This window comes from Acomys minous (genome assembly GCF_964271855.1).
Source record: "Acomys minous genome assembly, chromosome: 11".
Taxonomy (NCBI): domain Eukaryota; kingdom Metazoa; phylum Chordata; class Mammalia; order Rodentia; family Muridae; genus Acomys; species Acomys minous.
Genome location: NC_140492.1, coordinates 61,856,018 through 62,144,375, shown reverse-complemented (window position 1 = coordinate 62,144,375; position 288,358 = coordinate 61,856,018). Strand labels below are relative to the sequence as shown.

The following is a 288,358-nucleotide window of genomic DNA, read 5'->3' as shown; positions in this document are numbered from 1 at the left end:
AGTCGGAGTGGATCTCCCTTAGCTGCGTCCTATCCTAGTGAAGGGCTTGACCCCTGCCCGATGGGGATGGCGATCAGATTTCCTTGGCATGTCGGGTAAGGAAGAGGATGCTGGATGACAGCAGCCTACCTGTGAGCATCCCTTCATTCACCACACAGCTCCCATCGACCAGGACAGCGTCACAGGGCAAGGAAACTTTCCCTGGAAGAATGAGAATATCTCCTGGAACCAGGAGACGGGACTCCAGCTCCTGCAGACCTAAGTGACAGCAAAAAGTCCCATGATTGTCTTGGCCTTTTCCTGTTCTCCCTTAAGAGTTAAAATAACTAAGAGCTCTTATGTTTGTTTTCCAGTTGGGTAACATCAACCTGCTCACCTGCCCAGGGGCCCCTTTCCATTCAACTGAATATCACAAGGGAATTAAAATTAGGGATTTTTATTCCCCTGGGGCCTAGCAAAGGATCAGGAGCAGTGAGTTTCTGTTTGGAACCCGATACTCAGTCTTTGTGCAGAGTAAAAATTCTTAGAGCCTCAGTCAAGAGGGAGGCACCCTCTGGCTGCTACTTGCTCTGTGCAGGCACTGGAGCCCTGCAACTGCTTTGAGGATGCATGTGAATTATCTGGAAAACCTTCTGTGGCTATCTCTACAGTTCTTTATTCCTTACATGGGATGGTGACTACTCCACCCTGAGCTAACTCAGAGCAAATGGCAAGAGTCCAGCCAGCATCGAAAAAGTTCCATTCGAGCCTAAGTTCCAGATGACAGCTTGGAATGTATGATGCTGGGTTTTGGAGGATGTAGGCAGTTGAAAAAAAGATAAAGGAGTCTTTATTTTGCGGCACTAATGTCCACTTGTATTAAATATGGAGGGCAGAGAGAATTTGAAGCTGAAATCAAATCTAAGAAGATGATGACATGACCTAAGTTTGGAAGAGGGTGAGGCAAGCCAGGCCCAGGGCTCAAAGCTGAACAGGGCAGTCACTCTCAGGGCTCTGCAGCTGTGGAGAAAGCATTTGTAGTCTCAGCCTCCTTTCCCATTTTATGATAGATGCTTCATTCGTCTCATCAGACTTCCCAGTCCTGGGCTCAGTGGAAAAGCAGTTTTGTCTTTGATAATAACGAGGACAAAGGCTAGAAAGAGTCCGCTGCGAAACAGTAGGTGTGGAGACCACACGGCGAGCCACTTACCTTTGCCTTTTATGCTGATTGTGACCTGGACTTTGTTGTGATCCTCCACAAGCTTGTGCAACTTCACTGATTGCTGCCAACAGAAAGGCAAGTCTTGAGGGCTGGAGAGATGGCTCAGAGGTTAAGAGCACTGACTGCTCTTCTACAGGTCTTGAGTTCAATTCCCAACAACCACATGGTGGCTCATAACCATCTATGATGAGATCTAGTGCCCTCTTCTGGCCTGCGGGTGTAAGGCAAGTCTTTACCAACAGATAGCCCACACCCTGCGAGCGCCTGACCTCAATACAGGAAATGACAAGCTTGCTGCCACAGCCAGAGGACCTGGGCAAAGGGCTCACCTTCCACTCCATCAGCTCTTCCATGGTCATTGAGACAGGGTCATGCTATGTAGCCCAGGATGGCATGGTGCTCACCATGTAGCCCAGGCTGGCTTCAAGTTCATAACAATCTCTCTGCCTCCCTCAGCCTCGAACTGCTGTGGTTACAGATCTGTTCCCCTACACTCAACTTCCACTTTGGCTTCTGACACTCCAGCGCCCCTGCCTTCACCCCCTGCACTCCTGACATGACTTTAGGGGCAATTCTCAGTGTTCATTTGATACAACTTTACTCAACGGAAGTAGAAAAAAAAAAGATATGCAACTACCGAGTCCAGGACACAGGCAGAGGAACCAAGGTAGTAAAACAAACCTGAGCAGGTGGTGAGCCTGTCTGGGCTTGCTCTGTAAATGACTGTCCACTGGGGTGAGCATCTCCTGTAAACCATTTGCTCACAACGAGTGACTTGTCAGGCTAGAGTCATGCTCCTAAATTTGGCATCCTGATGCCAGCATAAATGAGACCGTCAGTCTGTCTAACTGCCTTTCGCTCATCCAAATGGGGAGATGGCAGCATATGCCTTTGGGAGAAGCATCTTAAGTTTTCAGTGACTTGATTCTTACAAAGCCTTTTGTGCAATCGCACTGGGCTGAGAGTTCATGAGTGTTAGCGATTGCCAAGGGAGAAGCTGCTGCAGAAACTACAATGAGACAGCAACCAGAAAGCCTTGCTGAAGTAAAATTTGCTGAGATACTTCTGTAAAAGGTGGCAGAAATAACACTGGGAATTGGTGGCACACACCTTTAATCCCAGCACTTGGGAGGCAGAGGCAGGCTTATCTCTGTGAGTTTGAGGCCAGCCTGGTCTACAGAGCGAGTTCCAGTACAGCCAAGGGTACATAGAGAAAATCTGTTTGAAACAACCAAAAAAAAAAAAAAAAAAAAAAAAAAAAAAAAAGAGCAAATGAAAGGGGCTGTGGAGAGGAGGCAGCAACTCCTAGGGCAACAGGGGGTTAGGAAGACAAAGTCAAGGGGAGATTCAGCCCACATATTCCCATACTGACATGGTGCTTGGAGGGGGACACCAGCTCCCAGGGTATGGGTGGGCACAAAGGGAGACACTGTCGCTTTCCAGTGGGTATCAAAGAATTGGATGTCTCTAGTAGAAGCAAGTCTGATTCCTATTGTTACTACTCAAATTCATCTTAAACTAAGCCAAATAGGACATGGTTTTTCTTTTACAGGATACATTACACTGATCTGTTCCGTTAGTGGTACAAGTTTTGTCAGACTGATAAGCATTATGCATAACTGTGTGACTTTAGCTAAGAGAGAACATGATGAATTTAATATTAATATTTGCACAGGGGAAAAAAGATAATATTTACTTCAGTTCCACGTGAAAAAAAACTAAATTTCCCTAATCTGAGTCAATTGAACTGATACTACTACTGGGTACTTAGTCCTTGCTGTACGGTGACTTCCTGAGTCCTGACTGTTAGAGCGTGCGTTTACACCACAGAGATTCAGCCAGCCAAGGTTCTGTGTTAAGGACCCTGGATTCAGTCAGCAGTCTGGAGTTGGAGGTCTGGCTTACCCCAGTAGCTAGCCATGTTCAGTGTGTGGGAAATACCAGCAGAGAAGCTCTCTGGTAAACAGTTGAAGTTACCTTCATGCTTTACAGTAGCATAGGACTGACTTGTTTCATATGCCAGGGTCTTACCCCAAGCCTGCAAGGTTTTATTGAGGAAATTCATAAGACATTATAAAAGACTCAAATGATTATGTTTACAGCCCCTCCTAATATCAGGTGACTACTGAATATTAACCACTGTTGTAGAAAATTTGAAAAAGCTATATATACAGAAAAATAAGCAAAAATTCTATATCTAGTGTACATATAAGCACAGAAGCAGAAGGTTCTAGTGGTAAAAAGCTGAAGTATTGAGAGCAAACTGTTATCTGTCTGACTCAGAGCATTTTTTTTTTTCTTTTTTGGAGACAAGGTTGCTCTGCGTAGTAGATGTCCTGGACACACTTTGTAGACCAGGCTGGCCTCGAACTCACAGAGATCCACCTGTTTCTGTCTTCTAGCGTGCCAGGATTACAGGCATGTGCCGCCGCATATTCTTAAGCGTGTTCCCTTCATGTTTAAAATAGCTTCGTTTTCCTTTCAGAGCTGTTTTTCCTCCAACGCTTCTTTCACTTATTTTCTGTTCAGTAAACTCATTGAGCCCACCAGCAGGATAACTTCAGCTGAAGAGGGTGCTCATCAACACATTTGGAAGTGGGGAAGCAGGAGTTAATAGCGCTTGACTGTAATTCTCAGACCTCATTATGCTGGGAAGCCAAATTTATTTATCAGACTTAGTGTTTTGGCGGGGGGGTGGAGGGAGCTGCCATGCTTCCGTGCTTTTGCTGGGGCTATTCCCTAGAATGTTGGGCCCAGCTGGCTACTAGAAAGCTCTTCTAATCTTTCACATGAAGCTCTGTGTAATATGAAAACACACACACACACACACACACACACACACACACACACACACACAAAAAAAGCGCGCGCGCGCGCACACACACATACACACACAGACCAGATCCTGGAAGAATGGGATGCTGTGCTCGGCTTCACACCTGTGCTGGAGCACTGATAACTTCCATTACAGCCACCTGTTGGTCTTTCTCCCCTGTGATACAGGCAATGCCCAAGATAGAAAAGGGGCCATGCATTTTTTTTTTGGCCCCAGACTCTGTTCACACAGTAGGCTCTCTGTAAAAGTGTGTATTTCTCAGAGCTGGAGCATTCTACGTCTCCCGATAACACAGGGGAAGGCTAATGTAAGCATTCTCTTTCGTACTCAGACACGAGAAGCGTGGGTTGCTATGACAACCAGCCAGCCAGGAGAAGGCAAATGCTGCAGTGCTTGCCATGGCTGCAAAGCTCATTGCCCGGATTCCATCAGGCCCCCTCTGGTTTCTACCGTCCCTCGACAGTTGGACCAGGACCCCGTTTCCAGAGCTCATTTGCATGGTCCTATTATTCCACCGCTGCTACTGGATATCTTTGTGCTTGTTGTGGCTGGATTTTCTCTAGAGAAGGTGGAAGCAGGAAACTAATTCACCTGCCCTAAGGCTCTGCTAGGCCAAGTCTGGAGGCAGAGCCAGAGGAGGGGGCGGGGCTAAGGGTACTCTCCGTACTGTGCTAAGGGATGCCTCAGTAGAACCCAGCTGTACTGTCTGCGAATACACTTACTTTAAGGTAAACCCAGTCTGGGTTTGCCCTCAGACTCGTTTGGCACTCTCCTAGCTTCTTTGCAAGGGACCGTAGCTCAAGTGTTTCTTAGCCTCAGTAAGGTAAGCTTTCGCCAATAGGATGGTTTGGGGTAGGGCAAAATACTAACGTTTCTCACTGTATAAATTCAGCACCCGGCACACGCATACTATGGATATACAAACTGACTGTGAACTATGAAATCCTAAACAGTGTTAATGATTGAGATCTCGCGGCACAAGCAGTGGAGGAAATAGGCTCAGTTGGTGTGGTTTTACAAACCACTTAAGGTCAGTGAAGTTTGTAAACAAATACTAGCTGCTAACGAGGTTAGAGTTTGTCTTCTGATTCCTCTTCTTAAATCCTTTGTAGTGATGCTATTTAAGGTCAGGCTCCCATGTTACCCGCTATTTTGAGCAAAGTAATTTAGGGACTCGGTGAAGAAGACAAATTTTAACTATAAATTTTTTTTTTTTTTTAGATTTAGTTCTATGTGTACAGCTTCTTTGCCCACATGTATGTACGTGCACTGCTTGTGTGTCTACTGGTCCTGGAGGCCAGAAGGGGGCACCAGAGTCCCCAAACTGGAGTCACCATGTGGGTACTGGAAACTGAACCTGAGTCCTCAGCAAGATTAGCCAGCACTGTGAGCCACTAAGCCATCCGTCCAGTCCCAAATGTATAATTTCGATAAGGGGTTTAATATACAGGAAAAAAATGTTTTAATTCCCTAACTTTGCAAATTGTTATGTAACAGGGTTAAAACACTCCATTTCACAGGGATGTTCCTTAAACAGGAAGGTAAACAACTTAAAATAGCTTCGGGAAGTCCCTGAAACCAAGCAGATTCAGTAGGCCTCTCCCTATTAGAATAAGCAACAAAATCTAAGAGTTTCCCCCCTCAGACAGAGAGAAGCTGAGCTGTAAAGTAGACTCTGAGACCAGCAGAGCTGCCTGGAAGGGTTTTAAACCAATGCCACTTGAAAGGACACTCTCCAACCTGTTGAACTCTTTGTACGCTGTGCTGTGTGCTCCAGGCCCCCAGCTTTGTGAGCTGTCACTCATGCTGGTTGGGGCCTTGGGGATGCAACCATTTTTGAGTCATTCCTGTACCTGTAAGGAACCCCTCATCTGTAGTCCTTTAAGTAGCCCCAGTAAAACCCATTGGTTGATCAAGTTGGACTTTGGTGGTATCCATACTTGGGACAGTCACAGGGTCCCTATCGGGGATGAGAAGTAATAGGCTTTTTCTCTCTCCTGGTGATGTAGATATAGTCCAGATTAGACCGGATTAAAAGCAAATAAAGGTGAGTTTATTAGGTGGTGCTTTGAGTCCTGGACTAGGGCGGGGATGTCTTACAGACTGTGGGCGAAGGGTGATGACATGTCAGCCATAAGCTGAGTTTGTGCCCAAGTATAGTGAAGAGCTGAGCACTTAAGTGGGGATTTGGCTGACTGGCAGCAGGGAGGGAGGTTTCCACAGCTGCCAAGAATATGCAACTGGACTCTGAGTGCCTTCTCTGTGTTCAGAGACTTCCCAGTGCCAGGGGAGACAGGGAGACAGGGTTTCCCAGCTTGTGCAGGGGCAAGCAACAGTCACAGCCAAACAATAGGTGTACGTATTGTGTCTCCACAGAAGAATTTTTGTAACACAACAGAGATGCCAGAACCAGAAACTAAAAACCACAAAGGAAAAGAGAAATACATTGGCCTCCATATAATCTTTAGGGTATGAAAAGGCCAAACTCAAGGGGGAAAGATAGACTAAAACTGAAAGTTCTCCACATCAGTGGTAGGTATGAAAAGCCCGTGAAGGTTAAAAAAAAAAAAAAAGGTATGCTTAGGTAAGTAAAATGGGTCTCCTTTCCCTAGAAACCAGTGGCTATAGTTCAAAACATCAATTTAAAACACCAAAGCCTTACCAGATGGAAACTTCTACACATCAGGATCTACCACACAGTGCTGATGAGAAGAAGCTGGAGAAATCAATAACCTTGTGTGTTTCTGATATGAAGAATTATTTTGTTTGGAGAAAATTGCACAACAACCTCTACCAAAACTCAGATTATACCTCTCCTTGGATCTAGCAGCCTGGCTTTTGGTTATCATGCTAAAACATGAGACAAAGTAGTGTCTCGTGTCTCGGCTAATATGTGACTTGGGCCACTTCCCCTGTGGCATTCCTCGCACCTTACTCACATATAACCTCAAGAGTCCTAAGCAACGTTCGCTTAAACCTCCAGCTGATGAGCAAACTTTACAAAGGCACTTAAATTGGCTTGGTACTCCAGGTGCCCTGCCCCCCAAGTCTCTATCCCCATAGTAAGAGTCACCTATTGCTGCCTGACGTCTTGTGTTTGACAGAGCTACTCCACACTCCACACGGAAATTCTGTTGGCTTTGCTCAGCCAGAGCTAAGGATCAGCGGAATCTAGCCGCGATTTCAATTCTTACCTGTCTCAGGTCATACACACTTAAGACAATGGAGATGACAGTCAAAATGATGATGGCCACAGAGTACTCTATGTAGCCCTGAGATAGCCACAGAGTGAGGGTGAAGGCTTGGAACACATAGAATGGATTTAAGACCTGCAGGAATAAAAATAACACAAGAGTCATTGATGTAGTAGCGAGCAGAATTATACCTCATAGGCTGTCTTTCCATTTTAACAACATATGATGATCTCTGCTATTTTTAAAAAATCACTTAGAATTCAATTAACTCAGACAAAGACAATGCCAAGCACATAGAATGTGATATGTTAGAAGTAAAGTTACTCTACGTGCTCGGAACCATGCTCAAAAAAAAAAAAACCCTATTCTTATCTCCCCACAAAATACTTCACCAGGAACAAAATTTAGCAATTTTTCATTTACTCATAAGCTGTGCAGCAGTTTCCAGGTTAAACCCTCCATCTTGGAGGGAAACTTCTTGAGACATAAGATATAAAGGGAAAGTGGAACAACAGGGTGTTGGAGGACAGGATGTTTAACAAGGAAGTGAAGCAACAGGATGTTGTAGGGGGGATGGAACACTCTATCTGGCAGGGAGGTGTCATTAAGACCAGAAGTCAACAGCCAGGACAGCATCAGGAAGTTCCCAAAACTGACTGGATTCACCACACTTCTCCCTCCTCAGGAATTTAGAGGCAGTGAAGACTGCTAAGTAAGGAAGCTGAGCTGCTTAGAAGATGCTCTGATGAGCTGGGCGTGATGAGCACTCAGGAGGCAGAGGCAGGTGGATTGATGTGTGTTCAAGGCCAGCCTGGTCTACAAAGTGAGTCCAGGACAGCAAAGGCTACACAGAGAAACCCAGTCTCAAAGAAAAAGAAGAAGAAGGAGGAGGAGGAGGAGGAGGAGAAGGAGAAGAAGAAGAAGGAGGAGGAGGAGGAGGAGGAGGAGAAGAAGAAGAAAAAGAAGAAGAAGAAGAAGAAGAAGAAGAAGAAGAAGAAGAAGAAGAAGAAGAAGAAGAAGAAGAAGAGAAGCAGCAGCTCTAAGCAGCCTGGAAGAAACAAAGATCTGCAGGTACCAACAGTACCTGGAAAAGGCTCAGACCCCCTGAGCCACTAGGAAAAGGCAATTCTAACCCATTGAGTTGCCTGGAAGTTTTGCAGTGAACTCCAGGTTTCTGGATTTTGTGAGCTGTCTACAATGTTGGAGTGATACAGCTCCCTTTGAACCATTTATGCTCTTAGAAGTAACCCCTTACAGATATTCCTGTAAGTAACCCTAACGAAGCTCATTGGTTCACCAAGTTAGACTTCGGTGATGTGAGTAATTTTGTGTGTTGTCAGTTCCCTGTCTTAGGTGAATAGATGTTCTCTCACTTCTGCCCAGGAATAGTGGCACACAACACATTAATGGAGGAAAAACACAATTCAGTCTCATTTTTAAATCATGGGTTTATCTTTCATATTCTCACATGCTGGAGACTTAGACTAATCATGCTGTGAAAATGGAAGGCTGTTCATTTATGCAGAATATTTCAAAATAATACAGTCTTTCTGTCAGAGGCCATAGTAAGATCCTTTCAGAGGCAGTAGAATCCACATGTTCCTTCCTTTGAGCTCAGAAGTACCCTGGGCAGCAGTCTCTCAAAAATTTATCAAACATCGCTGGGGGATGGCATCACCGACTGGAAAGCTGATCAACCACACAGCATGTTCAAGTGTCTCCATAACAGCTATAGCTTATTTATTCCGCATCTTTTCCACTTTGGTCTTGGTGGTTCATGTGAATGTCTGCAGCAGAGGACTGGAAGGAAGCTCAGATGTAGAGCATATTCAGCATACGCAAGGCCCTGCCTGGTTCGATCTCAGAACCGCTAAATAAATGGATATAACAGCCACAACAGAATCCCAGGAACTGATGGGAGATTCCATAACATAGAGAGACAGGAAAAGAAAGAAAGAAAGAAAGAAAGAAAGAAAGAAAGAAAGAAAGAAAGAAAGAAAAAGAAAGATAGAAAGAAAGAGTGCACTAGCATGAAGCACAGATCCCCTTTTTGAGGAAGCACCTTTATTATGTTAATAAATTAAATGAAATACCGGCTAAAACCATGAGTGCCCTTTCCAAATGCAACTTTCTGCAATTCTCTCACACACTGAATAAAATCCCACTTTGCTCCTAACAGCGGACTGACAGATACTTAATAAATTAATATAGCTACTCGTTAAGGGTGTCTCAACACTTTGGGTGTTATTTATAAATTTAAAAGGGCTTATTTTTTTGTGGTGTTTCTTATTCTCAACTGCTTTCCTTACAAATTATAGCTTTTGGGTTCACTTGGCATAAAATGCTTTAATTATAGATTATGTACTAATGATAACATGATTCTGAGTTTATAGAAATAAAGTAGAAGTTGCTTAAATATTTCTTCAGAAGAAACAGCAGCAATATAATTAATTTAACCTCCCTATTCAGTATCCTTTCAAACTAAATGTGAAGTAATTTACTCTTCCCCATCCCCTTTTAATTTTACTGAGGTTCTTGTTGATGTGTGCTAAAAAACAAAACAAACAAAAAAAAAAACCAAACAAACAAACAAGCAAAAATACCAGACTCCTTTTGGAAAGGATCAAATTGATATTTTGGAAAATATTCCGTCGTTTTAAAATGCATTTTGGTGAGCGGTCTATAAAGCAGCCTGCCCTTCCAAAGCTGGGGGAGGCTGTGCACATGTGCAGTAGAGATAAGCATATTGGAAAGCCGAAGCCCGCTCCTTTTTGCTGAGACTATAACACCGCCCTAAAAACTAATGCTGAAATAGTAATAGCCTGGCGTTTGCTGCAGAAATAAGACAGTGGTGGATAGTATTTCATGTTAGACAGATGCGGCTGTTCTCAAAAAAAAAAAAAAAAAGACCATTTTCATGAGTTAGAACAAGACTCACTGGCATGATTCCGTGGGTAAAGACACTTGCCAGGGCAATCCTGGGGAACCTGAGTCCAACCCTTGTAGTTCACATAGAGGTGGGAGGAAAGAACAGAGTAGAAGCTGTCCTCCGACCTCCACACACACAAGTCTTGCTACACAGATCCATGCATTCCACGTGCCCATTTCACCCCTCATATCATGCATAAACACAGACGCATAGAATAATATCTTTTTAAAATAGATTAAAATTGTGGAGCATTGTGTGGAGCCCAAGACCAGCAGCCTGGAGCAGAGATAGATAGCACCAGGGAGAAGCTCAATGCTAGGGGAAGTAGGAACAGAAAATCTCAGGCAGGAGACTGAAACTAGGGCCACGGGGAGAAGCAGAGGTGACATTATGTCTCTGGGTCCCTTACAAAGGCTGAAAACACAGCCAGCTGAGGAGAAAGTGGGACAGATTAGAGTCCACAGCACAGCCATGACCTGCACCAAGCACCACACAGACAAGAGAATCTGGTGACAAGTCACTACAGGGAAAACATTGTTGCCTCCAATATGGGCTTGGCTCTGACCCAATAAAATACACTGGGGACCAGACTGAGCCAGGTACGAAGCCATTAAAAGGAGATGGCAAACTCAAAGATGGAAATTTTCTCGCTTAAAGTTGGTTAACACAAAAGTACTAAAAAAAAAAAAAGTCAAAGCACACAACAGTATTAAAAAAAAAACCAATTCTTGAAGTGACACTCAAGAAGATATAAATAGTAAAAATAAATGGTAAAGGACCAAAAGGATACATTTCAAAAATTTAGGGACCATAGATGTAATAATGGGGGCTCTGAGACTAGACTGAATACTTACAGCCTCTCCAAAAGAATTCCCTTGTTGGAGCTCTGCCCCCTGTGTGGTGGTATTTATAAGTGGGGCTTTGAGAGAGAACTAGGGTTGCATAGGTCCTGATACACAGAGGTCACACCTCCTTCATGACAAGGTACACAGAGAAGTTGGGGCCTCACAGGCCAGCAAGACCCCCTCCCCCATCAGGGTCTGAGTATACACGACCTTGACTCTGGATGTCTACACAGTGGGATTGTGTTGTAGAGTCCTGAGCAGATTTAGAGACCACAATACCTTCACAATCAAAAACTTAAGACAGTAGAAACAGGATATTACAAGACAGGAGTCTGACCCTCACTGGGAAGTGTACTGAGACATAACATAAGTTGTGGGTGGGTGAAATCGTTATGCAGGTGAAGGCACTCGGTGCCAACACTGAGGACCTGGGCTTAATCTCTGAGACCAACTTGCTGGAAAGGGAGAACTGACCCACATATGCATACACAGGCGTTCTCTCTCTCTCTCTCTCTCTCTCTCTCTCTCTCTCTCTCTCTCTCTCTCTCTTTCACACACACACACACACACACACACACACACACACACACACACAAAACTTTGCCTCCAAATACCTAAATAAAGAAGTCAATTAATTAATTATGTGACAAACAATTGAAAAAATAGGTCAGAAATCCTTATATAGCGTGTGCATATGTGTGTGTGTGTGTGTGTGTGTGTGTGTGTATGCTAGTATTAAATAAAACTGAAAGGTAACATTAATAAACAGAAAAATTATAGGCTAGTATCAAGAAACAGTCAGGTGAAACAAAGATAACATCCCCACTGAGAGATGCAAATTTTATTCCCAACCCCTCTGAGGCCAAGAAATTTAAAAAAATAGATTCTCTTCTCCAAAAGGAAAAAAATTATTTAGTTACCTGTTTAACAAGCAGCTTCCATATGGGCTGGATCTCCACCTCAATAGCGTTGGGCCCACACACTAACCTTCTGTGGGAGAGTGACCATCTGTTAGTGTCAGCCTACAAGCCCAATGACAAGTGAGCACAAGCAAGTTGACCACAAGCCACCCACCTCTCTGTCCTCTAGGCATCTTGTGCCTTGGTAACAAAGAACATATTTTAAAGATGAAAGTTGATGTATGGTGAGGAAAGTTGGGTTTTCTTCCTGCTTTAAACTGTCTCTAATATAACTCAGTAAAAATGAAATTATAAAGGGATTTTAAAAAATAATTAGATTACATCCTAAAAACAGTTAAAAAAAGACACAAGTCTGAAGATACTCCTAAACTTATCAGGAATTCAATGTATCCCAGACATCAATGATGGTGCCTGTCTTACTCAGGAATCTCCCACAACAGATCCTTCATATGTGAACCCATTCAATGCTCCAGAGAAAGAACAAATTCCCAGGAAGATGCTCTACATCTGTCACTTGTGTCTGCTACAAAGAGGAGCCCTCATGTTGGGGTCGTGTCTTAGAATGTTTAAAGTTCTTACAAAAGATTCACTGGATCCTGACAATATTCTACAGATTTCCAAAGAGTTAATCTTGCCCACAGGAAAAATTGTTCACAGTGGGTTTTTAGTCTAAGGTTGTAATATTAATTACAACTACAGGGCTTTTGAACATCATGTTAACAAACATTTCATATTATCGCTATTTATAAAGAAAACTGAAGTTTGAGCAAAGGAAGAAGCTGCCCCGAGTTCTTAGAGCCATACTCCCAACCATGGCCTCTGTGACATCACTCTCCCAGATGGGAGAGCCTACACCAGGGGCCTTTGGTCTTGCTTGCTAACATATAGCACAGAACTGGCCTCAAATTCATCTGACTTTTAAATATGTTATACCAACCTTAACTATTGCTTGCCAGCGCCAGAGATGACTCACACCAACATCTTCTAACTCCACAATGTGGGGAAACACTGAGGTTCCGGGGGTGAAGAGGCAGAGAGAAAGAGCTGTGTGCAGTCATGAAGCCTAAATTTCATTGCGGAACCTCCAAAGACTTTGTCAAGTCTGTGACCGTGATCAGTCATTGGCCAATTGTCAGGCCCTTTTGGGATCTAGAGCTCTGTCCTCCTCCCCTCTGCATGCTGTGCTCTCCCCAAAGCCTTCCTCTTGTAAATGCTACTCAGCCCTTAAAAGCCAAGCCTGAGGACTAGGCTGAGCATCTCAGAGCTGTGAGGGTAAATAGACCTAGCTCCACCCACAGCTAAGCCTCCCTCCTCCTTCTACCTAGAGAAGCTTCTTTGCATCTTTGCATGACTTCGCATGCCTTGCTCCATTCAGGTCTATAAAAAAAATGCTTTCTTCTTGAGGCCATCCTGAACAGTCCTATTTAAGATAGCCCCTCCTCTGGGCCTGGGGGTATGGCTCCATGGTAGAGCATTTGTGTAGGACGTGGTAGAACATTTACCTAATATGCACAACACCTTGGATTTCTTCCCTAGCACTGAGAGGGCAGGGGATCCTATCCTAGCTCTCCTTAATTTCTTTAACCTACCTACCTTATTTCTCTTTAGAGCACATACAATTACCTGAACATATGCCTTCTTTGTATGTATGTGTGTACATGTGTGGGCAGGTGCATATGCACATTCACATGTATATGTGGAAGCTTTAATGTCCTTCCTCAGAGGCTGCCATTTTTTTTTTTTTTTTTGTGACAAGCCTCTCATGGAGCATGCCATATAGGCTAAACTGACTGCCTAGTAAACCGCAGTTAGTGCCTCTAGCGCCCCCTAGCACAGGGATTACAAATAAACACCACTGTGTTTAGGCGTGTTTACAAGGGTTCTAGAGATAACACCCAAGTCTTCCTGTCGACAAGGCAAGCACCTTACCAACTAAGCCCATACCTTATTTTTTCCAATCTGTTAATTGACTGTTTCTGCCATTATAATAGCATAACCTTTTAAAGGACACTAATAATCCTGGAGAGCTAAATTAGAGCCTAACTAATACATGCAACACAGTCAGGAATTATTTGTTTAAATTAATGGATACCCAAATTGGAGGTGGGGACAAACCTTGCTTCCCTCATCTGAAAAATGAGTTTGATAAAAATATGCCTACTAAAATTGCAATCAATGTCTTAGTGAGATAAATATACAAAACAGCTGTCAAGAAAAAAAAATGTGTGCCTAGGACATGACAAATCCCAGGTAAATGGCAGCTGTCTTTGAAGTATGACTCTGTCTGACACAATTAAATATCGTTTCTCTCCCTCAGCAACACTCTCTTTTTTAGTAACATCACTTACCTCATGGAATTAGAACATATATTTACATGTTTTTCTCCTCAAATCCCATCAACTATTTTTGAAAGCAGAAGGAGAGCTTTTTCAGATCTGCTTTTCTGGGGGGCTAGACATAGAGAATGTTCCCCAAAATGTTGGAGTTAATGAACATCACGGGGCCCATGCCTAGAGAGCTTTCTCCTCTGACAAGGCTCAAACCCCTGACGCACAGAAATCCAAGTGAGAATGCAAACTGGGGGCCTGCCACTCTTTGTCTCTCCTTGTCTGATGAGATAGATGGTCCCTGAAATGGCCATTGAGGGAAGAGCTCAGGTCCAGGAGATGTGAAGGATGGGATGATGTGGACTGACCACTGGTGGTGAATGGTGCTTTGTGCTCCTCTGGGCCGTGATGAAAGCACAGCCAGCCTGTTCTTTGATGTTTTTTCATGTCTGTTGTTCTTTTGCCAAGAGAAATTCTAGTTTGTTCAGAGATTGTGTACCCATCTCAATCTCAAAGCCAGCCCCAGAGAATCCTCAAGGATGTTGACAGTAGCGGAGCAACCAGAAGAAATATTAGCCTTGAAGCCAAGGCACACAGGGAAAGGGCAAAGATTATATTCCACCGCTAAAGATCTGAAGAGATGGCAGGGAAATGTGGTTGAGATCATTCTGTGTGGCCTCACCAAACAGTGGAGACCAAACACAGTTAAGTAGGTTTGCCTAACGTCTGTCACTATCTATTAGGGGAGAGACAGCTGAGATCGCAGACAGCCCCTTCTCAGAAGATGGATTTTGCCTAACTCTACAACTGAGAACTCAGGGAGGGAATTTCACTCTGGCTGTGGTCTGAGCTTCTGAGTTCACACGGGATCTCCCTCCAGTTCTGAGACATTCAGATCTCGTGGAATGTATGAATTCTGAAATACCAAACGTATTTCTCTTTGAGGAATAATTCATTCCCCTTTTCAGTTTGTTTGGTTTTTCCTCTACTGACTCAAATGAAAACATCAGTACATTCCTCAAAGAATTGCTAGAGAGCTTTGTGTGGGGCCCCATGGCTCTGTAGACTGAAGTCAGGATCCTTAACGAGGAAGCAGGCACGTACTACGGCCACTAGCACATCTCTCAAACATTACCCCAGCACTCTGCTTTTGCTCACTCTTTCCATTCTGATAGCCCATGAGAGCATCTCTGGCAAGAGAGTCCTACAGTTTCCTGGGTAAACAAGGCCAAGCAGAAGATCCCAACATGGCTCATGTCTATAGGAAAGCAAATTGAGAAGTCTCCCAGGTGATACTGCTGGCCAGTCACTCACTCCCTTGAAATTGCTGCTTTATGCAGGGAGGCAGGTCTAAGATGCCCAGGCTATGACATCCAGCACCTGGGATTTGGACATAATTACTCAGAACAATAAACGGCTGGTTTTAGAAATCCCCCGTTGCTAAACACTTTGGTTGTGCATTGAGAGATTGTTTCCTAGGAGAGATCTGCATGTGTGTTAAGGAAGCAGTGATATAAAGAATCTATATGTCTTCTAAATGACATTCAATAACCATCATTCCCCTTTCCATCCTGGCCCTCATCTGTGGTCTGTCCACTCCGTTCATTTTCTAGTGAAATGCACTTCCGTTCCTAAGTCACAGGCTTCCAGATAGTTGCGGGAAAGCCACCTCTTACAGGCTTTCAGATTGCAGTATGAGCTAGTGGGGTGCTTCCAGGTGTCTCTGATGATGGAGAATGCCTGAGCATTCCATAGATGAAGGAGACCAGAAGCAACAGGACCAGAGCAGGCGTGAGGGGTTGTGGTGGGGGCACAGACAGATGTAGTCATCATCTCCATCATTTTACCTGCATAGCTCGGGACCTAGACTCACTGCTGCCTCCACAGGACTTTGCTTAGAGACAAGCATTGGAATTAGATGGTTTTGCATGTCCAATAGACCCAGCCACTCAAAGCTGTGGGCCTGAGCAATCCACCTTATTAAAAGGAGAATGTTGAGCTCAACTTATTTGATTTTATTAAATTGTATTTTAAATGAGGTGTAGGTAGGATTTTAAGATGACTTACTAACTCGTAGTTCAGTGTTAGAAGTTGAGAGCATGTGTTTAGCTTCTAGAGGAGGGGTTAGGCTTCTCTCGCATTCTATGACCAGCCATCACCTGCTCCTTCTAGGAAGATAGCCTGGGAGGCTGAGTGTGTGTTTGTGATTGGACCATTTTCTCAGATTGCAACTTTCCAAAGGCTTAAGAGTAATCACTATTTCTCTTTCAAGCTTTGCTCCCATCAAGACCTGAGGAGAACCACAGCAAAGTCCCAGGGTACTTCCGACTTCCCTTTTTCCCCTCCTCCATCTGCCACCATCTTTTTCATAAAATACCTTCTCCTAGGTGGAGCCTCCATTGGTGTCATATGTACCTTTTTGGCGGCCTATCTCCCATACTTCCTAACAAGCACACCTACTTTTCCTCAGAAGGGTGGGACAAGTTGAGAATTGAGTTTGGCCCCGAAGAGAACCAATAGTAAGAGGCTCTCCCCAACTTCTCCTTTGGTGATGCCACATTGATGACAGGAACTGGCTGTGGGATGACTGTTCCCACCATAGAGATGGGCAAACACTGGCTGCCAAAGCTTTGCTCTCTTCCCAAGTGAGGTGATTGTCTCGAGTCTACCCCAAGTGTGCTGCCAAACAGTTATTTTTCTGTTTTCAGAAGCCTAAACAAAAGGTGGGGAGCAGAAAAGGCTGTGTGAGAAAGGGGAAGGGGTGCCCTAACCCTGTCCTATAAGAAAGGGTAGTGAGGATCAGGTAAGTGCTCTGGTTTCTTTTTTAATTCTTTATTTATTTGTTTTTTTCAAAACATGGTTTCTCTGTGTGGCCTTAGCTGTCTTGGACTCGCTTTGTAGACCAGACTGGCCTGGAACTCACAGCAATGCACCTGCCTCTGCCTCCTTGAGTGTTGGGATTACAGACGTGCACCAACATGGCCGACTATGGTGTGCTGGCTTCATAGGACCCCATTCCTGTGACACGAAGGAATCTCTGAGCTGTAGATGAATCTGTCCGTAATGGCTATGATGAGGCAAAGCTGAGATTAGCCCGTGAGAGGTAAGACTCGGAGCGAGCCAGTGCCTGAGATAATTTGGCTTATTCATCTTACTATGCCTTCTGGAGATTTCTCTCCTGGCTAAAATCTACTCTCCTGGTGGCCTGGTAAGCCTGTGAACACCCTACATCCTCTCTCTTTCTCTGTGCCAGACTGCTAGGAACCCCACAGAGAAGTGCACTTTTAGATGCTGTAGCGTGTCTTCTTGTCAGATGTCTGCATGTCCTCTTTCCTTCTGTTCTTGTAGTGAGATCTTGTTTTGTAATGAAGGCAAGCTCAGAGCCAGTTATTGAATTCGCATGCCATCCAATAAATCAGTCACTTTTAATTTCTCTGGAAAGCGTGCCCCTCCCCGCCCCCACAGCTTACTCTACGAAATGAAAAGGAAACGCACCACATGCATGGAGTCTTTTTGTCCTTCACTCTGCCATGTCTATAACATAAAATATGCCTCTGCTTATGAGATTATTTCTCTATTCTTCATATTTGAGATAGTGCACTCTGTCTTGCTTATTAGATTGTCAAGTTCTTTATTGTGTGGGCCATATTTAAATTTAATTATGTATGATGTTTATTAAAGCTTGGCACTTGATAAATAAGGACAAATGTGAGCTGGCTACACTGATGGGGGATCTTTCCTGTGGAAATGGTGTTTTGTGGAGAATATCTCTCCATCCATCCATCACTGAGATCTCTTGAATATTCTAGATCAATCCTCTAAATGTCTTGAGCTACGTATTATGAAACAAGTCTCCTTTTAATGACTTTGAAAACTTTCTGTATCCCAGTGTATCACGCATGCAACTGAAATCTTATGTAATGATATTTCTAAGACATTTTGAGATATTGTTCTGGTATAGATGCCTGCCTCATTTCCACAGAGGAAAAACTGAAACCAAAACTTCAAGCTTCTTAGACTCCGTATAAGGATGATGGTGGTAGGCAAACCAGCAAGACCATTCATCAGGAAAAGGCACCTGATGCCAAGCCTGCTAGCCTGAGCTTGGTTCCTGGGGCCCACATGGTAGAAGGACAGAAGGACAGAAGGACAGAACCGCAGCCTGCAAGCTGTCTTCTGACCTCTGCACACTCTTTGCAGCCCTTGTACTACAACATCTAAGCACATAACATAAGTGAACTTTCAAAATGCAGTGAAGAAAATGGTGTGAGGAACTGGCTAGCACTGCAGAGTCCTTTGCCTCGTATGCACTGCCTTACTCCTATGGAACTCTCAGCTCTGTGGGAGGAGAAGTGTAATTCAACACGCTTCTTCTTAGCTTGACAATTGATGTTTCTGGTTGATTACAATGATGTCAGGTAAGTAATGTCCCTAAAAGTGACTGAAAACTAAAGGGATTTGTAAGATTATCAGAAGAATTTAGCTGTTTCCTTTGGGACTCAGCAGGATGGACCATTTCAAACAAGAGCTGAGGGAAGCAGGGACTTTCCCCCTCTGGTTAGTAAATTAAATGAGCATTTCCTATTCTCTCTCTCTCTCTCTCTCTCTCTCTCTCTCTCTCTCTCTCTCTCTGTCTCTCTCTGTCTCTCTCTCTCTCTCTCTCTCTCTCACACACACACACACACACAGACACACACCCCAATGATTATGTCTTTCTCTTTAGATCACCAGTCCCTTGAAAAAGTACCTAGCAGATCAGAGACACACAGATAATAAATCAACAAATACCATCATTTATTTGTGTCTTCTGCAAATACCTGTTGAACTCCTGTCACGAGTCTGGGTCTATTCTAGGTACTGCATGTACAACCTCAAATAACACAAGCAACTAAGCGGTAAAACGTTCACCTCCACATCTGTTTGCTCACAGTAAAGCTCGGTCTGAATATTGTCTCAGTCAATTTGGGGGGATTAAGAAGCTGATGTTTAGGAACTAGCTCGTGATTATTATAATGCCTAGACTACAAGCCTAGAGAAAAGGTCACATTGTACTTGGTTGGTTTGCTCCTTTGCTGTCCTTTTAATAGGTTTGCCTAAGAAGAAGAGAGTTAAAAACGTCTTTCTGATGGCAGCAAATGGGAGCAAGCTGACAAAGCATCATGCCAGCAGCATGTCAGTGTGGGTCCACTTATGTCAGCAGGCTTCGTCTCAGTAAGCATCATTAATCCTACCTGACCTCTTGTTCTTCACTAGTCAGGCCCGATCCAAAGGTATGGTGAATATCAAAGCAGGAGTTAGCGTCTTCCAGCAACCTAGGATGTAATTGGGATAGACCCAAATTTCAGTATAGAACATCCACTGAGCCCATGTTCTTTGGATGTGTCCTGAGATAGTGATGAAGAAAAGCAATACTTACCCAACTTTCCGAAACCGCTTCTCCAAGAAATCCCACACGTACCTGATTTTCTGCACTTGGATGCATAGGAGCTGCAAGCGCAAATGTGAAGGAGGAAAGCTCATCAAAGGGGGAATTGTTCAATGCAGGTTCCCCTGTGGGTCTCGCACCTCACTATCATCCCAGTTCAAGAACGATCTACTCAGAGCTTTAACCAACCGACGCACGCACACTCTGCTTTGTCTCCACAGATGCACCATCACAACCGCCCGTAAGACCTCTTACTTTTAATTCTGGCTTCGTAACAGCTTGGTTGATGACGGAGTGGCGGTCAGCCACCAGAGGGTCCCCTGGGTCCTTGCTTACAGGGAACTTCAGTGTGGATAAGTGGAGGCAGAAGACCTTTTTCCTCATGTATCTTCGGAATTCATCCTTGAAAAGTCAGCAAACGAGGGCACAATCTCAGACCTTGCTCAGAGTACAAATTCTTAGCCCCACTCTAGACTCAACGTGGTCAGAAACTGAAGTAGTGGAGCCAGCAGTCTGGGTTTCAGTGAGCCTGGCAGAGGCTTCTGAGAAGCACAAAATTTTGGGAAATACTAGACATGGGGAAAAACTTTCTAGAAAAACATTATTTCTAGAAAATTTCCCAGATAATTCTATTTCTTTTTATTATTATTATTATTATTATTATTATTATTATTATTATTATTATTATCAATATTATTATTTGAGAGAGAGGAATTCATTGTGAACTGGCCTAGGTTTTTTTTTTTTTTTGGTTAGCCTGCCTCAGCTTCCCGAGGGCTGGGATCATAGGTGTGTACCACTGCACCAAGCTCTAGCTACTTTTAAATAACATCTACAAGCTTACATTGTCTAGTATACTCCAAAGCATGTATTTTGGAAAATCGAATGTTTCCCTGTTGTGGGATCTCTGAGAGCTGTAGCAATGACAGCCACTGCTATGTAATGACAAAGAGCAATATCTATCAGTCTGAAATACAGAGACTCCCCCTGGCTGAAGTGAAAGAAGCCACAGCATTACTGGGCTAGGCAAGAGATAACACGCAGCTTGCAGAGACAGTTTTTCCTCCTCTTGTTCTGATCTATGTTCAAAGAGTTGAGCTCCTCCCTCTGGAACATTGACTGGTCACTGCTAGCCCACAGATGCAGTGCAGATGACATGACCATAGTGCTTTTCTTTAAAAGTCATATTTGAATTTTTAGTTGACATATAGAACTTGCATGTATTTATTTATGTGTCCTATAAGGCAATTTCCTTGGAGCTGAAACATTCCCTCTTTGAAAACTTAGGAAAGAAACAAAACTGACAAGTCTGAGGACATTCCTGAAACTTACGAGATTCCAGCGGCCCCTCCCACTGGCTATAGAAGCAGGGACAACTTTCTGAAAGAGAAGACTCTCCAACCTGCCTACTTGCTTGCAGATGAAGCAAAGAGCTCTAGGAATGGGGTAGGATTTTCAGTGTTCAGGCTTTTCAGCTTTCTCTAAGTCACACACATGTATTACTTACATATATATACTTATATATTACTTATATATACATACATTACACAAATAAGTAATATACATACACACAAAACTGTATGTTCATATATGTATATCATTATTCCATATGTAAATAGCATATAATACAATTTGAATAAAAGGACTGATTCAGTCAGCTAGACTTGGGTGAAATCATTTCTGTGGCCTGTTGTGAATGACTAGACAATCATTCATGTGTCCCCAGGAGCAATCCCACCACAACAGAGTGTGTTCTGATTGTACGCACACATGTACTATGTATAATGATCAGACTGGGGCAATTGGCCTCTCAACCACTTCAGAAATTGATCATTTATTTGTGTTAGGAACATTGAAAACCTTCTCCACTGCTTATTTTTAAATTTTTCTGTCTGTCCTGTTATCGTAGCATGTCATAGGATATAAGCAGGTATCCCTGATTCAACTGTAGCCTCGTACCTACTAACCATTTCTCTCTCTCTCTCTCTCTCTCTCTCTCTCTCTCTCTCTCTCTCTCTCTCTCTCTCTCTCTCCTTCCCACTCTCAGACCCTGGTAACCACCATTCTATAGGGTCAGCTTCACAGCTTCCACATGTGAGTGAGAACTTGCCGTCTCTGTCTCTCTGTGATGATCACGGAATTTGAAATGGATAACAAAGAGATACGCACTGTTGTCCTCAGCAAAACTGTGTCTGCCTCTTGCAAGGGGCAGGGGATGCAGGTGGTCCACACCCACCACTCAGGTCTCCAGTAGAACATCAGCTGAAGGGCCCCAAGAGTCAGGATGACGATGACAAGGCACAGGGCTCTCCGCAGATTCTGGGTATGGTAGCCAAACACCTCCTGCATGATAAATAGAGCATCCCGTGTTCCAGTATTCACATGAACATCATCTTCCTTTGAAGAACACATGCATTAGATGCAGGGCTATTAGATGACAAAAGGAAAGAGAAGCGCAACACGTCCTGCTTCCCTGTCACGTCAAATGAAACATTACACAGGAAGGAAAAGGAAGACCTACCCAGTTCTAGGCATCCGTAAGAGGCATCTCAAGTGTTTGCAACATGCCCCATGCTTTGAAGCAGATGTATTTTCTCTAGGTATTTAAAAAGTGGTTAATAAAAATCAATCCAAGAAAATGATAGGATTGTAGCAGACACGATCCACACTTTGCTAGCTTTATCTGTATTCACATTTGGTTATAATAATAACTGAATATGATTGAAAGTATGAATACATGTATTGTTTTCTAAATCAAAACAATGTCAATTAATGGAATATGTGCAGATATTAAGGGCTCTCAAATGATCAATTGCTCTTACTTTATTATTTAAAAAATAAATATATATATATATATTGATTGTATTCTTCCCTTCCCCCAGTCCTTCCAGATCCTCTGCCACTCCTGACCCAGCCAACTTTAAGTTCTTTCCAAAAAAACAAAAACCCAATACAACAACAAATCCAAGAAAAGAAAATAAAACCATCCCCTCTACAAAACAAACAAACAAACAAAAAACCACCAAACTGTAACCAAATAAAAGCATACAAAAAATCTGTGGATTCCATTATACATTGGCCAACTCCTCCTGAACACAAGCACTGGCCCTGCAGTGACTGATATGCCTATTGTCATTCTACTGGAGAAATCTGAATTTTCACTTCCCAGTGACAATTGAGTTGTTAACCTTTACCCTAGTGGCTAGTTTTTTTATTCATTCACTCATTCAGTCATTCATTTTTTTTTAACTACAGCAAAATAAAATCTAATAAGATGAAACAAAAGCTGTCATGCCAAGTTGGAAAAGACAAGCCAACAGAAGGAAAAGAACCCAAGAGAAAACACAAGAATCAGAGACCACTCACTCATTTGCACACTCAGGAACCCCATAAGAACACTCAACTGGAAGCCATACTATATATCCAGAAAACCTGATGCAGACCCGTGCAGGCCCAGTGCTTCAGTCTCTGTAAGTTCATATAAACTTTATTCATGTTGATTTAACACTGTGGTTCTCAACCTGTGGGTCATGATCCCTTTGGCGGTCAAATGACCCTTACACGGGAGTGGCCTACAACCATCGAAAAACAGATATTGGGGGGGGGTTGTTGTTGTTGTTGTTTTGGTTTTGAAGGGCGGGGGTTTCAAGACAGGGTTTCTCTGTGTATGTAGCATTGGCTATTCTGGACTTGCTCTGTAGACCAGGCTGGCCTTGAACTCACAGTGATCTGCCTGCCTCTGCCTCCCAAGTGCTGGAATCAAAGGCATGAGCCGTGACGCACGGGGAAAAACAGATATTTACATTACAATTCATAACAGCAGTAAAATTACAGTTATGAAGTAGCAACAAAAACATTGTATAGTTGGAGGTCACCACAACATGAGAAACTGTATTAAGTGACCGCATCATTAGGAGAGGTGAGAACCACTGATTTACAGGGTCTTGTTACCTGGTGACCTCTGTCCACTCTGGCTCCTACACTCTTCCGCCTCCTCTTCCATAGGGTTCCCTGAACTCTAAGGGAAAAGATTTGGTGGAGACATGCTACTTAGGGCTGAGTGCTCCAAGATCTCTCACTCTTTGCAAAATGTCCAGCTTTGCGTCTCTATATTTGTTCACCTCTGTGGCAGGAGGAAGCTTCTCTGATGATGGGTGAGTAAGGCACTGAGCTATAACAGAATACCATTTGGGAGTAATTTTATTGCTACATTTTCCTCCCTTTTTAAAAAAAACAAGTATTATTTGGTTTTACCGTAGATCCTGGACTATCTGGTCTCAGGTTCTTTGTTGCTCAAGCAATTAGGGTGGTGTGGGTTCCAGCTTGTGGAGTGGGTCTTGAGGCAAATCAGTTATTTGTTGGTTACTCATGAAACTGAAAAGCTTCCAAACGACAAAGGACACTGTCATTCAGGCAACGCAGCAGCCAAAGGAACAGGAAGAGATTTTCACCAACTACACATCCACTACAGGTCTAATGTCCAAAATATATAGAGAACTCAAGAAACTAGATACTAAGGAAACAAACATCCCAACTACAAATGGGGTACAGATTTAAACGGAGAATTCTCAGAAGAGGAAACTGCAAAGGCTGAGTAACTCATACAGAAATGTTCAACATCTTTAGCCATAAGGGAAATGCAAATCGGAACTACTTTGAGATTTTTATCTTATACCTATCAGATCAACTGACAACTCTTCCTGGCAAGGATGTGGAGTAAGAGGAACAGTCATCTACAGCTGGTGGGGGTGCAAACGTGTACAACTACGGAAATCAGTGTGGTGTGTCCTAAGGAAGATGGTAAAAATCAAACTCTGTTGGGCATTTACCTGAAGGATGCACCATCCTATCACAGAGACACTTGTTCAATCATGGTCCTTACTGCTCTATTCATAGCATCCAGAAATTAGGAAAAAAACTGTCTCTCAGCAGAAGAATGGATGAATAAAATGTGCTACATTTGCACAATGGAATACCATTCATCCATTAAGGAAAATGACATGATGAAATTTGCAAGCAAATGTATGAATCTAGAAAAAAGAGCATCCTGAGCAAGGCAGCCCAGACTCAGAAACACAAATGTGGTACATATTTGCTTATATGTGGATATTAGCTCTGAAGTCAATGATAACCAAGCTACAGCCTGTAGAAGCACAGAGAATAAATATAGAGTAAGAGACTGAGGCAGTAGTTCTCAACTTGTGGGCTGCAACCCCTTTCAAGTGGGTTGCATATCAGATTCCTGCACATCAGATATTTACATTAGGATCCATAACAGTAGCAAAATTACAGTTATGAAGTAGCAATGAAATACTTTTATGATTGTGGATCACCCCAACATAAGAAACTGTAATAAAGGGGTCTCAGCATTAGGAAGGTTGAGGACCTCTGGACTAGTGAAAGAACAGATAGATCTCACTAGGAAAGGGAAAGAGAATAGATACTTAGGGATGGAGAGGGGGGTATAATGGAAAGATAGAGTCAGGAGAGGGGGAGGAGAGGGGTTTGTGGGAAGAACAACAGGGGGAAGCAGCTAAAATGAAGGGTCATTTGAGGGGTAGTATAGAAACCTAATATAGTATAAACTTCTTAAAAATACACTTATGTGAAGGTAATCTAAATGAGACAGCCAAATAATGGGGAAGACAGAGTCCCAACTGGCCGTCCCCTGTCACCAAATAAAGCTTTCAGTACTGGGACTGTTCCATCTAATCGAATTGCTGGCCAAAGGGGCCTCACATGAATCCTTAAACAACTCAGGCATTGCCAAGGCTATAGGTTGCTCTCCTCAAAGTGACAGCAAGACCCCAGTGCTGAAGACAACACCTACATAACACAGTGAATATGGAGCTGTCGACGTGGTGCCTACATAGAGCCTTTACCTTTATGTTCCAGTGTTCTCGGTACAGGAAGGTATACATCTTCCTCTCAAAGGAGAAACATAAACACCAAACCAGCCACAAATCCTTTATCCTTGGTGTACTGGCTGCATGCCAGAATAGATACTTGAGGTGTAGTGGGGGCAGGCGGGGACAGGAACAAATGGAATCAAGTTGGCAAAGGAGAGAGGTAGAGAGTACTGGGAGAAATCTCTGGAACCAGGGGACATTTTGGGTGTGAGGTAGAAACCTAGTGCAATGAAAACTCCCAGGAGGGTGACCCTAGCTAAAACTTCTAATAATGGAGGATGGCTTGAACTGGCCATCTTCTGTAACCAGGCAAGGCTTCCGGTAGAGGGACTGGGGCACTAACCCAGCCACAAAACCTTTTACCTATGATTTGTCCTGCTTGAAAGATATGCTGGGATAACTGTGGAGCAGAAGTGGTGGGAGTGGCCAAGCCTTGACTGTTTCAACTTGAGATCTACACCGTGAGAGGGAGCCCTCCCCTGACACTGCCTGGAGGACCAGGAACTAGAGTCTGGATAGCACAGAGACCTAGGATAGAACCAAACACAACCAGTAAGAAAAAAAAAGCCAATGAAATGACTCCTAACGATACTCTACTAAACTTGTAGACCATAGCCTAGCATAATTGTCACCACAGAGGCTTCATCCAATAACTAACGCAGAGAGCCACAGCCACACATCAGATAGAGCTCAAAGAATTCCTCAGAAGGGGGGTATAGTAGGAGACAGAGGAGTGGGGGGATGAAAATAGGAGGAAGAGGAATCAAGAACATCACAAGAAAACCCACAGAGTCAACTAGCCTGAGCTCAGAAGGCCTCACAGAGATGGAACAGACAATGAGGGGGCCCTCATGAGTCAGGCCTGGGCCCTCTGCAGATGTGTTGTGATTGTGTAACTTAAGCTTGGTCTTCTGTGGGACTCCTGACAGTTGTGGGGGGCTGTCTCTGACTCTTTTGCCTTTCCTCCTACCTGTTGCCTGTCCAGACTTAATAATGAGGGAGTTGATATGCTATGTTTGACTGATGTCTCCGAGCAGGCTGCTCTTTTCTGAAGGGAAACGGAGGAGGAGGAGATCTGGAAGAGAGGGAAGGTGGGAGGAGGCACTGCAGGGAGGGGAAACTGTGGTAAGGATGTAATATATGAGAGAAGGATTTTTAAAAAAAGAATAGCATACTGAGATATCTGTATTTCTAATAATAGGTTAGCTAATACTTGTCATAAATTAAATGGATTTGAGGCTTCTTTTAAAGGAAATAACTTCGGTGATTTAAAAGCAAACTTTAGTCTCTATCCTCTTCAGTGAGAATTCACAATATTGTTTTATACATTTCCCCAAAACAAACTTTTCGAGTAATTTGAACTGCATGGTGGATACCAATTATTATGGTTGCGATGTGAAGTGTCCCCCTTTAGGGAATGGTCATGTGTTGATGACTTTACTCTCTGTAGCACTATTGACAGGTGATTGGGTCATGGATGTCTAACTTCATCAATTGATTGATCTATTGGTGAGTTCTTAGCTGAACGGGATGTTGGAAAGTAGGGCCCAGTTAGAGGAGGTGGGTCAGTAGAGGTTAGGCCATTGAATGGTGTATTTTGTAGAAGAGCGTCTTAGGATTTTATTGCTATGAAAAAAAAACCCACTACCATAGCAACTCTTATAAAGAAAAACATTTAACTGGGGCTGGCTTACAGTTTCTGACCTTTAATCCATTAGTGTCATGGCGGGAAACATGGAGGTATGCAGGAAGGCATAGCACTGGAGAAGTAGCTGAAAGTTCTACATCTTGCTCCACAGGCAGCAGGATACATTGGGCACACCTTGAGTATAGGAGACCACAAAGCCCGCCTCCACAGTGATACACTTCCTCCAACAAGACCACACCTACATCAACAAGGCCACACCTCCTAATAGTGCCACTCCACATGGGCCAAGCACTCAAACATGTGAGTCTATAGGGGCCATGCTATTCAAACCGAGAGAGAGAGAGAGAGAGAGAGAGAGAGAGAGAGAGAGAGAGAGAGAGAGAGAGAGAGAGAGAGAGAGACTTTTTGGATGCCATGAGATAGGCAGTCTCATGTTGACCTTCCACCATGTTCCCTCCTTGGCACAGGCTTAAAAGCAAGGTGACCAGGCAACTATGAGCAAAAACTCTGAAACCATGAGGTAAAATCAGTCTTTCTTGGTGCAGCTTGTTTACTTCAGATATTTTGTCACAGAAATGGGAACTCACTAACATACCAACAAATGTGTGGCGTATGAGCTAAACAGTGGCTTCATTGTCGACCTGGAAATTTTTGTTTGTTTTTATTTTCCAGTTACTCTAAATGTGCACATCCAGATCACAGAGCTGTAATATCCAGACAAAAATATAAATCTATAGATACAGATACAGATACGAACACATATACATGCATGCACACATAAACACATTTATTTTGATTTTTCAAGACAAGGTTTCTTTCTCTGTGTATTCCTGGCTGTCCTTGACGTGCTTTGTAGACCAGGCTGGCCTGGAACTCACAGAACTTCACCTGCCTCTGCCTCTGCCCCGCCCCCACCCCACCCCTAACCCCCAAATGCTGGGACTAAAGGCATGTGTGACCACACCCAGCTACAAATTTTATTTTACTGTATTTCTGTACTGTTTTTACTGCTAGAACCTCTTGAATTTTATGCCGGTTTAGATCTTGCACCCTGGGACAAATCTCTTGGTTGAATTCTTTGGAAAGTCTTCATCTTCAATATGACCTTTTTTAAAATTAGTTTTTTCCCTAATATGCCAGTAGTGGATAAAGAGTATAGTAAGAGTTGTTGAAAGCAATCCTTATTCGGAGTAGAAAGGGCACCAGTTCATGAAACAAGATGTATGTTGTCACTGCTGAGTCACTGCTCTGCTTATTATGGGCTGAGTGACCTCAGGTAAATCATTCACCTGGGGAAATCCTAGCACGGATTCCTATAGAAGAAGGAAAACTTGTTGCTCAGGGCTGCTGTGCTCAGCCAAAGCAGCGCCTGCTTGCGCGCTCTGCCCAGTGAGTGCCAGTTGCAGAGTTCCCTTACCTGTGCTACACAGCTCATCAGAGAAAGATGCACATCGCCGAGTGACACCATCCTAGTTTGATATTATTAGTGAAGAGGCTCTCAGTTAATTTAGAAATGTGCAATTTCCATAATTTTATCAACATTTCCAAGATCTCTTCCTCTCCTTGCGCTCCCTCTGTTTCTTTAATTCCTGGTCTTATCCATGTGTTATACCTTTATTAGAACCAAATGACATAAATATGCCTGTCCCCATATTATGCGATGAATATGCAGTCGGCGGTTTACTCACAAGCACTCAGCAGCAAGACACAAGTGTGTGAAGAGCAGAGGGGAGCATGTTGGAGATTTAGTTCGGCTCATAGCTGCAAAGAGCTCACTCACAAGCACATTTTTATCTGTTTGTTCTCTCACAGCAATGACACTGATAATCACAATTCTGTTGCCTACTTGATGTTTTTTTTTTTCTGTGAAACTTCCTTTTATTAAACAGGGAGAATACAAGCCTAGCAAGGCTGCAATGAACACCATCGGAGGAGCCACAGACTGCTGATAACCTCTTGAATTGGAACAGCTCTTCGGGAGGAAGACAAAGTTACAAATTCTATCAAGAATTATAAAGACGTTTCTACCTTTAATCAATGATTCTTCCATTGGAGGGTTTCCCTAATGAAATAACACATAAAAGGAAAAGTAATGGATGCAAGATGCCCGGTGCAGCGTTGTCCGTAATAGCCAAACAACTGGGGGAATGAAATGTTGATCAGTGGTTCAGTGAGTTTTGAAATGTCAGAACGACGGTCTATAATGAAGCCATTAAAAGCCGCGTGTGTGATATCAATGTAGAAACCTGGGGCCATCGATAATCCAGTGTTAAATGAAGAGAAGACGCGCAGAATGAATAGAATCAGAGAGCAGCAGCATAACAGTTAACCCAGCTGCATCAGAAATTACACTAAATATAAATGGTCTTCATGCCACGAACACAAGCAAATTCCCAAGCTAGATAATAAAAGGCACACTATGTTCTGTTTACAAGAGACACGCAGTAAACATAAATAAGCCAGAAAGTTAAAAGAGGGCACAGGGAAAAAACCCACATATCATGCCAATGTTAATGAAGAAAAGCTGAATGACTATATTAATGTCAAACAAAATATATTTCCTCACAGATACTTAAGGAAGAAAATATCATAAGAAAAAGAGAGGGCATTTCTTGAGAAATTTGACAGGAATACAACAATTATAAACGAAGAAAAGAAAAAGTGCAGTTAAGAGAATTCTTTAGGCCCTAATGACTTAGGCGTCCTTGCAAGTATTTAAGGTTGAAGTGAAACTATTCTTGCATAAACTTCACAAGTGGAAGACATAAGAGTGTTCCTGACTTGTCCTAACAAGGCCAGAGTTACCAGACACTTGGCTAAGCATGTTGAAGGTTATAGGGTATGATTTATGTCACTGTATACGAAAGAATTGTAAAATATATTATGTAACCAATACAGCGGCATAATGAAAAGCTACTATATTATTACATATTATTAAGAATATTGTTAGGCATACAATGATTTTAGAGCCAATGTGTTTTTCACTGTTAACATTCAGGAGAAAAGAATAAAAAGGTCCATACAATAGACAGAGAAAGAGACGGATGTATATGGCTACAAACAAGTAACTTGTTTAAGTACAGACAGACTGTACCTATTACTAAATGAATCTACTAAAGTTGTAGGATGGTAGGTTAACATAGAAAACCCAACTGTGTTTGTATGTATTTGTAGAAAGTTGAAAGTAGTTAAGTACAAATAATATCAAGAAAAAATTCAATTGTCTCATACTAGATCTAAGATGTGCAAAACCTTGAAACCAAGAAATCCATGCCACTGCAGAGAGAGTGGGAGCTAAATAAACGGGAAGACACCAAAAAGTGGGAAGCAACACTCCACTCCCGTTTACAGGCTCACTAAGTGCATTTGCGATCACTGATTAAATAACTCTAAAATTGCTTTGGACGTATCAGGAAGCTAGGTTAGTCAAGAAAATAATTCAGAACCAAGCAGAAGCACGGAGGCCTTGCACAGCAGAATTGGAAGCTTCCTACAAAGCCACAGTAAATTAGGAAGACTCCGTATGCATGACACAGGAAAAAGGATGACAAAAGACAGAACAGAGTGCTGAAAGGGCCTGAAACCCCATCACTGTCCTCCTGGAGAGGAACCACTGCAGTAAGAAGCCTAAGGTACCTAAGCAAGGATGGAGCTAAGGGAAGGATGCTGAAGGAATGGGATTCCCTCTTGTCTATGTGCCATACAAAAAAAAATCCACTTGTACTTAAATGTGAAAAAAAAAACCAATACCTTGAAAGAAGAAATAAGAGAACTCTGGGCGGGGCTGTGTTGGCTCTGTTTCTTAACAATTAGACTTTATTATACAATCTAACTATTCTATACAAGAGGGAAAAAGAATTAAAGGAAAACAAGAATAAACCTTCCAGTATCTGTTCCATGGGATGGATCCCCGGGGGTCTCTGGCCTGCACGCTGGTCTGGCCTGTAAGCTGGTCGTCTCCTCAATCCACTTGCGATGGATGGATCGTACTCCAAAACCTGCAGCCTCTCTGGCTCCCTCCTCCCATGGACAGACATTCGATGAGAAACACAATAGCCCGCTCCTTTTTCTGAATTCCAGAGCCAGGATGGCTCCATTCAAGTCTCTCACAATGTCAATCTCACTGGGGGGTATCCGTGGTGTTTCCAAGCGCTTTCACCTGGATAAAGCTTACAATCCTTCCCACAGGCTGAGGCAGGAGGATTTCTAGCTCAAGGCCTGCCCGGGGTACAAAAATGAAATCAAGGCTAACCTGGGGCACTCAAGGAGACTTTGTCTCAAAAAAATCGCAAGAGGGCTGGAGAGATAGCGCAGTGGCAGAAAGCTTGGCCGGCCTGAGTAAAGCTCTGAGCTCAACCACTAGTATAGGGACGAGAGGGAGAGAAAAAAAAACAGTGCTGGAGAGAGGGAGAGGGGGGGTGCAAGGAGAAAGAAAAGGAAGGAAGGGGTTTATAGACATCAAAGGAATGTTCTGCATTACGCGTTTTCCTGAGCAAAAGGGAAGAGAAGCAATGTGTTTGCTTCCTTGACAGATCACATCTTAGACCTTGGTGAGACTCCTTTGTAAGTCACTTCTCGGCTTTCCCAAGGACACCAGGTGTGTGGGGGATCTGAGGTCTTACTACAAGCATCACTGCTTTATCTGATAATCTTCATCCAATGCTCTCACTTGGCTTCCCGGCTGCTCTGATTACGGCTTGTCACAATGTGCTCATTTCTTTGTGCTAATTAATCTTCAGTATAATCTAGTTTTAATGAGTATTCCTCCAGCCAGAGTCACTCGATTGCTTTCCCTAAATATTTCTCTCATACAACGCTGGTAAAGTCCGCTAAAAGAGGAGGTTTAGAAAAGGAAGGGAGAAAAACAGGCCGAGGTGACAAACCTGAAATGATACAGGAAGGGAGTGAGAAGATGAGAGTATCCAACCCATTATACATGGTTCCTTGACGAAACTGAGTTTTGCCACCTGTTCACCCATGGGACCTCAGGATTTGGTTTCCTCAAGTCTGTTTCCCTCTCTCTACTCTGGGTAATACCAGTAGCACAGACCTGGAGGAGCGTTTGGGATGATGGTAGGGGTAAGGATACTTATTATCAACAGGCGCTTCGGTAAGAGTTTCAGGCAGAAGAAAGGTGACTCAGTTCCTCGTTGTTGCACCCTGAGTCAGGGCTGGCAGGAGGCCAGAAAGCCGACCAGCCCCCTGGGTAGCGGCAGGATGTCCTATGCCACGGTTTGTTTTCTCTCTGTTCCTTCACTTCTTGGGTTCTGACCAGAGACCTGAATTGCAAGTGCCAGGAGACGGACCTCAGCTCTTCCTGTAGTCTCTGAGTCCAGGACACAGACTCCTGTCTGAGAAGAAGAAAGACCGCCACGAGAAGAAGGAGAGAGACCTGAAGTGAAGAGAGGAAGGCCGCCATGGGTTAGCTGGAGGAGAAGCGCATGGCCAGCGGCATGGATGGAGAATCTGGCCCAGATAAAGAACATGAGCACGTGTATGGGACTACGGATGGGAGGGAGCTTGATAGAAGTTATTGGAAGCAGTTGGCATGGGACTGAGTCAGGGATCCCATGCCTGCCCCACTATGGGAGGTAGTTTAAAAGATTAACATCTGCCCTGCCCAGGTTAACTAAGGCTTATTAAAATATAACAAGTGTCTGTGTTTTAACTGATTACTAGCCGGGCCTACAGATAATACGTATAATACAGATAATACATGTCATTTAAAAACAATACTCCTGGATTAGGAGCAGCCATGAAATACACACTCGCTGCTTCTACAGAAGCCATGGCATAATGCCACAGTTCAGAGCCAAGGCCCTGTGCAGGTCTGACATGACAGCTCCTGCGCTTTACCCCATATCCCAGTGCCTTCTAGAAGCCCTTAATCCTGCTCATTTCTCCATGAGTTACCAACCATGACTTAAATTTGCTGAAACTTGTGTTTTTCACATGAAAAGTGTAGCTGGTTATAAAACGCAGCAGAAACAATTTGATTTCAGTTAAAGGCTGATGACATGTCACGAGACAATCAAATTCAGATCAATTCCAGATGGACAGCATGCTCTGATGTCTCCCTTTCCCCCTGTATTAATGGGAACAATCAATAGTTATCTTCTACTGTGAGATAGTAATAAGACAACCCAGAAAGCACGCACCGTGCTCCCTGTAGTGCTCTCTGAAGTGCTCTGAGCACGCAGGATGTGTTGAGTTAATATTATCATGGGTGTCATTTCAACAATTCGACAAAATTTCAGCAGATTAGTGGCTCATTCTTTTGAACCCACTGTTGGATAATTTGGCCACGGGCAACAGGCAGAACAAAATGTTGTTTCTAAAGGCAATTGATCTACTGGCTTAAGCAGATCTTTTACTTTTCCCAAAGAGAACGAGTTGTCAAAGTTAAAGTCAAATAGAGGCCCCCCAAAAATAACACCACTTGCCTTTATAGTCTATGAACTGGAGAAAAGGGCTTGGGGAAAGACCAGATTAATTCAAAGACAAGCTGAATGTAGTCACTAATATGAAATCATGAACACACACACACACACACACACACACACACACACACACACACAGAGAGAGAGAGAGAGAGAGAGAGAGAGAGAGAGAGAGAGAGAGAGAGAGAGAGAGCTTGCACAAAGAAGGCAATGTGTGTAGTGTATGTATGTGATGCGATGTAATATAGTGGTAAAACAGCCGCCTCTGTTGCTTCTGCAGCATGATCTTGTATAACTTGTGTCCCTTAACTGAGCCGCACTTCCCACAGTTATAAAATGTGTGTCCAATGAGGTACTAGCTCACAGAAAGCGCTGCTTAAGTACTGCTCTGTTCCGCGACCCCCCCCCACACACACACATACACAGGTAGCTCCTACACTTGCCAACAAAGGCAAGTTGATGCCAGATGAGATTCCTGAGGAAAGGAATATTGGGAGTGTCACCTCTTGGAAGTCTTCCACTCCTGTGGCTCCAAGCCTTGGGACATTCCTGCTGCTGAAGGTTTATTGTGTCTAGGATACTAACTGGCTAGTTTTCACAGGCCCTTTCATTCTTGCTTCCTGTTCACGGGTAGGGTCATCTGAAACATGTCGTGGAGTATCCGCAGCTGTGGGCCCAGCGGTGTATGAACGGAGGGCCGTGGAATGAACGTTTTATTTTTACAGTTTACAGCACATTCACTCTGTCCTACATCATGGTGACACAAAGTCACAAACCCACCCAAGACAGCAAAAACACTCTCCCGACTACAGTTGCCTTCTGGGAAGAGCAGTGGCAGTGGCGTCTGCGTTCACTGCTGTTTGTGGTTTTCTTTACGGCGCTGTGTCTAGCTATTTCATGGGCCAGAATGTTCTAATCTCCTCGGAGCAAGTTAGCGTTTTCTGTGCAGACATCAAACTTTAGTCACTTGAAGCAAAGCCAAGAAGATCAGATATCTGTTTTCTTCTGTGAGGACAGAACTCATTACATTTTACCTTTTATTTTCAAGCAGCCACCTTTCTGTTTATTGACAGTTCCCCCATTTGTTTCACCTGTCTGGGCATGCCGCGTCATATTCCGTCATACGTCCAAGGGGAGCCATTCCTGAAACTCTGCTCTTTTTTTCTACCTCCGCCAGAACATCAGAGTTTTCTTAAATGTTAAGATAATAGTATGCACGCTTAATGGATCTCATTGGCAGGCTCTCTATTGACAAACCCTCTCTCCCAGTTTGGCTACCTGTAGTAAATTTATACCACTGAATATCAGCCTAGTCAAACCTTCACATGTCATTTCTTGTATCCATTTAGTGAGCAGCCCTTTGCGGAGGAAGAGAATGTCTTTGTTTTATTTAGGCATGCGCCAGCATACCTAGAAGAGGAGGCCTTGGATCACCTTTGCTTATGTAAAATGGTTCATGATTATTTACTTGGTTATCATTTAGTTTTCATAACAATCTGTAAAACTGGCTTTTCTGGTTATACCCTTCTGTCACAGGCCTAGGGGAGGGGAATAGGATAAAAGAAGGCGAGAGGGAGGAACAGGAAGATACAAGTGAGGGGATAACAATCAGAATGCGATCTGAATAAATTATTTACATAACGAATAAAATAAAATTGAAAGAAAAATATTATTTCTATGTATAAATTATCCTATGTGTAGATCAAACCAACTGAATAGTGGTGATGTTGAATAGTTGTTAAGTTGCTCAACTTACTATACTCAGTCCTGTGTTTTGTTTCTAGAGTAAGAGAGACCTTTTGTTTAATAGCAACACCAGTCAAGCAAACAAAAAAAGCATCCTGTTATTCTATCATGGGCATCAGTTGTACAGTGTATCCGAGTGCTTTTTGCACAAATGAGGGCACAACCAGGGGACCCTTGGTTGGTGAAGCAAATGGGAGAGAGCGGCAAGTGTGGGCCATAAGCTAATTAAGATGCTAGCCTGACTACCAGGGACCAGCCTGACTACCAGGGGCCAGCCTGACTACCAGGGACCAGCCTGACTACCAGGGGCCAGCCTGACTACCAGGGGCCAGCCTGACTACCAGGGACCAGCCTGACTACCAGGGACCAGCCTGCCTACCAGGGACCAGCCTGACTGCCAGGGACCAGCCTGACTGCCAGGGGCCAGCCTGCCTACCAGGGACCAGCCTGCCTACCAGGGGCCAGCCTGCCTACCAGGGACCAGCCTGCCTACCAGGGGCCAGCCTGACTACCAGGGACAGCCTGACTGCCAGGGACAGCTTTGAGAAATGGTGTTTGTCCTACATTAAGGCCAGGGCACAACACGAGATGCTCCCTGACTGGCCATTTGGGAAATAAGAGTGTCACTGACCAGGAGAGAAGCCTTGGGAATTCTTTGACTCCAATTCCTCGCTAAGACATAAGCAATGATTCTACACACTTGGCAAGTGGAAGTCCACTGTTGCTTTACAGGCTTTCAGTCCAAGTCCCCAGTAGGTTGCCCATGCCCTTAGAGGTCAACCATGAGAGCATCTTAGCTTGCTAGTGCCGCTTACCAAACTTAGCTACTTGCAACAAGACAAAGTATAGAATTACAAGTTCTTATTTTTTTTTCCTGGAAGTGTAAATTTTACCACTAAGAATAACTTCCTGGAATTTTTCTTTAAAAGCACAAGTTAAGCAGAACCATTTTTATCTTTTTCTATTATGTCAAATAAACTACTATTAAGACCTCCCAGGATTAATTTTTTATGGCCTAGATACACTAGTAACTAAAACTCACTCATGAGAAAGCCAAACACTTCTATTTCATACAGAGCTACAGAGCCCACACCTCTGCCATGCCTCGAGGCCTGATGTAGTCTATCTACAGTAGCCCCCCCATAACCCACCCTAAAGAAAAATTTAAATCTTGATTCTATCGCTGATATTGTCTTTCCCTCACAGCCAAGTGGCACTTGAAGGTTGATAAGCGTCTTTTCATCCAAGTTGTTAAAGATGTTGGCAGAGACCAGTAGAAAGCAGTAGGACTGCCTTTTATATCTGAGCATATGATTTTCAATATTAGCCCTTTAAGGGTCTTTTGAGAGAATGGGGGAAATGTCCTTTAATAGGGTGTAGGACATGCGCGATGCTGTGCTCAATGACTTGTATACTCGCGTCTGAGTTTTCATAGCAACTCTTCACGTGGTATTTGTTTTTATGATGGTGACACTGGAACACTTACTCTTTCTCAATTTTTCACCAGAGGAAGGGGAAACACACTTAACACAACCCCACCTATCTGCCCGCACTTGCCATTTGCATATCCTAAACACAGTGTAAATGAACCCCTTTCTTGTCCTAGCATTTTCCAATCTTTAGACATGACCCTCACAAAACTTATGAGTTGGAAGGGTAAGTGGTTCTGGCTTCAGACAGCCAGCAAAGTCTAGAGAGATTTCCACACCACTTGATTAACTAGAGCCCCTTGATTGCAACCAGGATCCCCTACCCTAGAGAAGCTTCTGTTTAAGGGACAATCAATGCCACTATGTGAAATACTGTCCTTGCCATATTCTATGTCTTCCACACCAAACAGCCATTTTCCTTCTGAGTTGGACCCATTTGGGATCTTGACACTCAAGCAGTCAGTACCAGCATGGAAGGAGAGCAGAGCGAACCCGTCTGACTCACGTGAGTAAATTCTGGTGACCCTAGTGAGGTCTAAGTGAAGACTATGCTCAGGAAATATGGGAGTGGAGGGTTCGTGTAAGCCTAGGACCCTGAAACAGAGCCTAATGTGCACACAGTGGGCCTCCAGACCTGCCTGGATCACAAGAGATGAGGTGATTATCTTCTCAGAAGGGTAACAATGATGAAACAGTATCTACAAATCTTTTCATTTCAACTACAATTGCCTCCTGGCACAGGGAACACCTCCAGCCCTACTCACGCCATTCCTTAATGACACCCAACACTGACTCCCAATGACTCACCCCCCGGACTTGATCCATGGCCACAACCTTGCACAAGGATGCATTGTCACGGTGGGATTACAAGAGCAGTGACAAAGCTTCCCCTCCCTGCCCTCCCCCCGACCCCCAGGGCTTTGATGTTGCTGCAAATACTCCTTTCACTAGAAATTCTATTGCCACCTCCTCACAGCCAAACAAGCCTGACCTTCCTGTCCCAGGGGGAAAGGCACCCAAAAAGCCAGAGCTGCCTGAGCCTGAAGTGCTTGACACTTCTGCAAGGAGAACCAAGACATATAGCGCCCCGGCCCAGTCATGGGCATCGCATCACTTTGGAGGGAGACTAAGGAAGAGCCTCGGAGATGGAGCTGAGGTCCAACTCTGAGGTGAGGAGTGAAGGGGGGCAGCTGACATCTCCTGCATCCCAACACTCAATGCTCAAAAGCTTCTGAAATCCGCAGTCTGATGGTACCTGACATGAGGGGGGCCTGAGACTCGAAAAACACACTACAGGTTTCAGAACATGACAGAATCGATTAGAAACTTGTTAAAGAGCTCACTTTGAAATCAACAGAAAAACAGAAAAGCTTCTGAGTGCCGCGTGCCTTGGCACTCAGCCTTTTCTGTTAATCGCTCAAAAACAGTAGGTGACACCACTCTCCTATCCATCTTGTCTGCAACGCCATTTACCCAAGACCAACTGTGGTCTCAACTCAGGCCTTTTTTTTAAATTGAGAAGACTGGGCCTGCTAGTTTGCTGTATTTTACTCTCATGGGCAACAACCCGATGATGTAAGTGGTGGTGAGGAATATGTAAGAGTTGGTTTAGCAAAAAAAAAAAAAAAAGAAAAGAAAGAAAAGAAAAGAAAAGTGTTGGTTTAGCAATGGTTTGTGAAGGCTTATACTATTTTTGGATCATTGATGTTTTTATGTCTTTTGTACATTGTTTCTCCTTCCTCTATCCTTTTAAATTCGTAGTTCAGTGATCAAGTGAAAAAAAAATCAGAGATGAACAACTTTATCCTATTTGGGGTATTTTTTGTAAGATTTATAGGCATGGATTTTAATAACATTTAGTTCTTCAGGTACACTTGTAAGTATGTCCACCTTTGTGTACAGAGATTTAATAAATTTCTTATACATAAAAGTAAAACAATATGCCATTCATTGAATGCCTCACTTTTCTTATTGTGGTTCGATAAAAGAAAACTCAGGAGAGAGATCTGTGCATAGTCACACACATACACAAACACATGTATACACACACACACACACACACACACACACACACACACAAAGGATTCCCTGGATCCATCTGTGTGGGAATAGAAACACAGTGATGCCTTCACAGATGCCCAGACAGAACTGTACCGCATTCCAGACTCTGGGGCCCGCTATGGCCTGCCAGCCTGCCCGCGTGCCTGCCTGCCTGTATCACTTAATATCTCTCAAACCAAAGTGGCAGCATCAAGTGACTTGGGTTACAGAACCGATATAATAACCAGAATTTAAACTCAAGTCAGCCTGTGGTCACACTCATCTCCGCTGGCATTATGACACACGGTCTGAGGGTCTGTGTTGTGGAGCATCTTTAGGACTATCAACGAAGCTGTGGGTCCTTCGAGAAAGCTGACAAGAGAGAAGAAAAAAAGCCCTCCTGTGAATGCTGAACTAGGAGAAGCACTCTGGACAAGGCACACGTTTAAGGAAGAAGAAAATGAAGGGGAAAGACCCAATAGAGCTGGCGGTATAAGTGAGGAAGGTGGGAAGCAGAGAGAATCCATTGGGGAGGTCGGCGACAGCCTGTAAAGTTAGGGTTTCTATGCTCCCAGGCACTGTGCAGGTAAAAGGAGCATCCAGCCCACCCGGATTGGGTAGTGAGTGTTCAGTTGCTCAGCCTTGGTGGACTCAGACCCACGGACTGGGAGTCAAGAGTGAGAATGGAGCCGAGCTCACCAAGCTAAACGCAAAGCTTTCTACCTATGCTGAGCTCAGCAGAACAGGCCCAGACTGCCCTTGAATAATTCCCGTGCCTTCTCCATCTTCTTCCAATTCTTCCTGGGCACCTGATGGAAAGAATTTACTATCTGACCTAACAGTCTTACTCTTCACCTCAAATTCCCTCACACCATTGCCACAGACTGTTTACTTACAGTGGTGAGTGTAAGCAGAAGTCACACTAGGCCCTGCAGAACCTTCGGGAAGGGAGAGTGAGGAGACACTTTAAGTGCCGCTGTTTCGCAGCCCCAATGTGGACAACCAAGCCAGACCCAGGTTTATTTTGATTTAGTAGTTGTTTTTTAGAAAATTATCTCCACGGGGTATAAGCAGGCTATTTGTCTAAAAGTGCTGACTTTTTTTTTCCCCCTCTTCCCTTTGAACTCTGCGGGTCTAACAACACTGAGAAGTTGACTGCAGGACCAGCAATTGTCTGGAGCTGAGTCACAGATTCCTGGTCCCCTCACCCAGTTAGCCGATAGGGCTGGAGTAAGGTTTGCCTCTGTGCTGTCCGGCCCAGAATCAGATGTGGGGAGGAAAGTCCATTGTCAACCTCCCTCCCAGAATGCCCTGACAGGACAAGGTTATCAGAACACTATTATTCTCCAATAATACTCCCAACAGAGGGTTCCAGTGACAGCTCAACTAATCATTGTTCCACCAGAAGAACAAAGGAAACCCTAGCACTTGGCCCGTTCCTCAGCCCTTTGACTGCCTGTGTAAACGGGAAAACTAAAATACCAAACGCAACGCATGGTTAACAAACAGTAAGAGCAACATGAAGCTTTCAGGACTGCTCATCTGCATGCAAGAAAACAAAACAACAAAACAAAACCATGCTGTGGGGAACAGGGATAAACGCAGTCTAAAGCACTACGCCATCACTAAGCCAGTGAGATACAATGATGCAGACCAGTGGGCCACATTTGTAGATTTTAATTTCCCAGAAGCCACAATAAGAAGTAGAAGGCAGGAAGCCCAGAGAATCGATCTGTAGAATAGAGTCTACGCAACTCATTCTACCATAGAATTAATTTGGGTAATAGAAGGCATGTGCATACCCAACTCAATATACCTAAACTATCAATTCAATCAGTAACCAAATCAGAAATTATTAACAGGGGATTTTTAACTAAATTCTAACATGCATTTTTTTTTTCACGTAGAGGGCCTTTCGGTTTGGACCAGCTATTGTCTCCAGCATTCAAAAATACACAAAGTCGCCGTCGTATTGCACAATGTAGCTGTAGATGTGATCACTTGTTGACATAAAATTAATAGGAATAGTGGGCCAACAGATGAAGATTTCTTTAGGACGGACGAGACCAGATGCTAAACAGACATCTTCTGATAAATGAACCAAGATCCTGGGTTCACTTCAGCCTCCCTGTACTCTGCTGCCCCTTTCCCAGCTGTCTTACCTTTTCTCCTTTCATAATTGTCATTGTCCCTATCAGAGACACCGCTGGAATGTGGACAGGCCAGAGTATAAAGAGTCAAGGAATGGGCTGGACTTGCAGCCTGTATAATGACCTTGGATGAGTTACCTAACTTCCTTAGTCTCAGATTTCTTTTCTATGAAATAGGATTAGTTCCATCAGTATGGGGTTGTAAGGATTAAGCAAAATCATAAAATATAAACTGCCCAGCATCAAACGGACACTACAGAGCTTTCAAATTCTTAGTGGCTATTTAAAAAAAAAAAGATTTATATACGTTTAGAAGAAGGGGAAACAAGAAAAAAAGGAAGCAGACAAGAAAGAGACAAATGTGATGTGCTAAAGTGTGAGGCTAAGTGTCACTTCTTTAGCACTTGCTGCCTCGAGCCCTCCCTTGATCTCAGTAAATCAGGGACCCCAGCCCAGAGCACCCTAACTGGGGCTTTGCAGATAATCAGCAGGAGGAGGAGAAGAAAAGAAGGTTTCTATTTTCACCAGCTTGTCAAATCCATGGTGACCCAGGTGGTCAGGGGGAGAAACCTCGGAGAGGAGCGTGGGGAAATGTACCCCCGTGACTCTGCAAAGTGTCTAGGAAACTTCCCACGGCCCAGGGCTCACGGGCCCTGCATCCAGAGGACCAACCTGTCCAGTCTCTGCAGCAACACCTCCTCACTGGCGCGTGCACGTGCACAGTGCTGCCAGGCACCAAGCGACCCGGGCCCTAGAGCCAGCACTATGGCTTTTCTGTACCCGCAAACAACCCTCACCTACTCTGAGGAAACATGAGAAGAGGGGAGACTCACCAGCTCGTTCTCCTCTCCTTCATTGAGCAAAGCCTGATGGTCATCCCTCTTCGTCTTCTCCATGGAGAGCTGAGCGTGTGGCCTCTTACTGACCACTGTGTGGGGGAATGCCAAAGCCACCTGTGCCTCTGTGACTCAGGCTCGACTTGTCACTGCTGTTCTCAGGTGCTTACAAAACCCACTGGCACCTTGCCTGTCAGAACAACAAAGGAGAGAGAGGAGAGCCTCGCTTTGGCCAGGGGATTGGTCTGTTCATTTATCTTCTTGGTGTGTGTGTGTGTGTGTGTGTGTGTGTGTGTGTGTGTGTGTTTTCTTCCTAATGTTTATTTACTGAGCTACTTGTGAAGTGCTTCCAGACCAAAGGAATGATGGGGGGGTGGGGGGAAGCTGTTGTGCTAAAAAAGTTAATTTTACATTCAGTCCATGAAAGTCCCCACCAAAGAACCGGGAGTGGCCACTGTGCTCAAAACACAAGGTGATAGAGTCCTATTTGTCTCACGAGAGCCGAGGAAGCCTGCGTGAAGTTAGAGACTCTGTGAGCACTGTGAGAGTAGCAATGGAAACTAGAGGAAAGGATTGCAAGACTCGCACTGGAGTCGGGGGGTGGGGGTGGGAGAGGGGGGAGCGGGAGCTCTAATCCCTGCTCTACTGATGACCCTGGATAAATCACTTATAATCTGAATTTCTGGTTTCTGATACGTAAAATGTCAATGCTGATTATAGGGTTGATATGAGGGCTCGTGATGATGTTTGCAGAAGGCCAAGTGTAACTCCTGCCACGGCCAGTGAGAGACAGGTAATCATCTTCACCGCAATCATACTGCTAATCAGGGAGAGAAGCTTTAGGAAAATGAACCACGGAAAAGCTTGATTCTACAGTTTACAGAACTGCAGGAGAGGGTACGCGAGGAAGATGAGTGTGAAGGCTATAACCTGATCTTCCCACCCCTGAGTAATCACCCTTGAATCTGATGTTCTTCTCAGAAGGGTAGGAAAATGGATCCATTCTTGGGCTAAAAAACACACACATACACAAACACACACACACACATACACAAACATACACACACACACACATACACAAAACACACACATACACAAACACACACACACATACACAAACATACACACATACACAAACACACACACACACACACACACACACACACAAACCAACATTTTGTCATTTTCCTTCTGGTTTCTTGCATCTAGTCCACCGAAGGCAATCCTTTGTCTGTGGGAGGAAATTGACTAAGGTGAAAAGCATTAGAAGGCACTCTTCTTCCCATTCATTAAAATCATCACCTGTTTCTTGAATTGGCTCATGCATCCTCCGTGACATTCAGGACAGATCAACGTAATCCCCAGCCCTGGAAGACATCACTGAAGAGGACACACACAGGTTACAGCTTTTCTTGCCAGCAAAGCAGCCAAGGTGCCCCTTGTCCAGAAAGCTGATGGTGTCCCGGATGATGCAGCCCGACGTCATCTGGCTAATATTTGAGGACAGCATTCTGGTAAGCCCTGGTGAGAGGTGTGCATGGCCCCTCTTTACCTTTTATCTCTATTCCCACTCATGTTTCCTGCTAAGGTAAGATCAACTCTGTGTCTGGGTGATATGGCTAAAGATAAATGCCCCCATGAGTCATGGACTCCCCTAAAATGGGCTCAAGCCCCCATTCTAAACGATGACAGTCAACAAGGGCAGCTGGGTGGGGGGGGGTTATCTGGTATTGAAAGAGAAGGTTGTTTGTCTTCATTTCTTTTTTTTTCCCCTCCTTTGAACATGCAGGTGAGGATGCTGTGCTCCCAGCACAGGGATTTTATGACCAGGAGGAAAGAGTATCACATCTCCATCTCTGGCACATGAATCTTACTCAATGAAGAGGGTGGAGAAGGCAAAGCAGGTTAGGACCACACCTTATGCTCTCCTTGCCAGAGATGTTTCCCAACGCCCACTTCTCAGTCTAAAGGGAAACCAGATTTGAACGCCTGATCTAGAGCTCAAAAAAAGCACAACTATGGCTGCTCCCATTGAAAACGTGATTGTGACCTTTCCCGTTCTATACCCTAAATTTTAAATTAGGAAATCAATACGCTGATAATCTTGTGTCAAAACCAGAGACAAGCAGAAACAAAGTCACATTTTCCATGGACATAATGAAGAAAGAGACTCCTAACTGCTAAAAAAAAAAAAAAAAGGTCTTTAAGTGGCTTGGGAGATGGCTCGGCAATTGAGGGCACTGGCTGCACTTCTAGAGGATTCTGGCCTAATTCCCAATACCCATGAGGCAGCTCACAATGGTCTGTAACTGCAATTTCATGTGGTCCAACACTCTTTTATGGGCTCCCCTGGTATAAGGCACAAAGGTGGAATACAGATGTACATGCAGCCAAAATAACCATACACATTTACAAAATTAATAGACTTAAAGTGTGTGTATTTGTGTGTGCACGCATGTATCTACATGTGCACAGATGCCTATGAATAGCAGAGATTTTTTTTCTCTACAGCATAGTTCTGCATAAATTTGTTGGAAAAATATGTACTAGATATGTACTAAGCTTTCTATCTCTCATTGTTCAAAGTGTTGAAAGGAGAGCTATGGAAAGGGAAGATGAAAAGCCAGCAAGGTGGCTCAGTGGGCTGAGGCACTTACTGCAAAGCCTCACTACCTGTATCGGATCCTCAGGCCCCACAGGGTTGAGAGAGAACGGTTTCCCACACATTGTTCTCTGGCCTCCATGCCATGTGTGTAGCCCACACACTCATATATGTGCAGGTTTATTTATTGTCATTATATGTATGTGTATATATTTGTCTTTGTTATATATATAAATATATCAAAGATAAAAAATCAATGTCTCTGTGAAGCTGGCATTTCAGTGGCAAAGGATCAACAGATAGAACAAACAGGCAAGTTGGGTCCGGAGTTTGGTAGACAATCATATGTCCATAAAAGGAATAAAGCTGGGTTGTGAACGCAGCATGCTGGTGAGGGTAGAGATGGAGGAAGATGTCAGCAGACGGGGAAACAAGTGGCCAATGGAACAGCTTCTGAAAAATAAGATGGTCAGGAATGGACTTGCGGGGATGTAGGGCATGTTTAAAAAATCTGAAGTGAGGAAGAGGGTACCAGGAGGAGAAGAAAAGGGGGCTACACTCGGGATGTAAAGTGAATAAATATTTTTTTTAAAGAATCTTAAGTGGTCACTGTCCACTCGGCTTCCCGTGCACAGAGGGTTGTATGACTGTCAAGCGCCAACATGTGGAAGCAGGGCCCTGAGGAAGAAGGCAGTGTGCTGGGGGCTGTGCTCACAGGCCACATCCTGCACTCCCAGAAAGCCAGGTAGCAGTGTGGGGACAGCTCATCTGATGCTGAAAGGAGATAATTCTTTCCGTTGTCCTCCTGTATATAACCAATATTTCAACTGAGTACCAAAATGACTAACAGCAATGACTAGACAAGAAATAGACTTAGTAAACACAATCTTTTATTGGATTTTGTATTTATGATTATGACAGTGGATAGAAATTCTTAAATAAACATCTTTTTGACTATGCTAAAGGTGTTTTTACAAAAGAAGAAAAAAGTCTATTGTAATCAATGGTAATCCTGCAGCAACCGATAACTACATTGGAATAAAAGTATAATTCCTACCAAAGGTAAAATCTGGGCAGTTAGTAAATCATCACATTGATGGAACATTTTCTTTTGATAACCTGTTGTCTAGTTTTACAAAAATAAAAATGGGCAATGAGATTCTCAGCTTGTAAAGGCACTTGCTACCAAACCTGACACCCTGAGTTTGTCTCCTGGATTCCACATGGCAGAAGCAAATTCCCAACTCACACAGACTCTACATGCACCGCACACACACATGCACACACACACACACACACACACACAAGACAGACAGAGAGAGACAGAGACAGAGAATATTTTAAAAAAAACAAATAACAAATAATTGGAAATTTTATTTCAAGATAACATTTAAGTTTAGTAATATATTTCAAATATGAACTGAAATTTGCACTAATCATAGAAATATTACAACTCATGAATGGTTTCTCTTCTATTCTTTTATTATTTTTAAAGAAGAGCTTTGAGGGGGAAAAATCTAGACAAACTAAATTAGAGCCGGACATGGACATCTAAATTGTCTTATTAAGGAATTCAACCTTGTATGGTCACCAAGAACATCCATTGGCAAAACCTTGGCAGCTGTGGTGGTGTGGATAGGCATGGCCCCTGTAGACTCATGTGTTTGAATGCCTGGCCCATAGGGAGCGGCACTATTAGGAGGTGTGGCCTTGTTGGAGGAAGTGGGTTACTGAGAGGCTGGACTACGAGGTCTCAGAAGCTCAAGCCAGGCCTAGTGGCTCTGTCTTTTCCCGCTGCCTATGGACCCCGATGTAGAACTCTCAGCTCCTTCTCCAGCACCAAGTCTGCCTGCACGCTGCCATGCCCTACCATGGTGATAATGGACTAAACCTCTCACCTGTAAGCCATCCCCAGTGAAGTCTTTTTCTTTATAAGAGTTGCTATGGTCATAGTGTCCCTTCACAGCAATAAAACTAACCAAGACAGCAGGTCACAACCTTTTCTGCTGCCCTTGGTTCCACCTACATGGGAAAGATTGTCACATGTGAGGTTCTGTCCTTGTCTCAAAATGAAGTCTAGAGACGAATGAGGCACAGCTGTGCCCTTGAGCTCAGTCTTCTGGAGATGCATTCCTGAACCGAAACCGTGTTCATTCATAGCGCATCACCATACATATTTATGAGCAGAGGGAGGCATTTCAATACAGGTGTGAAAATCAGACAGGGTAATTGGCGTTGTCGTTTGCTTCGGGCATCTATCCATCACTTATATCTGCTAAGGACATGATCTTCTCCAGAAGATATTTTGAAATATGCAATTAACTTTGGTCGACTCTCGTTGTCCTGTTGTGTTAGGGAACAACAGAAGTTACTCCTCTATCCAGCTGCACATCACACACACACACACACACACACACACACACACACACACACACACACACACACACGGCCTTTTCATGCTCTAATGATTTTCTATGCTAGTTCTCTGAGATCAGCTTTCATATGTGACAGGCTGTTTGCCTCTCTACGCTTGCCTCAATTTGCTTTGTCTAACAACCTCCCACCTACCCATGTCACAGCCAATGATAGAATCCCATCCTTTATGTGGCTGAATAATATTCTGTTGAGCACGGAGGTTGATTCCCTGTCTTGGCTGCTGTGAATAGAGCTCCAATAGAAATCTGAGTTCAGTGCCTCTTCCACAATCTGACTTCAGTTGCTTTGGGTTGCTATACCATAAACTAGTGCTACACAAGCCCAAATCTTATGCGTTCTTCATGTGCCACTGATCCCACCTTGTGACCTCTTTTGCAGAGGCGTTTTGACAAGGCCATCTCTTATTGCCGGATCCAGACTTGAATTCCCACTATTATATGTCCTTAACACTGGTGTGTGCATCATGCATTGCTTGGATGTCTTCTTTGAGTTACTTTCCTTATGCAAAATCTGGTTTGGAATTTCTGTCCAAAGTTTTTGTGTTTGGAAGTGGTTGATCATAGAAATATCTGTGGCTTCTAATAGAACAGAACAGGAAGTGGAAGGAGCCGGGGGGTAGGGGGGAAGGGTACTCCTTACTCAATCCTTGCAGACTCCTGATCCAGGAGGGCAAGGCTTCCTCCCTCTTACACCAGTGTTATCTCTGGGGCTCTCATTTCTGTACCTATTCTGGGCATGGATGCTCCTCCTGCTTCCTCCACAGGGGCAAGCACATGGCTTGGGGAGCTGACTTATCTCTTTATGGCTCTCCAGAGAGTCAAGCCCAAGAACTTGGATTAAACCCTATGGTATGCTTGCTTTTCATTATTAAATGAGGCTCTGTGCTCTGCAGATACTGTTAATCTGCTGTGCATCATTGAAGTGGCTCTTCTCGTCTTATTACTTCTGTTTAGAATTTTAAAAATCCCTGACTCTTTAGTCACCAAATAAGTATTAGTTGATTTGTCCTCTTCTGTTTTCCAAGTTCTTTATATAGCCAGAGTGAGGCCTCCCCCAATGCCCGGCAGGCGGCCAGCTTTGCTTTGGGATTTATCCTAATGGCACCTGACACAAGTTAATAACAAGCCATCACATTCAATAAGAAATCCATCCATCTTCAAACCTAAGGACATCACAAGGGAAAGGCAGGAGTGAGGGGTGGGCACTCAGTTCGTACCATATGAACGGATGATCTCATTTTTCACCCACAATCTGCTTGTCCTTGGGTTGGTCAGGGGCAAAATGAGAACTGGCTGGTCCGTGCTGTCTGTGGTCCACTCCGGTCCTCTTAGAAGCCTTGGAGGCCTAACGCTAGTGTGTAGTCAACACATGGCCTTCCTCTAGAATACTCGTTTGATAATTGCCTTGGAGCCCTTTTTCTGTGCCAATGAGTATCAGGAATTTGTTTTTCTTCTGCCCTAGCAGCCCAATGCCAATGACTGATAATGGGAGGCCTGCTCCTCCACTAAGAACTAGGATGGAGTAAGACGGAACCTGTAAACCTCCCTGACAGTATCACATAGGGTCAAAACTTCCAATCACTTTCTTGTTTGGATTAGCTTCCACTCTCTCACCAGGTCTTCCAAGGGACACTTCCTTCTTGGGACTCCAACTTCAGAAAAGAATGGAATGTGTCTAATCTGCTCTGTCTTTGGGGAAGAACGCTACCTATCAGTTTCCATCTTTCTACTCTTTCTTGACTCTTAGTCTCCCACTCTAAAGTCTCCAGCTTCTTTTCTCCCTAGTTTAATCATTGCCATGCACCCCTTGATGGATATAACCTGACCATGCCCTTTGGTGAAGTGGTTAGAATAGTCACATGGGAATTCAGTATCTCTTTATGATGCTAGAATTTTATTATATGAGTGCTATCAATCCTCCTGTAAGCATGTGCCACATTCTCTCCTGCTCTGTGTATTCAACTGCACGAGAACAGAATGTCTGTTTTATTTGCTCATTCTGAAGGGCTTTCCGTATGACTAGCCACAAGAATAAATCTACCCCAACTGCCAATTGTGTGGCTGTGGCTAGTCTACTGAGAACAGTAAGTGCCGATAAGAGTGCCTGACAAGTGTTAACTGTACTAGTCACCTAAGTCACCAACCTGAGTCTGATGTGGCCCAAAGGATGCCTGGTTGCTGTCAGCCCTTTACCTGGGTAAGCGCTAAACTCATCTGTCCACTCGTGCTGCTGCTGCTACCCTAAGCACCAGCAGCCAGAGATGAGTGGAGGTTGCAGAACAGAAGGGTGAAATTGATGTTGCCCTGACAGAAAGAACAAGGCTTCAGATGTGCTTTCCAATGCCAAAACCCCCAGACAGAAAAGAGCTGGATGATGAGTGTGGTCGCAAAGGCTGAATAGCCATACCTGAGACTCAGCCTCTGTCCTGAAAAGATGGACCTCAGTGTGGCTGTCCCAACACAAACTGCTTTCTTACTAAGCAGTTGTGACGACTATTTCCTTGAGGACGGTCTGGGAAGAAACATTCTTTCTCTCCCTTCTCTGAAGGGTGGCCTAGTCTGAATACCTTCAGTAACAGAGCTTTTGCATTATTTCTCAACTATCCTGAAGAACGAATGCCAACTATTGGACCCCTCCGTGTTTGTGCTATTGACATGTGGCAATGCTTTCCCGCAGAAATCACTAGGAGATGCTCTGGTCAAGAACACCTACTCTGGGCTGTAGCCAAGCGTGGAAACATACAGACTTAGCCTACGGGAGAGAAACTTGTCACTAGGATTCCTCACCTGGGGTTGCCTTAAAATATAGAGAGTGCACGGTGACAAATAGCATTTCCTAAGGAAATACAGCCCTAATGTCCTCTCAAAGAAAGTTAAATTGGCAGGGGAAATTGTAAATGAGTCTCTATGGGGACTAATGCACATTTAATGAAAACCGTTTAGTTATTCTTTTAGCTTCAAGTCCCTGAATTTGATTCACCTGGCGATCCCGATGAAGAGCCAGCTCCGCAGGGTCCAGTGCAGAGACTCCAATTGTGTTTGGGGCTGGGCCAGGAAGTTATTTCTAACAAGCTCCTTGGGGATTTTCATGTTTGAGAACCATGTTCCAAAAAGAAGCTTGTGAGTCACTGTAAATTCCTCCCTGGAACGAAGGAGGCTGGCCCATGGTGTGGGAGCAAAGAGGCCATGTTTGCATGGCCTAAAAATATGTCGAGCAAGACTGGGTGCTTTGCCTTCATCTCTGCACCTCACAGGACATCTGTTCACTTGGAACTATTCAGAAAGGGCCAGTTCAGGTGATGGGAGGACAGGAGCTGAAAATGAAGTCTAGAAAAGAGTAACTCTTTTGAAGTGCCAAGTAGTTGATTCTGGAAATAAGAGTGACCAGACTAAGTTTTTAAAAATAGTGACTTCAAACAGCTAGAAAAACTTGGAAGCTTCCATTTTCAAGGATGGAGAATTGCGAGCACTCAACTAATATAGGATTGTGATGTGCTAGTCGGTCTGTTCATTCTTCACTTATGCAGTCTTTTATTTACCCTTTTATTGATTAATGCAGCAGATTAAATGGCTACTTGATGGAGCAGAGCAAGACTTGAGAAATCTCCTTATAGCCCGAGAGATAAAAAGAAAGAAAAGAAACTGTGATGAATTTGCTCTTCTTTGATTTTTTTTTAATTTTGTAATTATAAATGAAGTGACACTGACTGTCCCAGTGCCAATAGCCAAGAAAACTACAACAGAGTTAGTGACCAATTTGATCAAAATTACAAATCGGAAAAAAAAAAACCTCAATAAACTTAAAGTCAGACCCGTCTGATATTTTTTAATATTTTGAAGACCCATGTCATTGCTCAAAAGGGATAATTTTGAGATGATGTCCAATGATCTATCAGGGGCCAGTGGCCCTCAGAATCCTGCTGCCCTGATCCATTCGCTGTAACCCAATCCCTCATGAATTTCCGTGTTCACAGTGAGAAGATGAGGTTGCTGGGGACAATATAAAGATCTGATGTTCCCAAGAAGTCTTCTTGGAATATAGCCCTGGTCGGGTTCCAGGATCCACCAAGGGTAACCTCAAGCCTGCACAACTGTCCTCAGATCGAACTAGTTTCCAATTCGTCATGCCATGTGCCTGGATTCTTTGTGTTATTTACTTTGATGCAACTCTCCAGGCTAGGCTTTGGCTAGACTAAGAGGAAGCTGTCTCAGTTTTAAGTTTCAACCAGCTTCACAACCACCTCCTCTTCTGTTGTCAGCCTCTGGGAATCCCAGGCCCAGTGTGGCTTTGCTGCTCAGTGCCACTTCCTCAGAGAATCCACTCCCTGGGTACGCTTCTGTGGACTGTCGGTTAATTGGCACTCATTTTTTTATGGATTTTTCTTCTTAGCATTATAGTTCACAATCCTGTGGCCCTACAAACCTGGAATGATGATCCAAAACAAGACCACAGAATTCTCTGCTTGATAGCCCATTCTGAGTCATTGCCAAGGTCACAGAAGCCCCCTATGTGCGATGTAGGGTGCAGTGCTCCGGAGAGTACAGCCTGCTTTCCCTCCCCCAGCCTCTGCAGAAGGTATTAGGTCATTGTCATCACTTGGAGGTGATCAACTTCCACAGTCAGGTATTTGTGAGTTTTTGCCTGACCCTGAGATTGGTTGACAAGGATCCTAGAACACTGTGACATGTGTGTTTATGTTGTCCTCTTTCACCTTTCTGCACCAGGTGACATAGGACAATAGATTCCCTCCACCCTGCTTTTATTGCATTCTGATATGCAGACCGCAGACCATAGAAAAAAAATCTTACAGTCATCCTTTCTCTCTACTTCTTTGTCTCTGTATGTCTTCTACCTTAACAGAATGAAAATGCCTGCCCCTCTGCCCTTGAACTTTGCCCCCGTTCCTTTACAGGCAATGTGTGACTTTTAAAATAAGCTGGTTTGTTTCAGCTATTTCTTTGGGTTGAGTATTTTCCTATAAGAGGCCTTGCATCTTTACAAAAAACCCCATATGTCTTATACATATTGAAATAGTCTCTGTAATAGTCACTTCTATACCACCTTTTCACACCGTCAGTACATAAATGGGAAGCCAAGTGTATTAGGTACAGCATTATAATCGTCATACTTGGCCTTTAGGGTTGATCTTATTCGTAGTGCCTTCTTTTGAGCTAAGCTTCTTTGTACTGGATGGAAAGCAGATGTTCATAGACAGTGGAGCAGAACATCCCAGATGATACTTTTCACTCAGTCATGCCATGGCCACCTGTTGAGCATAACCCCATGCTAAGGGCTGAGAAGGAAGAAGACGTCATGCAGGCTTGGTCCCTATCCTCAAAAAACTCCCTCTCTAGTCATAGTTGGGGCTGGGAGGGGGGAGCAGAAGTTGAGACACCATCAGGCTTGAGACACCATTCAAGGTTGAAATGTAAAGCTATATAAGATGGAAAGGCTGTGTGTTGAATGGGATGGGTGTGCGGACATAAGGGCATCAGCTGCAAGGTTGGCAGATCAGGCCCCATCCTAATCAGATATGAAGAAATAGGTGGCATTTGGATGTGTGGAAATGAAGTAAGAATTGTTGGTGCCCTGAATAGAGGACGAGCCAGAGTGCTGAGGTGGGAAAGAAGAGCATGCTGATTCTGGAAAGAAAACATTGAATTTACCTCAACAGAAAGTTCAAGAAGGGGGGAATCTGAAATGAGGCCATAGCTGGGCAGGGCGAAGGACCTTGAATTCCGTAGTTAGCAATGTGCACAATGTGCACTTTATATGGTAGATAATGTAGGCCACTAAGTATTTCTTACCACGGACACAACATTATCAGACTTAGAATTTGCACAAATGCTCTCGGTCAGGAAATCAGTCAAACAGTTCTTGTAGTCAGGAAGTGACTAAGAGCCTGGTGGAGAGAAGAAGTTCTGCACACAGGACACTGCCAAGAGAGGGCCCAGGATGAAGGGCCTCAGTGAGGAAGGCATGGGCCACACTCTTCATAGCTCACTTGTTTCCGTGTGCACCCACTCAGGTTTGTAGTACAGTAGGAATGGTGTTGCCACAGTGGCTCAGTGTATACCACACACCGCAGGGGTAAGGCTATCTGCCATACGGCCATCCTTAACCACAACTTCAAGCCCAACACTGTCCCCAATGAGTTTTTGTGTGGCCTTTGTCACAGCACAGCCATCAGCCATCCTATGAAGCCAGCGCCACAGGAGAGGGAGGGAGGGAGGGAGGGAGGGAGGGAGGGAGGGAGAACTAGCACAGAAACAGGGCTGTTAGTCTAGATGGCTTCTGGAGAGCTTTGTATTTAAGTGTAGACAAAGCCCAGCAGTGATTTACATTCTCTCTGCCAGTGGATCAGCTACTTTGATCAGCAGAATTAGGCTAGTGATCAACACTGTAAAGAATCTCAATTTAGAAGCCAGAAGCCCTGGATTTTAGACCCAACTCATTGATTTCCTAATGACGGGCTCCTGAAACAGAGGCTCTCTCTTTCGATCTCAGTCACCTGACGGCTGTACATGGACTGTACAGGAAACAGACCAAGTTTGTGTGGCAAGATAAAATAGTCAAGAAAGGCTTCTTGGAGGATATGGTATGTGGCTGAAATGTGCAGTGGGAACAGCTCTAGGCCCAGGGGTGTTGGACAAGAACACGGGAGACAGAGAGGAGAGCAAACACATCCTTCCTGGGGCAATGTATTTGTTACTGTTGCGTTGCTGTGGTTAAAGCACCATGGCTGAGGCAGCATATAGAAGGAAGGGTTTATTCGGCCTTAAGGCTCCATAGGAGCGGGCCTATCATGGCAGGGGAGTGTAGCAGCATCGAGCAATAGACATGGAGGCTGGAATTGGATGCTGAGAGCTCACAGCTTGAACCCCAAGCAGGAAGCAAAGGGAACAAACTACAAATGGCACAAGCCTTTAAATTCTCTAAGCCCAGCAAGGCCACACATTATAAACCTACCCAAAAAGCACCACCGACTGGGGAGCATGTATTTAAACTCCTGATACTATGAGAGACACTAGTCTTTTTAGACCACCCCCAGGAGTACCAGGCTGGGTGAATTGGAGGAGGCCAGGAGGCTCACTCCAAAGGCTCTGAGTGCAACTCTGCCAAAGCTGTGCTCTCTTCTTATTTGCACGTTTGTTTAATTTTAAAGGAAATCTTTCTATTGATCACATTTAGAAGGTCATTTGGACAGTGGAATGGAAACCAAGGGGCACACAGAATGTTGTATGGCAGCAACTTTGAGGCATTTTTTATGCACACAGAGGGAGAGTAGTTCAAAGCCAGAGGAGAATCTACATGACCCTGAAACGCTCTGCAAAGGAGAGGTTGAACAAACTCTAGCAGGTTCTGCTGCTGGAGGGTAAAGTCAGAAACCATAGCTTCATCTGACTGTGGAAAACGTGCTCATGGGGCAGCGGTGATGACTTTACTCTCAGCTGTGGGAGTTGACCTTTTCTGTGATTGATGGTGAAGTTCGGGAGAACTTCTGTGAGAAACTAAAAACTCTTCCTGGAGGAAATTATACTCACGGCAGCAACTACATTGGACAGTTGCCACGGCGCTTTGCTTTTCAGTGCTGTGGGACTCTTTATCCAGAGGAAAACAACATTAAAGAAGCACACAGCAGGAGGAACCCACTGACTGAGGAGCTGTGTCTGAATCTTGCCCTCTACCCCTGGCTGTGTGTCCTTGGCTATAGTCTTGAAACTCTGAGAGTGTCTGACACCTCCCTGAAAGGAGGAAGATAGTAAACTTTACCCTGCTTTCCCCCCAAAGATAGTTATCAGGGTTAAACAAGAGAATAAATACTGTGGACCACACATCATCTGTATAAAGCAGGAAGCAATCACCTCTGTGGCTTTAGAACCACCTGGGGGTTTGTGGTAGATGTTATGTTGATTTGACACTATTGGAATGGACCATATCTATGTATTTGTTAGGAAGAGTGAAAGATGAGTTGGAGAGGGCAGCGGTCATTATTAGCCTGACGTCGGCCCTATTGTATTCTTCACCCCCTCCTCTTCATCTGCCTGCTCAGCACTGCCACATCTTCCCCTTGGGCAATAACTCTTCAGGCACTTGAGTGAAGCACTCCACTCCACTCTACCCTCCCCAGGCTGACTTTATCTTCCTCTTTTATTCAGGGCTTCCAAGATACTCCAAATATAGACTTCGAATTGACTGCCTTTGGCAATGGCTTTTAATGGCTGATAGCTAGCAGAGAACTGGCCTCATACCCAGCTGGGCATTTGTAAATTGCTTTCAATAGGACCTCTGGGGACCTAGGCAAGAGCAACTTAAAGTGGTGTGTGTGTGTGTGTGTGTGTGTGTGTGTGTGTGTGTGTATATATATATATATATATGGGTGTGTGTGTGTATGTGTATGTATGTGTATATATATATGTCTATACATATGTATATATATATAGACATATATATAGTCTGGGCCTGGCATTTATCTGAACAGAGTGTGTTATTGCCAGAGGCTTGCTTCAACCTGCAAATACGAAACCCATTTTCCATCCACCAGTGAGGTCATACCAAACACCCTGCTCAATGGGGACCTTGCAATTGGGAGATGCTTACCAGCATTATGCGGCTTATTTAGGAGACCTGTCCGAGGCTCAGGTCTTCTCTCATCACTTGTCTGGTGGGGATGCTAAGCTCTTCCTGTGAAATCTCAGACCAGTTAGTGGGAGGGAAAGCCCTTGGCACTGGAATCATCTAAGCATGAACTGTCTGTGCTGTTCTTCTTGATTGCACTGTGGAGGTGCTCGCTTGCCAAAAGCCCAAAGGGTCTTTGTGGAGCATGAGAAAAACTGTCAATATTAGAGATACTGTCGGGGCTGCCATATCCGTGGAGAAGATGGCCAGCGAATAAAGATTTTCCATTGCCTTAAACTCATGTCCGAGCAGTCTTCTCTGCTGGATATTCCATAGCATTTATGGTAGATGTTTGGTTTTACTTTAAAATTCTATGTGTGCTGCACTGGGATGACCTTGAACTCACAAAAACCTGTCTGCCTCTGTCTCCCTAATGCTGAAACTACAGGTGCGTGCCTGTAGGGCACCATGGTTTTGCTTTTGTTTGTAAGCTTTTGATTTGCTTGAGCTTTTTCATTTGTTTGCCTTGATTTCCTTTTCTTGCTTTTTTTGAGAGAGAGAAAGAACAAAAGTTGGATGGGTTCAGAGGTAGGGACAGTCTGAGAGGAGACGGGGAAGGAGAAAAAAAAAACAGAATACATTTGTATGAAAATAATTTTCAACTTAAAAAATGATCTATGTGTAGACGTTGTCCTGAGGCTCAGTGTTGCCCTCAGACCTCAGAGAAAACTGGGTGTTTCCTATGCAGAGACAGTCCAATATGATCAGTTGTCCAAGGTGGTAAAATAAGATAAACATTCGGGGTTTCCTGGAAGCAGGCCAATCGTATGCAAGGAATACACAGGTTGGATAAGGACTTTGCTGAAAGATGACAGACATATAATGCAGAGCACACAACGGGCATCCCTAAAACAGCAGAGCAGGGTATAAGTAACATGGGGGACTCTTTAAACATGACTGCATTCATATAGTCAGGAGCAATCAATACGCATGCTCTTTGATAGCCTTTCACCTTGCCCCTAGAATAAAAGCGAGACACGTGTGTATCATTGTGGGGCCTGAAAGTAGGGGAACTATATAGCCCAAGTTTTTACAAACTAGAAACAACACAACATTAAGCAAGTGTGAGACCCTTCTAAGCAGGGGACCTACTTAGCCACTGGTCTTGTTTCACTTTAGATACAAGAGACAACCCTCCTCAGCTCCTGGGCCAAATCCCTGGCAACGGGATGAAACTAGGAGTGGCCAGAGGTGCTGCTTTGATGGTGAAACAGGACACATGTCCCCATGTTGTCTCCAGGGTTTTCCCTGCCCTGCTCTGGTGAACACAGAGTCCTTGAGTTTCCATGGTCGAGTCGTCACTGTGAAGTGATCACGACCCCAGGGCCAGCTGTGTTAAGGCCCGGGGATGAAGGGGTGTGGGTCACTGTAGCAAGTCTGCAGAGGAAGACCAAGAGAAGGAAAGCTGTGAACCCGAAACCCAGTAGAGGAGATGAGGGGACACTTCTGTGTTAGCTCTCCATCAAGTGACAATTAAAAACTGATCCTTAATTAATATGTTACAACTCATGAATACACACTGTATCACCTTCCCTTGATTCATTTTTATTTTTAAGATATATTTTCCTTCTGATAACTGCCAGTCTTTCGGCCCATTGCAACCCTTGCTCCATTCTTGGTTTGATAGTTGTCACCCATGTGTCAGAAGCCAGGAAGAAAGCTGACTTCTGGGGACACTGTTCTCCATAAGCTCCATCTGAGCAAGTCAACTTTAACTTGCCACCATGAGTTGGTGGTTTATAGTGTTAAGAGTCACCTTGCTTCGACACCTCTGCAACAGCTCCTTTTTACCTTCATTTTGATAACTGTTTAGACATCTCTTTCCCTCAAAGTTGCTCCTCGTTGCTCTCAAACACAGGGTTGCTGTAGGACACCCCCTGCACGTCAGAGTAGGAGGTGAGGTTTAGTGGGGGCCAGGTCGAATCGTTTGCCAAGTTCCTCTGCCACATCCGATACTGGCTTTTTGATTGATAGCCAAAACATCTCTTGACTCCTCTCCACAAAGCTCGGTTTTCAATAATGGCCTCCTGTCAGATAAAAGACACACAATTTTGGGATTTGCATTGCCTAAATCCACAGATCATAATCAGACATTGCTTCTTCGGTGCTTGCTTAGATTCCACTTAACAAAATTCTGGGACCTAAAAGAATAGTAAGTAGTTTTGTAGCTGGATAGCTGGATTCTCAAACTTTCCTACTTAAGGAATTCAGCTGGGGAAGGTTTGTTTGTTTGTTTGTTTTTTAACCTGGGAGTTAAGCTGGAAGCAGCCTACCTCAGAGATAGTCCTTGGGAATCTCACATCTAAATTAAATTTAAAATTTTTCAAAGTCTATATTTCACACCATACCGCATCCAACATCATGCCTTATAAAACGATATTTCACAAAACTCTTAGTGTCTCATAGAAGTGAACGTGTTAAAAGATGTATAACGTGTCTTTGATACACTTCAGCAAGACCTTGCTAGCCATGAACGCAGGCCACTGAAATTTAGATAGAGGCCTCAGTCTTGGGGTTGGAAAGTCCTGGATTCATTTCATAACTATAAGACTATGGCTAGGTCATAGTCCGAGACCTGAGTCTAATTCTCACCACTGAAGAAAAAAAAAGTTTATTAGTCCAAGCCTGTTTGGTTAGAAAGAATAATCCCTTCCTTGTATACACTGTAAGGATTATACAACTGCCCTTACAATGCAGGGCAGGGCAGGGGAGGGCAGGGGAGGGCAAGGGAGGGCAGGGCAGGGCAGGGCAGGGCTGCCACCCTTTACACGCCCTTCTGAACTACTTTTTAAACTAATGGCTGTATGCTGAGGCCCTGCTTACACATGCTCACCTTCATCAAAATACCTTTCCAATAGTATAAAAGTGATGCTTCTTGCAAAGCATTTGGGGCTGGAGAGCCAGATTAGCCATTAAGAGCAGTGGCTGCTGGCTGCTCTTGGTGAGGACCAGAGTTCAAGTCCCAGCACCACATGGCAGATGAGAGTCATCTGTAGCTCCAGTTCCAGAGGATCTGAAATCCTTTTCTGTCCTCTCCGGGTACCACATGCACATGGTAGATAGATACACATTCAGGCAAAGCACTCATACGCATACAAAGAAGATAAATACAAATATTTTGGACTGCCATTTCATTCCACGAGTTAGTCTAAAGCTGAAGTGAAATGAGTCATTAAACAAATCACAGAAAGGGTTAACTTGGGTGTGTGGTGCGTTCCATTAGGTACTTTCATGAGGGAAAAATAAGGAGAACAAACTGACAAGAAGAATAACTGATTTCGATGTCCACCCGGGGGGATCTTTTGTAAACTGAGTTAATAAGGAGTGATGACGGAAGATGCGGTTTCCCTAAAGCCTGCCCATATTTGTTACCCGAGTCCCGGTGCCCATAGGAAAGACAAGAAGCACACCTCGCCAAAGCCTTTCCCTCTGAACGCTGGTAGGCTTCTTGGCAGAAATGAAGACCCAGAGAGCCAACTTCAGCTTCTGGCCAGCCTCAGTGCTTACCTGCCAGACCTAGTCTGCCTTCCTGGAACAGGAAAACTGTAGCTCGTCTTTCAGAGCTGAGAGAAAGCAGGGGCCCTGGGACCAGCCCCGAGGTTTTAAATGTAACACTTGTAGGAAACCTCGGCATTTCCTCCAACAAGTTAAATGACGGATGAGACATGGCTCTACGAGTTGTGTGGAATTTTCATCCTTCTGGTATGACCTCCTGGCTTGTCATTCAACAAAGGACAACTGAGGCATTGCTAGGTGGTCTACCTTGCGACTCTGCCTTTTAAATTAAACTCACAGCTAGAGCTCAAAGCAAAGCTTTGATGAGAATCTATTTCTTTAAGAGAATTTTATGTAAGCATTTCCAGCTGCCTTCCTGGTTCTTAAGTCCCTATGCACATGCGCGCACGCGCGCACACACACACACACACACACACACACACACACACACACACGTGCACAGCAATAAGAAGATGGGCATCAGCAAAGACATTCATATCAACTCCCATGCTTCCGAGCAGGCAGGGAATGTGACTCACATGGTAAGGGCTCACTCAAATGTGTTTGGTTCCTGGGATACACCAGGATTAGATTAGAGGCAGGATTAGAGCCAGGGCGCAGCAAACCAGACAACACTTAAAACTCTGCAACGGGAGACAGCCATCCTGAGAAAATGGTTTGGGCCATGTATAGCACAGGTTGGCCAGCAGGAGGGGTTTAGCTTAGTTCGTCCAGTACCCCGTCCCATTCAGAGCCATCTAAGGAGTGCATGACAGTCTGTACCGACTCTTGGATTCAGTCACCACATGAGGCAGGAAAACAGCATCCATCATTCTCAATTTTAATAGCCCTCTACCAAAGACTCACAACAGTAGCCCCAGCACTTGCTGAGCACAGAGAAAGGGGTTGCTAAACAACTGGATGCCACAGGGAATGCATCTATGGTGGATGCTCCCACTCGCCGATGCTGCTTTTCAATTTAGAAGTTCCTGGCAACCCACAATAAACATGCGTGTGTTTATCTTTATTTCTTACTCAATGCCTAGCTTTTATGACTATCAGTTACGCACCCCTGCAGCTGGCCATGAACAAGGTTGTCGCTAACACTGAGTTTAAATGGCTCCTTCTCAGCCCCTACTAGGATTAAGCAGGATTTTAAATGCAATAGCTACTAACACGAGTTCTTGCCAGCAGAGCTTAATGGCAAGCAAGCGATTGGTATTAGCACACAAATAACCATAGCATGTGTCTGCTTACTCCCCGTAGATTGTGAGTCCCACCCCTCCGTTATCTTTTGCCTGGCAAAGCACTCCAGGATATGCCACAGGCTCAAGTGAGAGATGGTAAGTGCCACAGGAGATGATGATGGCTCAGGCCTTACACATTTTCTGTTGTGTTTGTTTCTCTGTGTGTTTGAGGGGCCTCATTTATTTTTGTTTGGGTTTTGACTCTTGAGATTGAATCTCCCCATATAGCCCAGGCTAGCCTCAAACTCTCGATCTTCCTACCTCAGCCTCGCAAGTTCTAGGATTACAGACAGGCAGTACCGCCATGACTAGATAGGTTTATGCTTACTAAACACCTACTATGTGCATCTCGCTTCTCAGTCTCTCTCTCTCTCTCTCTCTCTCTCTCTCTCTCTCTCTCTCTCTCTCTCTCATGTATGCATTTGTATATATAATGATTACTATATATGATTTATATATATAAATATGTAGTAAGCTCTGATTGCTAGTAACATTTTATAGCAAACTCAACAAAAAGGAATAATTTGCCCAAAGTCAGGCCATAAGGAAGAGCTGATGCCAGGATTCACACCAGAAGGACTGTCTGAGCCTCTCTCTGCCTTTTGCTGCAAATATACCAACCAGGGAAGGTCTTCCTGATACAGCATTATGACAGGCACTGACACTTGAAAACCATTGCTCTTCCTTGTCCACTCACCCAAAAAACAAAAACAAAAACAAAAATGGACAAGCAAACAGTCTAAGCTAACCTGTCTTGAGCATGGATTCCCTTACCCAGAATGCCTTTCTACTCAGAATAACAATGACACAGTCCTAACTAATAAGACATATGAAGAAGTCTCCTGACTGGCCATAGGAACCTTTGTGTTTTCCGGTAAATTTTGAGAAAATAAAAGTGTGGGAGTGCCACCCCTGTTTTCTTTCTGCCCATTAATGGATGCACCTCACACACAGCTGAGCTGGAGACCTGAGAAGAAAGCAGGAAAGAACACAGCTAAGGCTGACGGCACCAAAAGGTGCAGGGCTCTGACTGAAAGGTGGCAAGACTCTGACATGGGAGAGCCCTGAAGTGTCCACCTCGAGTCTGGTTCACAAGGTAGTATATATCTTTGCTGTTCAAACTGCACTTAGTGAGTCTTCTTTTTTTTTTAATTTTTAAATCAGTTTTAATAAGGAATGGGTCAGGCTAACATAGATGTACTGTGATATCATAATAAACAATGCTCAGAGAAACTGGTGTTTTATTTATTTAGATGCTCAATTGTTCTTTGAGACATAGCTTATCTTCAAATATGTTTTAAGACCAATCACCTTGTTGTTAATGTGGTCCATCTTAAGGAAGCTGTCTTGTCTCTTTAAAACAATTGCACAGCAGACCCAGGGTCAGGAAAGATTCATAAGGAAGTCAGTCCTACAACGGTGCCAGAAAGAATGGAACGGGATGTCAATGAGCAGATATGGAGAAGTATGTTCCAAGTGGAAGATGCCTTCAGCAAGACAAGCATGTGAGATTATCCTTTAAATCAGGGTTTCTCAATCTCTGGGTCATGACCCCAGGACCATGCATCAGATACTTACACTTCGATTCATAACAGTAGCAAAATTATAGTAATGAGGTAGCAACGAAATAATTGTATGGTTGGGGGGCACCACAACGTGAGGAACTGGATTGTAGCATTAGGAAAGTTGAGAAGCTTTCCATGCTTTAAATGGCGGGAACCAGCCTCCTGCAACTCAGGCTTAGGACCCTCATGTCAATCTGGCTGCCTTGGAGGATGTATGGCTTAGCATATGATTTCAGAGTTTGTTACCGGAATCTGGTAACAGGAGGATTTGCCTGGCCCTCACACGTGCTCTACACCTACTGAGTCAGACACAGGGTGGTGGAGGGCTTGGTAATCTGTGCTCCCCGTTTTACCAAGCATGCCTGGTGAGTGTGTTGCCCACTCTGCTTTGGCATAAGCCCGGTTTCACCTCCAGAGAGAGGCTCTGGTGCCCTGACATGTGCTCCGTTCTTCCACCGACCACCAAGGCAGTCTTTGCTCTACACAGGATGGATTGTTCTCATGGATTCTGCCCTCTTGGTACTAGCTGAGAGACAGTAAGGAAGCCACAACCCACTGTGGATACCCCAGTTGCTGGAACCCAATAGTTCTACAGGTCTGAGCATGCATGTGAACAGAAAGAAGCCTACATTTCTCCTCTCCTTGATGGATGCCCTTCATTGTGGTCCGTCCTCCAATGCCAGGCTTTGAAGAAGAGAGATTATGTCTAATATCACTGAAAGAGGAGAGGGTGAAACAGAGATAAAGATGAGTACATCTCATTTCACTTAGAAAAGGGGGAAATGGGAGCTGTGAGACCCTGCTGTGAGGTTCATTTCCCATCACCCATCAGGTGAAAAAAAATACAAGCTGTTAAGTGAAAGAAGCCACCAATACCTCTGAAGAAAAATAGTGCGTACCTACAGTTCCAACACTCAGTAGGCAAAGGCAGGATGACAGAGAGTTCAAAGCCAGCCTGGGTTACACAGTAAGACCTGGTCTTTAAAAGCAAAAGTGGTGGAGTAGTTCTAAAGTGCTTACCCAACATACACAAGACCCTGAGTTCAATCTTCAACACTGAAGACAAAACAAAAACCAAAGCCACGCACAGAATCATTTTACTGATATGAAGTATCCCAGATAGGAAAATCCGTAGAGACAGAAAGTGTGTTTGTGATTGTCAAGGAGGAGGGGAAGGGAATGGAGAGCAATTGCTGCTGGGTAGTGTTGAGTGCTGCACACTCAGTGAGCATACTCTAAAAACCATTGAACTGTTTAGTTTTAAATGGTGAGTTTTATAGTGCACAAATTATACCTCAGTTTGAAAGTGTGAATTCTATTGGGGGAGTCTTCAGAATGAGTCCAGCCTTGAAGTACTTGAGTGCATCCTCCCTACCATGCTTTACAGATGAGAAAAGCAACTGTTTTTTTTTTTCCCATCAGAGAAAAGCACACTGCACACTGTGTGGAGCCTTTGCACGTTCAAGTTGCTCCATTCTCAGATTCATGAAGACCCGGGCCCCACTCACACACACAGCAGGCAGCCTGAGGGCGCTTACCTCCACAGCAAAGGACACGACAAAGTTGGAGCTGATCATGAAGAGAATGTAGGCTCTCCACAGGACAGGGGTGCAGAGCAGCTGGCGGGAGACGGCAGAGACAGTTAGCCTCAGAACAAATATGCTGGAATAATCTCTATGCTCACACTAGACATTTGTATAGGCAGCTATAAATCATGATGGGCGCGCGCACACACACACACACACACACACACAGGAGTGATAGGTCAGGGGTTAAGAGTGCTTGTGTTCTTTCAAAGGCTCAACAGTTCCGTTCCCAGCACCCACACCGACTTGTAACCCAAGGTCCAGATCATCTGATGCCTGCATCTGGCCTCCATGGCACTCACATATATGTGTATAAACATCCACACATCCACACACAAGTGAAATGAACCTAGAATATGAATGGCATGTGTGTATAGTACATATTCCATACATACGATTTTACATACACATATACAGAAAGAACGTCTAAGCACGGAAAATTGATGTGCAATTGTTTGAGGATTGTGACTTTTCCCCTCTTTTGGTCTCTTTATTTTATCTAAAACTTCTACATTTCCTAATTTTGGTAATTTTCAATGAAAATAAAGAATAGTAAACCCCCTTTTATCCATTTGTTTTTTGGTTTCTTGAAGAGGGGATGCAGGGATGTGACTTTGATGCCAGGCATGTCTGAGAGCACATGTGTGAAACTTCCACCATGGAGAGTGCGGCCCTCTGTCCTCTAGTGCATGTTTCTCATCATGCAAGTCCTGCCTTGGAATCCTGGGTCAGGGATGCTCTCTGCAGGGGGTGGGGGGTGCCTATAGCTGCACACCCTGTGCCCTCACAAATGTATTTGCCAAAGAAGCACATAGAGCTGAAATCAAGCTATTTTCACACTTTCTCTGCCTTCCTCCAACCCCTCCTCAGGTACAGTGCCTGATAAATAAGCATGCAGGTGAATGGATGGATGGATGGATGGATGGATGGATGGATGGATGGATGAACGGATGGATAATTTATATACACTCTGCTGTGTACATGGCCTATACAATGCCTCATCTGCTGATGGGAGTAAAAGCTGATGCAGTCCTATGAAGAACAATGTGCTCAAAAGTATTTTTAAATCCATTTTAATAATTTACTACTGACATATAACTCATGCATGACTAAAGTATATGTACTTTTTTTTACTGAGTCTTTGTAAGGGTAACAAATAAGAAACAGCTATGTGTTAATTAATATAGGATTGCATATACATTATGATACATACATAACCTATACCATGAAATATAATGCGTATGTATATGCAGTAAAGTATTATGTTATCATTAAAAATAATGGGAAAACTTTATGTGCTAGTGTGGCACAATTACCAAAACACACAGCTACATGAAAGACATGAGCTACAGGCCTGTGTATGTGGTTATAGCAGCCATGAAAATGTTCCCCTCAGCTCTCCTGCTGCTGGGAAGATAAACACCCACTGCTATGAAAATGTTCCACTCCTGTCTCCTGCTGCTGGGAAGATAAACATTGGCTACCCCGGACAGTATACTCAAAATCCACCACAACGTCCAACAATAAAAGACAGCACGGATTCTCGTGAGACCCACTCCTGTAGGATGCCGGACCCTCCTGACGGACAGTTTCGGCTTAATCCTGGAGTCGCTGTAGACCGAGACTCCTCTACTGGAGCACAGCTTCCTTCCCTCAGCTGCCCCACCGGGCGAGGGCTTTGTGGTGGCACAATGGCTCTCATGACCTTCCCTGGCATCTTCCCCTTTTCTCCCACAAATACCTCCTACAATACATTTCTTACATAACACACCCCATGCTGATATCGACATCTCCAAATATGGACAAATGGGATCGTTTGTTACTGATGTGTAGAAATGTGAGAGAAGATTAATACACATAAGAATGCCATGTACTCCTCTGCACATGTGTAGATACCACACATTGTCCCAGAGGGAGGCAAGGATAGAAAGGATAGCTTACCGTGCTTACATTTCTTTTAAAAATTTGAAACCACGTGAACGCGTTTCTTATTTAAAAATCATCTGGGTTGTAAAACAACACGATTCAATTCATAATAAACTTCATAGATCTGAGGCAAAGCCCATTTACAGTGCATGAATTTTAAATGGTGGACAGTAATAAATAATGTTCTAATTTTCCTTGCCTGAATATCCTATATTTTTAAAAATAGACTCATATTTACATAATAGGAAGGATTGGTTGGAAACTGAAAACAATGCCTCTTTGCAGCTTTCTTTGTAGTCCCACCATCACAGGCTCCACACAAGTTCTCAGTGAACAAGAACATCCCTGCTTTATTATGCCACAGTGCCAGCCTGACTGTTAGAGCCATATGTGTGTGTATATACATATATATATACATATACACACACATATACATAAATATACATACACATGTATGTATATTGCATATATGCACTGTCCCTCACTTGAATAGGTAAAATTATGATATCTTGTAGGATTTTGAAATTGTCTCAGTTACCTTATTTTAAATGTAAGAGAGAGAGATTAGATAGAGGAGCAGGGCTCTTTGAAAGCGCCTTTTCAGATATACCAAGAAAGTACAGAAAAGCGTGGTTTTTAGAAGTAAGTAAGGACTTGAGAATTAAACTAAAGATTGTTGCAGGCACAAATTTTAAAATGGCATTTGGAAGCAAAAAAAAAATATATCAGTTGACTTTTTACCAATCTGACAAGGGATTTTGTTTTCAACAAGAACTGGTTCAATCCTTGTACAAGGACTATCTTTAGTCTCAGAACAACACTTGATAGGATCTTATTTCCTGATTAGCATGAGTAAAAAATAGATATAGTTCAGCATTCCTTCAAACTTTACCATTTCCAAAGTACATAAGCGGGTGTCGAGTGTCCCTGTCAGTTACAACAGTGACCCGCTATCAGACGCTGCTGACAAAAATACCTAACACCGTCATCTCCCAGAGAGGATACTTACGTCCAAACGCCTATGCAACTCTGGGATATCCGCAAATAGAATGAAAAGACATACGCCCATCTGTAAAATCAGCACAAGGACAAATATATCTGAGGAAACAAGAACACAGGCTATCATTTTGAGAAGTGATCATGTGAGGCCTCCTCGCGTCTACTGACTGATATATTCTAGATTAATGCTGATTGCATTCACTTGACTTCTGCATCCAAATACAGCATAATGGAGCACTCACGTCTATGCGATGGGTCTTACCTCTACAATATCCATGCACATCCCTGAAGGGGTGGGATCTTTTTCACATCTATGTTATGTTTTAATCAGTACAGGTGGTAAGTAAATATAGAGAAAGAATAAAAATGGCAAAATGCCCTCTTGATACGTGCTTTAAAGACATTCTAGTACCTGGCTTCAATTCAAGTCATCTGCCTCAAATCCATTTCTGGAAAACCAGGAATGCCATGAAGACTTAAAATTTAAATTGTGGTTACATAAAGATGAGCGGTCAACTGCTTCCTCATGCCAATGAGGAAAAGACAAAATTAATCTTCCTGAAACTATGTTGTATGAGGATATCGATCCTACGGCGTGTGCTTCTGGATTTGTACAATTAGAATGTTAGGATCAATATACAAATACGTGTCTCAGAGACTAAGTAGGGCACACACTTGCCCTAAAGGACCTCTCTGGCCAAATGAGACCAGCCAAGATTGCCCACAGTGCGATATGGTGAGGTTCCTTGTGGCAGGACCTACTCCCAGGCTGCCACCGCACAATGCCATCCTAACCAGCCTTCACGACCACAAGTCCCAGTGAGGACTGTGGTCCTTTTTGTGTCCCCAGCATGAATCCTGACAGATGCTGACAGGTAAAGATTGCTCCTTACACTGAACTTCCGGACTTAGCCTGGTCCCAAGAGATCAGCTAAAGACAACTCCAGGTGGCGCCATGGGATGAAAAATAAAGTTCTTTGATAGAAAGAGGGGGAGGGGAATGAGACTGGTGTGGTTTTCAGAGCTCTGGAGCAGAGGGGAGGGGTCCCCAGTTGAGACTCCACTGTGTGTATTTAGTTCCTGAGTGACCTGCGCATGCTTGTTCTACTGATCATCAATGGTGGATTATTGTCCCTCTGCCTCCCGTGCAGCGTTACTCACAGTTTGTATAGGTGGGCTGTCGAAAGGGTTTTCCTTTAGAGAAGACCAGAGCCACAATGATACAGTTGATTGTTCCCAAAAACCATATAGTAGTATTCTCAAAACTGGCAAAGGTGCTGTTACTTCTGGTTTTCTCAGGAACACTGGGAGACACGGTTAAGGTTGCAGCACTCTCATTCCTCATTGGGCAGACACTGCAAAGGAAACAAACAAAAATAACCAATGGAGTCCTCAGAACACACTTACATCTACAGGTCACCATGGCAAACACTGTCTGGGGCAGACATCCACCATTTCATAATTGCCCATTGGTAAAGAAGACACAAAATAAAGAAAAATGAGCACAGGACAGATCTATAATTTTATATTTATGAACAGGTGAATAGATACACAGACAGACTCAACTGGCTACTTGTTCGTTAAGCTGTGCATCCATCATGTATATTAAAGATACAGGGGGAGAGATGAGTTCATGTGATTCTTCCCTTGGGAGTCTTAAGAACTCTGTCAATTAATACACAGGGTGACACGTACTTTATCATTGAACAGGGCCAGTTTTGAATGGAAAAGATTTTGATGATGTCACTGGACATTGCTTAAACCAGGCTCCTGAAACGGGGACAAACCAGGAAAGTTATAGCCCCAAGTCACTCTCGTTATTAAACGGCACAGGCAAAGGTGTGTAATAAAAGAGACAAATGATTGTTGGAAATCTTCTCAAAGGATTTAAGGAACTTAAAGCCTTCGGTATGTGGAGACCCATCATGTAGACCAAATGATGGACAGATGGACAGAAATCAGACTGCAAGGAGCTGGGTTTGAAGGCAGAAGTCAGACTTCAAGAAGCTGGGTTTGAAGCCACCCTGATACCTGTGCAAGTCCATGAGGTACCACGGCTGCTTCTGCACCAGGACAAAGCCCACGATGTGCATGGCCAAACTGAGGAGAATGTTGAAGATAACGGAGAGCATCAGAGGCGGCGAGATCAGCCTCCCCACAGGTCTGAAGGGCACTAGCTTGGGGTTGGCACCGTTCAGATTCACTACAAAATAAAGGCAAGGTTTACTTGTGTGAGAGCAGGCAAATGCTGGGTTCTCAGCCATAAGAGTGGAATGATGAACGCAACCTGTCAGGCCCCAATCTGAGAAGCTTCTTTTTGCAGTGGATGGTAATTAACACAGATATCTACAGCGGATCGAGGCAGAGACTAAGAGACTGGAGCGCTCAGCCTCCACATGGTTGCAACAGCGAAGCCCAGAAAGAGTGGACAAGCAACAGGCAGTACAGGACAACAGTGAAACGTTGTCTGTTGTGACAGCGTGTGCAAGATCTGGGCAAGCATAAGCCAACCCAAATCCCAGCATAAGGGAAGTTGGGCATAAAGTCCCGCCCCTGGCTGAGGGGCTATTAACAATTGAGATCTGCTGAGAGACGGGGAGTGAGTTTCCTCTAAGAATGTATCTTTCCCACACATACAAGAATATCTGTGCAGCACAAATCAGTTTATGATGGGTTTATTCTTTTAAAGGACACAAAGTTGGGTGGGGGAAAAAAAGGATAATGAGTCAGAGAGAAGCTGAGAGATGGCCCAGTGGTTACAAGCACTGGATGCTCTTCCAGAGGACCTGGGTTTGATTCTCAACACTCACATGGTGCCTCATAACCACATGGAACTCCCAGTCCCAGGGGCCCAGATGCCCTCTTCTGGCATCTGAAGGCATGGTACACACATAATACACAGGCACTTATGCAGGCAAAATCCATACACATAAGATAAAAACTCAGGAAAATATTGTTATTTTTTAAAAACTAAATTAAACCATGAACAAAAAAAATTAAAGGAAACAGTAGTTAAGCAAAAGGAGACTGCCAAAAAAAAAAAAAAAAAACTATAGACATTATTAAAAGTAGCCAAAAGAAGTGCCACAGGAAATATAATAAATGACGTTAAGAGAATCATTGAGGGAGTTAAATGTGTAGAAACACTTGCTGTAAAGTAAGAGGATGTGCGTTCAAGTCCTTAGCACGCATATAAATAGCTGATCATGGCTATGTATGCCTGTAACTCTAGCCCTGGAAGGCAAAGACAAGTAGACCACAGGGCCAATCTAGTCAAAACGGTAAGTTTCAGGCTCAGTGGCAGACTCTTCTCAAGAGAGTAAGAAAGACGGTAACAGGAAAAGACTCTTGATTCTCTCAAGTTGAGACCATTTTGGGTTGCATATCAAAACCTTATCTCATGAAAAGTAGTATAAAAATGGTGAGGACTGAAAAAAAAATGGCCCAGCAGGTAAAGAACTTGTTATCAAGGATGAAAACCTGAGTTCAATTACTGGGATCCGCATGATAAAAGAGAAATATTGACTCCCACAAGCTGTCTTTTGACTTCTGCGTGTTGTACCGTGGTAAACACATGTGTATACACATGCTTTAATTAAATAAATAATAATTAATAAAGAAATCTAATTAAAAATTTTAAGTTCAAAAGACAGTATGCATAATGGGAGAAATAGTTTTATCATTTTGTTGTCTACTTGAGAAGTGCAAATTAAAGTCATAGTTAAGACAGGCTGAATTTATATGTGTGTATGTCACAATAATAATTAAAGAAGAGGCCATGGGTTTGAGAAGGAGTGGAGGTGACATAGGAGAGTTGGGAGGAGGTAAAGAGGGATAGAGCTGATGTGAACGCAGTACTAATGTATAAAGTTCTCAAAAAGACCGGAAAAGCATGACCAAACTATGGTGAATTTTACTTTTTCAAAATCAAATATCAGGGTTTTTTTTTGAGGCTGCTAAGAAATTAGAACTCTGATCCATTGCTAGTGAAATTTAAAATTATTCAGTCTCTAGGAAAATAGTTTGGTGTTTCTTTGAAAAGTTAAATATTTGGTAGTCACATGATGCAGAAATTCCGATTTATTATTTGTAGAACTGGGGGGGGGGGGAGACTTAACAGGTTCTTTATGCAAATGCTCATTGTCCACAGTAGGCAAGAGGAGGAAGCAACTTCTAACTCCATCAACAGAGCAACAGAAAAACTGGGGAAAATACATTTTCAGGGGATTATATATTATATATGTATATGTATTTTAGGGGACATATTAATTACACATGTTTTATATATGTATATACAGGGAATGCATATATATATATATATATTAAATTCCAAAAAAATTAGGGAAAACAGCAGTTATACAAAATGAGACTGTTTTACAAAACTATAAAAAAAATTTAAAGGCTCCAAAAGAAATGATGTCACAAGAAATGCAATCAATGATGTTAAAAGAATCATTACGGGAATGATATGCATGTATATGAACATATAGTGGGTACATATATTTAGTATCCACTAAATAATATTTGTCTACAATACGGACTGCATGCTGCAAGGAACCTTGAAAACATTCAGTAAGTGAAAGAAACAGACACTAAGGAACAAACTATATGAGATCATGCATATAAAATAGGAGGCAACTTAACACAAATAAAAAGTAGAGGAACAGTCTCCACAGATTAGAAGAGAGAGCTGGGCATGCTCCCTGAATGGGTAAGGTATCTGCTTGGGAACAGATGGTACTAATGGTTGCACAAAAATTTTAATGGCGTTAGTATTTCATAATAATATGCTTAAAACAAACATATTGTGTTACATGTATATTTTACAAAAAATAACGTAATGAGATTTAAAAACAGTTATCAGATTAAATGAAAACAATTTTTAGGAGAGGATTAAGCCAGCCATGGGGGTGAGCTCTTACCATTCCCACACTTGGGTGTAGGACACAGAAGAATTACAAATTTGAAGGCAGCTTGGTTCATACAGCACTAACCAGTCTCGAAACAACAAATTCTGATGTACAACCATTGAGAAGCATAATTCAAATGCTTGGTTTATATAAAAGACTGGAAGAAATGCATCAGAGCACCTAAAATGCTGAATGCAAGGATGAGCTTGCCTAGCTCCTTTTATAAGGAACAGATTTTAGATTATGTTCAATCCTATTTAATTAGAAAACGAGGGGCTGGAGAGATGGCTCAGTGGTTAAGAGCGCTGCCTGCTCTTCCAAAGGTCCTGAGTTCAGTTCCCAGCAACCACATGGTGGCTCATAATCATCTGTAATGTGATATGGCACCCTCTTCTGGCTTGCAGGAGTACATGCAAGCAGAGTGCTGTATACATAATAATAAATAAATAAATCTTTTTTAAAAAGAAAGAAAGGAAGGAAGGAAGGAAGGAAGAAAACGATAGAGTTATTTAGTAGAAGATAGAGAAAAGCTCATGTATTTAGCCCAGTAAACATTACCTCTGATGAAAAAGATAAGGAAAAAGATAGGAGTGGTTTCTCTGAATTCTTCATGTTGTGGTGACTCCAAACCATAAATTACTCCATTGCCACATCATAACTGTAATTATGTTATTGTGAAGAATCACAATATAAATATCCATGTTTTCTGATGGTCTCAGGTGACCCCGGTAAAAGGACCCTTGGACACCCAAAGGGGTCGTGACTCACAGGTTGAGAACCATCACTCTAGTTGTTTACTAAATAATGTCAAACAATCACAATATAGATGAAAAAAATTTCCAAGGGACCATGAATAGGTTTGGGGAAAGAGAGGTCAGGCTGTTTGATGTCATTCTGAACGTCACACCCAGGGATGAGTGAAAGCACCGAGACAGCATTGGTTCCACGTGAAGTAAAGGTCCAATAGCTGTAGAGACTGCCCAAAAGTATTCTTCCATGTCACCCAGAAGATGCCAATCAGCTGCTGACCTGTGCCAGCCATTGTTAAAGGTAACACAGCAGTGACCAAAACAAACATTGTCTTTTTTCTCAAACAACACACAGAGGAGGGAAGCAGGTAAAAAAAAATTAATCAAAATAAAGACAGAATCATAATGTCCAATTATGGAAAAGTAATGTGAAAAATAAAGCAGGGCTACATGGCAGAGACTGATTGTCTTAGTCACTACTTAAAGGGAGTGATATTTTAGCTGAGACTTGAGTGATGAGGAAAAGCTGAAGTCATGTGAAGTGCTGTGGTGACCATTTGACCATGCCCAAAAAGTGGAACCACCAGCCTGAAAGATGCACGGAGCCAGTCATATGATCAGAGGCAGCGTTGATGCAGGCAGGACTCCAGGCATGGGCAATTGGGATTTCATGGGATAGGAAGTTACTAACGGTTTTGGTTTGCATTTTGTTTACTAGTATTATCGTAGTAGGAGAGCAGGTGTCACTGCATGTGTGATGAGAAGGCAAATATGGAGTAGTTTCTTTCATATGGGTGTCAGGAACTGAACACAAGTCTTCAGGCTTGCAAGGCAAATATCTTTCTACCTGCTGACCCATCTTGCCAGACCCCACTGGAGTATGTTAAGCAAGAGAGTGACGCCATAACGTCTACATTTTTAACAAAAACTATATTGTGGGAAAGGTAAATGGAACTATCAGAGACAGTTTGTACAGAAATATTTTAGAGCAATCTGGAACTTCCTGTGTAACCTTTTTAAAGGATAAGTGGGGTTGGCAGCAAGAATAAAAGCCGGATCAATTATGAAGGCCATGGTGGCCTGGCCCACGCAACCAGAGGTGACAGTGGTTATCTGGCAATGGCAGGAAAGGAATTGGGATGTGATTGGAGACAGAGCCAATAGGGAACGTCCTAGTCAGTGATCTATTGCTATGAAGAAATACCCTGACCCCAGCAACTCTTATAAAGGGAAGCATTTCTTTGGGGCTGCCTTACAGTTTCAGAGGTTTAGTCCATTAGCATCGTGGTGGGGACAGCAGCACACAGGTAGACACGGTGCTAGAGAGAGTTCTACATCCGGATCCACAGGCAGCAAAAGGAAAGTGACATTGGGCCTGGGTTGGGCTTTTGAAATCTCAAAGCCATCTGAGTGACCACTTCCTCCAACAAGGCCACACCTACCTCAACAAAGCCACACCTACTCCAACAAGGCCACACCTACCTCAACAAAGCCACATCTACTCCAACAAAGCCACACCTACTCCAACGAGGCCACACCTACTCCAACAAGGCCACACCTACCTCAACAAAGCCACACCTACTCCAACAAGGCCACACCTCCTAATCTCTCGCAAGTAACGCGGTTCCAGGATGACCAAGCATTCAAATATATAAGGCTAAGGGGGCCATTCCTATCCGAACCATTACGAGGACGTCATATGCATTAGACATTAAGATTGAAGAATAGAGAAAAATCCCAGGACTACAGGTCGTTTATTTGAACAATTGGGGGAGGGAGGTTAGTACCGCTGTCTCATAGACTGCAAGATGTGTAAGGAAAAGGATAGGTTTGCTTCCCTTCACTTTGTTTCACTGACTTAACCTAAAGGCTAAGTAGCACAAACAAGCCACTCAGTAAGTTCACATAACTCTGTCTGGCAGAATTAAGACTTTGGCCCAGCCACGTCACGTGTGGGCCCTGTTAAATAGGCAGAGCTGTTCCAGCGCTCCAAATAATCATCTCATCGGCAGATGTAACCAGAGATTCATCACACAGGGATGATTTTTTTAAAAGTCATGTGACTAGGTGACTTCCCTTAGAGAGAGGGTGCACACTGATGTCGAGATGCTCCGAGAACGGGCTTTAAGGAGATAAGAAAAGAAAGAGCTAGGTGCTGCATCACTTAAGTGGTAGATGAATTCACAAGAGTGTGGTATCATTCAAGCGAAAAGAAAGAACTCTTTTGAGGAAAGAAGGCGGTGTTGAGAGTCCCGCAGCTTCGGAAGAAGTGGCCGTTGCTATTGATGGCAAGAGAGGCATGGAGGACTTCCCCAGCGGCAGGCAGGGGACGTGGCGACACCTGAGCGTGGTCTTCTGCATTTCTGAACATGATTTTAGACTGAATTGTCATGAGAGCTGTTAAAACTATGGGAGAAAGGGCATAAAAGCAGGACCACAGCACATGTGAAAGAGACAATGAAGGATCCATATCGTTGTACTGAGTTAGTTATGTGCACAGTGGCTCATACGGGGTATCGCTGCTGAACTTGCAGAGTGGGCCCTGGAATTGAAAACCTGTGTTCACGCAAAACCCTGAACACAGATGTTCAAAGCAATTTTATCCTTACGCTTTTAAAACTTGAAAGCAGCCAGGATACCCTTCAGTAGGTGGATAGAGAAATACGTTCAGTATGCTAAAGAGGGCAACACCAAAGTAAGGTGCGTAGAAACCGCGAGTGTATAACATTACGGTATGAAAGAGGCTGATCTGAAAAGGCCTGCTGACTACATAATTCCAACTGCAGAAGTTTTCAGAAAGGTGCAGAGACAGTTAAAAGACCACAGTGGTTGTCAGAAGTTTGGGGGAGGGGAGAACAAACAGAGTACAAAACACCTAGGGGTAAACATTCTGTAGGGTAGCGTACTGATACCTGTCACCTGACACGTGTGCAAACCCAGGGAGTTTGAGAGGAGGAGTAGAGCCCAGCTATGATCTTTGTAGCAGGGCTGGGACTGCTGATAGGGGCAGCTGTGTGCACTCAGCCGAGGAAAGGTACAAAGGAAATCTCTGTACCTTTGTCTCAGCTTTGCCGCAAGCCTAAAATAGCTAGAAAATACATTCATATGTTGACAATTTCCCCCATGTGGGAGATAATCAGCAGACTCATTAGAAAGGTGGGATGCAGGAGTCCTAATGGCAGGATCGCCCGTACGTGCCACTTTCCATGCCGAGAGGCTGCAATTTGGGGGTCAGAAAGATGACCTCCATTGCTCTACAAGTGGAGCTCATTTCAACCACACCTACACTGGAAAGCAAACTAAAGCCACTTCCAATTTCCCAGGGGCTTTTTCACTCTTGTTGATTAGTGCCCATTTATGGAAGCTGCATCTTTTGTGGAAGAGGCAAAAAGCTCATTTCCCCCCCACCCCCTTTGTGAACGTTTTTTCCTTCAACGGAATTGAGTATTCTGTGGCCCTGCCCTCTGTCTGTGGGACTAAGGCAGGGGACATGCCTGCTGCCCACAAACAAACCTTCCTGGGGTGGAGGGAAGGCAGCAGGAGAAACACCTCCCAGAAGGGAGGTTTAAAGTTCTTACTTGTTACACCAATAAGAGTCGTGATGGCCAGATCCTGGAATAGAAACTGGTAATTTGAAAGGCTGTTTGTCTCCTGGAAACAAAAAGGAAAGCAGATTTAAAAAAAAAAAAAAAAACGACAAGCTTATGGATGGAGTTTAACAAGATTTGCATTATGTGTCTCTTTACAATTTTAATTTCTCAAGCAGCTTACTGAGGACATGGCATGGTTTCAGGCCCTGTTTGGGGTTGGTGAGTGGGGGGGTGATTGTTGCGGGGTGGAGGTGGGGGAGCAAGACCCACGTCTGTGAAACCTTCTAGCTCCAAAACAGCTTCCTATGTGTGCTCCCCCGGCAGGGTCCCCTTCATCAGAGATACCCAGTGCTGAAGGGAACGCCTGCTGGATCTGACTCGTCCCTTTTCTGATGACTAACAGAAAATGTGGGCTTGGTCTGGCCCAATAAACCACGCATCCCTAGTCGTCACACGTGACAGCTGTTTGGTAGTCTTCCACAGTCTTCACTGATGGAAAGTCGGAGCCCCTGAGTTCATAACGTCTATCTTGGGAGTTGTTAGGTGAGCTGTGATATGTTTTTAATAAATTGCCTTGCTGTTCTTGCAAAAGAGTGTTCAAGCCTCTGACTTTAGGAATGTTGCTTCCTTGCTCTCGCACATGAGTGGAAAGGAGATCATGGTATGCCATATTGAGGTACACTTCTGAGGGTAATAAGCTATTGGGATTCCAAAAAAGAAATAGGATCAAATTCCCACATAAAACTTAACCTCTAGCGCCCGCCCATATCAGAGAGTCTGAAAAGCTGCCTGAAGGCAGTGAGACTAAGAACTTGAACCCAGGAGAGAGCAGACAAGAGGAGCCAAGGTAAGACATCAGCAGGGACGACCCCCGTCCTTGGTGTTGGAGAATGAGCTCACACACCAAATTCACACACACACACATACACACACACACACACACACACACACACACACACACATACACACACACACGTGACGCCTGTTCTCATTTTATATCCTGTTAAATCATAAGAGCCACCACACCATGCATGTATTTTTATATCCTAATTCACCAGTTTTCAGATCTGCATATTCAGAGAATGAGAGCTATGCCAGCTTATCTACACTTGGAAGCCAACTGCTAAGTTCTCGTGACTGTTAATATCTACATGTGAAACACAACTGATAAAACACTTAAATCGGGCAAACGTACCACTAAATTAATTTTACTAAATTGAATTTGGGGGTATATGCAAACCTTGGTACCGCCTATTTCTTTTTCCCCATTTCTTAAAATTATCTATGTTCTTGGGTATTTGCAGCTCCTGTGTGTGTGTGTATGTATGTATGTATGTATGTATGTATGTATGTATGTATGTTTGCTACAGTACATTTCTTCCCTGCCAGGTGGGTAGCTCCATGTTTACACGCCTGAAGTACCAATGGGAAGTTTTCTATGATGGCCACTGTTGGTTGTCAACTTGACGTACCTGGGAAAGGGAACCTCAGCTGAAGAATTACCTCCATCAGACCAGCCCGTGGACACGTCAATGGGACGTTTTCTTGATCGTTAACTGATAGAGGAAGGCCCAGGCTACGGTGGGCTGTGCCATCCCTGGACAGGCAGGACTAGGCTATGTAAGTAACGTAGCTGAGCAAGCCAGGGGAAGCAGGCCAGTCATCAGTGTTCCCCCACTGGTTTCTGCTTCACACTTCTGCCTAGAGTTACTGTATTTTCTCCCTTCAGTGATGGACAGCAACCTATAATCCAAAGAAACCCCGTCCTCCCCTAAGTTGCTTTCGGTCCCCTCCTTTATCACAGTAAAAGAGAATCAAGCTAGAACACCAGTTATCAAGCACAGCGCCAGTACTAGACTCCACTCTTTAACGAACAGGATTGGGAAGCAGATACCAGGGTGAAAGCGACCGTGAGAACGAAAATAAAAATTAAATTCTGTTCCTCAGTTATCACTTGATGATGTGTTTCTATAGGAGAGAGCCACAGCTTGTCCTGCAGGTCTGTCTAGTCCTGACTTATTTTTGCGAACCCCTGGGGACACTTTTTAGAAGGGTCCTTGGTGCACAAACATCCTGTTTTCATCGAGTGAACAACCACCGGCTTTAGTTCTCACTAAAGGAGGCTTGGTCCCAGGTCATACCCAGTAGAGCAGGAGAACACCCACGTACTGAATCATGCTGTACAGGGCCATGTACTTAAACATGCAGAAGGATGTAACCAGAGCCGCACGGCCTTCCCTGTGTGAGAAAAGGAATAAAGAGGGAGTAAGGAAAACGAGGAGGGCCGCCTGCTATTCTGCGCTTTTTAAACCTGAACTTAGGACAATGACAACCACAAAAAAAATAAAATAATTAAAATAAAAAGCCAGATTTCGGGTTATATATGACAGCTTGACTCAAACTGTGGGCAGCTTTGAGCCAGTGGGAGCTATTACACGGCTGGTTGTTCAGGAAAGAGCAGTTCCGGGCCAGTGTCCACAGCCTTGACCCGGCAATGGACTCCGATTCACAGTTATTTCATCCATTACGCACGGGATTGTTTCAGCTCTTGAACTCAGAGCCAGGGGACCTTGGAGCCGGTCTCAGACCCCATGCGCATGCGTTAATGTGATTTGGAAGGTCACTCCCACCCCCCACCCCCCTCCCCCACCCTCCCCTCCGCCTACCTTGGTCTCAGTCCCTGCATCTGTGAGCTAGGGGCAATAAATAAGGTCTGGGAACATTTTCAAGCAGGCGCTTCCGGAACTTGGCAAACGTTTGAGCCAAATCCCACCTCCGTAATTCTAACTTTTCCTAAAACTGGACTAAAAATAATGTGTACACTCAAATATCACCTGTGCTTCAGATTTAAACAGACTGGACGCAGTGAGCATGCTCCTCTGTGCTGTTCTTGGCCGGTGTTGAACAAATAACACATTCAAGCACAAAACAGATGCCGTGTAGATTACCACGTCTTCCCATTTCATTTGGGGGTGGAGCCAGGCCTTTAGTTTACTCATGACTGACGTAATAACTTCCTATGAGTTCAAGACAGGATCCTCAAGAACAGCTCTTGCTGCTGTCACTGGCGCTGCTCAGGAGGTAATTGTTTCCCATTTCTCACCCCCTCAAGCGAGGGTTGCCCAAGACACTGTCTGAAGCAGCCAACACCTCTTTGCACTAGCCATTTAATTTTTGCTATAGCGCATAGGGAATCTCCGTGAGAGTTGTCTTTACTGATCTCTCTTAGATTCTGGCACTAAGTTCCCACCCAACCAACCCTTACTCAAGTGCTTGGATAAATAAGAGAAGCTAGCCAAGCCATTACATTAGTGTGGCAGAAAAAGTATAATGCTGTATAAGGCACATGATCGCCAGCCCTCTGTGGTCTCTGAGCATAGGCATATCACTTATGCTCTCTAATCTTGATTGATTGATTGATTGATTGATTGATTGATTTTAGAAAAAAATACTAGCCATGCCTCCATCTGTACCCTATTTTTTATGTATAATCAGCTATCAAATACACTTTAAATTATAAACACATGCTATCTGTGATGACCAAGGTTGGCTTGATGCTGTTTTCATATTCAAGCTAAATGTACCAGCGGTACAAACAGAGAGTGAAGGTGAATTCAGTGGGGGCACCAAGGCATCAGAAGGATTTTTAAGACTGGGTCTGAGAAAGGGACCCTAAGGAAACACAAAGAGCCAAGAGCAAAGGAAGGCAAAGTGGGTTTTCTCAATCTCCCAGGAAGATGTGTCAAAACTAACGATAACTGGGAAAGCAACTCAAAGCACTGACAACTCCTTGAAAATGATCCAACCTGGCCGGGCAGTGGTGATGCACACTTTAATCCCAGCACTTGGGAAGCAGAGACAGGCAGATCTCTGTGAGTTCAATGCCAGCCTGGTCTACAGAGTGAGTGGCTTATACTGGAAATGGTACTCTTCTCCCAGTGTGATTTATAACATTTTACACTTATATTTATATTTACTTATGCCACTTACATTTATAACAGTAATTTATAACTCCGTTAGGGAGGAGAATGTTTATGCCTTTATAGAAAGGACCCGTTCTACATGCAGTTCTTCTGTTTTCTCCCCCTAGGAGAATAGTATTATCTGCACCCAAAAGTCAAAAGAGAACGCAACGCTGGGCTAATTGACTACTTACTTGATGAGATGAGGCACACATTCAATGTTTGGAGTTTTGGAAGTGAAAGGTGAGGCCACTGATGCCTCCTGCTCTGATAAAGAGATGCCCACGTGAGCCATTTTCAAAGCCTGGAAGCAAAGAGTCCGTCTATTACCTATGTGCACACATATCTACAGAAGCTAGTCCCAAGGCAACCTGTGATTCCCCACGCCGACTTTACTTTGGCTGCCGTTTAAGGAGGTGGCACTAGGACACCTATCAAGAAGGTGGGACCTCCAGAACCAAGCTGTACCTTACTTAACATACAGTAGCCTTTAAATCATTTTGTGCCTTTGATCAAAGCCTTCCCAAGTCCTTAGGGTTAGTTTATCCATCCATGAATGTGGTATCCATGCCAGGTACTGTTGAGAAATTATGACCCCACACTGACAGCTACTTACCCCGCAGTCATTGGCTCCGTCACCACACATACCTACAAAGTAGCTAAAAGAGAAACATGAATTGTAGCAATCAAAGCTAGTTTAGTCATAAAGCAACTTTCTCTAGTTAAAAAGAAATAGTAGCCGTCCTTACTTAAGGATTTCAGCATTTTATTGTAAGGACCTTCCCCTTAAGAGACTGGTCAATGCAGTGTGTGACTGTACAGTTCACACACTGGACCAAGAGACCCAGCACACCAGTGCGCTCCCCACCACACAGGCATTTCACTAATTAAGATCAGTTTTCCTCTCCACAAAAACAGTAGTGCTCTTGACTATGTGCATAGTTGAGAGGTTACAGGATTTTATCAAGGAATCAGATTTGAGGTTTTGCCTCCTCGATTTGGCACTTTTAATTCCAAATGTTAGAGTGGAAAGTGACCAGTAACATCAGAATCATAAGCACCAGCTGTTGCAAGAAGTGCACCGTGTCCAGGTGGCCGCTCAGCTAAAACAATGAATGACAGGCCCAGGAGCTGAAGAAAGAAAGCAGAGATCAGCCAGGCTTGGTGGCACATGCCTGTAACCCCAGCACTTGGGAGGCAGAGGCAGGTGGATCGCTGTGAGTTCGAGGCCAGCCTGGTCTACAAAGCAATTCCAGGCAAGTCCAGGACAGCCAAGGCTACACAGAGAAACCCTGTCTTGAAAAAGTCCAAAAAAAAAAAAAAAAAAAAAAAAAAGGAAGAAAGAAAGAAAAGAAAAAAAGGAAGGAAGAAAGCAGAGATCTGCCTCAGCATGGCATTTTGAGATCGGATGAACACTTCTGTCTGGAACTGTTGACTAAGGTTATGAACAGTTGGTTTCTTAGTTCAAGTACTCATGGTTCATGTTGTACTGTGCTTTTGCACTACTTTAAGATAACTAGTTTACTCTGAAACCATTCGAGGTTTCCAACTCAGGGCTCACTGTGTAGAGAGGCTTCTTTAATGACTAAATCTGGTAATTAAGAAGACGGAGTTAAGAGTAGGAGTCACACTGATTTGGTCCAGCGTGAGGTTTCCTTAGCAGGAAATGGGTGGTCAGAAGGGTGACCCCGGACATCTGTAAATGGAGACTCTTGGTGTTGGAGTGCCCTAGTGACCATAGAAAAGATGCATTAGCATAAAAATATTATATTGAGGGATTTGATGAACCTCTCTGTATTAAAATTGTGATGAGAGCTTATGAGGCCTGAGGTCTTGTTCCCTCAGTGGCTGGGCTCAGCTTACCCTTCCTGTCTCATTTCACACCATACCATTTTGTGACCCTGTGTTCTCATACAAGAGTTCTTACCTTTGCATCCAAAAACGACTTGTGTGAGGAGCTTTGCAAAAATGCTGTGTTCTGAACCCACTGAGAATCAACTAAGTGACTCTGAATTAACTGCGTTGGGCTCATAGGGGCTCCCAGAAACCAAAGCGACAATCATGGACCCTATATGGGCCTGAGCTAAGTCCTCTGCATATATGCTATGGTTGCATGGTGTGGTATTCTTGAGGGACTAACAACAGTGGGAGTGGAGGGTATCTCTGACATCTTTGCCTATGCTTGGGATCCCTTTCCTCCTGCTGAGTCACTTCGTCCAGGCTTGATATGAGGGTTTGTGCCTAGTGTTATTGTAGTTTGTTATACCATGTTTGGTTGACATCCCTGGGAGGCCTGCTCTTTTTTTTTTTTTTTTAAGGGAAAGAGAAGAGGGAGGATCTCAGGAAGAGGAAAGGTAGAGGGGCTGGTAGGGGTGGAGGCAGGGAAAACTGATCAGGATGTAACATATGTAAAAAATTAAAAGAAAACAATTATTGTGTCCCAGCCCCATGTGAGCAAATTAAGTCAGTACAGCTGGAAAGTGTGGGACCGTATTGCTACTTTTTCTAAGTTTCCCAACAACGGTCATCTGCCCAGGTAAGAGCTACTGACCTAACCCAACTACACAGTTGTTGTGCCTCTTCCATTCCCGTTACTGCAGCCTCCGTCACTTCAAACCCCTCCCACCCCAACTGGACTGCCATGCCTCCATCATGCCAGCATCGGCCAAAATACCTACTCCAGTTTCTGGAATTCTTCCACTAGACTTGACTTTTGCCCGGGAGACATTCTTGCAAAGATGGTCCCGTTGATCAGGATCTGCAACAAACAAAGTCTTATTATGGCAGGTAGTCACACACGAAGCATAGAACACTGGCTGGCTATGTTCACGAGTGACAAAAACGTGTTCCCATGAGAAACCTTTTTGGTATTTGAAGATGGACATTGAGGCTTTTGTTACCAAGTAAGCCCAGTGAAAACAAGATGTAAGTATTTACAAAAATAGTTTATAAAAAAACAGTGAGTTATGCAATTTAACCCAGATGCCATAGGGAATAAAATCCTAAAAAAATCTTGAGCTTCTTGGAAAACTGAATGAATGGAACCTGAGCAATCACTACAAAGAAACAGAGCAGGTCTCAGGAGAAGGCAGGGACACACTGCTTCCCAGGAAACCATCCACGCCTTGCATAAAATCACCAGGCAATGAGATATAGATGATTTGTGCCCTGATCTTACTACCTGGACTTGACCCATTATGAAACTCAGCTTCTAAACTTAAGGAGCCTTGGAGCATGGATGGTTTGAGGGTGTGACATCCTGCATTGGTTCCCTTCTCCACACTCCCAATTCTTGCCTATGACAGCAATGTGGTCCTTGCTCTCGGTGGCTGTAAACTTGGTTCAGTGTTTAGTCAAAGTCCATTTGTTTACAAATGAGTTACTTGTGCCTATTGTGAATGCACTTTTTGTAAAAAGCAGCCTTAAGTTTAGTCCTTCGGAAAAAGGGGTCTTCTACCACAAACATGAGGGTACTCTCCTCTCCCAGCTTGACTTTCTGTCCCACTGTCTGTCGGGTTCCTGCTAAACTGTGAAATGCCCTCAGGGTGGCAGCATGGTCAGAGCTGCCCAAAGCCAACCCTCCATGCTTCCCCTCTTCCTAGGGCTGGTACAAAGTTGACTCCTCCTGCTTATTATTTTCAAATCCAATAGGAAATAACAATAACTTTGCAAAAAACATTCCCCTCTCTGGTGATGTGCAGAACTAGCTCGTTGCATTTTATCTATTTCAAACACTCAAACTATTTGGGGTCATGCTATGTAAGTGACACTTCCACCATCCTCACAGAAATGCCATTTTGTTCTTAGAACTCACCTTTGGCAGTAAGCTGCTGAAATGTTGACTTATAACATGGAAGGATTTTCCACTTAGGGCAAAATGGTAACTTCCTTCTCTGCCATTATCTGGGACTTCCCCGATATTGATGTAGTTGTCCTGCAAAGCAAGGTGCAACTGTTCTATGCTCTTCTGATTGACAGAGTGGTTAAGACCCCAAGAATATCTGACAGAAAGGACTGAGGTTAGACCAGGGTCTTTCTTAGTACATCTCACTCCAGCCCTGGTCCCTCAGAGAACGACTGCTTCTGCACTGGACTGATGTTTATGCACCGTAGCCACCAGGGGAGAAGAGATGAGCACTTTACTCATGTCCCACTCCCATCTTGATGTGATCTCTGTGGGTCCCAGAGAGGAGTGTGCATCACTCATTTCAAGTGCCAAATACAGAAGCATTGCAACTTAACAACTCTCTCCCGGAAATGAGAACTTGTTGGGGCTTCATTTCCTAACAGAAGTAATACTGTCTCATAAGGACACAATGGAAATAGAATACTAACAAGACTGGAGGTAAAAAAAAAAAAATGAACATTTTTTTCCTACCCTAAAGAGATAGTCTGATTATCCAATGCACACAGCAGGTTCTGCAACAGACTAAGTCCCCTTTGAACACAATGGGGTGGCTGACAGGTAAGGGGAAATGTAGGAAGTTAAATTCACCTGTCTGCTTACTGTGTTTCTTCTGGTAAAAAAAAAATGAAGGTTTTTTTTTTAAGGCAAAAGAATGATTACTGTCAGAAGTCAAGAAACCCTGAAGCTTAAAACACAGTAGGAAGAGCATGGGAAAATGGCAGAATTGAGTCCATATTTGTTAAACACCTGGAGAAGTTTGTTGGCTTGGAGTTGCCTCAAAACTTGAGATAGTCACAACCCTCACCACCAGATAAATGCAGCAGAGTGTTGTGCCCTGTGTACCTGATTCTGAAACGGAAGATGTTTCTTCTCTTCTGCTAACTGCCATGAGATAGATGCTGCTGAAGAACCGGTGGCTTCATTTGCTTCAACAAGAATGACTTTCTGGCCTTCAGAAACCATCCCAGACTTCCTGGCCACTGTTATTGCAGTCTGGAGATTGTCACCTAGAATAAAGGAAGAGCATCGTGTGACAGTGCTGAAGAGAATGCACCAAGGCACACCGGATTTGGAAAGCTTGCTGAGGGTTTGGGTCTTATATTAGGTATGAAGATAATTACTAAGGTCTTTTTCAGCCTAACTGTGGATTCCGCCATCCTTTTTTTGGTTCTGACTCTTCTTCATCATGTTACTTCATACCTTACCGGCATATTTTTGTCAGCAAGTAGGAAGGAAATTTTTAAGTATATTTCTGTCATTTGTTATAGTCTTTATAAAAGCGTAGGAAGCCTTTTGGTTTAATATCATGTGTGGTGGCTCCTCTTCTGGTTGAAGTAGAGTAAGTCCAATACCATCTATCTCCCCCAGTGAGTACAACTGAAAACTAAACAAAAAGCACTAAAGCAATCACCAGTGTAGCTTGGGAAGTAAACAAGAGCAGGCAAACTCTGGAAGGGCGTCAGAATTGGAGAAGCAAGCTAACAAGGGGCAGGCTTCTCAGTGTTTTCCTCTTCCCTCTGAAATGTGTGGCTTGAGTATGGACCCTAGTATGTACTCTCGACTGTTTTGGCAGCTACAACCAAGAGAAGCACGGTCTTTCTGGCTAGAGCAGCCATAAAAGGGAGCGGGTGGGTCTCAGAGTGTGCAGACTATCAGGAAAACCATGGGGGACAAAAGCTGCAGAAGGGAACAATTCAGTGTTTGAACTGTGCAAGTCCCAGGCTCTACACAGAATGGGACACATGGGGAGCAGACCAATAAAAACACATGAGTTTTAAGAACTGAACTGTGAGATGTCACACCCTCCCCATTTGCCAGAGTCACGTCTGACCACTTGAGAGAGGCGGTCAAAAATAACAGAACACTTAAAATTTAAGCTGACACTGAAACTACTACTCACAATAGACAAGACAGAACGTATGGCTAATTATTGACTAAAACAAAAAAGGGCTGAATCTGGGTGGTGGTGTCCCACACCTTTAGTCACACTCTCAAGGCAGAGGCAGGTGGATGTCTGCCAGTTTGAGGCCAGCCTGGTCTACAGAGCAAGTCCTAGATACATGGGAGCCAGGGGGATGTTGCACATCCCACACAAAGTATTGGCAGGATTGACACTGGGTATGCTCAGTTACAGCAAACCTGACCAATTGTTAATGTTTCTTTAAAAAAAAAATCAACAGCAGCACTGCCAGTCCTCGGCTGACCCATGCTGAGATGATCAGATAATGCTCCTAAGAAGCTATTATGACTTGAGTCCCAGGCATGGAGCGAACCCTCATGAATGTGGGAAAAAGGAATGGACTGTACAAACTTGTCCTCTAATCTCCACACACGCACCATAGCACACGCATAATGCACACAGAAAATGACAATAAGACCATAAATAAAAGAAGTTATAATAAGCCTCCTTTCTATGGATGGAGGGTAACATTTATAAAACAAATGGAGAGAATCAACCCATTAATATGTATGGTAAAAAAAATGGATAACTTCGAAATGAAAAATATACCACCTGAATGTTTTATTCACTAGATTTTCAAAAATACACTAGATGAACTCGATAGAGCAAGAGTCATTACACACGTTGGAGAACAAAGAGCATTTTGTTAAATGAACAGAGGCCTGGGTTATTTAAAAGACTTCCATTCTTGTCAATAGAGACTAAGGAGAGGATAAAAGGTTGAAATATATATATATATATATACACACACACATATATGTATATGTGTGTATACATGTATACATGTATGTGTATATACATATATGTGTTTTATATGTGTGTGTATATACATATATATGTATACTGATGAAGAAAACACCACAAAGATAGTAAGAGATTTAAGTTTATAAGTTCAAGAATCTCAGAGAACTCCAAATAGGTTAAACTCCGTGAGAACTACACACAGACATATGATCACCACACAGCTGGAACTCACAGATAAAATGAAAAGCAGTTAGGGAAAGCTAGCACATGGCACATAACAGAATAAAGCTTTAGATGACCACAGACTTGTCATAAAAATCAGGAAGACAAAAGAAGACCTACTGAGCTGGATCAACAGCCCAGGCACGGCAGGAAAACTGCACAACCTATAGCACCATAGAGGTCCCATCAGCTGGATAGGAAAAGATACAACAGGGCCTGTGACTGACGAGCTGCAGCAGCTGCTGTCGACAGGTGAAGCTGGGGCTGCCAAAACTGAAAGCACGAAGGAAAGTCAAATGCTGCACCAGGGCAAGGCCTGGACTGGGGTGCCTCTAATGCTACACCCACATGAAGACACAGTCGAAGCTCTTCCCAACTCAACTATCTCTTTAGGAGATAATGATTATTGCTCATTATTGAGGATTATACCATGATTTGGAGAAATAAAGTGACCCCCTCCTCGAACCTTAAAGAAGAGAGCAAAATTATAAAATTACCGCAATTGTAAAAATATAAAATAAAAAAATAGTTAAGAGAGTGATGGAATGAATCCAGGAGACTACCACAGACCTGCAGTAACGTGTCATGGAAAAAACAGAAATCCCAGAGTCAGAACATAATGAAGACAGAACAAAGGCGACAATTAAATGAACAATAGAGAATATTTTCTTCAGAGGAAGAAGAGCATATTAAAAAGTGCTATGTTCCAGACTGAATTAGAAAAAAAACAGGAAAAGAAAAGTATAGGAGCTTAATATTTCTGAGCTCTGGAGTTAAAGTAGAAATACCATGTGGGGGTGAAGAGTGTGTTTCCTATAATGGGCTGGCATTGTGTTTTACAATACCAAACTCAGAAGACAAAAACAGCATTCACCTACAGGCCACTGGAAAAAGAAGAAGAAGAAGAAGAACTATCTGCTTCAGTGAGTACAAAGAAAGTTGTTGTGAGGATTTGTGAGAAGTCAGAAAGCGCTGTGCCCTCCATCCATCCAAGGACAATAAATAAGAAATGAAAAATAAGCAAAGAGGGAGCGGAACAGAATTTTCAGCACGCAGGAAAAGGATTAAAGACTCAGCTGGAGAGTAAACAGCTTGTGTCCATACAACCCCAAAATGGCTGAAGGTAGACCGTGAGCACGTGTGGACTATGCAGCCTTGTGTCAACTTGGTGCAAGCTAATGTCATCTGAGACCATTAAGAAAAATGCCTCCATAAGATCAGTCATGCTGTAGGCAAGCCTATATGGCATTTTCTTAATTAGTGATAGATGGGAAAGGACTCAGCCTGGTATGGGTAATGCCATAGTGGTCCTGTGTTCTGTAATAAAGCAAGCTGACTTGAAAAGACCATCCTGAGTGAGGTAAGACAGACCCAGAAAGACACACATGGTATGTATTTTCTTATAAGCAGATTTTAGCCATATAGCACAGGATAACCATAGTACAATGCACAGACCCCAAGAAGCTAAATAACAAGGAGGACCCAAGAGAGGATGCTTAAGCCTCACTCAGAAGGGGAAATAGAATAGACAGAGGTAAGTTATTGAAGAGAGGGAACAAAGTATGAGAAGGAGTGCAGCGAGATATAAAGGTGGGGACCAGACCCCGGGAGAGCAAGGGTTAGAGGACAGAAGGCATGCAGAGAAAAGAGAAACTGTGGGTGGGGACATCTCTGTGACAAGCTAGAAAACTAAGTCAGGATAGGCCTCTGGGAGGATATGAGGGGTACCCTAGCTGAGACTCCTCGTAGCAAGGGCCATGGAGACTGGTGAGGACACCCTCTAACTAGACAACACTAACCCACCTACAAAAACTTTGATCCCAAACTTCCCCTGCCAACAAGTCATGCAGGGACAAAGATAGAGCAGACAGAGCAAAGATTGAAGGAATGTCCAACCCCATGCCTGGCCCAACCCAAAACCCACGCCATGGGAGAGAGCCAATCCCTGTGACACTATTAGCGATACTCCGCTGTGCTTGCCGAAAAGGAGGCTAGCAGAGCTGTCCTCTGAGAGGCTCCACCCAGCGGCACTTTGAAACAGATGCTGAGACTCACAGCCAAACATTGGGCGAAGCATAGGGAGTCTGGTGGAAAAGTGGGGGAGGAATAAAAGGACCTAGAGGGGACAGGAGCTCCACAAGGAGACCAACAGAGCTAACTAAACAGGGCCCAGAGGGGCCTGTGGAGTCTGAAGGACCATGTATGGACTGGACCTAGGTCCCCCATACAGATGTAGCCAATAGGCAGCTCAGGTTTCATGTGGGTCCACTAGTAAGGGGAGCGGGAACTGTCTCTGACATGGACTCTGTTGCCTGTTTTTTGATCACTGCTCCCTGACAGGACTGCCTTGCCAGGCTACAGGGGAAGAGAAGGAACTCAGTCCTGAGGCAACTTGATGAGCTGGGGTGGGTGAGTAGGGTGTCTCCCCTTTTCTGAGGAATAAGGGAAGGCAGAGAAGGCAGGGAGGAGAGGGGGAGAGGGCTACAACAGGGTCATAAAGTGAATCAATAAATAAATTTTTAAAAAGATCTCCTCACTGGGAAAGGAAGGGGGCTGAGAAAGCCACTGGGAGCAAGCCAGTAAGCACCACTTTTTCGTGGCCCCTGCCTCAGCTCCTGCCTCCAGGTTCCTGTCCTGTGTGCGTTCCTGTCCTGACTTCCTCCAGTGATGAACCACGGTATGGAGGTATAAGCCAAATGAACAGTCTGCTCCCGGATTAACACAGCAGCAATAAGACAATGTGTAGTGTACATGCAAACGATGTTCGAAATAGCAAAGGTTGCTGGATAAAGGAACGTTTTGTGTGTGCCAAACTATCCCCAGGAAGGCCTAGAAGCAGGCTGGAGGGTAGAAACGAAGAAAGCAAAGTATTCACGGTGCCATGGATTGTGGGGTTGAGAATCATGGAGTGGATAAAGCATGGAGGAAAACAAAGGGGTTTCAGCATCCCCAGCTTTAGCCTGGGGCCCAGAAGGTGTGCAAGGGGGTGAGAGCATTGGAAAGGATGTGTGTCGATGACACGAGCAATGGAGTGTGAAGCTCTGTGACAGCAGAGCAGTGACAAGACACTGGAACTATAGGAAATCAGTTATTCACCTGTAATATCTTTCTTGTTGAAAAAGCTCAAGCATGTTCATGAAGTAATGTCATCGATTCTCCTTGAGGGAGCCTTGTCCCCATCACCCCCTTGGTTATGAGATCTGAGGCTTCTGGTTAGAGTAGAGATGACAGCCTGTTCTTTTTGTCCAGAATTAGAGATTCCATTACCGATGGGCTGTCAGCATAGTTTATAGATCGCACTGACTAATATCATTCTCCGCCAAATACTTGACAGTAAAAATCATCATCTTTGCACGGCCCATATCTTCTTGTTAGTCAGCTCTTATTTCAAACGCCACCTCTCAGAGAGGCTCCTCCTAAGTGCCTCGTATTAAGTAGATGGTGAGACCCACTTTACCAGACTGCTCTATGTAGGATTTATAGGGTTTTGTTTTGGTGTGTATTTTATACTGTTATTTTATTTATTTTTATTTTACTTATTTTATGCATATGAGTATTTGCCTACATGTATGTATGCGCATGCCCAGTGCCTGTGGCGGCGGCAAGAGCCAGAAGGCAGAGTTGCCAATGGCTGTGAGCTCCCGTGTGGGAACTGGAAACTGAACCACAGTCCTCTCTGCAAAAGCAACAAGTACCTTAACTGCAGAGCCATCTCCGCCGGTCCCTTGGTGTTTGCTGGTTGTTGTTTGTTTGTTGTTGCTTTCTCTTTTGTCTCAGCAAAGTCTTACTCTGTAACTCAATTTGGCGTGAAACTCACTATGATATCATCACTGGCCTCAAACTTATGGCAGTTCTCCTGCGTCGGACTCCCATGCGATGGCTGTATCACCGTGCCAGCCATCAGACTGCCCCGATCTCAAAATATTTGTTACACTGCTTGACCAATCGGTTTTCTCTTGCCTTGCTGCAATGGAACCACGACTAGTAGCTTGCCCTTTTGTTACCAACGCCTGACACCTAGAGTGAAGCCTCGGCACTGGTACAGTAATTGTTAAGTGACCGAACCCCTGTGAGTCCCCTAGGTGTCCCCGTTTCTGTGGTTACTTTACTCTGTACCTGTTATCATCACAGTCCGTATCCGGGCAGAGATGAGCTCTTCCAAGACGGGCTTCGTCTCTTCCTTCAGTCGATTCTCCAAGATCAGGAATCCCAGAAACCTCAGGTCTGATTCCACCTTCTCCCTGATGAAGCAGAAAAGGACGTGCGGCTTTCTTACAGTAATGACGACAAAAAGACAGAGCTCTCCGCTGGAACTGGAATAGCCCCGTTCCAACACTGATCCCAGCCACAGGTAATCGAGACCCGGAACAGGAGTCAGGATGCTGCATGCAGTTAGCCCAATTGAACCAAGAGGCAGTACTTGTAGGACTAATATTAGCCTTTGGCCCTTACAGAGTTGGGGGTCTCTGGGACGGTTCAGCTGACTGTCATCCCCTCGCCTACCAAAGAGGGGAGAGAAAGTCACGAGACTTAATTGAAAAACAAGAAACATAAAATAAAATGCCAGCTTCTCCAGGAAACTGAAGCTATATAGATATCATTTCAGCACCATGAAAAATGGTATAGATCAATAAGTGAACCCTTTACTCAGGCCAGTCGGGCCCCCACTTCTTTCTCAGCTTTGCTCTTCTGCATAGAATACTGCACGACGTGGCGGCCACCACGTAGCATCTGCAGGAATATCCTACAGGACCAAGTACGGGGAATGCGTTTGGGGTTAGAGATTCCATTATTTAGACACAGATGCAGAAACAAGACCCCAGCACTGCCTACCTCCTGCAGAAATTCAGATCAAAACAACACCCGCTAAAGCCTTCATGCCAAGCTTGCCCTGTGCAGCTAGCCTTGTGTGCCAGCTACGAGCGCTGTGATGTTCCTAAGAACATTCCGAGTCCCTCCACTAGGTGGCGGGATGTGAAGTTTCAGCTCTTAGGTGCCGAGCAGATCTGGGAGGATGGCTGCGGTCCCTCTAACACTGGGCCTGCGATCTGCTTCAGAGCTATAGTCCAACGTCATGCGCCGATAATCCTCTCCCTGGCTCCAGATGAACCGCTCACCATGGATATCCCCGGCACTTAATCATGTCCCGACTTTGGCTCCAGACTGGTGGTGACTTTTTTTTTTTCGTGGCAAACATTCCTTTCCGTGATCTGTCATGGAATTCCTCCCTGTGTCCTGAGTCCCACCCTGCACTGCCTGCCCTCTAAAGCTTCTCCAAAGAGGAACAACTGCTGCCTCCTCACTTCCCTCCTACCCCGATTAGCCGGTACCCATTTAGCCGTGCATTTCAGTATTGGCTTTTTGATCTGCCTCTGATGTCTGAACAGAAGCCCACGCGGGTCAAAATTCTGCTCATTAATGCCCATGTGATGCCCACATACAGGAAATACTCATAAATACCACCCACTCGGAACACTTTGATGCCTGCTCGTGGTTCTATTTGGCCATACAATGAAGGGCAAATCATTTGCTCTTTCTGTGCCCTCACTGGCACCGAGACAGTGTGCTATGGCCATCACCGCCTACTGAGCACCTACTAGGTGAGTAAAAGAAAGTGAACCTCTTAGGAGGCTGCAGGAACTCCAACGCCAAGATTTCACATTCAACGAGGAGGAAGAGAATAGATACAACCACCTTGTTCATATGTGAAGCTGGGAATTGTACCACGGCAGATACAAAAAACGAGAGAGAGGTCTGCGGAGTCAGAGGAGGGGGCAGGCATTTCTGGGTCGAGTGCTTAGAGCCTCCCCGAAGGACATACTTGAACTGATGCCTGATTCGAGTTTTACAGTCTTTCTGTGGCCTCATACTTAGGGCACAGGGCTTAGATGTTTTCAGAGATTGTATGACAGGAGCCGATAATAAGTTACTACACTAGGCCAAGAGAGTGGCTGAAAGGTCAAACCCCCAAGGCCATCTCAGAAACTCCTATTTCTAGCTCCTCTGGATTCCGGCCCATTGTAGAGCTCATGGCACGATATGATCAGGACATCACAGTGCCAACCTCAGCTCAGCCCTGCCTTGCTATGTGACCTTGACTAAACTGCTTTTGCTGTGTGCTGCGCTAGTACCCCTTTGGCCTGCCGAAGTCCCTTCACTCTTCCTTTCAAGAATATTAAATCTGAGCCAAGGAGTGAAAGGGAATAGTCCCGGGATGGGTCTCGAACCCGGCAGTGTGGAGTCTCATGAGGTTTTCCTGCTTCTTGAACTCACATTGTACCTCCTGTAGCATCTACGCTAACAAAGAACAGCAAGTTTAATACAAACAGTTGTCAGCCTTGAGGTTAAGCTCATGTTCTTAAAACTCACACGACCTTTAAAGGAAGAAATATGTATAAAGCAGGGCAGAAACCTTCAATGAGATCTTTATATCAATGCTAGAAGCACTGTGAGCAAACATATATGCATGTATATACATGTATACACACACACACACACACACACACACACACACACACACACACACATATATATATATATATATATATATATATATATAGAGAGAGAGAGAGAGAGAGAGAGAGAGAGAGAGATTAGTTCGGCTATGAGTACCGATGGAGGTGATGTGGCTTAAAGTGGGAGAGCTAAAAAGATAACCTGAGACGAGCTGCTATTTGTCAGTTTGTGTTTAGGCCTCGCTAGACTTTGCAAGATTAGAAGTTAGATGCCAATACCTTTAACAAAGGCAGGGACTCTCCTGCAGACCACAGCTCCCACCATTCCCGAGCGTGCAGCTCCCTCCACAGGGAAGGGCTTGTGGCATCTACTATTCCCAAACCAGGAGTTTACGGCTTGGGAAATGTGTGCACACATCGCTCTGGGTGATAACAGGAAGCATACCGCGAACAGCATCAGCACCATGCCCGATTCTGCACGACCCTTCCCTGAGCCAATGTAGCTCTAGTTCAAACTGTGACATCTAATCCCAAGGTTCACTTCCAATTCTGACCTGACTGGTCTAGAACGGAGTGGAGCAGATCACAATATTCAGAGCTGAAATAGCCAAACTTCGGGGGCTCTCACTAAGTTGGCTAAGCAGGGAGTGGTCCAGTAGCCCCCAACACCTGGTGGCTGTCCACACACCACTTTCCGCCATGCCCTCATTCGTCCAATTTCCAGTGTCAGGGAGTTGTCAAATCAGCCCTTCTCAGCAGGGACAGAAGTGCGATATTTTAGGGGAAAAATTATTTGCAAGTGTGCAGGATTGTCTGCAATGGCAAATGCGCAAAGATTCATCACTCGTTCGGCACACCTTTTGAATATTTGTTTGACTATTCATGGACTCTTTAAGTCTTCAACACTTGTATTGTTCTAATTACATCTTTATTCTACCATTGATGCATGTATTATCACTCTATAGTTAATACTGTTGCATTACACAACAAGAAAAATGTTACTAGTACATTTCCCCTAGCTATGTTTTTCATATAAACACAAAGTATTTTTGCAACTCCTAAGTTTTGCAGGGATATCTCAACTGTGCAAACTGAGACGACAGTGGACTTACTATTTCTGCCTAAGAGTTGCCAGTTAATGACTTCGGTGAGCTGCCTCCCTTGCAGCAAGACTGTGCGAGGCATCCAGGCTACACAACACAGCGCACTGCAGGAAGCCACTGCAGGCTCGTCCTGTCTGTTCTCAGGCTCAAGCGATTGTCCAGTGTGTGTGTGTGTGTGTGTGTGTGTGTGTGTGTGTGTGTGTGTGTGTTTATGTGTGTTCACTGGGAAAGAGGAATTTATACTCATGGTTGTGTGTGCATGAAGAGACCAGAGAGGACAATCTCCAGGTATGTATTTCACTGGCCTAGAGCTCTCCACCCAGGCTAGGCTGGATGGCAGTCGACTCAGGAGCTTGCCAGTCTATGCCTCTCGGTAAGTGTGATTACAAGCACAGGCCACCAAGGCTCAATTTCTAGTTATTTCTGGGATTGAACTCAGGTCCTTGCACTTGCAAGGCCAGTACTTTCTCAGCAGAGCCACCTCACAATCCCGCCAACCAGTTCCCTTTGTTTTACTGCCATCTGCTACAAATCATTATTTTTTAAAAATAATAAACTGCTTTCTTCTTCCTTTTAAGTCCTATATAGGAGGGCATTTTTTTTTCAGATAATATGTGCAGATAATAGCACATATAAATTCCAAGATGCTAAGGAAAGACGTGAAAATATAGTTACCACCAAAGAGTGCTGAGTCAGATGAATTTGAAAATAAGGATGTGGGACTATCTAAGTTTAAAACACTAAAAAATAAAATGAGCCTTGATTAACCCTGCAAAAGCACAGCTAGTAGTGGTTGACAAAACAAAACAAAACAAAACAAAACCTGGAAATGGTGTTTAAGGCAAAATTAACAACAAAAGTGGGACTGTCGTTGCTGTAACCCATTTCATCTAAGAAACCTGAGGGTATTTTAATGTACATACACCAAGACTTTGTCTACGGCCCTTGGAAGGTCTTCTTAATTCTCTGTAAACATTACCTACATCATGTAAACACAATGGACATATATTTATTCCATTAGCTGTGTATTTATTATTAAGAAGTTTTTTTTAATTTCTAAGCAAATGTGAAATTGCGTATTATTTCTAACCAATTTATATTATATCAGGATCAGGGACCCAATTTCAAACCCTAAAACACTGTTTATTTCCACATAACTGTTTCCACAAAACCCTAGGGTCACTTTAGATTTTGCATTTTAAACAGCTATTTCTCATCTGTTCTGCCAGGACTCACATCAGCTTTGTGACTTGGGTCCAGCAGGATGACTGTATCCCCCCCACTCGCCATATTCGGAGATGCCTATGCACAAAAGCTGAGTATGGCGTGTTTCCCGGGCCCACTCCAGCACGGTTGAGTCCCATCCCAGTCAGAGGCATCTTCCCCTAACCGAGTCCCTCAGGAAGACCCTCTCCTTTTACCTCATCAAGGCCGTTGTGGGGCAGTCAGTTTCCAGCTTCTTGAAGGCCAGACCTATGACCCGGAAACCCTGTGTCGTGTAAATCTGAAGTTCGCTAATAAAATTAGCCGGTACTATGAAAACAAAATGAACAAACAAACAAACAAAAACAGTATTACTATGCAATGTTAACTTAGCCAGTCTGGGTAGAGAAACTCTTCACAATAAGACAAGTCTTACTCAAGAAAACTCACTTTTATAGCGGCACAAATGCCTTTAATGCCAGCATTTGGGAAGAAGCAGAGGCAGGCGGATGTCTCTAAGTTCGAGGCCAGCCTCATCTACAGAGTGAGTTCCAGGACAACCAGGGCAGCACACACACACACACGCACACACACTCACGCACGCACGCATGCGCCCGCGCGCGTGCATGCGCAAACCTTTCTCAAAAAACAAAGAAACAACAGCAGCAACAAAAAGTTACATAGGCAAGGCAGTGGGAAGTTGTAACGATAACTATATTATCTGGGTTAACACCTTAGGATACAGCAAAGCAAAAATGAGACAGAAGCACGTGAAAAACAAAGAATAGGGAATGCGTTGAATGTTCTCGTCTTCAAATACTTACTTAGGGTCCAACATGTGCAAGCTCTGCTCTACAGACATCGCTTTACTTGGGCTAAAATCAGTACGCTGGCATTAAAACTAAAATCAAAATGATCCTTGCCATGATTGGCAAGGCAGCAGAGCGTAGAGCAGTCCAGGGGCTCCTGCACCGACTAGGAGAAAGTGGGCAGGCAGAGGAAGGGAAGTAATTTCTGGCTGAAGGACCCGGATGTGCTCAGGCACGGGAAGGCGGGAGGGTCTAAGACAGCTCAGGGAGGCCCAAGATGGGAGAGACAAGACAGTAGGAAATCTTCAGTAGGGGCTGGGATCATCAAGGACTTATCTATGATCTAAAAGGAATTCGAAACCTGGTGGGGGCTGTGGAAAGCAATCAAATGAGAAAATGCAAAAAGTAGCAGTACGGTTATACGGAAAGAATCGGGGATGGCTCTTAAATTGGGGACTGGAAGATGGGGGGGAGGGGGCCATTACCCAAGAAGGAAAATTGGAAAATACAGAAGGTGACATTTTTAAACTTAATTTTGGTATTGAACAGGGAATCGTGATGAAACAGCCAGGAGGCGGTGTCCAGCTGGCAGTGTTGTGGGGACAAGTTTGGCTGGAAACAAAAAAAATTTTTTTGACATTGTGTGCCACATCCATTCACCAACCTGTGTCAGGTTGGCAAAAGCTGGCCACTCTCTCCGGGGCGCCTTTCATGAATGCCAGTCGGCCACCTCCCATCTCTTGGACAATGACTGTCATCCTCTGTAATGCTGATGAAAATGGGAACTGGTGTAGGATTGCAAGTCCTTTCTCTGGGACCTGGTTCATGGATGGGGAATGGAAAGGCACATACTGGAAAAGCATTATGGACAATTAATTGCTCTCCCCCCCCATCCCCCCACCTTGGTCCCTGCTTTACCAAATAAAGGAGAAATATAACACATTTTCCACATCATCAGTTCTAGACATCATTGAGAAGTCATTCAAACGCTGTGGTCAGAGCAGAGTTTCCTCTGGTTTGAATGCTATGGGAAGGCTTACCTGGCCAACTGTGTTTGTCGGCTTAACTACCATGGTGTGTGCCAGCGTTTCCTTGATGTGGACATCATCCCCAGAAACAGTCATTTCCTGTATTACAAATGAGATATTTCACTGTAGGGCTTTGTTTATTCTTCATACACTGATACTAAGTTTGCACCCTACTCTTGCAAAGACACCCCTCCACCCCCACCCCACCACCCCACTCAGTATATTGACAGGCCTCCTCCTGTGGCTGGACTGGTGAATCAAACTTTTTCTACACTGGGAAAATAAAACAAAAGGCACAACGCAGTGAGAACACTAGAACTTGAAGGACACGCACTTCTGAATTATTCATGCAATTTATGTGCCTTTCGCTGTTGGAATTGCTGCATAAAGGTTCGTTCTCTGTTTCTGAGGAGCTGAATGTGGAAATGCTGAGGGCAAATCTCTAGGCTTATTTTGTGTGGAGCAGGCAAACTCCCAGCCATTCTTTCCCCAGAGTCCCTGCTGGTCCTGCTGTTCCCTGTGTGTCTAAAGTGGACTGAGAAGGGCACAGTTCTGCAATATGCATGATTATGATCTAGGAACCGGCTGGAATAAGGACTCTAAATTATAGGTGAGGAAACCTTCTACCTAAAGATATTAAAGTTCTTTATAATCATCTAATTGGGTTGCTGACAAAAAAAAATCTCAGGAGAGAAGCTATAACCTCTACTTGGAGGGACAGAAGCAGCACTCCCGAGCAGACAAGAGACTGCAGAGCCACCAAATCCATTAGAGGTGGGTGGACCCTCCCAGATGTGTCTTCCAGGGGTTCTCACACAGTTCCCAGGGCAGGGAGAGAGCTAGCTTCAGCAAAGACTCTCAAGCCATGTTGTCTTCCGCCTCCCTGCTTTGCCCACAGCCTCAGTAGCTCCAGAAATAAGAGTTCTTAAAGGCTATCTCTGAGTAAAGTTCCTTTGAGAATGTGGTAGCACTCCTCTGTCTTTTTATATGGTTGTCACTGTACGGGTTTGATCCCCTCAGGCCCCACAGCCGTGGGAACCAAGGTCCCCACATGCAGAAAGACCTCATGAGGTTGAGAAGAGGTTAGGGCAGAACTGAAACTAGAACAGAGAACCCAGGTTCCTAAGCCACAGGAGCATCTGCTCTTGGAACTAGTGTGGAATCTCAGGGAAAACTCTGTAATGAATTTCTGCTTTCAGCAAAGGAGAATAAAGTTCTTGGTTTCAATGACTCTCCGGCTTCTCCTAAGCCATGTGGAAAGCCCTATATATGGGAATGCATTTTTTTTCCTTTCATTTTTTTTAGTGAGAAACAAAAAATTGTGTGTATTTATGGGATACAATGTGCTGCTTTGAGCTATGTATATATCACAAAAGGGTGCAACTTTTTATGATAATTAACATATCATCACCTCATTAAATTAACTCTAGAAAACTCTAAAAACAACTCAAAGACTGGTAGTATTAGAAAATAATTATTTAAGAAATATAATTGTATTGATAACTAGTAAGCTTATAATAGGTGCCAAATACCTTGGAACTTACAAGCATACAAGAACTTACAGGTAAACCAAGGATTTTTTTTAGTGCACCATCTCATTTAATCCCACAGCAAACCTACAATATACACACTGTTCAGATCATAAAGCCAGGCTTAGACAAGTTGGAAGCCTTGTGCTTTTTAAGTATTAAAGGGCTGTGATACTTCTTGTGCTGTGTTGACATTAAGAAGCTTCTTGCATTCTCTGAGGGACAGAGACTTACCCACTTGGTGGCTTCAAACATTTTCAGGTCCAGAGGATCTCCCTGGATGGTCCCATCCAGAAGAATCAGAGAGTGGCAGCTGGCCATGGCTGCACACAGTGGACCCTGGGGTAGGGCTTTGCCTGAGGCAAAGCTGTGGACTGCCTGGAAACTGAGAGAAAAGAAAGAAAAAGAAAAACGATTCAATCCTGTCTCCTCGTGCCAAAACACGGAGCTTCTAGGAGGTTTTTGATTTAATGCACATTGCTGTGCTTTGCTCAAACCTTCAAGGGGCAATAATGTGTCACTCATCTTTCCTTTAAGTTTGGAGATGCTAGAAAGGCTGGGAGGCTGGTCTATGCTCCTTTCCTTACTTCGTCTTAACTTTCAGACTTATCTAACGCACAAGGGTGCAAATAACCAGTAGCACCGCCCTTCGTTCTGAGGTCTGCTCTCACCCCAGTGACTAGGTCACTTCTCTTCTAGTAGTGGGCGAACTCCAGGTGCGTTCGCTGCACACCATCTTCAATCAGTCTTACAGGTCTGGGTGTATTTCCTGTAACTGTCTCCCAACATGTTGGATGTTTGGTCCACAGTAGACATTCCATAAACATATAAGCAAATGGATGAGGGTTAATTCTTGGAAAATTCACAAGTCATCCTTGGACAGGACCCCATGAATGCCCCTCTTCAACCCTGGCATCTTCTGTCCGAATTGTCACTATTTTCCTCAACATTACCCACAGGAAGTGAGTTCATCTTTGGCCCCACAAGAGGACTGTTCTTTTCAGCCATGTTGGGCAGCTCCTTCTCAAATGTGGAGCATAGTATTTGGGTTGGGGGAAAAACCTGTCACATCATAGAATATCTGAATTGACAATCATTTCTCCACATGACTAAGCAAGATTTGCTGCTTAGGGTCTTTCAGAATCCACTTGCCCTCCCTCCTCTTATGTTAGCATCACTTGGATTTTGAACTAGCTTGTAGCCCAGGCAGGCCTCGAGGCTGCAATCCTCCTGCCTCCTTCAAAGCTAAAGCTACAAGACCATACCACTATGCATAGCCTGAAACATCCTTTGTGGATATGTATGTCATCTACATAAGGTAAAAGAACTCTGATCATAAATTTGACTTGATGCGTTTGAAAAGAAAAATAACAAGACACCAAGTTGGGTGGGCAGAGAAGGGAATGCAGGTCAGAGTGGAATTGAAGGGGGTAGGGTAGGGTAAATGTGATCAAAATACACTGTACAAAACTCTCAAAGAATTCATTAACAGAAAGAGCTGCAATCAGCCTTGTATGCACGAAGTCCTTTGTGGCTCAAGTTGGAAGGAAATGCTTCCACTTTCAAACAATATTGTGGCACATGCACCACACTTGCAGTCCCGACCATGGTGTAGGTCAGGAGACACGCAAGTAAACTCAGATGCGGCCACGAGAGGGCTCAGTTTTCAAATCTCTAAGACAGCAAGTTGAAAACTGCCCCACCCCCACCCCCAAAAGCCACCCCTACCCACCCTTCCCCCTCAACCCCAACACCCGACTGGGTCCTACAAACACAAAGGAATCTTTTTCTCGATGACTCCAGTAGGCAGAGGATAAGGTTCCCAGAAACAGAGTACTAAGAAACAGAGTATGCCAGCTACTGTCCCATAAGCATCCTTCTTCCTGAGAAGCAGGATACAGAGTCGGCATTGCCCTTTCCTACTATGTCACCTCCAGGAAGGACAGGGTCCTGGCTCTGTCTAGATCTACCACTGACTGACATCAGGCCAGTGTCAGGCCTCTGGCAAACAGGCTTAAAGCAAAGTTCATGCCAGAGAGTATTTGCAAACTGCCCTGTTGGCTCCTTAGTTTGTGGGTGATGGGGCTGGGCTGAAATGCACGTTAATGTGTATGTTCAGAGAGACCTGGAAAATTCTAAGAGGAGAGCTTAAGCCATCAGACTTCAGTAACCAGAGCTTAGCAAAAGCCAAAGCTCAAAGTTGTCCATGAGTAGTCTAGAAAGTCAACATGAGGCCTGGGGATGAGGCAAGGTCACAGGAATCACAGGGCAGTCAGTCCAGGCTACTCACCCATTCTGGTCACAGGGGACAACTCCCCAAGGATCCAAGCCACCCCTCGTTAAGGTGCCTGTCTGAACAGAAATACATCTTTGGATTACATGGAAGACCTACTCGGGCATCAGGGAAGGCAAATAATGTTCACTTTAATAGAGAAATACATACAAGAAGACATTACCAATGTGGTTACTTTAAGGAGGACCACAAAAAGGTGGGTATCGTGGCTCTAAGGAAAAAGTGACAGTGAGTTCAAACATGACAGGCTTGAACTGTTTCTAAACTGTTGTGTCCTCTGTGGTAAAAAGAGCAAAGCATCTCCCTTCACCTCCTCTGTGGTAAAAAGAGCAGTCTCCCTTCACCCCAGGGGAAGATATTGACTATCTAATGATGGATGGAAGAAAGGAAGAGGCCTTGTAAGACTGCTAAAACAACAAAATGGGCAGATTCCTATTTTTACAGTAGATGGTAAAAGAATATCATCAAAACTGAGGATGGAGTTGGAATTTTACCTACAAAGCATTGTATAGGAGAAGACCAAACAAATAGCCTACCATCTGATTGTCTTTTCTTTCTTCCTTCCTTCTTTTCTTTTTTTTCTGTTTTTTTTTTTTTTTTTTTTTTGGTTAAAAAAAAAGTACATGAGGATAATTTTCTCAGTGTAGCATAACAACCAAGAACTCAGGCTGAGTTGAAATACCATCTGTGTGAGTGGGAAAAAAATCACATAATCCCTCCAGTGCCGGAACCCTTATCTACAACACGATCATAATCACACACAGTTGTTTTAAATATTAAATGAAACAATAGGAATGTGATTGGCTTAACATCAAGTCTACAGTACGACCTATTAATGATGATGAAAAAAATTCAGTTACTGCCCACTGTTTTGTTCTAATTTATGTTTCAATTGTCTCTTCCATCCCTGTTTCTTTTTCCAAACTCACTATATGACATCATAAGTAATCTGGTTTTGCCCCCTTATGATGCTTCCCCGGTCATGGTGACAGAAGTGTGGTCATGGTGACTTTTTAATTCCTCCACTAATCATAAAACGCAGCCCTCATCCCGTCAGTGCTTCCAGCCTTCCATACACTTTAGTGGATAGAGTTTGCACATGGGAAGATGACAATGTTTCTCAAAATGGATGACGGTGATGGTCACAGAACGGTGAGAATGTACTTATTGTCAGGGCACCAGACAAGCCAAATGTTTGACATGGAAAACTTAATCTTATATTTACTTCATCCCCATACACAAAATTATTAGTCAAAAGAAACTTCAGACAACGAAGATGTCCAATGGCTCCCCGTTGCTTAAAGAAACATAAAAATGTGTTGGCTAGACATTCAAGGTTCACACACACCCTCTGCAAGCATCCTGCCTAAGTCCAAACCATATTTCCTTGTGCTGTGCTGTCACCACGCTGGGCCTTTGCTCACCTTCTCATGCTGCCGGTGGTTGCATCCGGCTCTCTACATCCCACCTTCATCTCCTACTTAGTGTGTTTAACATAAACAAACACACAGAGAAAAAGTGAAGTGGGAGCCCCTTGGGAAACGTGGTAGACAATGAAGAGTTAATTTTAAGCATAAACTACAGTTGAGAACACAGAGTAAGGGTTGTCTCCATGGCTGTACTGTCAGTGAGAGTCTTATATTAACATGTAGTTTAATAAGCCCTTGCTTTTTCCCCTCATTCTGTAATTCAATACATACTTATTGAGCATTAACTCAGTTGCCAGGGAATAGTCTAAGCATTGAGCATACAGCAGAAAACATAATAAACCATTTAATGTGCGCGCACACACGTGCGTGTGTGTGTTTCTGTGTGAGGGTTTAGACTGCATGGAACAGAGTGTATTTTGACCCTTTTTTTTACAGACTCTAACAGCTGAAAGGACCCTAAAAGATTCATTGATTCAGTTTCTGCTTCCTCTTTTGAAAAGGCCGGGGTCAGAAAATCCATTTCCCAGCTCTCTCTCACATACACAATCAGAGATAAAATAAGGTCAGATGGCCATAACCTACCTATTATTTCTGCCTCACTAAAGAGAACAGCATCTGTCCATTACAACAGCAGTGATAAATGGCTCAGGGGGCGAGCATGAAGGACACATACCTTGTCAAAGCAGACAAGGTTTAATTGTCCACACACATTGATCCTCTGCGGGCTAATGCAGAATATGCCCTTCTTTTTCAGCCTCCTCTGGGCATAGATGATGCCTGTGGTCAGGGCAGCAGGGAGGGCAGGGGGCACAGCAATGGTGATAACATCCAGGGCTTTCCTCACCACCTCCTCAGGAGGTTCCTGGACGAGAAAGAGTGTTCAGTCGTTAGAATTAAATCAGCAACGAGCAGCGTTGTGCATGTGCCCTCCCCTTCCCTGTTTGTTGTGGGGAGAAAAATGACATCAACAGGCCAAAGGGGCTGACCACCGTGGCTCTCAGTATCTGTTCTCCAAAGTCCAACAAGAGCACCTGTAACGGTTCTGCTGTGACCGACAAGGCACCAGCTCACTGCGGCTCTGCCAACGCTGAGCATCTGGTTTCATTTAGAGCTCTTCCTCGGATAGCTATAGAAATGCTACTTTTACAAAATATTTCACTTTTCAAACTAAACATGGAAGTGGCGTAAAGCATGGGGAAATGGGCAGGAATAGAATCGGGTTGGCATTTCAGTAAACAAACCACTAGCCTACAAGATCTGAGCAACAGATCGCTTGCTTGCAGATTGGTGCCTGTAAGCAGGCTTTGAAATAAGATCAGCATTTAGAAATAAAAGATACAGAGAAGAGAGAGAGAGAGAGAGAGAGAGAGAGAGAGAGAGAGAGAGAGAGAGAGAGAGAGAGAGAGAGAGAGAATACAAAGGTAGCTTACCCCACTGAGCACATAGACACACAGGGTATAGATCATGCCAATGGTGGCTGTCCCTACAAGGCATAGGAGGAATCTGATGGCATCCCTGTAGAGCTTGAAATTCATGGGCTTGGGGTAAAGGATGGATCTCACGAGGTCCCCCTTTGCAGTGTTGAATCCTGAAATGACAAACGCAAGACTCACATGTTCAGGATCTCACTGCTGGTTGTCTTCTAAACATCTGCACTGCCTTGGCTTGCTTTAGAGCAGCATTTCTCAACCCTGTGGGTCGTGACCCCTTTGGCAACCTTCTCTCTCTCTCCAAAAGTATTTACGTTGCAATCCATAACAGTAGCAGAATTACAGTTATGAAGTAGCGACAAAAAATTAATTTTATGGTTGGGGAGTCAGTACAACACTGTATTGAAGGGTCACAGCACTAGAAAGGCTGAGACTCACTGCTCTACAGAATCTAAACCTGAAGTTTAACCTATATAAAACAGTAAATTATGCGGATAATGCATGAGGCTAGAGGGAAAATTCTTTACCGTCCTCAGAGCCTGCTTCTCTCCCTGGCTTTCTTTTGCTCTGCTTCTAACTTTATTGCATACCAGACATGGGGAGCCACACCCAGGGCAGAACACAACTTAATTTTAAAGAAGTGGCCCTATGAATGCACATGCACATGCACACACGCATGCACTTATATGTATGCTTTGCTTGAATTAAAATCAAGCGCCCCAGTAAATACTGGCGCACTCGTTTTTCTAATAGCTTTCACTGCTAAGTTTTGAGCTTCAAGTTTCCTACATGGAAGGAGCTTGGGATTGTGCTTAAAGGTGCTGAGTTTCTGGGCCAGCTTTGTCAGCATTTAGTTTATCTTTTCTCAACTGTCTAACTGCCCACATTGTTCGTATAGCTTTGGAGTATAGCAGTGGAGTTAAGGGGTGGGCGGTAAGCATCTTTGTTGCTGGCTTGATCTACAGAAAGGGTTTATAAGCTGCAAAGCACATAATTGCTGTAATCTGTGCCACTATTTTTGCCAACATGCACATGCCAGCCTTCAGTCAGCAAGTCAGCATTTAAAATACACAGACTTATGTACATTTGTTGTGCTAGCCAAAGACTGAACCCAACCTAATAAATGTAAGGTACTAGACACACTAAGCGGGAAGGTGTCTTTGCGAAGAGATTACAAAGAAGATGCTCGCCTGTCTGCAGGACCACTGCTCTCACGGTCCCGGAGCCAGCTGCCTTGGCCTGGATGACCTCTGTACCACAGAAGAGAATGTGCCGTCTGGGATCTGCTTCAGTCTGTATCTTCCAGGGTGCAGAGCTAGCCATCTGGGAGAGCGGCATTTTAGTGACGGGGATGCTTTCTCCTGTATGAAAAAGATCACATCATGAGATGCGGTGCCTTGCCCATGAAGTCACACATACATTGTCTCGAGTGTCACAGAACTGCATCCAGAGCCTACTGTGGATGCAAGCATAGGTACTCTTGAAGAGAGTTCTGTGCTTCAGAAGAGGGGAGCAACATGTAACCAAATATGCAAAATGCCATATTATACGTACTATATCATTTAAGTTAAGGACAGGCATTCAAATAGGCTGGGAAGAGACATTTATGGAAAAGCAAACTTTGTGGTATAGAACCTGGGATGTAGGGAGTGGGAAGCCATAAGGCCTATGCAGATGCTCAAAGACAAAACCCTAAGTATGGCACAGTTAAGTGTTTGATTTTTTTTTCCTGTAGGCCCTCTAGCGTCAGGAGGTGTGGAGATGGTTAACTGCTTTAGTTTATAGAGTAGTACTACAATTACTTGTAAAGCCAAATTCTCTACCCATGATGCAAGGGATGAGTCTTGTGAGGATGGTGGGTATACAGGCAGCTGAAGAGAGATCACGGAAGTCACAATGGAAGGGAACAAAACCTGAAATACGGCAGATGGCGTGGAGGTAGAAAGGAGATGCTGGGTTCAAGAGGTATGAAGGGAAGATGCTACAAAACTCGGAGAGACTTTTGTATCAGCTGGACACAAAGCCGGAACTAAAACAGCTTCTTGGCTCCAGGTTTGGAGGCTGAGGAGAGGGCAGGCAGCAGCAATGAGTGTAAGGATTCCAAGAGGATCAGAAATTGCCTTTAGGCCACTGTGGACTGGACCTAACTGCAGAAGAACCATGACGAAAGGTCTTGTGTTCGGTCACTAATTACTCGGACCTGAAGCTCATAGGATGCCTTGACTAAGAACATTCCGTCAGAGCTTACAAGCTCTGGTGGTAATTAAAGCTGGAGAGAGAGAGAGAGAGAGAGAGAGAGAGAGAGAGAGAGAGAGAGAGAGAGAGAGAGAGAGATATTAATAATCTAGAAAAGACAAACAAGGCTATGGCCCTGAACGTGCCAGCAGGTAGAGAGACAGAAGAAGAGAAGCTGATGAGGGAATTGAATAAGCGTGGTCTGTTCTAGAAGCACCTGGAGAGAGAGAGCAGTGTTAGAAAGTCAAGACAAGGAGAATTTGGCAGAGAGATAGTTTGAACAGCCAAAAGACAGACCAGTTAAGAAGATGGAACAAAGAGTCACCAGACATAGCACTTGGGACTTTGGCAGATGTGCCAGTGCGGTAGGAGGAACACTTTTTGGTAAGTTGAGTACAAGGTTAAGTCCGAGCTCTGGAAGCAACCATGGACAGTTCTGAGGAAGATGAAGACGCCCCTCAGTGCCTCCAGCAGGTCTTTGTAGAGCAGGTATTAAAACATCAACATCAGGGCCCCAATCATAGCGAAAATAGAACCTGCCTTTAGCAAAGTCCCAAAATTGATGGGCTTTGATGAAATAAACCTGCTCTGCCTTGATCACCGCCCACTTTATCTGTAAGCTTATATAGGAAGGAGATGAACATCCTTGTCTCTGTTCATGCCTGTGAGGCCTGCTGGGGAGAAGTGGGTTTGCCATGGACTTCAATAGGAACCACAAGACATCGCTGTGCTTCTATTGGTCCCAATTTCATCTCTGGAAAAGACATCCACATCTTTCGGAAACCTCATTATCACGCTTCCCAAGTGGAAAATCACAATGGGACAAGCTTGAATGAGTCACCTCTCTCTGTATCTCAGATGCGAAGACTGTGGTTTAGGAATGGCTTCTAAGGTCCACCCCTCAGATCAGCGTGCTGGTTAAAAATGAAATGAAGTCAGTCCAAAGCATACAGTGCACATTCTGGAAGTGTCCGATTGGTCCAAGGTTGCATTGGGGACTTTTGAACATTTTCAGTCTAGACTATGAACCTTTGGCCTTGTGGGTTTTAGGGTGTCATTGGTGGATTTAAGACCTTCCAATTTTAAAAGGGACATTTTATGCAACTATGTTAAGAAAATATGCAATTTTGAAAGATCTAGTGAACCCCACAATTTTTTAATGTAAAATGAGAGGGCTGCCATAACCTTTTGTTCAAGAAGAGAATGCTAGCCATTCGATGAGTTCTGACTGCACTGACTTGAGCACAGTTTTGATTTGGACTCTCAGACACAACCACAGCAGGTCTGAGCAGGAGGGTCGCACGGCAGCCTCGTATCTAGCTCTGAGAAGAATTGTCATCCGGGTGGAGGACAAGCCAGCCCCGAGCCAGCCCAGCAGAGGCTGCAAACGTGGAGCTCTAGCCGTACCTGTCAACATGCCTTCATCTACCACACAGCTGCCGTCGATCAGAATGGCATCACATGGCATTTGCACTCTGCTCCCTGTCAAAATTAGTAAATCTCCAGGCACCAGGAGGCGGGATTCCAGGTCTTGGGCTCCAGCTGAAAGTGTGAGCAGTAACAGTCAGGTTATGGTCCCACAAAGACAGCCCCATCATGGCTCCATGTTAGAGATTCTTGGAGAAGGAAGTAAAGCACGTCAAAAGAGATGCCAGTCCTCACCATCGGGTCCAGCTCTGAAGACAAAAAAAAAAAAAAAAAAAAAAAAGGAAGGGAGCAAACTGCATGAAACAAAGATGGCAATGATGAAGAAGCCAAGAAAAAATAATGACAATTTCAGAAAAAATATTTGATGCTTATAGTATTTTTCATATAGAAAGACATCTTCAAAGAAGATATAGATATCAACTCTGTAATAAATTGCTACATACTAATAATACACACACACACACACACACACACACACACACACACACACACACACACACAAAGTTGCACGTTAAATATTTGAAAAGCTGCTTGTTTTGACTCCTCCCTTCCTGGTTACCTGTCTTGACGCCCTGACTTCTTTCTTTCTTTCTTCACTCTCAAAGAGGTCATGGAACTGAGCATGTAGGGAGCTGAGAGGAATAGTGTTAGTTGTCAGTCTTGCACCATCTGGAATCATCTGGAAGGAAGGTCTCAGTAGCAGACTGTCTCTTAAGTTAGCCTGTGGCAATCTCTGTGGGGAGCTGCAGATGGGTCAATTGACTGAGAAGACCCATTGTGGCGGTTGGACTGAGATGTCCCTCATATTCTCAAGCATTTGAATGCGTGGTCCCCAGTTGGTGGCTTCGTTTGAGAGGCTTAGGGGGATTTGCTGGAGGAAGAGTGTTATTGGGAGTGGCTTTGAGAGCTTAACCACTTGGCACTCTCTCTCTCTCTCCCTCTCCCTCTCCCTCTCCCTCTCTCTCTCTCTCTCTCCCTCTCCCTCCCCCCCCCCTCTCTCTCTCTCTCTCTCTCCCTCTCCCTTTCCCTCTCCCTCTCTCTCTCTCTCTCTCTTTCTCTTGCTCTCGCTCTCTTGCTCTCTCGCTCTTGCTCTCTCTACTTTCTGTTTGCAGTTAGAGCCTGTTGCCACACTTCCCCACTATGATGGTGAAGGATTCTCAACCCTCCGGAACTGTAAACCCAAATAAACTCTTCCTTCTATAAGTTACCTTGGCCATGACATTATATCACAGCCACAGAAAAGTAACTAAGACACCCACCTTCAATGTGGGTGGCAGCGTCTCATGGGCTGGGCCTGCACCAGATGAGAGGGAGAAGGGGAGGGGAGCACCAGCAGGCTTTAACTCACTGCTCTCCGCTCTGGACTCTAACTGCTTTATGTTCCTGCCACCTTGACTGAGTCTCCACAGTGAGGACCATGAATTACATCACTCTTCTGTGGCTGTGATGAACCGCTATGACAAAGGCAACTTTAAGAAGGAGGGGTTTCCTACCCAGATCTAGCCAAGGGACAGAACATTCCCCACAGTTAAGTGGAGACTGGGGACTGACTTTCACACAAACTCTGGTGCCCCATATTTGACCACATCCCCTTGATAGGGAGGCCCAATGGCACTCGGAGGAAGAATAGCAGGCTACCAAGAAGAGACTTGATACCATAGCACCATATTCAGGGGGAGGAGGTCCTCCTCAGTCACAGTCATAGGGGAGGGTAATTGGGTGAAAGTGGGAGGGAGGGAGGAATGGGAGGATACATGGGATGGGATAGCAAATGAGATGTAATATGAATGATTTTATTTTTCAATTAAAAAAAAGAAGGAGGGATTTATTTCATGCTCGTGCTTCTGGTCCATCAAGGCAGAGAAGTCTGGCGGCAAGCGGAAGTGACTGCTGAAAGAGCAAGCTGAGAGCCGGCTCACATCTACAGCCATAACCAAGAAGCAGAGAGAGCATGCTAGGAGTGGCAAAACACTTTGAAACCTCAAAGACCTCACCCAGTGACACACCTCCTCCAATAAGGCCACACCTCCTAATCCTTCCCAAACAGTTCCACCAACAATGGACCAAGTCTTCAAACATTTAAGTCTGTAGTGGACATTTTCATTCAAACCGCCATAAACTGTAATTGGAATTATGGGCCAAACAAACCCTTTCTCCCGGGAGTAGCTTTTGTCTGGTTATTTTATTACAGCAAGAGGAAATGAATCTGTGCAAGTGGCTGGGAAGACAGTTTGTGGGCTACTGGTGGTGTTGGAGTCTGGGTGGCATTAAAGGTCATGTGTGTGGCCTTGGCACTGACAAACAGAGCCCAGGTAGGCACCATACAGCTACAGTGGCAGTGCCCTGCTGCGGAATGTTGGGGTCTGAGAGGTAATGAAGGGAGTAAGTGGAAACACCAACAATGATGGAAAATTGGTCACATCCAAGCTGAACTGATACAGTAAGCAGATCTACTGAAGTCAATGAAAGTCAGATTTATTTCAGAAAAAAAATGAAGTTCAAATACAGAAAGAGATAAACCTTGAAAGGACCCTGTAACGTGAAGTTGGAGATATCATTGAGTAATAGAAAAGTGATAAACATACAAGCATGTAAGTATGTAGGAATGCCGACACATTAATATGGCTCTGGCCTGTTGTTAATACATCCTCTCTGATACTTTCTTCTGAGAAAGCCCAAGTGCAGTGATGCCCTAACAAGGACAAGTGCACTATACATTCAAATGTTGGGTTCTCGGTTCCAGCCACATCCCAACTTGCCCAAAGGAAAATCATGAAAACCTCCTAAAGGAAAAGTTTATTACAATCTGTCAAAGAAATATATAGTATAAGCTGGAAACTTAAGTTAAATAGGAAAATTGAATTAAATGAGGAAATGTTCAAAGGACAACGGAGATAGACCAAGTAGAATTCAAAGCTACACAAGGGGCCTGGCTGCCTAAATCTGTAAAGATTTTTAACAAAGTAAATAATAATAAAGAACACTACAGTCATTAAGTTAATAGGGTTTCATGAATTCATAATGGCATACATTAGTGGGTAAAGAAGTAAGGAAAATAGATTCGTTTCCTTGCAGCAAAATGGCAATTAAATAATTACGAAGTTCAAATTAGAAAATCCTTATTTATCAAGTATAAATGTAATAATTAAACCAAAAAGCTTCCATAAAAAAATAAAGCTAGTGGATGAAAATTTAATGAAGATAGTCCATTTATATGGTCTCAAAATATTTCTCAAGAAAAGAACTATTAATTACCAAAGGAAAAATAGCAAAGTTACAAAAGAAAAGAACTTGCAGACACCACATAATTAAGTAACCCAAGTTAACATCACTAGTAATAGAACAAATTTAAATTATTTACATCATGATAGGAAGGAACAAACAAACACACACACACACACACACACACACACACATGCACGCATACACGCATGCATGCACATATACGTGCACGTGCACACAGGCATGTACATACCTGTGATTTACCAAAGCCAAACATAGAGACATTTTACAAAATAACCAGAAAGGGAGATTATAGGTCATGGAAGAAACAACTGAAAACTACAAACAATATGTAGCAAACAACATCAGTATATGACCCTGGATTCCTTTCCAGAAAGAACATTACTGAGAAAATATGACGAAGAGAAGACCATGCATTGTTAGCATGTGTCAGTTAGCTTCCAGATGACATGACAATTTCTTCAGGAGAATTCCTGTTCTCTAAAAAAAAAAATGCACACTGAACTATGTCAAGATGGTGGAGACACGTGTCAGCAAGTTATTCTCTTTTTTTCTTTTGTATGTGTATGTATAAAATATACATGTGTATATATATGTGTATATGCATGTTTGCATGTGGGTGGGTGGATGCATGTGCACATGAGTGAGTGCGCATGTGCGAGCTCCAAGCTGACATCAAGTGTCATTCTCCATCACTTCTGACTCAGTGTTTTGAGGCAGGGTCTCTCGCTGAACCCAGAGCTGAGGTTTCTGACCTGGCTGGCTAGTTTGCCCCGGAGACCTCCTGTCTCTGCTTCCTGAGCACGGGGACTTGAGGCAGCTGCCACACATGCCCAGCTTTTACACGGACCCTGGAGAGCAGGGTTCCACTCCTCACATTTGCTTAGCGACTGCCATATTAGCTGAGCCATCCTACAACCCCAGCAACTTGTTTTTAAATCATTCTGGAAAAATAGAGTGACCTCTTTTTACAATTTCTCTCTACAAAAAAAAAAAATTGAGAAGTGAATATACATGAGGTGCTATTGCTTACCTCTCTGACTAGAAAAATCAAGTATTTCTGCCAGCATATTCTGTTGGCATCACTGTGAGGAAATAGGCACTCACACATTTCTAATCTAAATGCAAACTGGCACAATCCCTACTGAATGAAACTTGGCAATACTTTCCTGGTAAAAGTATGTTTGCATTTATTCTCTAATCTAGAAATTTTGCTTCTCAAAATCTATACCAAAGACATACCGATGAAAAGATGAAAGGACGTATGAAGAAGCCTTTTATTGTAGCACTATTTATGCTAGGAAGACACATGAGAGAATGGCACATTTATAAGTAACGGAGAGTGTGTATATAAGGCCCTGTCATAAAAGGCCCTGGAAACATTAGTATGTAAATATTAGTCAAATTTGGTATGCTTTTGTTCATTTAAAAAAACAATTGTAATCATGACACTGTTTTGCGTGCATAATATAAGCTATTACTTTATACGTAATTTTTTTATTTTTATAAATGTAAGAATAAATTAAAAACCAACAAAGGTGATTATAATGAAGAAACAAGGCAAAAGGAGGGGAGGAAAGTTGAACTCTTCTGAATATTTTATATCTTATGAATTTAAATTTTAAACATGGAGATATTTTTAGAGTGTCTGTGTAAAATAAAAATAAATTGAAACGCTGATGGTAAAAGTTGAAAACAAATGAGTGAACTGAATCCATTGCACTGCCGGCAGGCCCATGCAGGGAACTATTTTTAATGACACCAAAGCATATTTATTAAATCGCATTGTATATTGGGCTCTGTTCCTAATGAGCTCTCACAACTGGGGTGGGGAACTCTTCAGAACATTGTAAATTGTTTTTTTAGACTTTCCTCATTGCTGAGAGTGCTGTTTTGTTGCTTGAGGTTGTTGTATTAGCAGAATAAACCAAATGAACTGTTCTTGGCTATCCCTGAGAACTGGAAGCACCAGTGTAAGGAGAAGCACAAGTAAAAAAAAGAAACATTTATATCTAAACTCAAATTGTAAGTGTTGTCAAGAACTTGTACTTCACTTTATCTTAAATTCTGCACCAAGGATGCTTCTGAAAATCCCTGTGAACAAGGACTCCCATGGTGGAAATGAGATCCCTAACACTCCGGCTGAGCACTCTCAGCAAATGCATGATAGAGCCAAGTAAAGAATGAACAAATATTTACTCTTTAAAAAATAGTTATAACAGTATCACAACTACTGAAGATTCCATGTGAGAAAGAATGTGGAAGGCTCAGACCCTGGCAACTGCAAAATACAGATGAGGGGACTCAAAGAAGACCTAAAGAAATCTACATCTATGTAGAAAATACTCAAATCAGTAAATACGCTAATTTTCTACAATTGACCTAGAGATGTAACATCATACTAATCAAAATTTCATCGAATAAACAATAAAAGAAATTGTTTCCTTGTATCCTCCCATTCGTCTCTCCCTCCTGCTTTCCCCCCTACTCCCCTCCCCTATGACTGTGAGTGAGGGGGACCACCTCCCCCTGTATATGATCATAGGGTATCAAGTCTCTTCTTGGTAGCCTGCTATCCTTCCTCTGAGTGCCATCAGGCCTCCCCATCCAGGGGACGTGGTCAAATATGGGGCACCAGAGTTCATGTGAAAGGCATTCCCTACTCTTCACTCAACTGTGAAGAATGTCCTGTCCATTGGCTAGATCTGAGTAGGGGTTCAAAGTTTAGGGCACATATTGTACTTGGCTGGTGCCATAGTATGAGCAGGACCCCAAGGCCCAGATCCGCCCATCATAATGTTCTTATTGTAGGTTTCTAGGACCCGCTGGATCCTTCTATTTCCCTATTCTCCCATGCTTCTCTCACCTAGAGTCCCAGTAGGATGTTGTCCTCTCTGTCCCACTTTCCTGGTAAGTGAAGACTTTCATGGGACGTGTCCCTTGGGCTAGTGTCCAGATATAAGTGAGTATATACCATTTGGCTCTTTCTGCTTCTGGGTTAACTCACTCATTATGATCATTTCTAGTTCAATCCATTTGTCCACAAATTTTGGGAATTCCTTGTTTTTAATAGCTGAGTAGTATTCCATAGTGTAAATGTACCACAGACTCCCTCCTTTTTATTCAGCTCAAGACCCCAGCCCATAGAATGTTGCCACCCATAGTTAAAGTAAGACATCCCACCTCAATTAACCTGATGAAGATAATCTTTCATAGACATGCTCAACAACTAAACTGAGATCATCGCTCACAAGTATACTTTACGTCATGTCAGGTTGACAGCCAGTATTAACCATCACAGCCCATCACTTATCAACATGTCACTCAAATATATCATTTTAAATTGTATTTTAAAAACACACCACTCTTATTCCTTAGATGCTTCCTTTTCAGCTTATCACATGATATGCATTTAGTCTGTCTCTACAAGTCTCCAAAGTCTTTCATGGTCACAACACTATTCAAAAGCCCAAAGCCCAAGTCTTAACTAAGACTCAAGACAAATTCTTAACTGTGAACGCTTAACGCTCTCTCTCTCTCTCTCTCTCTCTCTCTCTCTCTCTCTCTCTCTCTCTCTCTCAATCAAGTTAGATATTTTTATCGTACGATGGCACACTAAACATTCTGATTTCATAAGAAGGAGTTGTCAAGGCAAAGCATGACCTAAATGCAGCAGAGCAAATATCAAATCCTACACCTCCATATCCAGCCTTTGGGGCTCATAATGTAATCATGTGGGCTGGACAGGATTTGAGTAACTGCACTCCTCCACTTCTGTCACAGCACACAAAGCCTCTTTCTTAGGCCAGCTCTACTCTATGCCTACAACTTTCCTAGTCAGGCATACCATTGCCCTAGCATCCTAGTATATCTCCTGAAACTTAAACTCTATGGATTTGATCAATAGCCTCTTGGGGACTCCTTGCAAGGACTCTGACCCTGTCACACATTTCCTAGCTACAGCAGCTCTCAGGAGCCATGGACCACAACCATGGATTCCATGACCCACTCCACATTGCATCCAAAATCAATTCAATATGGACAATGCTGCCTCCAAAATCAATTACATATGGACAGTGCTGCCAAGGTCTCCTGACAGCTTGAAGTATAGCCTGGTCTCTTTGGACTTCAGCCGTATCAGCTTCTGTATGACAACCCTGGAGAAACCGTTTTTTAGGCAGTTAGTTTACTGGAGCAAAAATTCCTATTAGCTGCATTCTCAATTTCAGTTCTCTCCTTTCAGATGAGTTTGCATTTCAAGTCTCAACCTTTGCTGGATGGGTCTTGCTATCCACAGTACATTTCTTATTGTCCCAGTATAGAAAAAGATGCTTCTATTTAATAATTACAACCTCCTTTTCAGCATGCACCTTGATTCTAAAGTCAGTCTCTTTTCCTCTCCAAACAACTGCACATTTTTACATCCTTCTGCCCTAATTTCTGCTCCTTTTCACTGTGTACCTGGCTAAGGGTTACAGCCAATGAGTGTTTTTCTGTCAAGAAATATTCTCCACCTAATCAATTAATCCACTACTTTCAAACTCAACTTAACTCAGGTTCTCCAGACATGGGCAGAATGAAGCAAGATTCTTGGCCAAAATATCACATGAATGGCTCCTATCCCAATTGCTGGTGGAGTCCTTACTCTTTTCTTAAACCTAATGAACCAGGCAACACTGTGTTGCTCTGTGCTTTTCTCTTCTTTCAGGTTTCCATTAGAATGGCCCATTAAGCTGTGTTTTCACCATGCTAGGACTTTCCTACCTGAGAGCACCAGACTCTTCCACATTCTAGGCACAAAATAATTATAAAGGCCTGCGACCTTCAAAGACACACATGGTCATGTTTACCAGAGCAACACCACCACTTTCCAGGACCAATTTTCTGTATTAACTACTTTTCTCGTTGCTATGACAAATTAACCAACAATAAGCAACTTAAAAAGGGATTTTCTTTAGCTTACAGGCTGAGAGAATCCAATCCAACCCTGAGAGAAGTCTGGCAGCAAGAGGTTGAGGCATCTGGCCTCATTGCATCCAGTCAGGAAGGAGAAAAAAGGAGGATGCTAGTGTTCAGTTTACTTTCTCCCTTCCACTCAGTCCAGGACCTCAGAACAGTGTCACCCACTGGGAAAGGGCATCAGCTCAGCTCAGTTGGCATAATAAAGATAATCCTTCACAGGCATGCTGGGAAGCTATCTTGATCCACATAATTATTCATAGGTGTGTCCAGAAGCTTGTCTCCATGGTGACTCTAGATCATTCCAAATTAATGACCCATATTAACCCAACCAGGGTGGGAGGAGCGGGTGTCTTATACATCCAAGTAGGGTTGAAAGAGAATAAAACTGAAGCCCTCACATTACTTATTCAGATCATATTAAATAAGATCATGTAGCAGGTGCTGGGATAACAAGAGACTAGAACAGTACAGCAGGACATGAAGTCCAGACATTGGTCCACACATTGGTCCACCTTCATAGACGTCAGGCTCTTAGCAGAGGTGCAAAGGCAACCACACAACACACTAGCGCAAAGTCAATCTTCTTTCAACAAATGGCATCAGAGTACGTAAATGCCTGTTTGAGAAAAGCAAACATCAGTTCAAAACAAGCACAAAGCAGGATAGTGGAAAAACAATATGGAACCGGAGCTCAAAGCTGTATGGATAAGCCTGGTGATCGTGGAATTTGCAAGGAAGCCTTAGGAATTAGACCGGATGTAGGATCCGTAAAGGGAAAGGCTCATTAACTGCTCTTTAAGAAATGTGAAAGCATTTGCCCTTTGAAAGATGCTGTGAATAAATAAGAAGATAACATCATAGGCTGAGAGGAGATGTCTGATCACAGACTGAAAAGTTAAAAATGAGACTATCTGCTCCAAGAGAGATACAAATGGATACTTCAAAAGAGGCATGTGAGTCACACACAAACCCTTGAAAAGAAGTTCGGGGCCATTAGCCATTGGAGAAATGCAAATTAAAGCAATAAGATACTTCTACAAATGAAAGTGGCTAGAATTAGATAGATCGGCCACACTGAATGCGGGCAAGAATATGGCGCGGAGACTGTCGTGTGCAGCAGGTAGGAACGGAAATGCTACAGTCACTTTGGAAAATAATTTATTTGCTTCTTCAAATGTTGTGCATCTACCTCTGTAACTGGGAATGTGCTCACAGGGACGATGGCGGATGTCTGTGAGAGGACTCATACCCGACTGGCCATAGCACAGTGGTTCATAATAACACCAACAACCAAAGTGAGATCATTCACAGATTGGCCACAGGTGAATGGAACAAATGTACGCCCATGTAATGAGATACTTTAAGGAATTAAAAAAAAAAAAAGGAATGTACTGTTAACACTCTTAATAAAACCAGTGAATCTTACATTGTGGACTTTGGTCTCCTCTTGCCAAACTAACTCAAAATATATTATAAAAGACAGAAGTACGCATCTTACATAATACCATTTATGAGCAACTCTAAATAGAGATACTAACCTATAGTGACAGAATGCAGATAAATGACTGCTTGTGTGTGAGGGAGGTGAGTAGGGAGGAAGGACAATAAGTGGACTCAAGGCAACTGCAGGGAGTGAGTCTTGCTGTTAACTTGATGATCTTGATAGTTTTATCAGTATACACATATGTCAAAGTTGACTGAATTATACACATTACTGATATGTTTGGTTTGCCATCCTAAATCAACCCCTAGAACGTAGGCTTTCTTTGCGTAGTAAAGAGATCTCAGATTCCTCTTTCTTATAAGCAAACATATAAGAAAAATACACATGCAGGTGAGTTAGGAGGAACAATCAGAAAAACCAAAGTTACGTCACTTTCTGATTGCCTTTGGATATAACACATAGGTATAAAATAGTGGAACTTACCTTTTCTCCCATACACAGAGACTGTAATGCTATTATGTGATTCAACAAGATGGTGCAGTTTTACGGATTGCTACAAAGAGAAGGAAAACAGACATTTATCTTTTAAGTATAAACCCCCAGGTATTACTCAGCATGGTGTTAATCCGCTGTAAACATGGAGGGCTATGAGCATATATAGGAGGAGGAGGTAATCCCCCTCAGCCACAGACATAGGGGAAGGGAGTAAGGGGAAAATGGGAGGGAGGGAGGAATGGGTGGATACAAGGGATGGGATAACAATTGAGTTGTAATATGAATAAATTAATAAAATATGTTTTAAAAATAAAAATAAAATAAAAAACAAGTACTATTTATGTATTTCCAATTATGTCTAGTCAGCTTTGCTTGGTATAAAATAAAGACTTAAAGCTTAAAGTCTAAAAAAAAAAAAAAACACATGGAGGGCCAGGTGAAGATCCTTGGTAGGAGCGAGAGCTGAGTAACCTGTCACTCAGGTGAGAAGCATCTCCTCTCAGCAGTATGCATTCTGTAGCACAAAGGAATTTCCAAGAACAGGCTTTCCACTGGTGATTTGGTTTTATAAATGAACTACACTGAGAGTGAGTCAAAGTAAAGAGACAAAAATAAATAAATATGTTTTATTCTACGTTATGTGAATGACCTTCTAACTGGTTCTGGTGCAGGGTGGTTAAGTTTTCCAATCATTTCAGATTTTCATTTTTTATCCTACTGTCCTTATTTGAGACACTCCCTAAAGGGACAGGCTCACAGGCTCTACCTCTCCAGGGCATGGGGAGGGGGGCGTGGCCTGTGGGAAGCTACTGGTTGCTGGAAGAGGGTGTGATTTTCTTCAGTGGTGTAGTCACTGGTAAGTTGACCATACTCCAGAAAACAATTCCTAATTCATGCTTATACAGGTAACCCTAACTAAACTCAGTGGGTCACTCACACACAACCTTGTTGGGATGAGGGGCTTCAGTGGGGTAGGAGGAGGGACGGGAGAGAGTAATGGGGAAAAGAAAATGACCAGATAGATAGATAGATAGATAGATAGATAGATAGATAGATAGATAATAGATAGATAGATAGATGATAGATAGATGATAGATAGATAGATAGATAGATAGATGATAGATAGATAGATAGATGATAGATAGATAGATAGATAGATAGATAGATAGATGGATGGATGTAGATACAGATGTGTGTGTCAGAATTGTCATGGATTTAATACACTCTATGCATTATTTCTAAATCTGATAAGTGTGCCCTAAGAATATTTAATACAATAGGATAATGTCAAAGAGGATTACGCTACTAATTCATCCTTTCATTCATTTGTATGCTCACTCAACCAACATTTTTTTGAGCAGCTCTTTCTATACCTAAGGGTCTGGTGAGAAAGGAGACAAAATGGAAAACAACAGGAACATTACCGTTAATTGCCAGTAAATTTACTGAAAGAAATATATTTCATTCAGGTAACAATACAAATAAATATAATTACAAACAATAAGCCACATACATGTTTCTATGCAATATAAGTAACTATAAAGGTAAAGAATATAAAAACATATATGTAAAGGTTCTCACTGCAGTTTTGATTTAGTAGCAAAAAATTAGAAGCCATCTAAGACTTTATCAGTAGTCAAAATAGTCAGCACATAGTTATAATAAAACTCCAGATATAAAGACCATATCTGTGCTAATATGGGACAATATTAAAGATATATTTAGTTAAAATGAAATTGCAAAATAGTGCACAGGGCACATTTTCATTATGCAAAACAAATGAGTGTGTGTGTGTACATGTGTGTGCCTGTGAGTGTGCATGTGTGTGCGTGTGTGTGTGTGTGTATGTGTGTGTGTGTGTGTTTAATATCACTAAACTGTAAAGAACAGCTGGCCACAGTAAGTCCTAAAAGTCCAGCCTAAGCACTGGCAATTCTTTTGGTTGGAAAGAAAGAATCCTATTTTCTTTCACAATGTTATTCTGCTTTAAATTTATTTTTAACATATTCATATATTGGTCCTTGTACATGAGAAAATGAGTAGCTTATTTTAAATATTTTTATTTTAGTTTCTTTTCAAATTACCTACAGGCTTTAGGATTGTACTGGCGCCCTTAACAAAAGTTGTTCAGATGGAAATGTGAATGAATAGATCATGTTAGCATGTAAAGAGTGAAAGAAAAGTGTTCAGAGCATGAGAACGGGTTAAAGAATCAAGATTTGTGGTAAAAGGAAGAAGGGCGCTGCAGCAGCATCTGTCAGTGGGTGCAGAGCAGTGAGAAAATGCTCCTTCATTTGAGCTTTGTGTTCAAGTTTGGCAAAGCTCAAGAGTGTAAAACATTGACAATAAGTTCTTCCAAAGGGACAGATAGAAGAGTCACTTGTGGATTGCAGGTCTCTGGGGGACAGGCACAGGCGGTATCTGAGGCACTTCCTCCACTGAGGAGAAGGAAGGGGAAACGGGGCTGAGGAGGGTGGCATATTTGGCAGAAGAGAGTAGGGAGCTGTGCAGATTTCATACGAGGCTTCTGTCGACTTGTGAGATTATCTGCTGAGAAAGCGAAGCGGAAAAGACCGGCATCTCTGAGGAGAGATGGCTCGAAATGCATTCTCACAGCATGAGAGAACGGCTCGGTCTGAGGGGCACAGAAGAGGGTGACACTTGTGGGTTCCTATGTGACCAAGTCATCGGTTCTGTGTGGCTTTCTTCCAGCAGCACCTAGACCCTTTGCTGTAAGTGTAAGGAAACCCAAGAGCTGAGCTAGAGCTCTCACAGATAGACACCAAACAAACACAAAGATCAAGGAATGCATTGTAAACACTGGTTCTTCCATTTGATGAAGTAATGCAGGAAGAGAAAAGTGTTACCTGCAGAGAAGCAACAATTGTGCTCTGTTTGACAATATATATACACACACACACACACACACACACACACACACACACACACACACACATACACGGTTCTGTTTGACATGGACGGAACAGTTCTATTTCAAGATGCTTGTCTAAGAACAGCCAGTGAGGTCAGCACAGGACGGAGGGAAGCTCACCTGTCTGAGATCATACACTGTGAGCGCTACGGAGATGACAGACATGAGGATGATGGCGAGAGCGTACTCCTTGTAATCCTCACTGAACCACAGACAGACGCTGAAGAGTTGAAAGATGTAAAATGGATTTAGAACCTGTTAGCAGATGTAAACACAAGAAGACGAGAATGGCATTTGGGCTTCACACACGGCTGTTCGTTGTTTTCAGCGGCAGCACTGTGCCGGAAGTCACCTCACACAATATGCTGTTCTTCTTGGTGTTGTATTTAATCAGCAGTTTCCATGTCCCGGACAACATGCTGAGCTACACCACCTAAATCTTTCCATTTCTTTCCCACAATTACCTCATTAACCGGAAGTCATTACTTTATCTCTACGATGAAGATAAGGACAGCGGGCCTCAGATCTTGAGAGATTTGCTCAAGGTCATGCAGCTGTGACTGTCATGGGGCCAAAATCTAACCCCTTAAAGTGTTCTGCCCCCCTGAGCACTTACTTTAATCACTGCTGCACTTAGAAGTCTACACAGCTGTGCTTTGCACGGGACTGCGTTAAGCATCGGAACAATGGGTGAAGAGCAGATTTTGTCATCTCCCATTGACCCTTCCCAGACTTCAGAGAGGTGACATACTCAGGTTTACAGAATCAAACTACTTTGTCTGTTGTTCCCACTATGCCAGAACAGCTGCCCGGATACCACGCCACTGAAGAACTTTCCATCAATGGATGAATGCAAGACTGCATTCTTCCCTATGCGGCGAGCTAAGCTGCCATGGCAAGCTGTAACTGCACATCTAGTTCGCTGGGAGGGGACAGACATTAGACATCAACACCAACAGTTATAGTTGTCATCCTGCTATATGAGAATAAGTTGTGCCCTTTAAAAAAAAAATGTTGCGCCTTTCCTCAAATTCAGTGTAGTTGCTAAGAGGAACAGGAATCCTGGCTTCTGGCTAAGCAGGAAGCTCCGAGACCCTTTCTCAACTAATGTGCTTTGCCTTCTGTCATCCTCAAACGTGTTTAGAAATATTGAGAAGTATCTTGAATTTAGCAAGCCTTTTAAAGCCAAAGATAAACGGAGATGGACTATCAGAAATACACAGAGGACTGCTGTATGGTTTAAAAAATAATAAAGCCAACAATAAAAGCACCAGAGGACATTTTTATCTTCGTAAATGATGGCCAAGCCCTTCCTTTGCTCTGACACGTACATTGAGACCAGTAGACCGTAGAAGGGCTGGCCAAATATGGTTTTCTCCCCCATGGTTTTGAATGTTGAGGTAACTGGACATGTTGTCTAAAAAAATGGTTCCCTTTCCTAAAATAAATGTGACTTTAGTTTCACAGAATGGAAATGGGCTTAAGCAGCATAGTATGTTTTATAAAGGGGGGAGACCCCAGCATTCACCCGAGTCATCACATAAGAAGTGGACGCCTGAGTGTCACAGCGTGCATTGTAGTGTGCGGCGCGCACAGACAGCGTGAAACAGAAGAGCACGTGGCGTGTCCAGGGCAGCATGGCTTGCATTCTCTTAAAGCAGCTTATAAATGACAGCCACTTATTAACAGGAAGCATCCCCAACTGGCCAGACCAATAGGGTCATCATTTTCTACCCAGTGTCCAGGCAAAGTACTGGAGAAATTACCTCCTTGATGAGCAGTTTCCAAATAGGTGTGACTTCAACGTCAATAGCATTAGGCCCGCATATTAACCTCCTGCAGGGAGAGACCGCGGATTGATTACTTGGTCACGGCAGTGGAAGAAAACGTATCTCCTGCATGTTTGGAGAAAAGGGCTACTCCACATTCCTCCTCTCATTTCTGGGAACAATCGAAGTGTCTCTTGGTACATAGCACACCCATACCTCTCAAAGTAACTGAAGAGTGGGAGGAGTCCCGGGAGCAAAACCAGTAAACAGGATCATGTTGCTTCTGTCGAACTACACTCCCTGAGTCTAAATATTTCCCTCAGTGGTACTTTCGGTATCTAAAATTACCTACTCCAATGCTCCCTCGAAGACTTTCAGAACTCGCATGTTCCCAACTCTCTGTCTCCCCACTATGGTTCCAAGGAAATGGAATGGGGAGATCTTGAAAGTGGAACATTTTTAGTGACAGGGAAATACAGCACCTATTGTTTCTGTTCATACTCAGAAGTTCTTTGAGGCTGAATATGTGTCTTAATGTGAGCAGAAAAGTCCTTGATTCTCAGAGAAAGCTCAGCATACAGAATTGTACATCCCATTCACGGAAAAATCCCAGAATTGCGTTGCTTTGATTATGCAGAGACACGACACTTTATGAATTTTTTCTTGTGAATTCTAACCATTCTCTGTGCCTTCCATTTAGGCTCCCAGATTAAAACAGCTTTGCAAATGTATAGGCTATGGTCGTCCATTTTTATGTAAACACAGATAATTCGGAAAATCTCATGAAAGACAAGACTTGCTTTAGAAGGTAAGAGCATACTGGGATGCTGCAGTTCTTACAGGAACTCAGGTATACTGACGCTGCAATGCACTGAGATTCTGCAGTTCTTACAAGCATGCAGGTAATACCGATGCGGCAATGCACTGCACATTTACCAAGCTCCAGAAATGTGTCTCTACTCCTCTACTCTTCCCCCTTTGAGATTGTGTGTGTGTGTGTGTGTGTCCATCTTTGTGACCTTGTTATAGCTATAAAATCTCTCTGAGCCTCACACTGCACATCTCTTCTGTTGGCTTTGGATCACACCTGATCACCCCTGACCCCTTCAAGTTGCTCTGCAGATAAGTGAGTCATTCAAGGGACACACTAAGTAAATCATTGCAGCCCTCTCTGATGTTGGCAAATTAACACTGCATACGGGGCTATCTGGCTAGCCAGTCACACCCTTTTTGAGCTGGAGACACAACGCATGTAGTACCTGATCTCTTGTTCTTCGGGTGTCAGACCTAATCCAAATTTCTGATGGATCTTTGCAGAACTGAGCCAGTCTTCCAGGGAGCTAAAACAGTCAGAATAATCCAGTAGCAGCAATGTTTTCAATACGATGCTTTTCTTCTTTGTGGACACTTGCCCAAGCAACTTACCCAATTTTTTGAAACTGTCCTTCCAAATTATTCCAAACATATCTTATCTTCTGTACTTTTATGTATCTCACCTACAAAAAGAAAGAAATGTGTTTCAAGAGTCTCAGGTTTGAAGATCAGAGCACACACAGCAACTCAAGCCAAGGTGACACTTATGGAAGAGGCAAAAATGAAGCCAGACTTGCTTCTTAAAATTGTATCTTTTCCTAAATTTCCACCCTATTCGCCTCAGTCAGCATATTTCACCATACTGATAAATATGTGAATAAATAAAACCCAGTCTCCACAGCTCACTACATTACAAACTAATGAAGAAAAAACATATTACAAAATAAAATTATGTTTCATAGCCCAATATGTACGTCAAATAAATAAAAATATAGTGATGTAAAAACATTGCCTTAAAATACTGCAGACATATAGAGAAGGCGGGTGGCTGGAGGCACCTCGGGGATGATAATATCAGAACCATGATGTTTAAGGATGGGAAGGATTTTGCTCAGCTGAAGAATGAAGTGAGGAAGTCAAAAGGAAGAGACAAGAGAATGGGCCTGTTGGACTGCAGAATGGTGGGGAAGGCTGGGGAGATAAAGAGGGCTACATTATGAGCAGCCCAGATGCTAGAACGAAGTGTGGGTATCCTTGTCTCACAAAGAGGGGGCTGCAGAGCAGGCTGCAGAAAAGGCGATGAGGAAGAGCAGACAGCAGCAGGAGAGAGAAGAGGTTGTCGCCCGCAAAGCGAACTCCAGCAAGCAGGGCTCTGAGGGTATCGGCCGAGGACGGAGAAAGAGATCCTTGCTTATGACACCTGTTCTTTCTTACTCTTGATTCCCTTAAGCGTTTTTTATGCGATACAATCTCCAAGAACTGGCGACCTCAGCAAGCGCAAAGAGAAGCAGTGGGGCTCTCCGTCTGCTGTGGAGCAACGGAGATAACCTCGGGGTACTTATTAGAATCATCTAGAGAGCTCTAAAGAATATTGCTGTTTCCATTCTGTGGCCAAGACCGAACAAATTTTATTTGTCCAGTGTCCTTTGGACATAAATATTTCTAAATTTCCCCAGGTAATTCCAAGGTGCAGTTAAAATTGAGGAACACTGTCCAAGGCTTCCTGATTTGGCTGCTCTTCTGTTTGTGACCTTGAGAACTTCAACTAACTTTCCCTGTGCCTCAGTTTCCCTAGAAATAAATTAAAGCAGTTGACCAGATTTCACCTAAGGTCCATTCAGCTCTTTTATGTACATTATGCATTTATGAGTTTCATAATCAGGCATCAGGTAAATTTTCAGTCTGGGGATAGCCTCTAACTGGTACGTAATCAAAGTATTCAACACATTTTTGTTAAATAAATGACTGCTTTGTAAAAGCACATGTCAATTACAAAATACAGTTTAAATTTCTAAGCTCCAAAGCCTTACTGAATCATAATTCTAGTCAGTATGCCTCTCTCTCTCTCTCTCTGTCTCTCTCTCTGTCTCTCTCTCTCTGTCTCTGTCTCTCTCCCTCTGTCTCTCTCTCTGTCTCTCTCTCTCTCTCTTTCTGTCTCTCTCTCTGTGTCTCTCTCTCTCTCTGTCTGTCTGTCTGTCTGTCTGTCTGTCTCTCTCTCTCTCTCTCTCTCTCTCTCTCTGTGTGTGTGTGTGTGTGTGTGTGTGTGTGTGTGTGTGTGTGTGTGTAAGCCAAGCAAAAGTGCTAAATGTTATAATTTGTTTTTAAAAATCCCAATAAGGTTTGTTACAAAAGAAATTATTTGAAAACATGTCTATTTCCAATTGATTTTCAGTATGAAATTGGAGTGAATTGCCACTGGGGAAAAATCCTTCCTTCCTAAGCTGTCAGACAATGAGGAAAGAACATTTGAGAGTAACCAACCCTGGGGCTTGTTAGCCAACACAGGCCAGGCTGGGACCTCCAGTTCCTTCCTTTACAACTTAAGTTCCTTTTGAGCATCCCTGTGCTCTGCAAACTGAGCCAGCAGGCACAGCTGCAGTCCCTAAGACTTTGCGCTGGTCACACAGTATCTTCACCTTTCCTCATCTTCCTGAAGTAGGTATCAGTATCACCTTTGCTTTGCTCCTGACCCTCGTTTTCATGATGTCACTCGAGGGCTAAAATCTTGCCTTCAGCAGTTCAGGCTCCATAGTTCTCTCTCACAGCGCGTATGATTCGAGCCAGCCTCAGAATAAAACTTCTGGACACTCCCTGACTTTAGGATTTAGGATGCACAAAGTGAGGGTTGACTACCCTGTTCATTCCACATATTTGACAATCTGTGTTAGAGACGTTTTATGGGACAAACTGTGGGTAGAGAGAGAGGCTTCCATACTGAGTTCACATACAACCATAGACCAAGAAACATAAAACACAATAGACCCAAATATCCTCAAGCCAAGCCTGCCTCAAGAAAGAATGACAAGGTTACTGCTAAGTTTGACCTCAGGCCATAAAATGGAATGGTCCACTATCTTTTGACAATTTCTGGGGCTATTACTGTGTTGAGAGGCACAAGTCCATGATGGGCATTTGAAGTGACTTTAAGACTGCCCCCACCAGGAAACATCTCTGCCTGAACCATGTCTCCTTCATCGTCATCAAGATTTCTAAAAGATGGCAAAGGACAGTGAGCACAGCATTTGCAGGTGAGTTTACCTATTTGCCATTTTCTAGAACTTCACTCCAAGGGGAAGCTAGGACTTGGAGCATCTGCTGTGGGTGGCTTTCATGTTTCTGCTCAGGAGTCAGAATAGTTAGCCCCTCGCCTTTTTGCTCTTCACTGCTTCGTAACATATAAGAACATCTTCCTTTTTGCACGCAATCCTACAACACAGTCTCTAGGGTCTCCTCTTCATCGATGTTTGAAAACCCTGCCTCAGGTTTTTGAAGAACACTGTACATGACTTCGCCTTGAGATTCTCTTCTCATGGCCATCAATATCACCATGGCTGCCCCTGACACTCTTGATTCTGATAAAGATTCCAACTTGATTATGAACACCCAACTGTTCTAGTTCACAATCTAGTTCACCTTACTATTCAACTCTATGTATGAGATTCCTAACAGCCCCAACACAAAGGCAGAAAAGGGAAGATGAGTTTTGCTGTACTGACGAGGGACTTAAGAGTCAGGAAGACAGTAGCCAGCAAGCTCCCTATATGCTAAAGGGATAAGCAACATTGAGACAGGATGTCAAACCTTTCCATTTTAGGACCTCTGTCCTTAGGCTTTATTTGGAAATTTCCTCATTTACCTTGCTGACTATTAAAGGTGCTAAAATTTTCCTGGAAGGAAAACCCTGAAGCTACATCCAAGGCTGACCTGGGCAGCCCCATTCTCAGCTGAAGGAGCCACCTCACAGATGAGGCATTGCTCCCTGAGGGAGACTGGCAGCTTCTGTATGATTATGTTGGCAGTTCAAGGCAGCTGGGTGATGACAGTTGACAATAGAGAACTGCTCAGCAGCTATCTTCATTTTAAAGCCCGATCTTATTTTCAAAAGCTAATTTAAACAGCTATCTGCACGTGTATAGCCGTAAAAAAGAAAGCATTCTGGCTCACAAGAATATATCTTCAATAAATGTTAACTAGTCAGAACCCAAGATGTTGGGTGTAGCCCAAACCCATTTGGACAGCAGAGTTCAAACTGAGGTCCTTCGCAGAAATAAGCAAATCCCTTAGGATATCCCGCAGGGTTTGCCTTCACTGTAAGACTGGCCTTACATTATAAAATAGGAATGATGCTTTAACAGTTACATGAGCCGAGTATGTCCTGCAGAAGACATGGGTAATGTTTCTGGGACCAACATGACTATCTATAACTCCAATTGCAAGAGACTTAATAATTCCCACTTTTATACTCCATTGGCACACATCGGGCGCATGTACATACATGCAAGCAAACACTCATACACATGAAATAAATGATTTTTTAAAAATTCTTTGGCATCTCTGAGACTGTAAGGTCACTTACCTTTAGATCTGGCTTTCGTATGGCTCGGTTTATGATATATTCCTCATCTGTAATGAGAGGGTGGTCAGGGGTCAGACCAGACGTGCTGCTCAGTGCTGACAGGGAGATCCACATTACCTTTTTCCAAGAATATGTTTTGAATTCATCCTGAGGAATAGACATCAAAACCCCCAGGAAGTTAAGAGATGGCCATCAAACTAAAATTCATCCTGAAAAACATCATTTCATATAATGTTGGAGTTATGAAGCTAATGAACATTCTAGACAAATATATATACCATATATGATTTTTTTAATTATACATACATATCACTGAAAGGTGGCATATAATGTCTTTGGATCTTGAGAGACAAAGATTTGTGAGCATTTCCTAAGGAAATCTAGACAGAAACACGAGCCACTAAAACAAAGACCAAAATAAAGAGAGCAAAGGCACACTCTCAGACAAGGGCGAGCTTTCTCTATGACCTTACAGTCTAGTGGGCATTGTCACGGGGAAGGACTATATGTCCCTCTAAATATGAGGAAATCTACCGAATGGACTCACCCCCACGTTTCCAGGCTTAACTCAAAATCCACCTTTCCCTGAACTGTTGGAGAAAACAAAACAGAACAATTTTCTAAACTACTGTCGCAGTGATGCTGGAAGGCTCCCAATCCTCTTCTTTCTTCTAGATCACCCTGAAGTAAGAAACAAGGTTTACTGACTGTAAGCTGGCGCTTGGCGTTACGTGGAGAGCTGCTTGACGAGAGCACGGTGCAGATGTGAAGAACACGTGACTGCGTGCGTCAAGTGTGCGAGTACGTCAAATGTGCGCGGAGGCAACTGCCCAGATTGAGATATTTGAGGGATGAGGAATTGAAGAGGAGCCCCCCCGACAGCATGGGCCCCAGCTGCAGTGACTCCCCTTTGAGGTTGACTGGTGTATCCCTCACAGAACGAAACGTGGTGAGCAGACACCACATTGCTCCCTGGGAGACCGGTGTGATTCTAACAGCAACTCCTCTCTGCAGGATCAATACACACCCATTTGAATGCCTGATAAGCCTCATGGGGCTGAGAACGATGAGGAGGAAAGTGAGGTTCAGAGAGTTAAAGACTGGGAAAGTAGGTGAGAGCTGCAATCTATCCTCAGCACCGCAAACGCACTTGCCTCGGAGATGCCTGACTTAACCGAGTTTATGAAAGAGGTAGCAAGGAGAAGGTGCAGTAATTGTAGCTGGGTCTCGTCCGCTGGTTATACTGAAGTGAAAACCCTCTGAGTTCCCGTTCTTGGTATTTCCTCTCCTCAGCAGTCACTCACAGACCTCTGCGACTCTAGTTCTGGCGAGAGCAACAGCTTCTGGCTTCCACAAGCACTATGCATACATTTGCTTTACAGGTATACAGACACACAAAACACCCATACCATTTACAAGCAAAACCCAAAATGGCAAAAACAAACAACAACAACAACAACAACAACAAACCCCAATGAAATTGGATATTGCTCCATGTAAGGGGAGAGATAACAAAATCAAACCTAGTTCACACATAGTAATAGTCAAAGCCTAAGACTGACTGAAGATGGCTGAATAACTAAACATTTGAGCTAATGGGCATATTCTAGGTATTTTACAGTAAACATTTAGCTCTCTAGAAGCCACCGTAACATAGTTTAATATTACATAGTTTGGTCTTTGACTTCATCAGTCTTCACTATAAGACACAAAGACACTATAGACACAAAGCATGAACCCAAACAACCCAAGCTAGCCCTCATCTCCCATCAAAAAAGCTTCTCTTCACTGCAGACAGAAGCCAACATGGTTCAAAACACAGAGTGCAACTGCCTGTGAAGTGCCCAACCCCAACAGATACAACATCTACAGCACAACTCCCACACCTAAGGCTCAAGAAACATCGTGGAAGAAGGGGCGGAAAGATTGTAAAAGCCAGAGGACCAGGACATCTACTGCCAGGTGTGACTTCCGTGTAGGGCAGGGGAACTGCACGTCCGAAGTCTTAACAATAGACCTGGCTACACAAGAGCTGAACAGTGAGGACGACACCAGTTGGCATCCCAACATGGATGGGAGAAATCTCACGGGCCCCCACTTCTAGATGGAGAGCTACAGGCAATCAAGAACTTCTGGGGGAGGGAGAATTACTCTTCCAGGTATGAGCCCCCTAATTAGTTATCTAATACCAAGTGATCAATCTAATACATACATATGTATGTATGTATGTATGTATCAGCAACACTGAATAGACTCAGTAGGTTGTATTTACATATTTATGTGTGTATATTTATATATACATATAAAAACTAAAGAAGGAATATTAGTGAGGAGGTAGGGTCGTGGGGAATGAATCTGAGAGGAGTTGAGGGTAAGAGTGAGATAGGTGACCAAAATACATTATATGAAATTTTCAAATAATTAATAAAAAGACATTACATTAAAAAGAACTGTGTTTCTGTGCTAGGGAGATGGCTCGGCTACACTCATAACCAAAAAAAAAAGCACTGTGTTTCTAATAACAGTTATTAAAACACTTAGCATTTATTGCATTCAAGCACATTATGTTGCATTTTGCATTATTTCCTTTAATGCTTAAACCCCTGAGAGAAAGTTTCTCTGCCCTCCCCTCCCTGGATGAAGGAGTGAAGGCACAGTTGGTTTAGAACCAGGACTTGATCCCTCTGCTTCCCTCCTCTAGCATCCACTCTCACCCTCTGGAGCTCTGCCCTTTACTAAATGCACAACTTAACTGAATTGCTATGCTGTATCCAGTTTAATGGTGATTGCCAAAGAGCAAAGTTTCCCCCTTTTAAAAAAATAGGTGGGAGTGAGGCTTGCAGCTAAAAGCACTCACTGGTTTTGCAGAGAACCCAGGTTCAGTTCCCACCACTCATACAGTGCCTCGTAGCTGCCTGTAGCCCCAGCTCTCTGCAGAGTGATTAGACCAAACTAATTGTGTAGAATGGTATTTCTCAACTTGGGGGTCACCTAAGGCCACCAGAAACCCAGATATTTACATTACAATTCATAGCAGTAGCAAAATTGCAGTTATGAAGTCGCAACAAAAATAACGTAGTGGTTGGGGGTCACCACAGCATGAGGAACTGCATTAAAGGGTCACAGCATCAGGAAGGGTGAGAGCCACTAATCCAGGTTTGAACTTTAGGCAGATCAGTGTCGTCAAACAGGTTTACATCTTTGCCACAAATTAATTAACCAGATCCATCCCTGAATCTAAAAGAGCAGATTTACAAACCATGGAAGAGCGACTTTCAGAAGTGGAAAGTACACAGAGGACTTACGTTTGACCTGAGCGGACAAATAGAGAAACAGTATTTTTTTTTTTTAATTCCTGTAACCTTGTCCTTTTGAACCTGGAAATACCAGTTTAACTTTGGTAGCTCAATGAAGCTCTCATACTCCAATCTTTTCTTAAAACAACTTCAACTCTTGGAATTTAAAAGCAGTATAATGATCCTCAAGTTTAGGCCAGTCCTATGTCTTGTGTTGGGTCCCCATACACAAAATAGACTCCTGAACTTGCCTTAGGGGCAAAAGTAATCCATTCCAAAGCTCCAAAGAGACACTAGAAAGTGAGGACTTCTCTAGTTGAGTTCCCTACAGTGCTGAAATAGTGACCCCCACCTATACGGATGGCTCAGACACATTCATCTTGTCTTACCAGTGTTACTGCGCTGAGATGGTGATGTCCAGAATATTGGCTTTCGTGACAAAAATATGGAGAAAGTCCTGTGTAGTGGAGAAATCACAGACTAGCCAGTGTCTCTGTTCTGCTAGGACATATTGACCAAAAATGGAGGAGGAGCCATAAAGCAACCAACTTATATGACAAAGGTCCATGTGAAAAAAAGAGGAGAGAGGGACAGGGGTGGGGCAAAGGGTGAGGGGAAGATAGGAAAGGAAATCCAGAAGATCTTTGGAGTTTATGTAGGAATTTCTGCTTGCTTGTTGCTTTCTAAGCAAACAGTGAGTCGTGGGTAAGATGGTTAATTCTCTGCAACCTCTGGAGCTGAGGTGGTTAGGGTTAATCCTTGTCCCTGAAGTGCCTGCTGCCCTTAGTCTCCTCCCCTAGCATTTCATACACATAGTAGTTCCTTTAGTCTACACAGGGAGTAGGCACCTGCTAGGGCCTCCCTTTCCTGGAGAGTCAGTGGAGAAGGGTTTAGTATCTTCATGTTATGGAATATATCTCACACACACACACACACACACACACAGAGAGAGAGAGAGAGAGAGAGAGAGAGAGAGAGAGAGAGAGAGAGAGAGAGAGAGAGAGAGAGAGAGAGAGAGAGACCAAATTCACACATTGAAACCCTAACTTCCAATGTAATTAAAGATGGCGCCTTGAGAAGGTGACTAAGGTCAATAGAAGTCACAGATGACACACTACTCCCATAGGAATCGTGTCGTATGTGATAAGGGAGAGAAACCAGAGGTATATGAAAACAAAACAAAGGCTATGTCACAAGGTGAGCCTGTGAGCCAGGAAGAAGAGCCTCACCAGAAACCAGCCCTGCTGGAGACACTTCCCATGCTATTAAATTACTATGTTGATGGCCCTGTGCTCCAAAGAATAAGGCCCCCTAGCTGCTTGTCAACATGTAGTTGTTCCTCAGAGGCCAGTTCAATTTCAGGCTGGATGTCAAATGAAATGGGTACAGGGTGTCAGGAGAGAGAGTGTGCACTCAAGGGAGCTGTAATGCTCTGCCTTCTTGTGCAGCGTTTCACTTTAGTATCTTGAATCAAAATGCTAGTAGAAACCATGATTATTTATGATCGATCCCACTCCATTTATTTAATTTAATAAAAATAAATACTGGGCACCTGTCATGGCCATATGCCACAGGTACTATAAAGGATAAAAAGGAAGGCCTGACCACTGTCTTCATAAAGCTTGTAATCCAACAAAAGGAATGACTCGATAAAGAACATGGCGTCATCCGAGAGATGGAAAAAAAGCCCATGGCTCAGAGAGGCTCAGGGTCAAGTTCTTTGCCCACATGGGGGGGGGGTCTCTACCTGAATCACTCTCCATGTGCCCACCCCCATTAGCCACAAGCTGCTTTTGACTCACAGCTTCAGACCTCAGAAAAACCCTTCCTGGGTTTGACTTGGTTAAGTCTCTATTGTGTAATCCTGCTATGACCAGAAACCTTTCATAGTTAACCTTCTCAGTAGTTCCATATTTCTTCGGGTAATCAGATGAACTCCGTGCGTCGTGTCTTCGATTGTCAATATATACTCCCCCACCCACCCAAATACCTGCCCATGAGTTAGGCCTGTGGCTCACATCAGCCAGCATCGCAGAGTTTATGCAGGAAAGGAAACGGAGGGAAGGGCTGCTGGTGCCTCGTGCCTGAGGTGCAGATGACAATAACCTTTTTTTCTGGGGTTGTCGTGACAATTAGAGGAACCATAGTGAAATTCTACATAAGCTGGAAAGTGAATGGTACATTAGTACAATGAAGATTTAAAAACCAGTGTAACCATCAGAAATGAGAACAGACAATGACCTGGCAGCCCTCAGAGGAAGGATAGCAGACTACCAAGAAGAGACTCGATACCCTATGAGCACATACAGAGGAAGGAGGTCCCCCTCAGTCACAGTCATAGGGGAGGGGAGTAAGGGGGGAAATGGGAGGGAGGGAGGAATGGGAGGCTACAAGGGAGGGGATAACCATTAAGATGTAATATGAATAAATGAATAAACTTTTTTTTTTAAAAAAAAACAGACAATGAAAAAAAGATGGTGGGTCCCAGAGCGGAGAGTGAAGCCATGAAGACATTACAGAGAACGTGATACAGGTTTGAAGGATGAGGGTGTTTCAGTAAGGGAGATGGAATACCCGCTTCCTGTCCTCTATAAAGGGGTGGGGGTTCTCACTAGAATCCCCTTAGTAAGGACAGGATTCCCATCTCTTTTGGTCACAGCCTAGGTCTGATACCTGGTTGGTGTTTGGCAGACACTCTGAGTGAGCAAATGAAAGGACGAGCAAACAAATGAGTGAGTCGGTTATAAGCGAAACTTGGTGTGTGACAGCAGAGACAACATGCTGTGCTGCTGCAGGAAGTGTGGCCCCTGAGAGACCAGGTGAACAGGGACAAGGGACAACGAGGGGACAGGGGATCGGTGAGCACAAACACTACCACTTAAAGACATCCCTGCTGGACCTGTAGCCTTCCAGGTGGTGGCGTTCGTATGGCTACCTTGCAGCATTTCTGAGCTTGTCACTAAAGCCCCTAGCCGTGCCACCCTTTGTTGGCACATCAAATTGAAGTGCCTTGATTTAGGCCTCCTATCTAAATACCACAAAGCCCTATCCTCTGCAGGTGAGGGGGTTTTGATGATATGTGCCATACAATGACAATAAAGGGAAAGTGTGTCTGTAATTATAACAAAGATATGGAAATCAGCAGGAGCATTTAATTCAGAGCATCGATGAATGTAAATCATGCTATTTGCATAGAAATGAAGCAACATTACAGAAATGGGTTAAAATTCACAAATAGATGAATGATGAATCAAATGCATTTTAAAATTTATGAAATAAGAGTGTAATTACACTCGTCTCTTGGAGGGAAAAAAAAGATAAAAATCTCATACTTAGTCCTGCTTAATAAGAAAAAGCACTGAAAATAAGCTGAATACTGAGGATTTCCAGCAAGCGCATGACAGCCTTTTATGTAGAGAAGTGACTGGTTAATCAGTATCTATGATAATAAACTGTAATCTTGCCAGCTTGAGATTGATGATAAATAGCGAGCACTGATTTTTTTAATAAGAGGAAGAACAGATACACAATACAGTCTTGGGTAGGAGTCATTCTGGTCTCCTGACGGGAACTTGCTAGGTTCTGGCTAGTGCAAAATAATTCAAGCAAAATCTTTGAAGTTGTCGTTTTAATGCAATAACCTAGCAGTAGACTTTTTAAACTATGGATGCTGCAAGCATATTTTTCTCCAAGTCTCAGATAGTTAGAACGCTGGAAATAATTGAGTTCTTGTCTAATTACATAAAGGCCAATTTAGAAGCTCATTTATTTGGAGAGTCTCTGGCATAGCGAATCCATTTTAAATGACACATAAGAGCAGGTAATTAAAAATTAAAGTTGAAATCAAGATGGAAAAGGCAAGATTGGAGGGAGTTAAGGCTTCTCTGATTAGTTCTGGAGGGGGAGGGGGAGGGGCTTGATAGATTCTCCTGAGTAAAGGAAAGGGAAGAGACTCCCTCCATGATGGGTATAGCTTCCAGAGCGGCCAGTGAAGTGATGTGTCTCTCCAGGGGATGTCTATTTGCAAACACAACTACAAACAAACAGACACACACACACACACACACAAAAAGAACAAAGCTGGAAGAGACCACCTGGCTAGGGGAAGAAAAATCTCTAGATTCCTAACCTCAGAGCACATCCTCTTGCACAGACATGCTAGGGCTGCTGAGAGTGAAGAAAACACATCATTCAAGCACTCAGGTGTGCCTTGAAAATAGCACACACTCTTGCATAGAACGCTTTTAGAGGTTTGGGAACAATACACACATATACATAGGTAGACACACACACACATACACATATACAATACGCATATATACATACTCGCACACACAGAGATACATACAAACACACACATGTCACAACACACACACACACACACACACACACACACACACACACACACACATCCCACGAGCCTTTAATGATCTAGTTCAGTTTGTAAGTGGTTTTCACATACATAACCAATCACCTCATGTCAACTCAAGAAAGACTACATACTTGACTAGTCACTAGTTCGGTTTTATAGATGGAGTAATCAAAGTTCTGAAAGCTTTGAAACTTAAGGTGCTGGGACTAGAAGTCTGGCTTTCGACAGCAAATCCCACAGGGTCCCATCTGCCTCTGCACTGGCCCCTTTTTTTCGGCTTTGCTCCTTAGTGCTCTTCTTCTTCTTCTTCTTCTCCTTCTTCTTCTTCTTCTTCTTCTTCTTCTTCTTCTTCTTCTTCTTCTTCTTCTTCTTTGTTTTCTTTTAACCTGCTTCCCCCCTCCATCTTCTTCATTTTCCTACTTCCCTTTTCCATTTCCTTGCCCATTTCTTCTTACTCCCATTGGTGCCTTGGGTCTTCCAGCAGCATGGGGTGGGGTGCGGATGGCCAGCCAAGAGTCCTCAGAGCTGTAGTCTGAGAGGCAGAGGGCTCAGTGACTGCTGACCTTCTGCTTCTTTGGCAGCAAGAACACTGCCATCTGGGAACCAGTTTGGTGTAGGGTCGAGCTGAATTCTTTTCATGCTGCAGGATCAGAGCTTCATGGATTCTTCATTCCCATGGAATAGTGTCCTAATAAAAGGATCCTGAGCTGGGCATGTAACACGGTGGTAAGAATGCTGCCTGACCACATGCAAAGCACCAAGGCTATAAAAAAGGACCATAAAAAAGGAGCCCCAAATGGTATTCTTTCATGAATAATTAGGTCTCCACTCAGTGGCCCAGAAAACACACCTGCCTTGGTAAGACACTGAAGCTGCATGTGGAAAGTCCACTTGTAACAGTTGGCTGAATATGGAGTTTTGTTTCCCTCTCCATACTCTATAAACATCTGTGGCTGAGCCATAGGTTATATCCTGATTTCTATTCCTCTCCCAAAGAACAAGTGAGTTAGTTGATAGAAGGAAGTTCTGACTATTTATAGAATTTTTTCACACTATTTAGTTTAACATCACCAAAGGGTCTAACATCACCTGAGACCTCACTGAGGACACAATTTCTTTGGGCCCCAAACCAAGTCCAATAGATTAGTAAACTTGAGGGGTTGAGGGCTGGGGCCTACAACCTATTTCCAAAGGACCCTGGGTCATTCTGGTGCCAGTTGACATTGGAACACCAGTGACATAAGGGCAGTGTGGTGGGAGCAGGCCTAGATGAAAGTCTAGAACACATGGGACCTTGTTCTGTCTCCCCTTTTTGAGCTGAGGTAAATTTTACCATATTGCCAAGGCTTTACATTCTCACCCATCAAATGCCCAATGGTAAGTGCCTGGCACTTTTCCCTCCAGAGCATTCTACAAGTCTTCATAATGTGAGCCTTGAGGTAAAGCTCTAGTAAAAGACCAAGGAGTCATTCCTCCTGCATAACACTCTCTGGATTTCTTCATCTAGAAGTTTATTCTCCAGAATACCTAATTAAATATGGTCGAAGCCCTCCTTAGTCATCAGAAAAATGCAAATCAAAAGGACACTGAGATTCCATCTTACACCCATCAGAATGGCTAAGATCAATAATTCAACTGACACCTCATGCTGGCGAGGGTGTGGAGAAAGAGGAACACTCCTGCATTGCTGGTGGGAATGCAAACTAGTACAACCACTTTGGAAAGCTTTCTCAGAAAAATGGGAATAGGGCTTCCTCAAGACCCAGCTATTCCACTCCTTGGAATATACCCAGAGGATGCACTACCACACAACAGGGACATATGCTCAACCATGTTCATAGCTGCCTTATTCCTAATAGCCAGAACTTGAAAACAACCTACGTGTCCCTCAATAGAAGAATGGATAAAGAAACTGTGGTACATTTACATTATGGAATACTACTCAGCTATTAAAAACAAGGAATTTCCAAAATTTGTGGACAAATGGATTGAACTAGAAATTGTCATAATGAGTGAGTTCACACAGAAGCAAAAAGAGCTAAATGGTATATACTCACTTATATCGACACACTAGTCCAAAGTGTACGTCCCCATGAAAAACTGTACCTACCAGGATAGTGGGTAAGAGGGGAGGTCATCCTATTGAGACTTTAGGTGTGAGAAGCTTGGGAGAAAGAGGAAATAGAAGGATCCAGCGGGTCCTGGAAAACTACAGGCGAGTCTGGGTCCTGGGGTCCTCCGCCAACTATGGCAACAGCCAAGGAAAAAATAGGCAGTAAACCTCGAACCCCTACCCAGACTAGCCGATGGACAGGACATTCTCCACTGGTGAGTGGAGATGGAGATCTAACTTTCACACAAACTCTGGTGCCCCATATTTGAACATGTCCCTTGGATGGAGATGCCTGGTGGCACTCAGAGGAAAGATAATAGGTCACCAAGGAGAGACTTGATACCCTATGAGCATATACAGGGGAAGGAGGTCCCCCTCAGACAAAGACATAGGGGAGGGGAGGGGAGTAGGGGGGAAGTGGGAGGAAGGGAGGAATGGGAGGATACATGGGATGGGCTAACAACTGAGATGTAATATGAATAAATTAATTTAATAAATACATAAATAAATACATAAATAAATATGGTCGAAGCTGTGAGCTAGTCTCTAAGTGACCACTCACGTGATGGTTCATATATCATGCAGTGATTTGAAGAGACCAGGATCCAGCTAAAGGAGGGACTGGTTCCTGTGGCACAGGCCAACAAAGATGAAGCTGATTGGACTCTTGGGTTAATAAAACAAGCTTTGTTAGGTAACAGGTTTCGCTGTAGCTTGTTTGGGTGTTTTGGTTTCTTTGATTCATTGGGAGGCAGTGAGCTGTTTCATTCCAACTGACTGACCAGCTGTAAAATATACTCCTATTCTCCTCTCTTGCCACATAGATAAAAATGTTTATCTGGAAAGCCTGGGACATATAAAAATGTGTCACGCTCCCAATAGTAAGTGGTTCTCAACCTGTGGGTCATAATCCCATTAGGGGAGGCTGAGCAACTTTCTCACGAGGGTCACATATCAGGTATCCGATGAAGTAGCAACAAAAATAATTTTATGGTTGGGGGGGGGGGAGAGAGTGTCACCACAATATGAGGAGCTGTATTAAGGGATCGCAGCATCAGGAAGGTTGAGAACCGCTGCATTAGAGGTTAATTTATCAAAACTGATTGTTGCCTCAGGTCACTTGTGCCAATGCCTTGTTAAAATAACAGGGAAAGTTAGTCAGGAGAGAATCCTCCAAGAGGATCGCCTCATTCCCTGGCACAGTAGGAGTACCGGGCCAGCCTGTCAGCCACCCCCTACAGATGCAGGATCTGGGAGTGTTGGGGTTAACAAGTAAGGAAGCCAGGTCCCTCCCCTTGTGGAGGGGCAATGACTATGATCTCAGTGTCATGAGTGCCACAAGGAAGTGACATGAGGATGAGCAGAAAGGGCTCACCTGACTACACAGCCTCTGTAATAGCGGAGAGTGACAAGGACCTCAGTGACAAAATGGCTACATTTTGTGCCCTGGTGTTTCTGCAGAACAGGACAGAGGCATATCGAAAACTATAGCTCTCCCCAATCAGCAGAGGAAGACAGAAGCTTCCTCAGTGGGATGCTCCTTGCCTTTCAAATTCCCTTGTGCCCTTTCCAGTGCCATTTATGTGAAACATAAAGGCATCTATGTGCCAGGCTTGAAGTCAAGGGTCAGTAGTAGCTTGCGGCCTGACTTGACTATTCTCCATTTCCCATTATTTCAGCAATCAGTGTGTTGGCGTTGGCTCTAACATTTGCAGAAGTTGCCATTTTCAAAGGACTACCCTATAAAGTAATGCTTCTTAAGAAACCCTATTGTAGATAACTTTCTGGGTTCTGGGCAGATGTACAGCTATGAAGGAACGTGCCCTCTGCCTTGGGCACATCTTCCCCAGCCATCTTATAACACAATATCCAGGACAAAAGGGACACCATCTACAAAAACAGATGTCTACTTACCGTTGTCTTCAGCAACACAACATCTGCTTCTTGCAGGGAACACGGAACACAGTGTGCCCACACATGCCAAGCTGGCCTCCAGTAAAATACCAATGGGAGGATTCCAAGAGAGAAGATGGATCCAATGAGACAGAGCACTTTCCGGCAGCCTTGAGTCTGATAGCCAAATATTTCCTAAAAGGGAACAAAAAGAGATTCCAAGTGTTGGCCAGTAAAGATAACTGAACAAACACTACTTTTAGGGATGAAATGGAGGCAAGGAGTGAATGGTCTAGGTAGGGAAGACAGGGGTGGGGGAAGGGAGGGTAGAAAAAAACTGAAGCTAGATTCCTGACCAAGAGGTTTCTGGCATGATCGCTTCTTTCTCTAGTTAAGAAAGCTGAAGTTCAAAGTGATTATTTATAAAAAGGCTCTTCCCACTAACTAATGATCATTGAGATGACAATGCTAGAAACTAACGGTTATTGAGCAGCTTAAAGTCCCTCTCTAAGCACTTTACAAATATCCCAGTGAGTTGAAAAAAAAATTAACTTTATTTCCCAAAGCCCAAAGCCCATACATAACTCAAAACTGGTGTTGCAACACATAGTTCCTAATCGTCTCTTCCTCCTCTAGCCTTAATTTCAGTTTAATTTAATTGGACAAGCTTGTTGTGTGTCATCCAAATAGCAGACGTGCTAGACTATGACAGAGGTAAAATGATTTCTCTCCCCTATAGAAATGCCTAGATTAGGGGTGGTGAAATTGAACTGTAAGGTTAAGCAAAGAGCAGTGGAGAGATCTCCAGAAGGTGGCAAATCCCTCATCACCTGAGTGCGGCCGTGGGTACTATCACTAGTGCTATACAGTCCAAAAGCAGGAGTGGACAGTGTCTGTGGCAAGACAACCCCATCCATCCCTCTTAGGCCACTCTGTAATTCCAAAGCTGCTTCCTTTCAGGTTGGTGGACACAGCCATTTCCCTTAGTGGCTCATGGTCCTTGATACACTGTAAAATTTTCCTGTCGAAAGGGTCAACAAATGTGCACAAGGCATGTTCTGTGGTTGCTTATTTGAAGTAAATGTCATTACAAGAACTCTTGACAGATGAGGAGTGTAAGTTACAAAAGTTACCATGGCGCCATCATCATCACCTTGTAATGATTTGTTTCTTCTGTTATAAAGTGCCTTCTATGTCTATGAATATGCTTAAAGCAATTATTCCCGCCGGGCGTGGTGGCGCACGCCTTTAATCCCAGCACTCGGGAGGCAGAGGCAGGTGGATCACTGTGAGTTCGAGGCCAGCCTGGTCTACAGAGTAAGTCCAGGACAGCCAGGGCTACACAGAGAAACCCTGTCTTGAAAAAAATAAATAAATAAAATAAAATAAAATAAAAATAAAAAAAGCAATTATTCCCTCTCCCCTGCTTTCTTCCTACTGATACCTCCTGCAAAAAGAGATTATTGTGGAAAAAAATTAGAAAGATGTCCAAGCTGGGCATGGTGGCACACGCCTTTAGTCCCAGCACTTGGGAGGCAGAGGCTGGCGGATCACTGTGAGTTTGAGGCCAGCCTGATCTACAAAGAGTCTAGGACAGTCAAGGCTACACAGAGAAACCCTGTCTTAAAAGAAAGAAAAAAAGATGTCCAATGAATATTATGCAATAATCAACTCATTACAGGACAGCACAGTACGGCTTTCTTTATCCTCTCACGCACGCACTCTTCCTCACATAAACACGGAGACGCATACAGAGGTCTCACAGGGGCATTCCAAGGCACTGTTCTAGAAGGTCTGTGAGGCTGACTCAAGCTAATCTTTGAGAGCTCAGTCTCAGAAATGTAGCTGTGGCCCTGCACGGCCAAGGACTTGGTAAATGCAGAATTGGTATGACCTAGGAGCATGAATGAGCAAATGAGACTGACATCTAGGACAGAATCTTGCTATCTGCCATCATGTGAGGTTCCCAACAAGCCCTCAGTGTAGCTCTCAGCCTTTGAGTCCCATGACCTCCTGGATGAGTGACCCTTCATAGGAAGACAAGAGATCAGAAGCTTTCAGAACCTGAGCACACCAAAAGAGGGACGCAATGTTCTTGTCATGCCAACCAGGTAACCACGTGTGTTAGCGCCAATGGCACAATTTCCACATCAGGATATTTCTGTGACCGAAATCCAATGCAAGCACGGTTCTCAAAATGAGCTCTAGAATAGTCTATAACTATCTTGATTCTTATGTGCTTCCTTTAAACACATTAAGTCACTCAATCGTATAACTTTCAAATCGTGCTAGCCTAGACTACTTTGCACCTCTGCAGACTTCATTAAACATTGGAAAAATTTAAAAGATCACATTTTTTAGAGCTCACCTCCCTGAATAATCTCTAGCCCCTCATTTGCAAATGTTGGGTGTGAAAAAAAAAATGTTTCACTGTAATTTGCATGCCTTATAGCAGATTGTGTTAGTGGAGGGAGGGGGCAGTGATTTGCTTTGCTACTTGCCTTCACTGGAGGACCTAGAAAAATTCTGTCCTAGCAATTTTTCACTTGCCATTCTTAGGCAAAAGGAGAATTTCATAGTCTTCTAAGTTAATTTGAAATTTAGATTCAAGTGAGAAATTCTCAACCTGACCAGCCTAACTCAGAAATTTGGAGCGGGGGGTGCAGAGTGCACAGTGGAAATGGTTTGTGGTTTGTTTGTTGCTTTGACTTGGTAACTAGTTCTCCAACTTGTTTCCCCAGTTATTTTCACATAAAAATTGTTATTCATACATCTCCTTTTGAAATATGCCCAAAGTTGTAAAAATGTTAGCCCCAGATTCTTACACTGTGAAAGCTCAGCTGGAGATGACAAAAAAGACATGCAGAAAATAACCCAAACTATTTAATGAGTTGAGATGTTATGCCGGCAATCTGCACACACCATGGGATTTCAGTCATACGTCAAGAATATGAACTTTCAGTTTAAAAAAAAAAGAAGAAGAAGAAACAGCAGAAAGAGCAGGTGCAAAGGACTGTGACAACATTATAACTTTTTAAAAATAAAATTTAAAACAAATTCTATTTAAGGGGGATAATGAAGACATGGGCAAGACAGTAACTACTCTGCTGGGGAGACAAAAGACAGTTCTTAAAGTGAACTCAAGCCAAGTGGCACGTATCTGTAACTCCAGAAAGCTGAGGCAGAGGGATCATAAACTCAAGGCCAGCCTCAGTGACAGAACACGCTATATGGTGGTGGGTTCATCACTAAGTTAATGTAGCATATGAACAAATAATGTGAATGCATCATGAACCAATGATTATAGGCAATTTAATTATAAATCCCTCAGTTCTTAGGAAGAAAGATACAGACAGCACCATCCAGAATGAGAAAAGGTATGCCTTAATGGAGCAAATGTTTCTCCCACTTCCTGTGGTCGTAGCCAGACTTTCTTTTCCTTGAACCAAGGCCACATGTCAGCCAGGTCCCATTTTCCCTCTCATCAGCTGAGGAGCCTTCTCTTCTTCACTCACCCCAAGAGCCAATGATTCCCACCCACAGTAATTCTGCTGTCCAGGGGACATGGTGAATGTTGACTATAGGGTCCTTAAGCCAGGAACTGTGGGAAGCATCCTCATGGCAGAGGACAGGCCCTCCTATAGGGCACACACACACACCCCCCCCCACACACACACAGTGGAAAGCAGTACCGGTGTTCAAACACTTGCTGTCGAAATTGTAGTCTCCCCCACCTAGGGAAGACCTTTAGGTGCTAGTACCTATGATGATATTCTCAATACCAGAGACCTGAAATCGTCTCAGTTTAGAAGCTATGGAGGGAAAGGATGCATACTTATTGCTAACCGAACACTGCTAAGATTTTGATAAAGTTTTTTCTTCCCTATGAGTTTGTTTGCCTGGAGCTTGGCTTCTAAAGGTTCACTTGTTTATTTATTTATGTGCAGCAGAAGAAGGCATCAGATCATATTACAGATGTTTGTGAGCCACAATGTGGTTGCTGGGAATTGAACTCAGGAGCTCTGAAAGAGCCGCAGTGCTTCTTAACCATCGAGCCATCTCTCCAGCCCCGGAGTTTGGTTTCTAAGTGGGAGTATTGAAGGGAGTAGAACCTTTGAGGGATGGGAGATAGTGAGCATCCTTACATAATCAGAGACATGGCTTAGAAGAGAACCCCAGTTGCCCAGAGTGATGGCAACACAAGTTGTTGCAGGAACCTGAACCTGAACCTGAGCCCAGAATATTCTCTGACTTCCTGTGTCGGATGCAAGTTTTGTCTGTGGCCACACCACCCTGGACTACCCAGTCTCGTTTGATTTCATTCCAAACAAGGTTAGCCCTAGGTAGCATTTTACTGGGAGATGTAAACCTTCGACTCCACACACCCCTCCTCTCTCCCCCCCCCACCCCCCGACATCTGTGGGGCAGCCTCTTTCTTGAGTCTGTACTTTCGACTTCCAAAACTATGAAAGGGGAAGGGGAGCTTGACTTGGTTTGGTTGATGGTTGGTTGGTTGGCCATCAATTGCCTGCATCAGGTATTTCAGTACAGTGACAAGGCGCAACTGTACAACCGTCATGCTCTGTAGTGGTTACAATACAGACCAGGAACCTATGGATCAGGAAACTGAGGTGGTGACAAAGGAAGCGAAAAGACGATAGCATGATTCTTCTTCCTGCCTGCATGCCTGACTTCACCCTAGCCTCTTCCTTGTCTGTCTCAGCCACCCACCCACATGACTTGTTTCTAGTTCCTTGAATTCCATGCCCTCTCTAGCCTCAGTGTCTCCCGTGCTACTGGGAATTTCACTTAACCTAATCTCACTTCCTGGTTTGGAATGTGGCTTGGCCCTCATGCTCAGCTCTGGAATGTCACCTATCTAGTCACAGCTGCCCCCCCCCCCCCCACGGGATTGCTGAATGAAACAGAAGAACAAGGTTTCCATGCAGCACCAAAACCAAGGAAACCAACATCAAAGCATTCCTATGCTTTACTTCCCAGGACAAAGGCTCACTTCAGTTCAATTAAAATTGTCAACTGCATCTAGGGTCATGGGTAAGGTATGTCTGGCCAAAGCCAAGTTATCACCCTCAAAAAGTCTAGCAGGAGAGGGGGTGAATTTTAAAATAGCTATAATTCAGGACAAAAAAATTATCAAGTGCCATATGAAATGCACAAAAGGCTCAATTAGTTACAAATTCATGAAGAGATCCTCTGGAGATGATAATTAGCAAAGGCCTTGCAGGAGAATGGCTACTTAAAATTGACTTGGAAAGAACTGGTAGAATTTCAATAACTGGGAAAGGAGGATAAGAGAAAGGGGCTTCAGGTGGAAGGCTAACCTTCAGGGCAAGTGCTGGGGATGCAAGCATGAAGCCTATTTAGGGACAAAAGGACAGCTTACTATACGAGAGGAATGCCGTGCATGATTTTAAAATGCACCTCTGAAGCTGACCATGACAGCCCACACCTGTGATTCCAGCACTTGGCAGCAGGATAGTAAGATCACGAGTTCAAAGACAGCCTGAGCTAAACTGTGGGTTCAGAGCCTGTGCTGTATAGCAAGACCCTGTCTAGAAAACACAAAGAAAGAGAGAGAGAGACAGACAGACAGAGACAGAGACAGAGACAGAGACAGAGACAGAGACAGAGAGACAGAGCTAGAGACAGAGACACAGAGACAGAGACAGAGACAGAGACAGAGAGACAGAGAGAGACAGAGACAGAGAGACAGACAGAGACAGAGACAGAGACACAGAGAGAGACAGAGACAGAGAGAGGAGGAGGGAGGGAGGGAGGAGGGAGGGAGAAGTAAAAGCAGAGAAGGGATGGGAGGAGAGGGGTGGGGAAGGGATAGAAGGAGAGAGGGAAGGGAAGGGGAGAGGATAAGAGAGGGTAGGGGAGGGAGAATGGGGAGGGAAGGGGAGATAAAAGGAAGAAAGAGAAGAGGAGAGGGCAGGGGAGGACAAGGGAGGGAGATAGCTTTAGGTTAGGAGGGATTTGGGGCTGTAAGATGAGGATATTACTTCATCTAATGGCTGCCCAAAGGAAAATTTACTTGCAAACTACACCTCAATCTTTTCTGGCCCACCGCTCTGGGTGGACCTCTTGTGGATGCTCTACTTCAGCATTCTCCTGCCATCAGAGGCAGAGGTTACGGCCTATGGTCACTACATCAAGGCAATGGTCTCACTGTGAAAGCAGGCAGGATAGGTGGACCCTCTTGGGGCTTCAGTTTCTTTGAACTACTCCATTCCCTGTTCTTAGCCTGGGACGCTGTCATCCAGGGCTATGGAAACTCTTCTTTGTCACCCCAGATAGCTGCCAGGAAAGTTGACCGTCCAACCCTTTGACAGCAGACAAGGTGGTAGCACCCTTACCTGTGAGTGATTGTCCACCTAAACTTGGACTGAGGATGTTCCTGTGGACGATAACTTTTTACTATGCTGCCATCACTCTAAACACATACTTTTTCCAAATATACTTCACTTTCATAATCCTACACAGAAAGTCTCATCGACCACGAGTCAGAGTAAGAGAGACTAGGTTCAAGGAGGGCAAAAGATGAACCTGCTAAGTACCAAAGCCAAATCCCTCTTAATTAAAATTCTTTCTGTCTAACAAGCCAGCCTCTCATAAAGATCCTCCCTCCTCCTCCTCCTCCTCAGCCCTCTGATACTCTCATTAGCAGGTGTTGCCAGGACAGGGATTGAACACTTGCTGATTGTTCACAATTGAGCTAATGGATGTGCCCGCCCAGACAAGTTCTAGGTTTGCCTTAAACAGGTTTTCACAAGCTTCACGCTGCAGAGTGTGAAGAAACCAGCAAGAGGCACTCCACCCAAGAGCTGTCAGACTGCAGACAGTAGTCTAATCCCTCGGCCCAGCAGGTGCTGGACAAGAGATATTTCCTAAGCTCCTCTGAGATGCTGAAACTGGAACGTCTTTTCTTGGGCATATCCTCAACATAACAAGAAATGGATTTGATCTCCCCACCGCCCCCCGGGGTCCTGACACAAAGCAAGCATAGCTCTGGAGATTTCCTGAATGATAGTAGTGTATGCTTTTGGTCCACTTGGGCCTTTCACTGCCACTCTCAATTTATGCTGAGACATGAGCACAGGCTCTGGGAAATGCTAAGATGACTTGGGGAGGGGAGCTTTGGTATGGGAGTTGGTGGCCAGTGGATCGGAATTTTTGGTTCTGCCTCCCATCTCAGGGGATGGATGGCGGAAGGCTGGAACTGGGTTCAGAGTCAATCTTGTCTGTGGAGTGCAACTCCCCATAAGATCTCAAGTGACAGCATCAGAGAACTTCAAGTTGATAGACACATGGAGGTCTCAGCCAAGAAGGTCTCAATCTCCACTCAATGTGGACAGAGGCCACTGAGCAAGGACCCTTCTAGATCGCCACATACATTTTCATCTGGCTGTTCATTTTTATTCTTTGTAATAAACAAAAACTGTTAATAAATAAGCAAACCATTTTTCAGTTTTGTGAACCATCCTAGCACATTATCAAACGTAGCTGTTTGGGGCCTATGGGAACTAAGTGACATTGTATCCAAGACAGACCTAAAGGTGGGAAATCTGGGGACCAGATAATTGTGACTGGCATTTGAGGTGGGGACATGCTTATCCAACTGAGCCTATAAGCTCAGGGAGTCTGAAACTAGCATTAGGTAGTTAAGGAATTGAATTGAATTATAGGAGAATCATTTGAGTTCCTGAGAATCAGCCTGCGAAAAGAGAGGGAGAAGTAGGAGAAAAATATAAAGCCCAAAAACGTGAGAGCACAATCCGGCCAGTAACCGAGGTCACCACCTGTCTAAGCAACCTGCACACCACACAGTATGCTGACCCAAAACCCACGAGAAGGAGAGTGCGGGAGAAGAGACGGCACACTTAAAGGGAAATGCTCCTGTTAGAGGACTTGTCAGTTTATCGTCTGGAAGTGACTCCCCAGCTAAAATAAACCAGAGTAATAATCTCTGTACCAAAACAAATAGTCAAGCAAAAAAGAAAGAAAGAAACTACCGTAAGAATGAAGTGAGTTTGAAGATGTGCATGCGTCAATCAGACAGAACCTGCTACGGTGAGGAAAGTGGACTGAGGGCTGACTGATAAGTTCTCAATGACACATCGGTAAGTTGGTCACCCCACATCACTTAGATCTCAACCACTCCCCAGCACCTCACTTTTTACATCTCTAGGAGCTCTTATCTCCATCTGATAGTTTTATCTGGAGCATGTGCATGTCTGTCTGTGTCTGTGTCTGTGTCTATGTCTGTGCCTGTGTCTGTCTGTGTCTGTGCTTGTGTCTATGTGTCTATATGTGTGTGTTTGTGTGTGTATGTGTGTGTCTATATGTATATGTATGTGTGTGTCTCTTGAATTTGTAGTATATGTGACTGTGTGTGTCTCTGAATTTTTGTGTATATGTGTCTGTGTGTGTGTCTATGTATATCTCTGCGTATGTGTCTGTGTGTGTATTTGTGTGTGCATCTATGTGTGTTTCTGTGTGTGTGTGTTTTTCTCTCTGTGTGTGTATGTGTCCTTGTGTGTATTTGTGTGTGTGTGTGTGTGTATGTGTGTGTGTGTGTGTGTGTGTGTGTGTGTGTGTGTGGTGTTAATAGAATGCAGATTTTAAAAGCCCAGAAGAGCTTCCATCTGTCATGTCGATTGCTGAATCCCTGGCACGGAGCAGAACAGCTTCTGCCACACAGCAGGTCTATAAAAAGTTCTGAATGAAGAAGAGGCTTGGTTTGCCTTGTAAGGCTTTCAGTCTAAACAGGTAGATTGTAACATTACAGACTGGACAACAGGTCAGACGTGATGCTCACATGCTGGGATCTGGTGACTCCTTAACACACATCCAAGCCAGCTCAGCTATTGGATAGGAGAGCTGAGACCTTATGATCATTCTTCAAAAGGACACAAGAAGGAAAGCAACCATAGGAGAAGAAATGATCATCTCCCAAAGTCATTCCAGGAGTCTTTTACTAATGAATGGGAAAATGACATTGAGAGCAAACCGATGCCCCAGTGTGGCTGTGTCTTTCTCCCTGAGCCATTATCGCGCACTTGGCCCAGGAGAATAGGGTGAGAACCTTCTTCTGAGCTCTGCAACGGATAAGAGACGAGTGACACCACCACGCACTGCTTTCTCCACATCTGTAACATCCGGCACGCCCACCCGCTATGGAGCAGAGGCAAGCCCCTGAGGAAGCCTGATTCATTTTCAGATGGCTCAACTGAAAGCATGGAAGTCATACTTCCAGAATTCACCATAGTCAATAACTTTGTGCATGTTCTTTTTTCTATGTTATCAACCCACCGCCATAGCACGAATGTCATCTCACAGTCCACTTGTCCATGCATTGTTCACCATGTCAATAGGTCAATGGATGTTTACGAAACACAGAAACCACTTTCTGACTCCAGCAGGGGGCTCGCCAATACCCACCATAACTGCTTTTTTCAAGCTGTATTGGCATTGTTCTATTTCTTACAAAATGTGATGGTGACTCGGTGTCAATAATAATTCATTACACTCAAATGTATTTTGTGACCTATAGGTGGCTATACAATGTAATATTAATATCTACATGATGTGTAGCATTTAATGTCCCATATTCTCCAGTAAAAACTTCTGGTGGCTCCTTCATTCCACAGAAGTTTATATACCGAGAGCTACACCCTGCTGATTCCAGATATTCTACAAAGACAACAGAAATGTGACCTCATCTCCAGCTGCCTTAATTTTCATGTTTTTGTCTACTTGTTTATTTGTTTAGGAATAATTACATTTATTCTCACAGGAGAATGGGAAAAAGTAATCTAAGTTTTCATTTTTTAATTAATTTTTGTTTTGTTATTTTGTATCCTGGTTTAAAAAAAACTTAGATATAATTTGGGATTAAAGTTTGATTCTAGAGCTGATGTGATGGTGCAGTGGGAACAGGCACTTGCTGCTCACTCCTGGCAAACTGAGCTCAGTACCCAGACCCATGCAAAGATAGGAGAGAAAATCAAAACCACAAAGCTGTCTTCCATCTTCCATACATGCAAAATATCTCTCTCTCTCTCTCTCTCTCTCTCTCTCTCTCTCTCTCCCTCCCTCTCTCTCTCTCTCTCTCTCTCACACACACACACACACACACATATACATATATGAACACATACACACACATATATATATACATATACATATGCACACACATGGACACACATATAAGGCACACACACATAAATAAGTTTTTTAAAGTTTGACTCAAAACCGTAAGATATTTCCTCAGCATGGTGTTTTGAGATTGTTTCCATACCATGGCCCCCAGATAAGCATGATAATATTTCCATGCTGTACATGAAGTAAAGGGACCAACAAGTTTGATGATGGAGAGACATCCATCCATCCCAGCCCTCCTATAAAGATCACAGGGCTTGCCTTACCTGAGTGCAAGGTATCTCAGGAGCAGTAAAAGGCCCTGTCAGAGCCCAGGGGAGTGGAGTTTCTACCAAGAGAAATGGGAACTCCTTAATGTGACCCAAGTCCTGGGTGACGGGGGGGGGATGATGGAGAACCCTGCTCTCATTAGCTTTCTGGGTTATCTGTGTACAGAGGAAGATGAGGAACTTCCTTGGAAAACAGTGTCAGAGAAGGTCTGTGTGTGTAGAGAACATGGCACGATCACCCAGACACCACCGACCTCCAGCACCAGGGATCTCCCCGAAAACCTCGCCCTGGAGAAGCAGCAGAAGGTGCACACAGGAATAGAAACCTTTCAGGCACAGCGAATGCAGGAACACCTTCAGCCACAAGGATGCACTGGCTTTGTACCAGCGGCTTCACACTGGTGAGATGCCTTACAAATGCAGCAAGCATGGGAAAGCCTTCAGTGCTCTGTCCGCCATCATTCGGCATGGCGAAGTTCATGTTGGAGAAAGTCCCTATAAGAGCTAGGAACATGGAAGTGCTTTAAAGACAGCAGTGGAAGCATTCTTCGTCAAAGAGTATGCACTTGAGCGAGGCCTTCTGAGTGCAAACAGTGTGGGAAACCTTGCATGACCCACTCTGGCCTGTATCAGCACTTGAGAGCCCATACAGGTGGACGGCCCTAGGAGTGCAGCCTGTACCGGAAAAACTGCACCGCCCGGTTCCTGGCTATCAGCACCAATGGTTCCACATGGGAGAGAGGTCACACACTGCGCAGAATGTGGGAAAGCCTTCAGACAGAGTTCTACCTTTCATTTGACACAAAAACATCTCTGCTGGGAAAAGGCCTAAGCGGCCAGGCCACAGGAGAAAAAGCCTTAAGCCACTCAAGGCCTTTGGAGAATGCTGACTGAAAGGAGCCAAACCTTGTACATTCTAATGCCCACTCAGAAAAATTGTTTGCGTATGCCACATGTGTGGGAAGCTCGTAGGAGCCACAGCGCTTTCTGTTGGCAGGGTTGTCGCTGCAAGTTTCTGTCACACAAGCCACCCTACTGCTACAACTTGGTAGATCCGGTGTGTGCAACAGTCACACATATTTTTCAGACTATATATTTTTTTTTCCTTAGAAGCACCTGACCATAAGACGCACCCAGTTTTTAGAGCAATAGAACAAGAAAACAGTAAAAACAGCAATCGGACCAAAAGGTGCATCCTAAAGTACGCCTTATGGTACGAAGAATGCGGTAATCTCATGCTCTCCTCCCTCCCCAGATAGAAGAGAGTCATGAATGGTGGTTCTCAAACAAGGCTTTATCTCTTCCCCTTTGCTGGTTTGGACATGGACTTGACCCAGGTCTGGTGAGGTTAACTTACTTCTCTCTCTCTCTCTCTCTCTCTCTCTCTCTCTCTCTCTCTCTCTCTCTCTCTCTCTCCCTCCCCCCCCCCCCGGTCTGTGTCTCTCTGTGTGTCTCTGTCTCTGTCTCTCTCTGTCTCTCTCTCTCTCTCCCCCCACCCCCGTCTGTCTCTCTGTGTGTCTCTGTCTCTGTCTGTCTCTGTGTCTCTCTCTCTCTGTCTTTGTCTCTGGATCTCTCTTCCTGTAAAAGGTTATTTGGGATTGCTTACGCTTTTCACAAACAGCATTGATTCTACACAAAGTGTTTGTCATGCTTGCGAAGACATCTGTATTGTTTTGGAGTGTATAGTCATAGAGGCCTTATTCTTTAAACCACCTTTCAAAACAACAACGAAACAGAATCTCATGTTTCCCGGTGGTGTAGATGCCCAGGGAGGAGGAGGGGAGCCCTGCCTTCTACGGCATTGCTGGCAACACAGGAGGTTACCTTTCTCTACTTTTGTGTGTAATCAGAATCAAACCAGACAAAACCAGACAAAACTGCTGCTATAACTCCTGGCTCACCTGGGGCTCCATGCTCAGCACCTCTTTGGGAGTTGTTCGGATTCAGCCTTGTCTTTGCAATTGTTTTTGTTCTTCCAGCCTCTCTCCCTTCCCTGGTGGGTGGGTAGGGGGTAATAAAAACATCCTAGCAATCTTTAAAAGTTCGCCTCAGAACCAGGAGAGGCAGCACACTCCTGCAGCCAGGAAGCTGAGGCAGGAGCATCATGAATTCCAGGCCTACTCGGACTTTATATTGAGAAAAAAGGTAGGGGCAGGGAAGCAATCAATTAGCTCCGCCCAGAAAGGTACTTCCCCCCAGGCCTCACAGCCTGAGCTTAAGCCCCAGGACCCACGGGGTGGAAGTAAAGAAACAACTTCTGCAAGTTGTCTGCTGACCTCCACACATGCGTCCTGCACAGCACACATGGATGCATTGCAAATGCACATACATTCAGAGAAACACAGAGAGAGAAAGGGAGAGACAGAGACAGAGAGACAGAGACAGAGACAGAGACAGAGAGACAGAGAGACAGAGAGACAGAGACACAGAGACAGAGACAGAGAGACAGAGAGACAGAGACAGAGAGACAGAGAGACAGAGACAGAGGGACAGAGACAGAGACACAGAGAGAGAGACAGACAGACAGACAGACAGAGACAGACAGACAGACACACAGAGAGAGAGAGAGAGAGAGAGAGAGAGAGAGAGAGAGAGAGAGAGAGAACAAGTGTAACTCAATTTTTAAAAATACTCTTGCAACTTTCTTCATGATCCTTCTTGGGTCAGCGTTACACAAAAGTCAAAACTAATCACATTGCCTACACCCTGCTTTCTGAATCAGCACGTTCATTACGCAGCCAGCTGTGACTCAGAACTCTAGGAATTCCCTTTCCTCTCCTCCTCCTTCCCGAAACATCTAATTAGCCCAAGGCCTATTGATTGTCTTCCAGGTGTTTCTCAAGTTGATTTCCTTTGCTTCACTGCTGACATTCCTGCCTTACCTCAAGGGCTTTTGTAGGCATAATGTTATTGTGTAATTCAAAGGCTGATTTCTGTATCTCCCGTGTCTGGTTGCAATCTTTGTTCTGAAAATCTCCTATTTCAGTGTTGTATAAACACTGCTCTTCAATTTCATATGATATACATACATACACACACATATATATATATATCAGCTAATAGCCAATTACTGAGCAGGGCAGAGAATAGGGATGGAATTCCTGCCAGCCAGGGGATTGAGCTATGGGCAGAGGTCTAAGAGACATCAGGAAGGAGATGGAGCAGGAAAACTATAAAGTGCAGGTATCACTGGGATACACCATGGGAGGAAGTCAAATTAGCTTAGAGGATTAAAATAGCTTAATAAGTGCTCAGTTCTTGTGCTGTGAAGCTTATTATTAAACAAAAAAATTAAAGTCTCAGTTATTTGTATGATAACCAGGTTAAGAGAGAAACTAAGGGAAACAAATACAGTTATATAAAAATAATTGTAGCAGGCTGTGCTCCCAGATTCACCACTGCACTCAATGCAGTCCCTGTCAGAGGCTGTTCACACTGCTTCGTCATATTTTCTAAGCATTTCCAAAAACACCTCTACCAACCAGGACCAAGCATTCAAATCTATGAGTCTATGGGAGCCGTTCTCACCCAAACCACCATAGCCTTATCCAAAGCTGGTTAGAGCCTCCACAAAGCGGCACTAACTTCTGGCAAGAAGCAGGCAAATTCATAACAGCCTTGCGAGTACTCATAATTTACAGTCCTGTGATACAGTCATTATTACCAGGCATCTGTCTTAAGAAAAAGGCTGCAACAAAATGTACAGTTCCATAAATATTTAAGATCTAAGGATGAAGTATGCACACATACTAGAAAGAATTTGACTTCCCAACGCTTGCAAAAAGATTGAACAAATCACGGATCCTCCACAACGCAGAATGTTATTCAATTATTAAATTCATGTATAATAAATTTTAGTGGCTTAAGGAAATAATTATAGTGTGTTAGGGTGAACAAAGTTTGAATTCAATAATACAGAAGAAAGTTTATATGAGAAAAAGAGAAGAGCTTAAAGAAGATGTGAGCAATTATTTTAAATGCCAGAACCAAGAAAGATATTATTGATTGAATAATATTTTCTGTGCCTGAATAAAATATAAATAAAAATTAAATTTTTTAGAGGGGGAAAAGTTGAGATTTGTAATCTGAAAGTGTGAAGTAGTTTTGGTTTTCCCTGTTCTTCCCAATAAGATCAGCCAAAAGCCCTGGAAGTTTCATAGAAACCATCCTAAGAAGACTAGAGTTCAGCAGTGGACTCACTGAGGACCTCGGGAAATAAGGGGTTAATTGCACAGCAGCGTCCTAAGCTTTCATTTCTGGTTTTCATGTCCCACATTGGAACCGAAGAAGCGCTTCTGCCTTCCACTACACACGTGTACAGCACAGACTTAACCACCAACAAAATGCTCACACATAAGATTAAAAATAATATATCTTTTTTTAAAAAAAAAATAAGAGATGGGCTAGGTAAACAGTCAAAAGAAGGTAAAAGTGGCTATGGCTTCAGTAAAGTAACATTTCCCACCACAAAAAAATAATAATAATAATAAATATTACCAGAAACTGAGAGGAACATTATATAAAGAAAATAGAGACGGCCCACCAAGAACACATGCAAACCTAGGGTGTGTATGGTGATTTGAATAAAATGTCAAATAGAGTGTGACACTATTATTAGGAAGTGTGGCCTTGTTGAAGTAGGTGCACATTTGTTGGAGGACTTGTGTGGGATTTGAGATCTCATATGCTCAAGCCAAGCCTCTCTCTGTCTCTCTGTCTCTCTGTCTCTCTCTGTCTCTGTCTCTGTTTCTGTTTCTCTCTGTGTCTCTGTGTCTCTGTGTCTGTCTGTCTCTGTCTCTGTCTCTGTCTCTGTCTCTGTCTCTGTCTCTCTGTCTCTGTCTCTGTCTCTGTCTCTCTCTCCTTCCCTCCCTCCCTCCCTCCCTCCCCCCCCCCTCTCTCTCTCTCTCTCCCTCCCTCTAACCCCCACTTCCTGCTGCCTTGGGTCCAGATGCAGAACTCTCAGCTACCCCTCCAGCACCATGCTTCCTGCCCTCTGAACTCTTAACCAGCTCGAATTAGATACTTTCTTTATAAGAGTTGCCACGGACATGGTGATTCTTTACAGCAATTGAAACCCTAATTAAGACAGCGTGTATGCTACAAACAGAGCTGAAAAACTGTAGAGAAAAAGAACAATAGAAATAAAAAGAAGACTAGTAACAGTAAATTAGTAACAGTAGTTGAAGGCTCTAACACCCCTTTCTCAATATTTCATAAAACAAGTAGACAGAGCAGTGTTGCTCTTAGCCTTCATTTAAAAAGAGGCTAACAATGGGAGCAGGGCCTGTCTCTGACTCTGTTGCTTGACACTGGATGCCTTCCCCCTAGCTGGGCTGCCTTGTCAGGGCCCAATGGCAGAGGATGTTACTAGTCCTGCTGTGACTTGAGGTGCCTGGGTGGGCCGATAGCCCTTGGGGGCCTCCCCTTCTCTTAGGACAGGAGGTAATGGGGAGGAGAGGACATGAGGGAAGGGGCTGGCATCAGGCTGTAAAGAGATTAAGTTAATAAATAAATGGGGAAAAAAGAAGTTATTCTTGCAGTGGTCAACAGTTAATACTCACAGAGACTGCAAGTGATCAAAGTGCAGAGAATAAGTGGCTGTAAGGGCTCAGCACTAAACAGGGAATCTATATCTTCCTGTCCAAAACTCAGAGCGCATCACAGAAATGAGGATAAAAACAATGTACTTGGCAGAAACTGGAGAACAAGGTTACAAACTGTCTTCTGCGCAGGACCCATTTCATTCATGAGCCTACCGAGCTGTAGTTAGCTGCACAAGTCTGACCCTGTCCCTGTTTCATCTTGCATAGGTAAGGGGCTTGTGAGGTCCCACCTCTCACAAGGTGACCTATAAAACAATACTTTTCAAAAATAAGGAAATGTATTTAACAAAATATTAGCAGGTAGAGTTTGGTGTTAGTAATAGAATGATGCATTACAAGATAAGGGGATTTATTGCAAAGGGGGCATCTTCAATATGTGAACATAAAACCAATCCTTGCTGACTTAATAGACCGTCATGTTAACAGACTGAAGAAGAAACCCCGCATTACCCTACCAATCACTAACTTTTTAAAATGGCAACATTTCATACCCATTAATAATCAATGTTCTTAGAAAAAGAAGAACAAAATAGAATCTTTTAAGTTTGGCAGGGAACATCTTTTAAACAACCTGTAGTAAATGTGTTTCATGTTAGAAGATGGGGCCTTACCATGTAAAATCAGAAACAAAATGACCATGCCTACTCTTTCCTCTGGTAACCCAGCTTCCTGCTAGAATTTATAGCTAAGCAAGAAAAGGGAGTGGGGGAGACACACTGAAATAAAATTTCCCATTTTAACATGATAATTTCTATGAAGAGAATCTACCAAAACAGACATCTAAAATTTTAAAGGAAGTTCACAAGAATACAGGACAAATACCTACCCATAATTATATTTTTGTATTCTGATATTGAATATGAAAGCACTGGAATTAAAAATGAAAACTATGTACAATCACTCAAAAAATGGTAAGTCTAAGAAAACACATATTTCAAAATGCTAAGAAGAGAATCAAAGACCTAACTAAAGTGAAGGATCTGTCATACTTGGTTTTGAAAACTCAACAAAGTAAAGATTTTAATTCTTCCCAAATAGATAGATTGGCTTAAGGAAATACTTGTTAAAATTGCAGTGATATTTTGTAAATATAAATAAGATAATTCTAAAATTCAAAAAGGTATTATAAGCTATCACAGACAAAAGGATTTTGGAAAAAAATAAGAATGAAGTGGTACCGTTTCATCCACTTGATCTTAAGATATACTTAGCTGCCATAATCAAGGCCTCATAGCACTGGCATGCAGATCAATGGAACAGAGTAGAAAACCGAGGAGCTGAGCTACATAGATACACCCCATGGACTTCTGACACATGTGCAAAGAAATAATTCCATAAAGGAAAAATAGCTTTTCAACAATGGGGGCTCAAGAACTTGGACACTTATGTCAGAGGTGGGGGGATAAAAACCTCAGCCTAATCCTCCCATCTTACAGAAACGGAACCTCCTATTGGTCTCCTACTTCAATATGAAACATAAAACTTGAAGGAAGATTGGATAAAATCAAGACTAGGGGGTAAGGAAAGAATTCTTGTACTCAGAAGTATGTTATCTTCAAAGGATTCACAAAGCCCTGGAGATAAAGAGAAAATTTCATGTTGTGGATTGCCCTCATGACCTCTCTGTGACTGTGATAGAACACACACACACACACCCTTGGGGGGATAAAAAGGTTTATTTGGCTCAGATTTCTAAGTCGTGGTCCATTATTAAAGGAAGCCAGGACAGGATCTTCCAGGAACCTGAAGCAGAAACCATAAAGAAAAGCTGCTTGCTGACTCACCCTCTGACTCTCCCTGAGACTTGTGTTTAGCTAGCCTTCTTATACAGTGCAGAACCTCCAGGCTAGAAGGATGCTGCCCATAGTGGGCTGGGCCTCCCGACACCATTAACAATCAGGAAGTCCCTCCCTGACATGCTCGCAGACCAAACTGCTGAAAATGCAATTAAGACTTTTTGTTTTTTAGGTGATTCTACACTTTGTCAAGTTGACAATCAATTCTAACTATGACACTGGATTTATAAAAATTAAAATCTTTTTCCTTATGAAGGAGTCTGTGGAGAAGAGAAAAAGAGAGAAAAATATCAGCAAACTAATGCCAGAAACAAACGGAAGTTCTTCAATGGATGGACATTAACCAAACTATATAGCACTATAAAATACTATTTATCAAAAGGGGAAAACTTGACATAAACAATCTATATGTACCTCTGGAGAAGCTTATTTTAAAAGCCCATTTTAATGTATATAGTAATAATAGTAATCACGGAAGAGGATATGAACTTGGGAACAGGATGCAGGGGGTTCAGCAGGGTATCTAGAAGGGGCTGGAAAGGGGGGATGATGTAACTCCATTTCACTTAAAAGCATACTATAGGTACAACAAAAATAAAGTCTCCTTCCAAACTTATGTAGCTGTATGGTTACATTTATATTAATTATGTTGTTGAAATGATAAAATTGCACAAACAGAGAATGTATGGTTTCCAGAGCTTATGGAAATCATACAGAAGGGAAGTAAATGGGGGTAGCTGTGAAAAAAACAACATGAATTCCCCTTAGGAGGATAGAATTGTCACTACTTTGACTATATTATTGGATGAGTTTTGCTAGGTGTTCACAATGGGGAAACCTGGGTGCATAAGGTTGCCCTGTCTTATTTCTTACAGCTGAGTGTGAATCTCATAATATATTTACAAACCAAAGAGAGAAAAAAATGGAAGAGTCATGCTAGATTATTTTTGAGTGACTTTTTTTATATCTAGAATCCTATGCTTATGGGGTAGGTTTCCATAGGCCTTTGGCCACTATTTCCAATAAGTGAAGCTTCTGGGCATCTTCAAAATGAAGCACAGGTGAATAACCCATCAGTTCCTGCAGATCTATAATAAAGGACAAGAAGAGGAAACTCCTTGCCCAGCACAGACCCTTCCATATACCCCAGCTCAGGTCCTTCCATCTCTCTACTGAACAGCACCTGTGGATGAAAACACTTGGATGATCCTATCATGTGCTTGACAGTGGCAATAAAGAAAACTTAAAGAAAACTTAAAATAATAAAAAATAGTAATTATGATAATTTTGGATAAAAAATGTAATGAACATGGGTCAACAAACATTTTGCTTTGTTTGCCAGATGCCAATGATAAACTATTTTCAAGTGAACATCAACATCACCCAGCTGCAAACTCTGTGGCCTACAACAGTGACTTTACTGAAAGGTATATTTGTGTGATAGTGGCAAATACGTTATGGAGTAACCAACCACTTGGGATAAAAGGGAGATTTAAGGCCCACTCCATGAGATGGAACCCATACCTGTCACTGGTAAGGTGGCCAAGGACCTAAGGCTACAAAAGTCATTGACCTTAGGGAACACCTACTACTGCTACTCTTCTAAAGGAATATAGAAAAAGAAAAAGACTCCTAGTGGCATTTTCTTATATCCATAGATCAGAGCATCACTCAACCCTCATCAGAGAAGCTTCTTCTTACAGTAGATGATAATTAACCTACAGACCCATGACTGGAAATGTACAGAAAGTGGGAGACTTGACACTCAGCCCCAAATGCATGTCTTCATTAAACCCTTCCCCTCAAGGCTCAGGGAGAAATATAGAAGAGGAGGTGGAAAAATTATAAGAGCCAGAGATGATGAGTGATTCCAAGGGGAACACTGTCTTCCAGACATAAGGCTGATACATATGTGAGCTCGCAGAGATGGTGACAGAACACATAAGACCTGCGTAGGTGCAAGCCAGATAAAATCCCAGAACGTGGGACATGCAATGGTCAGAACATTCTCCACAGTTGAGTGGAGAGTGGGAAATGACTTTCTCACGTACTCTGGTGCCTCACATTTGACCATGTCCCCTGGAGGGGGAGACCTAGTGGCACTCAGAGGAAGGACAGCAGGTTACCAAGAAGAGACTTGATACCCTATGAACATATACAGGGGAAGGAAATCCCCCTCAGGAATAGTCATAGGGGAGGGGAATAAGGGGAAAATGGGAGGGAGGGAAGAATGGGAGGATACGAGGGATGGGATAACCATTGAGATGTAACAAGAACAAATTAATAAAAAAATTTTTTTAATTAAAAAAAAATTTTTAAATCCCAGAACGAAGAAGACCTCAAAAACAAAAAAATCCCACTCTTAACTAAGAAGCTATTTCCACTTTATACCTGCTGGGAAAGGTAAAGTCAGGTTTCTCCAGTGGATTGCCACTGAGTACACCAATCATACTGCGGGGAAGGGTCCCATGCCCTGGAGAAGTTGGCCAAAACAAAATGGGCTCCATGTGTTTTGTGAGTGTTCTGTTTGGGTTTGTTTTGTGCCTGTGGTTTTATAATTTCTTTATTATTATTATTATTTTGGGGTTGAGAGAGAGAGAAAGAGAGAGAGAGAAGAAAGTTAGATGAGTAGGAAAGTATAGAGGAGCTGAGAAGAGTTGGAGGGAGAAGAATATTATCAAAATGCATTGTATGGAAAAAATTAAATAATGTTTTAAATATTTAAAAGAAATAAAACATTTTCAGTTCTGTGGGCCATGCAGTCTTCCTCACAACTACTCATTTCTGCTGCAAAACAGACAGAGGCAATGTTAACCAGTCAAGTTGGCTGTTTTCCAATAATACTTCAGTTAAAAGAGCAATTTTGGTCATATTTTATCCACAGGCCATGGTTTGTAAACACTAAGCATAGAAAAAACAAAAACATTTATTATTTCCACTTACAGTGATAGTAACATAATTATGAATACCTAACAGAATTATTGAAATTTTAAAATAAAGAATTAGATTAAAATGCTTAGCTAGTAGCCATGTGTGGTGGCACACACATATTGTTTCACCCCTTGGGGAGGGGGCTGAGACTAGTGGATACCAAGTTTAAGACCACCTGGGATATACAATGAGGGCTAGGGCAGACTGGACTACACAGTGTGGTCCAGTTTCACCCCCACACCTTGATAAAATATTTAGTGATGAGTTTTGAATGAAGTAAGTAGTCAGTCCGTCGTATACTTAATGATGATGATGATGATGTCAATGATGATGATGTCAATGATGATGATGTCGATGATGATGATGTCAATGATGATGATGATCATGACGACAACCAGAATAGGACAGATCTATCATCAGGTGGCATACTAGTCTCTAGATTCCTTTTCTACACAGACCTTAGTGAAAGAAAGTGCTAATTTCCGTACCTCACCCTTCCTCCCCGATGCCCAGGAACCCCACAATCTCTGGCATTCCAACAGGAGAACCGCACCAAGAGATGGTAGCTTCCTTAAGCCATCAAGCGTAATGGCTTTCTGAGACCTGAGGCTGATGTCAAAGAACTGTGTCTTCTGAAGAGCTGCTGAAGAAATGAGTATCATAGGGATGATAAAGAGCTACCTGGAGGCATGGGGACAGAGGCCAACCAGGAAGAACTCCGAGATGCACAAAGTAATGGAAATGAGGAAGACAGAAGTGTGCACTGGACAGGCGGGCCCAGAAGGCAAAGATGGTTAACTAATGGATTGACGGTAATGGAACCACATATCAATTTAACGTAACAAAGAGGCTTGGGTTTATTTTGTTTTGTTTTGTGGGTCTATCTTAGAAGGAAATGGTTTGCTTTCAGCACATTTCCTCCTCTGAGGGAGTTTACGCACAAATTGGACGGGGGAAAATAGTCAGTAAGAAAGAGTGCCCTGGCCTGAAACTCTGCAAAGGTGTGAAGCGGATGGGACAAAGTCCAGTAGCTTACTTCTCTAAATGATGACTCTTCTTTGTTTTCACTGGGCCTGTGCCATCTATTAGTCGCATTGCTGTGACAAAACACCCAACAAAGGGAATTTAAATAAGGAAGTGCTTATTTTGGCTCAGAGTTTGAGATCACCATCCACGTGGGTGGGCAAGGCACGGAGGAAGGCGCATGATGCAGCTGAGTCACACCGAGTCCAGTCAAGAAACAAAGGGGAGAGTGCTGGTACCCTGCCCGGCTCACTTTCTCCTTTTTAACGCAGTTTGGGACCTCAGCCTATGGAAGGGAGCACATATATTTAGGGTGGTTTTCTTACCTCAGGAAACCTCACTTAGAAAATCCCTCATAGACATACTCAGAGATTTGTTGTCACCGTGGCTCTGAGTCCCATCAAGTTGACTATCAAAAGTGAGTGCCACATATGCTACGCCACATGAATTCAGAACCTAGCTGTAACCAGTTATATCCACCAATAATTAAGTACTTATCTTAGAAGTATCTACAGCATCCACCAGTTGCCAGGCACTTTCTAAGCACTGGAGCTACAGCAGTAAACAGTTGAACAATAAGTCATTAAAAATTAACTTTAAAAGTATGTCCTTGTGATAACGAAACATTGGACCACTTATGGGCATGTTCTTTTCTTCTGTTTTCAATGGGCCTAACTCATTTATTCATGGACACTCCAGGAGCAATTGTTAAGACATTGTTAGCGTGCAAACTGTAAATTTCTCCTGCACTAAGGTTGGAGGTAAATTTTTAGAATTAAGGTGATTGAATTTTCCTTCTCACAAATTGCAAAGCCGCACACTGGAAGGTTCTATTAAAGAATCAATACTGCAGCTGGGACCCTAGGGGGTTGAGTTTTATACCAAGGTAGCTTGGAGGAAATGTTGCTCTTTTGTTTCTTCCTCATCAGATACACAGTGACTGGGGTTGAAGGGGCTACCCATGAGAAATGGGACTGCTTCCAATTGGTTGCTGGAGCCCCTTTCACCCATCCAACAGGGTCTGCTGATGTAGCATCCTTTATATGAAAATCACGATGCTCTTTCCTTGAAAGATCCTGAAGTCAAGAGAAACCTTTCAATACCTTGCCTCCAGTCCCTCTTCCTGCTTCTCTAGACTGGTGAGCAGCAAACACAGGATTTCTGAGTAGCAAACGCCTATCCAGTCACAGCAGTTGAGCCGCTAACGATGGGATGAGGTTGGCCTTTCCTCTTGAGAGGGGATTTAGAAGCTCAGCAGCCTACAAATACACAGACCTCAACAAGGTGAGGTCTTTAGCAACGAAAACTCTTCCCTGTTAGAGCTTATACAAGACAAGGAAAAAAATTATATCTAGAGATGTTTACTACAGTTTCTCACTGTGAGAAACAGACGCCATCTGTGAGGATAACAAAAGGGCAATTATTAAAGACTATTATACAGCTGTTAAATAATGTCTGTTTAGGATTTTAATAAGGTGAGAAGAATATGTGTGTAACAGAGTTAAGTGGAGAAAGACATCATAAAACTATGCGCTATGACTGCAAAGTTAATTTCAAAAACACACGCGAAAGGGTAGCAAACGAAGAAAATTATTGGATCCATATATTAAGCAGAATACTAGTGGAACCTGCCTTGGACAACGGCATCCTGTGGTACTTTTTAGATGAGGATTTTCTACATTTTACACATGCTATCGTGTGGCTACACGCACGGCTTTCTCTGGGCCACAGGACTGAATGGGAAGTGATGAAGACCCCACAAGAAGGAATCAGTGTTTGTGAGGACTGGAAAGAGGAAAGGAAATTTACTTTTTTTTTTTTTACTGGATTGATACTGGAGATATACAGCCCCAGTTGTCAGAAAACCCTGGGTGGGGTGCAAGAACAAACCAGCACGTCAGGGCTACCCAGCAAGAAGATGAAAGGCCAGCACTGAGGCACCTTCTCTGCCCCAGGCCTCTACGTGCATGAAAATGGTACCACGTGTCGCCCTTCCAACTGAACTAACAAACTAATTCTGTTGTGCCTGAAACAGTGTGTCTTTGAGGTTTTCAGGCCCTTATTTTTAAAAAGCTAACTGTAATAAAAGGTATGCTGAAAGCTAGACAGGAAGTCGATCTGGAGAAGTGGCCAACAGAAATTAGCCTAGGGCTTGAGCTTACGCAGGCCTTGTGCATGCTGCCACGGCGGTTGTGAGTTCGCTTGTGTACCTGCCTGCCGTGTGCAGAAAACACTGTTTCAGTGTGCTCATCTACCACCTCTGCTTCTTGCCACCTCTCGGGCCTTTTCTATCCCAGCGATCCCTGAGCCTTGGGAAAACAGAGGCTGTGAGAAAGATGTCTCATTTAGGGCTGAATATTTCACAGTGTCTTATCCTCTGCGTATTGGCCAGCAGTCTCTGGGTTAACCATCATCCACTGCAAAAATGGAGCTTCTCCAATAAAGGATAAGGGTTGAGAGATCTCCTAAGCAACGGATAAAGCGAAAGTCATTCAGAGTGAGTTTAATGCTGTGTCCGTTTAGCATTTAGAGAACTAATAGGATCTCCCCTAAGGGTTACGGCCTATCATAGAACACAGGTTCTTGATCTCTGATAACAGTACCCAGTACGGGGTTACATCTTGTGGAGCAGGCAATAAATACAATTAAAAAGTGTGGCCCGCGCCTGTAATCTCAACACACGGAGAGACAGAGGCAGGCAGATCTCTGTGAGTTCAAGGCCAGCCTAATCTACAAAGCGAGTCCTGGACAGCTAAGGCTAAACAGAGAAACCCTGTCTCCAAAAAATCGGGAAAAAAAAGTCTAGTTACTCCCACAACAGTTGTGCCACTGTCGTATCAGTGGTCCTGTCTTGCCGGGTCTTTCATTCTCATCTCTCAGAGTTCACAGCTGGATGGTTTTGATGATTACGTTTTTTCCTCCAATAGTGTGCATAGCGCCTTCCAGCTCTGTGAAAGCTAGCCGATAGGGATGAAGCTTCCAGGAGATTATCAGTTTCATTACTCCTTGTTCCATGACTGGAATATATGGCATATTCAACAACAAGGTCTGACCGCCAAGCTCTGGAGGATATTCAGGAGTAACTCCCTGGAGGTTTAGTAGAATTCTGCACTGAATCCATCAGGCCCTGGGCACTTTTTTTAATTGGGAGATTTTTAACTACTGCTTCTATTTCAGAGATTGGGTCTATTAAACTATTATCTACATCATATATATGTAGAGATTCGTCCACTTTAGTTTTCCAGTGTGGTGGAATAAAAACTTTTCAAATATGTCCTTATGAGTCTCTGAATTTTTTCAGGGTCTGTTGTAATGTCTCCCTTTTCATAACTCATTGAGTTAATAGGATCCTCTTTTTCTTTTGGTTCATTTAGCTAACGGTCTGCCAACCTTGTTAATTTTTCAAAGATCCAACTCTTTGTTTCTTTGATTATTTGTAGTTTTTCATTTCTATTTCATTATCATTATCTGATTTTGATTATCTCACCCTGGTTACCTTTTTAGGGGTGTTGTTTATCCTTGGCTTTTAAAAACATTTAGTTCAGTGGTTCTCAACCTTCCTAATGCTGTGACCCTTTAATACAGTTCCTCAGATTATGATGACTCCAAAGCATAAAATTATTTAATTGCTGCTTCATAACTATAATTTGCTACTGTTATGAATTATGATGTAAATATATCTGATATGTGACCCCTGTGAAAGGCTCATTTGACCCCAAGGGGTCATGACCCACAAGTTGAGAACCACTGAGATTCATGCTTCGTTTACTTATTAATTGTAAAGTTCCATAATTTTTATGTAGGTACTTACTGCTATAAATTGTCTTCTTAGGCCTGCACCCATTATGCCCTAAAGATTTGGACGTACTATGTTTTCATTTTCTCTGATTTCTAGGAAATTTTAAACCTCTTTTTGTGATTTTTATCCTTAACCAAATTATCTTTCAGTGGTGTGTTATTGGTTTCCATGGGTTTGTGCTCCTTCTGTAGTTTCTATTGCTGTTTATAGCCAGCTTTATTCCACTGTGGCCAGGTAGAATGCAGATGTTATTTCAGTTTTCTTATATCTGTTGAGAGTTTCCTTGTGTCCTAATATGTTTCAATCTTGGAGACTATTTTTATGTGCTGGTGAGAGAAATGTATATTAACTAATAATTAAGTGGAATTTTTATAGATGTCTTTTAATTCCATTCTATTTATGATGCCATTTAACTCCAATGTTTTGGGGCTTAGTTTTACCTGGATAATCTGTCTGTTGGTGGCAATGGGCATTGATGTCACCTACTATTACTGTGCTGGGGTTAATCTGTGTTTTTAGATAAAATATTATTTATTTTATGAAATTCTGTCCCCCTTTGTTTTGTGTACAAACCTTTAGAATTGCAATGTCCTCCTGGTAGATTTTTTTCCTTTTATGAATATAACATGTTCCTCCTGTCTCTTCTGACTAGTTTTGGTTTGAAATCTACGCTGCCAGATATTAAATATCTATATCTGCTTATCTCATAGTTCCATTTTTATAGAATACTTTTTCTCATCTTTATAATCTATTGTGGCATCTACCATGATGGTGAGGTATGTCTCTTGGGGGCATCAGAAAGATAGATCCTAGTTTATAGTCTCGTCTGTTACTACTCTATTACTATTTATGGAATAATCAAGACTATTAAAACTAAGAATTATTTTGAACAATGCTTATTATTTCCTGTCACTGTGTAGTGCTGGTGGTGTTTTCTTTAATTTCTTTAGATTAACTATTCTGAAACTGTCCCATTTATTCCGTGTGCCCTCTTGGAAGTGTTTAACTTTCTCTTTAGACTGAAGTAATCCTTTCAGTGTCTTCTGTAGAGTTGAGTCCCTTAAATGTTTTTATCATGGAAAGATTCTTTTCCTTTAAGTATGGTAGTTTTGCTGGGTATAGTAGCCTTGGCTGGCATCTGTGGTCTTTCAGAACTTGGAAAATATCAGCCTAAGTCCCTTCTGGCTTTAAAGGTCTCCATTGAAAAGTCAAGTGTTATTTTGGTGGACCTGCCTTTAAATGTAACTTGGCCTTTCTCTCTTAAAGTTTTCAATATCCTTCCTTTTTCTGTACATTTAGTTTTAGGTTATTATATGGCATGGGGAGTGTGCTTTCTGGTCATGTTATTTTGGTATCTTGTATGACTCTCACACCTCTATAGGCATCTCTTTCCTTAGATTTGGGGGATTTTCTTCTAAAGTTTCATTTAAAATGTGAACCTGGGTTTCTTCTCCTTCTTCATACATATTATTCCTAGAATTGGTCTTTTTGTAGTGTCCCAGAGTTCCAGCATTGTCTGCTCATGAGTTTTCTTATTAGTTCTTCTCCTTGTCCTCAAGCCCTGATGTTCTTTCTTTAACTTGATCCCTTTACTGGTAGAAACTTCTGTTGAGCTTTTTCTTTGAGTGACTGAATTTTATCTTCAATTTAGCTTTTTTTCCTTCAGAAATTCTCTCTGTATTAAATTCGGTTTTCATGTCTTGAATTATTTTTTTATTGTTATTACATACAACTGTTCATGTTTTTTGCTGTCTTTATTCCAGCATTTATTGATATCCTCTAAAGTTTCTTGAGCATACTTATAATTGATAAGTGGAAGTCACTGTTGTATGCATCATCTAAGTTGTTTTACTCGGGAAACTTAACTACAGAGAACTAATTTTAGGAGGAAATATATATTGTCTTGGTTATTCATGCTGATTATGATTTTGTGATGGCAAACCATTGTTTTTAATTTGGCGTAAGTTCTTATGAAAAATGTATGGCAGTTATGTACTCAAGACTAGGAAGCATTAAAAAGGGTGAAGGTGCAGAAAATTATTATACCAAGCATAAGCAACACTGAACTACTTTGGCCAAGCTAACTGCCCATACATTTTTATAGCCACTGTTATATCCTAGTCATATTGGTTAGGATAATTAGCTTATCTGAACCATAGTTGACTAATCTTCACCCAGTCTCCTATAAAGAATTTTTCTTTTACATGCAGAACACTGCACAGAATACAAATTTTGTCATAACCACCAGAAAAAGAAAAGATAACCCACAAAGTCATATACTTTCCTGACTCAATCCAGCAGCTAAATCAAGTGAACCAACTTCCAAACAAACAAACAAACAAGGACAAATACCAAGCCTAGAGAGATGGCTCAGCATTTAAGAGCACTTGTTCTTACAGAGGAGCCAGGTTAGGTTCCCAGCACTCACATGGCATCTCACAACCATTTATAAATAGAAATTCAAAGGATCTGATGACCTCTTCTGTGCACTACTGCATACATACGCTTCACAGACATACACACATATAATAAATAAATCTTTTTTTAAGAAAGATACCTTCAAAAAAGACAGAACAAAACAACTTTACTCATTTATAGATCATAGGAGACAGTGACAGCTACCATACAAACAGATAAAAAAAATAAATTACTAAAATGTGAATATATCCATAAAGGCCAAATATGGCTAGAACAAGTTTGTAATGTCTAAAATTTTAAGTCCAGCCTGTTGGGTACTAAGAATTCCTCCCAACATGCACCACCTTGTGCTTGTGAGAAAGACAGATGATTGGAACAGAAAACAGCATGGCCCAGCTGCCTCCTTGGTGGCACAGGTGTGAAGAGGGTGACTAATGACTCCAGCAATTAGGCACGATGCCCTTCTTGCATCTCTAGTTCTTTCTCTATAGCAAAGAGAAACTGGCAAAGTTCAGTAACTTCCAAGGAGAGAACTCTCTCCAGGATACAAGCAAAACTTTACTGATGCTAGAAGAAAGAGAGACGAAAAACACACTCTAGCACTTACTTACTGTCCTTAAACTAGGACTCTACTCCTAGTTTAAGCTTAGACTGAGTAGCAAGCTGATGGAGCTACCATTAGGACATGGAAGAGCATAAAGATCCATGATTCATGTGATACGAGGGTACACCGATAGCTAATCAAGCAATCGGATCCTATTCTATTTCTGTTCGTTTCTGTGTCCCAATGACCAGAAACTTGTGATTTTTAACAAAAAAAAAATCACTCCTATGGTTTTGTTCTGAAAAAAAAATTAGCCAGAAGTTTAATATATTCTGTACTGGGTACACAGGAAGAGAAGTAAATTACATATTAAAAGACCAAGCCAGAGAAGGAAGAGATGATTGTGACCACAAGATTTCCTAATGGCTTAATGAAGAGAATCATATTTTTACTGGGTGGAGCAGTACTCTTTTGACCTAGGATCAACCATGCTCCTGGTTAAGAAAAAAAGAATGAAAGTAGTAGTGGTGCCGGTCTGTGATCAGAACATTCCAGAGACAGTGACAGCAAGATTGCAAGTTCGAGGCTAGCCTGGGCTACAAAGAGAGACCCAGATACATAAAAAAGGAAAGAAGAAAAGAGAGCAGAGGTGGGGAGGAGAGGAAAAAGAGACTGAGAATGAGAATGGACAGATGAGCCAGATGTGGTGGTGTTCATCTGCGGCCCCCAATTCTTAGTGTGTTGAAGTGGAAATCTTACTTGAGCCCTGGAGTTCCATATGAATCTTGACAACACAACAAAGCCCCGTAGGAAGGAAGGAAAGAAGGACAGGGGAGGGAGGGGAAAGGAGGGGAGGGGAGGGGAAGGAAGGAAGGGGAAAAGAAGAAAAGGGAATGGAAGGTTTAACAAAATCTGTAAAATGGCAGCAAGAAGAATACATTTAGCTGGTTAGGGAAAATGGAGGGAAATGTTTCTTGGAATTGAACAAAGGAAAAAAAAACTACAGAGAATTTTTCCTTCAACTAAAAGGTCTTTAGGTTACTGGGTATTTACAAGCTGAAGGACAGCAAAGCTGAAAGAAATATATACCATTGGCTGGAAACGTGGGCCAGAAGTATAAACTTGCTTCTGATGTACGACAGTCTGAGTTCAATCCCCAGAGGTAAGAAAAGAAATGTTCTATAAAAGAGTAGGTTTCCATATGGCTCCTCCAAACATCCTTAATGTTAGTGATCCCTTGTGAACCTCTTCCTCTATACTACCTAACCCCCATTGTTCTCCCCACTAAGAGTCCTTTCCCCCTTCATGCCCCCAAACCTACTATTTTATAAGTGATATAATATGTTCAATTGGGGTACCCTACTGTGCTGACTAGTATTATGTCAACTTGACACGAGCTGAAGTCATCTGAGAGAAGGGAACCTCAGCTGAGAAAATGCCTCCATAACATCAGGTTATAGGCAGGCCAAAGGAGCATCTTCTTAATTAGTGATTGATGGGGGGAAACCCCACATCATTGTGAGTGGTGCTATCCCTTGGCTGGTGGTCCTGGGTTCTATAAGGAAGCAGCCTGGGCAAGCCATGAGGAACAGGCCAGTAAGCAGCACTCCTCCATGGCCTCTGCATCAGCTCCTGCCGCCAGGTCCCTGCCGTGTTTGAGTTCCTGTCCAGACTTCCTACAATGATGGAGTATGATGTGGAAGGGCAAAACAAATAAACTCTTTCCTCCCCATGCTGCTTTGTTCATGGTGTTTTATCACAGCACCTACAAAGGGAATTATGCTCATCCCAGAAACCAGAGATTGCCTAATAAAAAGCCCACTGCCGGGGGTAAAATACCTCCCCTCAAGTTGTTGCTCATAGGTGTCCCAACCATCTCCCCAACAATGCAGGCTACTGTTATTATCACTGTTTGTCCACTAGAACTTTACAGTACTGCCCTATTTGCTGGAGACACCAAATGCATCCGTCATAGACTATGAAGAAATCAAGTTAATATTGACCAGGAAGCTTTCTCCCTCTGGATAGATGTTACGCATGCTATGGGAATGAAGGTGTCATCAGATTGTTACCAGATATAAGCTCTATGAACCCTAACAGTGATCAACAATTGCACGATATGCCCAAAGGGTGATATAATGGCTTGGATGTTATGAGGGCAACCAATGTTATGATTAGGTGTAAGTCCTGCTCCACAGGAGGAAATATGCCCAGCTCTGTAAATCTGGCCAAGAACCCATGGTTAATGAGCTCACAAGCCCCAGGGGTGGACTTACTACTATTATTTTGCTAAATGGGCATAGCATCAACCTGCTCTCTGAGCTCATATCTCTCTACCCATAAATTAGCACATCCCTCAGAGCTCATGAGTTCTGTTTCTTTGTGCAGCTGATAGTGGTTAACTCAGAGATTCATAACTAGCTACAAAGACAAAGGATAAATGTCAGGGAAGCACTCAGCCACAAATGGGACACCTCTACAGCACTCCCACCACAAGACACAGAGACCGTCACAGAAGAGAGGCAGAGAGAGTGTAAGAACCAGGGGTCAAGGAGGACCAGAGCAACAAACACAGTGTCCTCTGGACATGACAGGACTGCTGCATTCATAAAAATCACAGTAGCCATGGTTGACTGAACAAGATCTGTCACGAGATGTAGCCAGTCAGCATCTAGCATGGAGCAGAAAGAGGTCATGACCCCTAACTGAGGAGCCTTGAGGAGTTGCTGCCTTCTGAGGCAGGAAGAGTCAGTTTTCTTTAAGGGTGTGATCCTGGTAGGCTGACCGCACTCCGATGGATGGCCCCATACCCAGGAAGATGTGGGCAGTACAAATTAAGTTGATGGGTCATTTTTTTTTTATTTTAAAAGGACATGAAGTTGGGGGCTTGGGAGGTGGAGGTGAATCTGGGCGGAATTAGGGAGGGAGTTGTGGGTAAATATAATAAATATAATCAAAATAAGTTCTAAGAAAGTCTCAAAATGAAGATGAAGATGATGATGATGATGATGATGATGATAATGACAGCCTTTCAGTGGTGATGGACTCCCTGAAAGATTGTGCCTCTCACAGAGGAGAGGTACTCCCTTTACAAAGTCCTCCTTCATCTCTCTTCAGAAGAGGATACCCAAGAAAAAGCCCCTGGTGCCGAGCCTCGATTCTCACTTTATGGATGTGAAATGTTCGGGATGCTATGAAGTCACCATGGTCATTAACTGTGCATAACAGTCATCTGCGTCTTAGCTCCTCCACTGTCCTCCACCAGTCTACATGCAGGAAAGCGTGGCTGACAGACAAATGCTCCTCCAGGAGGAAGGCGACATTGAAACCATCCCCATTTAAGATGAGTAGAAAATGATCACATTTTGAAATTTTTAAAAATTTTAAATGGGCTATTAAAAAAACAACCTGTTTTATTTAAAAGAAGGTACAAGCAAATATTTTTATCTCTATGTTTCAAACTATCTATGCAAACTTAAATTCTCGGATACTTTTGGAGATGGCCTCTAATCCTAAAATGGTCTCTCACTCCCAGTATGTGCTGATTTTGAGAGCAAAGTCACAGAGTCTCAAAAACCTTCTAGCCTGGATCTGCCCCAAAGCTGAATCCCAGAGATGATAAAGTCGATGAGAGTCTCAGCCAGGACCCTATCTGCACCCATCAAGGTCAGAGAGTGTCCTAGCTTAAAGGACATAGCTTAGGAGAACACACAGGACACTTAGCCTCCTCTCTGTTCTTCTGAGGGAACACCCAGGCCGTGACTGTGCTCATTATGCTGAAGACTAGCCTTAGGCAGATAGCAGGCCTAAGGAGGCTGTGTCCTCATCAGCCTTGCATCCCTGACTGTGTGATGGCTTGGACAGCTCGCCAAGGCTTACATTGATGAGCCTTTAGAAAGAGCTGTAGTATATTGGGTTGTCTTACTTCAGCTAATGCTTGTGGAGTCTCAAAACTACTATCCATAGATGAATCTCCTCTGGATACATTTCCAAGTCACTAGTTCCACTGAAGGTCACACCTCTGCTCTTCCCTTTGGGCCTCAGCACCTTGTAAGCTTGGGAACCCGTTAATTGTTGACCAACACTCTTTACCCCTCATAAATGAGTAGTCCACACAGTCTTTATAAATTTCTAGTTCCCACTGAATGCAATATCTTCAGATATGTTTTCCTTTTCTTAACCAGAAAAGCTCACAGTGCTAGGCATGGCAGGACACTTCTGTAGAGCAAGCACCTAAGAGCCTGAGGCAGAAGGATAATAAATTCAAATCATCCAAGCTACATAGCAAGACTATGTCTCAAAAATTATACACACACACACACACACACACACACACACACACACACACACACACAAGCAAACACAAAAGCAAAATACCAAACCCACGGAACCTCAAAGAAAGCAACAATATCAACACTTTCTTTAAATCACAGTGATTCCATGTACCTCTTTAAACTTTTAATCACAGGGGTAGGAGAGAAGCTTGAGAAATCATCTGCATTGAAGCCTTGGCTTGCACGAGTAAGGTATTTATTATCCCTACCTTGTAAGACAAAGTCAGAGAGAGGTGTGCTTAATTTGTTTCATGGTTATAAAAATAAATACTGTCAGAGCCAACACTTCAGCGCTGGTCTCCACCTTCCTGGTGTATTTCCTTCTATTACACTTAGCTGTTTTTCACTGTTAGCAAGCAAGACGGCACATCTAGAACTGTGACAATTCAACAGACAGCAAACCACTGAGGACTTAAGCCATCACTCACCATTTACTTGGCCAAATGAGCCTAGGCATGTCACTTTAGTTTCCCTATAGACAAAAAGAGAGATGATAGTTCTCGCACAGTTACTTATAATTACTTTGTGTGTAGTCTTGGTCCATACTTGGCCCAAATCAACATCAAAATTCACTATTTACTATTACCATCTGCACTCCCAACTTCCTCCCCCAAGCTATCTGTAGTTAGTGCCCTCTCTCTCTCTCTCTCTCTCTCTCTCTCTCTCTCTCTCTCTCTCTGTATTTCTTGCATTATGGTCAATGGATTATCAATTCTTTTTAGTACTAACTTCTAATTACTGCCAAGTCCCTTTTCTACCCATCATCCTCTATGACAAGACCTTAGTTTAGTTCTGATCCTCTTGTCTAGACTGTTTTAAACATCTCCTCAGTGACTTTATCTTTCTCCAGCAAACCTTGTTCACTCCATGAAAATCTCCTGTCTCACTCCTAGTCTCAGATAATCTGTGGTTTCTACAGGTGTTGACCAGGCGAAACCCTAACCACTCCAAATAAGTCCAACTCTATCATCATAACTTGTAGCTCAGTGGTTCTAGAATGGGGTCTAAGAATCTATTTTTATATAATTTCCACCATGGGCCCAGTAGTTATTTCATGTACCAGTGCTCGGGAGTCATTAGAACAGAAAAATTGCATTCTTTGGAATGCCTTACCATGCCTCACACATTCTTACCTACTCCTGAGAGGAAACTGCATACTACTTTTTTCCCTAAGTTTTGCTGCCACCAAATTGCTCCCTAGTCCTTGTTCCTGTAAATCTGTTCACACAACTCCATGATGGCACGTACTTGCAACAGGCTCGATGTACACTACACCCTGGGGTCACAAAGGGGCTTGCACTGAAAACGACCCCACACTCGATGTAATGTGTTGCTATCACCCTGACGTTCCTTAGAATTGTTGGACACGAGCCACCTCATTTTCATTTCGCCCTAGGCCTGCGAATTATGTGCTTGGCCTTGTCCACTCAACTACGAGCTTGTTGGGAGCAGAAACTGCTTGTTATTCACGCACGATCTTCGTGGTTAGCCCAGAGGACTCCTGGCACAGGCCAGAGGTCACTTAAGTATCTGTTGAGCTCACACATGAATGAATGAAAGGCTATAATGAAGTGTCATCGAAAACTAGTATGGTGTGGCTCACTAACTCTGAAGAACAAGCAGTTTGTATTTGGGAATGTGGAAAGCTAATTGGCAAATACATGGGATTATTGGCCATTTTAAAAAACAAAAAATACATAGATTTTTTTAGCCTTGCTTTTTTTTTTTTTTTTTCCTGTGTAGCCTTGGCTGGCCTAGACTTGCTTTGTAGATCAAGCTGTCCTCGAACTCACATTGATCCGCCTGCCTCTGCCTCCCAAGTGCTAGGATTAAAGGCATGGGCCACCACGCCCAGCTTAGCCTTGCTGTTTAATTCCTCAAAGCAGTTCTGTTTCTGAGTCCTGTTGACTCTTTGATTTTCGCAGAAGGAAAAACTGCGAGTTGATGGAACTCGCAGCTACACCAGCCAATGCCACAGTGTTTGTGTCAGAGACTGGGCTTGGTTCTGAGAGGAAAGGAAAGGGGAAGGCCATGGAACGGTGATTCAGGCATGATCCCTGCTCTCCAGAAGCGATTAAATGACCTCCCCACGAGTTTATATCAGAGCTGGGTTCACTTCATGGGAGCTCTGCAGCAATGAATTGAGACTAGAGACATCAGACTTGGCGAGTAGCCCAGCTGCCTGAACATTTCAGTGGACAAAATGTCTCGGCCTGAACACAATCCCTCCACTATGTGATCTGCAGGCCCAGCAGTTAACATTGGCAAGCATCTCAGAGGTGCTCATGAAGCATAATAAGTGAGTGGCCACCAAGTCGCAGGGGGAGGGGCTTCTGCTCCGGGGTGTTAGTGAAGAAAAGGAGAGACATCAGCTATCAGTTGGAGCCAAATAATTGGTGAGGGAAAAAAAACCAGCCCCAAGTCACAGTGATGAGATGGTGGGACTGCCAGTGTGGCTGAGCCCACATACCACCTGCTACCCACTCCAAGTGACTTGCAGTAGTAGCATCTTGCCAGGGACTCAGAAATGACCTGGAAATTGGAAAGGCATCTCCTGTGTTTCCCAGGACTTCACATAATTAACTGTGTTAAATATTTGCCAGCATACCACCAAATACATTGCCTCTGTGACCTCCGCTGCCTTTTTGCACACCTTTGGACATGACCCACTTGTTTCTAGCGTGCACCACGGTGAAAGCAAAGTAAAACAATCCCATTCTCTTAGTTCAGGCTGCATGCGTGTTAGGTTAAATGTTTAATGCAACATTAATAACATCAGAAACAAAAGTAAAAAGTCCTAGGTGAAGAAAAATAAATGCCAATTAGTGTGTATAACCCGATCAGGGAAACGCAGAAACTAATACAGCTATCAACCATTGTTTTCCTGGAGTAAGTGAGCTAAAGTTAAAAAGTAATATTTGAGGATAGAGTGGAGGTGAGAGTAAATATCCATAAAAAAGAGACTGCTGTTCAGAGTATAAATATCACCACATAACTTATAGAGAGAAATGGGGTATTCGTTATGTGTCAGTCAAAAGGTAAACTGTACATCTCTGTTGGTATTGCAGTGTTATCTCTGATCATTGGTTCTTTTTTTTTTTTTTTTTTTGGTTTTTCGAGACAGGGTCTCTCTGTGTAGCCTTGGCTGTCCTGGACTCACTTTGTAGACCAGGCTGGCCTCGAACTCACAGCGATCCACCAGCCTCTGCCTCCCAAGTGCTGGGATTAAAGGCATGCGCCACCACGCCCGGCCCTGATCATTGGTTCTTAAGAAATAAATTGAAGAATATCCAAAACTGCCCAAAGCTGTCCATTACAGCCAACACAAATTTAGGAATAACAGCTAAGCACCGTGGGAGATGGAGGAGAATTCATATAAGCCCAAGGTAAACACTGGCGTAGCCATGCGGTGCTGCATCAGAAGGAGAGTTGCCCATGGGACATCTGCCCTCAGCTGTGACAAAAAAAGAGGCAGCCTTCAAAAGAGAATTCAGATCCCATTCTCTGCCCCAAAATGCGTGTTTGTGAGGATTTGTATGCATTCCTTAAGGGTAGGTTGTGACCGGTTTTATCTTATTTGGACACAGTGCGTAGGAGAAACAACAGGTAATACTTAAATTGTATCCAGATGCACGTGAGCGGGTAGATAGACCATAGATAGGGAGCTAATGAGAAAACAGTATGGTCAGCAATGTGCAGGCGGGAGCAGGGTGGAAGGCACGCTGCAGTTACCTACAGGATTCTGTAGCGTACATCCCATCAGCATTGCTCATCTCAGTGCACCAATGTGCAGTCACAAGGTGTAACAGTTACACAGGGGCCCATTGCCCAGTGTTTCCATAACACAAGGCCACGTACAGAATTTGAAGACTATAGATAATATTTGAATGCTGTGGTTGTATGAGCACCTTGTATAAGCGTGGAAAAAGAGGCACCGGCATGGTAATATTAATCCTATTCGCATGTAAACTGATGGATCATATCTCCTTTGTTCTTCAGACCTGAGTTATCGTCTCAGTTTTCATACACACACAAAATTCCACACAGTACCTTTATAATCAGAAAAACAGTCAAATGTTTGGTGTTTTGTTGTTGTTGTTGTTGTTTGTTTGTTTGTTTGTTTTGTCTTTTTACTTGCTGAAAACCTAGGAGCAAATTTAAGGGACATCACTTTTCCAACTCTTGCTAGAATAAAACACCTCTCCAGAAACAGTCATTTCACTTATGTGCTCGATGGATCAGTTAATCTATATCATTGTCAGTCACGCATGAAAAAAATGAACAGCGGTACTTCTAAGGCATTTCAATGAGAAATGTGACAGACTGCGGTTCTTGAGTATGTAAGCTTCTAGGCTACCTCATACTCCCAGCGCACAAAAAGGAAAGCTCCTGCCCCGAGTATAAGGTAAGATCAGGCCTCTACAGAAAACAGAAATATATATATATTTTTTTATTAATATAAAAGGTGACATCATTGTTGTGGGGCAGTGTTCAGTCAGTGGGTTAATTGCGTAGGTATGAACCACTCCTATCTTTGTTTAGACATTAAGCAGTCATGAGTCCCCAAAATTGTTCCTTCTCAAAACATTTCCACATTGAGGCTCTCAGCTAATCCTTCTAAGAAGCCTGTGAGACAGGTAAAGTAAAGGAAAAAAAAAAAAGGACCACTCCTATTTTATTGAAATAGAAACTAGGGCTAGGGCTTGAATAGACAAGTAGCTAGTTCAAGGCCAAAGCATGTGCTCTAGACATCTTTCTGAGGCTTTTTGAGAGTGTCTGAGGAAGCCTTCTCCAACAGGCGCCTTCTTATCCTTTTCATTTCTTTCTTTTTTTTTTTTTTCTTGAAGGCAGTGTTACTTCAAGTCACCTCTAATTGCTTTTTGGTTTCTATTTCTTTGATTCTGGACCGAAAGATAATCCCGTCCGTTCTCTTCTTTTATAGGAGAGCTAAACCCCAGACTGTTAGTTTTTCTTGAAATTTGAAGCCACTTCTATCATTGGAAGAATTACAATTAGAAATGCCCACACCCATGCTGTTTACAAAGAATCTGTAAACACTTTGGTGTGCCACGTGTTTAGACAGTCTTGGCTTTCTAAAAGGGATTAGCCTACAAGTCAGAGGAGACAAATGTACTCAGCAGATACAAATTCTATAAAACAGCCTACCTTGGGGGATCAGACATTCTCCTTAGCTTTGCTTTCTTAGGAGAAGAAATATGTCCTACTAGGAGTACAGTGAGCCCGGTAAAATCTGAAAAGGTATCTGTGGGCTGTGTTCAGATACAGAAACACAGAATTACCAGCTATGGAATGTTCCAGCTCTTAGACTTGCTGGCGGAGGCAACCTTAGGCAAATAAATGCCTTGTATATTGTTCTGCCCATTGACCTCACAGGGTCATGGTGAAGACCAAGTAGCTATGAAAATACTTTGCATACCAAAACCTAGAATAAAAATATATGATAGATGATAGATAGATAGATAGATAGATAGATAGATAGATAGATGATAGACAACTTTTGACATTTACTGCCTAGAATAAGGAACAGTGTAGTAAGAAAAATGGTGCAGCACCAGGCAGGTTTCTGCAGTTGGAACAGGACAGGGAGCTGGACGCGTGCATGCTAACACTGCACCCCTGCTGAGCCTACTGGTCAACCCACTGCTCACCAAAATACACAGTGTCCTTTCCCCAGCCAAGGCACTCAGCCGGTGCTTCCAACTTCGTACAAAACTGAGCTGGTGTCGTTGATGGTGCTGTAACAAAGATGACTCAGTAGCGGAATTGTTTGACCTAGGACATTTGTTAGGCTAAGGAGGAGGTAGTCTTCAAGAACATAGGTGACCCATGTGGTATTTGAAAGGCAAACTGTAGTCAAGAAAGGGAAGGATGTGTGTGTTTACAAATGAAAAAGGAGGAAGGCATAAAAAAAGGCCCTGCCTTCTGGTATGAGCGTTCAAGGTGATGGTAAGCATTCAACTTCAATCTCTCAAGGAAATACTTGAGAGGAAAAAGAAACATGAGCCACTGTGAAGCCAGGAAGTCATTTTTCTGGTGACATTTGGGTAGAGCCTTGAAAGCAACTATCTCTTAATAGTAAAATCTGAGAGAAGTAAAGACATGGCTAAGAAATCCATCTGAATTAAGGCGCCCCTTATTTCTTTATAATTTTTCAAGCTTTGATAGATGGGATCTATTCCAGAAGGTCCAAAGGGAAAAAAAATGTTGTTGCTATAGAAACAGGTAAGCAGATTAAACTTGAAAGACCAGTTTTAGAACAAAGAATTTAATAGTCAGGACTCAAGCAATTAACCAAGAAAACATTTTAAGTAAATATCTTTCGGGTTTGTTATTTGTATATTAATTCCAGGAAGATAAAACGCTATTATAGAGTGAGAGCATCACATTTTCACGTTTTAATTGCATCATTACCGGCATAAAAGGCTATGCTTACACAATTAGCAGAAAGACCTTATTAAACAGAGCTGCACATCTCTGACTCTCTCTTGATTATGTTGTAATTGAGAAATATCGCTTTAAATTCAACAAGAACAGAGTCATCTGTGATTTTCTTACAGTTCTCAAGTTTCAGGAGCACATCTACCACGAGAGGACAATGAACTACACAAAGTTGTCTGTAGCCAACCTCTAAAGCAGTAAATGGGTTTTTTTGGAAGTTAAAAAAAAAGTGCGTGTAGGTTGATAATTGTTGGTGCTTGTGTTATGTGTCTCCGCTGCTGAGCAGTCTCAGCAGCAAGACTGAGATGAGAGAGAGGTCAAAGACCCAGCCCCTGGCTGCCTTGCCTTTGGTGTTCAGTTCTCCCTATCAGGGAAAACTCTGGTCCTCACCTCGGGGACCTGCTGAAATGAGAGTTCTGGACACAACTTCCCATACAGATGGAGACTCAAAGACATCAAGAGGCCCTGTGTTCCTTGCCCCTTCTGTTTTACTTCAAATGAAAACAATCTTGATGAAAATGAATACAATATGTTCATTCTACCAAACTCATGCTGTCAGGAGTTACATTTACAGGACAGAGAGATTCCTTGAATATCCTGTCTTCTTGTGTAACCCCGGAGTCAACGCGCAGTGAAGTTGTGTGAGTGTGTTCACGCACGTGCGTGTGCGAAGCTGGGGAAGGGGGAAGCAAGAAGATAGAGAAGAAGACGGGACAGGCTGTGGCTGGAAACTTACCATCTCGTTCTCATCCCCTGCGTTGAGTAAAGCGTGCTGGTCCTTCTTAAGGCGGTGGTCCCCCATGGAAACGCACTCCGCTCCTGCTCCCTGACCCTTGTGTGCAGACACTTCCAGGACCAACTCCAGGGCCACCTCCTCCGGACCGCTGAGTGAAAGAGTTAATGATCTTCCAGGTTAAACCCTACTTCTTGAACACACACCTTCTTTCAGCAAATGACAATACTTAGCAAAGTGGACTCCTCCCCCGGGCACTTCGTGCCAGCAGGAATTTCTGGCTGCTCCCTGTTCCTGCATTCTCTCAAAGCAGCTGTCTCCGACGAAGCTGCTCCCAGGCCGATCTTTTTGTACCCAACTTAGAGGGGGAAAAAAACTCATTGCCTGCCCACAGCCTGCCAGCGTAAGGCATCTGACTGCAAATCCAGCAAGGACAATGCAGAGTTGGCAGGACCCTCTGCAGAAACCGGCTCAAGAACTCCCAGGTCGCTGCCTTATTCCCAGAAGCTGAGGAGCTGGATTATTGGGGGTGGGGATGGGGCGTGGGAGGGTGGAGGGGTGGGGGTGCTAACAGAGCTAAGATTTTCTTTTGCTTAGTTAGAATCCCCAATCAATAATTTTTTTTAGTACCATTCTCATTCATTTTACTTACAAATGGTACAGATTATTCATACTCCACCTCAACAAATGTTTATAATCACACTTCCTTTTGTGTGTGTGCTTAATGTGTGTATAGAGCTGGGCTTGCTTTTCTTGACAAGCGTGTAGTAAAGGCATAAAACTATGATCAACCTATGCCAGGCAGTCCTTTTTAGCTCGAATGTTTGTGAGTAAACTCTAACAGATGTCGAGAAACAAAATATTCAAATGACAGCAAAAATTGAAGGGGCTGGTTTTTATTTCCTTGATTTTTTTTTTCAAACTTTGTTTTACGTGTACAGACGTTTTTTTGCTCACGTATATGTCTATGCACCACATATGTGCCTGGTGCCCTCAACTGCCAGAAGAGGGCGCCAGATCCCCTAGAACTGTAATTAAAGGTGGTTGTAAGTTGCCACCTGTGTGTTTGAAATCACACCCAGGTCCTGAGCCATCTCTCCATCCCCCAAATCCACTTATTTATTTACACGCAAGTTATGCAAAAAAATTATAGTTTTGGCATATAATCACAAAATAACTAAGTCACGTTTGTTATCCTCAGACCAATGGAAGGATTCAAATGCGTAAATAAGTCTGTTGGGTTTTGATTCTGCGAGTTGGAATGTAAGTCTGAGATGCCCGTAGGGAGTCCCAGTGTGGTACAGAGAAGCATAGAAAGAGAAGCTACCAGCCATCCATGTCTGAGCTAGTCTTGCTACGTGGTCTTTGGCCTACAAGAACTAACTTGGGCGTGCCCCGAAATATCTCAGCAGGAATGCTGAGAGAAAGGAATGGTGAACTTTGAAAGTGTCTTGACAGTGCTGACCAAGTGTCATTGCCATTTTTTAGACGAAACATTGATTTTAACATCAGTTGGTAGCACAGTGGTTAGGGACATGTAGTTCAAAGCTGGAGGACTTGGCTTCCGTTTTGGGTTTTGTCGGGTAGCAGCTTTGCCACCCGGAGATACAGCAAGCAACATGAACTCCACCGGCCTCTGTTTGCTTGCATGTAAAGTGAGAATGAAGGCCACAGGGATCTCCTTCTTGAAGCTGTGCTTTCAGAAATAGTGTCTGGGAAGCCGTTCAGTAAAGGACAGTCACTGTATCCACACACTGCCCTGGCCAGCACTCATCTCTCCAAGTTGACACAAGTAATCCTTAAACAGAGATAAAGGTGTGTGAGAGAGAAAGGAGACACACATATAAAATACACACATACAGAGAGAGAGAGAGAGAGAGAGAGAGAGAGAGAGAGAGAGAGAGAGAGAGAAAGCTTAAGCAAATGATAAAAAATAAGATAAATATTTTAAAAAGCAAACTAAGAAAACTCATTGTAACAATAATCATATATGTGCATATTTGTGCATTCTCAAGTATAGTGTGTAGCTCTTGAAATTTGCAAAAATCATAAGCATTATTTAACCAAGTAATAAAATTAACATTTTATCACAAGGTAGACATATAAGCAGTATGAAATTTCTTTCTAGAGATAATGAGAACAATCTAGAATTAGTGATAGTATATATTTGTAAATAGCCCACAATTCACTGGTTTTTATTTCAACAAGTAACCATTTAGTACATTTAGCAAAGGATATAATAAAACAAAAAATTTTGCATTTCATCTCAATTTCGGCAGATAGGTAGGGAAAGTGGCAGTGGTAGTGAGCAGGTGTGGGTGGTGGGGAGGGGGGGGCTACAATCAGGATGTAAAGTGAACAAACTTTTAAAAATAAATTTCATGTCAGAAAAATAATAGCTAGAATATCATTATTTTTCATAATTCCTATTCCTATTTGTTCTTGAATATGTGGAGGTAGAAGTGACCTTCAAGAGTTAAACCTCTTGTGGAAATAAGGCCAACACCAAAATCCCACGTCACAAATGCAAGTTTCACAAGAGTGACAGAGGAAACACAAAAAAGGAGGCAGGGCGGGGAGGCTGAGTGAGGGGATGGAGTTCTTAGGATGGTACCCTGAATACACTGAGACGGTTAGCACGAGATGCTCAGATCTGGAAAGAGTGTCTAATAGCAAAAGCTGCCCCCATCATTCTCTGAGTCTCTCTCCACACTCACTTCTTCTCAAATACTCTAAGCCGAGTAAGACAGCAACATGCAAGGAGAAAAAGTAATTAGCTACCTCTTCAGCGGCTGTGTGGTATCTCTTGCCTTGCTTTCCTTCATCCCAGGAGCAGTCTTCAGCCTCTGGGAGCCTATAATAGTTGCTAAGTAGGGCTAATGGCAGCACCTGTTTCCCTGCCAGGTCGTGAGGGTGCTGGCATTTCCCTTGCTTGGCCTGTTTAGATAGTGTGAAGATAAGTCCAGCCATGTTTCATCATCTGTTAATTTCTGCCTTTCGCCTGAGAACCTCACCGAATGTTGCAACATCCCCCCTCTTGCAGCGCCTTTAGAAGGCAGGATGATGAGCAATATCTTCTTGCTCCCCCCACTCCCCCATTAGAAAGCTATAGGAACTGAGTCAGAAAGAGGTCACAAAGGACTGTTCGGGGGCACGCGCCCTCAGCATGCTGTAGAACTGGAAAGAGGAGGTGCTTTCATTCTGCTGGCTCGTCACTGGTGTTAAGCTGGCTCCGGCTTCCTCCTCAGTCTGCATTGCACAAGGCTGACCTTTGTAAAGCTGCACGCCATGGCCTACATTCAAAGGTTTTACTGTGATTATTAGTTAGCTTAATCTGCATGAACATATACTTGGTACACAATAGTGTAACAAGCAAAGATGGTCTGTCCCAAAGAGGAATAACCTACCGCAAGGTGGTGGTGTGTGTGAAGTTTAATGGAATTAATTGCTGTTTGTAAAACATCTAGCAACACTAGGATTAAAGGGCCTAATACAGAGATGCAAGGCCTTCCCATTAATTACAGAAGAAAAGAGCAAGCTATTGGCTCTCTGCTTCTAGAGGAACTGCTCTCAACCATATGGGCTCAGGGCTGAGCCCTGACCTCCATGGCAGCTTGCAGAGGCTTGCCACAAGAGCTTCTCTCGCTAGCTGTTATTTCCAAAAATTAAAGATAAAAAAGGTGCTCACTGGAGGCAAGAAGTAGCCATCACGTAAAGATTCTCTTGGTGGGAGACTATTGGGACAACTAATTCCAATTCATTCAACATGGTCTGTAAAAACAGAAACCAAGACTTGGTCTTCCCATAGGCTCTGCCATGGTGCCTCTGTATTTAGCTTTGAGAACTTTTGAAACCCTGGATATACAAAGCAGTTCAGGTGAGGGTGTGACTAGTAAGAATCAGAAGCCATCATGACTTGCTTGGGTCTCCTCATTTCTCAGGTAAAGAAACTTGAGAAAATTGAAAATGGTTTGTCATGCAATCTGCAAGAGCCAAGTTACATGCAAAGACTTCTGTTTTTCTATAACATGTTTCACCCACGGCCACGTTGCTTCTCAGCTTTGTCTCGTTTTGTTTTTTAAGGGAATAGCAGAAGAATATTTGGGTGGAAAGTCTCTCTTTTGAATATTTAAGAGGGTCACATTTGCAAAGCAGTGGATTTAAGTAGAATATTCCAGAACTAAACAATTGAGTATAGCTGTGGCAACCGTACCAAATCCTAGGCCAATTCTAATAATTTATGTAATGTGCAGAGAGAGGGCTTAGAACATGGCATTCACTCACCTTTGGGATCAAAAAAAAAATGTCTACTTGGGGAACCAAGAAAACTGCAGATTTTAACAAAGAAATCCAACCAACCAGGCAATTGAAGGCCAGGGCAGTCTTTGCTTCCTGCTTAGTAGAGCATGTGACCAGTGAGCAAGGAAGACGGAAGATGTTGACGTGGACAAGAGTAGGACAGGTGATACCGGAAATGCACATAGGAAGCTGCATCCATCCTCTAGGGGCCAAGCTCCAGTGAGAAGCCTTTGGCCCGGAGCTGGGTTCCAGTGCAGAGTGGTAGCTCATCAAGAGAAAGGGTCTGGGTTTGAGGCAGTCTGTCAAGGAATTCCAAGTAGATAAAGACCATGATATTTTGAGGAGAAAGGACTTAAATTATCAATGAACGAAATTCAGTTTTTATTTCTACGTGACACATCTTCCTATACCCTAAGCAAATGGAGAATAGAAAACGTTAATCCCTAATGGAGGAAGGGAAATGGTAGTCGAATCTTCCCCCCACTTAGTGTGGCGTCAAAGGGAAGCTGCCCTCAAGGCCCTCTTCTGGCAAAATGCCTCAACTAACTGAACAGGTGGGATAAGGAGACTGGTGCCTCTGTGAGAAGGGCTTCCTGCTCTTCCATCAGACCCACCTTTGGCTCCCAGCTCCTGTGTGTGAGGTGCAGTGGGCTCATGACCACCTGGTATTCCAGCTCCAGGGGATCCAAAGCCTTTTATCAGCCTCCATGGGCACTGGCATAAACATGGCATATATACAAGCAGATACACACACACACATTTGAACAAATATTAAAAATTAATAATGTGTGGGTAACTTTGGGATGGTCTTGCAAGGCAAGTGCAACTTTAAAGCAACAATGTAGCTCCCAACAGCCTCTTTTCTTTCTTTCTTTTTTTTCTTCTTTTATTTTATTTTATTTTATTAATTTATTCAGATTACAACTCAATTGTTATTCCATCACTTGTATCCTCCCGTTCCTCCCTCCCTCCAGCTTTCACCCTATTCCCCTCCCCTAGGTCTATGACCGAGGGGTACCTCCTCCCCCACTATATGGTCATAGACTATCAAGTCTCATCTTGGTAACTTGCTTATTCTTTCTTTGAGTGCCACCAGGCCTCCCTACTCAGGGGAGATGGTCAAATATGGGGCACCAGAGTTCATGTCAAAGTCAGTCCCCGCTCTCCTCATAACTGTGGAGAATGTCCTCTCCATTGACTAGATCACAGTAGGCGTTCGATGTTTTTACTACTTGTATTGTCCTTGGTTAATGCAATAGTTTGAGCAGACCCCCCCTGAGCCCCGATCCACTCATCACAATGTTCTTCTTGTAGGTTTCTAGGACCCTCTGTGTCCTTCTATTTCCCCATCTCCTATCTCCTATATTTCTCTTACCTAGAGTCTCAGTAGGATGTCCTCACATCTATCCCAATTTCCTGGTAAGTGAAGACTTTCATGGGACATGCCCCTTGGGCTAGTGTCCAGATATAAGTGAGTATATACCATGTGAGTCTTTCTGCTTCTGAGTTAACTCACTCAGTATGATCATTTCTAGTTCCATCCATTTGCCCACAAATTTCGAGAATTCCTTGTTTTTAATAGCTGAGTAGTATTCCATAGTGTAAATGCACCACAGTTTCTTTATCCATTCTTCAACTGAGGGGCACTTCGGCCCAACAGCCTCTTTTCTATTAGAAGCACTCATGGCTGCCACTGCCTTGGCTTGTCTTCGCCTATGTTCCCCTTTTCCACCTGAATCTGCCACTGGGTGAAGCTGGGCTTCTCAAACCCTGGGAATGGAGCCAAGTTCTCCTCATCCCCAAGCAGTCTCTCTGGCACCAGGAGTCTTGTTATAGGCAGGTCACACGTTCTGTTGTTTGTTCTGCTTCTTTTTACCTTATTCATCCCACGGGCGACAGCAGAAAACAGTTCTTTAATAGTGGGGTGTGTCGATGACCCTAAGGCCTTCCTACAGCCTGCAGTGCCTTTTGTGAAAGCGGGAACCACGTCTTGGTGTGTGTGATGTGGTGCACATAAAAATATTTAGACAAAAGAGCCTTTGGGCTTGGGGTGATAGTCAGTGCTCCCCGTTCTCTCTTCTATTCATCTCTGAGAACGCTGATACACCGAAACCAATTCTGCCCTTCAAATCAGGTGTCTAATGATAGCCCCATTCAACAGCTATGGAAAAATTGGTAAGACACTTGATGACCTGAAACTTAATAAATTTTTTTAACCTTTGAAATAAGATAATACTATGACAGCATCCTGAGGGATTATTGTAAGGATAAAGAAAATAATATAGACATGTCCAGTGTAGTGTCCAGTAGTTCATAATGATGTTTTAAAGAAAAAAATGGATAGTAGAAGCTGAAGACAACTTCGCCTGAGACTTTTTTACTATTCTAAAAATGTGCAGAAGGTATATAGCTCAGTGGTAGAGCATTTGACTGCACAAAAAAATACACATAATGTGTCCTGGGCAACACTGCTGGAGGTGTCATAACGTCTTACTTCAAAATACTCTACAGAGCCAAAGCCACAAAAATAGCACAGAAACAGACATGTGGGCCCATGGAATAGATGAAGAGAAGCCAGCCCACATAGCCACAGCCATCAATACAGAAGCATCAAAAATGTACATCACAACAAACACAGACTAACTAGTTGTGCCAAGAAAACTTAATATCCACACAGAAAACTTTAGAGCAGAACCTTCTCGCTCACCTTATACAAAAGTCAACTCAAAATAAACGTCAGAGCTCGGTGTCATCCCTAATCATTGAAACTACTGAAGATGATGGGGTGAGCTTGGTGGAAACACTTTCAAGTTCTGGACATGCAATAATTTCAGAATAGAGCGCCCATCGCTCAGAAAATCATAGCAAGATTCGACTAGTTGTAGTGCACAGCAAAACACATAATCAGCAAACTGAAGGGGCACCCAAAGCAAATCTTGCCCAGACGTTATTCATCTCATAGGAATTGGTATTTGAAATATATGTTAAGGACTCAAAAAATTAAACAAGTGAGAAAATAAACAAGTCAGTAAGTGAGCATTTGGAGTAAACAGATCCTTTAAACATCTATTCAGTGTGTGTGTGGTGTGGGTTCCTCAAAAACTCTCCTCCTTGCTTTTTGAGACAAGGTCTCTCACTGAACCTGGAATTTAGCAGTTCAACTAAACTGAATAGATGGACAGACGGATGGCTAGTGAGCTCCAGAGATCCATGTGACTCTACCTCCCCAGGACTGGGATTTCAGCCATGTAAGACTACAGCTTTTTATTCATATTCAGCTCTTTTTTTGGTTCTTAAAATTCATTTTCCCTACAATGAGGGCCTTCCCCACTTCCATTCATCCAAGAGTCTTGTTAAGCCAAGCCATTTCAGTCTCCACAGGCACATGTATTTTTTTCTCTACTCCGTTCTACTGACTTCTGTTAATGTTTTGGTAGTTTTGAGACAGAGTCTCCTGCGATCCTGGCCAGCATTGCTAGACTGTGTCTTCCTAGACTATGCACTGAGAAAAATGAAATCTTTGCCATGTAGCCCCCTGATCTTTCTGTTTCCGCCTGCTAAATGTTGAAGTTACAGGCCTGGACCACCAAACACAGCCTCTTCTACGGTCTAGGGATCCAAATTCAATTCCTCTGTTTGTACAAGCACTTTACCAACTAAACTATCCCTTAGTGCCCCCAACTCCTCTCTCTCTCTCTCTCTCTCTCTCTCTCTCTCTCTCTCTCTCTCTGTGTGTGTGTGTGTGTGTGTGTGTGTGTGTGTGTGTGTGTGTGAAAAACAACTTAGGGCAAGCTAGAGACCATCCAGACCTTAAATTTGCTTAATCAACAATCCCAAAGTGAGATGAACACACCGATAAGCGAAGCTCTGTCTTGTGCAACGCGGTTGTAGGCGCGTGTGAACGAGCTTGTCTGGAGGAACAGGAGGCACGCTGCACGGGTTGATCAGTCCCCAGGCACCCGACTTCCTCTCACCACATAAGGCACTGACAGTTTGATCCCAAAAGCAGATCTAGGATCAACAGACGGAAGCTGCTGTCGAGTGGCTGACGGTAAGCACTTGCGCCGTGTTCGTCATGGTTGTGATTGCACAGACACATTCATCGTGTGCACCGTACCCGGTGTGTGAGCACGTGGCTGTATTTCTAGCATACTTCTATGAAAGAGAACAATGACCCTCAGTGTCAGACAGTTCGGCCTCGGTTATTGCTTTGTCTTACTGTAAGGTCCTAGGTAAATTTCTTAGCCTAAAATAAGCTTTTGGGAGTCACTATGAGGGAAGGTGAGACGGTACACATGGGTGGCAAAGTGGATTGTAATCACTATACTTTGATTTCTGTGACTGTCTTTTTTTTTTTTTTTTTTTTTTTTTTTTTTTTTTTTGGTTTTTTCGAGACAGAGTCTCTCTGTGTAGCCTTGGCTGTCCTGGACTCACTTTGTAGACCAGGCTGGCCTCGAACTCACAGCGATCCGCCTGCCTCTGCCTCCCGAGTGCTGGGATTAAAGGCGTGCGCCACCACGCCCGGCTTCTGTGACTGTCTTAACACTTATGCCTACTGAACTTCTAAGGAAAGTCTTGGGGCCCTGAGTTGCTGATACCTTGGAAAGGACACCAGAAAGGGTTGGAAAGAGAGAGAATCATAGCCATCTTCTGGAAGCTTTCCTGCCTGATACTTCTCTAGCTGAGCAAATGAAAACAAAACAAAACAAAACAAATAAACAAACAAAAAACCTGAGAGAAAAACGAACTTGGCATTAAAAGGTGCTTTAGAGATTGGCTGGTCCTATTTCCATCTGTGGTGGTTTAAATAAGAACAGCCCCCCATAGATTCATGTGTTTGAATGCTTGACCCATAGGGGGTGGCACTATTGGGAGGCGTGGCCTCGTTGGAAGAAGTGTGCTACTGTGGGGGATGGGTGTTGGGGTCTCCGAGGCTCAAGTTCTGCCGAGTGTGACACACAGTCCCTTTCTGCTGCCTGTGGATCAAGATGTAGACCTCTCAGCTCCTTCTCCAGCACCATATGTCTGCCTGCACGCTGCCATGCTTCCCGCCATGAGGATAATGAACTAAACCTCTGAAACTGTAAGCCAGCCCCAATTAACTCTCACCCTTTATAAGAGTTGCCTTGGTCACGGTGTCTCTTCACAGCAACCAAACCGTAAGACACCATCCAAGCGGCCCAGTTCTCTCCATGAGATGCCATAGTCTTCCTCCGTTCTGCTAGTACCAAGCAATCAAGAGCTTGCGTAAATGGCAACTTATTTAAAGAGTCAAGTATTTAGTGATGGAAGGTAGGAAGCACGCCCTGCCCTTAGCTCACAACAGTCATCTCACTGCCTGAGCCCCACTGAATAAGCAAGGATGCAGTAGGTTCTATTTGTTCCGCTTTGGGGCCGTTCTAAAACTGGACTAACACTCAGTACAGAGGTGCATGCCCCATGAACGCAAGGTTATAGGCTGTCGTGAGCACCATGGGAGTTAATAGGAGTAAAACCAGTAGCTGGTAGGGGAAATGGGAAAAGGGAGGCTCTTTAGGGAGGAGGAGAGAGGTAAACAGAGAAGAAAAAGGGAAGGAGGCAGAGAGGAAGGGAGGTAAGATAGCAATAAAGATATCTGAAAAAGCTAAGGAATCATGTCATTAGCCATTTACCTTTAAAAAAAAATCCTATAATACACATAACTCCATGTATAAATACACATACAGTTCTAATGAACTTTTCTCACCTGGGGTGACTGTGCTCATTTCAGCTTTGGAGAGCATCTCTCTATGGAGACTGACCTCCTCCTTCAGTTTCCAACTGCTAGGGTGACAGTCATATCTCCACTATGTCTACAAACACGCCTAAGACAGTGTCCTCCTGGCAGCAATCTGCTTGCCTTTGTCTCCTAACCTACTATTTTTGCTCATCCCATATTGTGATTTTTTTCTTACTGAAACTTAGTAGTTCAGAGATTATCCTTAATTACAGCCCACCAGGCTTTCCTTCCTTTGATCTTTTTTAACAATTACGATGCAACAGATGGTCTTCTGTCTATGCACTCTTCATCTGAATAATTAGCATATGTGGACGCTGTTTTGCCTCCTCATGCACTATACCTGTAGCCTATGAGTCATATAATGTGCCTTGAATATTCTGTGACTTTGGTGGTCCAGCCCAGATCCTTTTCTACTGGGGTCCGACAGCCCATAGAAGATTCTGGGCATCATCTGAGCTTAGGTTCCCTTTCCCTTTTGTCCTTGTAAGCATGATCCACACCTAGGCACTCAAACAGTAACCTGAGATTAGATCACACATGGCTTACTATCTTGTCCCCAGAAGTCACTCACAGAGCTGAGTGGTGTGACCCACAAAATTCTAATTTTAAAATATTTGATTCTTAAAAATATCTGATGTTAGACTTTTGTCAAAAATGAAAATGACTTTTCTGAGATACCATTTAGTAGTATCTATCAAATATCATTTTACTGTAATTATTGCACCTAATAGGAACATTTGCTTTCACACAGTACTGCTTTAACACAACTCACTGTCATGCCAATTTGATGAAGCAGGCACTTCATTATTATAAGCTTCTAGAAATTTCTCCTAAGGAAATCATCTTTAATACATTTAAAGATCTACGTATATGAAAATTTATTACATCATTGTTCAAGTCGAATATATCCATGTGACAGGCAGAATATTATAGTCATGAAGCACCAAGGTTTTCCTGGAATACAAAATAATATGAAATGGTAACATAGTAAATGGAAAAGGATGTATGCAAATTATCATATGTAACATTACATATAATTTTATTGAAAATATGGATCCAATGAGGGAAGAAAACCAGAGAGAGAAACAGCAAAACATCCTAACAGGGAACATCTGAATGGGAGAATTTGTTGCTTTGTTTGAATATGTCATCTAATTTTGTGTAATAAATTTGCTTTCATGTTATAACCAAACAAGGTAATATATTAAAAATATATTTCAAAAATATATATATATATATTTCACCACCGAAGCCTAAGTCTTTTGTTTGTCTTGAGGACTTCTAGGACTGTAAAAGCAAATGTGAAGCTTAACCTGGAGCCTCTTACAGAAAGTAAAGTTCTGAAACTTCAGTGATGCGTGCCAGCTGAGTGCAGGAGCGACTGGAAGAGCTTCAGGCTGCCAGTGTTGAAAGACTTTGAGCCATGAATTTATAAGTAGTCACACTGAACTGTAATTCAGTTCCAAAACAAATGTTCTTTGTTCTCACTCCTAGGAATAAAGGATAGAGTAAGTGTAGAGATGAGGAAGAAAAGAGAAATCTCTCATGAGGACTCCAAAAATGTGCAATGCTGACCCTCGAAGGAGGTTACGGACTTCCTATTTTCGAGTGTGGCAGTCCGTGATGGTTTCCTCCCAAATAGTACATTACAGAAAATGAGAATATTATGGTGTAGATAGGAAATGTCCGCCACAAGCACGTATGTTGGAATCATAATATACAGAGAAGGCAATACTGAGAGAGGATTAGATCAGGAGTTCACAGCCAACTGGGCTGCTAAGGGGCGGGGTTGGGGGTGGAGCCTAGTGGGAGGACTCAGGCCACTAGAGCAACGCTTTGAAGGGTATGTCTTGTTCCTGGACAGGCTGCTTCTCTCACAGCCTCTCCTTTCCCCTCTTTTTCTGGGCTGCTGCGAGTGAGAAGCCTTTTCCTCCTCCCACCGTGAGGCTTTGCCTCATCACAGGCCACAGCAAAGGAGCCAGGCCACCACAGGCTGAAATCTCCAATACTATGAACCAAAATGAATCTTTCCTCCAGTTAAGATGATTTGATCAAGTTTCCCCCACACAGCAGCATAAAGTAGCTAACAGTGGGGAAAGGGAAGATTTACAGTCAGGAAATGTGACCAAGCCCAGGCTATGCATGTGATTAAGTCAACATCCACCATAGCAGGCCATGGTGAGTATGCGTTCCCAGTGCAATGATGCCGCTGGACGCTGCCTCCATTAACCCGTCCTTCCCATCCGAGCACACACACAAAAAAATCATTACAAGCATTTTCTAAGTTGTTTTATTTATAAATACATGTGTTGTCTATGTAACTAGATGCTATGTGTGTGCTGATGTCCCTAAAAGCCAGAAGAGAGAGTTGAATCCCCTGGATCTGGAGTTACAGGCAGTTCTGAGCTCCCTGATATGAGTGCTGGAAACCAAGCTCAGGTCCCCTGGAAGGGGCCAGATCAGCACCCCTCCAAACTGCCAAAGCCCTCAAAAGCAAGGGAAGGTTGAAAAATGTCAGAGCTCAGAAGGCACCAAAGTTAAGTGACAATTTAGTGCAATGTGGTGTCCTTGTGAGATCCTGGAACACATAGGGGATAACAGATTAAAGTAAGGAGATCTGAACAAATCACGGACTTCAGTTAAAACCAGTTAACATCAGCTTAATCGACTGTGATATAAATACATGACATGAATGGAAGATACTGTCTTCACATTTCTTCTTCAACTTAAAACTGTTCTATAATTTAAAAAAAAAGTTTGCTGTAAACAAACAAACGAAACAAACAAACAAACAAACTGCTTTGGGTGCTGCAGTGTTGGTTCCCTGAGTAGGAGCACTTGATCCCCAAGCTTGATGACCTGATTTAGATACCCAGATCTCATGTAAGAGGCCAGATGTGATGGTGCACATCTGTAATCTCCACCCTGCAGCAAGCTGAAAGGCAGAGCAGACGGAAGTGTGCAGGTCAGCTAGCCTGGAGAACACAAGGCAGTGCCAGAAACAAGAAAGACCCTGGATCAAAATCAAGTGGAGCCGGGCGGTGGTAGCGCACGCCTTTAATCCCAGCACTCGGGAGGCAGAGGCAGGACATCGCTATGAGTTCGAGGCCAGCCTGGTCTACAAAGCTGGTCCAGGGCAGCCAAAGCTATACAGAGAAACCCTGTCTTGAAAAAAAAATCAAGATAGAGTGAGAGAACCAATCTCTGAAAGATTGTCCTCCACATGCGCGCGCGCACACACACACACACACACACACACACACACACACACACACAGAGAGAGAGAGAGAGAGAGAGAGAGAGAGAGAGAGAGAGAGAGAGAGAATTATTTCAATGCTTTATAGACTATGAACATAACCTTCTTCATTTTCTCTCTCCTGAGATAGGTTATTTAGCGACTATTGTAGACATGTATTTCTTAGCATATACCAACTCATTATCAAGATGCCAATGCATTTCGATTGATTTTGGAAATGTTTATACCTGACAAATGAAAATAGTGAATTAGTGAGATGCTAGTGAAGAGCACGCAAGGAGGAAGGCTTGGGTTCCGGGGCCTCAAACAACCACAGTCTTCAGCTATCTTACTAACCCCCACCTCAACCCCACTCGGTCTCCTCGAACACCCTGCCCCCTAACGAAGGCTGTGAAATTCGCAGGCTCTGAACTTTACCCAAGCAGTGCCTATACCCTGGCTGGTTAGCAGTGGCAAGGCCAGAGGAAACCACTCACCTCCATCACCTTCAAGCTCTTTGCTTGGAATTAAAGCAGTGGTTCTCAACACGTGGGCTGCGACCCCTCTGGAGGGTCAAATGACCCTTTCACGAAGATCACATACCAGATATCCTACGTGTCAGATATTCACATTATAATTCATAACAGTAGAAAAATTGCAGTTATGAGGCGGCAATGGAAATGATTTAATGTTTGGGGGTGACCACAGCATGAGGAATTGTATTAAAGGGTCACGGCGTTACGAAAGCTGAGAACCATTTGCCTAAAGGATATGTCTCCCCTCAGGATAGCTGATGAATTAAGAGAGATTATATATGGAATGCTTTGCACAGTAGCACCCACGTATAAACTCTCTGCTGTGGCAGCTACCATCACGGAGAGCGTACACAGTTTTGCCAGACACCGCCGAAAAAGCAAAGTATAAAATACACCCATAAGTCCATAGTGATATAAGTAATGGAGCAAGTAAATAGGTGAAGAGAGTAGATAAATCTGTAAAGAACTCCTGATAAGCTGCGTAGCGCCCCTTCAAGGACAGCACAGCTCTGTTTCTTAGCATGAGCTATGCTTAGTGACTCCCTCCCAACAAGTATAAACCATAGGTCAGTGCAGAAGCCCGGCAAGCATTTCTCAGCAAGGCAATCAAGGTTAAAAGTCAGAACTGTTATGTCAGGCAGATAAGTCATAAAGAATAGTCCTTTGTTCTTCGGTGATGTGTGCTCCAGATACCAGAAGGCTGTGTAAGTGTGAGTTAAAAACATCAGGCGAATATGAGCCGAAGGATAGTGTATCAAATATCACATCAAAGTTATCAAGATGAGCAGAAACACAGAGGTGCTGAGAAAATGCTACAGCCATGAGGAGTCAAAGGAGAATATGCCGGCTTTTAAAAGGCCAAGCAGATTGAGGGTTTTCGTTAGCACTACCATATCAGGATCAGTTGGATACTTGTGGTGACTGTTCTGGACAGATGTGAGATAACAGCAGGACCATCTGGGAGCCCATGGGAACTCCCTGGACTATCTTTATAAATTTTTTTTAGAAAGACTAAATTTATTTTTATTAATTATAAAACAAAAAGTTTAGTAAAATGCTCAGTGAATAGGATGAGCCATTACAGTAATTGTATGGCATCCCTGACTTAACTTGTTAAAACAATCAAGCACTCCTGGTGCCAATAGACTCAGGGTTAGGTTTGCCATAAACTGATTCGGGTTTTTAGCCAAATAAGCCTTGGTTTACTGAGACAACTTCGCCCCCTAGTGGCGTAATGATCTGTCTACATTTTGTGGCTAAGAACATCCCTCGGGCTTCCTTTTTTTTTTTTTTTTTTTTTTTTTTTTTTTTTTTAAGAAAGCCAACTCCTGTCACTATTAATGACACTCTGCTCTGCTTAGACATGAACCAAGCTAACCGTCCTCTGTCCAGCAGCAGATCAAAACAGATGCCGAAACTCAGCGAAACATTAGGACTCTTGTGGAAGAGTTAGGGGAAAGATAGAGAGACATGAAGGGGACAGAAACTCCACAGGAAGGCCATCAGAGCCAACTAACCAGGCCCCAGAGGGGCTTTGTGGAGACTGAAGCTCCAGCCAAGGACCATGCATGGACTGGACCTAAGTCCCCTACACAGATGTAGCCCATGAGCGTCTCCGGCTTCATGTGGATCCCTTAGTAAGGGGAGCGGGGCGGGGGGGGGGGGGGGGGGGGGGCTGGGGGTGTCTCTGACATGAACTCTGTTGCCTGCTTTTCAATCACTTGCCTCCCTAGTGGGGCTGCCTCACCACGCTACAGGGGAAGAAGATGCACCCAGTCTTGATGAGATTTGGTGTGCTGGGGTGGGTTGCGGGAGGGCCCCCCTTTTCTAAGGAGTGGAGGAGAAGGAATAGGGAGAAGAGGGAAGGAGGGAGGGACTGGAAGGATGGGAGGGAGGCAGCTAGTATTTGGGTGTAAACCGAATTTATTTATTTATTTATTTATTTATTATGTTTAAAAAGAGTTCTAATATAATCATATCCTGTGGCCTGCTGGAACCACGCTGCAGCATATTCCCATGCCCGAACTTTACTTCGGTGAGTGTCCTCTGAAGAAACAAGACTACACACAAGTCTATGCACAGAAGGGATTTTGCCAGCAGGCTGCCATGGCCTCACAGAACAGCGCAGGTGCAATTTGACAGTGTCAGCAAACCTGATGTTGATTGTGTAACCATCTTGAAAAATCTTTTTTTTTCTTTTTTTTTTTTTTTTTTGGTTTTTCGAGACAGGGTCTCTCTGTGTAGCCTTGGCTGTCCTGGACTCACTTTGTAGACCAGGCTGGCCTCGAACTCACAGCGATCCACCTGCCTCTGCCTCCTGAGTGCTGGGATTAAAGGCGTGTGCCACCACACCCGGCCTTAACTGCTGCAAAAGTTCCATAAATTATGTGAACAGGAAAGTTATGTTATTATCGAATTTGGGTTTTCTTTCTTTCATTATTTAGAGAATCTTTTTATCAGTTTCTGCAAACAAGTCCACATAGTTAAGACCTTATATATTTAATGTAGTGTGTCACTCTTCTAAAAATGGGAGTGAATACATTCAGTGTTCTAGACTTACATAGTTGTTAATTTCTGTACAGTATTAGCTCAGCAAAGGAAACAAGGACACTTTTTCCAAAGGTGACAGCACAGCTAAATTTTCCAAAAATTCAAATTATATACATCCTATGTTTATGTAAATAGCAGTATGCTATCCATTAATAGCAGAAACACTCTTTCCAGGTTCAGCAGTCATTTGAATAACATTGGAGGACATTCCAGTTTTTTAAAGGTTTTTGGGTTTTTTTGTTTGTTTGGTTGGGGTTTTTTTTTTTTTTCGTTTTTAAGAAAAAAAAAACAACAACAATAAAATCCCAGAAAACGACTCAATTCTGTTACTGTTGCAGTTCCAGGCACTATTTTGTAATTATTGTCTTCACCATCATCTGGAAGGCATCACCAGAAAGCTCCTGAGGCAGTGCTAAACGATGGCTCCCTTCCTCGGCTGCTGTCCTTCCTCTCTGCCTGGTCTGGGGAAACCCCAGATCCTCTAAGGAGTGTGGCCTCGGGGAGATTACAAACCCAACCCTTTCCCGATAAGATATCTGATCAGTGTGAACCTGGGGATTCCTGGAAGTACCTTCCTCGTGCTTATGAGATGTCTTTGTACCTTGACTTTCAACCAAAGACCGTTTTCCATACCTCTAACCGGTCCTGGAGTTCTTTCCCAATGCCCTGATGCCCATAGGATAATTAAGTGCTGCTTTATCCTTCTAACGATAGGGCTGTGCTGCTGCATGTAAATGAAGTATCCCTGACATTCTTAGCCCCAGAGAATCAAACGCATTCACCCTCAATACCCCTCAAGGCTATTAAGTCCCTGTTTTACTGAAATAATCGAGCCAGCACCATCTAGTTCAGCAGAGATCGTCTGAAACTGATTATTCACTCCGAGGAAGGAAGGGCTCTCTCCTCCCTGAGGAATCTGCTGCTGGACCCAGGTCTTCTAGCTAGCTGCCTTGGTGACTGCTGAAACCCACATCTGCTGTTTCCAAGCATGTCAGCTCAGATCGCTGCCTCCACCCACCGCCATGCCCCTCCACGGAGGTGAGCCGCCTGCTGATTCTGTCCGCCTGAACCAGACCCGGTTCCTGCCACTGCCTCTCCGTTTTGGAGCTTCAAACCACCATTACAGGCTGCTCCCAAAGCAGCCACAGCTCGCCAGAGTCATGCCAGAGCCAGGAGACCAGCATCCCTTGAAGAGGCAGAACCTTTGACTCAATTCATCCTTTTTCTGCCCAGAAACCAATATAGCCCTGACCTTCTGGCGGAGGAGTGTGCACTTCTGGTTTGGTGCTAAGCAGGCCTAAGCTTCCTGAGAGAGTATCCAACAAGGCCCAGGCTTTCACCGGACACAGAACAACAGGCTTTCTTGGCTACAACAGCCTATCCCACCTGATTTCAATTAATACAGTTAGGAGGTCTATACCTTATGCCAGGTGCTGCTCACATATATTAAATCATCACATAATGAGATATATTAGTAAATATTATAATTTCACGGTAGTGTAATAATATAGAAATATTAGCCTAACACTGATAACCCCAATTTACTATACACCTTCAGTATGGGTTCCTTTGGTTTCTGTCTAAATCTCACCCATTCCCAAGAAAGAAAATGATAAACCAGGTACAGAAAGAAAAAAAAAAAAGACAAGAGCTAAGAGTTCTAGCTTGCTGAATAGAAATGTGTGAAGACCACCTGGTGTTTTTAGAATTTCCAGGAGGACAGGACTAGTCAGCTCAGTAGGAACGGTCACTGGGCATGCCCAATATGCAGAGTCTGCTCTTCAGCAAGGCAATCAACTACAACAGCAAAAGTTCAACTGCCTCTCCTACGCATACAAGCAAGTGTATGAACCACTGAAGAAATAGCCATTTTGCCTTTTCTAGATGCAAGTGCCGTAGCTACTTAGAATGAGACTCTGAAATGGGAAGCAGCTGATCACACTCTCGTTGGTGGTACTTGTGAACTGTGATGCCCCTCCAGGGTCATCTGGACCCTTTCTACCACCAAGAAATTCAAGACCAAGAGCACGCAGGGGCAAGGAGAGCTTAAAGAGTACAAGATAATGAGCATCAAGTACAGCGGTTCTCCACCTTCCTGATGCTGTGACCCTTTAATACAGTTCCTCATGTTGTGATGACCCCCAACCATGAAAGTATCTTATCGTTGCTTCATAACTGTAACTTTGCCACTGTTATGAACCATAGTGTAAATATATGATACGCAGGATATCTGATATGCAACCCACAGGTTCAGAAACACTGACAGAATAAGTCTCGGTCCCTCTGTGTGGCATACCTACATGTGGTAAGGAAGAGGCAGCAAGCTGCTAAGGAGTTTGGTGCACATAGATGCTGTCAAAGAGAATCCCAGGCAGAGTTACTCAGTGACCAAGGTATATTCTGTTTATTGTATGCGTTAAGTTTGGGAGTAGAAAGGAAATAAAAAATATACTTTAGTCTAAAGTGAAGGAAAGAAAATATTCCAAAATGTGAAGGAAAAATACCGTTTAATACAGGAGAGAAAGCTTTACAACATTAGAGGAGGAGAAGGTGCTTTTGCAGGCTTAGACATGGCATTGACCCTAAAAGGAGACAAGAGACAATTGTACCCACTGCCAGACAGGAACTCAAGAAGAGAAAAATAATAAAACGGTCCAAGTTGTCAAAGATGGAAATGTTGAAATATAAGGAGGAAGATCAGTGGTGTGCGGCTCAGAGCCATGTGCAGGATCATGCCCAGCCACGGGCTCTGAGGCCAAGAAGTCTAGATATAAGTATAATTTCATTCTAAGTTCTACTAAAAGTAAATCTACTAAAAGCAGATTACTTTTGTTACTTTAATTTGGCAACAATGTTGCTAGCACTATTAGCCTACAGGTTTGTGTCTGACATGAATATTGCTTGATATTTTCTTAAACATTGACTAAGAAGAAAACAAAACAGACAAATATGAGGACTTTCATGAATATATGTAAGTCATCCTTATTGAACAGGACAGTGGTATTTCGCTACTCAGAGAGAATTTTCTCAATATTTGGGTGCTCTTCACAATGCAACAGCCACTAACACACACTTCTAAATTGAATCTGTTGAGCTGTCATTTTTCCATTACTTTCTTAAGATGAGAGAATCAACACAGTAGTCAACCAAACCCTGGATTCCCTTGTGCTGATCTCTGTGGTGTCACTGTCACTGTGACTACTTTCAAGCTATCAGCAAGATGTCACCCAATGCAGAGCTGGTAGTAGCACACAGTAGCACATCAGTGTGTAGTTATCCTAGTTGCTTTTCAATTGCTGTGGTAAAACATTGATCAAAAACAACATGGGAAGGGTTTATTTCCTCTTATACTTCCAAGTGACACTTTGTTGTGGAAGGAAGCTAAATCAGGAACTCAAACAGAGGCCATGAAGGAATGCTTCTTACTGGCTTGCTTCTTCTGGCCTTTCAGCTGCTTTTCTTATAGGCCCAGCCCCATTTGATATCATTTATAAATTACCTACCATGCAACAGGTACGGTACGAGGAAATTCATTATTGAGAGAAGGCTAAGGGAGCGAAGGAGAGGAGATAAAGTCTGAGTGATCCATGAGAGAGACGAACAATCAGAGGGACAGGCAAAGATAGAGAGAGAGAGAGAGAGAGAGAGAGAGAGAGAGAGAAGCAGAGAGAGAAGAGAACCATGGGATGGCTTTTATCCTGGGCAGCTGGTAGCAGCAGTGGCAGCTGATGATGTCAGAGGTTGCTAAGCAACCTAGAGGCAAGCTAGCAGATCGGCTTGTGAACTAACACCATCTGCTGAGGGATGATACAGCCCATGTTGGACTGGGCCTTCCAACATCAACTATGCCATGTTAAGTTGATACCCCTGGGAAGCCTGCCCTTTTCTGAATGGAAAAGGAAGAGAGGGAGGAAGGAAGTGGGGGCAGGGAGAGACTGGGAGGAGAAGGGGGAGAACAAAATAATCTCAATGGAGATTAGAAAAAAAAACCTAAAATATAGCAGCTTAAAATTTGTATAAAAAGCTATATGCCTTTAATCTCAGCTCTCAGGAGGCAGAAGCAGAGAGATCTCTGTGAGTTCAAGGCCAGCCTGGTCTACAAAGTGAGTCCAGGACAGCCAGAGCTCTGTTACACAAAGAAACCCAGTCTTGGGGGAAAAAAACAAACAAAAAATTCCATTGCCCTGTGCCCTCAATATTTGTTTTGTTTTCACTCTCCACATCATTTTTTTTCATACTGTTGAATAGCATATAACTGGAGTCACACAGCTATAGCAAATTTTGATATAGATATGTCTGATAGATCATGTTGAGTCATTGTTGGGACAACTCACAAATATTGTATTACTGGCTAAGAAAAAAAAAACGTATGCCTGTGTTCGCAATTGTTAATTGCTGGGCAGGCCCATGATGCCAAGTGCCAGGTTAGCAGGATGTGTAAATGTTTGTCAGCTCCCTTACCTGCCCAAAAAAGAAAGGAAAAGTCACGTTAGGCCCCAAGTCAACTGGATGAATAAGGAATGTGGCTTTTTGCATAATAAAGAGCTGGCAGCTTGGCAGGAAGACTAACAGGACTCCTTGGGCAGAGACAGACACCGGAGACAACGGAAGAAACCTCCACTTGGACAGATGCAACAGTAGAGAAGCTCGGCTCAACTAGACGCCAGCTGAGGGACTGCCCCGGCAGACAGGACAACAGTTTTAAACTATACAGATATCTCTGCATCTTTATTATCATTAAACCTCTAGAAGCCCCGAGATGGATCTTGTTGTTAAACGCATCCGTAAAGTACATCCCCGTTCACTGCTGAATGTTATTCCATTGTTTACACACTGCTTGTCCATTTTATTGTTCGTGAACATTTAGTTCCAGTTTGAAGCCATTGTAAATAAATTTTCCTGGACACTGTTATGCACGCCCCTTCATGGACCTATGTTTTACATGAAACCCTAAGAGCAGAACTGCCCGAGCAAGCGGAGTGCAGGTTTAATTTGATAGAAACTCAAGTATTTTTCCAAAGGGCCTGTGTCATTGCATTCCATCCAACAGCGCCTCCTAGTTCTGGCTGCTCCACATCCTTGCCAATTTGGCAACGTGCACCTTTTGATTTTTTTAGCAGCCTTAGTGATGATACTGTGGTTTTTACTTTTCATTTTCCTTGATAATATCACTCTGTGTCTCCGGAGAGCTATATGATATATTGATGCGTGCAACATCGGGACTTTTTGCCTGGGTCTGATTGGTTAGCTTATCAGTATGATGAGATGTCTGAGGGAAGTGTTTTAAAGAAACGAGGTTTGTCTTGGCTCACGCTTCTAATCTAAGGTTGAAGGGCTATGAGAGCTCCAAGGCAGTGCAGGGCATCACCCAACCAGAGGGAGAGAGCATGTTTGGGTACCTTCTCTTATTACCTTCTTCCCATGAAGCCACCAATGTCATAGGCTCTATCCTCCAGACTCATCTGCAGCCTCCTCACTTCCTAACACTCTAACTCCACACACCAGAGTTGCATTAGGTTTCTACCCTCTTCATACCCCCGTACAAATGGGGATCAAATTTAAACATTTGAGTCTTGGAGGATACCTACAAATCGATAGCAATGTATTCCTTATGTAGAATTAGTATAAGTTCTTTGCCGGCGATGCATGATTAAAAAAAATATTTCCATTTAATTTAAGGCTCGCTTGTTCGTTTTCTATCTGCGATTTGATGAGCAGGAATATTTTAGTTTGAAGAAGTGCGGTGAATTTTACATTTTTATGGTATTCCTCTTGGTGGCTTAAAAACTCTTTTCCTGCACACAGGTTACCAATAGATTTTCTTCTATTGGCTTTTATTCTCATTTTTACACCCATAGTTATATCCCAGATAATATAGGCTTTTTTTTTTCAGTATACACACCAATTTTTGTATATGGTACAAATATGTGCTATATATTGCAAGCAGTGTGGGGGTACTTTTTTAACATATGGATCTTCATTTATTCCATTACCGTTCAGAAAAAAAAATACTTCTTTCTCCATTAAACTGTCCATCAAAGAGCTAAACTGCTCACTGGATGATCTACTCGCATCTGGAAACACAGATACGCTCAGAGGGCCATCCAATCAGGTTAGAAGCATCAGCCACCATACCACTCAGTTGGGTAGCTATTTCTGAAGTCTCTGTTCTTGTCCACGGGTGGGTGTGTCTTTATACCCACCACAATGCCTCCTTCCTGGCTGCTTTGTGGTTAAGTTTTGAGGTCAGGTAGTCAGGATTGCTCCAGCCTCAACTTTTTAAAAACATTTTGGTTTTTTTAAAAAAATATTTCTAAGTAAATTTTAGAATATTTTCACAGCTTCTATAGGAAGTGCCTATAATAATTATAAACACGTAGCTGAGGGCTAGAGAGATGGTTATGAGCACTTGCTACTCTTGCAGAAGAGCTGAGTTTGTTCCAGCTTCAGAGGATCTGTCGCCCTCTTCTGTCACGCTCAGGCGACTGCACATACATGAAATACAGATGCAGACACAAACACATACATATAAATAAAAGTATAATAAATCGTTTTAAGACAGAGAGACTAATTGGAGGAAAGATGCCATCCTAAGAATTTGGAGTCTTTTCATACAGACAGAAAATACTGATGGGAAGATGCTTATGCCTGTCTGCTGACGATGGCTGTAACATGCTTTTCTAAGCACTGGGGGGGGTTTAATGAGGATGTGCAAATGCGTGCGCTTTCAGATGCTTCTCTCCCCAGGAAACCACAGAGGAAGACTGTAACATCAGGGACTTGATAGCTCCCAAGAAGAACTTTGCAAAGAGACGTAATAAAACCTCAAGAGCATACTCATGGATGAGCACAAATGCCCAGCTTTCTAATCATATTTCTTTGCTCTTTTTAAAAGATCTATGACCCACTGGATAACTAAACTTTGAGAGTTTTAACTGCTGGTCTGCTGGGTTCCTAACTGAACCTGAAATTTTAGTTTAAAGCTGGGAAGTTATTTCATGACTCTTAGACCAGAAGATACAGTTAAGATTGTTGTTTGTATTAAACAGCATACAAGCTTACAAATAAAAATAAAGGTCGTTCTCCCTCCCACTTAGAAGTCAGAGAGTCCTTCCCTCGCTCTGCCTTTCACTGATGCTCACAGACCTAAATGCTTTCTTGGGACACGTATGTAATGTGAAGAGTGACGTGTGAGCATTTGTTGTACATAATATTCCTTTATATACCTTAAACATCACATAGTTTATTTGTGTGGCTATGTTCTTCTGAGTTTGGGGGAGGTTCTTATTTCTTTAGAAATATCACAGTTTCTAAATCAATGGTTCTTGGCCTGTGGGGTAACGACCCTTCTGAGGGTCCAATGATCCTTTCACAAGGTCACCTAAGACCATCAGGAAACACAGGTATTTACATTATGATTCATAGCAGTAGCCAAATTACAATTATGAAGTCCTAATGGAAATAATGTTATGGCTGAAGTCACCACAACATGAGGAACTGTATTTATTAAAGGGTCGCAGCATCAGGAAGTTAGAGATACATTGCCTCAAGTGTATCAGTTGATAATTTTTAATATAAGCAATGGTTTATATTTTTCAAATTCCCTTGGTTTTTCTGAGAAAAATAAGACCACAGTTATAGCAACTGATATGTTTAACTTCAGAAGAGATATAAAACACTACTCAACTCCTTGACTCCATTTTTTTTTTTTTAAGATTAGGGCTTAATGTTGTCTGGTATTTTAAGAGCAACTGGTTTACTGAAATGTAAAATTTCTCTGTTTTTAAATGACAGCAAGAAGTCCAGTATTATTTCACATTGTATAGTCAAACAAAACAACTCTGGCCTGAACATGGTGGTTTGATTTCATAACAGTTTGACTAATTGCCCTACCCAGCAATTAGTAGATGCTCCTTAACATACATACAGTGAGATGGGCATCATGTCAACCCATTATAATTTGAAAATATCACTTGAGGAACCCTGCCACCCAAACTCCCTACCTCAGTCTAGCCCACTTACCTTAAGCATGCTCACAACAGATACATTAGCAGACAGGTGGCCTGTTTTACACAGTGTTGAATACATCATGCAAGTGTTAGACATTATATTGAATATAGAAAACAAGCTGGTCAAAACAAGTACTTCAAGCATGGCTTCTGTTGAACTTTCTTTTTCTTTTCTTTTCTTTCTTTCTTTTTAATATTTATTTATTTATTTTACATTTATGAGTGCTCTATCTTCAGGTCACCTGCATGCCAAAAGAGGGCATCAGATCCCAGTATGGATTGTGAGCCACCATGTGGTTGCTGGCAATTGAACTCAGGCCCTCTAGAAGAGCAGACAGTGCTCTTAACTGCTGAGCCATCTCTCCAGCCCCTTCTATTGAATTTTCATCTTCACATTTCTCTGGAACATTGTGAAGTTAAGACAAAACAAAACAAATCTTAGATTAAAGCCACTTCAAATTAGGGCCATCTAGTTCAGATATTATTCTCTGTTCAGATACAACAGAGAATAGGTTTTTGCTCATAGGTTTTTGTGGCTAGTATGACTATAACTCACATAACTAGCTACTATCTAGAGACTTTTATGCTGATTCTAATATTTTGCTATTTCATACAATTGTAGACATAATCTGTACAGAGGACTGGTTCAGTAGTCCCAGCCTAGAAGTGAAATTATAAAACAAGGGCTTCATAAAATGCAAAGAGAAAGTACACTTGATGTCTCCCTTTTGTTTTTTTCCCAGCAACAATAACCAATACAGTTTTATACAATACTAGAAAGGGTTAGGATTTATACTGGTTTCTATATTGGTTTACACTGGCTAGGGTTTATAGCAGGAGTCTGTCTGAAACTACCATTGAGATACCCAGCACAGTAAATATATAACTAGAGACCTGCAATAGGAAAGTTCACCGTCAGGCCATACTTGATGATATTGTGAGTAGATGGATCCAGAATTATGATTCTGACAATTAAATAAAAAGGGATTTTATTTGGTCTGGTGGTGGTGGTGGTGGTGGTGGTGGTGTGTGTGTGTGTGTGTGTGTGTGAGAGAGAGAGAGAGAGAGAGAGAGAGAGAGAGAGATATTGAGAGAGGCAGAGAGACAAAAAGACAAAGAGAGGGGAAAAGAAAGAGATGGGTGAAAGGAATATATCCTTGACATGAGAGGTAAAGCATAAGACCCTTCAAATTTAGTTCCTAATGCCATTAATTGGCTTCATAGTCTTTCATAAACAGTATTCTTTTTTTGGGCCCAATTTTCTTTTAAAAATACAAAATGGTTGAATTGGAGATGAAAGAGACATTTGGAGTAATGAAAATAATTCAGATTATTAAGGAGAAAATGTAGCTAGAGAAAGAAACCCAAGATGCCCCAAACTGGAACTTTTGGACATCAAGAAATAGGAGAAGCATGTAGTTAGGAGACTAGGAATCAACTGTGTCTGAAGAAGGGGGGCCAGGGAGGAATGGGGAGAGACGGGTTACGAGGAACAGGGAGGATGAATCTTATGTCTTAAAAGTCCAAAGAAGCCGTTAATTCCAGCACTGGGGACACAGAGGAAGGCAGATCTCTATGACCTGGTCTACAGAGCTAGTTTCAGGACAGCCAAGGCTACCCAGAGAAACTCTATCTCCAAAAACCAAAATCAAAAGAGGAGCGAGGAGAAGGAGGAGGAAGAGGAAGAGGAGGAGGAGGAGGAAGAGAGAGAGAGAGAGAGAGAGAGAGAGAGAGAGAGAGAGAGAGAGAGAGAGAGAGGCTAAGACGAGAGCTAGCTGAATACTACTGAAGGGCTATTACCAGCTATTTGGAGCTGTTAAGAGACATTGACAACTTGCTTACCCTGTCTTGGCAGAGTTTGGTCGTTGACTCTGCTTGTACCCATGCTTCCCCATTTTTAGACAGAATTCTGTCTGTGGAAGAAATGATGTTTTGCCCAGTGGCTGGTTTGCCATATTTGAAGTCATTTCCATAAGGAGGATCTTTGATGCTCATCATCTTCTTGAGGTAGGCTGGGTGTTGCCAGGAGTTAACCTGTCTTGTTGTCAAAGAATCTTTAAGATATTAAAGGCTTCTTAAATGCTATATTCTGTAGGTCTCTGAGGCTTTGAAGACCTGATCTATTTTACCTTATCTATCTAGAGGATCATATCTACCTGTTAAACTTAGGATGTATGTTCTTATGATTAAAAATAGGTGGTAGTTGACATGATCATAATTTGATCAACTAACAAATGGCCTGTATTACTTGATTATCCTAATCAGCCTGCAATAGCACTTTCAAGGTATTGGAAGTAAGCTTTGAAGTCCTCAATAGTTCCTGTCTCACAAATGTCTGTCAAGCTGAGGATGATGCTCCAATGTTATAGAGAGTTTTGGGTGACTGTTCAGGCAGCAAACTGTCTCTGTCTTTTTTTTTTTTTTTTTTTTTTTTTTTTTTTTTTTTTCCTTTCTCATTTTGGAAGCTGCTGACCTGCAGTTCCAGTTCACTCAAGTAACTAAGTTTCATTCCTTTTTAAGCCTCTGATGGGGTTGAAAAACCAGATAGTTTAGTCTTACAATTAACCTTAGCTGTGTAGGGGTTAAGATGTTTTAGGTCTAAATAGAAGTTTTGACTTAGCAGAGAGGAGATATGATAGATACTGGTTCTCATTCAGAATTTTAGACTCACCAAGATAGGAAAGATGCTTTTTACAAGGATGCCAAATGCAGTTGGCCAAATCACCTTGAATGTAACATTCATATGCTCCCTGATTGTTTCGTGGTTCTTCTTGCTGTATGTAATTTTTCTACCTAAGTGTAATAATACAAATATATATGCCAACAATAAAAAAATAAAGAGATACTTTGACAAGAATCATTTCAATAAATCGGTGCCATTAAAATTCAAATGAAAGGCACATAAAGGATGAAAAAATAATCTGTGCCTTCATAAACCTATATGTGTGTATTCCAAACCTATAGCTTAAATGTCAGAAGTCCCTTTCCGATCAGATTTCAGACATTCTAAGGTACCTAGCATACCAGGACTCGACCTCCCAGTTATTAGATTGTTCGGTTTCAAAAACGTTTTTAAACAGATCTCATTAAATTGGGGGCTCCCACTAAATATTAATCGTGTGGATTTCCTGAGTCCAGCCCGCCTAACCCTCTCGCTCGGAGGAATCCTTAACCGGGAATCTCATTTGCAGAATACCGACCAAGACACCTTGAGGGCGGAGCCAACAAAGTGAACACTAAGTAGGTCTCGCCCAGAGGCTCCCAGCGCACGCGCAAGTCCTCCGCGGCCCGTTTGTGCAGCCTTGCCTAGTGTTCCTGTAGGTGGTTATTTCCGGGACGGACTGACTACGGGTGCCTGGCAGGCTCTTGCGGAAGTTCATGCGCCATTGGGAGGGACTCGGCGGCTGCTCTATGCCCTTGTTGTTGAGAGCCTCCTCCTGGGTCACTGCCGGAGCAGGAGTCGGACTGGGGCCGACACGGGGCTCCCACGTGGCCGTCTCGGCGCCTGTTTATGGTCTGCGCTGGCGGGATGTGGCGAGCACGTCGGGCGGCCGTGGCCTGGTAAGTGCGGCCTGCGACCTGGCCCCGTTATGTCACGTTCTGGGCCATTTGAACAGCAGGGTTGTCCCATCACTACTTCCTGAATGTGCAGGTGACCCTCAAGCCAGGCCGAGGCTCTTAGAGAACTCTCGCAAATGTCTGACTACCCGGAGTGACAGGAGCTGGCCCGTGACGACTCCTTGATCAACTCGAAAATTTTGGACACCTTCAGTTTTGACCCATCGCTGCTGTCTCCTTTGTCCCTGCCCTTGTGATCTCGCTGTTATCTCTGTCTCTAGTTGTGCTTTCGTTGTTGCTATTATCTCCTGGCCTGGCTCTGTCCTTGTATCTCTGTGCGTTTCATTTAACTGTCTTCTTCCAGCCGTACACCATAAATACTTTGCACTTGCAGGTACTTAACGCTTCTCTGTATGAACGGGCTCTGCCTATTTGCCTGACCCTCTGGCTGGAGTCAGCTCTACAGCAGTGACGCACACGATGTCAGGCAGCGTTTAAGAGATGCCCTCCTCAGAGCAGGTGTTGTTCAGTGTTGAGATCCTCTTTGATACAACGTGGTGCCCTGTGGCGCCACTTTTCTAATCCCGCTGCTGTTGTTGCCCTAGTCCGGTTATAAAGTAGAAAATCATAAAAAAAAAAATAGTTTATTTATATGAATTTCCTTATGCACATTAATGATGCTAAATTTGATGTTATCTATGTAATTCGTTCCAGTCACCTCCAAGCTTAACACACTGTTTCAGACATTTGATTATAGGGGAATAATATACACCAAGGAAGACTGGGAAATTTTAGTTCTTCTGAATTAACTTCACCTTTAAACGTTGATCTTACATTGTATTTAGAACTTTGAAAAGATTTTGTTTTAATTCTGCATAAGGGTGAAGGCTGTCTGCGTACATGAGTACTGGTGACTGCTCTGGGTAGCGGGTAAGAGCTGCCTGGAGATGGTGCTACAGGCAGTTGAGCTGCCTGAAGTGGATGCTGGGGACTGAATTCAGGTCCTCTACAAGAACAACAAGCATTCTTTTTTTATTATTAATTAATTTATTCATATTACATCTCAGTTGTTATACTATCCCTTGTACCCTCCTGTTCCTCCCTCCCTCCCGCTTTCACCCTACTCCCTTCCCCTATGACTGTGACTAAGGGGGACCTCCTCCTCCTGCATATCATCATAGGGCATCAAGTCTCTTCTTGGTAGCCTGCTGTCCTTCCACAACAAGCATTCTTAACCCTTCCGTCCATCTCTACAGCCCCTAGAACTCTTTTTAAAATGTGGATATCTGTTTTGCCAGCATGTATGTCTGTGTCTGCTGCCCACAGAGGCCAGATGACAGTATGTAGTCCCCTGAGACTGGAGTAGCAAGCAGACAGTTGTGAGTTGTCATGGGATGCTAGGAATTGAACCTCTGTCTTCTGGAAGAATAGCCCTTTTTCTTAACCAGTGAACCATCTCTCTAGCCCTCCAGCCCTCCAGCCCTGCTCCAGGAACTTTTTTTTTTTTAATGATTGAAATGATTTATTATAAGAAAGGGGACCCATTTGTTTTGTCAGAATTAATTAAGAGTCCAAAAGTGGAGCTGTCTCTGCTACAATGTGGGTTTTTGTTTTTTTTTTTTTAATCCTGTGGGATTCTAATTTAGAAGTATGTTCACAACCTTTGGTATTGAAATAAGCTATTTAAGCCGGTGGTGGTGGCAGTGTTTGCCTTTGATCCCAGCACTTGGGAGGCAGAGGAAGTCAGAGCTCTGTGAGTTTGAGGCCTGGTGTACAGAGTGAGCTTCAGGACAGCCAGGGCCACACAGAGAAACCCTGTCTTGAAAACAAACAAACAAACAAACAAACAAATGCATCTAAGTCCTACTCTAGTCATAAGGTTGAAACAGACTTTTTATATACACATAAAAATACTTCTCTTGGATAGTCAAATGGAAGACCAATGACCAACATTTTGTGGATGCAAGAAATATTTGTATAAAATTAATGAAAAAAATAACGTCATACTAGGCAGTTCTATATAGGTAAAAGATGTGGTAGACGAACAAGAGTATATGACTTGGGGTGATGTATGTTGCCTCACATTTGACTTTTGTGTTTAAGTTTCTTTGGATAAAGAAGTCTTTTTTCTTTTATAGCTGCTTTGCTCTTTCTTGACTCTGTCCTTTGTCTTGGGTTTCTTAAGGCTTTGTTCAACTGTGGGTTTTCTTTTTTGTCGAGTCTGGCTTGACCTTTAATTTAAAAAAAAAAAATCTCTTCAGTCCTGCAAAATTTTTCTTCAATTTTATTTTTTCTCTCCATTGCATCTGCTATTTTTCTTCTTAAATATTTTTAAAGAATATTTTGCTTAGATAGGTCCAGTATGTTCTTCCTTTCCAAAATACAACCTCTTCTCTTTATCTGCTTAAAGAAAAAGTGTGCATTTGCCCAATGTGTTCATATGCATATTTATATTAAAATGTTATTTATTTACTGGTATAATAATTAACTATTTACATTATATGCCTACTTTAAAATAAGATTAAATAATATACTGCTTCCATTAATGACAAAGAAAGATTAGGAAACATAAAATGGATTTCTGGATTGATCCTTGGGTAGATGCACATTAAAAAGCTAAAATCATTAAGCCATGTATAATGATGTTAAACATGTAGGTCTCAACACTCAGGAAACCAAGACAAGGGCGACTAGGAATTCAAGGCAGCCTTAGCAACATAGCAAGTACCAGGTCTGAAAAGAGTAAAGAGCAAGACCCAGTCACAGAAAACTGAAGAGTAAAGTCATTCAAAGGCAAGTTTCTGTATCTATAGGAAGCTAATAAGACATGGACTCGCAGCCAGGTGTGGTGGTGCATGCCTTTAGTCCCAGCACTCGAGAGACAGAGGCAGGCAGATCTCTGTGAGTTCGAGGCCAGCTTGGTCTACATAATAAGTTCCAGAACAGCCAGGATTGTTAGACTGAGAGACCCTGTCTCAAAAAACCAACCAATCAAACAAACAAAACCCTCCTTTTTTTTTCTTTTTTTTTTCTCTTTAACTTCCATGCATTGTAAAAGATATGAGGATCACCTTGGAAGTTTTTTTCCAAGGTATAGTTAACTTTATCAAAGTTAGTAGACATGTTTGAAATATACTAAGTTATAAGCTAAGTCATAAAACTTCATGTTGTAAAGTCCTTTTTCTGTTGCAGTCTGTTTATGAGTACGCACAATGAAAAGGGAACTCTACTAAAATCAAACAGAAAGCCCCACCCCCAAGCTTACACATGCACCCCAAGTACACAGGTGTATACATATCCAGTGCTTTATTCTGTGCTCACAGTGGATCATTGCTATGTACCCCATGGACTGTATATACCTCCCATCTTCCCATGTTGATGCTAATTCTTTGTATTGCAGCATATGTCTTCTCTATTTTTTTATTCTCTATCCTGGAAAGTGTTCTTAACTTAATTTCTGCTATTGGTGTATATGCAAGTGCAGCTTTACTTTACAAAAACTGCTTTTTATTCACTAAGCTTTTTTTTTTAATGTTTAAGTCTTTAAACATTGTACTTGCTAATATTTTGGAAGTTTCTAGTATTTTCAGGAATCTTGTGTGTTGTCTGATCACATTTAAGCATGAAGGGCCAGTGGCTGATGCAGGTGCTTTGTTCACGCTGTTTCTTAATGAGAGGGATGGATGACTGGGAAAGCTGTGCTTTCTGTTATTGATTACTTCAGCAAGCAACTTGCCTTTTAGGGCTTTGACAGAGTGGGCAGGTGATGTGAGCCTGTTACAAATGCCAGTGTTGATGACAGCTCTCTCCAGGAAGCCTCCTCCACCGGTACACATGTACTTGGGATCCTTAGGTCCCCCTGGCAGATTCCTCAGTGCCCAGAGGCAATTGCTTTCCTTCTCCTCCTTTTACTCTCTTACCCATTTGTCAGGAATACCTCATTTTGGGGCTGGAGAGGTGGTTGCTGTTTCAGACCTGGGTTTGATTTCCATCCCCCTTACCACAGCTCACCACCATCTGTAACAACATTCCAGGAGATCCAGTGGCTCTTCTGTCTCCAATTGGTAACGTGCACACAAGTACCCAAACATGCATGCAGGCAAAACACCAATATACATAAAATAATAATGATTAAAAATGAAACTGAAAAAAATAGAATGCCCTATGAGCCGTAGCCTTTCCTGGATGAGCCTTTATCTGTCTTTTGAACGGGACACTCTAGAAGATGCCTGTCTATGTACCGGGATTTGCTTTGAGTTGATTATGCCTCCAGAGTACAACTGGAGAGTGTTCTGCTTCTAACCATTAACCTGGAATATTCTGTCCTGTCACTTAAGGTTATTGCTGCCACCCTTGTGAAAATAAGAATATTTGGGACTTGGAGAAAAAGGAGGGAGAAAATAAAGACATAAATACCCAAGGGTTGCGTGTGGTCTTGGAGTTCATCTCAGTGGGGTTAGATGTGGGTTAGGCTCTTTCTGAAAAGTAGAAATACCTCTGGAAGGTTAGAAAGCTCGTCACTCAGTCATACACTGGTAAAGTGCAGCACAAATAGATACTGAAGTGGCATTAAGCCCTTATCCTGGGCTAACCTTTGCTAAGTTCTTTGCAGGTCCCAAGATGAGAAGGAGGGTGGCACATTCAAGAAACTGCATCATAGCAAGGGTGTGTGCTGAGGATCCAGGGGAGGTAGCAGTTCTCCAGAATCTCAGCACAGCCCATTTCCGGTGCTCCTTCTGTTTACACATGTGCTGTCCTCTGTACTTGTGCAGTGTCTCTCATGGGAAGGCCTCAGGCTTTACTGAAGACTGAACCTAGTGTCAGCCTCTCTTTTACTGTCAAACAGGACTCCATTTTAGACAGACAGATTGATGAAAGAAGATAGTCATCCTCTTGAGTTTTTCCATCGTGGGCTTGTGAAAGCATAGCTGGGAACAAGAGCTGCCGCCTGTGATGCTTTTCCTGTGAGAAGGTCTCAGCTTCGTGGTACTAGACGAATGAACATTCTCACACTGCTTAGCTTTGGGCCTCACCCTAGGATGGGACCAAATATGCACTAAGATCAGGCAGGTGGGCATCCTACGGGAAGCTCCCTTCTGTGTAGGAAGTGGAATGGGGGAGCTCCGGCCCCTAAATGGACACTGAGATTCTTGTATCTTGAGGGCTGTTCTGCTGCTTGCATTTTCCTAAGGAACCAGGTTCTTGAGGTAGGATTAACTTAATTTTCATCTCTGCACTAATTTAGGATTGAGAGGCAAAACAAGCCAGTTTCTTGTCCTTCAAGGCAGAATTTTGCATGCATTTTTGTTACCAACTGTTACAGTGCACAGCTTTTGGTAAAACAAGTACCCACCCCTTCCCTCTTTGGTCTCAGTTCCTTGGACTGGTTTCACAGCCCACATATAGCAGATTAACATGTAGAGTCTGCTTCTCATGCCTGGACTTACAGTGCATTTTTATCCCATTGTTAGTGTCTTCTGGGGAAAGTTGTGTTTCTATCTTTGTGCCACATTTCCCCTCGTCCATAGGATGGGGCTAGTTTAATTATTTTGGGGTAGGTTTTCAGCAATACTGAATGAACTGGCACACAGCGAAGTAAACTGTTGTGTAACGGGGCACGGTTTGTAAGTGTGCATGTGTGATCTCTCCTGTCAGCTTCAAGGCACTGTCACCTTCTCTGATATTTCTCCCATCCTTGTTGGTTTGTTTTTTCAGTGAAGTCTGCCAGTCCTTAGTGAGACACAGCTCTGGAGTACAAAGGAACTTACCGCTCCAAAAGCTACATCTGGTGTCACGAAGCATTTATCGTTCACACCATCCTGTCCTAAAGCTTCAAAGACCCCCGCTGAGGACGTCACTTCAGCAGTTCTCTTCTCTAACCAGCCTTTCTTTACACAAACTGAAACTGGCTCCAGTTAAATATGGCTACCAGCCCCGCAGGAACTTTTGGCCAGCAAGGTTAGCTGCAAGGCTCCTCAAACTTCGATATATCATACTGGGCTCTGCTGTTGGAGGTGGTTATACAGCCAAAAAAGTGAGTTTACTCTTCTACTACAATTCTAGTTGTTCTGAAATGTTGTAAATCTGTATAGCATAGTAGAAAGAAATTGTCTCTTCTCTTTAGTGAGTAAGATACAGTTAGCTGTTGGCACATTCACTGTATATATTTACCATGTCCTATGTCATTTCAATGGTGCCACTTAAGTGTTAGCCATAGTTATAGATGATCTGAAGATGCAGCCCTGGTCAGGGAGTGAGAACACTTAAGTCTGGTTCTGGACATTGCATTTAGTAGCACAGGAGAGAAAGTCAGGTGGCATGTCCTCAGGGCCACTTCTGGGCAGCCCTGGAAGCAGAGGCAAAATGGCCTCTCTCCCAGCCTGTCTTCCTTGTGCCCTGTGTTCGCTCATGCTGGATGAGCCCTGCTTGCGGTAGGAATGCTCTGAGCTTTTACATTCTCCACGTTAGATAGAAGAGCAGTTACTTTCATTCTACATACTCAACTACTGACAGGTTTTTAAAAGACCTGGGCTTGTATAAATTTGTTCCTTAAAGGTTCTATACAGAATACGTTTTTCTTGTAGATTTTTCTGGCTAGCATGCTTTCTCTTTATATTGGTGTATGGCATTTGGATTATATGATTGACCATATGTTCTTGTCTTTTAGACCTTCGATGAGTGGAAAGATATGATACCAGACCTTAGTGACTATAAGTGGATTGTGCCTGACTTTATATGGGAAATTGATGAATATATTGATTTGGGTTTGTATCATCAACATTCGAAACAGCTTTTGGATTGCGAGGGGATGGATGGCAGTAGAAATAGTTGCATTGGTAGTTTTAACTTTTGGGTCTAATTTGTGATAGTTTTGTTTCAGTAATGAAAGTAATAATCTATAAAAGAAAAATTAACTTTTGTTACATTTATTTATATGTGTATGGGTGTGTAGCACATTCGCGTAGGCACACACATGCAGATGCATGTATGCATGTGAAGGCATGTGTGTAGAGGTCAGAAGACATTTTGCGGAGTTCTTTGTAATTAAAAGGGATCCTACGGGTTGACAGTCCTGGAACCAAGCATTTCTACCCATTGAGCCATTTTGACAACCCAGAGGGAAAAAGGCTATGAGAATAAGTATCCAATAGTCTGTCATTTTGACGTGGCTGCCAGCACTCTTAGGGAATATTTTTGTCTGGTTTTCTTAATTAGTTGAATGTGACTAACATTAGTTTCTTATTTAAAGGTTACATAGTCGTGGGGATGTGTGCCTTGGTGTTTTCTGTTTTGCTACCCAGCACATCATGGTTGCATTTCCATGCTGCTAGCAGCCTTACCGAATACCATTTTCCACACGATGCCACATTGCCCACATCCTAGGACCCTACGCTAGTGCTTGGTTATTTCTACTTTCTGCAGCCAGCTTCTTTAAAAGTCCATTAGCGTGCAAAGTGATTTTACCCTTTAAAACGCCACCCCTACCTTTCACAAGTATGAGAACAGGATAAGTTCAGTGGCTGATTGCAAGTAACTCAGGATGAGCTTTAAAAAATTGGAGTATTTTCTTCAGTCCCTTTTTAAGACATATGGAGGTGGAATTAATCTGCATAACTGCTTCATCATAGTACTTCTTAAATGTAACCATGTTAGCAAGGGCGTTCTTAGGGAAGGGACAATTGCATTTTTAGAAAAGAATGCATGTTAGTACTGGGCAACATAATGTATTTACCAGTATCTCCATGTAGTGACTGGGAGTCCGGACTTGACGCTAGGCCACCTGGTCTTGAACCCTGGCTCCCTCACTGCTGTGTGCTCTCGTTTTTCATCTTTAAGTAGAGTTGACAGCAGGAAGTATTTTGTAGGACTGGCTTGAGGTTTAAGCAAGTTGGCTTACATTTATAGCCCTAATATTTTTGCTGTAGCCTACTTTGAGACTGTTTGTGTCTCTTGTTTTGGTCCCCTCTAGAGAAAATTAGAAAAGCCCTTCCCACTTCAGAAGACCTTGCCAGTTTAGCTCCTGACCTGGACAAGATCACCGAAAGCCTCAGCTTGTTGAAGGACTTCTTCACTTCAGGTAAGGGGGCGGGGCTTCTCAAGTTATTCACTGCACATAAGGGGGCGGGCCTTCTCAAGTTATTCACTGCAGGTAAGGGGGAGGGGCTTCTCAAGTTATTCACTGCACATAAGGGGGAGGGGCTTCTCATTTAACTTGAAGATTTAGGAACCTCCCAGGGAAAAGGTCTTACTTGTTCCCATCTTTTAATTGAAAACAAATGCAAACACAAGATAAAGTTTGCACAATGCTTTGAATATTGCACAATAGCCTAATCAAGTGAAAATCATTAAGAAAATGTTTTTAGTTTTAGCTTTTAGTTGGTGAGTAAGAAACTATTTAAGTACTTCTTGACAAGTAGATGAGACTACCTATGCATTTGCTTTTCATAACTGCTTGAATCCATTATTGTTAATTTCAAATAAAATTTAATTATTATAGGCCATACAAAGTATAATTCATAAAGATTTATCCTGGCATATTTGCCCAATTATTACCCTAGTATGATATACGTCTGAGATTTCAGACATCCTTGTTTATTCTTATTAAATTTTCATTTCCCCTTTTGCTGATTTTCCACAGGTCCCAAATTGATTAGTGAACTCATAGAAGCTTCTGGCCCACTTCTCTTGTTAGGTGTGTAACCAGACGTTTTTGCTGACCTTAACATGCCTTTTTAATGCTTTTAATAATCTAGTTGCAAATGAAATTGCAGACCAAATTTACAATCCTGCTTATATATGCTGATCTTTAAACCCAGAAGTATGTTAGGCAAACTTATATATCCTTTGATGGAAATAATAAAAAAATATATTTTTGATAATTGAAATGAAAAGTAATTTTAGCTTGTCTCATCTGCCCTGTCATAATGACATTTAAAATTTGCTTTATCTTATACCCATTGTCTGATGGCAGTAGTACTTGGCTGAACTCTAAGTACTCCCGCGGAAAACAATCCATATTAAAGATTGTCTCATTTTGTCATAATTTTCACTTACATTTTAAAAATGGATTAATCTGAAATTTATTGTCATTGATTGCCAGTAATATTCTTAAAAATAAAAATGTATTCTTTGACATTAGTTTGGCTTATTTTGAGCCGTGATCTAACTGTTTGGTGCAGCCTTGGTGTCCTGAGTATAAGTGCTGGCGTGGCAGGTGGGGAGGCACCCGCCTGTCTGGGATTGGCTTTGGTTTTGGTTTTCACTTTGCAATGCTGGGAGTCGAATGCATCCGAGGCAAGCACTCTGCCACTGGGCTATATCCTCAGCCTCCCCACGCCCCACTAACTTTTTAATTGTTTAGATGTCATTTGGAGTTTAGCTTGGGCTGTTGACTAGAGAATTTAAAGAACTGTATTTTTATCTTTAAGGTTCCCCTGGAGAAACAGCCTTTAGAGCAAAAGACCATGGATCCGAAAGTGACAAGCATTATAGGAAGGTAAGTCTAAAACAGAACTCGTCTCATAGGGAGTCCTGAAAACTGAAGTTTTCCTTTATTTTTTTAAATAAAGAGAAGAGGCACCCATCCCCTTGGATGCTCTGTGAAGTAACTATTCAAGGGTTTGTTATAAACTGTACGCGAGGAAAGCTGGTGTAGACAGTTGATACAGTCTTCTCTTTCTTGGGACTTCACAGACCAACATATGTACATATTCCAAGAGGGCACAGGGCACAGGGCATACCAGATGTATGCACGGTACGTGCTCTCTCTTCTGGAGACTTCCTTTAGCTCAGGGAAGAGAGGAGAGAATAGAAAGTGAGTTATTAGTGCATAGGTCACTTCTTAGATATTGAGAACCTACAAGGCTGTATATGGATGAGTCCGATGAGGGGTGCATCAGTTTTAACCCCTTTCCAAACAAATCCACGTGAACACGATGGGGCGGGTGCATATGAAACCCAGAGAAGCGCTGAGTTACTCTGCGTTTCTAGTCATATGTTCCTCTATAACAGTCTTAGTTTTTACGTTTGTCATCTTTTTGAACTGAAAAAAAGAAATAATTATATGTAAAGTTTTGTAAAACTAATGTCTAGATAAGTAAATCTGTGAGTTAAATGTGAACTCTATAGTTTATACTGAGTTTTAAAGCATCATGGGAAAGAAATACTTTTTCTGGTGTTGAAGAGCAAAAAGAAATAATTTCCCTATTTCATTTTTTTCCCTTTCTTTCAACTTGGATTTTTGTTGTTATTATTTCAAATTTTAAATATAAATTCAAATTTTCTTTCTTTTTACCTTTTAGGTAAAACACATAATTTTAAAATATTTATTAAATTGCTTAAGCTTACCACTTATTTTTCCAGTGATTTATTATAACTATTAAATCTAGAATTGTACCTATGCTGCTTTTGTTACAGTTTAAGTCAAATCATAGAAAATGCTAATGTAGTGGCAGCGTGTCCAGCTGCAGCAGAACGTGTTCAGTTTCCTCGGTGCAGTCTGGGTTCTAAGGTTTGACTCCTGCCTGTGACACTTGAGGATAATCTTGTAGACAAGCATAGCTGAGTGTGTGTGATCCGATGAGCCTTGCCTACGGAGGGATATTCGTATATCATGCAAGGAGAGAGTTGAGCATGGTGGTGCCCTTTTTGAGATCATTCAGAAATTAGTTTCTATTCATTCATTCATTCATTTATTTGGGGGGGTGTTGCCTGTGCACCACGTGTATGCCTGGTGTTAGACCCCCTGGGACTGGAGTTAAAGTCAGTTGTGAGCTACCACACAGGTGCTGGGAATGAAGGCTGTACCCTCTAGAAGAGCAGCAGCCCCTTTGGATAGCAGGTCTAAAGAACTGAGTGATCATCAGAAGTACTCAGATGACAACCACAGTTTTCTGGTTACCTTTTAATTGGATCTTAATATGCACTTATTCAAATCATTCTGAGCAACACCCATACCAGCCTGAATATGCCTGATTTTAGCCTAAGTCGTTTTCAGGCTTCGGAACAACCATGCTTCAATTTAATGGTTGTCAGGTTCTTAGTTGTGGTTTCTGGTAAGACTTCCCTACTAAAAATAAAAAATGAAATGGAAATCAATTTCTAAAAATAATAATTGGAGTACATTTCTACAACTAAAACTGAGGTAAAGATCTGTCCTCTCTAATAGGAGAACACACCCAGAAAAGTCTTGGCAGTAAAGGACTTGCTAGGACTGCTCAAAGCCAAGTGAGAGGCAAGGGAGTTGAGGGAGCACGGCTGTCAGGTAGCGGGGCCCGAGTCAGACTGAGCCCACGATGAGCTGGTGACTTGTGCTTCATCTTGAGCTCACCAGACTTGGGGGGTGGAGTTGAGGGGGGGAGGAATTAATGGAGACCTTCAGAAAGCATGGAAGGCAGATCACACTGCACAGTATAAAGAATCATCGTTTTTTGCTTCTACCTGCATGTACCTCTGTTAGAGCGTGGACACTGTTTACAGTGCTCATCGTATGTATCCTCATTAGCAAACATTGAAAAGCATAGTAAGTTCACTTGCAGCCTGGATTGCTTTACTGAGGGATGATTGGCTTATAGTAATACTACTTTATAATATGTGGTTATATTAGCCAAAAGTTTACAATTTGGGAAAAAGTTTAAAATTTTATTCACTGGAGGAAATATATGTAAATTTTGTAAAAATCCTTGAGATCTAGAGAAGTTAAAACCTCTGGAAGCCAAATTAGGAACTGGAGATGTGAGCCTGTTTAGTGAGTGAGTGGACCCAAGATTTGTAACAGTCACAGGTTTGAGGAACTCTTGCTTCCTGCACAGCTACCAGCTACACGCATAGATCAGAGAGATTCTTAGCAAGAGTCACAGCTCATGGACAGTTAGTAGATCAGAAGAAGTGGAGTGATCAGTCATCAGTGATCAGAGGCAAGAAGATGGAGGGGCCAAGCAGGCAGCTTTACTGCATTGTCTGGAAGAAGTACTCTGCCTCTTCTAGATTTTTTGATTCAAGAAATACTATGAACATGTATCAATACCTATACTGTTATCAGTAGATGCTAAGAAACAAAAAGATTTAATGGAAATCGTAATATTGATAATTATTGATAGCCATCTTGTTTATCTCTTAAAACTATTTGTAGAAAATATCCAGGTAGTAAAATATCCAAGTAGTGTGCTGGTTTTGATTAGAGAAAATTAAATAATCCAAGGTGGGAAAACATCTCATTTTGACAACCAGTAACAAAATTGGCATCCAGAAAGATACTTCATTTTGATAACCAATAATAAAATTTATATTCATAAATATCTTGAGCAGCTATATATAAGTTAACAAATTATTTTTAGCTAAACGAATAGCAAAATTATTCAAAGTTTGGAAAGAAGTGCTTAGGAATATTGCATAAAGTTCTTTTTATTAAACCAAAATGTAGTTTGGCAGATGTTATCTTACAGGGCCTGATAGTAAATGTTTTATTCAGGTTTGCAGACCATGATGTCTCTATAAGCTGTTCAGCCTCCCCTCCACCCCCCATCTAGGTTGCCAGCTCTTCTGTAGGAATCAAGACACACCTGCCACTGTGCTCTTTGAAATGTGAGGTGATAAGATGGGGTCAAAGGCGCCTTGAACAGAGCTGTGCAGTATTACTGGGTGGCACTGATGCAGATGCTGGAGATCACAGGCTGTTTTTCCTGGTTTCGAAACTGTAGCTTTCAACAAATTGCTTAGCTCCTCTGAGTTCCTCATTTCCTCTGGAAAAGGAGCCCCCCTTGAAAGGTTGTGAGGGGTAAATCTTACATAAATGTTAAAAGTTAAGGGGCCAATTACAATGGTCATCACTTTGTGTGAGTTGTTGTGTTTTAACGTTTGATTGGTTTCTTCTCCTTGCTTTGTTATGAAGTCGTTTGGAGATTGTGAAAAATGGGAAATGGTTTGTAGGATGGCCATGTACCTTCTAAAGAGCTTTAAAATTATCTTTAACTACAGGTGAGTGATAGGTAAAAATCAGCTGTGTGCAGCAATGTGTGCCAGACCCGGCTCTACTTGGGCAGTAATATATCTCAGGTACACCAGGCCTTATTTAAGATGCTATAATAAACAAAATGGTGCATATCTGTGGTACCAGCCACTCAGCAGGCTGAGACAGGAGGCTTGCTGGAAGCCGAGGCCTTAGAGACCCATCTGGCCCATCTGTCTCTTTGCTGTTCTGCATGCTCAGAGACTGGAAGCTATGCAGCTTATTATTTGCTGCGTTAAGGTGGGGAAAGGTGATCTTAAGATGCATAGCATAGTGTTGATAGTGTTTGTGTCTAATTCTTGTTTTCTCCTACTTTTTTTTTAGGAGGTAACAGTTAATTTCACCTATCTTCAGATAACAGTGCTTCAGTAACAGACTTGGAAGGAAAGTGAGGTGTCGCTAGAAAGAGAGGATTTTCTGGTAGTCTAATGGGTATTATCACATTAACTACAGCCATGTTAGATACAAGCAGTGATTCAGGATGGGGCAATTAAGCTAAGTCAAAATTACCTGACTTTTTATAAGCTAGAGTATCAGGGGTATAAAAATATTAGCAGATATGCTACAAGGTGTGTCCGACCTTGTGTTGTCATCTACAGAGTTCACGATTGAAAACTGCACAATTGATTTTTTTTTTAAAGAGTCAAACAAATAGAATGTTTCAAGTAAGATTGTGATTTTGTGTTGTGCTATATGTGGCTTCTGTGCCTTGGATTCGACACACCTGCAAGCTCACGTAGGAAGCCTTGCTTGTGTGATCTAAGCACGTGGGTGGTTGGAATGCATGATGATCAAGAGAAATGAACAAATGGGATAACACTGTGAAGTTACTTTGTGTTGTTTATTGTGTGGAATGACAAAAAGTATGGGGCGAAGATAGCTGGCAGTGACTTTGATAAATGTGTCAATGACCGTAAAACTACATATACGTATATAGGTAGGTAGATGGATGGATGGATGGATGGATGGGTGGATGGATGGATGGATACATAGATAGACAGATAGACAGATAGATATCTTGAAAATAGGATCAACTTGTATGAGTACATTTTGCACTATTAAATGTGGAAACAAATGTTTCATCGTTTGATTTGCTGTAAATTAGTCATTTTATTCATTGTGTGATATTGATAGTAATCACAGTATCAAAACTAAGAATGAAACATACCCCAAATTTTATATGAATCTTTCTATAACTTAAAATATTTTCCTGTAATGCTCCGTACCCCTCCCCGTGTTATTTTTGTGAACTCCTTTCTGGTTACCTAAGCTCTTAGGTTATGTAAGGTAAATTAAGTAAGTCTCTGGGCAAACCCACAAACTGTAATTTGAATGTACTGTTAACTAGCATTTTTATTTTAACAAATTTTTCAGACAATACAAACCATAGTATTTTTTTTCAAACCGTAGTATTTTTCACAATTATTTTTTTAAAAATCAGAAGCTCTTTAAAGTCCTGGTTTAGGTTGTTTTAATAATTATCAGGGTTTTTGCTGTTAGTCTTATGACTTGGTAAGCCTGGGCCCTTTGTTTTCTAACACGCGACCCTGTTCTTAGTCTTTCTGGTTGAGAAACCATCAGTCTGGTGTCACTGTTGATTCGTAGTTGTCTTTTCCTCCATTTATTTCAAGGCTGGCCATTTCCCAGACCAGCAGTTTACAGCGCAGCGCGCGCCTTACCTCAGTAGGCAGCATCTCCCACGCTATGAAGTCCTGTACAGAAGACCACGTGGGCTTAGTCTTGTGCCCCATGTGAACACAGTGTAATCACAGTGTACCAGCCTAACCTTTAATGATTAAGTAGAATCAATGGTAGAGATAAAAAGGTAGTAAGGTCCAAACTAGCTTTTCCTTTTCAGTTTTCATAATAACTGTATTGTCAAGTAGTTGGTATGTGCTCAGTTACTTTCTCAGAGGCCATTTCTATTTTATGTCAAAGCAGCTATAAAAAGTGAAAATGCAGTCAGAGTGGTTATGTAATGTATCAAGTCAACAGCATACGTTAGTGCACATTGGCAATTCTATAAAGGGTTTTACCAAGAAATCCAGGTACCCGACTTGCTGCCTTCCTTGAGCATGCCTGTTGGTCTGCTTTTACTCCGTGTTGACATTGGCTGGCTGTTAGTCAGCAGTTATTGCACTCTCGCTTTCACTTTTTAAGCCGCGCTGGTATAGTTTTCTGAGATAGCCAGTTTTACTGAGGGGAAAATGGGAATGCAGTGCAGAGCCCACCCATGGGACGGCACTCTGGGTGCACGAGTTTCTGTTTTTTGTTTTCAACTCTCCATTGCTCCCCGTCTTGCATCTGTTCTTCTGTTGTGCCCTTTGGTTTAACGTTGTTCTCCTCCCCAATTTTCCTCTCCTCATTGTAAACTCATGGCAGGGTCTGCTTGGTGAGCTCATTCTCTTACAACAGCAAATCCAAGAGCACGAAGAGGAAGCACGCAGAGCCGCTGGCCAGTATAGCACGAGCTATGCCCAACAGAAGCGCAAGGTGATGGGTGGTTTAAGGGGCTACTGATGCAGCAGCACACTAACCAGCCTTCTCTGCCAAGACCATGTTGCCCTAAGCTCTTGATGCCCTCCAGCCATGGGAAATTATTTTTAACAAAGTAAATGAAAAAGATACATCATTACCCCCTAAAGTGGGTATGGTAGACACAGCCCAAAACATAAGCTCACGTTTAAGAATCTAGGTTCCCTGAGAGAGCTTTGTATTTAGAGAGAAATTGTGAATGGTGTTCATCTGGTCCAATTGAGTCACTCAAATAATTGGATATTGAAGCTGCATGAAGTCCTTAAAAATATTCTTTTAACCATTAGGTCAAAAGCCTGCAAGGTCAGTCCCTGTATCCTGCACAGACTTTTATCACAATAAAACAAGGGTATTGATTAGTCTTAAGCTACTTATCTCACATCTCGTAGATTAGAGAATTTTTTATTTTAATTAAGATCAGAGAAATTTTAAAACTTTGTACAAACCTTATTCAGGAAAAAGAATCAGTCATATACTTAGTTTCTTGTTTGCTCTTATATCTAAGTCCAGGAATATTACAGGTACAGGGTTAGTGCAGTGCTGCTACTGGCTGATCTTGGTGGTGGTTAATGTTTGAGTGCTCATCGTAATTCCATGTTTGCTTACGTCACTTCCTGGCCTTCTCAATTCCATGGCTGTGCAACCAAATAAGTAGGAAAGGAAAGCAAGTAATTTCATCTTTGTGCTTAGTTTCTTGACTTGAGGAAGGATTCGTTTTAAACATGCTCTGATTACATATACTGTGAGTATATCATTTAACCGTTCTTAGAAGTTAGGTGTCTCCACTGAGCCATCCATGCCGTAGCTTTGTTACAGAAAGAAGTGGGAGCAGCCTGTTCGTCCTGTTACCTAGAAACAGGAGTGTGCTGCCAGTTACAATTTGTTCTTTTTTCATAAAGAGTAGATTGAAGTGAGGCCCATCTTTCTGCCATCTTAAGATCTAAGATGCAGTTTAAAATTATACCAACATGCTCCTAATTCTGCCCATTCCAGGGATATAAAGAATAAATCCTGGTTTATTTTTCTGAGGTACTGCCCATGTATGTTCAGTTTAGTCCTACTTTAAAGTCTGTCTTCAGACTTAAGGATATGTCATTTCTGTTCTATTTACTTGGTTATTTATTTAACCCTTTTGTTCCTATTTTTGGAAGTTTATGGAAGTGACAGAATTGTGCCTCTGTTGGTTTGTTTGTCAGGGAACACATAGTGGAACACCAACCTGGGCTTGCTCCTGCCCTGAGTAGGTGACTTCTGTGAAAGTTAATAAGACTTTAAAAATAATTTAACCTATCCCATGATGACTCCATTCTCCTTACTGCCCTGACCAGCTTTGTTTTGTTTGTTTTTCTTTGTCTTCCTCTGCTTCATAAAGTTAGTGCAGAGATTATGTCAGCTCTCACCATTATGGTCAAAATCTCTATTTCTGAGTTTTTGTTTGTTTGGTTGGTTGGTTGGTTGGTTCTTTCTTTCTTTCTTTCTTTCTTTCTTTCTTTCTTTCTTTCTTTTTTAATCATTCCAGGCATTTGAGGTTTACATGAGGCCTATAATAAACCATAGGCACTTTTAAGACCTTTAAATAATTGTTTTTCTGTTCTTGAAAATCCAACTATGTCTCGTTTCTTAATATTTTGTTAGAAGTAAGTAAAATTTTTGCTATATTTTCTGAGCAAAAGAGATAGCCAGAGGCATTCAATCTATGATTTCCACATATAATTTTCTAGAGATCTTCAGAACAGCCACAGTGACTTACTAGAAAGAATTAAGTTCTAGAGTTAGTGTTGTTCTCATGAGGAGCTAGGTTTTCTCTTCTATGCACGAACTCATTTGTGCACAAGGTCCCGCCTTTTCTCCATCAGGTTCACAGCCTTGGAATTGTAGAGACATTCTGGTTCAATGCCATTGGTTTAATTCCAATCAGGGTGACTTTAAAATTAATTTCACAATAAAACTAAATATATTTCACAAGAGAGCTTGAGTCTCATGTTGTATGCAGCCAAGCTTTACCAGTAAAGCCATTGGAAGAAAATATACCTAAGCTGTCTAAAGAGGTGGCTGGGGAATGTAGCCCTCTCAAGCACGAGGCCCTGAGTTCGATCCCCAGAACCCATGGAAGCCTGTCAGGGATGGTGGCATGCTCTTGAATCCCAGTTCTGGGGAGGCGGAGGTGGGCTCCCTGGGCCTCGCTGGCCAGCAGGCCTAGTCTAATTGGAGAGCTCTAGAGCAGTGAGAAACTCTGTCCCTAAGGAGGTGTGTAGTTTCACCAAGCTAGCCTTTTGGCTTCCACATGCATGTACACATGTGCACAGATACCACACAGGCACCTGCACATTTGAAAAAAACTACAGTGGCACATTAGAACTAGCTCGTGGTAGTCTCTAAGAAAACATGTAAAAGTTATCTTCTTACCAATCATTAATATTTAGTTTTATAAACTAAAAGTCTTCATCCTAGATTTTAGGAAAAAAGTAAGATATCAGTTTTTACTCTACCACCTTCCTTAAAACATTAATTTTGAGGCTGGAGAGATGGCTCAGTGGTTAAGATCACTGGCTGCTCTTCCAGAGGTCCTGAGTTTAATTCCTAGTGACTGCTTGGTGGTTCACAACCATCTATAATGGCATCAGATGGCCTTTTTCTGATGCCCTCTTATGTCATGCGGGCATACATGCAAATAGAACAAACACACACACATAATATAAATAAGTTTCTAAAAAACATTAATTTTGATCCTTATTAAATGAAGTGGCTAAGAAATTTGCCCTTTTGTAATATTATAATTAATTGTTTTGACTTCTTACGTAATTTTTTTAACCCAACTACTAAGTTAACCTTTTATAGCCCTGGGCTTGTATTAACATTTTAACTTTTTAATTTAATTATATTAGTTTCTTAATTGTTGTTCCACATGCTGAGTAGTGTTGAATATTTTACAGTAATTTGGGATATACTGCAGGAAATCACACAATTTACATTTAAAACTAAAACCAAAACAAAGCTGATCATAGTGATGAGCACCTCAAAGTCCAGCACTGGGGAGACAGAAGCAGGCCAATCTGTGAGTTTAAGGCAGCCTGGTCTACATAGTAAGACCCTGCCTCAAGAGGAACAAAGTAAAGCAAAAAGAGTTGAAAGTAGTGGTGTTTAGGTATCACATGGTAAATTTGCTACAGCTGGATGAATATTTAGTGGAAGAAAGCAAATCACAGTACTTTTAAGATGAGCCAGCAATTTAATCTGCATCATAATTCTTAGGATCTTACTATAACAGAATGATGGCATGCCCTGTGATCTTACGTTGGAGTAGTTGGCTTCTTCCTTGGTCTTTTAGGTTTTGTTCTTTGGGTTGTGGGCTCTTTGACTTGCCTGGCTCCTCAGTTTAAGAGACTTAATACTTCTTGTCCAGTCTACCTGAGCACACATAGTCAAAATGAAAAGATAAATTGTATCTACAAGTCTCTTCTTAGCACTCAAGGCTAAAAAAAAGTTTGCATTACAAAATTTCACTGCAAAATGATTTTAGAAGATTTTCAAACATAAACATTTAAGGAGAAAAATGTACCTGTCACTTGTAAGAAGTATTATCATCTATGAAAATATACATTGTTCAGAATTAAGAGTTAAAGATCTAAAAATAACATTTTGTAGCATGGACAAGATTTATTAATGTCTACCTAAGTAAAATAAATCATTTAAAATCTGAGGAAGACAACTCTGTGTTCTGTCAAGAAACCAGTGCACACTTGTGTGAATTTATCATAAGTGACATTGTTTTTGCTTTATTTTCTGCTTATAATTGTATTGTGACTACTTTAAACTCTATTATATAATGAAATTTGGAAGTTTTACAATAGTTTGTCTTAGAACTATTGATAACAATTTGAAGTAGTTTGCACAATACCCATCAATTTTGTCTTTTATGTTCAAATCAGTTTTAATTGCTTAACGTGGTTTCCTTTCTAAGATAGTCTGCTCTATTGAGAGGTAATAGATGTTGCATTAGAAGTGATTGTAAAAACCAGCCTCTGGCTCCATGTAACTCTGGGGATGCCAGTTGATCTCTGTGCTTGTTATACACGTCTCTACTGATAGTGAGGAAGCTGGGTGCTGTTCTTTAGAAGATACACTGTAACCAGTGAGCTTTTTCAGTAGCTGTATACAGTGAGTGTATCTGGTTTTCCCATGTTCATTTCCGGAGACATGCAGTGCTCCAAACATTAGGGTCCTGTGCCTTAGTACAAGGCAGCGGAGGAAGCCCAAGCGTTCATCTCCGCTGTGTCCAACAAGTCTGTCATAGCAGGTGACTGGAATAGTAACAGGACAATGCCTCCTTGATGCTTCTTTTCATAAGACTTTGATGGACTGTTTTGATTGATGAATATCTTAAATATTCACATGATTTAAATCTTATTTTAAATACACATATACTGTTTGTGCTGCTTTAAAACTTTAGCATATTGTATATTTTATGTAACCCTAAACCTACTTGCTAAATAAATGTTTGTTTGTGTGTTTGTTTAATATTTAGGTGTCAGACAAAGAAAAGATTGACCAACTTCAAGAAGAACTTCTACATACTCAGGTAACTCTAGTCAGTAAGACATGCAGCGCCTCTTTCCTTGTGAGCTGCTAGGGGCTGAGCCCAAGGCATCACACATGGGGGCAAGTGAGCACTGTGACACTGAGCAGCATCCTCAGCCCCAGGGACTACTTCTTTGGGGATGTTGACCCAGCAAAGCAAAAGTTGGAAAGCTTAGTGACACACCCTTATCTCCAGAAGCAATTTCTGTATCTACAGAAGCTAATTGAGAAATAGGAAATAAAGGAGAAACCAAGTGAATACCAGGTTAATTCATTTATGTAGAGATTGCTATTTTTTGAATGATTCTTATCTGAATTTAGAGATACACTACTGTGGGGTAGGGTGGGCGAAAGTATTTGTTCTTATATCATCTAAATATTTTAATGCTGGGCTGGAGAATGGGCTCAGTGGTTAAGAGCACTGACTGCTCTTCCAAAGGTCCTGAGTTCAATTCCCAGCAACCGCATGGTGGCTCACACCATCTATAATGTGATCTAATGTTCTCTTCTGCAGATAAACTACTTATATACAATAAATAAATAAAAACTAAAAAAAATATTTTAATGCTTATATTTTCACTTTACTAGACTAGATACAAAGTAAAAAAAATGGAGATTTCCCATGTCTCTAATGAGTCCACAAAACCCTTTCTTTGTTTCTTTGAATCTGGAAATCAATATAAAATGTTTTCCTATAGATATTTCTGGTGGTATAAGCCAATGGATCTCAGGCTTAATGATAGAAATCATTATTTAAAAGTCAGTCCTGTACAATGTAGTGAGTAGCTGCCTTTCTGGTTTAAGATTTGCCAACAGCAGTGACTCTATTTAAATAACATCTAATAATTAAGACTCATTTTTATAAGCCAAGAGACATACTTATCATCTTGGGTCTCTTTAGAGAAAACATAAGAAGGGGCAATCTGGATGAAATGAAACAACTAGTATATTTTTTATGTGTGATTTTCCTTCATCTATTCATGGAGTCTCATGTTTAACTGTACACTAGAGCGCTGTGCTTTGGATGGCACCTGTCTTTGTGGAGGCTTCTCTGCCATGAATTAAGAGTTACTACACTACTTACTGCCCAGATCACTGCTCCCTTCCAGTGTACTCAATAAGCTATTCTTTAAAAAAAAAAAAAACTCCCTGGTCTCAGAGAGAGTGGCCCTTGGAGCCCACTCTCCGTATCACTTCAGTATTCCTTAGGAGCTTGTTAGAAATACACAATCTGAGGCCATCCTAAACCCGCTGAGCCAGAGTCTCTGATGAGGGCCCTCACAATCTTGGTGGTATTTTGCAGTTCTCTTTTGTTTCTGTGGTTTTGGTTTGGGAGAGGGTCTCACTGTGCAGCTGATCTGGAACTTAAATTCTCTGGCCTTCGTCTCCTAAATGCCTGCTCACCTTTGAGGCCAGCTGCAGCCTTTGTTTTCAAAGCCCTTAATGTATTATGACACAGCCTAAAATCAGAATTGTTTGTTCTCCATAAGTGTGCCCAGCCTTTTGGCTTTGTAACACAACCTAGTTGTCTACAAGGTTCACACTGAAGAACCACTCAGTCAAGTTATAAATGAAATTACACACACAAACAGTTAAAAGGTTTTAAGTAAAATTACAGTTTTGCCTATATTCACAAATGTCCTGAGGTTGGACATTCATGTCAGCCTATTTACGCTCCTAGAGGGTGGCTGCAGGTTGACATTTGTGCCAAGGAAAGAAATGTAGATTCCCCCACATTGATTCCATATGGACAAAGAAATATGCCATGAAAGTGTACCCTGCACATGCGCAGTTCCAGCGGCAAGCCTTGTGTTGGTACACACTGTGGGGAGCAGTGATGTGAAGAGCTGCGCAGTCTTCTCCATCCTCCCTCAGCGATTCTCAGGTGAAAGAATTACACAGGCTGTATGTGACGTTTTAAATTTTCATTTAAAGGGGTAAAAATGGAAATAATTGTATTGTCTTTTATTTAAGGCAAAGTGTCTCAAATTAGTATCATTTCAACCTATAATACATATAGCAGATACTTAAAAGACATTTTGATGTTTCTAAAACACGATTTCAAGAGCTCAGTAACTATATTTGGCTAGTGACTGCTAATCTACACAGCAAAGAAATGTTAGCGTTTTCCTATCCTCATGGACTAGAGAATGTTTATCATACAACCAGGTAGTTCTACTCTATATAAAACAGGTAGCTGTTTTATATAGCTATGGATGCTTTTCTTTAATTAGGCTTAATTTGCACATTCTGCAAAGGTAGGACCATGATTCCCTGTTACTTAGCATTTTCTTGGGAGGTTAAACCCTTAAGTTTAAGGTATGTTTTCCATGTTGTGATGTAAGTTGTACATCTAAGCAGTCTGATAACTATAGGGAAGTGTGATTCTTAGTTCTCTCTAGCTAGGATGACCAGTTTGAAAAACAAAGTGTGTTGGCGTTTAGCTACTTTGAAATAACAACCTTTAAAGTACATGTTCTTATATCAGAATTTTAAGTACAAACAAACTTCTCCAGACAGGGGCATTTGACCCAGCCTGGAAGAATGTGAGCCTCTTACTTAGACAGTCCTGTTTAAATGCTTTTTCCTCCCCACACAAGGTGACCTTAGGACAAGCTGCCAGGGTCCCTAACCATAAGCTTCTGGCCTGGAAAACCTGTACTACAGTGGGCTTTCTGTAAAGGGCTCCTCACATAATGCATGCTGGGGTGCTTCTCGCTCATGCTGTATATCATACCATCTTTGTTTAATGAAAACTCCTTTTTGGGGGGGGGGGTTTGGGTTTTTTTTTTTTTTTTTTTTTTTTTGGTTTTGGTTTTGGTTTTTTGAGACAGGGTCTCTCTGTGCAGCCTTGGCTATCCTGGACTCACTTTGTAGACCAGGCTGGGCTTGAACTCACAGCGATCCGCCTGCCTCTGCCTGGGATTAAAGGCATGCACCACCACGCCTGCCTGAAGACTTTTTTAATTGTAGGAAATATTGTTTCTTAGAGTATAGTCTAGACTTCTTTAAGTTCTTACTTTTTTTTTATTTTAAAATTAGTTCTTCAATATGAGAAGCAAATAAATGTTTAAATTAAATGCTCAGTTATAATGGAAACCTAATGGATTCACTGCTTGCTTGGGATAATCATAGTTTTGTTTTCTCTACATTGTCATGGGACTTTTTAAATGTGATAATAATTTTAAGTGTAACCAGCTAAGTCATATAACTTCAGAATTTTGGAAGATTTTAACTAGACTTACTGTTTATTTGTTAGCCCCTTGGTTTCTCACGAGGCCATGTGTGTTACCTCGTTGCAGTTAAAGTACCAGCGGATCCTGGAACGGTTGGAGAAGGAGAACAAGGAGCTGCGGAAGCTGGTGCTGCAGAAGGACGACAAGGGCATCCACCACAGGAAGCTGAAGGTGCTCACAGGGCAGCGGCACTGGGGATTAAATAGCACAGCTTTATGTGTGTGCGTGCCGTGCCTGCATGCATGTCTGTGCACCCCTGCATGCCTGGTAGCTGTGGAGGCTGGAAGAGAGCGTCAGCTCCCGTGGAACTGCAGTTCCAGATGGTTGTGTAAGCTGATCTGTGCGTGCTGCGAGTGGACCTGGGTTCTCTGCAATAGCAGCCAGTGCTTTTAACCCCTGAGCCATCTCTTCAGCCCCCAAATGATAAAAAAAATTTAGTAAATTGTGAAGTTTCTTTTTCACTTCTAGCCAGTAGTTTCTAAATTCATCATAGTATACCTATAAAATCTTCATTTTAAGAGGACTTTATTATGAATCAACCTATTTTCCTAAAATACCTAGGTTATCTTCAGCCTTAATTTCTGTATCTATAAAATTTGAATTCTTTTAAATGCTTTTTAAAAAATTATCGTATGTGCACATATATGTATGTGCCATGGTTTGTGTGTGTGTGTGTGTGTGTGTGTGTGTGTGTGTTTGTCTGTGTGTGTGTGTGTGTGTGTGTGTGTGTTTGTCTGTGTGTGTGTGTGTGTGTGTGTGTGTGTGTTTGTCTGTGTGTGTGTGTGTGTGTGTTGTTTCTTTCCCCCTTTACTCGGTTCCAGGAATTGAATTCAGGTCACCAGGCTTGCATGGTGTATGTCTTTCCTTGCTGAGCCATCTTCCTGCCAAGTTAGGACTATTAGTTTATTGAATCTTAAGTAATACTTGCTACTGTTGCTTTACTGATATTTCCACGTCAGTTTGTCTTCACTTTTGAAATTTAACACTTATTGTCCAAAGTAAGCTGTCAACTATGGCAATTAATATAAACTTTTTAAAATAAGTGTATGTTGGTATTATTGTAATCAACATACTGTTAATTACCACTGTCAATAAATTAAGTCATACTGTCACCATAGACTGAAGCCAGATGTGTTTTAATTGAAAGTTTACTGCTAGATCAGTGTCTCAGGATAAATAAACACGAGTTGCTGCAGCATACCAGAACCATTGTGGATCATGGCGCATGTTCTAGAACCAGGGTGCAAAGATGTCTTTCAGTTTAACAAAATGCTTTAATAGCTTTGGCTATAAATCACCAGGACCCAAAGCGTGAAAGCCTCACTCTTTGTACAAGTGCTGCCTGGCCTGAAAAGTCATGCTCAAGTGTTAGGACTTACAGTTACCTTAGAAATAAGATACAATAGTAACGAGATGAATTTATTTTCAGGCATATGTGAGGGCAGCTCTCTGCCATGTTGGTGTTTCTGTGTATTAAGAGGAAGTATCCTTAAATGCTCATAATGTTCCCATCTTGGCATTAAATGTTGCTTGATGGTTCCCCTTTGTTCTCAGGCCTATGTGTGTTTTTCTGCCCCTTAGATATTTTACTTGCAGCCGCTGTATTCATGATTCTGTGCTCAACCCTGGTGTCCAGAGAAAGGCAGTCTGAGGCGCTGTCCTTTACTTGCATCGCAGCCTCCCCGTCCCTAGGTGCTGGAGCCCCCTGCTCTAACAGCCTCCCCGTCCCTAGGTGCTGGAGCCCCCTGCTCTAACAGCCTCCCCGTCCCTAGGTGCTGGAGCCCCCTGCTCTAACAGCCTCCCCGTCCCTAGGTGCTGGAGCCCCCTGCTCTAACAGCCTCCCCACTCATCCTCCTCCACTTCTCTGCTCTGTCCTCGGGCTCCCACATGCATGTGCGCCCTGCCCTCTCTTCACGCTGTGTGTGCGTTCCTGCTTTTTTTCTACCCTGTCCTTTTTTTCTCTGTTCTTCCATACACCCGAAACTTGACAGAGAGTGATTCCACTGCCACTCACTTGGTCACCTGACCCCCTGTTTTCTTCCAGTATTAGTGGTTAGCTCATTGACAGTGATGTGGGTTCTCTTTGACCATCTAATTGAAATCTAAATTGATGAACTTTTTACTAAGTTGGCATATTTCTAAATAAACTAAAGAAGGGGAATTTATTCTTAGATTGGTTTTACTATGAAAATACATTTATATAATTAGAAAAAGCAATGCAAATTTGAATTTCTATGTTTTCTCTCAGTATATCTGTGGTCTTTTATTGTTTGATTTCTTGTCACTGAGTTTTGCTTTTTTGCAGAAATCTTTGATTGATATGTATTCTGAAGTTCTTGATGTTCTCTCCGATTATGATGCCAGTTATAATACACAAGATCATCTGCCACGGGTAAGGAGACACAGACCGCGGACCTGCTGTCAGCAGGAAAGTGCTCTCCTGTGTTGTCCTAATTCCTTTACCCCTCGATACCTTAAATACTATGTATTGCTTGGCTCCTTATGTTGAGGACTCGAAATGTAAATATATGTTTTGAAAGAAAACTGTCAGATATTTGCCATTGTACAGTCATTTAACATAATGTTAAAATATCCATCAAAAAAGTAAACATATGGATGAAATTTAGTCTAATAGAATCCAAAACATATTTGTAAAATGTAAACTGGCTATGGAAAATATTTGTGAACAGTTAATGATCTGATTTAGAAATAACTCTTAACTAGCATAGTTTTCAAAAATAAAAATTTGACTGTAAATAATTGATCCAATTAGTACTTTTGCTATTTGTGTCTGCAGAGTGCCTGCATGCATCAAATCTCATTCTTTAAATAAAAATAATAATAAACATCTTTTGTGATTTTAAAACATTTTAATGTCAGTCAACATTTAATTTGGTATAAGAATAATGCTAATAAATGGTATCTTTTCTTGTGATAGGTTGTTGTGGTTGGAGATCAGAGTGCTGGAAAAACAAGTGTGCTAGAAATGATTGCTCAAGCACGGATATTCCCACGAGGATCTGGCGAGATGATGACACGTTCCCCAGTGAAGGTAGGAGTGGAGGCCGTGTCACTGAGTGACCTCAGAGAAGCACCACTGCGGTGTTGGGACTAAGACTTAGCTAAAGAGGGGGATTCTTACACTGTGTTTAGAGTTACACAGTGTAGGAATTAAAGGGGACACAGCCAGGGAACTCAGGTCTAGGGTTGAAAGAGTCAGCGAAGGGAGAGAGGTGGGAAGGACATCAGAGACACTGTGGGTATCTGGGAGACACTGTGAGGCCTCTTGATATTATCTGGAGTAAAACACACTGAGGCTGAGAAAGAAATGAAAACATTGCAAGTGGAATCAGTGCGTCTAGATCATTTCCTCTAGTGGGGTCAGTGTGTCTAGATCACTTCCTATAGTGGAGTCAGTGCATCTAGATCATTTTCTATAGTGGAGTCAGTGAGTCTAGATCACTTCCTATAGTGGAGTCAGTGTGTCTAGATCATTTCCTATAGTGGAGTCAGTGCATCTAGATCACTTCCTATAGTGGAGTCAGAGCATCTAGATTACTTCCTATAGTGGAGTCAGTGCGTCTAGATCATTTCCTATAGTGGAGTCAGTGCATCTAGATCATTTCCTATAGTGGAGTCAGTGTGTGTAGATCATTTCCTGGAGTGGAGTCAGTGAGTCTAGATCATTATTTCCTATAGTGGAGTCAGTGAGTCTAGATCATTTCCTATAGTGGGGTCAGTGCATCTAGATCACTTCCTATAGTGGAGTCAAAGCATCTCGATCACTTCCTATAGTGGAGTCAGAGCATCTAGATCATTTCCTATAGTGGAGTCAGTGCATCTAGATCACTTCCTATAGTGGAGTCAGAGCATCTAGATCACTTCCTATAGTGGAGTCAGTGTGTCTAGATCATTTCCTATAGTGGAGTCAGTGTGTCTAGATCATTTCCTATAGTGGAGTCAGTGCGTCTAGATCATTTCCTATAGTGGAGTCAGTGAGTCTAGATCATTTCCTATAGTGGAGTCAGTGCGTCTAGATCACTTCCTATAGTGGAGTCAGTGAGTCTAGATCACTTCCTATAGGGGAGTCAGTGCGTCTAGATCATTTCCTATAGTGGAGTCAGTGCGTCTAGATCATTTCCTATAGTGGAGTCAGTGCGTCTAGATCATTTCCTATAGTGGAGTCAGTGAGTCTAGATCACTTCCTATAGTGGAGTCAGTGTGTCTAGATCATTTCCTATAGTGGAGTCAGTGCGTCTAGATCATTTCCTATAGTGGAGTCAGTGTGTCTAGATCATTTTCTATAGTGGAGTCAGTGTGTGTAGATCATTTCCTGGAGTGGAGTCAGTGCGTCTAGATCATTTTCTATAGTGGAGTCAGTGCGTCTAGATCACTTCCTATAGTGGAGTCAGTGCGTCTAGATCATTTCCTATAGTGGAGTCAGTGAGTCTAGATCACTTCCTGTAGTGGAGTCAGTGCATCTAGATCATTTCCTGTAGTGGAGTCAGTGCGTCATGTTGCCGTCTGGTATACTTCTGCTGCACGCAGGGAGTAGCGGGTGCACAGCTCCTGAGGTGGTGGGCAGGTAGTCCCATTTGAGGAATAGTAAAGAGGCTGGTGTGATGGACCACAGTGAGGAGCCCTCAGTGACAGGTGAGAGGGATAAGCAGGTCCTAGGGCCTGCTAGGCCAGTGTACAGACTGTGGTTTTTATTTAAATCAAATGGGAAGCCGGTGAAGTCCTGAGAGGAGTTCTGTTACCTTCAAAAAGGCTGTGGCTGCTGCACTGAAAAGATTTGGCAAGGTGGGTGGAGTCGTGGGGATCAGATGGCAGGGTTCAGGGATACTTGCATGCAGAAGTACTAATGAGGGTGAAAAGAACTGGGGGGTTATGAAACTGTTTTAAAGTAGAGCCAACAGGATTTCTTGACAGGTTGATATGAAGAGAGCGATCACCAGGACTTGGGTTTTAACCTGAGCACATTAGAGGATGTTATTTAGAAAGAAACATCTGCATAGGTTTTGAAAGATGGTCAAGAGTTTGATTTTCTTGCTAAAGGGAGATGAATAATAAATAGGTTCTGTGTGTACAGAGTTGGAGAATGGTCTGGACTGGGGACATAAATTTTGGAATCAAGATGAAACGTATACTAGATAAGATGGTAAAGGAGTGAGTGGAATAAAGCTCTAGCACCTGCTCGGTTAAAGGGGAAGGAAGCAGTCTGGAACATGTGTGGCCAGCCCCGTGTGGAAGCCAAACCAGGACCATGGCGCCAACCCGGAGCCAGGAAAAGAAAGTATCAAAGAAGAAGCGACCCGAGGAGCAAGGGGAGGCTGAGCACCAGTCACTCAGTTTACTGTGGGGCCAAGCGATGAGGGTGGAGGGCTGGAGGCTGTCTGCTCACTCCTGAGCCAGGGAGAAATAAATAGCCAGGTTATCAGCTGTTGGGAGAAAGGAGGACACGGAGGCAGGAGGGCAAAAGCAACGGCGTTCTAAAGCGAGTGTGGTGGCTGAAGGCAGGTCATAGGATGACTGAGGAGTCAGACCAAAGCCACCAGGAGGGCTGGGGCATACATTTACAGGGACTCTCTGTGGTTGAGGACTGGTTATCGCTTGCTTTCCTATTCATCTGGTAGAAGTTGAGATTAAGTAATTAGGAATTGGAAGTTTGGAATCACCGAGAAGTATGATCAGAATTGTGGTAGAAAGTGAGAAAGGGAGGCTCACTAATAAAATCTTCCAGTGACAGCTGGGTGTAGCTACAACAGGGTGGAGTACTGGGCAGGACAGCATAACTCAGAGTATTCTATGGGGTCTGGCGGGAGCCGGGCCATATGGTGTGAGAGTGGTTTCTCCTCCATTTGTCGGTAGTATTCAGTGTACCAAGCTTTATACATCCACTTTACCATAGTTGATGGGAGTCTAGTCTGCTTCCAGTTTAGGTACGTGAAGCCCAGCGTGAACCTGTGCCTCCTGTCATGTACAGTGACAGTATGGAAACACTGAGAGTTCATCTTTTACTTTGCTACAGGTACCATAATTGTGGAAGGTGTACATGGTACTTCAGGAAATTAACTCTGTCCTGGGAGGCAGGTTGCATTCAAATAGACAAGCCATTAATTAGCTTTATGTCCATCAGGACTCCTGCTGCTTGATAAACTCCTATTTGTGTTACCTCAGACTAATGAAATTGAAGTAGTAGCTTGTCTCAGTGAAAGCAAATACATTTTCAAAGTTAAACAGTGTAATTATGATACCTTGAAATGTATACACTAAAAATTAAGGAATATTAAGTTTAGAAGCTCTTGTAAAATGGCTCACTGTCATTGCATGTTAAATACTTCACCATGCTGCCTCTCCTGATAGGTTTGCTCTCGGCTCCAGGTAGCCAGGTCCAGTCTGTGCTGTGGTACCGTAACTTGAACCGCACTCTGCCTGTCTGTGTGGAGTGACATCTGAAACAGGAGTGGTCAGCCCTGTGTCCCCATCTGTAACACTTGTTGTGTAGTGAACATATTGAGGAATGGTGACTACATGAACTGTCTTCTCCCTGAATTCATCTCAAGTTAAATATTGGCTTCTCTTTCAATTCTTCAAAGGGACACTGTAGAGGGTCAGTTTCTGGTCGTAGTGGTCTGTAGACCTTTGCCTGGAGGAGAGAGGAGGCTAGCAGCACTCTAGGTCATAAAAGACTGAGCAGCCACCAGTCTTGTGGCAAAGTGGCAGCATGGTGGGACAGTGCAGAGCAGCCATGGTGAGCACACCTGAGCACAGCGTGAAGGCGCAGTGATTGTTCTGCCTGGACTAACATTAGTTCTGAGTGCATCTGTTTCTGTGCTCTCAGGTGACTCTCAGCGAAGGTCCTCACCATGTAGCCTTGTTTAAAGACAGCTCTCGGGAGTTTGATCTCACCAAGGAGGAAGATGTAAGTAGAATTCATCTTAAGTTCGTCTGCGTCTCTCTCTCTAACCCCTTGCACACTAAGACAGTGAATGTTTGTCATGAGTACTGTCTCAGCACTTTGCTCTTTCCCATTAATAGCTTGCAGCATTGAGACATGAAATTGAACTCCGAATGAGGAAAAATGTGAAAGAAGGTTGTACTGTGAGCCCTGAGGTAAGGCTGCCAATTCGTTTCAGCTATGATTTGGGGAAATGATAATTGTAATTGGGATCCTGGGTCATGGTCTAAATAGCGTATCATATAGAAAGAATTTTCTAGCATAATTGCTTTGAGGTCAAAAGAAAATAACTTTTTTTTTCTGAAATAATTATCTGAATGAACAAGATAGAGAATTTTCAGAATATTTAACACCAGAAATATTCCTAAGAAATTCAGACCCCAAGAGATTGACTTTTGTCTTCCTGAATAGACCATATCTTTAAATGTCAAAGGCCCTGGGCTGCAGAGGATGGTGCTCGTGGACCTGCCCGGCGTCATTAATGTGAGTACGCGCAGATGTGTCTCGTGTCATCCTGACTGTGGAAGCATCTGTAGTGACATGTAAAACCTTTCTCTTCAAGACTGTGACATCAGGCATGGCTCCTGACACAAAGGAAACTATCTTCAGTATCAGCAAAGCTTACATGCAGAATCCTAACGCCATCATCCTGTGCATTCAAGGTAAATCCCAGCAGTCTCACTGCAGTCCATGCGTCCCCGTAGCACCTGAAGCATTGCTGCAGCGCGTGTCAGACAACCACACGTGGCAAATGTCTTCCCACCTCTCTCATTCATCTTACCAATAAATGGCATCGAAGCTGGGCAGTTGTGATATTTTTCACTGTTGTCATCATTGCAATTACTATTGGCTGCGTTTCTAAAGTAAATGTATTAAGACTGAATTTTTCCAGTCAAGGTTGTAGTTATTATACTGCATTTTCCTTCTTTCAGATGGATCTGTAGATGCTGAGCGCAGCATTGTTACAGACCTGGTCAGTCAAATGGATCCGCATGGAAGAAGAACCATATTTGTTTTGACCAAAGTGGACCTGGCAGAAAAAAATGTAGCCAGCCCAAGCAGGGTGAGGGCAAGTTCTTTATTGTGAGAATGAGTGTGTGTGTGTGTGTGTGTGTGTGTGTGTGTGTGAGAGAGAGAGAGAGAGAGAGAGAGAGAGAGAGAGAGATCACACAGGCCTTCTCTTTTCCATATGAGTTCTGTAAATCTTTTTAAAGTTCTTTCTGGGTGCAGATCTGACTTAGGACACACTCTTTATGGTACACAGTGGCAGTGTCCTGGCACTACCATTTGCTAGCTCTGTGTGTGAGATCTTGGGGTAAGTTATTCAGCTTTTTGGTGCTCTAGGCTCCTAATTGGTGGAATGAAGACATGTATGATATGATCTCATAGGTTATGATGAGTTGAAAGTCAATAATGCACAATGATTAATGATTAGGATGGTTCCCGGGCCCCAAGTGATGTATACAAATGATAAATTCATAGTCTACAGTTCCCTGTAGGACAGTGGTGTCAGATCTTCATCCCCCACTGCTACTGGTTGGGATGTCTGTCTTTCCCACCTTAACCTTGTGAGGCTCTGCCTCTGTGTCAGTGTCCCCAGACATACCAGCCTCAGGGCACTGATTCCCTCAAAGGACTCACAACACTTGCCACATAGTTACACTTGCTTCAAAGACGCTTACATAGCCATGAGGAGAAGATGCATGGGCTACCATCTAGAGGCATCCTCCTCATGTTTCCAGGAGCCTTCTTCCAGATGCTAGTCAGAGAGGCAGTACCAAAATTTCAACTTCTCAGAAGAAAACTGGTCAGCACATAGCACATTTCTTGCCCAGGACTGTGAAGCAAAGGCTAGCAGGCCTTTTGTAGGTGCTTTCGGGCTTTGCTGTGGTGACTTGTCTTTGAGCCTCCGCCTCTCTCTGCCTTATTTTTAAGAGCAAGGCAGCATTGCTGTGTCATTGGTCCTGTGCGATAGAGAAAAAAGTAAGGTAGATGCTATATCTTCAGCCTCTTCCTACCCTGTTGCTTTCATTCCTTTTTCTCTGGGGTAGTCACTTTGAATTTCATATGAGATGCACTTGAGGCTTATTTCAGGCCTTCCTGTGGCAAAGACTCAGTTTTAGCTCAGACTTAACTTTTCTTACTCGGTGTTACTTAAATGGGCCTCCAGAAGTGGGAATTCTCACATGGTGTATGAATGTGTGTGAATGTGACTTATGTAAATATACGTTTTCCTGGGTCCTGACTCCATAGTTTTTACCACACTCAGAAAAGGATTTTTGTCCTTAAAAGAGTTGAAAACCAATCCAAAATATGTTGTTTTAAGTAGGCATAGGAGGAGAAATGAGTAAAAAACAATCCAACTTGGCTAGAATTTAGGTACTCAAGGCCCACAAGATGTCTCAACAGGTAAAGGCACTGTGGCCAAATCTTACCTGAGTTTGCTCCTTGGAACCCACAAACTGACTTCCACAGTTTGCCTCTGAACTGCATATACACGCTCACACATGCATATCAAATAAAAAAAATGTAATTCTTTAACTTAGTAGGATAACTTTAATTTTTAAATATTCAATGAAACTATGAAGAAAAAGTAGTGAAGCTATTTATTGATTGCATCTCTCTTCCAGGCACTGTGCTGAGGGTCATTAGCTCATAACCTCTATAACCTTTGTTAAAATTAACTCCTTTACTTAAGATCACACAGCTGGTAAGTGGTAGAGCAAGAACGCCAACCAGGGTTTGACTCAGAAGCACTACGAATCATTCCAAGTCTTAATCTTGGCTTACAAATTTTAATAGACATTACTTATAGTGCAGCTAAGTACAATTCCATTAAATAACAATCAAAACACATCTATGTTGCTTTTGAACAGATGTATGTATGCGGATACACATAGAGTTTTTTAATATTTTGGTTTTTCTTTTAATTGCATGTTCTTTCAAAAATTAAATGAGACTATATTTCACATTTATTTTTCCTATTTATTAAAATAGATACAACAGATAATTGAAGGCAAGCTTTTCCCAATGAAAGCTCTGGGTTATTTTGCTGTTGTAACAGGAAAAGGTATGCAAAGATGGCTTGTTTTAACTTACTTTTAGTTTTTGTTGTTTTCAGATAATAAAGATTAATTTTCTTGGTGAAAATGTGGTCACCATCTTTCCTAGGAAACAGCTCTGAAAGCATTGAAGCTATAAGAGAATATGAAGAAGAATTTTTTCAGAATTCAAAACTCCTAAAGTAGGTGTCATGTTACAATATTCAAAGACTGTGCAGGGAGAGCATAGCTAACACAGAACCACCTCAGCTTTACCTACCATGTCAGTAGCAGTTAGCGTACGGCTGCCCGTCTGTGTCTAGTGAGGCTGGCCTTGAGGACTCACGGACAGAATTGGAAGCAGCCTCTCAGTGGTCCCATAGATGGCAGGACAGACAGACTGCCTCTGCAGATGTGGACTGAGAGACAACTCTTGCACTTCTTATGTTGTTTTCCCTACAAAGTGATTCTTTAATTAATTTTTTAAAATATGTATGTATATTTCTCTTATATTAATAGAAAAAGTTGCAGTGGTGGGTGGCAACAGGATATCCCTAATTAGATATTGGAAGAAATTGACAGAAAATAAGACACTGAAACATAAAACAAAGTGGAAGGACTAAAAGAGCAATTGATTTACACTACAAGTTTTCACATGGAGTTCTGGAAATAGAAGCCATTTGCCTCCAGATTGGTACAGAAGCAAGGATAGTTTCTGCAGGCCCTGTTTTTATTAGAAAGAAAGTGATGACCCTATAAAACCTTGTTGTCCATGTGGTGCTCACTAGTCGTATGCACTCAGCAGACAAAAGCTGGCCCCTCAGCTGCACCTGCTACAGACTTCAAGGGCTCAGTAGCACATGTGGCTAATGCTTTCCATGCTGGACAGCTCGGATAGACCCATTCTCCTTGCAGAAAGTTTTACTGGGCAGTGTGAGTGTGAAGAAGTGCTCCTTTATCATTCTGACACGCTTTAGCTCTGGTCTCCTATAGGACAAGTATGCTAAAGGCACACCAGGTCACCACGAGAAATCTCAGCCTTGCTGTGTCGGACTGCTTTTGGAAAATGGTTCGAGAGTCAGTTGAGCAACAGGCTGATAGCTTCAAAGGTAAGCTGGCTTCTTAAAGTGAGCCCACAAACCCAGCCATGTGACAAGCTGCATTCAGTTGTACCAGAGCTGGTTTTCTCTCACAGAGGCAACGTTACAGCGTTGTCAGAAGCAGCAGGTGTGCAGTAGTACTTAGAGAAAGCTTGGTAGCCTGTCGAGAACTTGGATTCTCCCTTACAGGAAGAAGGGAGGCTCTGGGAAGCTCCACCTTGCTCTGCGTCCCATGCCCACCCTCTCTGCACCAAGTCTGTGCAGCCATAGAACAGTAAGAGCAGACTCCTCCCTTCTTGCCACTGGGAAAGGTTACTTACTGCTTGTCCCACTTGGTGCCACAGCAACTTTGTGTTGTCTTCTTCATTTCCACTTAAGAGAAAACAAGGGCCAATGTTACATAGCGTTAGACCGAGGTTCCCAATTACAGAGTACAGACTAGCCTTCAACTACCGCGTCTACAAGAAGCCATCAGACTTGAGCACCTTTCTTTCTCCACAGCAACACGCTTTAACCTGGAGACAGAGTGGAAGAATAACTACCCTCGCCTGCGAGAGCTCGACAGGGTAATAATCTGAGTGCCCCACCGTCTTGCACATACTTTTTACTGTGTCCTTACAGAGTTGTTGTTGATCTGGCGAGCTAAATTGCTGTGATATTAATGATAATTACTTAAGACAAGTTGTCTTTTCTACAATAATTTAAATTATAACATTTTAACATAATTAGGAATCTAAATATGTAGAAAGATGTTAAACGTCTTCTGAGAAAATTATGAATATTCTTTAATAGTCTTATTGATGTATACCTATATAATCTAATTTTTTTTTAGTTATACATTAGCTTTTTTCTTTCTTGATATTTACCAATATGTAGAGTCTACTTAATGGGAACTAGACGTTGTTTTTCTTTGATTTTAAAATAGCATCAGTTGTAAGACTCAGCACTAACTTACTATTACTGATCACTAAATTGTTTGTGTTAGTTCCTTAGCAGTTGTTATGTAGAAATGTCTGTTAAAAAACTGCAGTCAGAATTGAAAAAGGTGGACACTGTCTGATCCTCAGTCCTTATCTGAATAATGACATTCCTAAATAGACTAGACAGTCATTTGTTAGTCCTGCATCTTCAACCCAAAACTTAGTTGGCAGCCCTGTGGGTGTGTCCTCCTGAAGGTCATGACAGGACAAGTGTCGTGTCTGGAGACAATCCTAACTTGTATTTTGTTGCCTAGAATGAACTGTTTGAAAAAGCTAAAAATGAGATCCTTGATGAAGTTATCAGTCTGAGCCAGGTTACTCCAAAACACTGGTGAGTACCCGGCCTTTTCTCCATTTCTTTCTCTCTGACTTAGAAGAAAGCAGGGACTTCTGTGGCCTGAGTTCCCCCTGCACAGGGAAGGAGGCCAAAGAGTAAAGTGGATCTCCTTAAGAAACGGCTGCAGTTGTCGTTGGTCGGCTGGGTGTCTCAAGGCTCCTTTTGAATCTGGTTCTATCTTTGGCTTATCTTCTTGTTCTTAAGAAATACAGACTTGTGATTTCTATAGAATCATTCACACAGAATTCCATAATGTTGTCACAGAATAGCTTATGAGGACTGGCTATTACTAACAGGAGACGAGCGTCCTAGGGAACACTGGTCTATATGGGAAGAGTGCCATGTGCTTATTTTGCTCTCATTGCAGGGGCACAGCTGCTGACTTTGGTACCATGTATGTACTGAGCTGTGCACAGTAACATTGTCTAGTTTTATGTGTATGAGTGCTTGCCTTCATGTGTCTGTGGCCGCAGGAGCCAGAAGTGGATGCTGTATTCCCTGGAACTGGAGTTGCCGACAGTCGTGAGCTGCCCTGTGGGTGCTGGTGTAGAAGGCGTATCTTCTGATAGAGGCACCAGTGCACTCAGTCACCGAGCCCTCGCCCCACACCCACTGTTTGTTATATTTTTTTATTGCTTCCTACTTAAGATTTTTTTTAAAGTAGTAAGTTCATCCTTTTGAAAAATTGTCATATGAATCTTATATCAAGCTATCATCTTCAGCTCATGTTTATGTAAACATAGACATTCTTAAATTTATTGGAACAGGGCAGTATAAGCAACCATACTATACCATACTATACAGACACCTGTAATCCCAGCCTGCAGGAGGAACACAAATTCCGAGGGAGCCTATACTCTATGGGTAACCTTGTAACAGCAGCAAGGCAGGCTGCATGTAGCTCAAGCGAACTATATACAAAAAGCCCAAAATATTAGTACTGTATTTTAGTTAACAAATTACTTGTGCCTTAGTTATCTTCTTCTAATAAACATGTGGCATTTAAGAATGTATCATTCTGGGCACAAAACTATGCCTACCACAATTCATGATATATGTATATGTGATGTGTGTGTGTGTGTGTGTGTGTGTGTGTGTGTGTGTGTATCCCTCCCACCGTTACAAATTATCACACTGAATCAAGACACCAGCAGCTCATCCCTCAGCTTGCATTTGTTCTCAGTAGGTCCCCATCTCGGTGTCCTTCCTTCCTCACTGATACCCCTTCCCCTTTCTTTAAGTCATCAATACTTGACAAATTTTTAATCTCTCTTTGTTAAGAAAAAGATATCTGGTCTATTTTTACTGTTGACTGATTAATCAAATATATATGACACAAACTGTTGTGTCTCTTATTTATATTTTAAATGAGTTCAGTGACTTTGTATAATTCAGTTAGCTCTTGAAATTGCAATACAGATATATAGATCTATACATGAGTAAATTTAAAATGTATGTAAGTATAATTAATGACCGTAATACTAGTTGCCTTCCTGGGTTGTGTGAAGGTAATGTACATAAAACACGATGTATAAATCATCACTAGTGGATGGGGATGCAGTCAGTGGTAGATTGCCCTCTTAGCCAGCCACACAGGTGGTATGCGCTCTCTTCAGTACCACCAAGAGAAAGACAGCCTGTAACTGATAATATTATTTATGGTAGGAAAAAAAATGTGATCCTTGTACAAATTAATTTGTTGCCATAAAAAATAAGATTAGTTTTGTTTAATCCCCAAGGGATGTAACAGAGCTGTGAAAGGACAGCAAAAGGTAGTTCCTGTGGAGAGGGCATGGCTGAGAACTAGAACATCAGATGGCCGAGCGTTCTAGGGCTTTCTCTTCATCACAAAAGACAGGGTAGCCATTCCCAGTCTCAGCTGTTCATGCTGCAATGCCCTAAACATTATATACCAAGGATACTGCAGTGGTTGTCAACATTGTTGTTGTTGTCGTTGTCATCCTCATCGTCAGTCTTCTTGATGCTGTAACCCTTTAACACTGTTCCTCATGTGGTGAACCCCAGCCATAAAATTATTTTTGTTGTTACTTCATAACTGTAATTTTGCTACTGTTACACAACCTGTGAAAGGGTTGTTCGTCCCCTGCAAGGGGATTAAAACCCAGAGGTTGAGAACTGCTGCCTTAGAAGGTTTTGTTGCTATTGCTTACTGGCATAGTAGCATTGCATGGCACTTTAAGATGGACGCTTTAGATCTGTGAGTTACTCAGTGCTAGATCTGCACAGTAAGTACTGTATATCTTAATGGGATAAATTGTTATTTATCCTCAGACATTCTGCATACTTTATTCATATTTTAAAAAAAGAATCCAGCCAGGTGGTGGTGGCGCATGCCTTTAATCCCAGCACTCAGGAGGCAGAGGCAGGCGATTCCTGTGAGTTCGAGGCCAGCCTGGTCTACAAAGTGAGTCCAGGACAGCCAGGGCTACACAGAGAAACCCTGTCTTGAAAAACCAAAAAAAGAAAAAAGAAAAGAAAAGAATCCTGGGCCTTTAACTTGACATATAATGTGTTACAGTAACAAATGTATTTGTCCATCAATGTACATGATCTGCAAGATCCATGATCTGTGAGATATTGGTGTGTCATTAACACATAACCATCTTTTCTAGCACAATAATTGGCCGGTTTTATAGAAATAATACTTTTGTGAAATCCAAGATTATGGTATCCATGTGACTTTTGGTGAAAAACACTAAGTTTGCTTGGATTCCTTTAAAAGACTAAAACAAAAATGGTCAAAACGTATAGGTGAATCCCCTAACTCAAATGTGAGGAGTCTGAAGTGTGCTGTATTGTCATGTAAACCTTCGAGCGGATTGGTGTTAAGTAAAGCCAGCAGTAAGGGGATTGCAGAGCCAGGAGGTGAGAAGAAGAGACAAAACTTGGATGTTTGTGCCCATGGCTTTCTCATAGAGAGTGGTAAAGGACAGCGATAAGACAGGAGCTGTAAACAAGCTGTTAAGACTGTTCGTTCAAGTAAAGAGACTGGAAGCAAGGAAGCGTGGAAGAGGCCATGCAACTTGAACTCGGATAGCAGCAGTGCAGGTGACAGTCTTGATGTGAAAGGGCACGCAGAAACTAGAACTGACAGCTAGATAGGGACTGGGTGTGTAAGTAATAGGAAGACAGGCTCTCTTACAGCAGTCATCCCACCCAACGCTAAGTGAGTCCTCCTCTCCTAATCTCCCCTTGACAGATAGGGACTGGGTGTGTAAGTAATAGGAAGACAGGCTCTCTTGCAGCAGTCATCCCACCCAACGCTAAGTGAGTCCTCCTCTCCTAATCTCCCCCTTGGGGTGACGGTCAGAACCTGGCCACAGCAAGGTGAAGCCTGCAGCTAGGCCAGTGCTCCAGGGGAGAGGTGGAGACGACCCTCACTGGGCTGTGCCCACCCAAATGATCACAGTATGGTTTTGGTTTTTTTCTTGTCGGTTTTTGTTTTTGTTTTTCCTTATTGTTGGTTTTTGGTTTTTCTTGTTTTCTATAACAGCAGAACTTATTTCAGTGGAAACCAAATAAGTATTTTTCTTGAGATTTTAAATATTTGTGTAGTGGGAATAGTTGTCTTTTCTTATTTAGATATCTTATTCTATTTTTAATTATTTCTTATTTATTTTATGTATATGAGTGCTCTACTTGTATGTATACCCACATGCCAGAATAGACCATCAGAACACATTATAGATGATTGCGAGCCACCATGCGGTTGCTGGGAGTTGAACTCAGGGCCTCTGGAAGAACAGACAGTGCTCTTAACTGCTGAGCCATCTCTCCAGCCCCCTAGATATCTTATTCTTAAGAGCACTTTAAAGGGCAGAACTTGGAACTTAAGTATGCATCCTTTATACCATCACCTTAGCTATGAAGTGCTGAAACACTTTGTATGGTGATACCTCATATTTCTACGCTTTGTGATAGCTTATTAAATTGTAAAAATTACATCAAAAAGCTTTCAGCCTTGGACTCTACAGTAAACACCTACAGTGTCTGTTAGGACTAAGTAAATAAGCACATGAAAATGCACTCAGATTATTTATTAGAGGTCTGCAGCCGCAGAGAGATGCCACTATGAACCCACTAGCCAGGCTGAGAGGTGAGACAGGCTGTGAGTGTAGCACATCATGGACCCTCCTGCTCTAGGAGTGGGGGTGTAAACCAGTGGGAGATCTTAGAAAAAAAACAGTGTGTTAAAAAACTAAACAAAAAACTGCCACATAGTCATCCATTGCGATCCTAGATGTGTACCCACAGAGAAGAAAGGCATGTCTCCTTATAGAGACCTCTGATGCTTTCTTTGTAACAGCCAACACCTAGAAATAGCAATGACCATCGAGGGCCAGGCTAAGTCAGTGTACACAGTTGGTGGTGCTTAGCAAAAAAAAAAACAAAAACAAAAAAAAAAAAAACAAAAAACCAAGTGAAATGGTGATACAGCACAGATTTCAAAACAAGTGTGTTGGGGGAAAGAAGACAGATGGAGCAGTACATGCTACAGGATTACGTTTAGGTAGTGCTCTGGAAAAAAAACAGTCATAATAACAACAGCAAATAGAGCGGTTATAGATCTGACGGGAGATACTTATCCTGACTCACAGATGTAAACATACCTCAACTTTATCAACCCTTCAAAGATGTGTAGGTAATTGCTGTAGCTAATGATACTTCAGTCAAGCTATTTTTAAAAAGTTTAATGCCACAGGGGCTTTCTTGAAAGATCTCCTTTTCAATTTCAGGGAGGAAATCCTTCAGCAGTCTCTGTGGGAAAGAGTGTCGACGCATGTGATTGAGAACATCTACCTTCCGGCCGCGCAGACCATGAACTCAGGGACGTTCAACACCACAGTGGACATCAAGCTTAAACAGTGGACCGACAAGCAGCTTCCTAATAAAGCCGTCGAGGTTAGGCTGTGATGTCATTAAATGAGTAATGGGCACCGTCGGCGGGGCTGGCTGCTGCGGCTGTGGGTCTCACTTCTCTCTCAGTCCCTGTCTTTCCCTGTGGCACTAACGCGTCATGTGCGCTCTGCTCCCGCCCCTGCTGGAGCCAACCTTGCTGCCAACAGGAAAGATTACAGATGAGGTGCTGTTTCTGGTTGCCTAAAGGCCTCATTCTTCTAAAAGTAACATTTAATCGAGCCAACAAACTGGCGTGAAGGCGAAATAACTTGAACTTCCGTGACTTGAGCTTCTGTAAGGAGTATCTTTAAGTGGACTAAACGTTTAAACATGACCATTTTTACATTTTTCTCCTGGACCTGTAACCTATAGCATAGACATTGCGTAAGGACCTGCTAAGTTTGGGATAGCTGCCCTGCATGCTTAGCCACCCTGCAGCTTCGTCTGAGAAGCCGGGGCGATAACGTTGCCCACCTGCCAGGGCTGCTGTCAGGAGCAGATGAGCTCATACGGAAAATGCTCAGGTAACGCCTGGCCTTGCACAGTAGCCGCTCAGGGCCGTCTGCATTACCGACGGTTGTCCCGCCTCTTGCTCCGGCTGAAAGCTAGTGTGGCCTGGATTCTGAAGGGTTGCTCGGAAACCTGTGGTCAATACTAAAGCGATTTTGTTTTTCACACCTGCCTTGGAAATAGCATCGGCTCTGTCCTGCCCTGCAGCAGTCTTTTCTCACCTTCCTGGGCCTTTGTTTCCAGCAGCCCTTGCAGCCTCTGCCTGTGTTGCATGTTGCTGAACTCTGCTCATTTCTTGATATACCATGAAAATCACTGGAGAGCTGCTGCCTCTTGTCACTACTCTCCTCGCAGTGTTCTGGGTGTGTCCTGAGCTGGGGCGTGTGCACAGCCAGAGCTTCCAGGCGTGAAACTAGTCATCAGGACATCAGGAATTCTCTTTCTACTTTCTGCCCTGGGCTTTATGCAGAGGGGAGGAAGCTGTGGGTTCATTCCCTCCCTGTGCAGGCCATGGTTCTGCATGCCTGTCATCCCAGCCCTAGGGAGGCCAAATAAAGCAGGGGATCGCCTCAAGTTTATAAAAGACAAACAGAAACCACCAGCCCCACCATCTAGCTGTAGATCTTATTCCTAATTACTTTCGCCCTCTTCATTTCACGGTTGAGAGGAATAAAAGTTAGCTAAATAATAAATACTTTGTAGTGCTGGAAGCTTTTCGTATGAATCTGCTTCCAGGCACAAATGCAAAGATGACTGGCTCAGTGAGTAAGAACTTAAGTATGGTGTGGTGTGGAAGCAGCAGGCCGACTCAGATGGGTTAGTGGGTGAAATAAGTGTGTTGGCAGACTCGGGGTGCAGGGCTCGCCTAGTGGAGCCAACCCTGCTCGGCTCAGTAAGTGGCATCCTGGGGGAATATGACTTATTGTGCCCAGGGTGTTCTCAAGCGTTAGAGATGTAGTTTTGACGTCTCAGTTCTTTAAAATTGGCAGCATTTTTTTAAAAACAGGGTCTCTGTGTGTTACCCTGGCTGTCTTGAAACTCACTCTATAGGCAAGGCTGGCCTCGAACTCACAGAGACCACCTGCCTGTGACACCGTGCCCAGCTATGCTGCATTCTTATTCGTGTGCAAGCATTTACCAAAGTACAGGCATTTCCTGATCGGCTACTGTATCACAGCTGCTTGTTTCGCGTTATTGTCTCATGTTACATGTTTAATAAGAGGAAGCAATATAAACACCGATTTCTCTTTTATACCTAGGTCGCTTGGGAGACGCTACAGGAGGAGTTTTCCCGCTTCATGACGGAACCCAAGGGAAAGGAGCATGATGACATCTTTGACAAGCTGAAGGAGGCTGTGAAGGAGGAGAGCATCAAGCGGCACAAGTGGAACGACTTTGCGGAGGACAGCCTGGTGCGTCTGTCCGCCTCACGTCGCCCATGTGCTGTGCACTCGCCTTCCCCTCAGTTAGCGCTTTGACTTCAGCCACAAGAGACTCCGCCTTATTTTTCTGATTAAAAACTGGCAGGTGCAACCAAGTAGAAGGAGCTTGCGCATCTCTGTGGGAGTGGCCCACTGTTGTGTGGTAGTTGTTATGCTTGATTCTTACCAAGTTGACCGCTCAGCTAAAATTACTGATGTGTTTCAAACTAAAGTAGCCTTTTCTGCCATTACCGTTTCAGAGGGTCATCCAGCACAATGCTTTGGAAGACCGGTCCATATCAGATAAGCAGCAGTGGGATGCAGCCATTTACTTCATGGAAGAGGCACTTCAAGCTCGTCTCAAGGATAGTAAGTAGGGGCGTGAGCACTGTAAAATATAAGCACCGGGCCAGCGAGATAGCTCAGTGGGGAAAGCCTGATATCCTGGGCTGGGTCCCGGGAACCCACTGAGGAAACAGCAGACTCCCAAAAATTGTCCCCTGACCTCCACTCTCGCACTGTGACATGTGCACTTCCAAATTCACGTACATGCCCTATATGCACATACAGAATAAACTAATTTTTAATATATGATTAACATTTCAAAGTCCTTTTCCTGACTAGTTGAATGTTTATTTGTTTGATTTGTTTGTCAGTTGCTGTGTGACTAGTAAAGAGAATAATTATTAAGATGAACCCCAGATATTTATATGTAGTCCTTCCTCAAAGTAATCCTATAAACAATTGTACTTTTCATAGATTTTAAGCACATACATAGTTGTCATACTTTTGTCATAACAATTATATAATTGTTTCCTTATTTTAATTAATTTTATATTAATATAGCATTTAGAAATAATAACACGAATATCATTAATTATAATTTATAGCCTTGGAATTAATTTTTATCTTCTAGCTGAAAATGCTATTGAAAACATGATAGGGCCAGACTGGAAAAAGAGGTGGATGTACTGGAAGAATCGAACCCAAGAACAGGTAGGAACAGAAGCATCTCTGTTCTCGTGATGACATTTTGTTCATGGTTTAGTATGACTAGGTGTGGTGGCTTTCTGTAGCCCAGGCTGGCCTTGGACACACACAGGGTCTCCTGCTTCAGCCTCTTACTTGCTTCGATGACAGGCATGGGCCGCCACATCCAACTTCATTCTGCTCATTTTAGCGTACAGTCTGGGGCTGGCGAAGATGACTCAGTGGGTAAGAGTTCTCGCTGTGTAAGCACAGGACTTGAGTTCAGCTAAAGTCCAGCATGGCTGCGTGAGCACCTGTGACCACGGTGCTCTGGGAGAGGAGACAGGACGATCTCGGGGGCCACTGGCTGCCAGCCTAGCTCCAGGTTCCCCAGGAAAGCCTGTCTAAGGGAGTAAGGTGAAGAGTGACAGCACAGGGCACCTAATGTCTTCCTCTGACCTCTGCATGTGCCCACAGGTGCCAGCAACCACACATGTGAACACATACATTACACATGCGTACTCCAGGACCACATTCACACATACTTATATGCATGCACACACATTACACTCACATGTTCGTGTGGTTGATGATTCTGTTCATGTCAGTTCCCTAATTAAGGTTTAAAAAAGAGTAGTTAAGCTAGAGAGATGGCTCAGTGATTAAAGCACGTGCTGCTCTTCTAGAAGACACAGGCTAAGTCAGTTCCCAGCAACCACAGGACAGCTGACAGCCAGCCTGTACTCTAGTTCCAGGGGATCTGATGGCTCTGGCCTCTGGGGACACCAGGCACACACATGGTGTGCATACGGACATGCAGGCAAAACACCCGTACACAAAGTAAACGACGCATGTCATCCCCACACCCGCCCCTCTTACGCCTTCTGAGCTCTTAGAGCTTCTTGTCCTGTCCTTCACCTGTCTCCTCTACCTCGTCTACCGCAGTTCAGTCCCTTTTTCTTTCTTTTTTGGTTTTTTTGAGGCAGGGTTTCCCTGTATAACCTTGGCTGGCCTCGAACTCATAGACATCCACCTGCCTCTGCCTCCCAAGTGCTAGGATTAAAAGCTTGCTGTTCATAAAGGGAAATGCATAAATATAATAAAGAACCAAAATACATAAATGAATGAAATAAGGAAAAGAGGTGATATCCAGTCTACTTGCTGTTGTTTCCTGTATTCCGGAATCTACTTAATTAGCAAAAAGAACGTTAAAATGTGGCACGATTTGAGGTAAAGAGAGTAAAATACTCCCATTTTTCTTGTTTTCATTTTCACTTTAGACAAAATTAATGAATTATAGCACCGAAGCCATTTCTTTTCCGGCATCCCACACTGCTTGTTTCATAAGCCCCCTAAATTAAGCGATTTGACCCTGAGTCCGCAGCGCATCTGTCTCCGCCGTGCAGATGGGCTGGGAAAAGGTCTGTCTAAAAGAACTTGCAGGGCCCTCCATCATAGGTGTCTGGCTTGGACGCTGGAAGAGACATTGATTAGGAACAGCTGGTATGTGGCAGCTAACCTCGACGGGTTGGGCAGGAAGCCTCCAGAACAGTCAGTGGTCGCGGTACTTGCCTCAGCAGCTACTGCTAAACAGACTCGAAGCAGAAAGAGACAACTCTGGCATAGGTTGTTTGTCTCCAGAGTCCTGTAGGAGAAGCAATAAATTCATTTTAAGGGCATTGCAAAGAGTCTCTACACCTGGAGGAGGAATCTGGAAGCCCTCCTAGATGAGCCTTCACTCCTACCCCTGCCTGCCTCTGGACACACGCGCGCGCGCGCACACACACACACACACACACACACACACACACACACACACAATAAAAATGAGAAATGGGAAACCGTGCTGTTTTATGGCTTTATGTAACCTTTCTTTAGTTTTGTAGGAAAACCCCCCTTTGAAACATTCTCACTGTGTCTTGGTGGAACAGATAGCCAGGATAAATAAGAAAGACGCTTTCTTTGGAAGGGTTTCTTGTTTTAGCAGTGGATTAGTAATGATGGGACTGTAGGTGTGAAAGTACAGGCCTGGTAGAGAATATTCCATTACCAGGATTCCTTCCCACTACATACCACATAGAATAGAGTTGTATGTTTATCATCCATGTCAGAATAGAAGACTGAAAAATAACAAGATGGGATGGAGAGATGGCTCAGAGGTTAGAGCACTGGCTGCTCTTCCAAAGGCCCTGACTTAAATTCCCAGCAACCATCTATAACCATCTATAGTGAGATCTGGTGCCCTTTTCTGGCGGGCAGGCATGCAGGCCAAACACTGTATACACAATAAAGAAATCTTTAAAAGAAAGAAACAGAAAACAAACTGAATTGGACAATATCAGAGTCTGACTTTGAAACTTATAATTAGTGTGTGTGTTTTCTTCCTTTGCTGAGGTTAATGCATGGTTGCAAAGAATAGGCTGAAAATGAGTTAAGAGTTCTTCAGGAATAGTTTGAAGTACGATTTTTAATGGAAGAGCCTTTTTTTGAAAAGCATCAAACTAAATACTTGCTATTTAATTGGTTAGAGAAGAAACACTTCACAAAGTCTGAGTCCATCTCGGCATTTATAGAACACTGCTTCCCCACACAGGCCCGCATAGACTCATTTCCTTAGATCTAGCCTAAGTCTTTCCTAAGTGAAACACTCCAGCACAAGTGCAAGATTCGAGGGCTAGGCACACATAAGACAAGCGTCTCTACATTCATAAGCCTAGTTTATAGCTTTTGTTATCATTAACAACAGCGGTACAGTCATAATACATTCATTAAAATGGGTCTCGGTTGTCACAAGTGCCAGGTGTGAAGTGTCTAAACAGCCTTCTCTTCGCTTGTTGAAGTGTGTTCACAATGAGACCAAGAACGAGCTGGAGAAGATGCTGAAGTGTAACGAGGAGCACCCAGCTTACCTTGCCAGTGATGAGATTACCACGGTCCGGAAGAACCTGGAATCTCGCGGAGTTGAAGTAGATCCCAGCTTGGTAAGAAATACCGTCAAACGATGCGGTTTCCCTCCGTGGTAGATTGCCTGTCTAGCAAACACAAGGCTCTGGGTTCATTCCTCAGCTCAAATTAAAAACTAAAAAAAGACCAAAACAAAGCACAAGAAATACCATCAAAAGTCAGGTGTGGTGACAGATACAGCACTTGGAATATGGAGGCAGGAGCTGCAGGTCGTCCTCAGCTACAGAGTGAGACTGGGGGAGTCTCACGCTACAAGAGACTCTGTCTCAGAAAAAGAAAGGGGGTGCAGGTCTGCTTCCTAAATCAGTGTTCTTACATGTAAGTGCTGTATTCCTGCCTCCAATGAGTTACATAGAAATCTAAGCACTGTATCCTGCTGTGATCACATGTACATTTACTGGCTTAATTTAGTCATTTGACTATAAGAAGAGTAACAATTTTAATTTCAGTTTGCTTTATATGAGTAGCTTGAGAAATTAAGATTTAAAAATCTGGGTTCCTACAAAAGGAATAAAAGGCATCCAGACCTTGCCTTGGCTCCGTTTTACAGTTTTCAAGTACAGCAATTCACTTTTGTCTAACTATGGCCCATGTCTATAGACAGATATTTGTGTCTGTGTTGGGAGGCTGGTTTTTTATGATAGTTGTGTGTTTGTTTGGATTGCCTGGAACTCATTATGTAGGCCAAGCTGGCCACAAATTCACAAAGATTCACCTGCCTCTGCCTCCTAAGTGCCATACCAGGATTATAGGGGCATGCCACCATTCCCAGCCCCATATGTAATTCTAATGTTTACAGGCAATGTAGCTCAATTAGATTTAGGGGGGTGGGCATGCATTTTAATTTTTTATTGCATGGATAAGATCGTTGGATCCTTTCTCATCTCCTTCGTTCCTGACAAATATGAGAGCAAAGTCTACACATTAGGCCACCTTTTTTCTTAACTTCATAGTGCTTATTTGCAGCAGATTTGTAAAAACAGTTGCTGGATCTATATTTCCTGTGACTTAGAAGTTAGAATGTAGGGGACTGAAAGTCTTCACGGTTAGCTTAAACACTGGAGAGACGGCTCAGCAGTTAAGAGCACGTGTCCTTCTCACAGGGGCCTGCGCCTGGTTCCTAGCACTCACGTGTTGTCTCACCCATATCCCCAACAGCTGTTCAAGAGGAACTGTTCATAGGTGCACAGACATACATGGAAGCAAAACCGCCCATACACATAAAATAAAAATAATCTTAAAAAAAAAAAGAAAAGAAAAAAAAGCTTGTGTGAAACCCAATTAGAAAAATAAATCTAGTGAGGAAAGCAACCTGAAAACCTTCTAAGCCACCATGACTGCTTTTAAATATCACCTGATTTCATGTCTCTGTACTTACTTTAAATTTTACCTGAGATCAGAAAAAGATAACTGGTAAGAACCGAAATGCTTAAGCCACTGTGCATGACGCATTGTCTATAAATTGAACATGACTTAGTTGGGTATAGATCTGATTTATCTACATGGTCCTAACTCTCATTAATAAAAGGCCAGGAATGGTGAGTTTGAGACCAGCCTGAACTACAGAGTTCCCGGAAAGCCAGTACTACACAGAGCAACTGTATCTCAAGAGGAAAAAAGAGAAGGCCATGCAAATTGAGCAACCACCTGTAATTCAAAAGAGGAAAATAGAAATGCTCCAAAACCTGGAACTTTTCCACTCCAACCTGACGTCACAAGAAAATTCTTCAAGTGACAATATTCAAAATGCAGGCATACACTCTGGTAGAGCATAAAATTATGTTTAGACTATTGCATAGGGTGTGTACGAAACGTGAGTAAATATTCTCTTTAGGCCTTTAGCCCACCTCCAAGGTGTGTATGTAAATATTATAAAATCATCCCACCCAAAATCCCACCTTCAGAACACTTCCATTCCATGTATGTTAGGTCAGCAATACTCAAGCTTTATGTGCTTTGGTGCTTTTAATCTTATGGCACGTAGTTAATGCAGGGGGGATTTTCTCTTGGAAGTAGAGTGGAACAGGTTGCTATTTTTTGCAGGCAAGAACACCTCAGTTTTGGTTTGGTTTAGTTTGGTTTTTATTTTTTTTATTTTTATTTATTTATTTATTTATTTGGTTTTTCAAGACAAGGTCTCTCTGTGTAGCCTTGGCTGTCCTGGACTCACTTTGTAGACCAGGCTGGCCTCAAACTCACAGCGATCCACCTGCCTCTGCCTCCCGAGTGCTGGGATTAAAGGTGTGCGCCACCACCGCCCGGCCTCTAGTTTGGTTTTTATCCTCATAACACTGTTTAGTACAAGAATATGGGCTCTGGGTTGTCCTGCAGTTCTGCCGTGTTCCTGGTACTGCCCCCTTTAGGAATTGATAACTCAGCCCCACTTCTGCCTCTCCAGAAGGTGTAGGTATTTGTTCCGCCCACTAGCATTATTGCTGTTCCTAGATGTGATGAACAATAAATGCTCTGATGGGCCGTAGTGCCACAGTGGTGGGGACACTGTTGTGGCAGCAGTGTAATTTAGAAAGCATTACCTTCCAATTGCTGTCGGTTGGTGGACGTGGTTGAGAGCAGCTTCCAGGTCCTAACTCTGTCCTCCGCCAGGGTTTGCAGGCTTCGTACTTTCCCTGCCTTGTTTTCCCTCTGCTAGCTAGGCAAAGGTCACTCCTTACCAACCTGCTCTGGGCAATGATTGTTTGAATATAGCTACATGCTTGCTTAGAACCTAAGCAATATAAATCTAATATCTCACTTGAAAACTTTGTAAGTGGATTTAAAAGGTTGGTAGAATAAAAATATTCCTGTTGCTTTCAATTAAATTTTTTTTCAAGACAGGGTTTCTCTGTGTAGCCCTGGCTGCCCTGGAACTGTCTCTGTAGACCAGGCTGGCCTCGAACTCACGGAGATCCACCTGCCTCTGCCTCCTAGTGCTGGGATTGAAAGGAGTGCACCACCACTGCCCAACCAACAGTTTTTTATGTTTGTTTTATTTTTTGAGACAGGACTTCTCTCTGCCCAGAAACTCATCTGTAGACCAGGCTGTCCTTGAATTCAATTAACTTTTCAAAGTAAATGTGGTATACAAGTAACTTCTCAGTGGTAGGCACCATCTGTCTTAATACTTAGTTTTTCTTTTCTCATTTCAGATTAAGGATACTTGGCATCAAGTTTATAGAAGACATTTCTTAAAAACAGCTCTAAATCACTGTAACCTTTGTCGAAGAGGCTTTTATTACTACCAGAGACATTTTATAGATTCTGAGGTGAGGCTTCACAAAGCAAAAGAAGTAGTTTTTAGTAATAATCGTTGAAAGATGGTTTAAAAAAAAAAGTAAGCCTCAGGTTTACTATGAATTTTAAGCCCTTGAGCATCTGCAAGAAAAGACTGTGTAACTTATGAATAATAACCTTTTATCTTGTCAGGAATTTACCAGTTTAGGAGTGACTGACTTGAATGTGTATTATCAGGGGCTATAAGGACGTGGAAATAGGGATAGTCGCTTGTACCCCAGAGTGGCTTGAAACAATTCTATGTTTATGTTTAAGAGGAGGATTATGTAAAGCATAGCTATTCACATGTGTGCTGGAGACCATATAGCAATAGTATTTTATGATGCAGTGTGTGTGTGTGTCTGTGTGTGTGTGTGTGAGTGAGAGAGAGAGAGAGAGAGAGAGAGAGAGAGAGAGAGAGAGAGAGAGAGAGAGAGAGAGATACACATCACTGAAATCTTGCTTTCCCTTAATAATAAACTAGACATACTTGTAATGGACATAGCTCTCACACCTTCTAAAGTAACCCCTAGGTGGCAGCAGATTTCTGTTTTTTGGGCTTTTTCTTACAGCTTTAAAATAGCACTTGGAAAAGTTCTGTTAATCTGTGTTGTTATTAAATTGAAGCTCTAAGTGTTTTTCTGGAGTTTTTTTCAGCTCAAAGAAAATTGTATGTATGTATGTATGTATTTATGAATGAATGTATATATGTATTTATTAGGTAAGCACTAATATTTTTACTGAAGCTCAGGAAATAAGTTCTATGTGTTTAATAAAGGCTTTGTTTTTACATTTGCCTCTAACGTTCCTGATCGTTCACTGCTTCAGCTGGAATGCAATGACGTGGTCCTGTTTTGGCGAATACAGCGCATGCTGGCAATCACTGCCAATACATTAAGGCAGCAGCTTACAAACACTGAAGGTAAGGTAACTCCTAAAAGCAGGTTGATTAGAAAAACCTTAGACTCATAACCTGCGTTGAAATAAGTTACAATTAGAAAATGATAGGGATAAAAGATGCTATGCTTCCATCAGGTAGCATTGCCGTGGCTGCAGTCTGTGCGTCTGTTGAGTGGAATGGCTTAGGAACATGTCCTCATCAGACTGTGGATAAGATTCATGCTGATAGATGTGAGCCATGTGAACTCAGGCATAGCTGGCATGCTGGTAGATCATTTCCGTTGTGTAAGGAAATGTTTCATTCTACACGTTCATAAAAACTGCTCTTCTGGGGTTTTATTTACTCTGAACAGTTAGGCGACTGGAGAAAAACGTTAAAGAGGTACTAGAAGATTTTGCTGAAGATGGTGAGAAGAAGGTTAAATTGCTTACTGGCAAGCGAGTTCAGCTGGCCGAAGATCTCAGTAAGTACTTCTACCCCTTCCCCTCCCGCGTCTCTGCACCTGCTCAGTCTCAAGCTCAAAGAGAAGCCACAACTGCCTGTGAAGACCTTGTTTTATTCTGAATTGTTAAAATGAGACACTGACCTAAAATCTTTTCACTTCTAAATACTTGAATGTGTGTTTCCTAGGAACAAAGATTTTTCTCTTAGGAGCTCTCAAAGTCAGAGTGTCGCTGTATCTAATCCTTAGACCTCATTCACCTCTCACCGAGCAGCGTCCACATAACAGTGTTCAGCTCACTCCCTAACACAGCTTTTCCTTCCTTGCTTGCTTCTTTCCTTCCTTCCTTCCTTCCTTCCTTTCTTCCTTTCTTTCAAGAATGGTATTTAGAAATCAAGGTCTGAGAACTGGATATGTCTGTTATTAGTGAAATATTAGTCCTTAGGTCTTCTCAGTAGAAAGTGTGCATGCGTGTGTGTGTGTGTGTGTGTGTGTGTGTGTGTGTGTGTGTGTGTGTGTGTGTGTCACAGCCATACAATACCCACACATGCATGCCCTCTCCTAGTCATGTGTATCTATTGAAGACTCTTAGTGGATGCTGACCGTTTCGCATTGTATCCAGTTCTGTCCAGTTTGTTCTTGCTTTGCTCTCCCACTGTAGTTCTGACAGTGAGGAAACGGCTTCTGGTCTCTTTAACATAGCTGCTTGTTTTGTTCAGTCCTCTTAATGTGTAACTGAACTTTTTGCTGATCCTTCTCCCCCACCCCATTACAAAAATGTTCTTTTCATCCATCTTGGACTCTTAGCTGTCTCATACCAGACCACATCACAGCACCTCGCCCTGTGTGGACGCCCTCTTTACCTTGCAAGCCATGGCATCCTGCCAGAGGCTGCTCCTCTTCATGAAGTCCTTTCATGATCTGACCTGTGTGCCAGGGATCTGCCCATCTCATCTTCCCCACATTCTCTCCCTTACCCATCTCCTGTGGGTCCCTCTCCCCAGAAGCCAGGCCAGGCTTCCCTGAGAAACTTACTCATCATCCTGCTTGTACTCCAGCACCCTACAGCACGTCACCCCACACAGATCTGCATCAAGGGGCCGGGCTGCCGACACCCTGCTAGCCTTTGGCCTTTGCACCTGCAGCACCCCACCCACAGCCTTGCCTGTTGGAAGCACGTCTGCTTCTAAGTGCTGCTAAATTCCTCGTGTGGAGCCTTGCCTGGGTCTTTGAGAGCCCAAGGTGATCAGAGGAGAAAGAAATAAAATACTGTGTGGGAAGAAGGTTTTCAAGTTTGGGAGCAGTTTTTAAGTTGAGTTTATAGTTCAGCAGTCAGTCACAAAAATGTCCAGAAGAGCCAGGCAGGATTTTGTGCCTGTGCCCGTGCCGTCCCTGTCCCTGTGCCTGTGCCTGTGCCTGTACCCATCTTGTGGCCATCCCTGTGCCTGTGCCCTGTGCCCTGTGCCCTGTACCTTGGGACCGTGCCTGTGCCTCAGCCTTGCTTTCCCTTCCCTCTATGCCACCTCATCCAGTTTTTTCTTTCGGGTTATCTAAGCTTCCATTGCTTTCTCTTGGAACTCTTTCATTTTTCTTTCTTTCTTTTTTAATGTATATACCTCATTTGTTTCCATCACTGTCACATTTGGCTGGTTCCTGTCTCTTCGGCAGTATGTTTAGGTTTGTGCTGCTGTGGAGGCCCTGTGTGCAGGCCTCATACAGGGAGTCCTCAAAGCCCCCAAAGCCTCTGTGCTGCAAGATGCCTCTTGTGAATCGCAGGGACGTCCGTTCAGCAAGGGTTTGGAAATCCTTGACTCATAATTCCATAATTCCAAGACACTTGTCATTGTCACAGTGTGCACAATTTCTATATCCCTCAGGACATAGCTATGACACTGTAAATTTCTTCAATGAATTTTACCAGCTTCTGCATTTTTAAGTGACAAAAAAGTGATGTGCTTTTTCATGTTTTATAATAGAGCCTGCAGAGTCCCGTTATTTTCCAGTTGTAACTTGATAATTTAAAGAAAGTATAGTACTAACTCAGATATGCGCTCTGTCGAGCCAAGTTCCATGTTCTGGTGACTTCCCTAAGAAAGCAGTCATATGGCCCCCTTGAAGTGATTTGTGACGTTTGTGCAAACAGAGTTATGGTGTCAATGTTCCGAATAATGTCCTTAAAAGCAGAGGTTTGGCCCATGACTCAGCTTTATCAGTCACATGAATGGAGATGAGCCATGGCTGCCCCGGAGTTTAAAGAGTCCTGAAAGCCCTTTCCGTACTGTTTCTCTTGGGTCTGAGGACGGGGAGTATAGCCAGGAGTGCTTCGAGCCACACTGCCCTCTAGGGTTATTAGTCACGGCTGTATTAGACGGAACAAGATGTCTAGTGTGGCAGAGGCATTTGGGATAAAGTATAGGACAATCAAGAGATTGAAGTATAAGTTCAAACTTGTAAAGAATGGTGTCACGTAGAGTTTACTAACACGTTGGTAACATTCATGTTTTGTCACTCATAAGTTTACCTGGTGTTCAATCATTCATCACTTTGGATGTTCACCCACTGGTTGTTCAGTTATAAGCAGTTTGTCATTCTCTCCCAAAGTAAAGCAGTGAGACTAGGGTTAGGAAGATGGAAGAAATGGGAAGAAAGCCCACTTCCATGTCTGTCAGCAAGGAGGCTAACTTACAGAAGCCAGGACTCTGGACACACAGTGGTGTCCACAGCTGGAGTGCGGGAAGGACAGGATGAGCCTGGAACTCTTTAGAGTAAGTAGTAAGGATGTGTTTGACGTGTGATGTGTCGGAATCACATGACACAGGCACTGTTTGATGCTGCAGCTGGCCAGACTTCAAGTAATGGAGACAGTGACAAATTGTAGCTTATTGAGTGAAACACGAACCTGTGAATTAGGAATCATATTGGGAGGGGGCAGGCATGCAATTAGTGGTGAAGAATAGAATGTTTATCTTACCACCCAAAATATCTCAACAGAAAAGACGTACTATTAAAAAATTGTTTTCAAAGAAAATACCTATTAATTTTAACTTTTCTCCACTGGTATTGTGAAGAAAGCTGAGCACAAATCAAAATCCTGTATCACCTCGTGCGGTGCCTTCTTTTTTGTTGTTGTTTTTGGTTTTGGTTTGGTTTGGTTTGGTTTTTGGTTTTTTGGGTTTGTTTTGTTTTGTTTTGTTTTGTTGGTTTTTCAAGACAGGGTTTCTCTGTATAACAGTCCTGGCTGTCCTGGACTCACTTTTGTAGACCAGGCTGGCCTCGAACTCACAGAGATCCTCCTGCCTCTGCTTCCCGAGTGCTGGGGTAAAGGTGTGTGCCACCACACCCAGCACTGAGAATCTTGATAGTAAGAGTAAAAGATTTTTATAGTGTCTAAATGTGGAGCCAACTGTGAAGATAGATAGCTATTTGGGTTACCTATGGAATGTCTTTTAAAGATTTATGTATTCCATGTATCTTTGCTCTGCCTGCATATACATCTATATGCCACAAGAGGGCATTGGGCCCACTGTAGATGGTGGTAAGCTACCACACGGTCCTAGAATTTTTAATTTATAAGAAGGCAAAGCTCAAGGCTTTAGAAAGTATAATTACATAGTTAACCCTTTGTATTGGGATGTGTATCTAGTGGAATGTCAGAGACAGTCCCCTGGTGTCAGCAGTGGTGCCGCTTTTTATTATCCTCAGTCCTCCCTGCCATGCAAGGAAGTTTGGAACTGAGACTTTCACTCTGACAACATCTGGTTAAAGAAACATGCATATGAGGTCAGTAGGTGAGCTGAAGGAAGCCTGTCCTCTTTGTATGATCTGGAAACTGTCTCCAGACTGCCAGAGCCATTATAATCAGCCACCGCAAACCTGGATGTTTCCTCTGTGCTGGTGTCAAACTTGCTGTATATCTAGAAAAACTTTGCTCAACTTGCTCCCACTTACTGAGTGCTTGGTTTAAGGGTTCCAGGCCCCATCCACCAGGGCTCTGCCTGAACTCTCTGGGCCAACTCTCCCAGCTTGAACCACAGCCCCAGGCCCCAAACTAAAGAGCGCTTCAGTGTGCTGTGTTCATAGCTGAGTCCTAAGGCCCGGTGTGAGATACACCACCCTCCAAATTCTAATTGGCTGTTACTCTAACTTTAGGATTTTTGTTGAGCAGGATTGAGTGTTGAAGTTTCTGTGTATTTCTTCAGATTCACTAATATAAACATGAAATTAAAAATATGTGAAATATAAAGACAAAAATGCACTCTGGCTGGCACTGTGCAGGCTTATTGTAATGGTATAGTTGAATAGCCTTCATGTTAAAAGCTGTAAAAATCAAAGAGGATGTTAATTTAGAATTTTGCAATATCCCCTCTGCCCGCCCCCAGTTCATCTGCTCTGCTGACTGCCTCCGCCCTGCACGAGGTGGCAACAGCTGGCCTTTTTAGCAGGCCTGGGGGATTAGAGAGCAGGAGAGCAGCAGCGTGCCGGCCTCTTGCCTCTGTTGACTGGTCTTTATTGTTTGATGCCTGAGCCATCTCCCAGACAGCAAGCAATTGTTACTGGAAACTTAGAGTTTGTTTCTCTTGAGCATGTACAATGCTGCTCAGGCGCCTCTTTGTGTTTCTTCACGTTCCCAGTCTCTTCTTATCCGCCATCCTGTGCTTTCTCCTGATAATTAGAAAGGAGCAAAGATACAACCTTTGTGTCTTAGGCTGTGTGACATTCACTTGTGACGCCAAAACTTGGCTACAGAGACCACAGATACAAGGGGCTTTTCTCTGAATTACCCGATATTCAGCAACAGAAGTCATGCATACTATAAGAACTCAGCTCAGCATGGTTAACATTATTTAATGACTGAAAACAGACGTATTTGTTCATTTTTAAATTATGATGACAAAAAGCAAGCAACAGGAGCATGCTCTAAGACTTCATGTGCAAACCTATGATGAGGAACTTACCAAAGTCGCCTAAGTCTACAGATGCTTTCAGTGACTCAGGTACCATCCTAATTAATGGGCTAGTCATAAGAATGTCTTCGTTTTAAATCTGAATTAAAAAGTGGGTAGGTCATAGCTAACAGAACCATAGCTAGTTGGAATGCTTTTATTCTCCTGTGTTCAGAAAGGGAGAGTGTCAGGTGAGCCTGAGATTTAATTTCTGTTGATTACTTTGTATTTCTAACCTCTGGCGTCTGCTGCTTCACAGATAAGATCAGTGGTCCTGGGAGATGGGGACTAAAAACCACCCCATAAAGGCGATTTTATTCTGAATGTAAAGCCTAAACTGCATGGACATTCTGCGATTCTTGCCATTCCTCACCATCGCTTACTTCCTCACTCCCAAGTATTTCCTGGAGATCTATTCACAGCAGGGCCATTTCCTCTTCCTTAACTGGGACATATACACAAATGACCTCTTTTGAAAATAATATGTGACTGTCACAAATATGGCCGCATAACAATTTTGTTTCTGTAAAGTAGGCAAAAGAAAACAGTTTTAATACGATTTAAAGAAAAGAGTGGCTTTGAGTTTAGCACCTAGGTCCAGAGGGGAAAGAGAGAAGCGGGCACAGGACAGATGGCTCCTTACTGCTCTGCCGAGGACCCAGGGTCAGTTCCCAGCACTCCCATCGAGCGGCTCACAGCTGCCTGTCACTCAAGCCTCCGTAAGTGCCACATACACACGTGCTGCATGCACATACATGCAGGCACTTCACATACACAGAAAGAGAAATAAACGCAAGGTGCAGTCAGAATGACAGGGAAGAAAGCCTGAGGAGCCGGGACTGCGGGCTCCCAGCTTTTCTCTCAGCCCTCTTGCCGTTTCTTTGTCCTCCCCCCGCCTGGCTCCTGGCTCCTGGCACATCTTCGTCCCTTTTTTCTTACTCCTTCTTCTAGGTCATTATCGTTTCACCTAAGCCAATATTTTCCCTCCTACCTGGTTGCTTGCCTTCCCTCAGGGATTCAAAGCGTACTCAGCTGCTGCCCTGGTTGTGTAATTGAGCAGAAAGAATACTGCCTTCCCACACATAACTGTAAACCCAGCCAGAGTAAGCACTCACAGAAACATTCTCATGTCTAGAATGACCAGCCCACCCTAGCAAGGAGATTGAGTTTATTTATGGGTTTACTGTACCCTGTGTTATACATCACACATGGCCAGTGACTCTCAATCACGATTGTAACACTGACTTCATTAGCCCTTCTCTGCACTTCAGAGGGAGGGGCTGGAGGTGGCTCAGACCGTTCCTCTGTCTCGCCAGAAGCTCCTGTCTCATCTCTGTGAGTGGCTCATCTTTTCTGTATTCACTCTGGTACCAACCCCTCCCTCACTGACTTGTATCTGACTTTCACTGTGTGCAAACCTCTGATTTATGGGCCCCCAGTGATGACTCCCTAGTTGCCAGTCTCTCCAATTCACACACACACACATAAAACCTTTAATAAAGTTCTGACGTTAAGAATTTAAGTGTATTGGAACACATTTTCTTTGGCATTCAAGTGTTTTGAAATAGTTATTTCTAGAAAAATATGTTTGTAAAAAGGAAAGATTAATACTTTTTACTACAAGATAAACACTTCTGTTTTATGTTACTAGTGACTCTAGGACATCTTTTCTGGATAAAAGTTACTACTTTTGTAAGTTCTGCCATTGTGAAGGTATTTTTCATACTAAGGTATAATTGACAGAGCAACTGTGAAAAACAAAGAATTATTTTTACCCTGAATCTGCATGCATGAGGCGGGCTCTGTTTTGTTTTATAGCCAAGAAAGGACAGAGCTGGCACAAAGAGTAAAGTAATCCTTAGGGAGAAACCTCTGTGGTAGAGAGAGAAGTAGTTATTTACACATAGAATTCCCTATGACAAGGCCTCGGGATGTTCTTTCCTGAATTGATGAGGAAATGCAGGCTCAAACTGAGCCTTCAGATGAAATGGCATTTTTCATGGCCCAAGTCTGGTTTTTAAAGTCATAATTGAGGAATAAATTGGTGTAAGATTAAAGAGAGATTTACATTATATTATATAGGCTACTGTATTCAACACTTCATTAGCAAATATCTTATTGCTTTAAACACAGTTTAAATGATTTTAATCATTTACAAATTATAATTTACAACTCATTATTATAAATGAGATTATAATTACAAATGAAAATAAAACAATCTTATTTTCAATAATCTATGAGTTGGGTTTGTATTAAGGATGTTGTTTGTTGGTTTTGTTTTTTTTGTTTTGTTTTGTTTTGAGACAGGGTCTCACTGGGTAGCTTTGACTGGCTTGGAATTCACTATGTAGACCAGGCTGGTCTTAAATTCACAGAAATCTACCTGTCTCCATCCTCCAACCCAAAGTGATGGAATTAAACATGTACCTAACCACAACCTTTAAAGCAGTGATTCTCAACCTTCCCAATGTTGTGACCCTTTAATACAGCTCCTCATGTTGTGATGACTCCAAACCATAAAATTATTTTTGTTGCTACTTCATATCTGTAATTTTGCCACTGTTATGAATCATAACCAACAAACAGGTTGAGAACCACTGCTGTAAAGCAAATTCTGTTTATGTGCTATTGTGGAAACCAGTGTCCATATTTAAAACTAGAAATCTGGGGGGTTTTTTCCTCTTATAAGTATTATTTTTTCCTTAATGAGCAATATTGGAATGAAATAATAAATTTAAGGTTGGGATGAATGTTTTTCAATTTTTCTTTTAAAGATTTTTTTATGTATATGAATGTTTTGCCTGCATGTATGTAAGTAGACTATATGCATACTTCATGCCTGAGGAGACCAGAAGACGGCCCTGGATCCCCTGCTACTGAGTTATGGGCCATTGTAAACTGCCATGCAGGTGCTAGGAATTGACCAAGTCCCTCTGGAAGGGCAGCCAGTGCTCTTAGCCTCAAAGACACCCCTTCTTCAGCCCTACTTTTTCAAATTGTATGTTTTTATGTATTCTCTCCTATTCAAAAATGGGAAAAATAGAATCTAGTAATGGGAATCCAAATATAATCACAATATAATCTGGTTTATGACAGTATATTAAAAAAATAAAATTAAGCAAGGCATGAACAAATACTGTGAAAAGAAGAACCTGATGGGTTATAGACCCACTATAGACAACCTACACCAAGTATATGGGAAATACTCTTCTTTTTTCCTTTTGGCTTTTTAAAACAGGATCTCACTATATGGCTATAGCTGGCTTAGAACTGGCTAGCCTCCAGTTCATAGAGATCCACCTGTCCGTGCCTCCAAGTGCTGGGATTAAAAACATCCACCACCATGCTCAGTGTGAAGTACAGTTTTTAGGGTTAAATGGAGACACAGGTTAAAGCCAAAGAAATTTTGATATTTTACTATTATATGTTTCTAAACTTTCCCTCCCAATAAGTACAATGCAGAATTCCCTTAAAATTTTCATCGTCTAAGCCAGGCAGTGGTGGCGCATGCCTTTAATCCCAGCATTCAGGAGGCAGAGGCAGGCGAGTCTCTATGAGTTCAAGGCCAGCGTGATCTACAAAGTTCCAGGACATCCAAAGCCACCCAGAGAAATCCTGCCTCAAAGGAAGGAAGCAAGGGGAGGGCAGGAGAGGGAAAAAAAAGAAATGTCACCACCTGAATCATCCTAGTCATGGGAATGATGACATCTGTACATGATGTGCTCAGTCTTAAAGGGTAAAGACATGGCACAGACCTGCATGACAATGGCTCACCGTGGCATCCGCCTCTGTTGTTGGCAGCCATGTGTTCTCCTCTGCTCTGTTTCCATCTTGAGTAGTATTGAAGTGTTGTTTGGGCTGATGAGGCTTTCAAGCTTTGATGGTTCATTTTAGGGAGATTTTTGTTTCTTTCACTGTTACCATCCATGTACAAAATAGTCCATTTTAATTATCCCTTACATGTCTCTTTGGTCTGCTCTAGTTTTAGTACTTTAGATTGTAGACAGAGGCTGCTATTTTTTGTTTTTAATTAATAAGTAAAGTTAATTTTTGTCCCCGTTCTGAGGCAGGAATTTAAGATTGTTTAGCTATGTTTTTTAAAAAGGCACCAGATCTCATTACAGATGGTTGTGAGCCACCATGTGGTTACTAAGAATTGAACTCAGGAGCTGTGGAGGAGCAGCTGTGCTCCGAGCCATCTCCCCAGCCCTACTTTCAATCTAATATCTCCTTCCCCCCCCCCCCACAACTTCTTACTCTGAGCTGTGTATACAGCTCTATCTTTAAATAGATCTAACAGATACACTACCAAGATTTAGGTTTTCATTTTTAAGTATTTTATTATTATCAAAAAAAAAAAAAAGCCAGTGCATATTCATTATGAAAACTGTCCCAACCAGAGAATATTACCATTAACACTGTAGCTTAATACACGATTTAATGGCCTCGGGACAGTTTCTTTTTGTTTTTGTTTTGTTTTGTTTTTTGAGACAGGCTGTCATGGACTCACTTTGTAGACCAGGCTGGTCTCAAACTCAGAGATCCGCCTGCCTCTGCCTCCCGAGTGCTGGGATTAAAGGCAAGCGCCACCACACCCGGCTTAAATGCTGAGTTCACTGTTGGTGCACTTACACCCAGCTTCTCGTCTAGCAGGGTGGGCTACAGTTCACTGCCTTCTCTTTGTAAGCCTTACTTTGGAAATACTCATTCAGAAAAGAAGCAGCGTTAATGAAAACAAAACCTCTAGAAAAGTTACTTTATAGCATCCATGTGACCCGGAGGCCATGTTGTAGCATACTGTGTACTAACAATCACTATTCTTGAGAGTCCATGCACCTGTCCAGGACCCTGGCCTTCCTGCCCATGTGCCCGTGCCTCCATCCTGTCTGTCTTCTCCAAAGATGCCCAAACTGATTTCATCTTAAAATTAATGCATAGACCCTTTGGTATAGATCTAACCACTTTTTAAAATCTTGATTCTCTTATCCTAAGGAAAAACTGCCTGCTGCCCTGCTTCTCAGAATCCACTGGCTTCTTCTAAATATTCTTATTCTCATCTCTACTGAAAATTTCCCACCGATTACTAAAAATGAAGAGAAACTAGTTCTATGGGAATGAAATGTAGTCTGTTGAGAAGTAGAGAGATTCCCATGGAGCTGATCATCTGTTAGCTTGGATCCTGTGACCCACGTGGACCTCAGGCTTGTGTGAGGAAGCATCCTCCTGTTGTCCACTTAGAAACTGGTGTTCACTGAGGTTAAGGACATGAACGGCCAAGGCAGAGCGGGCTAGGTCTGTCAGCGCTGGCGCCTTCTTAGAAGTGCTCGGTGGTTCTGTTCGTCTCAGTCTGCTTTCTGCTTGAGAGTGACTGCAGATACAGCAGCTCCTGTCATTTGGCTTCTTATATTGTGTTTTTAATCAATGTTTCCGAGCCTGTCTTCTAAGTGAGCCAAGCGTTGAGCATCTAGAGCTTATATCTACATACATATACTCACATGCCCCTTCATTCACACACATGTACCTGATGTCTTGTTAATTAAAAGGTAAATTTCTTTAAAAAAAAAACAAAAAAAAATCTAGAATTTGGGGCTAGAGAGATGGCTCAGTGATCAGAAGCATGGACTGCTCTTAGGAGTTTGGTTCCAGCACCCATGTCAGGCAGCTGAGAAAAAGAAAGTGTAATTAAAATCTTGAGGATGAATTCTAATTTAAATAATATGTGACGTCACTTCTGGAGTTACTGTGTTTTGGCTACCTCCGCTCTTACTACAGCAGTTCAGGTCACGCACTTCTAAGCCAAAAGGCTGTGAAACCTGGAACTTGAGACTCACGTGATACTCTCTGAATGTCAGGTTTTCCAGCATTTTAGAGTTTAGATTTTTGGATTCTGGGTGTTCAACTAGAAAAGCAGAAAAGTATAATATTTCTGGTCCCCGGCACTGCCGATTAGAGAAAGACAGCTTGTAATAGTAACTAGACCTCCTTGTTGGGACGTGCTTCCAGCAAGCTGGGCAGCACTTGGCCTAATGGAACGTCTTACTTAAGAGCTATATGTATTTCATTTTTTATTTCATCTCAACTTGAGCTTGACTAAACATTCAATTCATAATCGGAATTACATTCTCTTAGCTTATTTTTTTTCTTTTTTAAAAAATTCCATTAATAAGCTGTTTGAGACTCATTCCTGTGATTCATTTATCAGCTACCACTCCTTTTTAAAGCATCGGAGCTGAAGGCCTTTGACAAACCAATATTTATAACAGTTTGACGGCAGGATGAGGAGCAGCGCTTGTCTTTGTAACAGCTTGAAGAAAGACCCTCTCCAGGACCCAGTCATGCAGTTACAATCTTGGCCTCCTTTCTTATGCTGGGAACATGCATCCAGCGGCACCTCCCGTGTGTTTTCTTGTCCCATTGACTAGCCATTCACTTCCCATCTGTTTTGCAGTCTTAAAGGAACAGAAGGGGCCCTCTTCTTATAAATCTGTCTTTGCAAGTGATAAATGATGCCCTATCTCTTTAAGGGCTGCCTGGGTGGTTTTTCTTTTCTTAAAATGTTTCAGCTTACCTCCTAACAAAATTCAAAGTAAAATATGCTTTTTAAAAATTGGAGTAAAATGGAAAAGACAAAAAACTATGAAGTTTTATTTAATTTGATGGAACAGAATAATTTACTGACCTTTTCCATCTTCTCAAGTAATTGCCTGTGTCAGTATATCTTTGAAATGTGATGTTTAGATTTTCTACACTGGCAGTACACTGGCAAATGAAATGATTCATTTTGACAAAGTATATTTTAGTTATTAGAGGAGAAAATAAGACAATGTATCACTAATAAATTAGAATATCAAATAACTTTAAATTTTTATTATCTTTCTGTGAGCTGATATGATCTGAAATATTTTATGTGCTGGACACAATAAAATGACTCACATTAGACAGTTTAAACCTCTTGAGAGATTCTGTGGTTTTTACTAGAAAAAGATGGTCATGAATGACATAGAAGCTGTTTTTGTTGTTGTTATTACTGGTCCTGAAAGTGCCTGCTGTAGATACTTTTAATGTTGGCTTTTCTAAGAATTGAGCATAGCAAGGTATGGTGGGGCATACCTGTAATTCCACTTATTTAGGAAGCTGAGGCAGGAGGATTGCCATGAGTTCAAGTTCAAATCCCAGCTGGGGTACATAGTGAGTTCTAGGCCAACCTGGGTTTGTATAGCAAAGCCGTTTCTCAAAAAAAAGTTTTGTTTTTTTAAGAAAAGGAAAGAAAGAAAAGAATTCAATATAAATCATAATTTTTCCTCCCCTAGGAAAAGTATTCCCTAAAGGGCAATGTGACAAATACTGTTATTTCTATCATTACCCTACAGAATGCTTTTAAATTTTGATTTTAAAAGAATCACCAATATTAAAAGACCACATTTAGAATATTTTATTCATCTGTGTAAGTCAGAGGCTGGATCATCTTGTACAAAAGTGGAACTTGAGTAAGGCTGGTGACACTGCAAGAACATGCTACAGAAAGCTCTGTATGCCCTCCTAATGCCCAGTGGAAAGTAAAGTTGGACAACCAGTTCTTGTGGTCAGCAAGCCACCGCACAGCAGTTTAGCTTAGGACTAGGATACAGCCACCTGGTCCACACCTGATAGGAATGTCTCGTCCTTCTTCTCAAAGTCGATGCTGAGTTCAACAACATTATAAGGCAAATGGCCACACCTGAGTTGTTTCTGGGGCGTTGTGTCGTTGTCTCGTGTAGCCCAAGCATAGAGGTGGCTTGCACTTCGGATCCTCTCGTCTCCGCCTCCCACCTGGTCTGTGTAGTGTTGGAAGCTGACCTCAGGGCGTTGTGCAGGTTAGGCAGCACTGTACAGCTGAGTATGTTCCCAGCCATAGGTCTTCAACGTGCTGTTCTCAGGATGGGCCAGTAGTGTAAGTGTCCAAGTACATGATTACTTAATGTGGCTCCTCTAAAGTGTCTCTCAGGAGCTAGATGGATTTCCATCCCACATGCAATTCCTTTCGCTGAGCAGCTCCGCCTTTCAGTGAGTGTGATACGACCAAAAGTCATGGTTTTGTTCCTACCGACACTGGCCAGCACCTTGAATGGCACTCTTCTTTGTGCTTGAGTAGGAGAGACCTAGAATCACTAATAGGCAGCCGAGCTGAAATCACTATTGCCATGCAAGTAGGAAGATCCCAGAGTCTAACCAGAACACAGGCCTAAACATAGGCTGCTGCTCTGCGTTTACACCGAAGCCCTTTGGCATAGACTACAAAATCCTTAGCAAGTATATGAATGGGTATGTTCACCAGAGGAGCCTGATAGGACTAGTTACCATGTCTTAAAATGACTTCAAAATAGTTTAAGAAAGCTGGATTTGGAGCAGAGCGTGGTGGGGCACACCTTTATCCAGCACTGGGGAGGCACATGCACGTGGACCTCTGTGATTAGAGGCCAGCCCCGTCCATGTAGTGAGGGCCAGAACAAACAGTCTGGAGAGGCAGGGGAACGGGGGGGGGGGGGGGGAGGGAAGGGGGGGAGCAGGAGTAACTGTTGAGCTACTTGTGTATTAGCAAATGGGAGCTGCGCTCTTGCGCCAAGCATTAAGATAGCTTTAGGTATAAAACAGCACAGTTTTCATAGTATCCTTTAATGTTTGGATTAAGTTCTGTTGAGGCAGAACAGTGAGTAGATCATCATGGACAGCCGAGTTGCCTATAGTTTTGATAATTTGGGTTCTGGTTTCCTATTTCCCTTTGTAATTTCCTTTTTCCTTGTTTCTCTGTATCTGAGATTCCTCTGGATCCTGAGTTTCTAAATGGCATCTATATAGTACAGTTGTGCAATAAATAGCAAGTGTTCTCAGTAGGGTGTGAACTCCGTAGGAAGCAGGGCTCCAGCAATCCCCAGCCATCAGCAAGCAGCCTGAAGAACATGACTCTTGAGGTGTCCTAAGGACAGCATGGAGCGGCATGGTAGGAGAGAGAGAGCTCTTAGGTGACTTGGACCTCTGGGTCTATTTAGTTAGTTCTTGGGCTGATTTCTTCATGCTTTCTTTAAGACATCTAAAGTTTTACCTAAGCTTTATCTCAGTGCATGTGGGAACGCTTTGTGTGTGGCTCTAAACTGATACTAACCACTAATGTGAACTCTCCCCAGGTCAGGCCTTTTGGCAGTCAGGGTATTCAGAACCTAATTACAGATTAGTCTGTATCTGGGACTTTTAGAGCAAGTATCAGAAGACTCAAAAAGCGCTGAGAGGAGCAGTGCTATTTCATGTGGGGATAAAGAGACCTAAAATGTGAATGGGTGTCACGTCATCTGAAGAGAAGAAAAAAGAAGGAATGTCATTCACTGAGGCTGGCGGGTTATGAGCTGGGGATTATGGGAATATTCATGACCCAATCAAGATGCACAATGAATTGGTGTGTGAGATGGCTCATCTTTTAAATAAACATTGAGTAAATGGGAACCAGGCTCTGTGTTCTCTACGTGTAGAACTGTGTAACAGAATAGTTTAAGCCCTTCCTGGATCGGTTTAATTTATCAAAGAGGCCACAGATTTTATAAGAATTCTCTAGTTGTAAATATTTAATCCAAATATTTAAGAGAAATGGGAGTTTACTTTACAACTAGTCATGCTGACTTGTGCTCCTTTCTGATTTTTACCAGAATGTATCCTATTTTACACAAAAAGCCCCAATAAGCTTTCTCTTTTCATTTGGCATTTGGCAGCAGACATCGTATGTGTTTCTAAATCAGAGGAAGGTGAGCAGGGCTTGTCCTTAGCAGTGGGGCCTACAGGACTCAAAGAGAGGAGCACAATGTCGGATTTGAAATCACTTCAAAAGAGTAGATATTTCCTCAATCAGAAGTAAGAGAGTAAGCAAAGAATGCCACTTGCCTGCCTTGCTTTTCTTTTCTTTCTTTCTTTCTTTCTTTCTTTCTTTCTTTCTTTCTTTCTTTCTTTCTTTCTGTACTTCTAAACCGGTTTCTCCATGTAACAGGCCTGGTTGTCCTAGAACTCACTTTGTAGACCAGGCTGACCTCACACTCGCAGTGATCCATCCGCCTGCCTCTGCCTCCCACGTGCTGGGACCACAGGTGTGCGCCTCCTCACCGGGCTAGGGAATGCTTCTCAAAGGTGGAAGCTCTGGGTCTGGGGGAAAATGGCACAGCAGTTAGGAGCAGAGAGCCCACAGGGCAGCTCCTCGCAACTGCACTTAGCTGCACCTGACCACACAACACAGGCGCACACATATACATAAGTCAAGATAAACTTTTCTAAAAGGGGAAGGGTAGCATTTCTTCAGTGTCCTATAAGACTCCATCTAGTCCATTGTACAAGTGAAAAGGACAAAGAACTGAACTTGTTAGGTTGAAGTGATGTATGTTGACTATTGCACTTTTCCTCGTAACAGCCCATTCTCTCTTCACACCTCCCGTCCCCATTACAGCTGCTAGTTTATACCCTTTGTGGCATTCCTAAACTTGTATGGCAAGGCAGTACCATACCCTGATATTACAATTGCATTTTTTTCATAAAAGCATAAATTTTTAAGAGAAACAGAATTTTCTGTATTTTTATGTTGAATAGTCCTTTAACTTTCATTTAGAAAAAAAAAATACTGTTTACCACTTGTTTCCAAAAACTTGGATTTTTTTTTTCTTTAGAACTTACAGAATTAGATACCTGCCCATTGGGGCTATGGTATACCTCCACACAGTAGCTCTTTCTCTGATCTGTCTCCTGTTATGGGTTACTGCGCCGTTCATCTGCAGACAGTCTGCCCCGCTGAGGCCATTGATAGGGCAAAACTGTCAGACTGACCCTGTGGCTGCCCAGTTGCACTCAGATCATGCATGAAATAAAGTTGGATTTTCCTTTCTGCATATGGCAAGACATTCCCAAGCAGACTGCAGCAGGGAGTGGTTGAGCACTGCTCAGCCTGGAAATGCACGCCTTTGTGGGGTTTCCTTCGTGCCGTGCTCTTCAAGCTCACTGGGGAGTCTGGTCAAGTGTTATTATTTAGTTGTTATTGTTTGGTTTTTATGGAGATCATGGTCATCTCCTCCCGAACTGCTGTGAGATCATTTAAATATTCTTTTAAAGAATGATTTAGCTTGATGAAGTGCATGTATATGAAACTCTGAAAACACTCATTTTTTTTTTAATTACTTGTTTTTAAGCAACTGAATGGATTAGTTTTAAAACTAGGACTAGCTTCATTTGGGAAATCAAGTATGTTTGCTAGTTTGACTGCTGATTAAGAAATGGAAGGTAGGCTGGGAAGGCGGGGTGCACGCCTTCAATCCCAGCACTCAGAGGGAGAGGCAGGTAGATATCTGTGAGTTCAAGGCCAGCCTGGTCTACAGATCGAGTTCCAGGATAACCAGCGATACACAGAGAAACCGTGTCTCAAAAAAAAGAGGAGGGGGAATAGGAAAGAAGAGAAAAGGGGGGAAAAAAGAGTAAGAAGAAAATGGGGGAAAGTAGAAGCTAGCCTTCCAGAAAAGTGTAGATTGAAGTGTTATGCCCTGCAAGATGGCTCACAGTTTGCTTCTCTGTTGCAGTGCTAAAATACTAAATGAAAGCAGCTTCAAGAAGATAAGTGTGTTTGCTTACACTTCCTGGTCACAACCATTACTGAGACTCAAGGCAGGAGCTTGAAGTAGAAACCATAGCAGAACAGAGTGTTGCTCAGCAGCCTGCTGCTGGCTTCCTTGCTGGCTCAAGCTTAGCTTCCTTTCTTTATACAGCCCAGGCCTCCCTACCTGCCTAGGGATGGTGCTGCACACAGTAGGCTGGAGCCTCCCTCCCTGCCTAGGGATGGTGCTGCACACAGTAGGCTGGATCCTCCCTCCCTGCCTAGGGATGGTGCTGCACACAGTAGGCTGGAGCCTCCCTCCCTGCCTAGGGATGGTGCTGCACACAGTAGGCTGGAGCCTCCCTCCCTGCCTAGGGATGGTGCTGCACACAGTAGGCTGGAGCCTCCCTCCCTGCCTAGGGATGGTGCTGCACACAGTAGGCTGGAGCCTCCCTCCCTGCCTAGGGATGGTGCTGCACACAGTAGGCTGGAGCCTCCCTCCCTGCCTAGGGATGGTGCTGCACACAGTAGGCTGGAGCCTCCCTCCCTGCCTAGGGATGGTGCTGCCCACAGTAGGCTGGAGCCTCCCGCCAGCCATCTGACCAAGGCAGTTCTTCAGTGGAGGTTCCCTCTTCCCAGACGACTCTAGGCTGTGTCAAGTTGACAACCAAGATTAACCAGCATAAGTCTGTCCTTGCCAGGTTGACACCAGTCACATCATTTTCTAAGGTGGCGTTGCCTCATCTTCCTGGATAACTTCACCTGTCACTTAGGGACAGTTAGATATCCTCCTGGTTTTGTTCTTTCACTGTTGTTGCGACAGTCGGTCTGCCCTTCAACTCGCAGTCTGCCTCCCAAGTGCTGGATTCCAGACACGAGCCACCATTTCCAGTTATCCCCTTAGTTCCTAAAACTAGCCTGTTATTTTCTTTGGAGGAGCTTCACGGAATCTAAGTGTGCACTAAAGCACTTGTACGCGTGGGTGGACAGACACTGTTCTATGTGAGAGTTCCCAACAGGGTCTGTCAGGCATTTCTCTCCTCCCTGCTCTTCTGACCCACCAGGGCATGGACTACGGGAGGTTTAGTAAGAATGGTTTCCTGCTTTTTCCTCAAAGAGCTAAAGAAATTGTGTTAGCAATTTTAATAGTAAGGACTCCTCTCTAATAACGCGCGATGCCTTTGTTTATCTATTTGTATCTCCATAGAGAAAGTTAGAGAAATTCAAGAAAAACTTGATGCGTTCATTGAAGCTCTTCACCAGGAGAAGTAGACTACATAAAGTGAGTAATTCTGAAACTGGCTACACCAAGTACAAAGCATGTATCAAAACCTTTTCTTAATAGCTTATGGTTCTGCGTGACTACATCTTGCTTGCTTCTCTGTTGTGTGGTCCTTTTGATAGCATGATTCTCCACACCAGCTTCCCATGTGTTGTGCCACATGTTTAAATCCTATGATTGCCTTCTGGCTGACTAAAACTATTCTCTAGAACTCATTTCAGACAGAACCAAGCTTAATAAAGATACTTAATAATGATAATTTTTTCCAACATGTGGGTGACTTGTTTTCTGTATTGAAAAATTGATCTGCATTTGTCTCTGTCTTACCCTCATGCTCACGGTAACTGTGTGCTAAATAGTCAACTTACAAAGCTTCTTTATTTAGCTTGACTAAAATTTTAATAATTGTTCTTAATCTACTTCTCTTGTTTACAAACATTTAGATATGCCTTTTTTCAATTTAAAGTCACTTAAATGGCATTACAGTTTGTTACTCTTAACACAGCCAATTATTAATTATCACTAAGGAATTTCTATCAGTAAGTCATTGGCTTATATTGAAATTGAGGTAAGAATTCTGTTTTAAGCCATTATCACTTATTGTTTAAATCTTCTATCCCTGAAGAAGTTTTGTGACTGAACAGTTCCCTGGTTCACACTCACTTCATCCCAGGAAAGTCTTTAGAGCCTGGTGCTGTGCTTCTCCACCACGGGGAAGTGCGTTTGAGGAAGTTAGCTGACCGGGGAGACACTGTCTAGATTATACAGTTTTCAGAACAGTATACCAGCCGTGAGTAGGGTCGGGAAGGAGGTGGAAAGCCTTAGAGGAGACACTGGGAAGCTCACTCGACTGCTAAAGCGCTTGTCATGCAAGCGTGAGTGTCTGAGTTCAAGCTCGTGTTCACACTAAAAGCCCGGTGTGGCGGCACGCCCTTGTACCTCAGTGCTCGAGAGGGAGACAGGATCCCTGGGCTCTCTGGCCAGTCATTTAGCCTAACCAGGGGCCCGGGGCTCAGTGAGAGTCTCTGTGTCAGAAGACAAGATGAAGAACAGCACTCAGGTTTGACCTGTTGCCTCACTGGTGCCCGCACACAAAAAAGGGACTGGGAAGGGAGGAGAAACATTTAAAGAAAAAATCTTATCACTTTATTTGCTTTTTGGAGGAAAAAAATGTATAAAAGTATACAAAATACAAAGTAACCTTTGACATTGGGAAAGCTGTGTCAGTGTGTATGGAAGTTTGCGTTGGAGGCATAAAGCATGTGACTATCAGGCAGGTGCTGCGAGGAGCCACTCTAAAATGGACATCCTTCCTCCCTTGGCACTTCCTTTTAGCCCAGAGTTCACATGGCATCTTGTTCTCAGAAATGACATTTAGATGAAGAAGTGTATGAAACCTTGTTGAAAATAAAGCTATAGCCTGGAGAGATGGTGCAGTGCTTAGACTGCATATCGCTCTCTCAGAGGACCCAAGCAAAGGAGCCATCCTCATTTTCCTAATCTGCCTGTCTCAAGCCCCTAAAGCCTTTCTCTCCCCTTTGCTTCTATGCCAAAAGTGAGTTTCACAACATAGCTAAATTAGACAGTTGCTCTATTTCCTAACTCAAATATCCATTACTAGAGTGAATCTGGCAGTGGCAACGTTGCTTCAGTTTGACCATTTTGAAAAGTTACCTAGTATCTGAAAGAACATGTTGTAATTTCAACATATATTAAGTGCCTCAGACTAGTTGTTTTGCTTCTCTGTGCAATAGTTCTAATGTTTTAAGAAAGAATTCTAGGGCTGGAGAGATGGCTTAGTGGTTAAGAGCACTGCCTGCTCTTCCAAAGGACCTGGGTTCAATTCCCAGCACACACATAGCAGCTCACAACTGTCTGTAACTCCAAGAACTGACACCCTCACACCAATGCATGTAAATTAAAATTAAATTTAAAAAAAAATTTTTTAAAGAAAGAATTCTAGAATTTGGGTGTGGTAGCATATTCAGGAGGCAGAAAGAGTCAAGTTCTTTGTGAGTTCTAGGCCAGCCTGGCCTATATAGCAAATCTAGGACAACCAGGGCTACATAGAGAAACCCTGTCTCAAAAAAGAAAAAAGAGAAGAACTAGAAAGAAATGGATTCTGGGACTGGCAGGGTGGCTCAGCAGGTAAAGGGGCTTGCCACCTAGCCTGACACGGTGAGTGCAGTCCCCAGGGCCACGAGAGGGAAGCAAAGAACTAACTCCTGCAACTTGTCCTTTGGTTTTCACATCACACTGTGGCACAGGTGTGCGCACACAAACATACACACAAATTAATGATAGGAAAAAATTTTGAAGAAAACAAAAAGAAATGAATTCTAGTATATGTTTATTTACATGGTTTGCAAAATTGTGTTACTATTTTATGGCAGATACTGATAATTTTAGTAAATCTACCAGATTTGAAGAATTAAGCTTTAATTTTGCAATCATGCTGTGATAAAGTTGTTTAATCTTTCTATTTGTCTTGCCAAATCTGAATTTATCAAATGGATTTGTTCCTACAGAATCCTGCTCCTAATGTAATCACCTGTGCATACATTGGAAGAACGAAAACGGCAGTCTTCTGTCCTGCCCCTCTTCTCCTCCTCCACCTTTTTCAGTGCAAAATAAAGTCCTAGGGTAAAAAGAACCTATGTGTGTTACAGGCACTCACTCCCAGCTGCCTTTGGAGGCATCCACATTCTATGTGCTTGCACTGACATGACAGATTGGGAAAACATAATTGGCATGGCCGTTAGGCTTAGTCCTCAAAGATAAGGAAGTTGCTCTCAAGTGGTGGCACCACTATGATTCATTATGGTTAATCTCAGACATATAATGTTAGTTGTTTGGAATAAAAAAACTTCTGGTAATTTTTTAAAAGGCATCAATTGTGTATGTGACGACAGTTACCTGCTAAGCCGCCATCCATCTGCAGTATTCTATACCCAGGAACGGTTTGGCTGTAATAATTCAGTTTATGTTCACCACATGAAAGACCGCCGCTTTATAAAAGAACACTTCAGACTGGTTAATTTGTGTTGGACAGTTCAGTGTATATTCAGTGAAAGAAACATCAGCCCTCCATTGCCAGCTTCGCGTTGAAGCCAACAGCAGCAGCATACAGTCGGTTGCTGATTTTAAGCTCTGTGTCCATTTGCAATTAATTTGTTTTGGATATTGTGTGCTTTTGGTCAGGCTTTCTGGAGTAGTAGGGTCTCTCCTGTCGACAGAGCCATTGGATTATGACACGAGATGGAGAAGATTAAGGTAGCCCCTTGACGAAGTCCATTTAGAGTGCTGTCAGGCATTTGAAGGAGACATCAGGGAACGGCCACACCACAGCCCTCGTACACTGTTTTAAACAAAAATGATTGTAACCTGTGCGAGAACGCTGACCCATAAAGCTGGAAACCCTGTTTAATTCATTGCAGTTCAGTTACAGTAATAACCTTCACAATACTTCATGTTTTTATGTAACATTGTATTGGTTGAAAGACTGAAACAAACAAATACTCCATAAATGTCTTTGTCATCTGCTGCCTTGTTTTACTAAGGCTTTATCAAGTGCAGATAAAAATGCCGAGTGTTGCAGTTTTTATTTCACAGTTAATTGTATAACTAGTTTTCTTGGGATTGTTTTTGGTCCTGATTCCCTCAAAAATCTGACCGTATGGAAAGGAAAATGTTTCAGAAACTGTGTATTCAGTAAGTACTTTATTTAAATTATCAGATAGGAAACTTAGGTACAATTCTCTGCCAAGAGCAGTGTCCATGGATTCCCAGGATGTGAATACTCAGGTACTTGTGTGTCTTGTAAATTTGGGGCAGTCGTGAACAAAGCTCTATAGAGCCCTGTGCTGATCTCCACACACACTAGGTGATGCTCCCCCTAAGCCAGTGATTCTCAGCCCTTTGGGGGTTGCATATCAGTATCCTGCATATCAGATATTTATATTACAATTCATAAATAGCAAAGTTGTGCTTAAGTAACAATGAAATAATGTTATGGTTGAGGGTCACTGCACCGTGAGGAACAGTATTAAGGGTCGCAGCATTAGGAAGGCTGAGAACCACTGCCCTAAGCCCTGCTCGCTTGACTCAGGTGGAGGCCTTGTCTGAGGCCAGCAGGAGCAATCTGCAGGTTTCCCCCAAGCAGAAGTCAGATGGTAAGCATCATATCCCTTTGATCCCTGTGGTTTTTGCTTGTTCGTTCATAGTGGAAAAGAACTTTTATTTCTTTGGGGGGGATAAATAATTGTAACTTCAATTTAAAAGTAGATTACCGACCTGGAAAGATGGCTCAGTGGTTAGGAGTGCCACCTGCTTTTCCAGAGGTCCTGAGTTCAATTCCCAGCAACCACATGGTGGCACACAACCATCTATAATATGATCTAATGCCCTCTTCTGCAGATAAAGCACTCATATGCAATAAATAAAATAAATAAATCTTTTTAAAGTAGATTACCAAAAATCCCTGTCACTCTTCACATCCCCATGGGTTATTTTTAAACTGGCTTTATGCTAACCATGACACACACGCGAGCGCGTGCAGACACACATACACACACTGAAAGCTAGGTGTTTACTAGTGTAGAAGCTATGAGAAGGAAATTAAGTTCAGTCCCAGGAGTAGACCCTCTGATCATGTCTGTAGTTCAGGTGCTTAATATACAGAAGTTAAAGTCTTGACTAGACAAGAGACCATTTGCTTTCATGTCCAGACTTGCAAAGAATGGAGTGGGTGAAATTCTATTTGGAGAACTAAGGAATTGTAAGTAGATCAGAATCAAAATGATTTGGTCCACTCTGCATGCCCAGTCTGCGCCCAGCATGAGCGTAGGAAGCAAGCATGCGGGCAGGCTGCGGGTCCAGGTGGAGCGCTTTGGGCCTCACCCTCAGTCTCTCGTGCATTATCCCAATTCCCAGGCTGTCTTCAGAGGACTCCCATAGATTGACCAAACAGACGTGAGTGGTGTGAAAGTTCATAGGGAGCACAGCAGGTGGGACTTCCTAACTGGACAGTTTTGGGGTGTCACGTGTAGGATTCTGACAGCACACACCTGTAATCCAAGCGCTCGGTGGTAGGAGGACAGTCATGAGGTAAAGGCAACCCAGAGCTACAGGGAGGCCCTGCCTCAAAAACAAACATAGTAAAAATAAGAGTGTAGGCTTAACAGGCAAATTTATTAACTAGTTAATTTTGTATTTATTTATTTTAGATGTATTTATCTGATAAAAGAAATGTGGTATTTTTTTTCCTTTCCAATAAATGAGATCATGGTACTGGTGTATCTTCATCCTCTACTCTGGGCTATGGTAGATTGTCGTATGCTGTAGCAAATGGAAATGTGCTTGAAAATGTGCTTACCTTCTAAACGATCATGGCTATTTGATAGCTAAATATTTAAAACTTAATCATGTCTTCACTGTGCACTGTGAATGGACTTTGTATTATTTTTAAACCTTACACTCGATGTAAATGTTACTACGACTTTATTTGCCTGTGCTTGATCTAAGGTCCCTTGTATAGATGGGTAATTAAAACATATTGATGTGACATTATAAGTCTATTACTGGAGAGCATCTTTTACATTCTCTTTGTTTTAATGAGTGAGAGAAAAGCCTTTGTACGAAGGGTCCTGATTTGACTCCATGATATGGCCAAATCCATGATCTAATAAGCTCTCAAAGTGGCTTGTCTCAGGTGGCTTGGCTCTTATGCACCTTATATTTCACAGTTGTAATCCATGCTTTTTCCTATCTTAGTATTTGTCAGATACTAAGATTTGGTTTTTTGTTTGTTTTCAGTAAAATATAACAAAGAAGACAGTTTTCTAGTGCACTGTGCTGCCGTGGCCCTTGTTTCCTTAATGAGGCTAACACATTCTATAACAATTAAAAAATAAGAAATAAGAGATAATACGATACCAGACAGCAGATATTAGATTATATGAGGCTTATTAAAGGAGCATGGGGAGAAAAAGAAAGGGGAGAGGGGCACCCCAGAGAGAGAGGAAGAGAGAAGGGGGCAGTAAGAGAAAGGGAGTAAGGGCTAGGTAAGAGAGAGCCGGAGGGAGGGTTTGGACTTTATACTCTTGTGCAGGGACACGCCCCCATGGCAGGTAGATAATGACATCACAGGTAGGCTGACCGGAGCAGAATCCTAACACCTTCTGTCCCACACAACGCTTGCTGAGGGGTGTCAACTAACAGGCCTGGTGGGACCTGTCAAGATCCCTTCTATCCATCCTGAGTAAAACCTCCCATCCGCACTCCGTTGCTGCCACACTTGGCTCCTAAGTGATGCTTCCACCCTAACTCGTTGCAGATTAGCTGTGGAGATAGCAGAGTGTTGAGCCTTCCTACAGCCTTCATGTGCTTGGCGGAGGTCAATGCTAGGAGAAGATGCAGAGCCCCATTGATGCAGGAAGTGCTCAGAGTGCCTGCAGAAAGACAGGAATGGTCAATGAATGTAAGATCCTTTGCTTTACCTCAGCCTTTCATCCTTTCTGTAATTCAAGTTCCAAATCTTTGTCCGAAAAATGAAGAATTGAGTTACTAAAGATTCACCAGAACAACTTGTTTTCATTTAGCATGTCCAGTTAAGGAAGCAATATAGTTACAATGTGCTAAGGGTAACAGTGCCTTTAGTTATATTTTAAAACAGTTGCATACTCAGGTTGTGATAACTATGTTGATTACACTAATTAGACTAAGTGGGCATTTGCAGGAAACTTGAAGATTAAAACAAGAACCACAAAAGCGTTAGAAGCTAAAAAGTAACATTGTAAAGACTGTTTAATTAGATCTTTAGCCTGAGGAACACAGTTCATAAAATTACGGGTAAGAAAAACCTTCCTCATAAGTCATTATATTAAATTGCTGTCCTAAAATGGCAGGATCAAGTTATCACCCTGACAGTTGGAAATGTGACCAGGTGTGGCGGTACCTGCTGTAATCCCACCAACTCAGAAGGCAGAGACAGGTGGATCTCTGTGGGTTCGAGGCCATCCTGGTCTACATAGTGAGCTCCACTACAGCCAGGACTATAGAGAGACCCTGTCTCAAAAGGAGTCCAAAGCCAATCTAAGCTACATGGCAGCCTGTTTCAAAAGAAACAAAAGGAGTGGTGAGTGTGCATGTGATTCCTCCTGCCAAGACCTTGGTGAGGGATTACTGTTCTGTAAAACAGGTGATACGGATCTTTTGGGATCAAGTCACTGATAGGACAGTTAGGACTCTGAAGTGCATTTAAATCAGCTCTTTTGGGCCTCTAGGTGGCAAAGAATTGTTGCTGCTATTCTTATTACTAGTGTAAACTAAGACATGTAAATTGATTCCTGTGCAAGTATTTGAGATTGAAAACTTGGTAAGGGGGACCAGAGACCCCACTAAAGACCCAGTTACCATGTAGTAGTGCTGGCCACAGCCTCCCATGAATAGAGCCGCTCACACTACTGGGCATAGGTGGCCTGTTCACTCCTGCTTGCACTGGGTCAGAGAACAGCAGCCTGGAAGTCATGAATCTACCCTGTAGCACTTACCAAATGCTCATGAGACCTTCGGGGTTTCATGAAAGGCTTTGAAAGGACTAGGTTACGCCATGGTCCAGCAGTGCTGCTGCCAGGACTGCTCACCTTCCTCCACAGGGCCCGCCCTGCCTTTCATGTGCAGGCGTAAGGTATGGCACATCTGCTCAGAAAAAGTAGCATAGTATCTCTTGCCCTTGCTGTCAGAATTGCTAGAAAATTCGAGCCAGCAAAGGTCCCATTAGAGACAATAACTGTTGTTTCTGACAATAAGAATTCAGACTTTGCCAGCTTCAGCCACTAGGAAATTGGGCAAATCCATGACCTTTCGACTGGAGGAGGGATGACCCAACCATTTTCCCCCCTAGTCTGTATTCTGCTTCTGTCATTGAACTCTTTTGTGCCCACACCTACCTCCACCCTCTCTCCTTCTCCATGGTGCTGGAGACTGAAAACTGAACACTCCGCCCCTGAACCACACCCAAAGCACAGGTCTCACTGGTCTCCTGGTTAAGATCATGTTTGTCTAGTGGATATAAATTGAAGATGTCCACACAGACAGTAACGAACCTGCCAGCCCGACCCCTGGAATGCCAAGTACTTTTTTTTTTTCTGTTACTTATAGATAGCAAAAGCCAGAAGTCACCAAATTAATGCCGCAACAACAAACCACACACCCCCGGGGACAGTAGTGAACCTTCCTCACTGAACAACACAACAGTAGGAGGTGCCAGAAGTGTGTGTGTTGGGAGGAATGTCTAACAGAGGTCTGAGCTGGGCTCAGCACTGCCATGAGCAGAAGGAAATTCATCTAGAGCTCACCTGAAGCATCTAATGGTCAGTATTGCATCTGGCCAAAAGATTGTCCCTGTGAAACTTGATTGAGGAAACTCGAATCCAGAGCAAAAGATCCTATATGCCTTGAGTTTTGTGACTTTATCACTAGCAGAACCGTTTCCACTTTATAGATGTGCAACAGTTTGTGAGTGACTTCGACATAGGCTCAGATAACCTTTGGACCACTCTCCATAGCAGTCTTCCTCTACGCCATGCTTTGAGGAAAGGGAGGTGTGCACTGTATTGGGATCCCATTGGTACGCGACACACTGCAAAGAGCAAGGTGAGCTGTCATTCAAACAGATGGCTCGGGGCCGTCCCTGAGAAGCTGGTGGGCTGTGGACATCTGCAGAGGACCTGACCTGGGTTCTGAGCTCCTGTCAGCCCTGGGCCTCCTGTGCTGTGTGGTTTCGCTTCACCTTGTGAATTTTTGCATCTCATTTCTGCAGCTCTTCGTCTTTTTTGAGTTAACCTCTTAAGATGCAGACTTATTTTTATCCCAGTTTTTAAGACTTTGATTTTTTTTTTTTCTCTCTCTCTCTCTTCCATGGTACCAAATTTAGTTTTTCTAACTTACTCTTTTTGGCTGTCTTTTTGTTACTTAAAAATCTAACACTTTTGAAAGGAAAGGTGTTAACAGAAGCCTGTACAGTTTCAACTGAATTTATTTCCAGAAATCTCATGTACACCCTTAGTTCTGTTGCTTTGAGATGCATCAGGCTTCTTGAGCCTTAATACGGAAATGGCTACTTTTCCTGCCAAGACTTATAGGAGTGTGTCTTTCAGAGGCTCTCGGCATAAACACAAAGCCACTCCCATTTTTATGCCTCCAAATTCCTCTTTTCAAACGTCTTGATACATTTGCATTCTTGCTAATTACACTAATTGCTATGGTCATAGCTGAATCAAGATCATAGAGAGTAATTTTATTCATGTGGTGTGAGGCATTGGGACCGGGATGTTCTCCCCATGGGTGCCCCCTTTGGTGCGATTTGCCAGCTGCGTGCCCCATGACTGGCTGCGCTTTTGATGCACAGATAGTAAAGTTGGTCACAAACTTGTGTACAATGAGGCTGTTCTGGTTCATGTGAAAATCAACATCCTTTTTTTGTGTAAGCGGGTGACAGGATGCTGCAATACTATTAGCATTTGCAAAGAGGGTGCTCTGTGCTAGGGCGGCACCACAGATCGTGGCTGCTCAGTTTGTGTTGCTCCATTATGTGAAAGATACAAAGAAGCTGAAGGCTGGCAAAGGCCTGTCAAATCTTGTAATGTAGTGCGACCCCCAGACTCTACTTGGCCTCCAAGCAGCTCTTGTTCCTGGTCCCACCCCTTTCTCTGAATGGGCACTGAGGTAGGTAAATGAATTCAGTGCCTGGTAGGCGGGGAATTCCTTTCTGACCTCATGCCTGTAGTATTTGTTTGCAGGCTTGTAGGGGGAGAGGAGGACATTTTGGAAGCCTTTGTGTCAAATCATTTTCTCTCAGGTTGGGGAGTTAATGGTAACTTTGTCTGAGGCCAGCCAAGCAGAAAGCCTGTGCAGATGAGGCGTGGCATGTTCAACCTCCTTTAAGAAAAAAAAAAAAAGCAAGATGAGAATATGGAAATTGGGAACTTTCTAGAGCAGATGGATATGCCACACGTCGGCATGTTCAACATCTGCTGCTGGGGCACTTATGTCTTGCCTGTGTTTCTGCATAGAGTTCTTTACATGAGTCATCATGACCTTCATACTGATGCCTACAGTTAGGGTAACTCTGTGTGTGTGTGTGTGTGTGTGTGTGTGTGTGTGTGTGTGTGTGTGTGTGTGTCTGTCTGTCTGTCTGTCTGTCTGTCTGTCTGTCTCCTAGTACCTGACTAAGTGGATAGAGTATGGCATGGTGGAAGAATTCTTTTTTTTTTTTTTTTTTTTTCAGAAAACCTGTAGGTTGAGCCGGGCATGGGAACACACACCTTTAATCCCAGCACTTGGGAGGCAGAGGCAGGTGGATCACTATGAGTTCGAGGCCAGCCTGGTGTACAAAGCGAGTCCAGGACAGCCAAGGCTACACAGAGAAACCCTGTCTTGAAAAACAAAACAATAAAAAAGAAAACCCTCAGGTTTTCTTTCTATACCTAAAAGATGAACCACCGCTTTAGAGCTCCAATAGCTCTTTTTGCCCAAAGAAACTGTTTGCTCAGCTAGTGTGCTACAGCTGGACTGGCTCTGGATTCTAGCAAACTCTGTTCTGGTCTGTGAAGACTCAGGCCCAAGGGCACAGGCCATCTCCTCCACAAAAGGGCAACTTGGAAGAGCAGTTAGGGCTTGGACTGGTCATGTGAAGTCTCCTTATTTCGAACTACTTGAAGCTACTTTTTGAGATCAAGACATAGGTGAGTCAGAAGTACCTACAGGGGGCGTGCTGCGTGCCCATTAGTCACTGTCGGAAGCCTTCAACCCCAGCACTTTGTGGAATTGAGTGCTCCTGCAGCCGTCTGGAAATAGCATTTATATTTATATATCAAAATATTAACTAACTTTAGTCAGTGTACCGCCCTGCTTAGTCTTACAACTTCTTAATGTAGGCATCGTCAGCATCTTACCAGCAAGGACACAGACTGGGGGCATCTGAAGTCCATAGCTAGCTAGCTGACAAGGTCTCTGTGGGAGCTCAGGTGAGAGTGGCTGCAAAGCCCTGGGAAATCAAGTACAGAAATGGCTGGGCGTGTGCTCAGAACTTCCTCAGCTACTCCATCCTGAGGCATCAGTTCCTGTTCATCACAGATTTTTAGATTTTTGCTCATTTATTAGGTTGACTGGTTGGTTGGTTTTCTGTTTTTGTTTTTGAGACATGGTTTCTCTGTGTAGCCATGGCTGCCCTGGACTGCTTTATAGACCAGGCTGGTCTTGAACTCAGAGAGATCCTCCTGCCAGTGCTTTCCCCAAGTGGAAATAGGTCACACACACCCTCAAAGTTACATTCCTGCAAGTGCAAGACACACATACCTGCCGCTGTTCCATTCCCTGGAGTGACAGACCACCTTACTATGGACCACCCATCAGTCACGTGGTGTAGAACCTTCTGAGCTCTAAGAAGTGACCCCCAGTCGGCCACATGGGTCTGAAACCTCCTCAGACCGCCACCCCCACCCCATGCTGTCTGTCCATTTGTCTGTAGTGTTAGTAACTCTATGAATGCATCTCTTACCCAAAAACACAGACCTCTCAATGCCGCTCTTAAACCTCAGAGGATGGGGCCATGGAATCAGGATTCACAGCAGCATTCTAAAATCCCTTGTTCTAAAAGTACAAGCCTACATGAAAATAAGAGCCAGAGCAGACCCCAGGAGACCCAGCAAATGGTACCTGTCTTGGGACTCCACCATCATATTAGGCCTTAGGAGAACCTTCCTTCTCCATACCGGAAATGAGAAGGAACAGGAACAGGAACTGTCCCTGATGGCTGTGTCTAACTAAATACCTGACAAGAAGCCACTTCAAAAAGGAAGGATTTCTTGGGCTGGAGAGTTGGCTCCGTGTTTAAGAAGACTGTCTGCTCTTCCAAAGGTCCCAGGTTCAATTCCCAGCACCCACATGGCAGCTCACAACTGTCTGTAACTCCAAGATCTGAAACCCTCACACCAATGCACATAAATTAAAGTTAAATAATTTAAA

The 288,358-nt window shown here is 42.9% G+C and overlaps 3 protein-coding genes and 1 long non-coding RNA gene across 10 annotated transcripts in view; 1 reads left to right on the top strand and 3 right to left on the bottom strand.

Annotated features, from left to right (window-relative positions):
• The window catches only part of ATP13A5 (ATPase 13A5), a 120,540-nt gene extending 78,453 nt beyond the window's left edge, over positions 1-42,087 (bottom strand). Inside the window, exons 1-9 of one of the 2 annotated variants that reach the window (XM_084802635.1) lie at positions 41,874-42,087; positions 21,847-22,020; positions 19,933-20,079; positions 19,669-19,739; positions 19,484-19,564; positions 11,926-11,995; positions 7,232-7,366; positions 1,190-1,262; positions 130-258 (exon numbers count right to left, since the gene is read on the bottom strand). In XM_084802635.1, the coding sequence (XP_084658761.1) occupies positions 130-258; positions 1,190-1,262; positions 7,232-7,366; positions 11,926-11,995; positions 19,484-19,564; positions 19,669-19,739; positions 19,933-20,079; positions 21,847-22,020; positions 41,874-41,936 (943 nt within the window). In that variant the 5' untranslated portion in view covers positions 41,937-42,087. The remainder of the gene's footprint in view (positions 1-129; positions 259-1,189; positions 1,263-7,231; positions 7,367-11,925; positions 11,996-19,483; positions 19,565-19,668; positions 19,740-19,932; positions 20,080-21,846; positions 22,021-41,873) is intronic. The other variant, XM_084802636.1, reaches the window with a different exon arrangement.
• A 14,605-nt stretch (positions 42,088-56,692) lies between these two features.
• Positions 56,693-182,419, bottom strand: ATP13A4 (ATPase 13A4). Of its 3 annotated transcripts, XM_084802632.1 has the most exons (31): positions 182,182-182,417; positions 179,404-179,551; positions 139,328-139,501; positions 127,633-127,779; positions 123,669-123,739; positions 123,503-123,583; positions 122,241-122,310; positions 120,595-120,729; positions 117,531-117,600; positions 107,378-107,512; positions 104,926-105,096; positions 103,736-103,893; positions 102,979-103,167; positions 100,873-100,934; positions 98,817-98,967; positions 97,066-97,152; positions 96,690-96,843; positions 95,435-95,546; positions 90,572-90,696; positions 84,373-84,536; positions 83,437-83,556; positions 82,301-82,380; positions 80,239-80,281; positions 79,817-79,926; positions 77,802-77,898; positions 75,649-75,721; positions 68,443-68,614; positions 67,573-67,766; positions 66,422-66,510; positions 63,439-63,519; positions 56,693-57,620 (listed from the first exon to the last, which is right to left on the bottom strand). In XM_084802632.1, the coding sequence occupies exons 1-31, from the start codon at positions 182,223-182,225 to the stop codon at positions 57,420-57,422; spliced, it is 3,708 nt and encodes a 1,235-aa protein (XP_084658758.1). In that variant the 5' UTR covers positions 182,226-182,417; the 3' UTR covers positions 56,693-57,419. The 3 variants fall into 3 exon arrangements, with proteins under 3 accessions (XP_084658758.1, XP_084658759.1, XP_084658760.1); XM_084802633.1 differs by lacking the exons at positions 127,633-127,779; positions 139,328-139,501; positions 179,404-179,551; positions 182,182-182,417 and having other exon boundaries at positions 120,595-120,694; positions 123,669-123,722; XM_084802634.1 differs by lacking the exons at positions 56,693-57,620; positions 63,439-63,519; positions 66,422-66,510; positions 67,573-67,766 and having other exon boundaries at positions 68,482-68,614; positions 77,830-77,898; positions 182,182-182,419.
• A 24,713-nt stretch (positions 182,420-207,132) lies between these two features.
• Positions 207,133-281,894, top strand: OPA1 (OPA1 mitochondrial dynamin like GTPase). 4 transcript variants are annotated; one of them, XM_084802638.1, is made up of 31 exons: positions 207,133-207,348; positions 213,061-213,379; positions 214,013-214,109; positions 215,315-215,422; positions 215,984-216,037; positions 216,774-216,841; positions 222,734-222,844; positions 227,412-227,465; positions 230,767-230,871; positions 233,006-233,092; positions 233,639-233,752; positions 237,545-237,625; positions 237,742-237,816; positions 238,073-238,144; positions 238,224-238,323; positions 238,594-238,724; positions 240,659-240,731; positions 240,833-240,905; positions 241,696-241,811; positions 242,304-242,368; positions 243,037-243,113; positions 247,877-248,042; positions 249,809-249,961; positions 250,231-250,339; positions 250,887-250,966; positions 253,780-253,920; positions 257,050-257,166; positions 258,002-258,095; positions 258,427-258,537; positions 276,257-276,331; positions 278,860-281,894. In XM_084802638.1, exons 1-30 carry the CDS (start codon positions 207,299-207,301, stop codon positions 276,319-276,321), a joined length of 3,066 nt encoding a protein of 1,021 aa, XP_084658764.1. In that variant the 5' UTR covers positions 207,133-207,298; the 3' UTR covers positions 276,322-276,331; positions 278,860-281,894. The 4 variants fall into 4 exon arrangements, with proteins under 4 accessions (XP_084658764.1, XP_084658765.1, XP_084658766.1 ...); XM_084802639.1 differs by lacking the exon at positions 215,984-216,037; XM_084802640.1 differs by lacking the exon at positions 222,734-222,844.
• Positions 279,995-288,092, bottom strand: LOC311609498. The gene is made up of 2 exons (XR_014783413.1): positions 288,050-288,092; positions 279,995-282,780 (listed from the first exon to the last, which is right to left on the bottom strand). It is a non-coding gene; the product is annotated as an uncharacterized lncRNA (long non-coding RNA).
• Between the last annotated feature and the right edge of the window lie 266 nt (positions 288,093-288,358).

Bases quoted from the DNA above. Each gene is read 5' to 3' on its own strand.
- ATP13A4 (XM_084802632.1), bottom strand. From the start codon at position 182,225: ATGAAGGAAAGCAAGGCAAGAGATACCACACAGCCGCTGAAGAG. The intron at 105,097-107,377 runs GTACGGCTAGAG...TTTTTCATACAG, and splicing joins AGATGAAGGCATGTTGACAG to GAGAAAGCATCCCCGTCACT. The intron at 103,168-103,735 runs GTAAGCTACCTT...TTTCTCGTCCAG, and splicing joins GTGTCTATGTGCTCAGTGGG to GAACCTCCTGAGGAGGTGGT.
- OPA1 (XM_084802638.1), top strand. From the start codon at position 207,299: ATGGTCTGCGCTGGCGGGATGTGGCGAGCACGTCGGGCGGCCGTGGCC. The intron at 216,038-216,773 runs GTGTGTAACCAG...TTTATCTTTAAG, and splicing joins TGGCCCACTTCTCTTGTTAG to GTTCCCCTGGAGAAACAGCC. The intron at 250,340-250,886 runs GTAAGTAGGGGC...TTTATCTTCTAG, and splicing joins TCAAGCTCGTCTCAAGGATA to CTGAAAATGCTATTGAAAAC.